Source organism: Rattus norvegicus, chromosome 2 (genome assembly GCF_036323735.1).
Source record: "Rattus norvegicus strain BN/NHsdMcwi chromosome 2, GRCr8, whole genome shotgun sequence".
Taxonomy (NCBI): domain Eukaryota; kingdom Metazoa; phylum Chordata; class Mammalia; order Rodentia; family Muridae; genus Rattus; species Rattus norvegicus.
The window spans coordinates 170,428,876-170,690,881 of record NC_086020.1 but is presented as its reverse complement, the minus strand read 5'-3'; the positions used below and the strand labels follow the sequence as shown (position 1 = coordinate 170,690,881).

General features: G+C 41.2%; 4 protein-coding genes, 1 long non-coding RNA gene and 2 pseudogenes across 30 annotated transcripts; 3 read left to right on the top strand and 4 right to left on the bottom strand.

Annotated features, from left to right (window-relative positions):
- Nucleotides 1-11,309: 11,309 nt before the first annotated feature.
- Nucleotides 11,310-18,713, bottom strand: Fga (fibrinogen alpha chain). Of its 2 annotated transcripts, NM_001008724.2 has the most exons (6): nt 18,602-18,713; nt 16,365-16,493; nt 15,759-15,942; nt 14,652-14,797; nt 12,883-14,008; nt 11,310-12,219 (listed from the first exon to the last, which is right to left on the bottom strand). In NM_001008724.2, the coding sequence occupies exons 1-6, from the start codon at nt 18,653-18,655 to the stop codon at nt 11,510-11,512; spliced, it is 2,349 nt and encodes a 782-aa protein (NP_001008724.1). In that variant the 5' UTR covers nt 18,656-18,713; the 3' UTR covers nt 11,310-11,509. The 2 variants fall into 2 exon arrangements, with proteins under 2 accessions (NP_001008724.1, NP_434684.1); NM_052797.1 differs by lacking the exon at nt 11,310-12,219 and having other exon boundaries at nt 12,645-14,008; nt 18,602-18,695.
- An 11,796-nt stretch (nt 18,714-30,509) lies between these two features.
- Nucleotides 30,510-37,953, bottom strand: Fgg (fibrinogen gamma chain). 2 transcript variants are annotated; one of them, NM_012559.2, is made up of 10 exons: nt 37,699-37,799; nt 37,518-37,565; nt 37,168-37,351; nt 36,983-37,076; nt 35,514-35,644; nt 35,113-35,246; nt 34,179-34,363; nt 32,452-32,729; nt 31,253-31,422; nt 30,517-30,720 (listed from the first exon to the last, which is right to left on the bottom strand). In NM_012559.2, exons 1-10 carry the CDS (start codon nt 37,771-37,773, stop codon nt 30,706-30,708), a joined length of 1,314 nt encoding a protein of 437 aa, NP_036691.2. In that variant the 5' UTR covers nt 37,774-37,799; the 3' UTR covers nt 30,517-30,705. The 2 variants fall into 2 exon arrangements, with proteins under 2 accessions (XP_006232587.1, NP_036691.2); XM_006232525.1 differs by having other exon boundaries at nt 30,510-31,422; nt 37,699-37,953.
- A 2,184-nt stretch (nt 37,954-40,137) lies between these two features.
- LOC102555909 (uncharacterized) lies at nt 40,138-150,793 on the bottom strand. 16 transcript variants are annotated; one of them, XR_010064335.1, is made up of 15 exons: nt 150,542-150,793; nt 148,412-148,529; nt 124,474-124,580; nt 111,830-111,965; nt 111,448-111,576; nt 108,334-108,558; nt 102,428-102,595; nt 100,185-100,280; nt 59,419-59,486; nt 54,484-55,107; nt 53,196-53,516; nt 51,846-52,180; nt 50,446-50,613; nt 48,267-48,428; nt 40,138-47,508 (listed from the first exon to the last, which is right to left on the bottom strand). It is a non-coding gene; the product is annotated as an uncharacterized LOC102555909 (long non-coding RNA). The 16 variants fall into 16 exon arrangements; XR_010064330.1 differs by adding an exon at nt 52,583-52,703 and having other exon boundaries at nt 50,446-52,180; nt 111,448-111,965; XR_010064336.1 differs by lacking the exon at nt 54,484-55,107 and adding an exon at nt 52,583-52,703 and having other exon boundaries at nt 50,446-52,180.
- Lrat (lecithin retinol acyltransferase) lies at nt 119,670-128,734 on the top strand. The gene is given in 2 exon segments (NM_022280.3): nt 119,670-120,472; nt 124,183-128,734. Coding segments are annotated over 2 exon segments (696 nt in total). The 5' UTR covers nt 119,670-119,932; the 3' UTR covers nt 124,339-128,734.
- Nucleotides 142,781-194,499, top strand: Rbm46 (RNA binding motif protein 46). 9 transcript variants are annotated; one of them, XM_006232530.5, is made up of 6 exons: nt 150,850-150,988; nt 160,531-160,692; nt 161,642-162,109; nt 162,612-163,394; nt 188,557-188,616; nt 192,570-194,499. In XM_006232530.5, exons 2-5 carry the CDS (start codon nt 160,542-160,544, stop codon nt 188,610-188,612), a joined length of 1,458 nt encoding a protein of 485 aa, XP_006232592.1. In that variant the 5' UTR covers nt 150,850-150,988; nt 160,531-160,541; the 3' UTR covers nt 188,613-188,616; nt 192,570-194,499. The 9 variants fall into 9 exon arrangements, with proteins under 9 accessions (XP_063137886.1, NP_001129189.1, XP_017446361.1 ...); XM_039102296.2 differs by having other exon boundaries at nt 193,594-193,723; XM_063281816.1 differs by lacking the exons at nt 150,850-150,988; nt 188,557-188,616 and adding an exon at nt 142,781-142,891 and having other exon boundaries at nt 193,594-194,499.
- A 9,991-nt stretch (nt 194,500-204,490) lies between these two features.
- Nucleotides 204,491-206,204, top strand: LOC134485929 (transcription factor BTF3 homolog 4-like; annotated as a pseudogene).
- A 2,259-nt stretch (nt 206,205-208,463) lies between these two features.
- Nucleotides 208,464-261,652, bottom strand: Ppdpf-ps1 (pancreatic progenitor cell differentiation and proliferation factor, pseudogene 1; annotated as a pseudogene).
- Between the last annotated feature and the right edge of the window lie 354 nt (nt 261,653-262,006).

The window sequence follows — 262,006 nt, the reverse complement described above, 5'->3', positions numbered from 1 at the left end:
CCCAGTTGCTGTTATGTTGCCCATATAATATTTATTTCCTGCCTTAACATTTTATTTTGAAAGGCTCAGACATAAAACCAATTTCAGGAACAGTTTAATAAATACCCCCGTGTCCTTCACCCATACCCACTGACTGCTTGCTGTGTTTGCTGAATCTCCCCAAAGGAGACACCTAGCACAATTTTGCAACCACTTGTGTAGGTGTGCAACCTTGGGGTTGGGGACCTCTGTGGCTGAGTCAAAGGTGAGCTTAGCAAATGTTTTCCAGACAACTCTGTCGCAATCACAGTCACCCCTGCTTCAGCAATGAGCTAACGGAGAAGACCTCTGTTCAGTTATCACTCGAAACCTGGCAGTGCTTTTACATTTACTCGCCTTCACCCCATGGGAGCCAAAGACATAGTGCCCAGCTTCTCTGTAAGAAATTGACTCCCCGGGTGCAAATTTCTTCTCCTACAGTCCCCTCTGTGATATTTAAGACTCTTGCTGCTCTCTCCCTCAATTAATCTCAGATATTTATATGTGAGATTTATAAAACATCCAGTTAAAAATAAGCCATCAAGCTGGGCAACTGATAAAGCCCATGCCTTTAGTCCCAGCAACTCTGGAGGCCAGCAAAGGTGAATCTGTGAGTTCCAGGCCAAGAGCTGGCCTATGTAATGAGTTTCAGGACATCCAGAGGCACGTAAAGATTCTGTCTCGGGGCTGGGGATTTAGCTCAGTGGTAGAGCGCTTACCTAGGAAGCGCAAGGCCCTGGGTTCGGTCCCCAGCTCCGAAAAAAAGAACCAAAAAAAAAAAAAAGATTCTGTCTCAAAAACAAACAAACAGAGCGCCTACACATCTGAGAGCAGAGGTAAGACCAACTTTTCTGCTCTAAGCGACCTGCCTGGTGGACTCAGGACACACAAAGGTAGAAGTCCTCTGGGACAGGGCACTTCCAGGTTCTGGCTGTTCCTGGAATTGAACTAAACTGACCCAACAGCAACCTGCACCCAAATCCTGTGAGGGAGAAAACTAAACACCCAGTCCGCTACTTCTGCCCACGTCTCACATCCCTGGCCCAAGAGGAAACGGCTTAGTGCCTCGCCTCTGGATACAGGAATATAGAGGCTGTCAGCGGCAGGAACCTCCTGGGTCTGAAACAGTCACACAGCTCTCTGGACACAGCTCTCTGGACCCAAGTCCTGTGGGGGAGAGCTGAACACCCAGAAGTTCAGACAATCCTGAGACTGCAGGACAGACTGCCACTTCTGCCCACCTTTGCCCACGTCCCTGGCCCAAGAGGAAACTGTATAGTGCCTCTGGACACAGGAATATGGGAGCAGTCAGCCTTCGGTACCTGCGGTTCTGGTCTGTGCCCAGAACTGAACTGAACTGAATCAGTCACACAGCTCCCTGCACCCAAATCCCATGGGAAAGAGAGCTGGATCCTCAGAAGTGCAGATACTCCTGAGAACTCAGAGGTCACTACTCTCTGTCTACATTCTGGACCCAAGAGAAAATCGACTAGTACCATCTGTGTCCCCTGGGCACAGGGACCTAGGAGCAGGCAGGGGCAGGATCCTTCAGGTTTCTGTCTGTGCTGAGAGCTGAAAGCCAGTTGCAAGGAGCACCGACACACCTGAGAGCAGACCAGAGAAAGAAAACAGGTCTATAGAAGTGCTGACAGACGGGTATATAGGAGGGTCTAATCACTGTCAGAGACAGCAAGACAAGCTAACACCAGACAACCTGATGTCGAGAGGCAAGCACAGGAACCTAAGCAACAGAAAGCAAGACTACTTGGCATCATCCGAGCCCAGCTTCCCACCAAAGCAAATACTGGGTATCCAAACACACCAAAAAAGAAAGATTTAGATATAAAATCACATTTTATGATGATGATGTAGGACTCCAAGGGACATAAATAAATCCCTTAAAGAAATACAGGACAACACAAGCAAATAAGTAGAAGCCCTTAAAGAGGAAACACAAAAATCCCTAAAAGAATAACAGGAAAACACAACCAAACAGGTGAAGGAATTGAACAAAACTGTCCAGGTTTTAAAAATAGAAACAATAAAGGAATCACAATGGGAGACAACCCTGGAGACTGAAAACCTGGGGAAGAGGTCAGGAGTCATAGATGCAAGCATCACCACAAGAGATAGAAGAGAAAAACTCAGAGGCAGAAAATACTATAGAAAACATTGACACAACCATCAAAGATAATGTGAAACAGAAAAAGCTCCTACTCCAAAACATACAGGAAATCAGGACACAATGAGAAAATCAAACCTAAGGATAATAGGTATAGAAGAGAGTAAAGACTCCCAACTTCCCTAACCTAAAGAAAGAGATGCCCTTAAACATACAAGAAGCCTACAGAACTCCAAATAGATTGGACCAGAAAAGAAATTCCTCCCATCACATAATAGTCAAAACAACAAATGCACAAAACAAAGAAAAAATATTAAAAATAGTAAGGGAAAAAGGTCAAGTAACATATAAAGGTAGATCTAACAGAATTAGACCAGACTTCTCACCAGAGACTAGGAAAGCCAGAAGATCCTGGGCAGATGTAATATAAACCCTAAGAGAACACAAATGTCAGCTCAGGCTACTGTATCCAGCAAAACTCTCAATTTATATAGATGGAGAAACCAAGATATTTCATGACAAAACCAAATTAACAAAACATCTTTCTGCAAATTGAGCCCTACAAAGGATAATAGATGGAAAACTCCAACACAAGGAGGGAAACTACACCCTAGAAAAAGCAGGAAAATAATCTCTTTGCAATGAAACCAAAAGAAGAGAGACACACAAACATAAGTCCGCCTCTAACAACGAAAATAACAGGAAGCAACAATCACTATTCCTTAATATCTCTTAACATCAACGGACTCAATTCCCCAATAAAAAGATATAGACTAACAGACTGGATACGTAAAGAGGACCCAGCATTTTGCTGCCTACAGGAAACACACCTCAGAGACAAAGACAAACACTACCTCAGAGTCAAAGACTGGAAAACAACTTTCCAAGCAAATGGTCTGAAGAAACAAGCTGGAGTAGCCATTCTAATATCAAATAAAATGGACTTTCAACCAAAAGTCATCAAAAAAGATAAGGAAGAACACTTCATATTCATCAAAGGAAAAATCTACCAAGATGAATTCTCAATCCTAAATATCTATGCTCCAAATGCAAGGGCACCTACATTCATAAAAGAAACCTTACTAAAGCTCAAATCACACATTGTGCTTCACACAATAATAGCAGAATATTTCAACACCCCACTCTCACCAAAAGACAGATTATGGAAACAGAAATTAAACAGACATAGAGAAACTAACAGAAGTTATGAACCAAATGGACATAACAGATATTTATAGAGTATTTCATCCAAAAACAAAAGGATACACCTTCTTCTTAGCACCTCATGGTACCTTCTCCAAAATTGACCATATAATTGGTCACAAAACAGGCCTCAACAGATACAGGAAGATAGAAAGAATCCCATACATCCTATCAGATCTCAGATCAGATTAAGGCTGGTCGTCAATAAAAACACAAACATCAGAAAGCCCACATATACATGGAAGGTGAACAACTCTACTCAATGACAACTTTGTCAAGGAAGAAATAAAAAAAAAGAAATTAAAGACTTAGAATTTAATGAACGTGAAGGCACAACATACCCAAACTTATGGGACACAACGAAAGCAGTGCTAAGAGGAAAACTCATAGCTCTGAGTGCCTGCAGAAAGAAACAGGAGAGAGCATATGTCAGCAGCTTGACAGCACACCTAAAAAAAAGAAGCAAATACACCCAAGAGGAGTAGAAGACAGGAAATAATCAAACTTAGGGCTAAAATCAACAAAGTTGAAACAAAACGGACTATACAAAGAATCAACAAAACCAGGAGCTGGTTCTTTGAGAAAATCAACAAGATGATAAACCCTTAGCCAGACTAACCAGAGGGTACAGAGAGTGTGTCCAAATTAACAAAATCAGAAATGAAAAGGGAGACATAACAACAGAATCTGAGGAAATTCAGAAAGTCATTACATCCTACTACAAAAACCTATATTCAACAAAATTGGAAAATCTGGGGGAAATGGACAATTTTCTAGACAAATACCAGGTACCAGAGTTAAATAAGGAACAAATAAAGCATCTAAACAATCCCATAACTCCTAAAGAAATCGAAGCAGTTATTAAAAGACTCCCAATAAAAAAGAGCCCAGGGTTTAGTGCAGAATTCTATCAGACCTCCATAGAAGACCTCATACCAATACTGTCCAAACTATTCCACAAAATAGAAACAGACAGAGTGCTACCCAATTCCTTCTATGAAGCCACAATTATGCTTATACCTAAACCACACAAAGGCCCAACAAAGAAAGAGAACTTGAGAACGATTTCCCTTATGAATATCAACGCAAAAATACTTAATAAAAATTTCACGAACTGTATCCAAGATCACATCAAAACAGTTATCCATCATAATCAAGTAGGTTTCATCCCAGGGATGCAGGGATGGTTCAATATACAGAAATCCATCAACATAATCCACTATATAAATAAACTTAAAGAAAAATCCACATGATCTTTTCATTAGATGCTAAGAAAGCATTTGACAAAAAATTCAACACGCCTTCATGATAAAAGTCCTGGAAAGATCAGGAATTCAAGGCCCATACCTAAACATAGTAAAAGCAATATACAGCAAACCAGTAACTAACATTGAAGTAAATGGAGAGAAATTTGAAGCAATCCCACTAAAATTAGGGACTAGACAAGGCTGCCCACTCTCTCCCTACCTATTCAATGCAATCCCCATCAAAATTCCAACCCAATTCTTCATAGAGTTAGAAAGAGCAATTTGCAAATTTCTTTGGAATAATAAAAGCCCTATAATAGTGAAAACTATACTCAACAACAAAGGAACTTCTGGGGGAATCACCATCCCTTACCTCAAGCAGTATTACAGAGCAAGAGTGATAAAATAAACTGTATGGTATTGGTAGAGACTGGCAGGTAGATCAGTGGAAAAGAATTGAAGACCCAGAAATGAACCCACACATATGGTCACTTGATCTTCGATAAAGGAGCTAAAACCATCCAATGGAAAAAAGATAGCATTTTCAACATATGGTGCTGATTCAACTGGAGGTCAGCATGTAGAAGAATGAAAATCGATCCATTCTTTTTTTAAAATTTATTTATTTCATGTATATGAGTACACTGTAAGAGGGCATTGGATCCCATTACAGATGGCTGTGAGCCACCATGTGGTTGCTGGGACTTGAACTCAGAACCTCTGGAAGAGCAGTCAGTGCTCTTAACCGCTGAGCCATCTCTCCAGCCCAAATCGATCCATTCTTATCACCATGTACAAAGCTTAAGTCCAAGTGGATCAAGGACCTCCACATCAAATCAGATACACTCAAACTAATAGAAGAAAAAGTGGGGAAGGGTGTCGATCACATGGGCAACTGGGAAAAATGTCCTGAACGAAACACCAATGGTTTATGCTCTAAGATAAATAATCGACAAATGGGATCTCATAAAACTGCAAAGCTTCTGTAAGGCAAAGGACACTGTCATTAGGAGAAAACAGCAACCAACAGATTGGGAAAGATCTTTACCAATCCTACATCTGATAGAGGGCTAATATCCAGAATATACAAAGAACTCAAGAAGTTATACTCCAAAGAGCCAAATAACCCTATTAAAAATGGGATACAGAGCTAAACAAAGAATTTTCAGCTGAGAAATTTTGAATGGCTGAGAAGTACCTAAAGAAATGTTCAACGTCTTTAGTCATCAGGGAAATACAAATCAAAACAACCCTGAGATTCCACCTCACACCAGTGAGAATGACTAAGATAAAAAACTCAGGTGACAGCAGATGCTGGCGAGGATGTTGAGAAAGAGGAACACTCCTCCATTGTTTGGATTGCAAACTGTTATAACCACTCTGGAAATCAGTCTGGACATTCAGACTCAGAAAATTGGACATTCCACTACCTGAGGACCCAGCTATATCTCTCCTGGGCATATACCCAAAAGATGCTCCAACATACAACAGACACGTGCTCCACTATGTTCATAGCAGCCTTATTTATAATAGCCAGAAGCTGGAAAGAACCCAGATGCCCTTCAACAGAGGAATGGATACAGAAAATGTGGTACATCTACACAATGGTGTATTACTCAGCTATCAAAAATGATGACTTCATTAAATTCATAGGCAAATGGATTGGACTAGAAAAATATAATCCTGAGCATGGTAACCCAATCACATAAAAACACACATGGTATGCACTCACTGATAAATGGATATTAACACAAAAGCTAGAATTACTCAAGATATAATCCACAGATCACATGAAGCTCAAGAAGAAGTATGACCAAAATGCAGATGCTTGACTCCTTAAAAGGAGGAACAAAAATATTCATAGGAGGGGTTATGGAGGCAAAGTCTAGAGCAGAGACTGAAGTAATGGCCATTCAGAGCTTGCCCCACATGTGCCCCATATATATATACAGCCACCAAGATTAGATAAGATTGATGAAGCCAGAAAGGGCATGCTAACAGGAACTGGATATAGATGTCTCCTGAGAGAAACAGCCAGAGCATGTCAAATATAGAGGCAAATGTTAGCAGTGAGCAACTGAACTGAGAACAGGACCACTGGTGGAGGAGTTAGAGAAAGGACTGAAGGAGCTGAAGGGGCTTGCAACCCCAGAAGCACAACAATGCCAACCAACCAGAGCTTCCAGGGACTAAACCACTACCCAAAGACTACACATGGACAGACCCATGGCTCCAGCTGCATATGTAACAGAGGATGGCCGTGTTGGGTACCAATAGGAGAAGCCCTTGATCCTGCCAAGGCTGGACCCCCAGTGTAGGGAGATCTCAGGGGGGGAGTGGGAAGTGTGGTGGATGGGGAGGGGAACACCCTTATAGGAGAAGGGGAGGGGGATGGGATAGGATGCTTATGGACAGGAAACTGGGAAAGGGAATAACATTTGAAATGTAAATTAAAAAATCCAATAAAAACAAACAAACAAACAACCCCCCCAAGTCATCATTGAGGTAGCAGATGAGTAAGTAAATGAATAAATCATGTATATCTAAGAAATTGTTTTTGTGTAAGGACTGTCACCTACAAAGAGCTTACATTAATCACCATGCCTACCAGAACTGAATGTCAACAACCCCAAGCAGTTTCTAAGTTCCTTAGTTTCTCTCTGTTTGCTGTGCTGATGCAAAGCAACTTACAGGGTCCCCAGAGTTTCTGGTTATAGTCCATCACAGCAGGGGAGTCAAGGTGACAGTAATTTTAAAGTCACATCACAACCACAGTCAAGAGCAGAGAAAGTTGCATGCTTCTAGTCCTTAGCTCACTCCCTTCTCTCTTAGACAGTCCAGGGCCCAACTCCAGGGAATGGTGCCACCCACTGTGGCTCTGTCTTCTCACATGAATTAGTGTAAGAAAGACAACCCCCTATAGACATACCTGTAGGCCAACCCAATCCACATGGTGGAAGTTGTTCAGGGAATGGGGGCTACCTGACTCCGGTAGAAGTGTGGCTTTCCTTTTTTATTTCATCACTTCTCACTTCAAAAAGGCACGTAGACAGTAATACGTTTATCTTAATCTATATATTTTAAGCAACTTAGAACAAATGAGGCAGTTCAAATTTAAGTCTGTATTTTGTTTCCTATTGTTTTGTGTGTACATATGTGTGTGTGTGTGTGTGTGTGTGTGTGTGTGTGTGTGTGTGTGTGTGTGTCTGACTGGGTGGCTGGCTAGCTGGTTTTCTGACTACTTCCTGCTTTGGGGATAAGGAGAAAAAAGTAGATTTAATTATTTGCTTGATAGGGAGTTTTCAAGCAAACGAAGTTCAGTTCATGTGAAATTCAGCCACAAAGGGCTGATATTTTCCTTTATGGAAATGGTGCATTGAAATTTTTTATGCTATAAATGTGCATTGAGATCTCACATTACATGTCAGACCGTTTCTGTCTTCCCTGCTGCTTTGTGCTTTCCCTCTTGCTTCTTAGTTGGCCTGCCACACCAGGACTGCTCATGCCTCTGGGAGCAAGAGATGGAGACTTAATGAACTAAAGACACCCTCTACAGGGTCCTGTGTGGTCCTTTTTCAAGTCTTAGGAAGTAGGCTTTCACAGTAGAAGTGTTAGGATTACAAGCGTGGGTTCCTGGGATCGAACTCAGGTTTTTGTGGCAAGCTGTTACAGTCACACAGGTTTCTAAGACAATTTGTAGAGTGTTCTTTTTAAAAGAACATATTTAGTGTACGTCTGTGTGCACATACAGAAGTCAGAGACAACCTGAGTGATGCCGTTCTCCCTTACCATTTTTATCCCCTGACTGAACTCAGATCATCTGGCCTAGCTTTACCTACTGAACCATCTCATGGGTCTTATTAAGGAACATTACAATCAAATTGACTTTGATTTTATAATAAAAATATCAGTTTCAGAGTTATTTTATTGTTTCACTGTGTGTTTAAGAACCAATAAGGAGCTTTAGTGCATGATTAAAAATACAAGAGGCTTATAGTTGGAACATAGCCAACATGATTACACTTGTCAACTTTGGGGTGGAGTAGCACTCAGTACTCTCTCCCTTTAGTGATCTCCCCAGCCACTACCAACACCCCCAAATGCTGTGATCCTTGTGAAAGGCCGTTCAATGTCCCCCAGGCATGGCTGCCGTCAGGTGTTTAGAACATTAAGTTCCTTCAACACTGGGCTTTTCAAAGCCTGTATTTCATAGAGATAGGGAGGAGGCCTTATTAGCTATAATATATGTGTGTGAGTGTTTAATATCAGTGTGCACTGCAATCTCTGGGGGTGATAACTACATATACATATACATATACATATACATATACATATACATATACATATACATATACATATACATATACATATACATATACTATACATATACATATACATATACATATACATATACATATACATCATATACATATACATATACATCATATACATATACATCATATACATATACATATACATATACATATACATATACATATACATATACATATACATATACATATACATATACATATACATATACATATACATATACATATACATATACATATACATCAGAGGTGATTGTATGTTCTGTTCTCTGGGGGTGAAACTACATATACATCAGAGGCAATTGTGCGTTTTATTCCTCATATAGATTTTAGTGGGCTTCATGTTTGAGGACATCTTGGAGACAAGTGCTTAGACTTAAAGACACATTCTCTGTTCTCAGAAGGCAGGAAGCTGTGTGTCTCTGCATTAAGTGAGCGAGGTTCTGAAACACTTTTGTCTCTTGAACCTTTCATTCATTAAGATCTCTCTTCCTTCTACTGACATGGGACTTGGTGTGTAGACCAGGCTGGCCTGGAACATGCATGGATTCTCCTGAGGGCTGAAATTACAGGCATCAACTCACTCCCAGCTCATGGTGGATTTAAAGTATTCTAAGCTTGCTCTCAGATCACAGAAGTACTTATGACTCAGTCTGACCTGGGACTTACTAGTCAGGCTTGGTATAATGTTAGGATGCATCATGGCTGTCGGCCTGTACTGACTGGCCAGTGGCATGCTCTGGACAGATTTCTCCTGTGTGTCCAGTGTGCAAGTCTCATTTTTTTTTGCACTCAGGACAGGGTTGGGGACATTGTCTTTAAAGGGCCTATTCATGTTTTTTGAATTCTCTACCAGTTTACCTCTGTGGCAAAGGTTAGCTGTGCTAGGTTACTCCATAGCAGCATAGGTTAGCCCTTCTAGGTTACCCCCATAGCTAGGGTTAACTCTGCTACATTAATCCTCATAGCATAGGTTATGTTTCCCATGTTATCACCACAGCATAGGTTAACTCTGACATATCTGTTACCCTATAGCATAGGTTACCTGTGCTAAGCCACCTCTAGATCCCAGGTTTCAGTGCTATGCTGGCTTGAATTATATTAAAATTCATCAGTTTTCGTTCCTCTGGGAAATGGGAATGGGTAGCTCTGCCTTCCGGTGTCTTGACTAGCTACACTCAGTAATTCTTCTCCATCAGATTAGAATCAGGCAAGGGGCCCAGAGGATAATTTCTAACCACTGTGATGAATGTTAGCTTGCTTCCTAAAACAATGCGCTACTACTTCACGGGTCCATTTCCTATAAGTTCCTCAAGGGAAGATTAATGGAGTTTCCTCCCTTAAGAAGTGATGAGCTATAATCCTGGAGCTCTAAAGAATGGTAGGTGAGTATTTAGAAGGGACTCAACGTGATTACCCCACCCCCACCCCTCCACCTAGTTCAGTCCTCAAATTCAATACTTATTCTTGGTAAAGATCAAAATATTTTCTTACAATTAGCAAGCCAGGAGTGGAATTTGGAGTTATCATATCATAAAAACATGTTGATAGTCATGAATATAATAAACTAAACTGAACTGACTTTTTTAAAAAAATAAATCCATGAACTTTCAAGTAGGGGGAGAATTTTAAGGTAGTGGTTGGGGGAGGGGTGTCAGTTTTCTTCAAACAAACTCCTCCAGTTTAGGAGCCATGAGAGTGCTGGGAGAGCAAGAGTAGCATTTAATACCAAGAGCAATTGGAAGGCTTTATGAAGGGCCAGGCAGTCACTGCTGCTGCGAAGAGGAGAGGGGCTGTGGTTTAAAGTCTCTTTGTCTGCCTGTGTTACCAGTAACTACAGGTAACAGAGGGATAAAAAGCAACTGCACAAACGGCTGGGCCAGGTCTGTGGCTCAGTGTAAAAAGTTTGCGATGTGCTATGTGCAAACTGAAGTATCTGATTCCAGCTCCCAACAACCACACACCAAGCCAGGGGAAGTGATAAGACTCTGCTGATACCAGCAATCAGAGGATCTGTGGAGCTCCCTGGACAGCTAGTCTAGAGAAACTGGCAAACTCATTCCTGGGTCTGTGAGACTGTCTCAAAACATACAGTGGAGATCTGGAAGGGGGTGAGGGTGGGGGTGGGGCAGGCAAATGTAGGGGCATAGTTAGGCGGGCCCAAAACATCAGCTTAGAACCCACACTATCTCCTGTGAAAATTAGTTTCTGTACTTGCAAGGAATGGGCTTATGACTGGGGGGTTACCGGGGGGGGGGGGGGTTTGGCGGGTCTGAGAAAAGAAGTGACCACCTTCAAGAAGAGCTCAAATCTGACTCCTTCTTCCTGATCCATATCCCTTGGCATCTCCTTGCAAATGCTTTAAAACTCATAGGGGCTTTTAAAGGATGGGGAAAAAATGTAAAACTTTATTTTTTTTTCAAAGCAGTAACGCATCTCAGCTGTGTTCAGCTACAGTACAAAGAACAATGGAATAGCACCAGGGAATTTCTAAAAAGTTCACAAGATCCGTGACACCTTCCTCTTCTGATCATTCTTCTCGGCTAACCAAGCAAAGAAAGCAGAGCCCCCACTTTCCATTCCTTCAGCTACTGTCCCACCAGCGGTCTGATTTTCATCCGAACGGCCCTCAGAGAATAATCCGCTCCTCTGAAGGGAACCCAGACCACTCCGTTCTCTATCTCATAGGGACTGTTGTTCCTGGGGTCATAGGTGCCCCCAGGGTAGTAAATGCCATTGAGATTGGCGGCTTGACAGCTATTGTACCACCAGCCTCCCCCGTAGACCTCGGCACAGTTCTCTTCCCATTGGTCTGCATCTCTGTCAAAGGTACTGAACTGCATGTTGCTGTGTGAAGTGTATTCTGTCCCCTCCTCCACAGAGCCCTCCATCAGAGCATCTCCAGCGGTACCCTGGTAGGAGGAGACCTGCAGTGCATAGCCCTCTGCCTCAGAGCCTACCCGGAAGTGGTACTCCGCATAAGCCTCTTTTCCAGCCCAGTCCTCTAATTCAACCCTGAGGACAGAGCCTCTCAGAGTGAGTAAGTGGAGGTAGTCATTGCCTAGCCAGAACTCTCCTTCCCCCTTGTCATTCAGGCTGCCGAAACCTCTCTTGTAGTCTTGCCAGGTCCGGTTAAAATTCAGTGATCCATCCATTCTTTGCTGGATCAAAAGCCATCCTCCCAAACTGGTCTCTTGATCGCAATAAACAGAAAATATCTTACTGGATCCAGGTAGCTTGATACTGAAAATGCCATTTTGGGCACCTGAAGGATGTGTTTGAAGGACATCATCGCAGTCTAAAAAAAAAATTAAGCTGGTTGGAGGAAGTTACTCTCATTTAAATTTACAAAGACAGGCATTGCCCAGATTAGATACTGCCTGTCTGTCTGCCTTCCCTCCTCCCTTCCCTCCTCCCACAGGAAAAGGATGAACCTACATCGAGATGTAATATTTAGCAGGTAAAGGACACTCATCCTTTAGCAAACTTCCTTCAAATGGATTTGAAAGCTTACTTGCACGTGGCTAACATCAAATGATAGTTAAAGGCAGTTACTAAGCATTCATCAATCAATACTAATAGAACAAATTTTTAAACTTGATCTAAATATCAACTGAGACATAAACTAACTTTAAAGTTAGCGGGTTGGGTATTACAGTAGCACACGATTTGAATGAATTCGGTTAAACAGACTCAGAATTGAGTTTCAGAAGAATTCGTTCATTTATTTAAAATATATTTATTGAGAAATGACTGCACTGTTATGCATTTGGGAATTACAGAAATAGACACATGGCAAAGTCCCTGCCCCCAAGGAACGTACAGTCTAGCATGAAAAAAAATGAGATTCCACCAAAGCACTAGAAGAGGTTAAGAAAGAGCGTGCCTGGTAAGCACTTTGCAGAAATGGTTAACTTAGTCTAGGGGGTCAGGGCAACTTCCCAGAGTTAAGCGTGGATACCTCTCATTGTGCGAGCTCGGCCCCTCTTGGTGGTTCGAGTGTCTCCTTCTTGGTGAGCTTCACTTGCTGCCTCATCTGCCATTTTATAGCTCTTGGTTACTTGTTTCCTGACAGTTGAGGTTTTACTACTGGAAGAAAACTCAGGTACATGGGAGCTAGGGTTCTCGATGTCTGTGAAGATGTCAGAATCAGAGGTCTTACTGCCAAATTCTTTGAAGTTACTTGTGAGTGAACCAAAGCGGCTGTCATAAAAGGAACCAAGTTCAGGATGCATTCGGGAAAGTTCGTCAAGTCTGCCACTAAAACTGTGGGTCAGGCCTAAGTCCATGCCATCACCGCAGTCAGAACCATCATCCGAAGTGACCACTTCTTTGACCACTTCCCGGTGACCATCATTACCCAAAACAGTCTTAGTAATGGTTTTAGAGCATGAACGACGTGTGGTGCTTGTGCCAGTAGAGGTAACTTTCTCGTTTCCAATGAGGAGCTCTTTATCTCCTTTAGAAGTGACCAGTTTTCCTGTGTGATACTCTTTTCTTGTCGCTGGGCTGCTACTCCCTCCAAACTCTGAAAACTCACCCCAGTCAGGGTTGCTAGGCTTAAGGTTCCCAGAGCCTGAGCTAGGTCTGGAGCTTCCTGCACCCCAGGTTCCAGTGTCATCAGACCCCGTTGTCCCAGAGCCCCAATTTCCATCACTTCCAGATCCGGAGCTCCCAGGACGCCAATACCCAGACCCACCATGTCCAGGGGTCATGGGGTTTTCTATCTTCGACCCTGGTCCACGTGTTGCAGAGTCTCCTCGCGAATCTCCTGGTAAATCTCCTCGCGAAGCCCCATCCTTCCCGGGCCTCTCCAGCTCCATTCTCATCTGCCTCATTTCTGTTAATGCCTTCCACTCTGGGGGCCCCTCCTGAAGCTGGCTCTTAAAACTTCCGGGAACCAAGTCGGGAACTGGAGACATTTTTATTGCTGGCAAGTACTGCCTGTCTTTTGCCGGAAGCAACTCTTTAGCAATGACCTGTTCAAGTTGCTTTTGCTGACCTTCGTAGTCCTTTAGATTTATCTCACGGCTTACAGACCTGCTGCAGGATCCTTTGCAAGAGCGGATCTTGATATCAATGTCCACCTAAAGAGAGGAAGACAGGGAAATGAATTCTATCTATTGAAATAATTGAGTTCCTGGTGGTTGGTTTGCATTTTGGGCATGGGTTTTATTTCTTTGACTCTCAGAAAAATCTATCCTACCCGTTGTCTTTCGCCACTCATGCCATCCTCACTGGAAGCTGTGGAGGGCCAAGGAGGCCGCTGTGCAATGGGAGCTATTTGGATCCATTTTAGAATTGGAATGGGAAGGAGGAAGGCACTAATCTTACTGTTAGCCCTGCCTGAAGAGCCTAGGTGATGCTAAGGCCAAGGTCTCGGCATGTGGTGAGCAGACCGATCAGACTATGTTCTTTTCTTTTTTTTTTCTTTTCTTTTTTTTTTTTTTGGTTCTTTTTTTCGGAGCTGGGGATCGAACCCAGGGCCTTGCGCTTCCTAGGTAAGCGCTCTACCACTGAGCTAAATCCCCAGCCCCTGTTCTTTTCAAATACACAATTGACCCTTCAAGAATTTCCTTCACATTTCTGGACTTCTGTCTTCTTCTCTAGGGTGGAGACACTTCTATTTTGGGTGGATAATGGATTTAGGAGACGTTCCGTAGCGGCTAGAGTGTTCCTTTTCCTTTTTTCTTAGTCAAAGACAAATTGGGGCCCGGGCCTCAGGCTTACCTCCAGGCGCTTCATGTCTATCAGCTGATCCCGGACGTCTTTCTGCAGAACCTGAATCTGTTGCGCTTTCTCTATGACTTTGCGCTTTAGGATCTCAATTCTGCGCCTCAGGTCCTCTGACACTTGCCCGAAAGTGTTATCAAAGTCTGAAACAGAAAATGCAAGGTATTTGGGTAGCTGCAGACTGATTTGCTCATAAAATTAAAAAATAAACAATAAATAAATAAATAAATAAATAAATAAATAAATAAATAAAAGTGAAAAAGGAAGTTGCTTGTAAGTATTTCCACACGTATTCTTCATTCTACTGTGGTTTGTTCTCTGGATGTCTAATCTGCAAGTTTCCGGTTAAATTAGATTGTTCCACACAAGAGTCATCCATGGGTCTTAGTCACGCTGTCTCTAACATGACAAGGAATCCAAATAAATCCAGAAATTACTTGAGGGCTTGAAAACTGTAGAAGGTAAATAGTTTAATCACATCTGATTATTTGATTATAACTTCATTTATGGGACTTCAATGTATTATTGCTTATATTTTCCAAGGAGTTTTTCTTTCTACCTGAACTTTGAAATCCTTTCTAAGCTTTTGGGTGTTAACAAAATCCCTTACCTGCCAACTACTGTTGTACCATTGACATAAACTGTTGAGGTCTCAGAGAGACAGAATAAGGCAGACAAGGGCTCAAGAACTGGGACTTCAATGGACTTGCTCTTTATTCCCAGAGTGACCACAGTGTGCCCCAGACCTGGTGAGTCCAGGGGTGGGGTAGGTAGGGAGACGTAATTGACTCAGTAGAACGTGTACCTGACCTCTATTTTGTGTCATTGACAAGTCCCTTGACCTCTGAGACTCTTAGTCTGTAGGATAAAAGCAGAATAGCTACTTGAAAGGTGCCCCCTCTCTTTGTTTGAAAAATATGGAACATTAAAAATATAAGCTAATTTCTAACTTTGTGAAAATGACATTCCTCTCCTTAAATTTCAATGATTTCCACACCGAGTGCTTCAAAGTCAAACTGCAGCATCTGCAAGAAGACATTCTCACTGGAGAATTGTGTTGCCATCCTTGTTAGAAAGTCCAAGCACTAAATATGTCCCACTTACTGTTGGCGTTAGCGAAGTCCCCTCTCAAATACTCCATGATATTCCTGGTCAGTGAATTAGAATCCTTGTTGTTCTTTTGAAAATCAAATAGTGAGTTTTTGAGCTTGTTGATTCTGTTTGTAAAGTCCTGATTGGCTTCATCAATCAACCCTTTCATCCTGCAGCCTGAAGGGCATTTGTGGTTCTGAAAATGAAGGGAGAGATCTTATGAAGGGTCTGCCTTTCAGCTACTAGAAGTTGGCAATGTTATCATAGCCCTTGCTGCTTCTCCTCCCCAGCTCTTCCAAGTAACCACAGACTCAAAAGTAGTTAACAGGCCATAGGGAAATTCTGAAATGACATTCCACTTAGTCTTGCATGATGCTCTGGGAATTTTGTAGTCCCACTACTCAGGCATCCCATGTGTTTATCCCATGACAGACCCAACATAACTAACAATGTCCTTGAAAAAAATATATGTATATGTGTGTGTGCAAATAATATGTTAACATATTATTTATATTATAGGACAGATAGATAGATACATAGATAGACAGACAGACAGACAGACAGACAGACAGACAGTGACATAAGGAAGGACCCCTGATCAACATGTCCCCTGCTTACCCAGTCTTCATCAGAGCAGAAGGGCCAATCTGTCTCCTTGCATTGACTAGGCTGTCTCTCCACAATTCTTGGGCCACGAATATCTCCTCCTGCTTCTATGAATTCACTTGTGGTGCCGGTGTCTGCAGTCTTTAAGGGGTTTCAAATATTCAAAAAGGAGCAAAGGCAACAAGGTTAGCCAGCAGAAGAGACATTGTCATGCTCAAAAGCCCAGAGGGAGAAATGACAGACATTAACAGCCAATGCTGCTGTAAAGGCTGAATTTGTAAAACAGGATTTGACTCTAGATAAGCATCTGCTAGATGTTAGGGGTTTTAAAAGAAAAATTATCCCGATTAACAGCATCAATTAAATTTCACTGTTGACTTTTCTTTCATGACCATAGACAAGATAGCTGAAAAAGTCTAGTTTTTTTCTCCCTAAGACCTCTCTGTGTATTCGAAAATCTATGCCCTCTTGGTGCCCATGCTCCTTTCTCCTTCAGGTTTCTATGGTAACCTTTGGAGACGGTCCATGATTCAGACAAGCACTTATCAAGTATACAAATGTGGAAAGTTAAAACTTGGCAATGCTTTGCAGGACAATCATGCAACTGAAGATTTTCATTTGAAATGAAAATAATGAACAGTTGAAACAGTAGTCAGCAACCAGCAATTTTTTAAACACCTTATAATTAGAAACCCAAAGCTAAAAGTTCTCAGCTATAAACCAAATGAAATACAAACATTGTGTCCCATAAGACTTCCTAGTCTAAGGGATGGGATTGCTTGGCTTCGAGTCTTTCATTGCCTTCACTCAGCACTGCCAACTTACAAGGGTTTTCCTGTCACTATGTTAGTGTGGGATAGTTCATCCTTATAATTATCAACACAATCTCATTCTTGTTTGTGAAAATTCAAATAATCTTAATTAGCATAGTTAAAGCAGCAGAGAACAATTTATTTAAAAAGAACAAGTAGAGCCCTTTTGTATAAGAAGCATAATGGAAAATGCAATTGTATGAATGAAATAGTACAAGAATAAAGCAAACAGAAAGTGCACATAATAAGAAGAGATAAGGAAGACAATAAAAGGACAAATTATCCAGAAATATCGCCTCAGCTGGTTATTTAGGTTTAATTCCCTCAAAAATATGTTATTTTTTACTCTTGATATCAAAATTTTTGAATGGAAAGCAAAAAAAAAAAAAAACTCACCAACAAAAACAACTGAAATAATACAATAATACACAGCCTGGGTAACGAATTAGGATATCTCTTAGGTCCTTGGTCATAGTTGACACATTTTATACATTAAAATGTTTCAGAAGCTCCATTAATTTAGGTTTCTTTCTTTTGTTGTCTTTGGAGCTTAATTTTGGAAAAGATGTCAGTATTTACAAGTTATCTAAAAGGAACACAAATCCTTCCTCACTGCCTCATGACAAATTTCTTTGGAATTTGCTATATGTTTTCAAAGGCAATTAATTTGCCCTTTTCCTTTTATGTCTTCAAAAAGATATAACAAGTTCTTCTTAGGGCTGCAGGTGTAGAATGCTTGGTCAGCATTCAGAAAGTTCTGCTTCAGTCCTCAATATTACAAACAAAACTAAAACGTTACAGATAAAGCAAAACCTAGAGGTAAATCATACTAAACCCTGCTCATCAAAGACAAATGTCTGGAATTACCAGCTAGAGATCAGTTCTTATCAAATGTTTTGTTCTGTTAGAATGATGTCTCCAGAGGGTAGAGGGACAAAGATGTGGTGGTGGTGGTGGGGATTCATGAGGCTGGAAATCTGTCACTATAGCTCAGTTGTAGAGGGATTTACTGGCATGCCCAGTGGTTCTCAACCTGGGGGTCATGACCCCTGTGGCAACCCTTTATCCCCCAAAATATTTGCAATATGGTTCATAAAAGTAACAAAATTAAAGTTATGAAGTAGTAACAAAAATAATTTTATGGTTGCAGGTCATCACAACATGATCAAGTCCCAGCACCGAGAAATTATGCTAACAAACACACCTGCAGTGTTGAAAGACTGAATCTGAATCGGCCTGAATGACAGGTGTCAAGATGCCTTGTTCCCCTAGGGCCTCCCTCTGGAAGTCACATCCCCCTAGACTTGTCAGGCTTACCTAGGAATTTGCCTCCTGGTCTGGCATTTATAATGCTAAGAACAAAAGACTGGTAGTCTCTGAAATCAAAACTCCTCGAGGAAGAAATAACAGAGAGTGAGGAGAAGAGAAAGCACATACCCAGACTGTGCTGGCCAAGCTCAGGATGAGGCAGGCGACCCTCAGGGAAAGCATAGTTTCTGATTGCAGGGATGGCTCATGGGAAGCACCGAAGCTGAAGGGAAGGAGGACTGACTTCACTCACTGCTCCTATCCTACTTAAACCTGCAGGAAACTAGGTTAATCATCACCCTTGTCCTACTCAGATAGCCAAAGCTCACAGTGTGTCCTTTGCTCTGACCATAATAACCACGGCATCCCAGAAATTCTTGCTCAATTCTCTGTAGCTTGTTTGTTTCCGATAAGTTGTTGCAAATGGTAGCATTTGATTGTGTAGACAGCATTTGTGGGCGGGGAGATTCTACATTCCAGGAAGTGGGGCCTTTGAAGCTACAAAGATGAACACTTTCACATCTGAAGAAGTATGAGGACTGACAGAGGATTCTGGCTATCACTTCTTGAAGCAGAGACATTAGACATTAGACTAGGTGTAGGATTCAGAGCTCATCTGAATTTCAAAATGACCTAAAAGCCATTTATGTTAACAGATTATTTTCCTCTACCCAAAGGTCAAGACAGTAACCGATGGCGCCAAACACCAACAATCCTAGGTCCAGCTTCCTGGTTCTGTGCACTTATGAAGGTCACCTGCTCATCCTTGTGAATCAGTCTCCTCATTTAAGGAACAGGGGCGAAAACAACATCCTACACATGTTGGTAAACAAATGGGAGAGCTATTTCAAGGCCTTTGGGGAATGATTGTCACCAACACCTGGGAGTAAGTGCTGGCCATGATTGGAGAAGTGTCATGGAGAATGTGCTTTCTTTCCTCTTGTGCCTCTGGGCCTGACCTCTGCTCTTCCTTTCCTTGTACAATTCTTCTGAACGCAGTGAAACTTTCGTGCCACCCACCCACCCACTTCTATACCCCCCGGCCCCCAAAAGCAACAGCTGGACTTTGAAGAGAATATTGATGTATTATTCACAATCCCACACAATGGAAGCAGCCTAATGCAATGGATGGATGGATAAAGCAGAAGGGCAGATACAAGAGATCATTGTTCAGGCTGTGGAAAGAAGAAAATCAAGCATTTGGGGAAATATGCAGGAACCTTGAGGACCTCACGCTAAGCGAAAGATGTGATTTCACTTCCATGTGAAACCTTAAGTGTGTAACTCAAGAGATTGGGACACAGTAGTGGTTGAGCACAGTAGTGGTTGCTAGGAGATGAGAAACCAGGGAAACAAAAAGGAAGAAAAAGGAAAAGATAATTAAATGAGGTGATACATGTGCTAATGAGCTTGGGTTATTTCACATCAAACATATAGGACATTTACGTATCAGTCATGATTCAGTGACATAAAAGAAGCCTTTGACTTAAGTGTGCTATGACTAGTAGTAAAAGCTGAGGATGACCAGTTAAATTGGAATTGCAGACAGAAAACCAATACAACTTATAGCGTGCATGTCTTTTGTGATGTTCTGAATATACTTGTACTAGAATGTTGTTGTACATGTGGAATTCAGACTTAACAGGATATTCTGTTACCTGGCAACCAGTCCTACTTTGTCTGAAATTCTGCTTCCTATGTGAAGCCCCTCCTAGTAACAGTGGTCACCAACAGCTTATTGAGCACCCAAATATTTGCTGGACATTCTGCATGCTCCTGGTTGGATTCCTGAAATAAATGTTCCCTAGTTTCTCTATCTTTTCTTGCATCAGCTATTACTTGTGGTATTTATCATTGTAGGAGGCATGATCTGTCTCTTCCAGTAGATCAGAAACTTAAACATGGAAATATTTTACTTGTTTTTATAGTCTCTCTAAATGTTACAGGTCCTCATTGAGCGAACTAGCATGAGTACCTTCCTCTGTTGCAAACAGAGCAGCTCAGGCATGCGAAGCTTGCTGCAGACAGATCCAAGCTTTCATTGAGGCCACGTCTATCTACTCTGAGGCAGGTTCCTCAGCTTTCTAAAGATGGCTTCAGAGCTAAGAGAAATCCTAGAGTCCACTGCGGTTCCAGATAACACTGATTCCTTGGGAAGCTGGTAAAAATTCATCCACAGACGCTCTGTCAGCAAGATGCCAGGGATGGACAGGAAACCCCCTCAAATATTTTCCTAGGCCTGCAGGAACTTCCTTTTAGGAAATGAGCATGCGGTAGCCAAGACATTCCCAGCGAGTAACCTGGTAGGCTTCAGGTAAATGGATCTTTAATCTCCCTGAAAATTAGCTAACAGAGATAATTGGAAAGCCATCGTTTCCAGAGATGTCACCTGAGGTCTATGACCTTGCTGTTCCATTGTTCCCTGGAGTGTCTGTTTATCTTACTTCCTAACTCCTTCCCAGTGTCTGTTCAACAGGAACTTCCTCTTCCCTTCTCTTCCTCCTGTTCCTCCAGTTCCTCCTCCCTTCCCTTCCTCCCCCCTCTCTTCCTTCTCTTCCTCTTCTTCCTTTTCTCCTCCTCTCTTCTCTTCCTCCTTTCTTTCTTCCTCCCTTCTCTTCTTCCTTTTCTTTCTCCTCTTCCTCCCCCTCACTTCTCTTCCTCCTCCCTTCTCTTCTTCCTTTTCTTTATCCTCTTCCTCCCCCTCACTTCCCTTCCTCCTTTTCCTTTTCCTCCTCCTCCCTTCTCTTCCTCCTCCCTTCTCTTCCTCTTCCTCCTCCCTCTCCTCCTTTTCCTCTTTCTCAGTGAGGCCTTCTCACTTAGAGCAGCATCACTTAAGAGCAGCAGCCTTGAACTGCTTTCCCAGAAGCCCTGCACTGCTTTTCTTCATGGTACTTTATCATACTAGACAGCACAGCAGCAGAGGGGGCAGTGATCCCAGACAGTTACTTAGAAATGGCACCTTTTATTGTCCTAGATGGCCCAATAGCCTGTAAAGAAAAACTTCTCCTTTTCCCTCTAGTGCTAGGATTCCTCAAATAGGCACCCAGGCGGGCATCTTTAATCTGGTTCTTTATTTGTGTGCCAGGGGTGCTGTGTGTGTGTGTGTGTGTGTGTGTGTGTGTACCCTGTGACACTTTCTGTATGCCATGAAACCCATGAAGCATTGTAGGCTACAAATAACACAATAAGCATCATTTTCTAGGGTATGTGGTAAAGGATGCTTTTCCAACAGCAAAAGAATAAATCAATAAGATTTTAAGAAATTCTCTGTGGCATAATTTATAACTTTCTAATGACTTTTCCCCTAGAAATTTGTACTGTTTTCCTTAACTCTGAAGGGGATATTTGACTTAGATAATCTTTTGCATCTGACATGATTCTACCAGTTACAAATAATCACAAACAAGGATTCTTACATTTGACAGGAATTTATGCCCAGCACCACAAAATTCCATATAAATATGTACACTTGTTCTTCCCCAATGACAAGAAGTATTTGCACACCAGGAGACACTTGGTTAAAATGACAACCAAACACACAACTGGGAAATACATAACATGTTCTAATTTTTGGACTGGCCGTAAACAGATTTTTGGCTTTGTGACTAAGATTACAGGCCCTTTGCCTGAGTTTTACAACAGTGAAAGGAGGTTACAATGATCCACATAAGAATGATAACCAGGCATGTTTCAGAACCTGTCAGCGCTCTGGCTCCAGATGATTTTCTGGAAGTTACAACTGTAGTAAGAAAGTGAGCTTTCCTTAACCACAGAGATAATTATGAGTTACGCTTAGGAAAGCAAGAAGGTGACTTTCACTTGTTTGTCTTAATATTGGTTGATTCTCTTTACCTACATTTGCTTTTAATATTCTTAATTAGGAAATGTCCATATTTCTTAAAACAGAACTCTCTGCAGATTAGTGAGCATTGGCATGAACAATATTCAGGGATTTGTAGAAGTTAGCACCATAATCAGTCGCTTTTTGGGGAGGGAGCTGCTGTGGGTTAAATCTAGGCCTTGCAGTTGAGCCTTACTTAGCTTTGCTGTTAGTTTGTTTGCATTTCTGAGCCAGTGTCTATGTAGCCCTGGCTGTCCTGGACTTCACTATGTAGACCAGGCTAGCCTCTGCTGACTAATGGTCATATTCATTCATATTCTCCCCCAACCCCCCTCAGGTTAATGTCAATGTCCTTTTACATAAACTCTTTAATAATGCTCCCACTGAGTAGTTATGAGTGTGTGTGTGTGTGTGTGTGTGTGTGTGTGTGTGTGTGTGTGTGTGGTGTGTATCTGTGTGTGTGCGCTCGCTTGTGTACAATTGAACACTGAGGTGGTGGGGGCTGAGGATGGGAATCTGCAAAATGGAGCTCCTGAGTTTTTCTAGTCAACTGCATTATTAATGAAATATTAACTGTAATATACTTCCTTTAGGTTTACCACCCTTTTACGTCTGATTTGTATGAAAGCATAGATATAACTACATAGCTGGAGAGATTGCTCAGTGATTAAAAGCACCTGGGTTTGATTCCAAGCACGTACAATGGTGGTTCACAAGAGTTTTTAACTCTAGTCCCCTAGCATCTGATTCCCTCTTAAGGCCTCCATGGATACTGCATGCATGTGGTGCATGGGCACACATGAAAGAAAAACACCATATGCATAAAATAACAATCAAGATAAAATGTACAGCCATCCAGATGAACATTGTGTATTCATTCAGACAACATGGCTTCATTCTTAGCATTCATCCCATATGTCTAACAGTCAGCCCAGTATTCTGCTAGATTCACAGGGATAAAGATAAACACAGAAAGCCTACCAGTTGTGAACATGTTCAATTTGGAGAATTGGTATCTACAAGGCACTTAGCACTTTCCAAGCAAGGAATTACATGCAAAGGGCGGTGAGGCTAATTGTCAAGGTCCATTGCATTCTGTTTGTTCGGTGGCATTGGGGACAGCCTAGCACACTGGAGATACAAGTTCTACTGTGAAGATACGGCCCCAGTCAGGGATCCAGTTTTAAAGGACATTTGGCTTGGTTTCACCAATTTATAAAAATGATGCATTTAGATAAACTTTCAGCAGCAGCAGCAGCAGCAGCAAAAGTACTAAGAAAAGCAACAGAGAAGTGCACATGGCATTTTCTAAAATTCCTGGCTGGGACAGAAAACTAGATTCCTCTACATTGAAAACAAAAGTCTAAACGCTGAGAACAAAGGTGAAGAAGAAAGCCTGCTGCCCTGTGGCCCTGGAAGGTATGACAGCTCACACAGGTGGGGTGCAGGGGGGTGGAGTAGGTTATCCTTGACCACACAGTAAGTTTGAAGCCAGCCTAGGCCACATGAGTATCATATGCAACATGACTCAAAAAAATTAATGTTTTAAATTCCTACTTTCAGACTACCATATTCAAAGCCATGCAACAATATTAATCTTCCCAGAAAGAAGCAGCCCAACTTTGTCATTATTGTTGGAACAATTTTCTACATTCTCTCCTGTCACGTGACCCTCACCACAGCTTTGCTATGTAAAGAAAACAAACATGAAGAAAAATAACTCCAGACCAAAGTCTCCTCAGTGTTAGCTCTCTTCTTCTTCTTCTTCTTTTCCCTTGTAACATTTTAACTATGTGTCCTGGATAATCCCAGAGTGGAATCTGCCCTGCCATGTTTATTTAAGGAGAGTCAACACTCACACTTATGAGGAGTCCCCTCCACTTGCCAGTAAGAGAAAATCTAGTGTTGACCTGCTGGATAGGAGCCAGTGCCAAAGACCCGTCATTTAGCCTTGAGAGACACAAGTGTGACCCAGTTAGATTTGAATGAATGTCACAAGCCTGAACTTAACTTGCTTTACCGGCTTCCGTGTTTCCCAGTGAAACTGAGGTGAGCAAGCCTCACTCTGTGCCAGCAGCCTTCCCAGAAGGTTCTGATGGGTGGGTCTGTGACATCCCACAACAATCCAATCATGGCTGCAGTGGCATTGAACCAAAGCTCATGGTTACAAAGTCAGTATTTATTTGTATTTGGTCCATCCCCCTCATTCTTTCCCCCCCATCTTTATTAACTTGAGTATTTCTTATTTACATTTCAATTGTTATTCCCCTTCCTGGTTTCCGGGCCAACATCCCCCTAACCCCTCCCCTTTTAATATGGGTGTTCCCCTCCCCATCCTTCCCCCATTACCACCCTCCCCCAAACAATCACGTTCACTGGGGGTTCAGTCTTGGCAGGACCAAGGACTTCCTCTTCCACTGGTGCTCTTACAAGGCTATTCATTGCTACCTATGCAGTTGGAGCCCAGGGTCAGTCCATGTACAGTCTTTGGGTAGTGGCTTAGTCCCTGGAAGCTCTGGTTGCTTGGCATTGTTGTTCATATGGGGTCTCAAGCCCCTTCAAGCTCTTCCAGTTCTTTCTCTGATTCCTTCAATGGGGGTCCCGTTCTCAGTTCAGTGGTTTGCTGCTGGCATTCGCCTATGTATTTCTTGTATTGTGGCTGTGTCTCTCAGGAGAGATCCGGTTCCTGTCAGCCTGCACTTCTTTGCTTCATCCATCTTATCTAATTGCATCCCCCCTCAATTCTTAAGGAAATAACAATCAACAGGCCTCTGCTATGTAGATCATGCTGGACAGTGGTTATGAGCTGTGTTCATTCTGTGGGATAGACAAATTCAGTGACAGTGCCCACCCCCAAAGAATTTGCAGAACTTTGCCTTCCCCCAAATCAAGATCATCAAGGTTATGTTCTCAGATCATACTGTGGCCTTTAAATACTAAATTAAAAATTGTTAAATATTGAAAAATGTTGTTTGGAGATAAATAACATCTACTTTATAACTCTTGGACTCAAAGTGGGAAACTATACAGATTTCAATTGGAGAAGGACCTTAAAACAGCAAAGTTACTGTACAAGGGGTGTAGCTGAGGGATTGGGCTTTCTTGGGTGAGGCCCTGGGCTGGGTGTTCACACCCCCCACAAAAAAAAAAATAGAAAAAGGGGCAGGGGGAAGAAAGGGAAAAGTAACAGAAATGAAGATCTCAGAGCCTCTCAAACTGTTTGCAATGCAGAACCATTTCTTATTAAAATTCTACTGAGCTATAGATGTGTTATAAAACACAGTGAAATAAATTACTAGATAAGTAAAATTAAAAACAAAACTACATAAAGCAGTTAGGTGGTGGCAAGCGCCTTTCATTCCAGCACTCAGTGGACAGAGGCAGGTGAATCCCTGAGTTTGAGGCCAGCCTGGTCTATAGGGTGAGTTCGAGGACAGCCTGGGCTACACAGAGAAACCCTGTCTGAAACAAACAACAAATATAAGACAAAATCCAATGAACTGACCAGACAAACAAACAAGCTACATAAAACACAGACCCCAATTTTTGTTACATTCAAAAGGCAAAGATGTTTCACTTAAATAAATATCAGCTAAGCAAGCATAATATAGACAGGAGTTTAAAAATGATAGTGCTTAAGTTTTGCATTTAACACAGACTAGTAACAAAGTTGAGGCCCAGTCTCTTCAGTACCACTGATTTACAGAAAAATCTATTGTTATCTTAAAACAGTATACATATACAATCTATGATAAGCAAACAAGCAAATAAATAAAGGAGCATTTGTTTTGTTTTGTTTTTTCTTGAGTATAGAATAGAGTTTATTGAGGGCATTAGGAGGGGAGTTAAGAGGGTAGCAGGGGCAGAGAGAGAGAGAGAGAGAGAGAGAGAGAGAGAGAGAGAGAGGAATACAAGAGTAGAGGCTGGCCATGAGCACATGGAGAGAAGGGGGGAGGGAAATGGGGAGAGAAGGGACAAAGGGGGGAAGAGGGGAAGAGAGAGAGCAAGAGAGAACAAGAGAGCAAGAGCAAAGTAGCATTTGTTAAATTTGTTATGAAGACTGCTCATTAGGTGGAGTGGGAAAGGGAATCTGCATAAGTAATTGTGGAGACAAACCCAGCACAGACCAAATGGAATGCTGTGCTAGGAGTGCAGGCGTCTTCTTCAGCTTCCGCACCACATGTGAGCACATTCACAAAGGAGAATGACGGGGAGTCTGCTCAGCTGTCTTAATCTTCCATTGTCACCTCACTCCCCTCTAGTTTTTAAATCCTTGGCTCTTCTGTATCTCTCCTCTGTCTGTGTCTGCCTGTCTGTCCATTTGTCTGTCTGTCTGTTTCTCTGTCTGTCCATCTGTCTGTCCACCCATCCGTCCCTGTCTCCATTTCTCTCTGTCTCCGTTTCTTTCTGTCTCCATTTCTTTCTGGCTCTGGTTCTCTGTCTGTCCGCCTGTCTGCCTGTCTGTCTGTCCATCTGTCCATCTGTCTGTCTCTGTTTCTCTCTGTCTCCATTTCTCAAATATGGTCATGTAAGTGAGGGTAATGCACATGTGCTGTGGTGCATGTATGGAGATCACAGGACAACCTCTGGTGCTTGCCTTCACTTCCCACATTATTTGAGACAGAATCTCATACTCCAGGCTTGCCGGCCAGTGAGCATCCTGAGAGTCTTCTATCTGTGCCTTTTCCTTTCCATAGCCTGCAGATCTGTCCCACTGAGTCTGTCTGGGCATTGGTTCTGGGGATGCGGACAGCAGTGCTTCTCCCACTGAGCCATCAGTGGGGGGAAGGGAGGAGATACAGACAGTGCTTTGCCTACCAGGCCATCAGCCAGTCTGCATCATTCTTACTGAGCTTCACGGTAATAAGAAACTCTAAGCTAGACATTCTATCTACAGTTTAATGAGCCCTAAAAAAATTTCACATTTAGCATCTGAATAAACCAAGGTATCAAAAAATACCTTTCTTAGCTCATGCTGATTTAAGTGAGAGCGAAAGAATTTAAGGTCTTGTGAGCTCTCAGATAAGCTGTCTATACTTAACCTCTCTCTCTCTCTCTCTCTCTCTCTCTCTCTCTCTCTCTCTCTATCTCTCTCTTTCACTCACTCTTTTTTCCCATTGACAATTTTTTTTGAGACACTGTTCTGTTTTATAGGCCCGGCTGGTCTTGAACTCAGGATCTTCCTGTCTTAGACGCCCCCGAGTGCTAAGACTATAACCTGGCTAGTTTTACGTTTTCAGTTCACACCCACAGCCTTGAAACTCGCCCATAAATAACAGCCACGGTAAAGGAGTGGGAAAAGGTATAGCATCTCAGAGGTGTATTTAAAACCGTGACATTTGGTCAATAAGTCACTCTTCTTGTCCGTGAACATACAAGACATCTTCCCTACAGTTGTTTGAAGTCATGGAACCAGAACATTTTTGGTGGGGGCTGGGGACTGAGCCTGAGTTGTTGCATGTGCTTAAGGTGAGTTCGACCACTGTTCTGCACTTCCTTTCTGGAAGCTTCCCAAGTAGCTCAGGGGCTGAGCCCTGGGTGCATGCTTGCCATTTAGCCTCTCTATTTCAAAGCTTTCCAGTGTTCTACACAATACAGGAGAGAGGTGCTCGAGCAATGGCTGTCAGTGGTTCTGCGTTGTGGGGGAAGCCTACATATGTATACAAGGCCCCAGGCTCCGAGCTTCACTTTAAAAGTTTGTTGTTGTTCATGTATCAAGAAAAGTGTTCAATTTTGCCTATTACTTACAGAGACATGGTCTAATTGAGTCCAGAGTATTTCTTTCTCATGCCTTATTTCTGAAACTATAACTTTACAAGATTTACCTGTAGGTATGAATAACCAAACAAGTATAAATTGAAGTTAACCCATTCTTTGTAACTCAATGAGTTTCAAAAATTAACCACAAAATTAGTATAAGCTCATTTTAGTGAGTCAAGCATTGCAGTGATCTCTCTACAGGAAATTTTATTTTTAAATGGGGGTCATAAGAATTAGGAAATGAAGGAGTTTGAAAAGAAATTGTGGAAAATAAGACGCTCCAAACCAAAACCAAGAGCTTCAGCACAAGCTGATCTTTTTTCTTTTTAATTTATTTTAAATCCCAGCCACAGTTTCCCCTCCCCCTATCCTCCAAGTCCCTCTGCCACACTTCCTGTCCCCTCCATCATCCACTCCTCCTCCTTTTCTTGTCAGGAAAGGGCTGGCCTGATGGATATCAACCAGTCCTGGCATATCAAGTTGTGGTAAGACTAGGCACCTCCTTTTCTATTGCAGCTGGACCCAAAGAAAGGCAACCAGTCAGAGACAGCTGCTGCTCCGCTGTTAGGCGTCCCCTGAAGACCAAGCCACACAACTGTAACATATGTGCAGGGGGCCTAGGTCAGTCCCAGGCAGGCTCCCTGGTTCTTGGTTCAGTCTGTTTGAGCCCCTATGAGCCCAAGTTAGTTGATTCTGTGGGTTTTCTTGTACCCTTGACCCTTTCTGCACCTACAGTTCTTCCTTCCCCTCTTCAGTGGGATTCCCCAAGGGCTGCCTAACATTTGGCTGTGGGTCTCTGCATTCGTTCCCATTATTTCCTGAGTGAAGCATCTCTGATGACAATTGGGCTATGCACACATCTAAAAGAAGAGCAGACTATCATTGGGAATCATTCCACTGACTTTACTACTACTGCTGCTGCTGCTGCTGCTGCTGCTACTACTACTACTACTACTACTACTACTACTACTACTACTACTACCTTCTATTACCACTACCACTACTACTACTACCACTACTACTGCTCGTATTATTAGGAATTCATGTTTGGTTCTATCCTAGGTCTCTGGATATTCAGGCTGTGGGTCCTGGGCCTCCAGACAGTTTTGAGAAGTGGGCTCCCTTCATGGCAATGTATCTCAAGATGAACCAGTCATTGGTTGGCCACTCACAATATCTGTACCACCTTTACCTCAGTGTATCTTATAGGCAGGGCGGATTGTAGGTCGAAGGTTTTGTGGCTGTGTTGGTTTCCCAATCCCTCCACTAGAAATCTGGCTTGGTTCCAGGAGATGGTGGGTTCAGTTACTGGGAGTGTCTAGGTTTCTAGCTCATCCCAGAGATGCCGCCCCTGGTTCTAGTTGTTTCTCCCTCTATCTTCCTCTATGTCTTCCTCTGTCCTCCCCACACCCGATGCCTCCTGTTCCCATCCCCACCACCCACTTCCATCCAATCGTCTCTCCCCAGCTACCTGTGGTGTTTATTCTGTGTCCCCTTCTTAGTGAGATTCACGAGTCCCCCGTTGAGCACTCCTCGTTACTTACCTTCTTTGCGTCTCTGGCTCCAGACCTACCTTTACCACTCCAGGGCATATACCCAAAGGCTATTCTACCATACCACAAGGACACTTGCCCAACTATGCTCACAGCAGCATTTTATTCGTAAAATTCAGAGCCAGAAACTGGAAACAACCTAGATGTCCCTCAACCAAAGGATGGATTTTTTTAAAGGGGTACATCCACACAGTGGAGTCTTACTCAGCTACTAAAAACAATGACATCATAAAATCTGCTGGCAAACGGATGGGCCTAGAAAAGGTCATCCTGAGTGAGGTAACCCAGGCCCAGGAAGACAGCATAGCACACACTCACTTATGGTGGCTACTAGCCATAAAGGATAGAGGGCCTTTTAATACAACGAGCCAAGTACTCAGCACAATAACTTGATGCAAGTTTCCTGCACTTAGCCGATCCCTTCTAGAAGCATGTGCCAGCTAAATCAAGCTCCCCAAATCTCGGAACGCCTGTTCAGAGCAAGTAAATGGTTTCTTCTGTTCACCTCCTGGCTCACCCGAGAGAGGGGCAGATTGTCCCTCAGTTCTGCTCTGAGTACAGTTCTATGTGATATACTGGCTACAGGTGCTTGGTGTCTCTTCTAGAAGAGGCTCCTAACAGCTTACTCTAGCAGGTGTGTATTTAGCTGGCCATGCACCTTGGCTAAATGCTTGGTACCCTGTGACCTGTGTTCATGTTCTTGCATGGAATGCTGTCACTTTCGTTTGTTGCATGTGTCACTGTGAGCTACTGTACTCTGTATGTTCCATACCCCTGGAGGCTAATGTTTTTCCTTTCCCTCCAACTCCCCTTGACTTGGATACTATGTAGCCATGACATGTGAACTCTGCAATTAAGAGTAATTCAAAGGAGCCACTGAATGTCTCATCTTAGGAAACAAAATGTTTATTGAAATGCATGTAGATAAATTATCGCCAGCATAAAACTGCTAATGGAGTTTGCATCATGGATCCCATTAACTCTGTAAAGGAAGTGAGGTTCCATGGTCTCATAGGAAAAATATATCTCTCTGCTTGGATAAAGTCCGTTAAAAGAGCAAATCACCTTGGAAATGTTCTTTACATGTCTCCAACCTATGAATACACAATAAAACAAAAGGTATATTAAAAAATATAACTTTTCATTTAAAAAGAAGAATTAAATACTAATGATGTAGAGGTAAAATACATGGAAAATATACAGGTGAAGTTCTAAAAATTTCTCCTATTTTATTAGTGCATACTAAAAATACTCAGGAAACAACAACAACAAAAACAATAATTACAGCTGATCATAAAATAAAGTACAGTAGTTTTACTTTTAATATTTAGGGGAAAGGTCAAACAAAATGTTGTCCATTCAAACAAACAAATTTTAATAACTTTGATTCAAGTAACTTAGAAACATGGTTCACGTGGGGTTTAATGTCCATTTATGGCTAAATATCATTTTAAGAGAGACCAAAATTAATAACTCGAATATAGAGGTATAGAAGAAAATTTGAGGAAACTATTGGAACTTGGTACAGGCTAATAGAAGTTAATAGTTGATTCTTTGTGTCTAATTTAAAATGTCCAGGCAGAGGATTTACGGGTATTCAACATCCACTTCATGCTCCACGCTGACCTGTTTGGATCCTCCCATGTGATGTTGCTGCCCATCTCCAATGGAGAGTCTGTTGAAGGGAATTATCTTCATGGTGGTTTCCTTCATGGAATACCAGCGGGTTTTCCAGGTGGCCCAAATAATGCCATTGTCATAACCGTTAGGAGTAGATGACTTGGAGTAAGTGCCACCTGCAAGGAGTCAGAGATGCATGGGTGTGTCTTTTTTCCCTACATTTTCTCAGCTCATTAGAGTTCCAATAGAATTACTGTGACGTCTACAGCATTTCCTCCTAACTGAAAACATCCCTAGAGATTCCAAGAGCCAATAAGTCGTTTTGGTGATTATGTCAGTACTTAAAATTTATCCATTTTTATCAGGGCTGGAGCACTTCTCTCTGTCTGTCTGTGTTTCCCTCTGTCTGTCTTTCTTTCATCAGAGGCAATCCTTCATCATTCCCATTACTATGGTAGGAGCCGCAGATTCCTGATCAGGTGGTCTGACGCTGCATGGCAGCACAATTGTCTGGCTAATGGAAGATGCTATTACGGGCTATAGAAGGTGTCTGTAGAAAGTTGTTCTACATCACCATGGAGTTTCTCATTAGTAGATGGGGCCTTAAAAGATCCTTCGGTATCCCTGGAGTCTCTCCATACAGAACTGCTAGGTGGTCAGTGAAATCAGTGCTCCAAACGCCTTAAGCCTTACAGAAACCATCGCTCCCCCCATGCTAAAACGAGCATCTCCAAGCCCAGGCTAGACCCTTCATCCAGGCTTCCATGACTTTTCACTCTTCCTGGTACTTCTGTGCCTCTCACTTCATTTCTCTGGACACCTATCCACTGTTCACTGCTTGTGCCTGACATAGTTCATAGACAGCTGAACCTGGATAATGTGTCCACAAGCACAGACATGGTAACGCTATCATATACATGGTAGGTCTAAAGGAGACACCAAATTCCAAGTCAGATAATGAGTTTCAGCACAATATCAAAGCACTGATGCTTTGTGGGAGTTAGAGGTGACCACCATAGGCAAACTCTTTCTGTTCTTTAAGGTAATGCCAGTTGGATAGTGAGTGGTATCCAATTCTGACTTCAAATGAAAAGCTGTAAGATAAAAGACTTTCTGTGCTTATTATAATGCTTCATCTCTCTGCTTCTGCTTATTACCTTCCATAGAGCATCTGTTACACATATACTCATAACTGAAAAAAATACCTTGGTAATAAACTCCATTGAGGTGGCCAGCGTGACACTTGTTCATCCACCAGCCAGATCCATCCTGCTCAGCACAGTTGCCTTCGAACTTGTCGTTGTCATTGTCCCAGGTACTGAAGTGCATGCCGTTGTGGGATGTGAAAAACTTGTCACTGGGATCATCACCAAAATCGTAGCCGTCGAAGGCATCCCCGGCATCTCCGCCAATGAAGTAGGCATAGGTCAGGCGGTATTTGTCGGATTCAGGACCCACCCTGAACATGGCATAGTCCGCGGTGCTGTGAGGGTGGAGTGGAGGATCTCAAGTCACAAAGAGGGGAATGGAATGACAACGTTTTCTGCAACTCCAGGCAATACCCATGTGCACCAGTCCAGATCACATCCCCGCACCCAGGATGGATCTAAAGAGCCTTCAGCAAATCTCAGAAAAACTAAAAGCCACCTCCTGGCTTTTTAGTTACACAATCTTGAGATCAAATGGAAACAGATGGGAAAATGTAATTATTTCAGCTTTCATTTAACCTTTGTTAGCACTGCACACACATAGGTCAGAGTAATTATCTACAATGAGTGAACCCATGTTCCAAATTTAAAGGAGACGGGTTTCCTTACCCATCCGCAACACTTAAAGTGTGAGGGTACAAAAGGGTTTTCTTTTCCAAAGCAATGGTGTACCAGCAAAAAGAGACTTTCTAGAATGTTGCAGAAGCCACGAACCCTATGTGATGCATTAAATGAGAGCCTCAAGAGTCAGAGAGACCTCCTCTGGGAAAGTTAGTAAAGGCAGCTATGGTTTTGCAGAGTAGAGAGAAAAATGGTCTTTTGTGACTAAATAGAGAATTCTAGAAAATAGTTAATCTCTTTCCCCATATCTCATCCTTGGGAAGTGGAGGATGCTCACATAGGAAAATGTTGCTTGCTGCTGGGATAGTTTGGGGATTAAAATAAAGTTTAAAAAATGCACTTGGAAATGGAGCATGTTTCAATATTTCATGTCTAATTAGAAGGCTCTGCAATTTTTTCACTTACATGAGGTGGTTAAAACCCAAACCCCAGAGCATCGCTCAGCCTGGCAGGGCTGCAGATCCCCACAGGAGTCAGTTAATTTTCAGACAGTCTGTGATTTGACGGAGTGAACAATCATTGTATGAGTGGGAAACATGAATGCTTGAATTTGACTGAATTTAATTTCATGCTCAATTTCTGGTTCATATTGAACACCCTATAGCAACCACCGAATGCGTCCAAGGTGTGTAAATTGGACATGTGAATGCCCCAGCATCCACATCCCGCCTAGAGGAGACAGCCTAGCTTTCTCACTCTCTTTGGACTGTCCAAGTTCTTCTTGGAAAGAGCCTGGTCATGCTCTTTGCCCTTGTCAGGTTGTTTGCTGTTAGGCCATTGCCAGCTGACGGTCCATTTAGCTGATAATATATTGATGTCTAATAAATGTAGCAGACAGCTAAGACAAATTTTTTTTTTTTTGGAGACAGCTTAATGTGAGTCATGCTAGCCTCGAGCTCACTATGTAACTGGAGATGACCTTGATCTCCCAACCTTACTGCTTCTACTTCCTGGGTGCTAGAACTATAGATAGTTACCACCGCCATTCCTTGGTTTATGTAGCACTGGATATTGAACTCAGGACTTCATGCATGCTAGGCAAGTACTCTACCAACTGAGCTATGTCCCCAGCCCAAGACAAAATGTTAAAGTCCCTTCCATACCTGGTCCTGCCACTCCAGTCTTTGAGCTGTATTCTCAGTGCGTATGGGATGGTGGACTGCATGCTTATCAGATGAATCTTCTCATTGCCCAGCCAAAACTCTGTGGTGCCAGTAGGTGACAGGTGTCCAAATCCTTCTTTATACTGAATCCAGTTCTTCTTGAAATCCACACTGCCATCAAGCCTCTAGTTGCATAACAGTATGGGCAAGAGCAGAGGAAAGATGATTGGTGCTTATAAAGAAACAACATTCAATGTGTGGAGGATACGGTTTGGCCAATTACCAGCTAACTGTGCTCTTCCAAGCTGCCTCTATCTCCCCAACTGTCAAATGGCATGCTGGTGCTCTGAGGATCACACACACCACACACACACACACACACACACACACACACACACACACACCTGCTACATGCTTATTCCTACTATAATGGTATGGACATTTTTGTCGTTGCTGCTAATTTTGTTTTTTGTTTTAGTTGTGCACTTTTAAAAGACCCATGGAGGTCTTCAGAACTCATAAGCTTACAAGGTAAAAAGGCCAGTTTTGCAGTGGGTACCAGACAGGCGGATGCCAAAAAGGCTTTGTTGTGAGCTGCCCAATTATATCCTCAGAGAGGCTGTGGGTTATTGTTAAGGGCCAGCCTTAGCTCTTGATCTGAGGAAAGAGGCTTCCGCCATGTCACCTCACTAAAGGACTTGGCTTCTGTGACAGTCAGCATGGTGTTGCCTCAGAGCACCGCAAAGCCTGGCTGCTGGATTCAAACACTGCCTGTTCCTCATTACCTAGGCGATCTCATGCTTCCGTCTCTTCTGTGGGTTAAGGTGAGACCAGTCCTCATCTCAAAGAGGCCGAGGTGAGAGTTATGCTTAGAGAACCATCTGGAGCAACGTGGGCCATTTTTTTTAATACATATGCAGTCAGAGGCCCTTACCTTCTGCAATACGGTCCAGCCATTTCCAGATCCGTCGATTTCACAGTACACTAAGAACTGCTGCGTGGCTTTCAAAGGCCGAATGAAGTAAAGTCCACTTTCTTTGGCACCCTTGTTGGCGATATCCTGACAATCTGGAGAAGAAAGGGCAAGTAAAACCACAGCAGTGGGCAGTGGCTCCAACCCCAGGCGGTGTTAATGCATCAGCAGCCTCTCTAGTCTGCCTATTGTCATCCCTTCCCAATTACTGACTAATCCCCAAGGGAGCCCTGGCTGGTCGGAACCCTTAGCTTTAAGGTCAGATACTTTCCAAGCTTGCTGTACAGTGCGAGGTGCACCACTGCTTTTATTTTGGCTGCTTGCTTTGATGACCCTGATCCCAGGATTAAGTTCGTGTGTACCTTTTCCGGTTGTGTCATGGATTCGCACAGAGTCCTTGCAAGGCTCCTGGCACTGAGCTTCAAGCTGGGCCACCTTCTGTTTCAGGTTCGTGATCTTCTGCTTATTTGAAGTATAGATGTCCTGTAAATACCTAGAAACAGAGCGGTGCGGGAAGAGGGGGCTAAGCGGTCCTTTTCGGAAGACAGGGTTTTTTAATCTTCCCTGTTAGAAAGGCTGCTTTATTTTCTGGAGAACTCCTTTGTGATAAATTACTTCTGTCTTGGGAAATTGTAAAATTGCTAATTGTAAAATTAAATTGAAGCCTTGTGGAGGAGAATTGGGTGGGTCAGGCAGGTGGTCTCGACTTTGAACAGGAATGGAGAAGTCCCTGTCAATAAACAAAGGTCACTACAGGTGGCTTTGCTGACTCCTGCCTTCTCCATAAGGAGGCTCAGGTAATTGTGGGAGGTAGGTCTGGCTAAGAGGAATCAGAGCGATGGGAGCTCTGTGTGCCATTTGGGAATTTCTGTTTGTTCTATAACTTACATGGGAAAAGTCCCTGGGGCATTCCCAGACATGAAAGGGCAGATACTTTCCTTTTCTGGTCCTATAGCTCTTGAAAACAGGTGGGGAAAGTGAGAATTCTGCCTTGGTCATCCTTTGCATGGTTGCTCAAAAATATTCAGACATGACAGAGAGTATGCACAATGCCCAGACCACTGGGTCTGTCTTTGAAGTAAAGCAGAGGGACACAATGGTGGACCGCCTTATTTCCCTGTCTTAGACATTTTCTCACAACAGTTTTCTTACCCTCTAGTGATGAGCAAAAGCAATGGAATGATAACTATAGCAGCACTAAGCCCTACCCTCTGATCACAGGAGGAGGAGAAGTGTGTTGGAGGCCACTTCCCCCAGTGGCCATCTAGCTCAGTTTCCGACGGTGCTGTGCGTTTAGTTTGGGGGGAAACAGGAAAAGGAGTTAAAACTATCCCTGCGCTTCCATGCCCAGAGTCTCTGGGCAGCTAGACGTGAGGACGGGGACGAGAAATAATTTCAGGTCCATGTACTCTGGTCAAGGAGCTCCAAAACGTTTCCTTTCTCCTTCACCTTGGACATGAATTGCTATAGCAGCCAAGATCCTCCTTCTGTCTGTTCTCTGATTTATTAGTGTGGATTTGGTAACATATTTGTGAAGAGCATTTCCACACTTCAGTTCCCATGTATTTGGTTTTATATTGTAAGGGGATGGGGACATTCAAGTCAATAGAGCCAGAATGGCATTCAAAGATATCTATAATAACCTTTCTCCAATGTAATTTAAAAATTACAAGCTAGTACAACTCATTTTGTACTAAATTCTCTTATCCCCACTGGGAGACTTTATACTCTAAATGAAAACTAAATTCCAAGATCACTTTCTTTGAAGTGTGGAATTTTAAGTAAAAATCTCCAGGAGCCTTGGGGAGTACATTAAAACCCAGACACATACCGGATACTCGACTCATGGGTTAGTAACAGTGCTTCGTACTTCAAGATTTCTTCTACCATCTTCTTAGACTTCTGAGTGGCACCCTCTATCATACCTGTCACAGGGCCAGGGACAGAAAAGTCACTTAAGCAAATAGCACAACCGAAAGCAGGAAAGGTAACTAACTCCACAGTGGGTTTCCTCACCCGGCTTTGGGGGTTGGTCTGGGTTGTAGTAAACCTGGATGGCTTTAATCAGTTCCTTGGCTTCTGTGGTTCTGTTTTCAGCTCGTTGTAAGATGTTTTCCAGAGTCTGGAGGTCAGTGTCCACGTCGGTTTGGTAAGAATTCAGGAAGTCTGAGATGCCACAAGTGGTTGGGCAGTAACTACCCTGCAAAGTCAGTAAGCAGATAATTAAACACCTGAGGAGATAAGTTTTAGTTACTACCCTTACATAGTAAACCGTTTCCCAAAAGCTTAACTGATACATGAAAGTACCGCCCTGTTTCCCACCTTTCTCTACTTCCGGGAAAGAGGGCGACACAGAAACTACTTACGAATCTCTCATCTAGGATGCAACAGTTATCTCTAGTAGCAGTGTACTGCTGTGGGAGAAAAACAAAAATATATTTGCCAGTGGTTCTCTCTCTCTCTCTCTCTCTCTCTCTCTCTCTCTCTCTCTCTCTCTCTCTCTCTCTCTCTCTCTCTCAAACAATATGGCTTCTGAAGAGCACTTACTGCCAGGCCCGTTGGAGAAAGTAGTAAAAGCGCCCAGCATAGAATGAAACTCCGGAGTTGCAAGGACCAATTCATAGTGTCTGGGTGACCGGTGCTCCCAGCCCCTTACAGCCAGCACTGTGACCTCTTGGGCTCTCCTTGGGCCTTTATATGAATTCCCAGTCTGGGCGGGACTAAGAGTGGCTGGAACTGGTCACGGGGTCTCTTTACCAGAAATGTGGGCTCTTTCTGCTCATTCTGGCTCTCACCTGTGCTCCGAGGGATTCCCAGATTTTGCACACAGGTTTTAGCTCCTCCTTTTGGGCTCAGCCCAACCTGTCTCCTCAGACCCAAAGCTATCTATCTGCGAAAGCCAGCTAAACAGTGGGGGCTGCGCTGAGGACTGACAGAGGCTGCGTGTTGCAATTACTTCCAGTACACCGCCTCCAGAAGAACAAACACAGGGTTCTGACCTCCTGCAACCAACCCAGCCTGAGTTCTGGCCTTCTGTAGCCACAGGCATTACTGTAAGACCTGTCTTAGCCAAGGGGTGGAAGAAGGGAACTTTTCCTCCTTTCACTCCTCAGGTCTGATTTCCCAAGGATCGATCATGTTGGAAACCGGTTCCTGCCCCTCCTCCTTGCTATCCTTTTTCTTAGGTCAGTTCTCATTGAGTTTTGGGCTCAACTTGTTTAATGACTGGAAGATAGGCTACCTCCCATCTGCCGCCAAAATGAAGGTGCCAGTTCACTGGCTTGTCCCAAAGCCCCATCTAGTTCCTGGAGGAAAAACCTGGACTCAGAGAAACCCACTTCTCACATACTCCCTTAGAAGCCTCTCTCAAGGAGAAGGGACACAGAGAGATACTGAGAAGTTTAATTGCTGTCGTGGAGAAAAAGGCACTGTCACCTCTCTTTGGTGATGACAAGCAGCTGTAGCACTGTGACAGATGTGTGCAGTCACTTTCTTCCTCTTGTGACCAAGCTTGCTGTAAACTGAAGAACTATGGGATTGGGAGAAATGCACTAATTTGAAAGAATTGCTAACAATTTGATACTTGAAGTTTTGATCGTGTCTCCTTTGACATTAAAACAAATAAATGTTTATGCTCTGTAGTCAGAAACCATTTTAACTAAGTGAACTCATCAAACCAAATATGTAACCACTTCCCTTGCTGACGGGACTGCCCTCCACTTCAGTCACTTCCTGCTGCAAGCCATTTGCCAGTATCCTTACAGAATAGCTCCAGCAGTGTCACCAATCACCTGCTTAGTTCCTAGCCCTTAGCTACTTCCTCTCTGCTGTTTGCTCTGTCTTCCTATACTATCTACTTTTCTTTTTCTTTTTTCTTCTTCTTGGTTTTATTTGCCAACATTCATAGGAATTACCGCAACTCTGGCTGTCAAAACAAACAAATCAAAAACAAACAAACAAACAGACCCCGGAAGTCCTGTTTTCTGGAGTCTGGTTCCCTCTAGCACAGCTTTATTTTACAACCCAGACCCAGCTCTGTATGCTCTGTGGGACTTATAAGAACCTTGCATTATATAACCGTTAACCTAATGATGGAAATGCGGTGTTTCACTACAGCAGCTAGTAGAGTGACAGTTAACACTCAATAATTATCGAATGCCTTAGTTGATTGGGTTGGAAGGAAATCTACTTTTAATGTTAATATTCCAGTACTCTAAATTTTCCAAACTGCAAAAATAAGTGAGGTACCTTATGTGCTGTTAAATGGAGGAGAAAAACATGGCAACATTTGCATTTTTTAAATAATTAAAAAAATGAAATTGCATAAAAACATGGAGACAGATACCTTTGATGTTTTCAAGAGAACTCACTGGCAGCAGTATTATTATTATTATTATTATTATTATTATTATTATTATTACCTTTTACAGACAGAAATTTTTTTCTTTTTTTTTTAAAACCTATTTTTCTAGAAATTTCCAGAGAGCAAAATAGACAAAATTAAAATGAGTGTGTTAACGAACAGTGGTATGCAAAAATATTCTTAACTCTAAAGACAAAAGCTATTTTTAAAATCTCTAAGACGCATGCTTTTTATGGATAGGAAAATCAAGCTGGAAACGCCAATGGATGAGCTTCTCTGTTCTCTCTCTGTGAACTAATTAGAGAGAATAAAATTTAATTTAATTAGGGATTCACAACTCTTTTTTTTAATTATTTTTTTTCTTTTTTATTATTATTATTATTTTTTTTATTAACTTGAGTATTTCTTATATACATTTCGAGTGTTATTCCCTTTCCCGGTATCCGGGCAAACATCCCCCTCCCCCCTCCCCTTCCTTATGGGTGTCCCCCTCCCAACCCTCCCCCCATTGCCGCCCTCCCCCCATAGTCTAGTTCACTGGGGGTTCAGTCTTAGCAGGACCCAGGGCTTCCCCTTCCACTGGTGCTCTTACTAGGATATTCATTGCTACCTATGGGGTCAGAGTCCAGGGTCAGTCCATGTATAGTATTTAGGTAGTGGCTTAGTCCCTGGAAGCTCTGGTTGCTTGACATTGTTGTACTTTTGGGGTCTCGAGCCCCTTCAAGCTCTTCCAGTTCTTTCTCTGATTCCTTCAACGGGGGACCTATTCTCAGTTCAGTGGTTTGCTGCTGGCATTCGCCTCTGTATTTGCTGTATTCTGGCTGTTACAGACAGAAATTTTGTAGTCCCTATGAATGTCGGCAAGCCATGGCAAAGAAGAAAAAAAGTAGTGTTTTACAGAACTTGTACAAGAAAGAATTTCCTTATTTCCTTAGACTTCTAATAGGGATTCTTTTTTTTGGTTCTTTTTTTTGGGAGCCGGGGACCGAACCCAGGGCCTTGCGCTTCCTAGGTAAGCGCTCTACCACTGAGCTAAATCCCCAGCCCCCAGGGATTCTTATTCATATGCCGCACTCATGAGACATGAGCTTTGTTGCAAATACAAGAAGTTCACGTCAGTAAATGGTCTGTTGTGATTAACTATCATCTAGAAGGCTCCCCAGGTAAAGGACTCTGGATTACCCAGTGTTGCTCCTGCTAAATGAAGCCTACCCCTTGCAGATGAAAAGTAGATTCTTGCCTTGAAAGAAGGTGCCTGAAAGCAACAGAACTGAATGCAGATGGATCACGTGCTTCTCCCATGGGTCTTTGCACCGAAGGTGGGAAATACTGACTTGAATTTCAGACTACAATCATTGCCACAGGTTGGCTGGTAGGTGTTCAAGGTCATGAAGTTCTATTAGCTGCATCAATTTGCATAACATAAATAAAACCCATACACTGAAGAAGTAAAAGAATTTTATCTCAGAAGTTTAGAATTGGAACATTAAAAAAATGTACCTATTTTGATTCCATGTGTATGAGTGTTTGTTTTCATATGTGCATAGTATCGTGTGTGTGCCCGGTGCTGGAGGAGTCCAGAAGAGAGCTCCCTGGAATTAGTTCTGAGCTGCCATGAACCAGCATATGGCTAAGGAACCTGGGTCCTCTGCAGGAGTAGCAAGTGCTTTTAATCAACAAGCCCTCGCTCCAGACTGGGAATTGAAACACTTTTATTTTCTTCTTCTTTTTTTAAAGGTTGGATCGAAATCTGAAACTTGTTATCAGAATTTTAGGGGAAAAAAAAAGATGTACCTTCTGCCAGGTTCGAGCCCTAGGTCTAGTGACCTACATTGTGTCTTGCATTGTTACCACTTGGTTAATTCTATTTTAACTAATGGCTCCCCTCTGTGCTTGTGCCACTCATTTCTTGGATTCATCATAAATGATTAATGAATTCCTAGGAAAAAAAGGGCATTTCTTAGATCAGATTTCCTCTACTTCTAGCTTTGTTTGTAGAGAAAACAGTAGATGTATCATGTGAGGCAAGTGACAACTTAGTGTGATTCAGAAGGTGCAGGTTTGCCTGTGAGAGCAATAATCTTCCAGGCTCCTTACCCACAGCCATCTGTGTTCTGAGTTGAGATTACACCTGCTATGCGGGCCTTCGCATCCCCTGGGGACTTCTGAGTGTCTCCTGTTGATGGTGCTCAGCTTTGCTCCAAAGATTATCTGTAGCACTTGACTCAGAACCAGTTTGCTAACAGAGATGACACTCTGTCCTAGTGAGCTGACATAGGCCTGAAAGCTCAGACGCCATCCATTTGGGGCATCCATCTGCTTCATGCCGGATTCCATGATGCAGCCTAGCTGTTGCCACTTGTGTGCAAGTGAGGCCACAAAAACCAACCAACAAAATGAAGACCAGAAACATCAGGTTTTACTCACAAAAGTATGTGCTAGAAAGCAGTGGGTCAAGTCTGTAAGACAGAGGGGAAAATGGCCAGCCCTCCACTTGGGAAAAATATCTTCTCATTTTGTGTGTGTGTGTGTGTGTGTGTGTGTGTGTGTGTGTGTGTGTGTGCATGCGCGCACATATGTGTGCACACGTGTGTGTTCATGTGTGCACACAATCATATATTTTGAGGTAGAGTATACATTGATAAAGAATAGACAATAATGATATGAATAGAAAATATTATTGCATCCACAAAACAGCTCACCATGCCTGCCTAAAGTCCATACTTCCTTTATCCTGCAATCTTTACTTCTACAAATAAAACATGTAGAAGATTAAATTTTTCTGTTCAGTTTTCACTACTAGGGAGGCCTACTACCCTTCTGTGACTGACTGCACTTCTGTCCTCCAAAGTGAGATCTGTGGGAGAAGGGCTGGCTTTGTGTTGACATCTTGAAATACCTGGCTTCCTGAGATCACAAAAGGGGACACACTCCAGCCACCTTCCAAGGCTGTGTCTACTTGCTCTACCCTTGTGTGTGGGAGCTCTGACCTCCGTTTTGTAAACACATCAGATTTGCAACACCACATAGCTCGGAGGCCCAAATATTTACTGAATATTTTGCAAGAGAGACAGGAGTGCAAATCAATTTGTACACTCACCGCCACAGCTACAAGTTTACCGAGCGTGGCCCTTCTGCCACATTCTCTGACTAGGGTAAGCTCATTCGTGAGGAAGCAAAGGTAACTCAGACTTAGAACAGCCTGTTTCACCTGCAATAAACACTGAACAGGAAACTCTGTTACAAAGATCCGGGAAACACATTGCTTAACCAGGCATCATCTGCATGCCAGGAGCAGAGCGCATCTGGGTATTCCCATTGACCTATGGACTAACGGTCAAGTTAGCCATTAGCGGATCACTGATCTTTAATGACACGTCTTTACAAGTGTTGAAAGACATCTCTCCTCTCCACAGTGGCAGGATGCCTTTACCGCTGATGAGAAATGATGCCAGACTCCTTAAAGTATGCCTTTAAAATGCTTCTGCGCCCTTCAGTTGGTTAGCTCTTCCCTCCCAGTGGCCGTTCGTCTTTACCCATACACTGAGCACGGTTTTCCAGGCCTAGTTCAATATGAACAAAATCAAGACCCTGTGGTCAGGATTAAATTTGAGGAGAAAGAAAGAGGCAATAAAGGGCTGACAAAATGGCTCAGCACATGAATGCACCAAACCTGAAGACCTGAGTTTGAATCCCGGAAGCCACAGGGTAGGAGAGAAACACCTTCCAGACCAATTGTCCTCCCTCTGATCTCCACATGAGTCTTGGGGCACTGGCACATATGTGTTAAATTTAGGTGTGCGTAATTTTTTAGAAAAGATTAGCTTAGAAAAAATATTGGCAATGAACTAACAAATATCATATAACATCAACTACTGAGAAACGCTGTGGACAAAACATAAGGGGCTGAGAGACTTCAGGGATGTTGTTTTGGGCAAACTGTCGAGGGAAGCCCTCTGATGAGGTAGTCAGTCGGCTGGGTTTGTGGTGGAGTTAGTCAGATTTGTGGTTGCTCACTCTTGCCACCTACAGGCCATCCATGTCTATAACACTATATCTATTTTTTTTTTAGCACCTACTTTTCTGTGGGAATTCAGAGGGGCTGTCAACACCTTGACAAGCCCAGCGACAGAGTAAAACTAAAACACAAAAGTGGACCACGTGGAAATAATCCAGAAAGACCAGTGAATCCGTCCATATGTCACAGCGGTGGACCTTAAGTAATGTGCTTATTATGGTCTCCGGAAAACTTCAAGGCAGTGGAGGGAAGGAGGGAATGGGAGAGTCTGTGCTCAATCTATGTGAGGACTTGGGGTCCATCTCCAGTACAAAACAACAAAACAAAAATAACAACTCCCTAGTTCTTGCCCAAGTAAATACAAACTGCTACCCTCGAGGTTAAGATCCTTTCAAAGACGAATGCGTGAGACCAAGAGGAGAGCTCAGCACATAAAGACTCCTGGCAGCATCCCTGGTGACCTGACTTCTATCTCCAGGACCCTCAGGTAAAAGGAGAGAAGCCACTCCTGAAAGCTGGATTCTGACCTCCAAACTCATGCACATACACTAAATAAATTTAAAATTAAAGATGTGTGTGAGTGTCCAGTGTAACTTGTTCACCACATCTCCCAAATCAGATTGAAATATCACAATCTCATCAAATTTTCACGTAGTGTTTTAATCTGTAACAATACATTAATTAAGATGCATTTCATGTAAGCTGCCTAAAGCCAACGAGTTTTTACCTCTTGTCTTAAAGACTTAAAACAGTGTACCCGGCAAACACCTGTTAGGTGAGTAAGATTTCATTTCCTAAACCTGTTCTCAACCTGTGGGTCGAGACATCTTTGGGGATCAAACCATCCTTTCAGAGGGGTCACCTAACACCATTTGAAAATCACAGGTAGGGGTTGGAGATTTAGCTCAGTGGTAGAGCGCTTGCCTAGCAAACGCAAGGTCCTGGGTTCGGTCTCCAGCTCCAAAAAAAAAAAAAAAAAAAAAAAAAAATCACAGGTATTTACATTATAATTCACAATGATAGCAATATTAGTTATGAAGTAGCAATGATGTAATTTTATGGGGAACTGTGTTAAAGGGTGGCAGCATTAGGAAGGTGGAGAACCACGGAGCCATTACTGTTAGATATTACTACATTAACAAACCATTAAATGCAGTTTAGGGCCCCGAAAATGAATATTAAACAGTTTCTGAGATGAGTCAAAGGGAGGAAAGAAAACCTCTATTAGCTTGGAAAATAACTCTCCCCAGAGAATCTGTCCACAGTTCCCCAGGAGGTGGGGGGCTCCCATATGACTGGCTTCCTGACGGCATCACTAAATACAGAGACACGACCTGACATGGCTGGCAGCGCAGCCTAGGGAGCCACGCCAGAACCTGGCATCTGGGTCTGACACAGAAAGCATTTCTGGGAGAGTGGGAGTGAACTGCGTTCAGAGAGTCTGTTGATTAAGCACGAAGAAAGCTGCACGCCAAGAGAGGCCCGCAGGGATGGGCCCTCAGCAGTGAGTTTACGCGTGGTGCGGGGTTTGAAATAACTCAATCTACAACCAGGTCAGGATAGTAAGGAAAGTGTATGCAGCCGTGCTGACTTCTCCTATGCCCAGAGCTCTATTCCTGAAGATGAGCATCAGATCGTGCAGGGCTGCAGCGGGCGCAGAGAACACAAACAGTGCTGAAAATGTTGATCAAAGCAAGCCTTACTTGACAGTAGGTCACAAGGAGGGTGGACCTGAGGTGCGGTCTTTTGACCATCATGCTTGCAATGTTTCTCAGAAAGGTGGGTACAGGTCTGTCAGTCATGGTGAAACCCCTGGGAGTCTGCCAGGAAGACAAGAAGAGCCAGGACTGGGGTGGGAGTCAGGGTGGGGTGAGCCTATTCTCGTGCCTCTAACTATCCTTCCCCAGAGCAGGCAGAGGGATTCACTGAAACTTTCTGACTGAAAAGGACTTTAGGTGCTTACTTTTTGAAAAGGCAAAGCAGAACCATAACATTTTAAAACAAGCCCGGATAGACTAGTGCCCATAAAACAAGCTTATCGAGATCGAGAAGGCCACCGTGCTAATAAACAAACGAGCCAATCAAAATCTAGGAGCCGCCATTTCTGCTCCCCTTGATTTGCTGTATGAGGAGAATATGAGTGGAGAAGGCTACACACTGGCCTCTGGGCTGTATCTGCTTGCCTGGGATGAACGATCCTCTATAATATGAGCCTCATTATGCTAAATGAACATTCTAGAAGTGGCAAGCAAAAGGATTTATAGCATGGTGCTTTGGAACTTTAGCACCAACCTAGGCGGATGGTATTGGACTGTGGTTAGAGTAGGAGTGGTAAAGGAAGCCTGCCGATCTTCACTTATTCCTGCCCTACTGGAGTCTGTCTCGTCCCCTTCCTGCAGCCCCATTCATTCATTCAGGCCCACTTGGAGCCATGACCTTCCAAGAGGTTGATTCATCCGCTCTGCTACTGACTTGCAGCTGGGCCTCAGCTGCTGCCCTCCCCTCTTTTGCCCTGTGAGGGAGTAGGTCACTACCACTAGGCAGATTCTGACCATGCTCAGTTCAGGTTCCGGGTTCTGACCCTACTAACTCTAGAAACAAGGGGGCTTTGAGAATGAGTGTCCCATGAGTCGATAGGGGTAAGGCCAGCTTCTGAGATATGAAAATATAAAAGAGCCCAAGCAGAAGTCAGATCTGAATTGGAGAGCTAACACAGGGGCTGGGAGTGTAGATTATTGGTAGAGGGTGTGTGTGGATCCTGTGTCCTCCCTAAGGCCACCAGGTCAGTCCCCAGCAAGCAAAACAAACATGCCACCAACCAAACAGAAAAAGAAACAATGGCTGACTCCTGCTTCATGGCCCTGCTGATATAAAAAGACTTTCAGTTCCACAAAAGAATAATAATATTTCATAACACAGAATGAATTAGTCATTTTTAGTATTTCATCTTCTGGGGAGTCAGAGGTAGGGAGGCCATGAAGGTTTTCCTAATTAATATGTTCCGTGAAGTAAATCTCCTAATTAGAATTTTCGAGCAGTGTGGAAGAAACGACTGCAGATGGATTTCCTAGCCCACGCCATTCCAGATGTCTAGCATTGCACAGCTTTATTAGAGTTAGTGACCAGAATACCAAGTTGTAAGGCCTGTGGCAGACAAGTCTCTCTAATATTTAGTGCCATAGTGCCACCTACTGGTGGAGTGATTCTGACCATTAGCTACACTCAAACTGCAGCATAGATCGCTAGAGATTAAAGAGTCTCCTCTTTTCTCTTCCTGTCTGTGTATGAGTTCTTGTATGGATGTAAAATTTCTCTATTTACATCTGGGCCATGAGATGGAGAGGTAAGTACCACAGCGTGGCTATTAAATCAGAATTTTGATGCGCACATGCGTGGGAGAGACTAGGGTGTCAAACTGGACCTGTTGGAGTCACAGATTCACTGTGCAGTTGAAGGTCTCTCCAGCATGTGTGTAAAAGCACAAGTGCCCCTGCTTGCATTGGCTTCTGCATCGCTGATTCCCTCCCAACAAGCTGTCACCCTCAATCCCGAAGCCTGCTGACTGACAGTGAAGTCATGGTTTTACATATCCAGTTGTTTGGAACACATTCCAAATGAGTATATTTTTAACCATGTAAAACCTACCTGCTTCACACACCGAGAAATATGGCCAGTATCTGCTGACCATGGCTGAGTTCTGCCGGAACTTCACCTTCAGCTCTTTCATGATCACTGACACAGAGTCACCTGACAGGCTGCTGAAGGACAGCATCTAAATATTGATGCTCACTTCCACTTCTCTTCTCCCAGAGCTCTTTGCCCTCCTCTCCTCCTTGGCAGGGTTGCAAATCCAAATGGCCGACTGTCTTTAGGGTCCCATACTGTGTGGGTTCGCCTGTTACCAGAGGTGTTAGAGACAGAGTCTGGGCATCGGTAGCCCAAACAGGCTGATCTCGGCTGCAAGTCCTCAATGGGTCTGTTAAAATGGCAAAGAGTGCAAATCAGAAAGAGGTGGTTAGGTGAGTGTAATGGGGAGAAGAACCAATGAGCAGTCCAGTGACATCTCTGGGGACCTGACGTCCCAGGGGTCCAGTGACATCCCCGGGGTCCTGACATCTCTGGGGACCTGACGTCCCAGTGCTTCAGTGACATGCCAGGGTCCAGTGACATTCCAGGAGTTCAGTGACATCCCTGGCGTCCAGTGACATCCCTGGGGTCCAGACATCTCTGGGATCCAGTGACATCTCTGGGGTCCTGACATTTCCGAGGTCCTGACATGAGGTTTATGTTTAATGAGGAGAGATGCATGCACCCCCAAGCAGTCCTGGTCAAGGTGTGATTCAGCCCACCATAATCAGTTCAGTTCTACTCTCTCCTGCAAGGTAGTCAGAAAAATTGTGAGAAGTGTGTGAGGTCTCTTTCCAGGAGACAAGTTCCTCTCTGTGACTGGCACCAAGGTTGTAGCCTTCCCAACATAAGATCTTTGGAGGAAATTTCAATTCACGAAGATCCACTCACTCAGTAGTCTGATAGCCAAAGAGCAGGTGTGTCTCTTGTCCCTTTAGATCCTGATGCTCCTCCTAGGATGCTCGCCCCTCCCCAATGAGCAATCTTTTCAAATGCTGACCCATTAAATCCACTAATGACGACTTCTTTAAAAAAATTATTTTAAGTCAGGACTCCTCAAAAGCCTCTAGAAACTTACACCATCGCACAAGAGAGGCCTCACCTCACCTAGGATAAAGAAGCAGCAGTCATAAAGGAAGATAACCCAAGCAGTGTGTGTGGTCGTGGCCCTGCTCATGGTTCCTCTCCACAGAGCGACACTGTCTGCCAAACGAGCACATGGAGGATTTGATGCCACCGGTGTCCCTGGTCTTCCCTTCCTAAAGTGTCCTGGAGGCAACAAAAAAGTATGACTCTTAAGAGGAGCTGTACTTTTGGGACAAGTCATCCTTGCCATGGGCCAAATGGCCAAGCCTAAGCTTGGTCACCGGCCCCTACAATGGCTTGGTGTTGGGGGGGGGCGACTAAGGGGAGGGCTACTCAAAGGGCAATTAGAGCCAAGGAAGGACAATGTACTGACCTTGAAGCTCACAGGTTCAATGTTTGAAAGTTAGGAAGGGCTGGCCCTTAGCATAAGTCCAGCTACTTGGGACACTGAGGGAAGAGGACAATAAGTTCAAGGACTGCCTGAGTTTAAAGCCCGCTCAAGCAGAGATCTGGTCTCAAAACAAAAGCTATCAAAAGGCTGGGCTATAATGCATCGGCAGTGCTTAAAATGTATGGGGTGGTGGGATGCAAGTCTCAGTACTGGAAAATAAAACTCTAAAGCCTCACACTTCTCCCAAGTAATGGCTTTTTCTCACTGGACAGTGATTGGTTCCCTAAGGTCAGACTTCCTCTTTTTCTTCCCTTCCTTCCAGCTCCACTTAAGATGTCTGTGGCCTGGAATAAGCTCTACCCTGACTCTGTCTTTAAAAGGAAGAGAGTGGTGCACACTCTCTAGGTCTGTTGAGACACTTAAACCAAATCAGAGGAGAGTTCAGCTAATGGGTAATGGGGGCAGTTTAGTATGCTGGCCAAGAGCATGAGCACTGGGCTAGGCTGTCTGGTTTTCAGTGCTTTATAGGTTAACTTCTTTCTACCTGTGTGGCTTTGAGACACACACCTCTCCCCTAGGCCCCTCAACTGTTAAGTTCAGATAATAAATCCTGTCTAGCAGGACTGCTTTAAGGAATCTAAAAATGCAAAATGCTTGGAACAGTACATAAAAACTTATTTAATTATAAACAAATAGTACATTTAATTTCTGGTGAGAAATGAAACCTCAGCTGTGTTTGACCATTAAGTTATTTGGCAAGGGGCCATTTAAAGTTCGTGAACATCAGAAGTCATCCTGGAAGATGCAAAGTATGATTTGTTTTCATTTATTTATAACAGAATTTTATCTCTTCTAATCTTTTTCCTCCCTCAAGTCAGTCCAGGAAGAGAAGAAGAGTCACAAACAAGGGTCTACAAAGGATCAATGTGTGGTGTGTGTGTGTGTGTGTGTGTGTGTGTGTGTGTGTGTGTGTGTACGCGCGCGCGCGCACGCGATTGGGGGTGTGGGGATCCTATTTATCCGTACTCTGGTAGTAATAACTACAAGAAAATAGATTCTTTGTGATCCTGGGTGGCATAGAATTTCCCTGGCTCCATGAGCGAGAATTTGGCCTCCATCATTTTCGCCTTGCTGGAGTTTTCGTCTCAGACGCTGAGTTAGAAGATCTTTAAGCAGCTTTAAACTACCTGCTGTGTGAACTCCGCAGGGACTAAGAAAAGCAGCTAGTTGCCTAGGTTTCCCGGTGAGGGACTCACAGAAAGGCCTTTGAGCACAGCGGACCTGTGCTGCGGACCTTTCCGTGCTGGATGCAGCAGCGCGGCTGGCCAGCAGGGGGCGTGGTTCCAGCCTGACCAGGTGATCCTCCCGGAAGGCGCATCCAAAAGCCGGCCAAAGCTGAGCCCCGCACTGTCGCAGGACACACACCTGGTTAGTGCGGTGATGGCCAGCTCGGCTCCAAGGCTGCAGCGCATCTTAGTCCTGGGAACACTCAGAGACTGTATCGGGTAAGGCGGGACCACCTGCACTCCAGGCCCATGACCACCCGCACCCACTGCGGGACCCTCTCCAAGGAGGTTAAATGCCTGCGGACACACCAAAATCCAACGGATGATACCTGGGCTCATAGGAACCATATGTCCAGCTCTGCACCCACCTCTCACAACTCTAAAAGTTGGGGCAGGGCGGGCCCCAATGCTTCCTTCCCCACCTCCCTTTCTTTGCCCGGCAACAATCTTTCTTCCTGCCCTCATCTTTCTAGGTTTCCATTCCTGCTAGTTGTCTGCCCCTCTTCTGAGGAAATCTCCTTACCTAGTCAAAAAGGCCTGGCAGAAGCTTGGCACTGACTGAGCAGCCATAGGCACAGTGCAACTGTTTTGGTGGCCAGCGGCTGAAAATTGGGAGGATGGTAAGGGATTCTTTAAACTGGTTTTTCCAAAGACATTGACCATCTTAGGGATTTCTTGTCATTTTTGCTCACTAAAGGAAAACAGACAAACAACAAAGGCTGGTGATCTGATGTGTGACTCTCCCACCTCCATGCCTCCTCCTGCTCTCACCTCTCAGTCCCCGACCTCCTCCCCACACCCCTGCTGGTAGAGGCACTTACTTGGCAAGCCTGAGGGCTGCTTGCTCTCTTTAAAATCCAGGTCAAGGGTCAAGGGTCAAACCTACTGGCAAAGTATTCCTCTGGTCTCCACAGGAGCCCACCCCACCATGTCTGTCTGTCTGTCTGTCTGTCTGTCTGTCTATCTATCTATCTATCTATCTCACACACATCGGTAATAAATTAAATAGATAATTTGCAAATTTATAAAAGTCTATCCTCATGCTCTCTTTGTGACAACCTTGTAAAGAAATCAAATGAAAGGCAAAGGTTGTCCATAGCTGGCCTTCTGCACACAGTAGCTCAGTTCAGCGGTTGGGCCTTTGGGCTTCTTTATTTGTGTGGGAATCATCTACTGTAAGAGAACAAAGGGAGTGTTGTGGGTACTTCTTGCTGTTGAGCTCCTGGGCTTGCTGTAGGTGCTGTGGCCTGGCCATTAGATTTGAAGAGCCCTTGGCTCTGTTTTGAACACTGGATCATTCTTTTTCTGCCATTGTGCTAGAGCAGCTCAGTGGCACACTGATAAATATTTCTTTTAGTTTAAAGTTGGTGTTCTCTCAAAGTCCCTGAATGAATGAATCAGTTGCCATGGGAAAGGTGACGTTACCTGTTACTGAGTAGATGTGTGAGCATGCTTTGTCAAAGCATTTACTTGCTCAGACACTTGCTTTCTCATTTCAGGGACCTCGGTCAACTGTTCAAAGGGCTGCTGAATTCTATGGTCAGTCAGGACACTCATCCTCCTGTGGTGCTTAAGCCAATGAGTGCTGTTCTGGAAACTCTTGTCTTTTGAGTCTCAGGAGGTTTTCCTGCCTTTTCTTGGAACATTTTTACAGCCTTCTTGGTATCTCCTCTTTTCTGAGTGCTGACCCTTTGAGGCACTAGGTCTCTTTGGCTCCCAGCTGTCATATGTAGCATAACTACAGACTCCCAGGTTTGCCCCTTCAACATGAACGTGTCTTCCATTAAACACCCTTGCCCAGGTACCCGGCTAGGTCTTGGCATTTATGTTACAGAGGTGCTCATGAGTCTCTGTCCTCATGAGTGGGAAGATGCCATTACTACCAGGAATGGGTTCTTGTGATAAAATTGATGCTGGCCTCACCTTGCACTTACTGTTTGCCAGAGGTAGTGAAGCATGAAATATTTTCTCAGGTGACAACACCTTGACCCCTGGACTTCCCACCTTTAGAGCTGTAAGGTGAAACATCTCTTCTCCATAAATTACTCAGCTTGCGGTATTTTGTTTTAGCAACGCAGAATAAAGCAATGCTTTCTCTTTCCATTTTCAGGCTATGCCCTTGCAGTCAACTTGACCTCTCCCATCACCTTAGTATGGACTATTTAATTAGCCTCCTGCCTAGTCTTCTGGATTTTCTTTGGTTCCCATACGGTGTATCTTCCACATAGCTTCAATAGTACTCATGCAAGTCATTCAAGCTGTAAAATGTATGGAAACAGTCACAGGGTTTATCTCACGCAGAGACTTAAAACCATGGTACTTTATTCTGACCGCCCCCTCCACAAGTAACTGTGAGGTGGAGCTCACAACCAACCATCTTCCCTCTTTTCAGGGAATTTGAATAGCTCAAAGCTGAAGAGGCACTGAACTGATGGAAGCCAATCTGAAGTTCAAGGAGACCTCCCCACTCCCCCCAACACAGCAGGGGTTCCCGCCTTTTGCCTCCAGATTAGGCAAAAGCCACACCAAACACCTGTTTATATAAACTCCCCCCACTCTGTGTGTGTGTGTGTGTGTGTGTGTGTGTGTGTGTGTGTGTTTTAAACTGGCAGCTTTCTGACTCAGGCAGAAAAACAGCAACAAATGACCTTGCAGGTTACCTTTTAAGAAGTGAAAAGGGGAGTCTGTATTAGGATGGGCTAGGATTCGGTGCTGTAGCTTGATCAGGATGTTAACTAGGGTAGCCAGTAGTCTTGGTTGCTGGACCCTGGTAGTCAGCCTCTGGAGGAGGAAGTGGCTAGATAAGCAAATAGACCTTGGTGGCTAACTCTAGGAATGTAATCTAAAGTTTGTAGCAAGTCAGAGGGAATGGGCAGAAGGGCAAAGCTTGCCAGAGCCCTGCTACCCACACAGGAGCTGCCTAGAGTCCCTCATGAAATAAACTTTCCTGAGACTTGAGAGGTGCTCTCAGTAAAGGAAGTCACGCTCCATGCGTGAGAAAGAAATGGATACGGCCCGACTCTTTTCAGCATAGGTACGCCTGGAGTTCATGAGAGTCACACACGAGCAGGAGGCACCAAGCTCCTCTCTCCCAGTGGTTTGTTTGGAATCTCCCACCACAGCTTTGACTCAGATCTCATGGGCCTTTTTATTTATTCCTGAACTGTGGAGACTGGCAGGTGCCCACAGGAACCTTTACAAAGGCATGGCTCCAATTCACAGTGCGGCTCAAGGCTCCATCTCAGACCTATGGTGGCCATCAGAGTTACTCACCGTCCACAAGCCAGGCCAAGTCAGACGCTTGTGGCATCCCTTCGTTCTCGCCTTCTCTCTCTCCCCTCTGACAATATTCCCATGATGGCTGACGGGAACAAATCCTTTCTCCCTGTTTGGATTTTGCACTTGAGTCCCTTTTGCCAACCTCTTGATGTGTGGTGTACAGTTTTGCTTTTTCCTCTGAAGTCTGGGGGCTGGGGGTGTTCTCTTTTGTTTGTAGGTTTGTAGAACTAATTGGAGGTTGGCAGGCAGAGCTGCCCTGTGCGCAGCAGCTTCTCCCTTTAAAGTTCTTGCCTCCTCTTTCTGGGCTCAGGTGCCCTGGGGAAGTAACACAATGAAGGTTGGGGCCATTTAGTTTTCACGAGTTCTTATATATTTTTCATTATTGTTTTAATTTTGGGGGGTATGATATAATTACTTCATTTTCCCTTCCCTTCCCCTCCTCCGACCCCTCCCATGGTACCCCTCCTTGCCCTTTCAAAGGCATGGCCTCTCTTTTCACAAATTGTTAAATGTATGTATGGCTACAATGAATCTTTCTGCATGTGTACTGTGGTCTGTCTGAGTTTACTGTTTTATGATTGTAAAAGCTACCCAACTTTCTTACAGGGTTCATTGTAGTTGCACCACACAGGGAAAAATGTAAATGTTATATCTTAGTCGCTAAACCCAACGAAGCTAAACAACACACAACATAGCACTTATTTTCTAAATTTATGTATGGCCGCTGCCCATGGGTTTTACCACGTAGAAAACATTTCCACTTTGGCACATCTTTCCCTAAGATTGCTCTGAGTTGGTTTCAAGAATTTCAGCATTTCAAGACAAAGAAGTCTATGTCAATTAACAGGAAAGTGAAGACTTGAGTAGTCAGGAATTGCATGATATGTTATGCAAAGTGAGGACCACAAGGAAAGAAATTTTTAAATAGAGGGAAGCTCACTGGTCCTGATCATTTATTCGCCCAACTTTTGCTGAGTCGCCTGTGGTGGACACACAGTCCAGATGCCACTCTCCCTTCACACAGCACCCATCATTGTTGTTCCTTAGAGTCTCAGGCTTATTGTCCTATACGGTTAAGATCCCCTTGGCCTGGCCTTTTTGAGGGAGGGTGACATTAAAATCATTATCGATGAGTGGAGGAAAGGCAGGAGCTTCCCAAGAGTAAGCTATCCTTCCCAGGACACCACTGACCTCTTGTGTCCCACCAAAAGCTGCAAGCAGCAGGGTTAATTCTTTTCAGAAGCATTCATGAGCTTGGGGTAAAGATGAGTCTTTCACTCACCGTCTTTGCCATCTGAGGAAGATAATTTCTGCTGTGAGTTTTGGTTATAGTTTCCTGAGACAGCAAGAGCAGGGCCATCTGCCACCACTGTGTGATGTCATTCATGTCTTTTCTGTCATCTCGTGCCTTCATTCATTCTGTACTGCTCAGTAGTTCATGCTGACCCCAAATTGGTCACCTGGAAGTGGTTGGTACACACTTCTGGAGACTGAAAACTTCATGATGGAGGACAGGTGTATAGCCAGACCTTCTTGCTGCTTGACCCAAGGTAGAAGGTGGAGTGAGGCAGTCGAGGGTGAGGGGAGTTGAACAAAACTTGCTGTCCTATGTTAGACGCCCGTTAGTAATGGCATTAATCCATTAGGACCCATTGCCCTCACTCGGACTACCACACAACAGTGATGGTGATGGTGGTGGGGAGGTGTTCACAGCTGTGGTTTTAGGGACACAGTCAAGCCAGTGCTGTCTACAGTAATTTGCTTTTCCTTTAGTCAGCAGGAGTCTGTATGAGGATTCTTATGCAGGGTGTGATGCTTGAATGCAAAATACACTGATGAAAACATCTCCTTTGTGCAGTGAAGCCAGAGTATGCCCTCTCCAGTGCATAGGACTCACCCACATTTTCTATATTTGGGTAATATAAAAGAATAACATTTTACTTATAGATTAAATGTTTTTATAGCTACTTATTCAATTTAAAATGTTAAAAAGTGTGCTTTTTTTCTAGTTCCTCAATTACGATCTGGATAAAAGCTGAATTTGTATGTAGTGTGTGTGTGTGGTGTGTATGTGTATAGGGTGTATGTGTGTGTGGTGATCAGAGGTTGAAATCAGTTGTCTTCTATGATTACTCTCTGAGTTATTTCGAGACAGGGATCGTCCTGCTTCCACTTTCCCGGCACTGCTATTACAGGTGCGCTGCTGGACAAGCCTTTGGGCTTGGTGTTGGGGATCAGACTCAGGTCTGCATGCTGACACAGTGCTTGCTTTACTGACCCAGCCATTTTCCCCGCTCCCTGAATTCTTTCATATTTGACACTGTCTCAGTGGCAGCTACCTGTCTGAGAACTGCTGTAGAAGTAAAATAGTTTAATGGCTTTGCATAATGTTTGCGTAATTTTCTTTTAATAAAATGAGACAAGATATGAAACAAAATATCTACATAAATAACTTTTTAAAAAACCTTTAAAATGCTGGATTATATTATTATAGGAAGGTCATTATTGTTAGGTCCTCTGGCTATTTATTGTCTATAAGCTAAATTGATCTCAAGGAAGCTACTACAACTAACTGTGAAGGCCTTTTGTGACAATTGCATGACTATTATAGTCTTGCTTACATAACACATTCAATAAAGGAAAGGTCTAAATACCCAGCAGTAAAGTAAATTGTTAAATAAATGGAGAGAGGTCCAAGAAATACCATCTAAGAGTTATCGGTGGTGGTAGTCACAGTGAGTGTCGGTTGGTTCATGTGCAGTCACAGTGAGTGTCATTGGTTCTTTTGGAATAAACCTTCTTATCTTGGTATTTAGGGCCTAAGCACTGGACTGAGGCATGGAATATCTCTACAGAAGTTCCAGTTAGAGCAGACATTCACTCCAGGTGTGTAACTTACTAGAGTATGTAAACGTCTTAATACAGCTTTGTCATCATTTTTGTGACACTGAGTCTCTGTAAGAAGCGTCCTTTACTGGGTGAAATTAGTAAGCACCTGTTCCTGTAGCTAGAGTAGTCTTCTCACTTAAGGTTTAACAGCAGTTTGGCCACAAAACAGTGACTTTTGAGTAACTGTGCCATAACCTTCTCTTCTACTGGGATCTTCATTTTAAATACCTGGATTTATTGCTATAACCATTCTACTGAATGAGTCACTGGTAACTAGTCTAAGGTTTAGCAAATCATCAGGGGTGGATAATGTTAACTTTATATCTTAATAGCATGGAGTTAAGCAATTCACAGAAAAGATGTTGATCTAGTTTGTCCTCTAAATAAATTGTTACTTTACTACCAAGAAAGTCCAGTTTACTTTGAGCATGTCAATCATCCATTGATTGATTTTGCTTTGAGGCTCACCTGGGAAAGTTTGTGTAAAGAACTCGACTGCTATAATTGCCTAATATTTGATGTAGACTTGCAAGTAATATATAGTTGATTGGCTTGTAATTGCTGCTTTGAAGTTAGTCAAGGAAAAAAATTAAAAGTAGTGTCCTATTGTTTTTCCACAATTTATTTGTGTGTGTGTGTGTGTATGTGTGTGTGTGTGAGAGTGTGTGTGTGTGTGTGTGTGTGTGTGTGTGTGGTAGTTAACCACAGTGAGGTAACTCCCAGAAGCTGCTGACAGTAGTAGATCTAGGTTCAAGACCATTTTGTCTTTGTCCAGCACTTTGATGTGTTGGGTGAGCCGAGAAGGTCCCCTGACCTATCGTGACTCTGGGTGGCTTTTCTGAGTACTCCTTTTTGTGGCACTGAACCTGTGTCTCTGCTAAGGAATGGTTTCTCCCTTAAAATGGGTTGCATGATCAACAGAAGGTTAAGGGGTAACAACAGAAAAGGCAAGGAGAGAGAGAGGGAGGAAGGAGAGAGGGGAGATGGGGAGAAGAAGGTGAGAGAGAGAGAGAGAGAGAGAGAGAGAGAGAGAGAGAGAGGAGAGGAGAGAGAAAGATTGATAGAAGATGTTTTGAATCAGCACTAGTCTTGATATAGTACATTCCATTTACTTTTGTTACTGACAGTTTCAGACCACTGCAGAATTGTGAAAGGCTACTTTTAATATTCTCATTATCCACTAGGGGGAGTGATATGGTCACCTAGAGAATGAGTGAGGGCTATGGGTTTACTGTATACTGAAAAACAAACAACAATGACATCACAAAACCAAAGGAAGTGGGGTTGGAGGAGGAACACAAGGTGTTCTCAAATTTATAGAAGCATCTCATAAATTACAGAAAGTGATGTTTGATATTTTAAAGTCGACTTTCATTTTGAACTTTGTCATTTTAGAGAGTTCGAATGTCAATGAATACAGTTATACTGCTTATGCTATGTATGTGCCACGAGAGAGCTGACATCACAGGGTCCCATCAAGGCACCAGTGTGCTTTAGATGAGAGGGTGCGGACTGAAACCAGGTGGATGGAGGGAGTTACTTCCAGGGAAGTAACCACTGAAGATAATTTGAGGCAGGATCTCTGCAGCCTGGGTGAGGATGGCTAGGAAGGAGTATATGATCTAGCTTTGGAGAAACTTTGGAAGGAGGATGGACGGTCATGGCACACGACTGGATAGAAACAGACAGGGTGAACCACTGAAGACATGGAGAAGAAGTAGGAGGGAGGGGACTTTAAGGAAATGTCCATGGAGTGCATGGTGTGTGGGTGGTACAGAGGCAGGGGGATCTGGAGTTTGAGACAAGCCTGTCTCAGGCAAAGAGAGAAAGAGAGAAGAGAAGGAGGGGAAAGGGGTTGGAGGGTAGAGTTGTGGGGAGGGCCAGGAGGATGGGGCTGAGTATAAGCACAGAAGCAAAAAACTCCACACTTGATTAGAAAGGGCTTTGTGTTATTTGTGATCCCCTTTGCTTATAGCGGTTCTGTGGCCAGTTCATAGGTAGAGTCCAGCAGAGCATTTAAAGTCATCTGCAGACACCTATCAGATGGCCTGCTCGCCGGAGTCACATAGACAAGCCCACATGGTCTGGCATGGGTTTTATCTTGCCGCTCTTACTACCATGCTCTGTGACTATAGGTGAGTCACTAAGCCTCAGCCCTGATTCCATGGCCTGTTACCTAGGTGGTTGGAATAGGTCAAGGCTGCTAAGTCAGCATGTGGGGATGGGTTTCAGGGAATGTGAGGCACGCTAGGCATTATCAAAATACCTTTTCCACCTGGGAAAAAACATCCAAAGTTTGGTTATATCCCCAGAAAGGATAATTTTACCTTAACGCTAAGATCTCCTGGGTTATCATTATAAATTTCCTGCTTCTAGAACTCCAGAATGCTCTAGCTTTAGCCATCCCTCAGTGAGCCACCAGAAAACACCAGAATGCAAGATGTGAGAGTCTGGTAGGGGTTGACCTGCAGGCTGGCAGGACGGCTCAGCAGGTAAACACTCTAGCAAGCCTCATGGTGGGCTGGAGTCTTTGGAGCCAAAGCGTGAAAGAAGTCAGGATTTTCTCTGACTTCCTGATGCATGCTGTGGCTTGTGTGTGAATAGCCCCATTTGAAAGAGTAATTAAAGTGGTAACCAATTGTCCTGATCAGTCCTTTCTAGAGGGTTGGTTATTTATTTATTTATTTATTTATTTATTTATTTATTTATTTATTTATTTATTTATTTTAAAAAGCCAGTGTATTGTTAAAACTAAAATTAATCGTTTCATTAGTAACTCACATATACCTTTTAGGACATACCCTTTTACCTTTGTCTAGTTCATTACTAGCCACATATCGGATGGTCATAACCACTCAAAAGTTAGTTCTGTGGTCATTCTTACATGATCGGGAACTTCCTGCCTCTAGCATGTTTCCCTCCAAGATGGTGGTGCGTCATGGTGGAAAGAGAAAGAGGTCATAGAACTTGCATGGGAGTTAAACTCAGAGTGATTACTACAAGGCTCTACTGAGGCAGCCATGATGTCCTTCGGAAACCTCCAGTGAGGCTGGGGTCAGCTTGGAAATGGCAGTTGTCACTGGAGATGGCAGCTGAGACCACGTGATGAAACAGGCAATGCGTGTGCATGCGACAGCTTCCTAAGCAAGACGTCTTACGTCGTTGGGTAAACAGCTGTAGCCATTTGATGTCGTGTGATTTTCTGGTTAGCTCTCAGGTCTGACCTCTAGAAATCGATTTCTGATCTGCTGTTACTTGATAAAAATCAGTGTCAGCTGCCAAGACTGGCCAGTTACTTGGACTGGTTTCTGTCCTTACGTCTACTTACTCTGTAGAAATTCTTTACACACGGGCAAGGAATCCTCTCCCTTTCTGTCCTTAGTCATTTCCAAGATACTGTAAGAAAAATGTTTTAAATTTTGATGAGATTCAGCTATAAATTTTTACTTTTTTTTTTTTTGGTTCTTTTTTTCGGAGCTGGGGACTGAACCCAGGGTCTTGCGCTTCCTAGGTAAGCGCTCTACCACTGAGCTAAATCCCCAGCCCCAAATTTTTACTTTTATAGATCATGTTTATGGTATCAAACCAAAAAAGAATGAAAGAAAAAGAAAAACAACAAAAAATCCCACCTAACTCAAAAACATAGGTTTTTTTTCTTTTTTCTTTTTTTCGGAACTGGGGACCGAACCCAGGGCCTTGTGCTTGCTAGGCAAGTGCTCTACCACTGAGCTAAATCCCCAACCCCGTAATAGCCTCTTAAAGACTAATAGTTTTAGATTTCATATTTTGGCATGTGATCTATTTTTATTTTTATAGATGATGTAAGACATGAACCTGCACAATTATTTTCCTGTAGTTAAAACAAAATAATGGAGTTTGCATACTTTTTGGTAGGGAAGACATTTATTTCTTTGGATTTGAGGACTTGTACCTGTAATCCCAGATCTCAGGGGGTTGAGGCTGAAGAATTGAGGCACTCCAGGGCAGCTTTGACCATAGTTTGTTCTAGAACAGCGAGGCTATATATTCGAGACCCTATTTTAAATTAAACAAGCATGGTCTTTACTTCTCTGGGCTGGGAAAGCAAACTTACATGCTGGCTTTGCTGGGCCTCTGATGAGAGGCTCAAACATAATTACGTATCACAAATGTACATTTGTGTGTGCTGCTGTCTGGTGCTTGTTCTACATGAGCTCTATCTAAAGAAGGAGTTCTGTCTGGATACACTTTGAGTATTGTTGGGAGCTGGACCAACTTGAGACTTTCTCAGAGACTCTGAAAAAAGGACAAAGGGAACGTTCTGCATTCTTGTCCAGGAACAGACTTGGCACGATCTATTTTGGGGCTTGGGCCTGGGCCTCAAAGGAGTTAAGGTTTCAGTTCCTGGGAACCTTGCTTTCTACCCTGTAACTGTGAGTCCTAAGGCAGATGTGCCTGAGGTAGCCTGTGTTTTCTTTGCCAACATTGTCTGATTTAGCTCTCTGCTGACCTTGTTCTGCCCTGTACAACTTGTATATATCTTAATAAATTTGCTTGGCATAAATCACTCGCTTATACAAGACTTTCTGATGCCAGCCACTGCTTTTGTCTTTTGTCTTTCCAACCCTGTCCTCTCACCTGACACTTTGCCATTCCAGACCCTATCCTTCCAGGTTTGGTCAGAGTAAAGGATGATTGGTTTGGCAGCATTAATATCTTTATTATACTGTCATATGGCTTTGGTAATGATTTGCTTTCTTGTACCTTTTTCCCATATTGATCTCATTTTTCTATCTTTAGAGACATTTTAGAGTTACTGAACTAAGGCCACTAAGATAGTTCAGCAGGTAAACATGCCTGCTGCCAGATCCTGACAGCCTGAGTTTAGCCTAGGACCCACACGGCGGAGGGAAAAACAGGTTCTAAAGGTTGTCCTCTGACTTCTACATGCATGCTGCCCTCGTTTGCATGCACATGCGCATGCCACACACACACACTCACACACACATGTAATGTAGGCACACATGCAGGTACACATGAAGGCACACACATGTATGCCCTTGTGCATATGCATCTATGCACATACGCACACCGTGCACACACTCATACATGTAATAGCTCTTAAAAAAACAGGGAATGAAAATGCATAAACTGTCATTATTCTTTGCCTCTGATTTTGTCATTTGACTTTTTTAGTTGTGGTTTGCAACAATGAAACCATGGTATTGCTATTCATCATGGTTATATTAGTTAAGCACTTTGGTTAACCATCTATTACCCCATATTTATTACTGGAGGAAAAAAAACCCAGGTTTTTTTTTTTTTTTTTTTGTTAAGGACTCTCTGAAAGCTGAGGCACAAGCTCTGTCAGCTTGGACTTACAATGGCCTTCCAGTTACTGCAAGCTGCAGGAGGAGGGTGGGAAACCCAGCCAAGCAACTAGCAGATGGAATCAGTCAGGGTCACCAGAGACCTAGGGATCTGACCGGGCAGGGATCTGATGATGTGTCATCCTCATTAGCCATCGAGGCCTCCGTGGTTTTGCTCCAGAACGCTTGTCCTTGAACTGTGTGCCACGCAGCTGGGGTGCTCATCATTCATGTGCAAAGGAGCCAAAGACTTGTTCCGAATCTCTGAGAACCAGCATCTCCATGTGTCCTGCTCAGTCCTTTCTCTTCGGGTCGCCGACAGTTTCTACAAGCACTTACCACACATTGACCAGCTGCCTAGTGGTTTTCAGAGGTATAATATTAGATGCATAAATGGTGAATGTAAAAATACACAGCTTTGGGTAATTGTTATCCAACAAATGCATTGCTTGGTGTGACCTGCCCTCAGGCTGGTGTGCTCATTTAAGTGAGAGCCGTTTCATTTAGGCCCAGGGATGTCAATGCCTGGCCCCCTGTTGTTGATTTGCAGAGGCTATAGACCCTTTATATATAGCCTTCATAGAGGAGGTTTATTGGAGACAGGTTATGAGAGCTTGTAGCCTTACCTACCTCCAGCCACTTTCTCTGCTTCCCATGTGGATAAGAATGTGATCCCTCAGCTTCCTGTGTCTCCTGTGATGCTTTCCCACCTCGACGGACTTTTATCCTTCTGTTAAAACAAAGACTTCCATCTCTAAGTTGTTTTTGGTCATGGTGTTTTATCTTGACAACATTAAGTAACTAATATACCTGGTTTTCCTCCCGGATGCTCAGAAAAGTTTTGCTTGGTTTTTGCTCAGCACAATCCAGGCCTTTCCATTTGGAAATGTTTGCCTCGTGGACAGTTCAGCATCTTAGAACCCTGAGGTAGAGGATGCTCTACTTTGCTGTCCTCAGCCTTTTTCCTTATTGGATTGGCTCGTATACTTCTCATGTTACTCATGTTTCTCATCAAAGTCATTGACATTATTCTTCCAATGGCACTAAATCATTTCAATTTTGCTATTTATTATATTTACTTCACATTTATCGCACTGGCTATAGGCATTTTCAAGGCAAAAATCGGATCGATTTTTGGGTCCTCTGTAATCCTTAGCACAGATTCTTGCAAATAGTAAACACCAGGCATTTAGTGAGGGAACATCTCGGTGTAAGTTATCTGTCTATTAAAAACTCATTGGCAATACACCATGCTCCAGAGAAACACATGTATTCTTAGGGATCCAACGCTGTCTTGGGAAGATAAGAACTGCATTTGGCAATTGAATTTGAGACACAATAGGATGCACTTTAGTTGGTTTAGAACCCTTTGCTGAATTCTCCTGTGCACTTGCACTCTACAGAGAGAATGCATCTGGAGTTCACTCCTTACAGCTCAGATGAAGTCGCTGAGGTTTGTATGTGGGTTGTCTGCCAAAGTTTCCTGTGTTGGAAGCATGGTCCCCAGTGTGGCTCTGTTGAGATGACAAAGAACTGATGTGGGGCAAAGGGGAAGGTGATAGGTCAAGGCAGGCACCAGCCTCTCGAATGGTCAATGCTGCCTTGTGGGAAAGGCCAGGTTTTAGGGGCCGGACTCCATCAGCTCCTGAGAGAATGGGCTGTTAATGGTTCTGCCTTCTTTTCCATGCATGTTCCTTCAGTAAGAAGTGGTTCCATTTTCTTTTTCGGCCATGTATTGATACTGTCAAGGAGTCTTCACCAAGATGTGGAGACTGTGTTATTTAGAATCTCCAGAACTGTTAACAACTGTAATCTTTTAATATCATCCACCATGTCTCTGCCTCCCAACTGCTGGAATTAGAGGTGTACTCTACTGTGCCCAATAATCCAGTGTTTTTAATTCAAAGATTTTACTCAAAAGAAAAATCGTAACATTGGTTGCTGATTTAATTAATACTGGCTAATGCTGTCGAATTAAAATTTCCCAAATACTCAGTAATTTTGTTGCAAATGACTATTTCCTTAGACTTTTATTTTGTGACTAACCCACCCATAAGTGCTTCAAGAAACGAGCATCAGATCTTCTGGAACTGGATTGATGGATAGTTGTGAGCCTGCCATGGTAGATGTGGGAGCTGAGACCCAGGCCAGCATCCTTTCTAAGAGCAACCAGTGCTCCTAACCACTGAGCCACCACTGTAGCTCCCAGATATGCAGTTTCAATCAATAGTTTAATACAACATAAAATTCGACAATGTTTTTCCTTTAAATATTGTACATACTATAAAATGAAATTAACTATGGCTTCTGTAAGGACAGTGTTTTGGGGGTCTCCTCCCAAAGCATTGTTGATGCCAGGACATAATGCAGAAGGACTTTGACATTTTATAACTTTTATTTATGCTGCTGAGAAACATTGTGATCATAATGTAAAATAGCTCCAACTAGTATATTTGTTCTTTATCCAATTCAGGCTTAAAAAAAGAAAACCAAGTAAACTCTAGATGAACCTTTGCCCTGGGGATGACCTGCTCCAACATGTTTGAACTCAGGATGAACTCTCACATGAACTTGCCGTTCTCAGTTGAGAAAGTTACCAGATGGGAAATAGGCAGATTGCTCAAATATTTTTGGATGCACTATTTAACATGTTCAGCACAGAGAGAAGGCCAGCTATCTATCTCCAGTGTTCACTTGGAGACCTTTATTACAGGCTGTTTTCTTCATTTTAGTATGAGCCTAGAGGCTGGGCTGTATGTTTCTGCCTCACTTGTACTTTAAGCCCCTGCTTGTTAAATGCATTTAAGGACATGACTGAGCCACAAAATGTATCAACTTTTAAGGGAGTTTTATTGGATATATTGAGATAATACTGCTTAAAATCACATAGGATGGATTTTCAAGGACTCACTTATATCTTGTCCATGAAGGAACTAGAGTGACATTTACTTCGAATAGCTTGCAGCACAGTGCAGAGCTATGCACAGGGAAAGAAGAGGTGAACTGCAGTGCTAGTCAGGCCAAACACTTACTACATAGAGAAGGTGACAGCAATTGGACTACTCGCCCAAGAAGTCACAGCTGGTTTCTCTAACTCACAAATCCTGCTTTTTCATGCTCCAACAAACAAAGAAAGAAGCAACTGCATGAGGGGTGGTGGCTGGAGAGACAGCTAGGGGGCAAGAGTGCTAGCTGCTTTTCGAGGACCGGAGTTCAGTTCCCAGCACCCATGTTTGAAGGGTGGCCCCCAGCACCAGGAAGATTGAATGCTTCTGGCCTCTGAGGACATCTGCACTCACACCTGCACAGACCCAGGCGTGGACACACACACACAAGTGCTTGCACACACACACACACACACACACACACACACACACACTAAATGTTAAGAGACAAAATTCGTTTTGTGGGGGTTCAAATAGCTGCTAAAGATCAAACTTTCAAGAACCTATAATATTTGTTTTACCTTTGCTTTAGGAACTGAAGAGTTTATTTCTGGAACTAGGTTGTAGCTCAGTGGCAGAACATGTTCCAGTTACATGGCACCGTGTCCCATGACCAGCACTTCTTCATGCCCCCACAAAAGTTATTTGTGTTCATTAACTAGTGTGATTAAATGACTTAGATTGAAATACTAGTCCAGAATGTTCTCCAACTCTGAAGATAGTAACTAATGTTCCTGTTTCTCTTGAAAACTTTGTGTTGTTTGCAGAAAACCTCACACCTACAACTTTTACCAAATAACAGCCATTCTGCTGTGTAGCTGCTGGTAGGCATCTCCATGCATAGAATCAATCGTTAACTCCCACTTCATTCTCAGACTGTAATTTACTCGCCATGGGCAGTGTTTGGATGGTGTTCAGTTGAAGGAGAGATTACAGTTAATGGTCAGAGATGTGTGAAATGGTGCAGGGCTGCTCTCAGAAGATGAGGATGTGAGCTGCAATAAGCTGTAATTAATTCAGCTTTCCTGACATCTGAGGATGACAGTATCATTGGCATGGCAGATAGAGATCTCCCTATTACACAAGGATGTGCTCACAGCCTTAACAGGCCTTCTGTGAGCCTCTCGGGGAGGTCATTGCGTCATTGGTGTTCAACATCTAGTCTCTATTCTTAAAGGCTTAATTAACTTTTGAGAGACAGAGAGAGACAGAGACACAGAGAGAGACAGAGACAAAGACATACACAGAGAGGGGGGGGGGGGAGAGAGAGAGAGAGAGAGAGAGAGAGAGCGCCTGTATGTCTCTCTGTGTGTAATGCTATTTAAATGCTAACCAAATGTTCTACCACTGAATCACACATCCCAGTTCTTAAGTTCATTGAACAAAAACAAACAAACAAAAAAACAAAAACAAAAACAAAAAAACAGCAAGAGCTTTTTATTTAGAATAAAAAACAGATTTTGTGCTAAAATAAATGATGTGTTTCTTTCAGGAATCAATTGAGAGTTGAACAGCTTCAAATGGTCACAGGTTTTTTTTTCCTTCTTCCTTGTTTTTTTAATTGATCTGTGCCCCTTAAAATTGAAGTTACACGAGCAACATGTGGTTGCTGGGAATAGAACACACATCCTCTGGAAGAGCAGCCAGTGCTCTTAATCTCTGAGCCATTTCTCCACTCCCCCTTCTCCCTTTGATAAGGTCTATCTCATGTTGATTCGTTACATTTTTATACTGGAAAGGAAGTACATACAGTTCTCTTTGCATGGGACATGGCCAAGTATATTAATTTCATATAGAGAGTAAACAGAATTGGCTTAATTGGATTAATTGGCATGATTAAATTTAACTATATATGATGGAAATTTCTTAAATATGAGTATATCATTCTTTTAAATGTAGGCAACCAATGTATGATCTCTGCACCAAACATAAAACATCATGCAGAAAGATTTTCTAAATTTTAAATTCTAAAATAAAACATTGAACATGTATTTGCATGGTATTAAAATAGTGAATTGTTAAAACCATGGTACAGAAATGTAGAAGAGATAAATTTAGGATATATATATTTACTGAACGAACACTGTAATGCCAATTTTTCTTTGTCTTATTACTTTAATAAGGGGGTTCTGGGGGCCAAGAGATACTGTTGGAAGTAATATTATATGAGCTTAGAAAAACCAAACTAATACAACTTTAGGAAAGATTGGAAAATTAATTTTGTATTATAATTTTCACGTAGATCCAAGCCTTAGGAAGAGAGAAGGAGCAGTCATGTACAGTGGAAGCTAGTGCTGGCCTCGGATGGCATACTGCCCTTTACTGCCTTTGCATCTTGACCTTGTTTAACATCTGGAGTGTTTCCTAATAATTCAGTGATTCTTAAAAGCACCCTCTGCCATCATGTGGGTATGTCACAGTGTAGCTAACTCATCTGATTTTCTTTTTGACATTTCATCAGAAATGGAACTTAAAACCACAAATGTTTCTCTAAACAAAGTCTAAGCCAGACATGGTGGCATGTGCCTGCAATCCTAGTTCTTGGCAAGCTGAGGTGAGAAGATCCAGTCCAAGGCCCCTAGGCAGGATCTATAGTGATACTCTGTTAGAAAAAAGTGAAATAAAAATAGAGTGAGACATTAGGAGAGAAAAAGAGGGAAGGCACAGGGAAGAGGCGAGGGAGAGTGGAAAGAAAACAAATGTTGTTGGAATTATTTAGTGAGTGAACTTTTGGAATAATTTTCTATTTTCTGTGTATGAGTATTTTGCCTGCATGTATATCTTTGCCTCACGTGTGCCTGATGTCCCCTGAGGCCGGAAGAGGGTGTCAGATCCCCTGGAAGTGGTTTATAGCTGGTTGTGAACTGCCCTGTGGGTGCTGGGAATTGAACCCAGGTCTTCTGAAGAGCAGCTAGTGCACTGCAGTGCTGAACCATCTCTCCAGCTTCAAGTGACAAATTTTAATTGTTCAGGAGACCGAGTATTGGTCGGAAATAGTTTTTGAAGGATAAACTTATTTGGGCAAACTTCTCATCTCTGGTTATGTCTTTCAGGCTGTCCTTCTCTTCATGTGTGATGGCTTTCAGTTTCTAACTGGGTGGTGTGCTTGAAAGTTTTCCTATCTGATTTTAATCACCACTGCAGCTGCACTCGGAATTGTTTTCCCGATGCACACTTGTAGGGTACAGTATGATAATTTGGTACACATGCAAAATGTACAATGATAGTCAGGGCGGGTTAGAATTCCATCTGCTCAAACGGTGTTTCCGTTTCCTTGTGTTGGAAACTGGACTCTTTCTGGCTTCTCTGAGGCCTGTCGCAGATTGTTGGAGAATGTAGATGCCTTGCCACGCTGTGGCTGGCACACCTCAACTCCAGACCCTCAGCTTCCTTCAAACTGTGAGTCAACTATTTTCTACTACGTGTCTTAGCTGAAAACGTAAGGTTACTTCTGTGATAAAAATGACTTCTGGGTTTGTCTTCTAATTTTCTAGAGAGAGATTTATGTTTCTGTTGTAATCTCTTCAATTCATTTTAGAGCTTCCATTTTTACTTTCAAATGACCATGGTTTCATTATTTTATGTAAAAGATAATATTTACATAAATTTATATGTACAGAATAAATTTTAAAACTTTTAAATAAAAACATTCTCAGCATATAGAGAGTGTACCTTAGCACCACAGCTCACGCCCAGTATGCATAAGCCCTGTCCCCAGAAACAACCTCACAAATCAGATTCAGTCATAAATTCATACCCAGTATGCACAACACCCCCAAGCAACAACTTCACGAATCAGATTCATTCATAAATTCCAATAGTATGAAGATCTTTGAGAATTTTATGTTATGTTTTAATTCATCCAAGTATTGGGACCAGTGTCATATTAAGTTCTAGACAACTGGAACTTGCGTGAGGAGCTGTTTTTCTCATGTATGCTTTATTTGCAGCATCATCACTACAGGCTGGTATTGTGTCATTGGTTAGCTCGCTATTCATGTCTTCAAGTTTTACAAGTGAACTGTTTAGAACTTTTAACCCCTAGAAATATTATTCACCATTACATCATTGCATACCTACATTATATATAGTTATTTGTGTCTTTGGTGATTTTTTTTCCCATATGGTGATCTTTATAAGCAAGTAGGAAGATGTTTGGGAACTCACACAGATCGCCAAGATAGTAGCAATGGATGGGAGCTGGGAGACCAAGCTGTAGACAGGTAGACACTCCTGTCAACACTCGTGTGTTGAGTCCTTTACTAAACATGCCAGTAGGGAGTGTGAGAACTGGCTCATGTTTCCATGTAAGAGGTGAGGAAAGTGAGGAGGTACAGAGAGGCCAGTTAACATAGGTAACAGAGCTAACAAGAGGTCAGGCTTTGGGCTACTTTTAATGTTTGTACTTCTAATGATCGAGTATAAGAGTTGGTCGTAGCACAGAGTCTGTTTGGAGACAAGCCTTTCTGACTGAGTTATGGAGGCTCAGATAATGTGAGGTGATCATTGGTCAAGAGCCAGAAGGGGATAAAACAAAAAGGCAAAGGGTATTATTCATTGAGAACCCTACAGGAAATTGACTCTAGGTATTTATGTTACAGTCTTTATTGAGACATGTTTCCATGTGGCAATTGGTCTTCTGTATAAAAGAATCAGCTCAACAAAATATTGGTAAATATTTTAGTTTTTAATTTCAGGGGAAGGGACTCTTGGCTTCATTATTCTCCAAGACTGTTAGTCCTTTTCTGATGCTTTGAAGGCAGCAGGGACGAGGCATCTTCACTGTACTCTGTGTGCTACAGTGTGGTAGTATCAGGATGTAACTTAGAAGTCATCTAGAATTACATGGGAAATTTAAGTGATTGTCCAGCCCAGAGTCAGGAACCCGGTGTAAAATGCAGATATTTCATTACATGCAGACATCATCGGTTTCCCATGGCTGCCAGATGGTATAATTGCAATGTATTAATTTGCTGAGTTAGAATTAGGATATGTGAAATTTAAAATGAAGGACATTTACAGTCTATTGTTTATTAGGTGTTCTTTATTAACATATTTGGAAACACTACCTGCTACACCTGTTTTTCATGGTATGACTATGAACTTCAGTTTAGACACATAATTACATTATCAAATGCATTTATGACGTTGGATTTCTGGAGCCTGACAGTAAACATGATGGGAAAGGGAGAAATTGACTTTAATTGTTCATTCAATTAAAATAATTATGCTTCATATTTGTATGTGAGGATGAGTTTCACATCTGGTGCCACGTTTTCTGTCATGGATAAAGAAGTGGTTAGGAGACAGATATTATCTAAGCTTTGTTGGAAAGGAAAATTAAGTGATGAAGACATAAGCCAGCTTAATTATGGACAAGCATGTGTTTAGAATAAGAATCTCCACAGAGTTGTTAGGGTCAGATTCTGGTCTCTGGGAGCTCAAACAAACTAGGCCTGGTCACCTGTGCTCAGTAGGTCAACCTAACAGGCAAGTAAGAATGAAAATCAGAGAAAGGAGATTCATTCAATGTGGCCAGACAGGGAACAGGAATCAAGAGGTCTGGTGACCTACCTATCCACTTAGCAAGTTGATCTTCAGGATCCCAAGATGGGGTTTGATTTAAACAGAGATCACGAAGGGTACATCCCTCATAGTCCTGAGACAGAGGCAGTCCTGCTTATTGGCCACCTGTCACTTGGTGCTGCAGTCTCTCCTGGAAGGTGTCAGGACCTTGTGAGACCTCTTCCTCGTAGAAACGTTTCTCCCCTGGATGGTATCCAACTATTCATTTTTCCTTTTTCTATTTTTTTCATGAGACCACAGGGGAAATTATAGTTTTGGGGAATTCATTGTCTCAATAGCCTGAAAGCCCATCTCTTCCTGCCCAGAAGTTACAAGCGTCAGAACTAGACTTTAGATTCTACTCTTTTCCTGGGACCTTCCAAATGACAAGACGATGGTCAGATATATAGATTTTAAATGAAGTTAGGCTACCTGGGTGAATTTTAGCAACTGTGGACACAGGGACAAATGGTCTTCCCTAGGAATAAGTGCCCTAATCGGTTGTCCAATATCAAGAAGTCAGCCCTAAAATATATACACGTATGAGAACACTGAATGTATTCAGCAGGTTTATAATCTCAGTTATAAAATACAATTTAGAATCAAGTTATTTTAAGCAAGCACTGGAATCAATTAATATAAAGTAGGAAAAATGAAAGAAACAAAGGGGTTTGTAAAAAAGAATTTTAGCACCTTTTCCAAGCTGTTGAATTAATTTTCCTTCCCGACCTTTTTTGATAAATTATTTTATACACACACGTATAATTATACAATTTTTATAATAGTTTTAGAATAATGATCACGTAAGCCATATTCTCTGAGTCAGAAAAGTATTCTTACACGGCATGCACTACAGAAGGCTCCTCTGGAGGTACACATTTGCTAATGTGCACAATGTCTGGAACGGGGCCTCAAGAAATGCTATTTGGTCCCTGACATAGATGTGGCAGTGGACATGTTTCCTAAGGAAATTGCTCTAATGTGACTTTCACACTTCAGGTTTAAGAACTTCCTTTCTTATCAGATGGTCCCTTATAACACCCTTATAATACCCACAGTGCGTCTGTGTGGCAGCACTGGCTAAGCTGCTAGGATTGGGCAGTACTTAGACTCCTCTTCAGACATTTTAATGTCTCTGGACATTTGCTAAGCCTGCTATTTCTTCCAGGCTTATCAAGGCATTGATTACTGTGCAGGGCACTGTATATTGTGGACATAAAATGAACTATGGATGACAATCCCAAGGGCTCTGCTCCCGCCCTCATTCCTCTGTAGTTCCTCTTGTCCCAGTGTATCTACATTTCCGTAATGGTCTCCTCCTTAGTGATCTCTACAGAGGTTTCATCATGTCTGTGGCTCACAGCCCCAAGCACAAAGGGCTTTTCCTACAGAACACCTACTCTTGGCTCTCAATCAAAAGAGTTTGATTCATTATTTGGTTGCCAAGGGGCTGGGCTCTCAGAAGCTTCAGTTTAGCCAATCGGACAAAAAAGTGTTTTTTGAGACAGGGTCTCACTAGGTCATGCTGGCTGACTTGGAACAGTCTATGTAGACCAGGGTGGTCTTGAACTCACATAGATCTGTTTGCCTCTGCCTCACAAATGCTGGGACTAAAGGCATGCACCACCACTGCCCTGCATGAAGAAGAATGCTGTCCCCTCCACCCCTGTGGGACATAATAGCTGAATTGCCATATTTATAGATGGAAAAAGCAAGGCTTAGAGAGAGAAAGACAAAAGATGGGAAAAGGACCGTCTCTGGCTCCAAGAAGAAAAGTAACACGTGCCCGAGTTTCCAGAGTTATTGTGTTGCAGGGAACATTTCGTCTCTCTTCCCTCCAACTCTTCCTTCTCCACTGATTAAAATTGAAGGGGAATGTGAATGTTGGCTTTGTTAGAACTTGCATTTTAAAGTTAAAACTGTTGCAGAATGAACAGAGGCACATTCACCACAGAGTGAGTAAAGCTTGAAGTTCTGAGCTCACATAAACAAATGTTTACAGAAACATTTTCCTGTGCGTGAAGACTTTGCCAATTTTGCAGGAGAATCTTCTATGTGTAGTGCTCTTTGCTTTCATCAAACTCTGCCATAAGAACTGTGGTCCAGCCTGGTATGAGTGTGCTCATGTTAGCTATGAGCTGTGTCCACGTAAGCGTTGCTTGCACAGGGATATCCCATGAATTATCTTAACCCCAGATATCCCAGCTCACACACATCATGGCCCTGGAGGCAGGGACAGAGGGCTATCTTCCCCGTCTTTTCTGAGTATTGCTTATGTGGGTGGCAGATGTGCTGCCATATCTGTCTTATTCTCAGGGTTTGGTTTGGTTTCTGTGATGCCTGGGTCTGAGCCTACCTAGGCCCTTGCATGTATCCGAGCCAAGTTCAGCTCACCCTTAGCCCTTGATTTTCTATCTCTGACTGCACCAGTTTTAAAGCATCTGTATCTCAGATTTACAGCAGGGCTCTCACAACCTGGATCTGCTCCTCGTCTGGTAAATACTGAATCCACTGCTTGATATTCAGTGTTCACATTCCTAGATGGTTAGAAAAGAGAGGAGGCAGCTGGTGGCTTGGACTGGAAAAGAGGCTGACATAAATTACTCTCTAGGAATGAGACTTGTCAGAGGAGAGGGCATTGAGACCACAGGAGAGCCATGATTCGGCCTTGAGGTGAGAGAGCATTAGACAACATGAATTGGACTTTAAAGGGGAAACGATGTTTCTCTTCCAAACCTCCAAAAGAGATTCATTGAGAAGGTTAGTTGAGGGCCACCATGGCAGCAGAGTAGGGATGAGGAAAGCCTTTAGAAGAACCTGAACAAAGGAGAAATCTGCATTTGTTTAGGAGGTAGAAGTTCCACATCCCTTGATTTGTCTAGGATAGCTTGTGTCCCATGACCGAGCCATGGTCTGGGTAGGAACATAGATTGGAGGCTGCAAAAGCACAGCACAACTGAGCTCCTTACCACTCTTGTCCCAGAGCGATGGGCCTGGCCTACTTCTTCAGGCCATTGGATCTGGCCTCTTGAAATGCATTGTTTTGCAGAGTCAGACATGTTTTGTTGGGAATAACAAGACTCTATCGTCTTGATAGAGGAGAGAAGAGAGGGAGGGAGAGAGAGGGAGAGAGAGATGTGGGGAGAGAGGGGCTGGGAGACAGAGAGTGTAAACGTGTGCTTCAGCTGCAAAGCAATTCTACAAGCAACCCTCTGGTGCTGGTAGTGAGGTGTGCTGCTGTGTCACCTGCTCTAGATCCCTTTTGCTGTTGCACTTCATACTGCCCCCATTGTTTTGCTTTTAACAGATGACTTGTTTGCCATTTGGAATGTATGAAAGTCAGAGAGGGAATCTTTTAGAGTCCATTCATCTACATCTCTGGGCAAAGGAAGGCTGTCAGCTTGTTGAGTCACCATTTCCCCCTTAGTTTCTGATGCAGCTTAAAGCATAAGTGACACTGGATTTTAGATCAGAAAACTCAGGGTTCTTAGACTTAACCCAGATCCTATTTAGTGATTTTACTGGGGACCAACTTTTCATGTACTACACACAGCCTGCTTCAGCAGTTCAGCCTGGGACAGTTAGATAGCCATGAAACTGCTTCCTAACTTGAGTTTCTACCTTCTGGGCTTTCAAACCTGTTTCCTGGAGTCTCAAAGTGCCAACATTTCCAGTCACCAAATTTGTCTACTGAAAGTCCTGTCCCTAAAGCTCTCCAACTAATATAAGCATAAAGAGACAGTTTTACTCAATGATGGTTCTTAGATGGCACATAGAACCCTGGGAGGATCATGCCACTTGTTTTGTGTGTGAGTCAAAACAGAACACAAAAACTGTAGTTGTGGGACATCACCACTGTTCTTTGTAGGAAAGGAACTAGACTGCCTGAGAATATAGTTCTCCCTCCCTGTACCCTCCCTCTCCCCCTGTCCCTCTCTCTCTCTCTCTCTCTCTCTCTCTCTCTCTCTCTCTCTCTCTCTCTCTCTCCCTCCCTCCTTCCTTTCAAAAGAACCATGCGATTGTATCATTATCCTCCCTAAAAGAGGTCAATGTACTCTGCTTCCCCATTTCTCATCTGTATCCTGGGAATACGAATCTGCTTGTTGTCTGGGACATAGGCTACTTGCCTGCCCTAGCACAGGAAGACTGGGAAAGGGTTTAGTTTCCAGCCCCTGCAGTATAGTAAGGTAAGAAGCAAAGGAGTCAGAATTGAGCCTAGAGTTAGTGAATTTAAGGTCAGCAGCAGTATCTTCATTGCAAATTCATTGTGTGACTTGGGGCAAAAGATACTTAGCCTCTTTAACTAATCCATAACTAATCCATAATGCGCCTAAGGATTTGGGGCCCTATGAATTCCGGGAGTCCTTACACTAATTCAATTCTGAGTCTGTACTAGTTAGAATTTTGGCTTCTGGTAACAGAATCCTCATGTGAACTTGTGAGAGGAAGTCAAAGAAGTTTATGACCCAACAGCAGGAAGGACAGGGGTGTCGCTGGCTTAAGGAAAGGAAGCTGACATCCAGGGGTTTCTCTCAGTTGGCCTCTCATTATTTCCCTACTCTGCTACAGAAGAACCTAGCCTGTCCATGGAGCTAGAAAGCAGTCATCAAGAGTGTGAAATCGGAGGCAGAAGGGAATGCTCTGCAGTTAAGACATCTTTACTCTTCCAGGGGACCCAAGGGTGCGGGCTAGTTTTATGTTACTTTGACACAAGCTGGACTCATTTCAGAAGAGGGAAACTCAATTGAGAAGATGCCCTACCATTGTCTGTGGGCAAATGTGTGGTGCATTTTCTTAGACACTGGTTGTAGGACCCAGCCTATTGTGAATGGCATCACCTCACTCTTTCATGGCTCTGCTGCAGTTCCTGTCTCCAGATTCCTGCTCTGCCTTCCCTCAGTGACAGATTTATCAGCTATAAGGGGAAACAAACCCCTTCCTTCCCAAGTGCTTTTGGTCAGTGCGTTTTAATTTGGCTACGGCATCTGGGTTCAATTCCAACCATCTATATAGTGGCTTGTATGGGCTGTAACTGCAGCTTCAGGGAGGGGGATCTGACATCCTCTTCCTGCTTGCATGAACACTGCATGAATATGGTGCACAGACATACATACAGGCAAAACACCCATACCAGAAAAATAAAATTACAAAAATAAAAAAAGAGTGTTAACTCATGTCCAAGTATCAAGAGTCATGGAGGAAAGATAACTCTGCTTCTCAGAACCAACTGTTAAGGTCCACAAGGGTGTTCCTTAGCTAGGTTTGGTTGCTTCTATGTCAGGGAGCAGAGTATGTACCAGCAAGAGGGCACTGCACAGGAAGGTTGTGTCTAGTGTGCTAGAACACATGTGCTGAGTCTGTTACTCCGAGTTTGTGGTGATGGGAGATCCAGACACTATCTTGACTGATGTTAGAGTCTAAAACCGAATTCCTGAGAGAAAATTAAGTACTGAGAATGGAGCTCCATCTGTATATAGTCTGCAGAGCACCTTCAGGGAAGGATCTAAGTCTTAAAGTGGAGACACATGGATCCTAAAGCACACGGAACTTAAGAGCATCTGCCAGATATTGTCCCTACATGATATTCCTATGCCAGCCATTATTGGCTTGTTAGACCATTGATAGAATACTAACGTCTTTTCTCTTGAACTTTATGTGTGCACACGGCCCACCCCCATATATATGTGTATGTATTTATGTACAAACATACAAAGATTTTTAATGTTGCATTGGTATTTAGACAACATTTTTCTTTAGAAAGTTTATATTACTATACTGAGATTTATTTTGGTGATGGCCATAAAGATGACAACATAATTGTGTAGTCCCATGCTCTAGGAATATAACTATATTAAGACAAAACCCAATGTACTGTTTCCTCTCCAGTTTTAAGGACAAAGTAGCTTACGTTACCTTTTTCTGAGGTATAGATAGTACTTTGCACAGTAAATGACATTTCATACATTGTTGAACATGTGTGAGGCTTCAGCTTGGATGTGTCAGCATGCAGATGTGTCTATTGGTTTACTTAATCGGAAGTACATGCACGTTAACTGGTGAAAACTAATTACAGTAAATCCTGGCATTAATCTGCATGTCTCGATAATGCCACATTGTAATTCTGAGTTCTCTTGTAATGCCATTATGTAAGAGTTTATTTGAAAACTGTTTTATTATTTGCTGGCCTCTGCATGTCTGATGATTATTAAAGATCAGCGATTCACTGGACTCTCTACTCCGGTGTCATTTCACACTCTTTCCCATTTGAAGAACGGCCATCCCTATGGATGTAATTAGGATTTCATACACATTCTTTTGAATAATTCTCTCTGCAAATAGCCAGCATACATGACAGTTAATTAAGGATTATGATTTGATTTTAAAAAATAAAACTTATCCATTGTAATAAAGGGAATGAAACTGGTTTTAGTTAGGAGAGAAAATTATTTTGATTGCTTATAGCATTCCTGTTATTTTCCCATGGTACTTAAAGGTAAATGAAGGTCTTCCCCATTGTAGAACTTTTATCCAGTCTTTGATGAATGCCATGCAGATGGGAAATTTTTAGCTTGGAACCAAAAAAAAAAAAACCCTCAAAATCCCACTATTAGATGTAAATGAGAAATATATCTTGAGAAAAATACCCTCAAGACATAATATCGAAACGGATTACATAATCATGATGTCAAATGCTATGCAAAGGCCAGATGAGATGAAAACTGAGGACTTCCCTTTGGATTTTGTAATAAGAATGTTGCTGGTGGCCTTGGCATAGTCTTAGAATCCAGACACTGTTGCTGGAGAAACAAGCAGGACATAAGAAAATAGGGACAGTGAATGTGAAGTGCTCTTTCCTTACAAATATCTGAAACAAAGAGTATGGATAGCAAGTGGCTGAGAATGATGGGAGGTCTGAGACGATTTCAGCTTTAACTTAATATGGGTGGGAGATGACTGGATTTAAGCAGTATGTTGTGAGGTTACCAGAAGAGAGCAAAGGCTTGAAGAGACTGTTGGGAGCCTAGGGGGAAGACCCTGAGAGAGTGGGGGATTATGGAATCCAATGCCTGGAAGCAGACTCTCTTTCGTGATAAAAGAAGAGTGGCATGGCTTCTAGAGTGTACTAGTCAGAAGTGCTTCCCAATACAAAGAACAGACAATAGGCTCCTTAGCAGAGACTCATTTTCCCATAGGACAAGCAATGTATGGGCAGTAATGTTGGCCTTTTCATATGGCCACCTGTAGCTGCAAGGGAGGCAGGCCAGAGAAAGCATTGTCATGCTCATGGTGGGGGAATGGAGTAAAGAGCTGCAGGTGGTAGTTTGATCCCTGAATAGCAGCATCTATGCAGTACAGCACAGACAGAAAACCTCAGCTGGTGGTAGGTGGGAAGAGTTTCCCTTCTGAGGTATATGTTTTCTCCAAAGCTGAAGGGAGGCTTTGTGTGTGAAGTGAGAAATAGAATCATTGACTGAGATGAAATCAGTGCATACACTCTGTGGTGGATTTGAGAAACTGAGGATGGAACAGTGAACCCTGAGGCACCCCAAGGATGCTAGGAACTAGAGAGTCATAGGGAACACGTCTATAGACTGCCAGAATGCTGTTGCCTATTGCGTGCCACAGTGTTCAGGGGTGGAAATGCCTCTTTTAAAGCTCTTGAGTTTGGATTCTGTCCAAAGGAATTCATGTTTTTTTTTATTACTTGATTATTTATACCACATAGATCATTACTCAGTTGCTTTTAGGAATGTTTCTTAGATTTGCATGTGGCAATGCTGAAGATATTATTCACGTGAAGATATTTTTCATATTTTTCAAGAGCTTTTTATCTTGAAAAATGTCAAATCTACAGAAAGATTGAAATAAGGATGCGATGGTGATGAACATTCATTACCCACTAACGCACACACACACACACACATAGACACACACACAAACAGAGACACACAGAGATACACACACAGACACAGACATACCCACATTGACACACACACACAGAAACACAGACACACACAGATACACACACAGACACACACACAGACACACACAGACACACACAGACATCCGCACACACACAGACACACAAACACACACAGAAACACAGACACACATAGATACACACACAGACATACACACAGACACACACACAGACACATACAGATAGACACAAACACACACAGATACACACACAGACACACACACACAGAAACACAGACACACACAGATACACACACAGACATACACACAGACACATACAGATAGACACAGACACACACAGATATACACACACAGACACACACAGACATACGCACACACACTCAGAAACACATACACAGAAACACACAAACAACACACACTTTTTACTTAAAACTATCTAAAACTTTATTTTAGTATAACTAGTAGGGCAGGTGTCTCAGGTATTTCTGGGCTAGCTCCAGCATCCTCTTAGGTAACAATACCACCATAGCTGTACTTAAGAGCATAAAAACAGGCTCTGATATCTTATAACAACTTTTGCTTTTAATTTTCTATTGTCTTCAAAATGATCTCCAGTTGTCCAGCTAACAGAGAGTGCAGGGATAAAGATGGAGCAGAGATTGAGGGAACAGCCAACCAAAGACTGGTCCACTTTGAGAGCCGTGCCATCGGAGGCAGCAACCCCTGACGCTATTAATGATACTTACTCCGCTATGCTTGCAGACGGGAGCCCTGTAACTGTCTTCTGTGAGGCTTCTTCCAGAGTAGCTGATAAAAACAGTTCTGTAGAAACCCACAGGCAAACATTAGGCAGAGCTCTGGGAGTCTTGTGGAAGCATGAGGGGAAGTATCGATGGAGCAGGATGGGTCAAGGACACCACAGGAAGACCTACAGAATCAAATAACCTGGACCCATGCGAGCTCACAGAGACTAAACCACCAACCAAAGAGCATGCATGCATGGGCTCGACCTATGCACCCTATATATTTATATCAGATGTGCAGCTTGGTCTTCATGTAGGTCCCCAAACATTTGGAGCAGGGGCTGCATTTGGATCCCCATTCCCTTGCTGGACTGCTTTGTCTGGACTCATTGAGAGAGGATGGATGTGCTTAGTTCAGCTATGACTTCATGTCAGAAGAGATTTGAGGGCAAAACTGGGAGGAGAGGAAGGAGAGGGGCTGCTGTCAAGATGTAAAGTGGATAAATATAAATTAATGAAAATAAAATAAAATAGAATAAAATAAAAAGCATTTAGATTGTGGGAAAAAAAGAAAGAAAAAAAAAAAGCTAGGTGTTCTTCCTTTAATCCATCTAACAGGTTGTGAAGGGCCCTTCAACAGTGGGGTTTAATGGTAAGAACTGCTTTCCTATGTTAGAGCTTTCCAATCTTTTGGCTTTCACTTGAGATGTACATAAAAAACATCTAGTAATTTGTATATGTTTACAAATCTAAACTTACATTTTCATTGGCTGTTTTCATCGACAAAGTCCTACTTCTCATCCTGACGATCAACTGCTCTGTCCTCCATTTTTGACTCGGGCTGAGCATCATGAGGCATCTTCATTGTCTATCTATCCATTCAACCAACTAGAGCCTGCATTTGAGTTTACATCAAAGCCTCACTTTCGTAGGTACAGTAAGGAATACGACTTGATGTTTGCATAGACATAGCAGCTGTTGTAGGGGATGTCAGAACTGCTAATAAAACATAACGCAGTGCCTGAGATGTAAGTACTCCATAAAGAAAATTTAACTTATGCAGAAGTGGAAACTCTAGGATTGTTGCTCCTGGAAGGGGATGCTGTAGGTCAGTGAGCTTTTCTAAGTACAAACAGAAGCCCTTATCGAGGAGCTGGACTTCTGAAACATGTAAATAACAGAGCAGATAAGAGGCAAAGCATGCACATTGAGGCCCTTTGCCAAACACAGAAAGGCTTGAGGACATTCAGAGAGGAACAGGCCTCTTGAAAGATTATAAGGTATCTTTTACATTTTCATGATACTTTAATCTTTTAATAAATAAAACAGGGTAATGGTGATTTAAATAATTTTGTGTGCATTTTACCATTATGCAAGATGTGCATTCACAAAAGAGCGAGATGCTGTTTGTTCTTTTTGGAAGGCTGTGCTGGTGGTGCATTGTACTGGCCTAGCCCACAGTCTCCCACATGGCACCCCAGGTTCAGGGTTTCTTTAAGGGTTAGCTTTAGTAGCCCAAGACATAAGCATTTTCCCAAGGTGGGCTTTGGCCTCCACTGCTTCAGGGAAACAGTTAATATTTTCAGCATTAGGATTATTTCCAATTAGGAAAGGAGGACATGAGACTACCCTGAAACGCGTACCATTGTCCTGGGCTCTGGTCCTTGGTGAAGAACGTAGTCCTCTTAACTCTACTTACATCAAAGCTGTCTTGGCACTTTCTGGACTGTTATTGCTTGTAGCTGGCCACCAAACCTGACGGGAAAGGGTCTCTAGTAGTGCCTGATTGGAACTGTGTCCACTGGTTTGGGTCTCACAGCTTTGGTTCTGGCTGAAGGGCCCATCCACTTAGGGCTAGGTCACCATTTCTTACCTCCCCCAGCACCCGACTTCTGTCATCTTAGCTGATGCTTTTGCATCATAGTTTACTGATGTAATGGAAGAGAATTTCCTACCTCTCTCATACTCTGTAACTGATCTCCGGGTGATTTTCTCGACCTTCTTCAACACACACATCTAGTCACCTTCCACTATGTGTACACCATCCATCCAGTCAGCTTTGCAAGAGTCTCTGACAGCACTCAGTGTTTCTACCACTGCCCATGTGTGTGCACTTGCAAATGTGCATGCACACACACACACACACACACACACAGAGAGAGAGAGAGAGAGAGAGAGAGAGAGAGAGAGAGAGAGAGAGAGAGAGAGAGAGAGACTGACTCTCTTACTAAAACAAAGCCAGGATGATCTTGTGACACCAGTCAGATCTCATCTCATCTTTCCTCAGAACTTTTAGAAGAAAAGACAAGAGTATTCACAAGCCCCTCACCCAGTTCTGGGACTTTAGTTCTGCAGATACTCCCCGTTCTCCACAGCCACATCTTGCTTTTCCACTCATATCAGCATGCAACTGTCTGACTGTCCGTAGTACTTGCTGGTCCTACTGTCAGCAATGTTTCTTTCTCTTTCTGAGTGATGTCTTCTCTTACATAGAAAATAGCAGTTCTTTCCCCATAGCCCCCATCCCACTTTTGCTGCTCTTTTCACTCTCCCCTGACATTTAGCTACTTAATTAACTTCCATCACCAACCCCTTAGAATGTAAGTTCCAGCATCTGTAGGGTTATACATTCTGTTTTCTCTGGAGGCAGGGTGTCATGAACCTCAGGCTAGCCTTCATCTTTCTGGGTACTTGAGGATGACCTTGAACTTCTGATCCTCAAGCCTTCCCCTTCTGACTGCTGGGATTACAGGTGTGCACGACCGTACCTGGCTTGTGGGATTCTGGAAGTCAGAGCTTCATTCACAGGAGGTAAGCACTACAGCAGCTAAGCTAGATCCCCAGCCCAACATTTCCATATCGTTAGGAGACGAAGTTCATAACGTCTTTTAAAAACACAATGTTCAGACTCAAACTTTTAAGTATTAGTTATAAACTACAAATACTTTTGATATTTATGGACCTCAGTTTCTTCCCAGCAAGCATTTTTCCTAGTGAATATAGCTATGATGTAAGACCTGGCTGTGGATCTCATTATGAAAAAAAAAATCTCATTATGAAAGTAACTGAGCTATTTATTTAGCATTGGAATCCTGACAAGTTAATTAGATTTCAAGTAGAAGACAGCCTCTAATGGCTCGAAGTAGATGAGAAATGAACAGTATGGTTAGTCTACTACTCTTTTAGAAGTCTATTTATAGGCAACCAAAATTTAGAGAATCTGTATTTGTTTTGGATTTTTTGTAAGCCCTCCACCAAAGATCTGATAATTTATTTTTGTACGTGTGTGTGTGTGTGTGTGTGTGTGTGTGTGTGTGTGTGTGTGTGTGTGTAGTGAGGTGTAGATAGAGCCTGCAGCCTTTCACATGCTAGGCAAGTGTTCTACCACACAGCTATATTCCAAGCTTTAATCTGCTATTTCGACATATTGGTATTTGTATTGTAGTCATGACAGTACAATCACTTCCCATAGGTCACGTGCTTACCCCCATCTCTGTGATCACCTGGTATCAGGAATATGCTTTGTAAAGCACGGTTATTAGAGAAAGGCAAGGCGGTGCTTTTTGTTGACTCACAGGAAGCCACTTTTAAGGAAAAGTCAGGCTGTTGTTCTGAGATATCACAGTTCTCTTCATCCTGACTTCAAGGCTGGGTCCTAACCTGAGCTTGCAGGGCTGTGCCAAGTCACTCTCTTGCTGGGATGTCCGCAAGGCCCTTTTAGTTTGGTCTCTTGTGGCACCCTCTCTTGCCTGTGTACAGCAACTGGAGTGAGTTTAGTTTGTATTGGAATCCCACTGCCATTAACATAGACATAGGTCCTGGGGGACCTGTCCCTTTCTCTGCCACCTCCCCCAACTCAGCTGCTCCTTGCCCATGTCATGCCCAGGTCTATTGTTTTCACAGTCCCTCTGTCCCTTCTTTCTGTGAGCTCTGTTCTGACAAGTCCCCAGGATATGCTCTTCTGTTCAAAAGCGACCTCCATAGAGAGGCCCTCTGCACCCCACGACTAAAGCAGACGCTCTCTAGCCTATGAGCCACTGTTTCTCTCCTAAATCTTACCAGCACCTCAGTGTGCTGTTTCTCTGCTTATCGCCTTCTCCCCTATTACAATGTGTGCTTGCAGACTGTGTCATTCCCTCAGTGTGGACTCTCCTGCACAGAGTAGTGTCTGGCCTACAGTAGGTGCTCAGTAACTCACGTTCCCTGGAGGGATGAATGAACAGAGGAAAAGCAAGATGAATGGAAGAATGTAGCATCCGGTTAGCTGCTGCTCACCTAGGAAACAAAGGAATGCCTTGCAATTTTCTAGTGATTTGGAATGCAGAATTCACAGCATTTACTTATTAATAACTCCTATACTAAAATAATTCTGGCTCTGTGTGCTGGTGAATGCCCGGAATCCCCACACCTTGGCAGCTAAGGCAGGGAGATTATAAGTTGGTAGCTAGCCTGGGCTACACAGCAAGACTCTGTGAAGGACTGTGCTTAGTTTAGAATTCTGACCACATGGGTGAGTTTTCCTTCAGGTTGGAGTCAAAAGTTTAAAAATGATTTCCCAGCAAGTCAGTAGTATAGACAGTAAATAAGAATTAAACATGAAACATCAAGCATAAATAATTCATTTTCCACTCAGAAAAGAAAAATTTTCATTAAAAGTTTATTTTTTACAGATTCTGAACTTGGCAATAAAAGTCACTCTGCATCTTCTTCTAGATTTATTATATTAAAAAGGCAGAAATAAATTGATCTTATACACTATTAGAAATCAGGCTCAGATATAACTACGCCTCAGCTAATGCCAAAAATACAAACACAGAATTGGGCTGTGTGTGTACTTGGGTGTTGATAATTATTTAAATATCAATACAACACTTTTTCCTAGATATCTTCCTTGTGAACAGCCATAAAATTCCACGTGATCTAGAACAGGCATCTGCACCAGGGACTCTCAGCTGGGGCACTGAAACAGAGTTTAATGGCTGTAAATGATTTCACTAATAGGAAAGGAAGAAGACATAGCCACCGGCCCCCACCACTGACCCTTGTTTCACATTAAAATGACCGTAGTTTGACACCAACATGACAGCTGGTTCAAGCAGCCAGAGATTTCAAAGTGCTTGAGTACATATAAATATTATGACTGATCGCATAAAGTGTTGGAAGACATTTTAAGAAAGGTCTTTGGTTTAACAGCTCACTGCCTTTTCCCCTTTCAACTGAAAGAAAATACCACCATTTTTGTTTTATCTTATGGGTTTCCAGGAACCAGAATAAATAAAAACACGTAGTTGAAACTCAACAGGACCAAGATTGCAGGTTAGGGCTGGAAGCAAACTGCTGTTTTGTGCAAACACTTTTGGGTTCAGATTCCTGGAGTTTGATGGGGAGGCTGACTCTACTCCAGATTAACATCTGCAATGAGACATCAAGAAAGATGCACAGACAGTGCATCTCTGAAACGCCTTTTGCCTCCTACTTTACATTCTGTGCAGAGACCATAGGGTGAGGCGAGCATTGGGGAGTCCAAGGCACAGGTTTCTCTTGTACTTAGAGTTCATCCTCTCCAAGGCACACCTGCCTTCAGGCATGAGCTCTTGGAAATGGTCTCATCTTTACTCTTCAAAGCTGATTCAAGGGGGTTGGTCTGTCTGTCTGTCTGTCTGTCTGTCTCTCTCTCTCTCTCTCTCACACACACACACATACACACACACACACACACACACACACACACACACACATCTCCCCCCCAAACATTATACACTAGTTCTTTAGGGTTTTTGGCACAGTATTCTGTGGGCAAGAAAAACGTTGGATGACTGAGGAAAAAAGATTAGGAAACTAGAATGGTAAACAAAAGTCAGAAAGATATGGTTTGTTATTGGCTGAGATAGAAAGTTTATCAGCAGGATAGTTCAAACAGAAGCTTTCCCATGAGGCTCTGAACATATCTAAATGCCTTAGCTTCTCTTAAGTGAATAAGTAGCTGAGAGTGCCTGAGGAAGTAGCTCAGTTGGTAGTGTTAGCAGACATGGGGCCATGGAAATGATCCTAGCATTATATAAACTGGGCACAGTGGCACAGGCCTGGAATCCCAGCACTGGAGAGCTACAGGCAGGGAGGTCACACAAAAAATTCAAGTGCAGTCAGGGCTGCATGAGACTCTGTCTCCAAACATAACAAACAAAAGAGAACAAGAGAACAGAAACAACTGAGAGAAGTTGAGGATGCCTGAGACATACAGTCCATGACTGCTTATGGGTTTAAGGGCAGAGGTTGTCCAGCAGACAGAAAGTAGAGCCAGTTTGAGCAGGCAGGTGAGCATGCAAAGAGAAATATGTACATAAAACAAGCGGAGATGCTTGGTTTTAATTCCATGCTTCCAATATTTTAAAACAGTAGTGTATGCACATGGCACCGAATTCATACAATACAGCAGACGATCAAGTGAGAACGAAGTGAGCTTCCCACGACAGGTCCCAGTCTTGTGTGCTCCTCTAGGAGGTGAACACACATTTACACATTAATACAGCCCTCCCTTTTCATATTCACCAGGACATGTCAATCCTGCTGGCCTACAGGCTGTGTGCATCTGCCAGGTTGCTGTTCGTGGGCATTCAGAACTGATGGGTAGTAGGACGGTGGACAGGTATGCTCTTGTAATATATTCCCAATGGTGTCTGTGGCCTTGCTGGGTTGTCTAGGCTGGCTTTAAGAACCTTTCTGTCTTTGTCTCTGAAATTGTTGGAACTTTGGCATGTGGACTAGGCTTAATGTGTACACCTTTATTGAACTTGTAGTTTACACACATATGTAGTTTGCCCTTTTGACAGAAAAAAGCTCTCACATTTATACAGCATATTATTATTTCTCCCTTGTTTCTGTGACAAAAACATATTGAGGGAGGAAAAATTACCATTTTGGCTTACAGTTCTTTTTTTTTTCTTTTCTTTTTTTCAGAGCTGGGGACCGAACCCAGGGCCTTGCACTTGCTAGGCAAGCGCTCTACCACTGAGCTAAATCCCCAACCCTGGCTTACAGTTCTAAAAGGATAGAATCCATTGTGGCAGGAAAAATGTGTACAGTTGGGAAGGCGTGGTGGCAAGAACAGGACGCTGGCTGCTAACAGTGGATCCACACTCAAGAGGCACCAAGAGAACAGCAAGTTTAGCTCGCCTGTCTGTAAAACCTGAAATCCCACCCCCAGGGACATACTTCCCCCAGTGAAGCTCCACCTCCTAAAGGTTCTGTAACTTTCCCAGACAGTGCCACCAACTGGGGACCAAGTCATCAACACATGGGCCGATGGGGGACATTTCACATTGAAAACATGCAGGCTTAGAATACACACAAACAGAATTCCTTGCTTGGAAGCGTTCTGTGAATTTCTTTGTATCTAGGTTAAAGACAAGTCCTGGTTTCTGTACTCTGCTTGGCCAGGGCTCTGTCTCTTTAAAATTGCTCTGGTCCAGCCCTGCCTTTGATGCTGCTGCCAGGCTGTGCAGAATCTTTGTTTATTTTCTTCCTGTTTCCAGGAATGCTTCCGTATTCCCTTTATGTACTCTTCCTCACTACCTGCAGCTTCTATAGAGATAATTCTGGTCTAGCTTAGGCTCCCTCTTCAGTCACTTTCACAGAGGGATAAGTGATACTTGTTTGTCTGCACTTTGACCAGCATCTCCCCTGTTACAACTGTTTATCAGTTAACAATAATGTTAGGAGCATTCTTGTGGAGATTACAGACACCAGTTCTGATCTACTACAGTGACTGTGGCCTTGGTATACACACACCGCATTCAAGCATGCTCATCTCAGTAGGGGTCTTGTGAGGTACTTGTTAGGGTTTGACCTGACAGCCTTGTGTGTCTGTGGGCTAGGCCAGTACTGTGCCACTGAGCTACGTGCGTAGCCTGCTTGCCATTATGGTTGATGTGCCATTGTCTTCTACCCAGAGTTTGGTTTGACTTTTTAGTTAATAAAAGTCTTTTATATTCTTGGCTTTTAAAATTACATATATGCTAAAAGGTATACAAGAGCAGACAAATATAGTTTTTTTTCTATTTTATAATTTAAGTGAGTGGGTTATATTTTAAGAGAAGACTAAGATTTTCAGATTCTATTTAGGCTGACAAAGTTCTCGTTAAGAAGAGCACCCCCCAAAGAAAGTACTCCTCCTCCCACCCCCAAAAGGAAAAGGATTTTCTGTAACACAAGAGAAAGGTCTCCAGTGGTCTTAAAACAGGTGATTCCATAAATCAGATGTATTTATCTTTGTTTTTTTGAGACAGGGTTTCAAAAAGAAGCCAGGCATGATTGTGCATGTCTGAATGCCTTTAATCCCAGCACTCAGGAGGCAGAGGCAAGTAAACCCAATATCTTAAGAGACTGAATCACATGAACCCAACTGAATTTAGTAGACGTGGTGAATATTATTTGTCTTCTTAGGTCTTAGCTTTCTGAGTTGTAGCAATAATTTGCCCCTATTCTAGAAGAATTCTTCACTGTTACACTATTTGTTTCTCTACTTACTACTGCTTATTAGGTGGGGACTTTGAATTTTAAATATGTTTCCTGAAGAGCTAAAACTGGCCCTACAAGAAAATTAATTCCTTCCATTATTTTTGATCATCCTGGAGCTTTATAAGAATTTATAAAACTCCCATAAGAAGGGAATTCTTTTCTGTGGCAGTAGTTGGAGGATGTCCAATGGTAGTCCTCTCACAGTGAGGCTTTTGTGTAGTAACCCCCTCCCACCCCCAGCTTCCTGCAGGTTTTGGAAGAAGAGAACAAGACAGCTGTATTGATCAATGGTCCAGGCTCCTGCTCTGTCTGTCTTGTCCATTTAGCTCCCCTGGGTTTTAGAGGTGACTTTGTTGTGTATTTTAAACAGCAAGCTTGAACTGACAGCTACCAGGGCCTTATCCACAGTGAAGGAGACTGGTAAACTGAGGGTAACATCGCCAGGAGATAAGAGACTTTCCTAGCAAGTCCCACAACAGAACTTAGCTAATCAATTTCTGCAGCCACCATTTCCTGACAGGGAGATTTTGACTCATTGACATGGGTATTTATTTGATGGCACATACAATTAGAAGCTGGTTACCTCCTCTGGGTCTCTTTTTTCATAGTACATTGTCACTGGACAATTCTTTCTGTACACAGAGAGTGAACAGGCTTCTTATAATTTAGTGGGGCCTTCTAGCTGCTTGATGCTCTAGTCTGTTGAGATGAGATAAGCTATGCTATGTTTGGATTTCTGGGTTCCAGTATGTACTGGTGTCAGGAGTTCATGGAATCCTCTTTTTTTCCAAGGCACATAAAAGGAAGAAAAGGCCTCAAAAGTCTTCTGTTTATTCTTTTACCTCCCAGGCCCCAAGCAAGGGTTTCCCATCTGCTCCCTTTCCAAGTCTGCCCTTGACAAGGTCTCCCGTGGCCTCCACTGTCTTAAGGCCGTAGTCCTCTACTGTCTTCCTCTGACCCCGGTCCTGACTACTATTTGGCATTTGTACTCACCTCTTACTTTCTCTATTTGGCTTCTGTGTGGGAGTTTCCCTGATGTCTGATGCTCCCACCTCTTTAGGTGGCTCTCCCTGTCTCTTCTTGACTTCATTTGAAGTCACCGGCAGACATAAGTCATGGCCCCTTCTTTTCTTGCTACGCTTCTTCCCTTGATTGACCCTTCTTGTCCTTGACTTTTAATAGCAGCACCATGCCAAACACTCCTGCCAGCTCTCGTGTCTACCTGGGACCCCACACTCACTCACATGCCTGTGTGTAGTCCATCTGTGAAAGCTGTGCCGCCATCTTCAAACTATGCTGAGTCCGGCTGTGTTTTGTCACTGTGTGATGATTAACACACACAGTATTGTCAAGGGAATGAGATCTGGGACAAACTAAAGGACATGCCTCTGAGTGCATCTGTGAGGGCAAGTCCAGGAAGGATTAAGTGAGGGACAAGACCCTTCCCTAGGGTGGGGTGCATCTTCCAACAACATATAAAATCTAAAGAGGCCTAAGGAAAAGAGAGATGCTTGCCTGCCTGTTGCTTGTGGTGACAGTGTCAGCCTTGTTATTGTGGTTTTTTGCATGTGTTGGATCCACCATTATCATCAGACTTCAGCGCAGGCTAACAGGCTGAAGACCAGCACACCTCTGGGAATGGTCCAGGCTTCCAGCACCAGGTTGGGACTGCTGAGACATTCAGTCTTGTGTACTGAGCAGCTGTGGCGTCCAAAGCCTCTCCCAGTGCACAGGTCATGGCTGGATTACCCAGACCCTATTAGTCACAAGCCATTCTAGTAACTAAATTCCCTCCATGAATATGTGTGTATGTTTAACTGTGCATGCATGTACATGCACGTGTACACATGCACGCGTGCACGCGCGTGCGCGCGCGTGCGCACACACACACACACACACACACACACACACACACACACAAAACCACTGACAGTTAAATTGTCCCGGTGACTGCACACGCACAACCAGCACTACTGTTTCTCTCATTTCAGCTGCCTTCACCTGTGGCTAGAATTGCTTCAGTGGTCTTCCTTCTTGTTCCAACGCCCCCACTACCCTCTATTCTTAGACTAGTGACTCTTTAAGCATTTAAGCAGAGGATGCCATTCCCTTCTTCAAAACCCTCCACATACCGCAGAAGACAAAGTCCTTCAAATGACCAGGCAGGCTCTGCCAAATCTGGGCTGCTATGCTGGCCTTTTGTAGCACCCAACGGCCTTCCTTCTGGAATGCTACTGCCTCAGGGCCTTCTCTCACTTTTCCTCTGACCACTTGGTCACAGTGCCCGCACTCACTGCAGGTCTTGTCTTGGTCAGCAAAGGCCCTGTCTCCTAGTGTCTAAAGCCTTCTAGGGCCTCAGCCCCTTTCCAGCCCACTCCATCTCCTACTTGATCTTGGCCTTACCTTCTACCTTATTTAAACCTGCCTCCCCAAACAGAGTCCCACTGTCACAGACAAGCCTAAGGGCAGGGAACTAACTCCCTGACTGCTTATTGCTGTGCTGTTGATGATGAAGGCCCTTGGGGCGTTTCTATGAACGCACAATTCAAAACTCTACCATTTCTTGGCACCTGAGGGGCGGGGTGTATCCACACTGTATCTGCTGAGAGCTGAAACTGCAACATTCCAGGATGCAGTATGTGGGCTGACTAGTCAGCAAACACTAACTGAGTGGCTTGGCACTAAAGGCGGGAGAAGGAACAAAAGTTGCTTCTGTGATCGCAAGCTCAAAAATCTCACCCCGCCTAAAGATTTTATTTGATCTATGTAAGAGAAATTAAAATAACGTGTGTTAACATATAAATAATAATCTCTACAAAGGAATGATTTCTCTTTCCCCTCCTCTCCTCCCCTCTTCCCACCTCTTTATGTTCTGGAATTGGCTATGTGTACCAGGATGAGCTCCAACTCAGTTATCTGTCTGCCTCTGCCCCTCAAGTGCTACCATTAATGGTGTGTGCCACCACGCCAGCCAAGAAAGAGACTCTTCTCTGCCCCCTAGGCCTGAGAGAAAGTAGCAGTACAGTTCACATGTACCCCAGTTTATTTTCCTCAGCCTCCCCTCCCCCCACTAATCGCTAACCTTTATCACTTACCTAAGTTTGGTATTTACCACTTCTACAGTGATTTTTCCTCAAAATTTATCTAAAACACAATAGCATTTTGGGCATTTAAATGATACCAGATTGAAGATTTTTCTTTTTTGCTTGCTTCACACACCTTATCTGCGTTCAGATAAATATTGAACAATTCCTTTTCATTGCTGTATAACAAGCCGCTCATTTGTTTATTATTTTATTGCTAGTTTCCAGTTTTCCTTGATTTGACAAGATTGTTCAACAGAACTTTCTGGAATAATGTATATGACTATATTTGTACTTCAATAGGTCCATATTCACAAGACAGAGGTGGCTACTGAGAACTTGTGATGGACCTAGGAGACTAAAGGCTTGTAATTATAATTTATCTACTCTTAATTGATATAGTAAAAAGATCAATGAATGGAAAAGTACAGTGCTGTCTTCAGATGTGCTTGGGATTTATCGTGGGAATACCTGTCAGCTGCTATATTCTTGTGGGAACTTTTCTGGAATAAGTACCCCACAACAGTGAGAGCAGAAGAGAGGAGACGGCACCAGTGGACCGAGGCCAGGACAGCTCGGGAAAGGCTTCAAAGTTGGGTCCAGTTTGCACTCTGGTTTTATAATCTAAAACCACAAGGTCAGGAGAGCAAGCAGGCAAGATTTTACAGGCACATGTCAGTCAGCAGGTTGATAAGGGAACGACCTATTGTCTCAGCTATTTCTCCAGGTCACTCTGTTCCAGGAAGCAGTGAAGTCATGCTTGGCAGACAGGCAGTGCAAACAGCTTTAAGTAAAGCATTGAATACATAGATAGATCAGTATCTAATAGTTGGTCTCTTCTGCCTTATTCTATTCATTCTTATAAAAATCATATTGTGTCACATCATTTATTATCTTGAATCCATAAATAACTGCTTTTGCACACATTTAAGACATTACTGTGCTGTCCTTTCTTGATGTGAGATAGGAGTATAAGAAGCTCATTTTAGTAGTTATTTCATGGTGTCAGTGACCACAAATGTGCCACTTAAAAGACATAAGGAACTTACTTGTGAATGCAGGCTGGTAGAAGGGTATGATGTAGGTAATTCAGAAGCTGTCAGGGTGTACTGTTAGTGATGAAGACAGTTTAATACTTTTATTATTCATGTGTATGGATATTTTTCATTCATGCATGTTTATGTACCATGTGAATGCCTGGTACATGACAAAGGCATAGTAACCCTTGGGTCTAGAGTCACAGACAGTTGTGAATGTCATGTGGTTGCTGGGATTGAACTCACATCCTCTGGAAGAGCAGTCAGTTCTCTTAACTGCTGAACCATCTTTCCAATCCCAGGGCAAATTCTTAACAAGGTTCTCAGAAAACAAATCTAATCTCTTTTCTAGTAGCTGAATTTCAGAAAAAAAAATAGCATATGAGACGAGCTAGTAAAAATACTTAGTATCTATGTCAACCACGGCTATTCTGTATTCTTAAGTAACTATACATGTGACTGTCACCTAGTTAATGCTCTGCTACCTGTATAAATTTTATTTTATTTGTGTGCATGAGTGTTTTGCCTACATGTATGTCTGTGTAACATATGTGTGCTTGTTTCCTGGAGAGGTCAAAAGAGGGCATCAGATTCCTGGAACTAGGGTTATGTTTGGGTGTGAGCCAACATGTAGGTGTTGGGAACTGAACCTGGCTACTCTTCAAGAACTGTCTGTATTCTTAAACCTTAATCACCAACCCATCCATCAAGCTCTGCAGCCCCTCTGTTAGACCTTTTAAAGTCAAGGAAGGTATAGCGAAATTCCCTTTGGAATGAGACTTCAATTTTAGGACATATAGTATACCTATACTCTAGTATAGTATACTCTACTGTAAGTAGCTATGTACTAAAGTAGCTCGCTCCTCAATGTGTGGCACTGGTCCTGGTGAGACCTCTGATATGTTGGACATAACCAGCAGCAAGGCCATCGGCTCTTCTGATGTGAGCATGTGCATGCTACTGACAAGGGGCTTGTGCTCTACAAGGTGACCTCCACTGACTTCCAAGGTTTCTAAGTGTCCAGATCAAGTCACACTCCCATTGGAAGTGGAAGATGGACAATATTTTCAGGCGCATCTGTTTTTATATCTATAGGTCCATTTATCCTAGGCTGAAACTTTGCTAGCTGTGGTTATGGCTGTTAATCCTCATAGCTGTTGTCACAATCCATGCCTTACTTATGCCCTAATTCTGTGTATCACCACTCTGCAAGGTGTAGTAGTGCCCCTACTTCTCTGGGTAAACCCAGACTAGCATTCCTGCTGGCTTGAATGCAGGTGTGACCTGGGTACAGGTGTATGCCTGCCATTTTCTTAAGGTGCACTTAAATGATCCTAGTTCCTTCCCCTCACACCAAGGATGCATATCATATCTTCACTTCCTCGTGGGCCTCCTTAAATCCCATGTATATCTGAAAAGTGTCACCCGGGTGTTCAGACCTGACAACTAAAACGCCGTGAAATATGGGTCTGACTTTGTATGACAGATGGAGATGGAGGTCAGTGGGCCAAGTCCATTCCTATTGACGGTGAAATAGAACAATCTGTATACTCATTTGGCTGCCTCAACGACAAAATTCTCTACCAGTCAGTGGCTCACAGTAACTGGTCTCCTTCTCACAACCATGGTTGCCTAGGGTTGGGCAGCTCTGCTCAATGGTGAAGAGGTGATGGGGCAGAAAGTGCCTTTGACTTCCAGGCAGACCTTGAGTCACAGTGCTGGAATCTCATGAAGGCATGGTGAAAGCTGCTGTGTGAGTGGCTACACCTGTTGTTTTTCTAGAGGGGACATGTGTCAGGGAGCTCAGCTTAAACACAAGATCGCATCTTCCATATCAAGGGCTACCACAAGGGAAAAGGCACTATGTCTGCCCAGCCTCTGCTGGAATGGTGCTCAAAGGAACAGTTTTTCTTTTCTCTAGCCCAAACACAGCATATATCTAAAAAAAATAAATATCAAGAATAATGGAGTAACTAGTCCTTTCGCCCTTGTATACCAGTACATATTTTCCTCTTAAATGGCACATTAATTCTGCCCTCGTGCTCCAGGTCCTGTGTGGTTTGAAGCATGGCCTCTGAGGTTCCCAGGAGTATACAGACAGAGGGAGGGTCACCTTCAGCTGCTTCCATGTTTCTTCAGAGCTGTCAGACCCAGAGCTCCATGATCATTTTCTAAAAGTACACTGAACTTAAACTATTTCTTTCCCTTAAATGCTTCAACCTAATACATCCATCAATATAAATATCCATTAGAAGGAGACTGTTCAGACAAAAAAGCCATGAGCTGCTTTTGAAATCTAAGGTGAGGGTGGACATATTACCTGTTGCATATTATTTCAATTTAACAGTACACCGTGATAAAACATATTCACTTAGGAGTATACATGCATCTACAACCATTCAGTTAACTGCAAGGGGTCAGGCGCAAAAGAACAGGTACTACAATTCCCTTAATGTAAAGTTCAAAAGGCAGGTAAAACTAAATGTGTGACAAAACAATAAATAAAAGTTAAAAGTCAGGACACTGGATGACTCTTAGGAAAAGGTAAGTGAGATGCTTCTGAGGACCAGACACCACTCTATCTCTCAGTTTTATGGTAAGGTATGGATGTTGTTTTGTAATAAATCATCAGGCTGTATATGTCTCTATATTTTACTCTAAAATGTTTGAAAAAGTGTAAGGATCCGAAGATACTGGGTCTCATTAACCTATATGTAGGTTGAACACAATGCAGATTGGGAAATTTAACTTGTGATTTCAAAACATATGTTTGTAAAGCAAGAGTGACCTAATCCCAAGTGGTCAGCTCCCAAACCCTTTACACACAAGCAACACTGAACAGAAGCAGCAGGTTGAATTTACCTATTTCAGCACACACACACACACACACACACACACACACACACACACACACACACACACAAGACAAAGAGACCATGATTTTGAGAAGTAGTAACTTGGAGTACATTTTTAAATTTCCTTTATAATAATAAAAACATATTAAATCCAATGTAAGAAACTAGAAAATTTTGAAATGGTCCATTTTGTGCTGCTCAGGTAGTGATGGGTGTGGGGCCGTCAATTGGAGTGTGGGCAGCCTATGGGGAGGTCCCACTAACACTGACTCTCTCTCTCCCAGAAGCCATGAACTGTCAGTAGCTTTTTGAAAAAGATTCTCTCACATACTAATATGAAGAAATTGAGTATGTCTCTCATAGGCCTCAGGGAAACCAGGAATAACAAGGATGTGAGTGATAAGCTTGTAGCATTTTTGTAGTTGCTCATGTCTGTATCTGGATTGTGTTTAGAAGTCTTTTATCAAATATTCAAAGGCCTCTGTTTCCCTGTGTTTCTTAACATTTGGAAAGCACAATCTCCAAGCAACACCTGGTGGCTAAGGGCCTGCCTCCAAATCTCCAATGGCAAGAAGCACAGGTAACACAGGAGTCCCCTGTATAAGTAATGGTGGCACAGGTTAGGGCTGGAAACGTAGTTCAGTGGTAGAGCACTTGTGTAGCATGGGTGAGGAAGCCCTAGGTCCTCCTTTCAGCACTGTGAAAGAGAAGGGAACATCAATGGCACAGTTTAAACCACTACTTTTGTCTTGCAATCTATAAGCAAAGAAAGGCCATCGTTTGGACCAGCTGAGACAGAATGGAAAAAGCACGAGGACGCCATTTATAGAGATGGGTCAGTTTAAGGATGTGTCTACCCTGCTAGCATCCATAGCCTATCCTAGTCTATGAATCAGAGCAGACGCTCATTGCGAGGGGTGTTTTAATATGCTCATTTATTGAGAGGGTCAATGTTGCACGCACTGACTGTAGTAGGTTTTATAACACACAGAAGAAAAGTCAGGTAACCTCAAATAACCAGGTAAACAGTGCAGTCATACAGATCACCCTAAAAGGCAAGCTACTGCAGGTTGCCTGCTACTGTGTGATTCGACTACACCTTGGTGCATGAGCCAGACTCGCCACACCCTGATAAACACACAGATGACAATGCTCCTTACAGACAGCTCTTGTGTGGCCCTGGCCTTTGAGAATGCATGTTCCTCAGACCTGACTGAATTCTCAGAGGTCTGGGAGAGCAAGCTGGAAATGCATTTCTAGGGAGATGACAGATGAAGCAGACATCATCAGTCACTGATTCTCAAGACACAAAGAGCCTTTGATTCCAGGCCTGCCCTGGGGGATGTATTTGTTAGTTCTTCAACCTTGCTTGCCTCTGACTACTTAGGTAGAGTTCATTTTCTCGTGACTGCCAGATACCTGACTACCACCATCAGCAAGCAGAGACAGAGCTTCCTGAGAGGGCTTGCCCCAAAGCAGTACAGCAGTGGGAGCAGGTTAGGGTTTTTGCACACTAAGTGGGATGACAAAGCCATTCTTGCCCCCACCCTGTTGCTGGGTATTTATGAGTGCACACGTATGTGGGCATAGATGTGTGAGGGCCAAAAGTCAGTCTCGGGTTCTTTTCCTCCATCCATGCTGAGTATTTTCAGGACAGGGTGTCTCACTAGCTAGGAGTTCACTGAAAAGGTTAGGCTGGCTGACCAGCTGGCCCCAAGAATCTGTCTGTCCATCCCCCACCCCCCACCCCCATGCAGGGCTGTTATTACCAGCATATACCACCAGGTCAAGCTTTAAAAGAAAAGTTACTCCTGAGGACAGAACTCAGGGCCTCGATGTTTGCAAGGCAGATGATTTACACAGTGAGTTATCTCTACAACACACAAAACAATATTCGTGAAGTTCAAAAACAGAACTTCTAGGTTGGCTGTACAAAAGTTATTGATTAGTGTTGGAATTATAAGTTCAGACTTATGAAACATTTTGTTTCTATTTCACAGATTAAAAACAAACTAAAACAAAATAAAAACATTTCTTTGGTTAACATCCACATCATAGGGAACATGTTGAATCTCTTTATAAAAAAATGGATGTATTTATTTTTGTTACGTGTAAGTGTTTTGTCTGCATGCATACAAGTCACTGCATGTTGCTGGTGCCTGCAGAGCCCAGAGGTGGACACTGGATCCTTCCCCAGGACTGGCAAGGTCCACGTGAGTGCTGGGAACCTAACCTGAGTCCTGTGCTGGAGCAGAAAGTCGTTTTCACAACTGAGCCATCCCTCCAGCCTTCACGTCTTTGAAAAACTAAAACAAAACAAAATCCAGATACCACATTTACACTGGTGACATGGGTCGCAACATGTTTAGCAAGATGCATAAAATGTCCATGTTCACTTGGATGACTTGTGGTTTCTTTAAAAGCAGTCATGTATTCTTCCTTCAAGGTATAGAACCGAGGGGGAAATGTGCCCACTACGTTGGCAGGAGGAACTGATGTGGGGACTGGGCATGCTAACGCTGGGTGTGCCATATGTGAGTTAGCTGGGGTAGAGTATATTATTCAGTGACTAATCTGATATTCATGGAGAAAACTGATGAGCCTTCAGTCCTGCTTGGTCAAGGCGAATGCAAAGGTTCACAAACCAATGATAGGCCTAGCATAATGGAATGCTAAGAGTTTGCATGAATTAAAAGGTGTGATCTTATCCAACCAGGGGAGACCTCACCTTCCAATAAAGAGCAGAAGGGTACACAAAATCACTATGGAATCACTATGGAAAATAGTCCCATGTGGATATTTTCATTACACAGAAGGATGGAAGTCTGCCATTGTTCCGGAGCCAGGGTTCCAACAACTCTACTCTGATCTGTCATGGTCTTCTGTCATCAGCTCTGCCTCCGGCACTCTCTTTTCTAATTTCCACAATGTGGATGTTGCCACAGAATTCCTTTGCTGTGACAGGTGTCTGTGGTTATTACTTGGAGTGAGGGAAGCATTGTTTCCCGTGGACCCTTCATTTCTTCCATTGCAATCACTTTCCTCAGTGGGAACAAGTTGGTCTTTGCTGTGATTTCCTAAACATCCAGTGTCAATGTTTCTACTGTTAACCTTTCTTTAGTGTCACTTGCAACTGATTTGAATGGACTTACTGTCTATTTGCTACAGTCTCCTCTTTATTGTATGGTTGTAGCTGTCAATGACTCATTTTTGTAAAATATCACGTGAGTATCACTGGGAGTCAAGCAAAACGGCTTTCTATGTGCGTACATGACCATGTTCGTGCGTGCATGCGTGTGTGCATGTATGTGAAGTGAATATTAATTATGAAGTTGCACTCACTTAATATGCCATAGTTAATTAGAGCTGGAATTCTGTGCTTGGAAGTCTAGTGTTCAAATGATTGCAGTAACCGAAATTCATGCTATTTTGCTCTGTGTGAGGGGAAGACTGCCTGTAACTGCAAGACAGAGGAGCTTGAAGCAGTTGGTCACACTGCACATAATCATGTGACTCTATGGACAGACTTCAAGTCACTAGGTTGGGGGATAAGTACCCATGGGTTTTGGCCTTGTTTGGTTTGCACATGTATATGGTGAATTTACTCCAGGATTGTTTTATAATCCAGGGTTGTCTGAATTTCTGTTCATTTCTGACACTTGATGGATTTTGGCTCACAGCATCAGAGGGTTCAGTCCATGTTTGCTGAGCTGCACTAATTCTGATGTGTGGCAAGGCAGCACACCATGGTGAAAGGAGTGTGTGTTAGGTCAATACAGAGAGCGAGGTATAAAGGAGACATGGACTCCAAATGTCCGTTTATAGTATGTTCCTGGTGATGTACCTTCCCCTTTCTTAGTGCCACCACACCTGAGGACACTGAAGGACTGGCAACTAAGCCTTTAACATGTAGGCCTCTGAGGGCTGTATCTAAATCCTGGCAAGTTCATACGCTATTACAGTGTATGATTACCTATGAACCTTTGGGGGAACAAAAGCCAGTTCTAAACATCCTCGGGTCACAAAGCCCATCTGTAGCTCATAGAATTAACATTCACTTACTCTATGACTGGCCCTTTGAAATCCTCTCCTTTTTGGGGGGTTTGCTCCGTGGTGCAGGCGTTCTTTGTTATCACTGTACTTGTGTTTCTTATTCATACAGTGCACCTGCTTTCTACTGTGAAGATAACCTCTTTAGCTTTGAAAATTCTCTCTCTCCTCTTTCTCACCAGATTTTTTTCCTTTCCTAGTAGAGTAATCTCTCTGGCACTTTCTCCGTTACCTTTGCATGGTGTTATTCACCCGAACCTGAAGAATAAGCAGGCTCTCTTTTAATCTACACTGCTGTAGAGCACTGTAATAGTAATAGTAGGAAAATGAGATGTAGTAAAAATGAGTAGTAGTAAAAATGAGCACAGTCCTGGTGCCAGTGTCCTGGTGCCAGTGTCTAGTGAGCCTATACACTGAAATGAAACAAATTGCCAGTATCTGAATTGTCATAAATGATGTCTCCATTTCCTCACTTCCTCACAAGCCCTCCCTCCCACTCTGGCTTCAGGCATTAAGCACAGTTTTGTTTTACTAGCAGCAGCTGCCAGATTCTGTTACTTGAGGTCAACTGATTAGTCAGCCCTTCATTAGTGATGATAAGAGAGAAGAAGGGTTTGCATTCCAGAAAATACCAAGCTACTTCAGTGTGCTCTGATGGTTTGCGTTTTAAGGTACTGGTAATATAACAAGACTTCTCCTTTATAATGCATAGACATTGTAGCATTGAGCACACACCCTTTTTAATATTCAGCCTGTGATATTCTTTACTCAAAACAAAACAAAACCCCAGAGCACAACTTTAACCCTCATTACTTCTAGAACACCAGTTTGCACTGGCCTTTTACCAAACAATTCTTTTACTCTTCTTTTCCTTGCTGTTTGCGGCATTATGTTGTTTGAAAGCTTCCTGAAAGCTGAAGTGTTTGTTTTACAATTCACCATTTGATTTTTGTAACTCTTCATCTTGTAGTTGCACCTGATGGCTCCATGTTATTGTAGGACATTCATCAGGGAAGGCTGCTCAGATATGGATTTAAGCCAATAGCTCCTGGTGACTACTCTGGGTATTCAGAATCCCAGCATACTTGGTAGCCTTTCTCAGAGTGAGTTTTTAAGCAAAGCAAAGCAAAACCAAGCAAAGCAAAGCAAAGCAAAACAAAACAAACAAAAACAAAAACAAAGCAAAACAAAACAAAAAACCAAAAACTAACCATGTCCTGTATTGACATACTTCAGTTAACGAGGACAGTCAGCTAGAAGCAGGACTATAAAGCCTCACAAGCAAGACTTTTAAAGAGACTTTCCCAGAAGTATGGACTTTGATTGCTCAGGCCATTGTTTCAGTTTTGACAGTGGTGCTGTCTACATGCTGAGTTTTACAGCCTAAATGGTAGTATCATCATGAAGTCAGAAGGTGTTGGGGCCTACTAAGGTCTGGGGCCTTGTTACAATGATATATATTCAGTTTCAAACATTCAGGAATGGGAACGGTTCATCAGGTAAAGGCGCAGGTCCAACACACAGTGACTGGAGCCCACATGACGGTGTACAGTGTGAGCAGCTGCTGTGAGCTGCAGCAGTTGTGGCTTCCCTGCTATGGTTGACTGTACTCTGGAACCGTGAGCCACATTAGCCCTTCCTTAGGTTGCTCTTATAAAGGTATTCCATCACAACAAGAAAAGGTTGGTTATCATTTGGATTCTAGGCCTTTACCTCTTGTCTACATCCTGGAAGACATGAAAAAGCAGCAGACATTATTGCTATTCTCCAGAATGAGCTAGTCCTGCGAACCAGACACTTTGTACACTGGTTACATTTATAGCATTTGGGGCATCAAAAAGTCAATATGTGAAACTATAAACAAGCTGAATTGGTTGGTTCATATACTTAACCTGTCATCTGGGAAGGCTGTGTGACATGGTGTTTTAGTTAGGGCTTCCATTGCTGTGAAGAGACACCATAACCAAGGCAATTTTTAAAAAGGACAACATTTAATTGGGGATGGCTTACAGGTTCTGAGGTTCAGTCCATTATCATCTTGGTGAGAGGCATGGCAGTGTCCAGGCAGGCATTAGGCAGGAGGAGCTGAGAGGTCTACATCTTGTTCTGAAGGCAAACAGGAAAAGACTTCAGGCGGCTAGGAGGAGGGTCTCAAAGCCCATCCCCACAGTGACACACTTCCTCCAGCAAGGCCACCCCTACTGTAATAAGGGCACACCTCCTAATAGTGCCACACCCTGGGCCAAGCATATTCAAACGACCACACATTGGCTATGGAGACTCTTGATAAAAACAGTTTTTGACAGGCCTTTCTATGGTATTAAAATACAAACCTCAGAATGGTTTTAAAATGCAGGTAGAGGAAAATTAAAGTTACTAGACTTAGTGAAGAGATGTTGCATATAATGGCTTATTGCCTCTGTGTCAGAAACCTTAATGTAATTGTGTCATATGGCTCAAAGTATCATATAGATAGTAAAATATATTTTTTCTGAAAAATTAAAGTTTTAAAGACTATAAAGCATTTAAAATGTATGATATTGTATACATACTAAAAGTCTATGTTATATTTATATTAACTGACATGATTACATTGTTTTCATTAAAACTACTATTTTCAATGGCAAATTGCTCAATTTTTTTGTTTTATTTCAATATTTCATTATTATTCAACTTCATTTTTCTGGTAGTTGACTTACACAATTCACATATCTTAACAGTATTGCTAAATGCCAGATGATTAAGAAAATTAGTTGTATTAGTTTAGCTTATATTCTACAGTCAACACTTAGAACACTAGAGGCTCCATGTGATCTAGCATGTGCCTAGACATGTACCACGTCTTTGTAGCAATTTTTCCTCAAGGCTTTGACTTGAGAAGGAGGGTCTATTTAAACACACCTCAAGATTCATTTGTGTTTTCTGCTTGGCTCAGAGCAACAATGAAAGTGTGCATGACCACTGGAGGTCGTTCATGGAGAAAGACAGGCTCCATATTCATTCTATTCTCCATCTTCCAGGAGGCCTTGGCAGTCTCACAGGTTTGCAAGTGTGCTATGTGTCGTTACTGGAGCTGAGACGTGATAATGCTCTTTGATGAACAAGAGGTAGAGCAGTGCACCATGTTTAGAAGCTTTATTTAAGACTTTGAGGAACACAAGCAGGCAGCTAAACCAGACAGATGACCACCTGTGTTTAAAGTAGAAGCAATGTCTAAAATGGGCTAAGGTTGGACAATGGAAGATTAATTGACAAAGCTTAATTCAAAGCTACGACCTAATACTCTGGAGTAAAAATGGTCAAAGGTACCGGCAGGTTGAAGTCCATTGGCTTTGTCAGCAAGGTTGGGCCCACGAAGGCAAAGCAATTATCAGATGAGTCTGTTATCAAGGTGTACTGAGGCATACTTGATGCATAAGTCCGGTTGGTAAGTAGGACCTGAGGTCGGCTCTCACATGTTAGGAGTCCTCAGATGTTATTTTGATAAGAGACCACATTTACCAGGGTCCTTTTCTGGATTTAGCAGTTCTAAGTCTCCCGTGTTCGTCAACCGTGATGTTTGCACATCAGCATTCCCACAGCCTTGTCTGTGGACACAGTCGGCAGGTGTAGGTTCGCGTTCCCGCCCCATTCCTCCTGTTGTTAGATGGAGGCAGTCCTCTTTGAGACCTCAGGAGGAACCCACCATGAGGCCAGGGGCTCTTATTCCCTTTTGGCCTTCTTTAGATAGCTCTGCCTTCACCCTCACCGTCTTGGGCAAAGAGCCAGGCCTATAAAGCCAAAAGGTTTATTGGGGTTTAGTAGAACACTGCCTATGAAAATTCTTAGAATCAGCACCACATTGGTCCAACTATGTAAAAATGACACATGAACGTTCGCAATGTTCATGCTGAGAATAGAACTACAGAGGTGGACTGAGAAGGATATGTCCACAACCAAGGGGAGGTACTGAGGAATATCCCCATTACCGTATCTATAATGCTTTTCTGATTATTGCAATCTGAGCTTAGGTTCCTAAATGTTCCTGAGGGCAAGTCAGAATCAGCAATCTGATTCTTCTCTGTTGTCTGGTTATAAAATGTCAGCTGAGTGATTCTTAACCCAAGAATCTGGAAATGACAGTGGGTGGTTTTGCTTATTATAATTCCTGGGGGAAAATATGTGAATTTCTCACAATACACAGGATAAAACCCTGAAGAAAATAAGAATTATCCTGGCTAATAGGGAGATGGCTCAATGGTAAGAGGACTCACTGTGTGAGCAGGTAGGGCTTGGTCCAGATCTTTAGAATTCCTGTGAAAAGTACATGTGGCCCCTTGTACTCATACCCCAGTGCTGGAGGGTGGGGAAGGTGGAGACAGAAACCAGTCTAGCTGAACAGCAGGGAGATCCAGGTTCAGTGAGGGACAGTTTTCTAAGGGCTTAAAGCAGAGAGCAATAGAGAATGATTACCAACATCTTCCTTGCAGTGGAGCATCACATGTGTGTCTGCATACCACACACAGACATATGCGCATACAACACACATACACACCAAAGGAATCCTAGCCCCAGAGCTGACAGGACTGTGGTGATCTTTTGTTGGTTTCCAGAAGCAATCCTAATAACCATGCCAATTTTTTCTCCTCAGACCCACCCAGGAGTACTTGATGCTATGGTTCATTGTCTGCTTTTCTCAGACTCTTCAGAGAAGTCGACAAAAATTGTAATCTCGCATTTTTTTACATGATAATTCTGTACCTCTGCCTACACTACACTCCTTTCTCTCTCTTTAAAAAATAAATGTCTTTCTCTTTTCCAAGTGTTCCACTTCCCCACGTCTGTGTTCTCATTCCATGCCATCCTGTCCCCTGCATTTTTGTGCTGTCCTACCTTATCCTACCTCATACCACAAATTACAGTTTGGATCTTTCCAGATCTAAGAAACTATGTGTTAAAAGCCAGGCAGGCCCCAATGCCACTGTGAGATTGTGGAACCATAGGTAGGCACTGGAGATTGGGGAGACGTTAGGGAAGTTGAACTTAGATGTGTCCTTGAAAGGAATATTGGACCCTGAAGCTTCCTTCTTCTTCCCCTGTGCAACTCTGCAGGCGTGGGGTAAGCACCCTCCTGGACCTGTACTTCCAAGTAACATGCTGCCTTCACACAGGCACAAAGCAGCTGGGCCAGATCACTATGGATTTAATGGCCCCTTCCTCCTTTTGTGTTTGAGCACTTCAAAATTAAAGGGAATAGCACCTGAAATGCATGCCCCCGACAGTCTTTAGTTTGGAGCTGCTTCAGGTGGCACTGGCTCTATTTCCTAACCATAAATGATCTTCCAATTTCCTCAAAATCCAGATTGTACCTGCCATGTGTGGCTGTCACTCACTCTTAAGTTTCTTTGGAAGTCTCTGCAAATAAGCCCTTCACAAACCATCACTTAGATTACCCTTGCTTCAGCTTATCTCTTCATCTCCCACAGAAGACACATCAAGTAAATGTCTAACTTTTCCCAAACTCTAATTTAAGATTTCCTTTCTGTCTGCACATGTCCAGGACTGTGACTGCTCCATGTCTGGTTCCTTTCCCTCACATCCTCCATACACTGATATTAGACACTAGCCTCCTCCACCACTCCCAAGTTGACCACAGTGAGATCCAAGATATTTTGTTCTTATTCTCTCCCTCCCCGCCACCTCTCTCTTTTCTGAGGATTGATTCTGGACTTCTTTCATGTTATAAAGGTGTTCAACCACCAAGCACACCCAAAACCCTGACATACTTTTATAATGCTGTAGTGTGATGATTGTTTTTATATATGACTATCTCCATGTCAGGCCTGAGAACTCATAAGAGCAAAGACTGCTTTTCCCTTACTATTCGTATATAGCATCTAACACTGTGCTTTGAAGGTGTTCACTAGAGGTTGCTTAGGGTTGGAACTTAGTGGTAGAACTCTTGCTTTGCATGAGTAAGGCTCTGACTTCCATCTCTGGCACTGGAGAAAGAGTTGCACAGTGAACAAATGTGAGTGACCTGAGTCTATGTTAGACTAGCGGGTCTCAACCCATGGAGTGTGTCCTCTTTGGGGGTTGCATATAAGATATTTACATTATGATTTATAACAGTAGCAGAATTATAGTTCCAAAACAGCAACAATAAATTTATGGTGTGGATCCCACAGTATGAGGAATTGTATTAAAGGGTCACAGCATTAAAAAGGTTGAGAACCACTGTTGTAGACAATGCTTAGCACAGCTGGAGAGCTGAACAAGCTTCTTTACATTTGTTTGAAACAATATCCAAACACTGAAAGCCCAGGCTGGCCTTAAACCCTCAGCTATTCTATTGCAGTCTACTGAGTTCTAGGATTGCCAGGATATGCCATCATGCCCAGCTTTAAACTAGGTGCCCCCCCTTTTATAAGAGTGCCCTTTTCAGAAGCTACCATCTTCTGCAGTTTTTCACTTAATGTTTAGCACCATTTTCCTGTAACCCAAGTTGCAAAACTCCATTTTCCCGATCCTGTTTTGAGCACAAAGTCTGAGTCACCTAGTCTGGTAAGTCTCCTTCAGAGATTTAAAGTCATTTCCTTTAATTCATCTTAGCTTTCAGCATACTAATAGATGCTTCCACTTAGAACAACATTTCCCAGTCAGCCTTCCTGTAGTTCACCACTGTCTCATAAAAGATATTTATATGAAAAAGAAAAAACTACAAGATTTTCTACATGTTGTTGGACTTTTCCTGGCCAAGTCACAGGGCTCACAGACCTCAGCAGACTAAGCCCCAGCACCTGATTGTGGCTTACACTGTATTTCCACTGCAGACCAGCAGCAAGACCGCTCACCGCAGAGACTGAGTGGCTCAAGCTGATGCGTCTTGACAGATGATGGAGAAGGTTCAAAGCACTTGCCTTGGCCAGGAAGTTCCACATTTTCTGGGTTTGTACACGTGTCTCTCAAAGGGCCATGTGCTACAAGCTTGGCCCTTGACACATTATGCTACTGAGAGAAGGTAGGGCCTTTGCCAGGTGGAGTAAAATAGAGGAGGTTAGGCCATCAGGGTTATGTCTATTGTGAAAATATTGGTATGTGGTTTGTGTTCCTCCTCTCTTCATTCACAGCATCTCAAGTGAGTAGCTTGCTCTAACACACCCTTCCACAGTGATGTCTGACCAGCCACAGGCCCAAGGCAACCATGATCCAAAATCATCATTCCTTCCTTTAATTTGACTATCTTCAGCATTTTGTCATGGTGGTAGAAAACTAACACACATGTCACTTCTGTTCGCTACACAGTGGTTACAGAATCATATGACAGCAACCCATCACCAAAGGCAGGGAATACATAGGTTCCCCGGACTGGAAATTCTTGGCCAACAATACCAGTAACTGCCCAACATAGTATCTATGTCCTTTAGGGTCTTTATGAGCTCACTTTTGAGTGAAGCTTCCAGTGTAATGGCTGATATTGTTAACTTGTTAGTATCTGGAGTCATTCAGAACACAAACCGGTAGGTGTTGCTGCGAGCGATGTTCTTTATTAGACTAGCTGAGGCGGGAGGAGCAGCACCCTTCCATGGTGGGTGTAAAGCAGCCTGTGTCCATGCTTAGCCTGAGCTCTGTACATTCCTTCCTCGCATCTGGAACCCCCACTGCACTGAGCTGCACGGAAGCCTCTCCTTGAGCAAAGCAACTGGTCACACTTCCCTAATAACATTTAAAATCCCTTAGTAGCTCCATTTTAGTCAAACACATCCTGGAATATATTTGGACACTGGGGACAGCGGGCCATTTCAGTCTAGACTAGTTTTGGATCCATTAGTGTAGTATGGAAAACTGTGTCCTGTTAGTGAACCTTTATAAAAATAATCCCTCTTTATCACATTACATGTAGCATGACTGGGTGGCCATGACTAAAATCAGCTGCCTCATGGGAAAGAATATGCACATGAAAAGTAGGCAAAGGCCCAAGGCTATCAATCAATAAAGCAAGCAAGCAAGCAAGCAAGCAAGCAAGCAAGCAAGCAAGCAAGCAAGCAAGCAAGCAAGCAGACATCTGAGTTAAGGTTTTACTGCTGTAACAGACCCCATGACCAAGACAACTCTTATAAAGGACAACTTTTAGTTAGGGCCGGCTTACAGTTTCAGAGGTTCTGTCCATTATCATCATGGCAGTAAGGATGGCAGCATCTAGGCAGACTTGATGCCAGAGAAGGAGCTGAGAGTTCTGCATCTTGATCTGAAGGTAACTGAGATTGTCTCTTCTGCAGGCAGCCAGGAGGAGGATGGATCTCTTCCCCCCTGGGTGGGGCTTCAATGTCTACCCCCACAATGATGCACTTCCTCAACAAGGCCATACCTCTCAATAATGGCACTTCCTGGGCCAAGCATATTCTATGTGGGCTGAACCTTTTCAAACCACTACAGCAAGCAAGCAAGCAAACAAGCAAAAACAATTACCTACCATCCACCCCTCGCAGCCAAACTTATCCTTTTGGAACCACACTAACCAAGGGCTCTTAAGCAAATCTTACTTAGCCTACTGTCCTTCAGGGTATCCACTCTTTGCTTCTGAATGGGTTCTTTTTTATTTCTAACATGATGCCAAGAATCCTGAAAATGAGACCATGGAGTCCCAGAATGAATGAGAAGGAGGAACATAGCCACTGCATCATTCTTTCTGACAGGACACAGTATGGTTGGATGACATCCTTACAGCCACAGTGAATCACATCCTCAGTCAATCACAATAAACTTTATATTGCTTTGATCACATGTTTTGTCACATCAACGAGAAAAGAACAATTCGGTCAACTTTGGCCATTCCATCGTTTGCTCAAGGACAGTAAATATTGCTTCTGACTATAGTTGACGCTGTGATAGAACTGAGGACACAACTGTGAGCAGGCTCCAGGGAGGGAGGCAGATGCTGAGCAGTGAAGTCCATTGCAGGCTCAGGATCTCAGAGGGTAAGCACCAATCCCCACATCCCCAGCCCAGTCTGGTACATGTGCTTGCCTGCTAGCAAGAGAGGGGGCAAATGAGCCAGGAGGAAGGGAAGGGGGAGGGAGGGGAGGGGAGAGGAGGAGGAGGAGGAAGAGGAGGAGGAGGAGAGAAAGAGGGAACCAGATAAGGAGAGAGAAGGAAGGAGGAGGGAAGAAGGAAGAGAGTGAAAAGGTCAGAGAGAAAAAGAAAAATATGGGGAGTGGTGAGGGAGAGAGGTGGGGAGGGAAGAAAGAGGAAAAGGGGGCAGAAATATGTGAAGGGAGGGAAGGGGTGGAAGTGGGAGAGAGGGAGAGAGAGAGTGGGGAAGAGAGAGGGAGGGGGAAGAAAGACAGGAAGGAAGAGAAGGGGTAGAGGTGGAAGAAAGAGGGACTGAGATAGAGCGGGAGGGAGATAGTGAGGAATGGAGGGGCACACAGGAGCACACTAGAGCTACTGTCTTAAGAAACAAGCAAAGGACATCATTTTGCAGAGATGACAGTGGGCAGGTGTACCAGGGAGAAGTGAACAGGGGACAGGCACTGTCTGAGCTCTGGGGACAGAGGTCACTTGCAATTGCGGCTAACAGGTGAGCCCAAAGGAGGGAGCACCTGACAGAACATAGAGGAGTTTGTCTTTAAAGAACTTGAACTTTGCCCCTCCCCAAATACATGTCTCTGAATTCAGTATGTCCCTCTAGCAGTTTTCCCTTCCTCCCATGATCTGCCTTTTACAGTGGAAGTGTCATCTCTATCCCATACAAATAAACGTTTCTCTGTGAAAGTGTCCTTACTTCTGACATCCAGAAAAATATCAGTTTGTTTCTACACTTTACTGCTTACATAGCATCTTTCTTTCTTCCTTTTTTTTTTTTTTTTAAAGAATGTCTCTTGGTCTTGTATTAAAGTAGCATCTGCCTTGGGACACCATGGCTCCTTGAAGAGTCCTTGCTGGCTCCCTCTAGCTGTCTTGTCTTACCAGCATCATCATAGTCAGGTGCACAGATCACATCCCCATAGAGCTTTAGTAAACACTGAAATCTGTATGCAGCAATGAAGAGAATACCCTTTTTTGATAAAAACATTTTTGGTCAATGAGATTATTAAATGTACCTACATGGGGGCTAAGTTTTGTTTGGGGCACTTAACACGTTGACTCCAATGGAGTTGAGTATTTGAGGGTCATTTACCTTGATTGGACTCTGGTGTTCTATTGGTATGTTAATGAAGTAAAGCTACCAAGCCAGAAAGCTGGTTCTGGAGTGCAGTGGTTTGAATAATAAATGTCCCCCATAGTCTTGGGCTTTTCACTACTTGGTCCACCCAGCTGGTGGTGCTGTCTGGGTATGTTTTGGAGGTATAGCCTTGCTGGAGAACATATGTCACTGGGGTAAGCCTTGATATTTTAAACAAATCTGTAAATAAATAAGCAAACAAATAAAGCCATTAGTTGAAATTTAGGACTTTTAATTTTGTGGGAACTCTAGGTGTTATAATAAAATGTTTTTTCCTTATAGATTTACTTGCTAATTATATTTTTATGTAGCTAAAGATACAGTCAGGTGTTCATGCACAGGGATGCCCTTTATAAGTAGTTACGTCATTAAATAAATATATTTTAGGAACATTATTTTCCATGTGTCTAACTTTAGTATTCCCTTATTATTTAAATAAAATTCCCTTATTATTTAAATAAAATTCCCTTATTATTATTCAAATAAAAAAAACAAAGAAAACCCAGACCCCCCCTTTCCCAAGTAAGTTAATTAGCATCATAGAGTATTTTTTGAGGAGAAAATGATGGGGATCTGGATAAACCTCCAGAATAAGCCTGGAGGAATCTAGAATACGTCCCATAAAATACACTAAAGGGCGTGATTATTCGTTCTGAGAGGCTGTGCACATGGCAAAGCTGTGAAGAGCGACCCGTCAGAGCCGGACTGCAGCTCAGAAGTAGAGTGTGCCTGGTGTGCCAGGGCACGGTTTGATCATTAAGGTGGAGATTTGAACTTCCCAAAGCATTACTTTAGTAAAAGTGTCTGAGTCACACAATGGTAATCTACATCCACCGACCTAGAGAGCCAGGCCTTTCCCATACATCTCGGGCTGTCCAGTCAACTCTAATCACCTGGTCGACATTGTTCTCACCTCAAACAAAGCAAGTTTATTCTATTCAGCTGCGATTCTAGCTCTATTTTAGCGATATTCAATATTTGAATAAAATGAATTTCCCCTAAGATTGCCATTATCCCTTAAGTATTCGGCCTCAGAAGTCTGATCCTAGACAAATATAGATCCTCTCTAAAGATGGTTGCATAGTGTGGGAAGAACAGGATCCTGAAGTTTTTGCCACTCAAACTCAGACACTTCTTAGCTTAATTACTTAAAGCAGTATAATATGTCTATCCTGGGGGAGGGGTGTCCTTTCTGGTCCTCACCCTGCCTGCTTGTTACTTAGGATTCATTTGTAGGGTGGTCTGGATCAGAGCTTTTTCTACTGTCTGTTACTACACTAGTTACCTGGTATTGCTCTAGTTTGGTGTTCATGAGAGCCTGCTTTAATCAGCAGGGGTAACCAGCACTAGTGTCCTGAGGTGCTGAGTTTAAGTATTACTTCAGAACACAATCATTTTAAGATTGATGACCACTGTTAATATTTATAATCTTGGGTTGAAAATTAATAAATGCCAAGACTTTCTAGTTAATTATTTATACCCACAATATGGAACTGAATGCCGTGTGTGTGTGTGTGTGTGTGTGTGTGTGTGTGTGAGAGAGAGAGAGAGAGAGACAGACAGACAGACAGACAGACAGACAGAAGGATTTAACACCTCATCCCTGTAATCTGGTATGGGAAAACCACGAGCTTGTGGGTTTCGTTGCCTTATTTAGGAAAGGGCTGCTGTGCACTACCCAGGCGTGCGGGTAGCTGACGTGGCTCCTTGCCTGTCTTTTCTCCTTACTCATTGCTTGTCCTCGTGTTCATCATTTGCCAGCTATTGTTGCTCTCCGCATCCTTGGACTCAACTACAGAAACCTTCCAATAGCTTTTCTTTTATTCTTTCATTATTATCTTCCAACTCCTGCTCCTTTGGTTTTTTGCTTCTTGTTGAACCTGACCACTATCTATTTACTGACGTCTGAGGGTGCACTTGGGGCCTGGTGCACAGTAATTACGCTCTCTACTACTGAGATGCACCTTTCCTATGTCTGGCGAGGTACGCTCTGTTGTAGTATGAATTTAATCTTTGGGGTTGTGGTTTCTACTCTGATTTTGATCATTCAGTTCCCACACAACCTTTATACTTATAATAATCTTTTAATGCACTAGAGCTGGGCAGATATCTTACCCTCTATGCTGTTATGTCTACTTTCTTGCCAACAATCTCACAATTTGACTTGCCACGTTTCAGTCTAGATTGCTCTTACCTCCCTCCAATTGGCCAGCCTTCATTACCATGTTTTTAAAGATTTTTACCCCAAGGGGTCTTCTCTTCTCTCCATCTAGTTCACCTTCCTTAGACCCCAAGCCCAGTAACCAAAACTTCCACCTACCTCCTACCCAGCTATAGGCTTTTGGCATCTTTACCAATCAGGGCTAACTTGGAGGGCAAGGTTACATAAGTCCCTTGGGAATGTCACTTGGGTAGTGCAGACTCTCTTATCCCTGGGGGCAACCAGGCCTTGGGGGTCAGTATTTAGCATTACAATACATAGCAAAAGACCAAACCTCAACAGAGCTCTCTGCCTATAGTGGAATGTTGGTCTGTAGACATAACATGACCATTGTGCTATTTTGAAATTACAGCAGCTGGGGTTACCCACTGGAAACACTCATGCCTAGTAGCATTCGGTAGTCAAGGGGTGGGGGTGGAGGGTCAGATCCTCACTTCAGATGCTAGCAGCCCACCTCCAGCTGTGTTTAACCCTGTCCTAGCTGTACGTGGTCTTGAAGGGGTGCTAGAGCACATAGAAGGTAGGAGGGTAGAGGCTTTTTGTTTTGTTTTTTGTTTGTTTGTTTTTCTGTAATTTAGCTGACCAAGATATCCACATTGCAAGTAACTCCATTAAAGTCACTGATTCACCATGATGGACTTGGATGAGATAATGTAATTGGTCCTTTGATATTCTGTCTGGGTGAACAGGCATTTCTTGCCCATCTCACCAGGAAGGATCACAGGAACCTCCCATCTTCTATCCTGCTCACACTTCCTACCTTTTCCCCAGTCCATTCCTCCTATTTCCATCACTACTTCATCTTCCTGGAATTTTCTTCTTTCTGCCAGGTTTTTACAGTGGCTTACCTGGCTAAAGTGCTTAGCTGGAGGTCTTTGCTGGACAGCAAGCTTGGGAGATACATGTATCTTGGGAGTAGGTGAAGCTCACAGAGAAGACGAGTGCCTGCAGATTCTTGTTTATTTTATTTTGTGGCACTGGGGAGCAAACACAGGACCTTATATATGCTAGCATGTACTCAACCACTGAGCCACAGCCCTCCTCCACCTTTTAGCTTTTTACAAAATCATTCTTACTGCTGTCTTCCATTCATTCTTCTACCTGTGTGAACCTTCTTCCAGGGCAGAGGGGCAAAGTGAATGTAATAATCTTTACATATTTTAATTTGCAAAAAGGCCTATGTAGATTTTGCTGTGCAATTAACGTTTGCTTCTAGTACAGTATACTTACTAAGAAAAAAAGAAGGGTGTTTCTTCAGTGCCATGTGTAGTGCACTGTTCAAAGCAAACAGGAGACAACATGTACAGTAGAATGCAGATCATAGCGCATGCTACTTGAAAGCTCTATAGGGAGTTCAAATCAAGTCCTACAAAATCACAGAGAAATGGAACTTTTAGTGTGGAAGTGGACCGATTAGCACTAATAATTGAGAGGCAATATAAAGTTGAAACAGGAACTCAAGGGGAAATAATTGAGTCATTGATGTTTAATTGAAGTGTAAGTGTCTGAAAATCACTGAGGGAAAACCCCAGACTCAGAGAGTAGGCACGCAAAAACAAAGAGTGTTTATTCTGCAGAAACAACCAGCGGAGGTCAACCATTCTCCAAAATGGCAAAGCTGAAGGCGTATAGGCCTTCTTATAAGAAACCAAGTGGCGGACTCTAGGGGGTCACAGGTGGTCAGTGGTCTGCTTTCCTATGTCATGAACGTTTTAACCATGGGATGAGATGGGCTGCCCAGTACAGATGGCCCATTCTGAGATATTTCCCCATTTTTGTGGTCATCCCCAGGCTGTTCTTTGGGAGGGTTCCTTGTCCCTGGATTTTATGGTCTGTTCCTGAATCTGGTGCCTTTTGGCCTAGTTTCTGGGACTTATAGTCTGTTCCTGGATCTGGTACCTTAATGACCTCCTTTTCAAAATTAGGCCTGGTCCTTAAATGGAGGCAAATGGGGTTTATGTCATCCTTTCAAGAATAGAAGAATAACATGAGGCATGCGTAGGAATATATATATATATATATATGATTTTATTTGAAATATATATATATATATATATGATTTTATTTGAAACATGATCTTAGTATATATTCTAAATTAGCTTGGAAATCACTTTATAGCCCAGCCTGTTCTTACACTCAGGAACCTCCTTCCCTACATTTCCCATGTGTTGGATTATAGGTGTACCACATCACAGAGGTGGTATATATCATATTCATAGTATTTGAATATATTATCTGCTTTGTCAGACATTATGTTTATTTCTTGCTTGTTGAGGTTCTGGAGATGGAACTCCAAGGCTCACATGTAAGAACTCTATTCGTGAGCTCTAGCAGGAACTTACTTTACCCTTTGAAGCCCCAGAGTACGACACTGTTCCTGTTATCATTGCTCAGATACTTGTCTAGCACAGGAGGAAATGGAAGTAAGCGAGGGAGGTTCTGTAGTAACTGAGATTCACAAGCTCACATATCTTTGCATATAACTGCAGTCATGGGACTGGAGAGATAGCTCAGCAGGGAAGCGCACTTTCCACGATGCCTGTTGACTTGAATTCAAGCTCCTGAATTCATACAGTGGGAGGAGTGCAACAACTCAGTAGATTTTCAACCCCACAGCATGTTAGTTCTTGGGCATGCACGCGTGTGAGCACATACGCACCCCTCCCCTTCCACGCACCCCAGAGGGAAGTTTAAAACAGTCAAAATTCTAATTCCGACATTATGAAAATGTGCTTGGTCATACTCATGTGTTGGATTATAGGTGCACACCACACCACATAAAGGTGGTGTATAAAATATTCATTAGTATTTGAAAATATTATGTGCTTTGTCAGATATTATACTCATCAGCCTCATACTCATTTAGTTTTCTTATTAAGTCCATATTCCACTTGATTAAATGTATATAAGAGTCAGTTTATACTACTAGTCATCAGTTTACAAAAGAAATAGTAACATAAAGGTAGGATTCTCTTATTTAAAACTAATCTCTCATTAAAAAACATATTTAGAAATTGCTCCTAACTGTTACCTGTGTATGAATAATAATAAATATATTCAGTACTGTGTGCAAATTATATGATGGGCAAAGAAGTCACAGACCTTCATAGTGAGCTGTTTAAGAGGAAAAAGTAATTGTTCCTGATGTCAGGTAGTCTTATGGTTGATTTTTTTAAAATGCTGCACACATATGTCAAAAAAAAAAAAAGGGAAAAAAGTTGTTTCAAAGGCACAGATGATAGGGCAGTCTTCTGCCAGAGTTAAGGCTAGATCAAATGTTCATGCTCAGTAGATAAAGTATTTTCTAAGTGTCACATAAAATTGGTTGTGGCAGTGGATGCCTATGATCCAAACAATTGGCACCTAGAAATACTGATATCAGAAATCAGGGTCGTGAGCTAGCAGTATGGCTTAGCAAGATAAGGCACTTGCTGCCTAGCAAGCACAAGGCCCTGGGTTCAGTCCCCAGCTCCGGGGGGAAAAAAGATAAGACACTTGCTTTGTACTGAGGACTTGAGTGTTTTCTCTCCCACCCCCAGACACCTACTACTAATGAAAAAAAAAAGGCAAAAGTTCAAGGTCATCCTTTCAATTGAGAGATCAACCTGGGCTATGAGGGACATTACAAAAATAAAAGTAAGAAAGAAAGAAAAGACAGGAAGGAAGAAAGAAAGAATTTGGGGTGATATTAGGTAATTTAGGAGGTTTAAAAGGCTTATTCTCATTTGGATGTGGTCAGGAAGAAGGGGTGAGTCAATAATTGGGTGTCCCAAATAAGTCATACACAGATACTATAGCAAGAGGTGTAATTGGCAAAAAAAAAAAAAAAGTCAGAAATATAGCCACTAGCCTCAAAAGAGGGACATTAGGGTACATGCTCAATGATGGCAGTAATTGTGGTGTTGTCTCTTTTGTTGTGATACGGTCATAGAGTGGTCTTGACATAAGTAAATTAGGGTCAAGAGGGATAGCCAAGGGCTGGAGATAATGGCTCTCAGCAGTTAAAAACACTTGTTGCTCTTACAGAAAAATAAGTCAGTCTCCAGCACCCAAATTGGATCTTATGACTGCCTGTAATCCCATGTCCAGGGGATCTGACCCCTCTTCTGGCCTTTGAGGGCACTTGCACACACATGGTACATACTCTATACAGAAACATATACTCAAGGGCACACGTATAAACCTTAAAGAGAGAGGCATCTGGGGCCTGACTGAGAGTGCCAACCCTGTCTCCAGCGACTTCAAGGCGCTGATGTTTTCTCAGAGTTCGGGTGTCAGGAACCATCAATATTCACAGCTAACAAACATTCAAAAGGACATGCAACTACTCCTGTGGAATTCCTGACAAAAACCGCCACCTGAGGCTTTGCATGGATAAACATGAAACCCAGGCTGATGAGTGTCTGAAAAACCAAGTTCTGTATTGCTCTACGAGTCAATACCACAACAAAGGCAGAGGACATTAGCAAAATTTAACAATGGATGTCAAGGCACCATTTGGATTGTGTTTCCGGTAAAGGCCATTACTGCAACAATCAGGAAATTCTGAGGAAGCCTGAAGTTTACATGATTACACCACTGATAGTTCTCTGACTTTGATAATTAGAACCGTGATTATTTATAGTGCAGGGTTGAGGGCCAAGGGAACATCAAAGCTGCAACTCGCTAACAGGTCGGAAAAATGTGTGTGCACACGTAACCATAGATACAGGTGAAGGGTAAAGCAAGATCTGGAGAATTTGGATGAAGATGTGGGAATTCTTTGGACTTTTTTTTCCAAATATTTTAGAGATCTATGATACAAATTGAAGACTAAAAAGTGTCTTCCTTTCTCTACTGATTGGGTCCTTTCCATTTTAGGGTTAAACATCCTGAGTGAGTTCAGCTTTGGCATTCATTCCATGTGCTTTGTTTCTGAGTTAAATATTTAGGTGCTATACTGGCCAGAGAATCAGAAAAATGGTGTACCTAGGGATTCCCTATGGCCTCTTTCGGCAGTGTCTCAGAAGCAGACAATCCACAGCCACTATACTCTTAAGAAACAAAGAGGGCCATAGGAATTGAACACCCACACAACAAACACAATAGCAGATATCAGCATCTAGAATTATAGTCATCCCAAACCCAGATGTTAATACACCTGGGCCTTGTATAGAGTCACAGTCAATAACAGCCAGGACACTATATCTCTATTAGAGCAAAGCAATCCTACTACAGTAGACCTTGAGAAATGCAATTTGGCCAAAGCCCCAGACAGGTATTCCAAAATAGCTATAATAAATATGCTATAAGATTTTAAAGATAATATGGATAAATCTATTTATGAAACACAGAGAGTAGAATGAAATAAAAAATGTTCAAGACCTATCAGTGAAAAAAGAATCAATGAAGAAAACCAAAACTGATGGGAAATAGGAAATGAAAAATGTAGGAAGTGAAACCAGATCCTTAGAGGCAAGCAAGCTGCAATGACAGAACACCCGGGAAGGAAGAGAAACCCTTAAGCAATGGAGGTAAGATACAAGAAATGGATATTTCAATCAGAGAAAATCTGAACTCTAAAAAAGAATAAGAATAATAGGAATAAAGGAAGCATAAGAAACTCAGGTCAAAGGCACTAAGTACTTACATAAAAAAAAAACAGAACAAAAACAAACAAACCAAATTCCTATTAGTAACTTAATAGGACCGAAAGCTCTAGAATAAAAAGAAATAGCACCTGAAAGGAGAAGATGGCAATAAATGACCAAACTCAGGGTTGAAATCAATAAAATGGAAACAACATGTACAAAGTATCAATAGAACAAAGAATTGGTTCTTTGGGAAATCAGTTCAGGTTGACTCACACTTAGACAATTAACTAAGGGATGGTGAAAGAATTCAAGTTAACAATGCCTGTACCCTGGAGTGGGCACCAACACAACCCAATGTCATTTTTGGAGGTACTTTATCTCATAATCATGTTTTGTGACAATATATCTTAAAACTTTACAGGTCTTTGAATAAATATTCCACACTTTGTGTTTTTATGGGATTCCTGTATGTAGGAATGTGCTTATCTCTACATTATATATGTGTCTTGTGCTTTTTATTTGGATTTTTTTCTTCTGTTTTGTCCCATTCCAATTTGTTTTTATCATATCTGATCTATTATTATTATTTAGATATTTGTTTGTTTTCTAAGGAAGACAGCAGGGTGTGCATCTTAGTAGGAGAGTAACTGGGAAGGAGTTTGTGGGAGTTGGGGGAGGGGAAACTGAAATCAGAATGTATTATATGAAAAATTAATTTTCAATAAAAGATGCATGTTTATATTTACATCTAATGTCCATCATGAGGCTTCGTGTGGGCTTTCTTGAAGGTAAAGACTTAAATAGTCCTTTCAGTTGGCAGAATTTGTAGTTAGTTTTTCTTGTCCTCAAGGTGATTTATGAATTAGCTGCTTGGAATTTAATATTACATAGGTTTAAGTGATACATTTAAATCTATTTTAATTATATTTTATCCTATAGCAAAGTAGCAGAATAGAGCATTATAAGGATTTTATATAATAAAATTTTGCTGGTCATAGTGGCATATGCCTTTAATCCTAGCATTTGCGAGTCAGAAGCAAGCAGATCTCTGTGGCTTCAAGGGCAGGGCTACAGGTGCGACCCTGTCTCTAAGAAAATAAATATATTTTGATGAATTACTTGGAGTCCAGTTCTCCCAAATTTTTGTCATTAATATGATTCTTCCACCAGCACCTCGCCACTGAACTCATTTAATCCTAAGGACTTGTCTCAGTAAGAGTGAACTGTCAACCAACAAGGAGGGAAATAAAGGCCCTTCTAGCAGATGTGGAGGAGGCACAGCAAGGGCTCTGAAGACAATGACGTGGGGGTGGGGTGGGGCTCTCACTTTTCTGTTAACATGGTGACATAAGAAAATGGCCTGCTGTCACCGTCTGTCATCATCACTTTCCATGAATTCTCTGGCAGCAGACACTGGGCCTCTGTACCCTCGTGGATGACACCATTTAGCTGGTTTGGTAGCTTCTTCAGAAGCTACAGGACAAGATGGGGGTGGTTATTTTTTGTTTTTCTCAGTACTGGGGACAATCTAGATCCTTACACATGTGCTCCAATGGGCTACACCTCTAGTTTGAGATTCTCCCCACCCACAGGCCTTCCGTACACTGTCCTTTCTCTATTCCCGAGAGATGAGCGCAGCCTGCCTGCCCTTCGCCCCGGTTCTAACTGTCTGTAGTTTCAAACCCACTGCTTCCTACCCACACGTCACACTGCTTTTCTTTTCTCCTATCTCTGAGAAAGGGCCTCATCGTGTGGCCCTGGTTGACCTGGGTTTCACAGTGGCTGGCTTCCAACCCACAGAGATCTGCCTGGCTCTGCCTCCAGAGCACTAGGATTAAAGACTGCATCACCATGCCAAGCACTTAAGCTGTTTTCATTGTCCTGTGCTTTCTGCCCATCTCATCCTTTAACTGTTCATTTATCAGCACAGAATTCTCTTAAACGAAATAATTAAAACTTCCACTCGAGCGGATTTCTTTTATGCAAAATTCCTTGGAATAATCCAAGCCTTCATTACTCTGTGTGTCTGTGAGTGCCACAGCACCCATGTGGAGCTCAGGACAACCTTCTGTAAGTGGCTCTCTCCTACCATGGCTCTTCAGATAGAACTCAGGTAGCTTCCTACTAATCCGTAGTACCTCTCCCAGTCCTTTCTCACTATTGGTAAAAACGTTATCAAAAGCGACCCACTGGCCTTAAGACAAGTAGAAAAAGACAGTGACAGATGGTGTGGGAAGGAAGTGCAGATTGATTTTGTTGAACCTCCAGGAAGGGCACAGTGCATGGCACAGAGCAGGTAGGCTGTAAGGGAAAAGATGGTTGGGGTAGATTGATGGAAGATCATTCCTACTTCCTCTTCCAATTCGTTTGAGGCAGTGGGAAGTGTGTGTGTGTGTGTGTGTGTCTGTGTGTGTGTGTGTGTGTGTGTGTGTGTGTGTGTGTGTGTGTGTATGTGCGCATGGGCCTGTGCGCTGCAGTGAGATTTACAATCATCTGTGAAGTGAACAAATGAAGAAAAGTACAGCGACAGGGACAGATCGCTTCTAGCAGACAGGTAGGGCCCAGTACTCTGTAGGGGTTGGCCTCAGGCCTCAGCCTGGTCCAGGTCACTTCATGGCAGATGAAGATCTCTGTCTTAGCTTGGAACTTAAGCATTCTTAGTTTTGTGGCTTTGGGCTGGCTTACCCTTATGGCTTTGTCCTGGGAATTTAATCATTTACATAAAGCATTAGCACAGAATTTCAGGAGGGTCTGGGAAACCAGAGCCCAACCCAGTGGAGCCCCAGCAGCCTCCTCCCTAGACAGCTCCCCCATCATCTTTGACCGTGCCTGGGTTCTGCTGCAAGCACCGCAGTACTGCAGCGTTCACTTTCCTTAGTGTCTCTAGGCGGCAGTGCTTTATCAAAAACAGGATGTGTGCCGCGAAGCTGGGACCCGGTCATCAAAGAAACTTGGCATGACTCCTGGTTTGCTGGAGGGCGTTGGTGTTTCTTGATGACCGTTGGAAGGCGCGCGCTCAACAGGCGCTGGAGCCTTGGAGCGTCCAGACTGTTGGGTTCGGATCCTCCACGCTGGGGCACTGGATGCACAGTGAGCAATTCCACATCTCCACGTGCTATCTGAGAGCACTTGGTCGCTTGGATTAAACGACAAATATCAATTTAAGTAGGATCTGCAGGCATTCAAGGCGCAGGCACTTTGGAGAATCAAAGAAAATTCTTAAGTAAGCTGAGGGCCACGGCTAGGACTGGTCTCACCCAGAAATTTTACGGAGGGCACCTCTCACCGCCAAGATAGGTGGCAGGTGCAAGACCTTTCACATGGCCACGCCTCTGACATCTCCTCTCCTTCACTGGCTAAAGGTCTCCTAGTGAAGCAGAGCCCTCTAGAAGAAGTCAGGGTGCAGAACGCCCGCGCCCAATCCGTGTTCTCCGGCCTGTGACCGCATTCGGCCCGCCCTCTGCACCTCTATAAGAGCGGCTGCGGAGAGCGCACTCGAAGCACCGCCCACCCCAGGCGCGCTACCTCTCCAGCTCCTCTAGCGGGGGTGCCTCTGTTCCCGCGGCTGACCAACACTACATCCTCTCTTTGATCTCCTGCACCGGGTGGTCCTTGGCTTCTCCTCTAGTCTTTTGCTCTCCTGGCCCCGTACTGTCCCGGCAGTGCCGTCGGCAGGTGAGCAGCGCTGCAGCGCGGCGATCCGGAAAGCTCACCTTGCACAGACCAGTTGCGGCCAGCGAGAAACTCTGGTCTTTAAAGGATGAAGAACTCAATGCTGGAGGCTGCGTCCCTCCTTCTGGAGAAGCTGCTCCTTATTTCCAACTTCAAGATCTTTAGCGTGTGCGCCCCGGGAGGAGGCACAGGGAAGAAACATCCCTATGAAATCAACTCTTTTCTCCGGGGTGACGTGTTGGAAGTGTCACGGACCCATTTTACCCACTATGGGATCTACCTGGGGGACAACCGTGTCGCCCATCTAATGCCTGACATCCTGTTGGCCCTGACCAGTGACAAGGAACGCACTCAGAAGGTGGTCTCCAACAAGCGTCTCCTCCCAGGAGTCATTTGCAAGGTGGCCAGCATCCGTGTGGACACAGTAGAGGACTTTGCCTATGGAGCGGACATCCTCGTCAATCACCTAGACGAGACTCTCAAGAAGAAGTCCTTGCTCAATGAGGAGGTGGCACGCAGAGCAGAGCAGCAGTTGGGGCTGACCCCCTACAGCCTACTGTGGAACAACTGCGAACACTTTGTGACCTACTGCAGATACGGCTCTCCTATCAGTCCGCAGGCTGAGAAGGTAGGAGAGACTTGCAGGAGCTGGGGTTTGGATCTGGGAGCTTTTTGGATATCTCCTCCACCAAACCATTCTTAGGAGTTGTAGATTAAGTAAGGAAAGCTCTGGCGTTTCTAGGGGAGATCTGGTAAACAAAGGGCAGGTTGCCTTGCAGGAAGGCTATTTCAAAATGTGCAATAAAAAGGGTGTGGCCACACAGACCACTTCCAGAGATTCCAAAGTGCTGTCTGACTGCTGTACTAGTCATCTTGGTCTGCACACGCAGATAGTTCAAATGATCAGGAGCAAGGGACTGAAGGACTTGGAACTTTTCCCACGAAGTGTAACTGGCAGGAAGGTATCCACTTGTCTCTGTTTCTATTTGCACAAAGTGATTTCCCTTTACGTAATAGGCTCAAAATTCCTGCTAGGAGACAATAGGTAGACACCCTTTATTTCTGTGTTTGACTGGGGGAGATTTCTCCTTGTCGTATAACTTTTGCTAAGTGACTTTTATCCCCATATCATGTTCTTATTCATTGTTAAGCGTCTCCTAGCCATTAGTTCCAAAGGTGGGTTGTATTTTAAGTTCCCCAGAGATTAAAACAATTCGTTTTACTGGAAGGTAAATTTTATGACTACTTTGGGGTGGGAGGACCCAAGTAGTAGGAAATGATTGTTAAATAAGCTACAAATCCTAAGAAAAGAATACACTATGAACTCACAAAAGACGGTTTATGTTTTAATCATGCACAGCAATGCTTTTCAGCTTTGACAATAATTAAGGGGGCATTAATTAGCATTTGCTCTTAATGGAATTCTGGTCAGTCTCACAGTATGTTTTTGTGTCATTTTGTATGTTTAGATGCTGTTTTGGACCCAAATTAATATGTCATCACAATCTACAACCTAGATTTTTCTGATTTATGCCTTGAGTAATTTTTTGACACAGCACTGGGCTTTTATATGTAGGCATAATAAATTTCTGACAGATTTTTAAAATTGAACCAGAAATAACTTATTCTAGGGATCATTTTCTATGGTAAATTAAAATATGATTAGGATATTATGCAATGATTCAGAATCTCCCCTCTAGCCCAGGCCTATTTAGAGGGCAATGTTATCATATTCACAAACACTGGCTCCAAGGTATCCAAAAAGAAACACATAGGGTTTAGTTAAGGACCAAGCCAATTATTCCTGTAAGGAAAAATAGTTTTCCTATCCAATTTGAGAGTTGCCCTTTCATAGTATACATGTAGCATCGCATTACGTATCTCAACAGCAAAAAAAGGTATAAGTGCTTTTTATAAGCAATAAAATAGTAATCATATAAAGAACTAATTGGGTGGTTTCTAATGTGGGGAAATGCTATGTTTCAGATTAGTGAAGTGTTTTAATTAATGAAGCTTCATAGTCTCTAGTGAAACTGAGTTTCTGTGTTTCCTTGTTTCCCTTTGAGTGGCCTAACAAACAATTTAGCCCCAGTCTAGAAGACTAGATTTCCTCAGGGGAAACAAATTCTCACCCAAATGTTCTAATTCTAAGAACTTTTTTTTAGTAAAGGAAGTGTTAGTTCTACATGATTTCTACTTTGAAATTTTTAAAAGGATTTTTGCTTTAATTAAATGTGTATGTATACAAGTGCAGGTGCTGCTGGAGGCCAGAGACTCTGCACCCTGGGGTGGTTGTAAGGTATCCACTCAGTGCTGGGATGATGCAGAGAACTCTGTAAAGACAGCACATATTGTAAGGCTAGCCATCTCTCCAGCTCCATGCTTTTACAATTTTAGAAACATGATCTATTATTTATTTCTGGGTCTGATTTTTGAAGTCTTTCACAGCTATTGTATCTTACTTCAGCATGGTAAAGCCATCTCTTTTTTTAAATAAAATTTTATAAAAAATTTCTTCAACACTTCCCTCAGGTGAAAATTTCTTGCTATTAACAGTGCATACAAGCAGGCCAGTGAGAAGAGTCAGTGGGTACAGGTGATTACTGCTCAAATCTGACTGCAGTTTAATCTCTGAATCCCACAGTGGAAGGACGAAAGGAACCAACTTCCAAAAGCTGGCCTCTTTTTTTTTTTGGTTCTTTTTTTTTGGAGCTGGGGATCGAACCCAGGGAAAAGCTGGCCTCTTGAATTCACACAAGTGCTATGGTAATGGTATTGCCCCTCCCACAACCTCTATAATAAATAAGTTTAAAAAATCACTAAACAAGAGCCTTTACATCTTTGAGAGAATACTCAAAGTTTTTTTAAAGTATTGACAATTTTGTATACTTCTATAATGTATTTTGATCACATACTCCTCTTACTAAAATTCCCTTCCTCACCCAGCTGATCCATTTCTACTTTACAAATTACCCTCCTACACTTTTTGTGTATGTGACTTGCTGAGTTTAGTTAGTGTCTTGGTCAGTGTTCCAGTGCTGGGAAGAGATACGGTGACCACAGCAACTCTTACAAAGGAAATCACCTAATTGGGGTTGCTTATAGTTCCAGAGGTTAATCTAGTATTAGCCACTGGGCCTGGCTTGGGCTTTGGAAACCTCAAAGCCCACCCTCAGTGACATCTTCCTCCAACAGGGCTTCCTATTGCCTTGGCACCTATTATACATTGTCTACTCTCTACTTAAACAAAACAAGACAAAACAACAAAACAGGTTCTTCATGTAGCTAAGGCTGACCTCAGACTCCCAATCAGCTGAGGACAATCTTGAACTACTGATCCTCCTATTTCTACCTAACCACATCTAACGTATGCAATGTTGAGGACCTTGCTAGAACCCTACATACACAGATACACACATGCATACTTAAAAATAATAAAAATCAATCTTAGAAAGTAAAGACGTTAGAAATCTTCCCATTAAGCCCTGGAGTCAAGTTGAGCAACAAAGTCAGACCTCATCTCATATACATTGCAATATTCTAGACAAGGATCTTGAGTCCTGTATGAATAGCAAATCTCACATGAAAATGACAGTTGTTAAATTCTAACAATGACAAAGGTAACTGTTAAGAACTATAGCAGTGATAATAATAAGTATAATATATTTATGCACTACCTAGAAGAACATGATTCTTTTCTTAAAGATTTAGTTTATCTCCAGGGCTAATCTGGTATTCCAAGGAAGAAGAAAGCCTAGACCAGTTACATGCTTTATTTAATGTTATACAACAGTCAGCACACCTAAACACAGGACACCATTTCCAAAGAAGATTGATCTTATATGAAAAAGTGACACAGTTGAATGCATCCACTACAGGTGGGAAACATATTTAAGGTCTTTATTTCCAGGAGCCAATTATATGTCACATAACTGATGAGGGAGAGGATATGCCAACCTAGTGTGACTGTGTCTTTAGACTTTATATAAAAATTTATATAAAATATGATTGGTATCATCAAATTTTAGAGTAGTAAAGTAGAATAATTGCCTAATTTCTGTTGTTTTTAAAAGCTTGAGTCTAGAAATTTCCTTTTTAGGTTAAGTTAGAACATGTGAATTAGTATTAATTAATTTAATGTTGTTTTTCATCTTTAATGCTGAGTAACTTTGATGAGGTTCGTTTCTATAGTTTTCTATAACATTCTACTATTACTTCATGAGTCCCTTTTATGCATTTTCCTGGTGGACACAGAGCAATGGGGAAGACCACTCGGTCTGTGGTATATGCGGTTCTTATTAGCCATGGTTCATAATAGTCTTAACTCTTGTTTTCCAGTTTCACGAGACTGTGAAGATACTCATTCGTGATCAGAGAAGTTGTCTTGCTTCAGCTGTCTTGGGATTAGTGTCTATTATCTACACAGGCCTGGCATCATATATGACCCTTCCTGCAGTCTGCATCCCGTTCTGCTTGTGGATGATGTCTGGCTAGCTTCCAACCCCCATGGGAATGTGTGAAAATATGTTTATATTTACAGAGCACAAAACATTATAAGCATTGTCGATAAAATGTGGCCCACAACACGTTCTAGATAAAAAGTGATCGAGAATCATGCAAAGTGCTTACCATGTAAGCCGAACAGAGCCTTTCTGCATCTTCTCAGGCTGCAGAACACCAGGAGCCCTGGAAGCTTGTCAGTCTGTCAGAGGTCAGCGGCCCCAGAGGAATGGCACCTGAGGTGAAAGCCACAGGAGATAATTCAGGTTATTCTTTCCTCCTGTAATCATTCTGTTGTTAGGCTTATCAGCTGAGATCACTAACTTTATTGTAATGTATTCTTATGTAATGACCGATATTAAAGTGAACAATTTCCCTCATTTAGATGAATATATGTTTGAAAATTAGCTGAAAGGAAACTAAAGCTCACATTCCCTTTTGCCTTTCTTTGTATAATAATATAATCTTAAGTATGTCAAGAATACTATTTTCATTATTTCATTATTTCAAGATCAGTGTTGAAAGAGCTTACTGAAGTGACTGGTCAGAAAGCATAGGAGTGTAGGAACAGCCACAGTAGCTATTTATATTTACCTTTGAATAGCCTGAGATTTTGTTTTCTTCTTTTCTTTCCATATGACTGTATGGCTACTTTCAAAAAGGTGAACAGAATTATTAAAATAATTCTGGTATTAGATATACACATGTGCCAAATGAATACACCAATACCTGCACTCACATATTGATAGGTAAACTGTACTTCTGGTTGCTTTATTATACTAGTGTCATTTATTAATGAGGATCTACAAAAATGAATATAAAACCAAATCCAGTGTCTTTTCCTGTCCCTTGAATCTCTCTCTCTCTCTCTCTCTCTCTCTCTCTCTCTCTCTCTCTCTCTCTGTCACTGGATAGTTTTAAAGCTAAATTTACTAATATCCTTTTTTAAAATACAAGTTACATGTTTTACAGTTAATTTTCCACTTTAAGTATAATTTATGACCATAAGAGAGGTATGTCACAGCAGTATATAAAGCTTAAATGAATAGAGCCAAAAAATAATTATTCTGAGAAAGTCACTAATGCCAAGCATTGCAGGTGTGTTCACTCACTCTACTAGATCAGAGGGGAGACCTATCTTGTTAAAAAGCACACCTTCAAGACTGTCACTAAAATGACACAGGTTGGAGTTACATTTCAGGTACTGAACTGTTATCAAAGGTGGTACATGGAATATCTGTTGTCCTTAGAAGGTTGGAGCAGCAGGTAGAGAGCTCCAAGCCTGTGTGGGCTGGAAGACAATACTGTCTGTTGTCTGGTAACTGTTAAAAGGTACAAAACAGGCACTGAAGAGATGACTCAGCACTTAGAGCTATTGCTACTCTTGAAGAGGACCAGGATTTAGTTGCCAGCAGCTCCTGGTAGATCACAGCCTTCTGTAACTCCAATTTAAAAAGATTCAACACCCTCTTCTGGCCTTCATGTGCATAACATACATGGTAGACAAACATGCATGCAGGCAAAACACACACACACACACACACACACACACACACACACACACACACACACACACACAAAATAAAACTTAAAAAAAATTGAATCACAGAATAGCCAAGCATGTAATCCCAACCCTTGGAATGTAGAGGAAGGAAGATTGGGAGTTCAAGGCAAGGCTGCTTACACAGGGGGTTTAAGATTTGTTTGCACTGCCCAAAGGGCTTCAAGACCAGCTTGCACTGCATAGGTAGTTCAAGACTAGTTTTGGCTACATGAGACCCAGTCTCAAAACAACAGAAGAACCACAGAACAGTGACTCTTCTGTCAGAAAAGAGGATTTTTTTTTTAGTCAGTGATCGGGCTAGAACAAACGAAAGTACAGATTTTAGTTTAGCTGAGGTCTTATGACCTAGTATTTTCCTACAACAAATTTAGTTGGAGTATAATGATAATTAATTAAAATTTGTTTAATATTCAAATTAAATGTTTAACTGCTTAAGTGTTTTATATCAGTAAAACACTGAATGGAAAAAATCAAATAATACAGGTGTTCTTTGGGCCTGATTCAACCACTTAAATTACCTGAAGTATCTGTGAATGTGGACAGCCACTGTGTTACTGCCTTTTTCTTTTCACCATGGGAGTTGTTTATGTGACTTCATTATAACCCACCTCCCACAGACATCAGTATTGTAGGTAGTAGAAAATAGTTTGAAATTAAATCTGTGTTCACAGATAGTGGTTCCTCCTTATATACTATGAGAATTCTTGGGGTTAGAGTTAACATAAATAATCTTGACTCTCTTCATATTATTAGACCAAGACTCATTCATCATTCAATGGATGCTCACTCCATGCTAAGCATTGAAGTGCTGCAACTTCATGCTCTGGTATTAGTTTTCCTTTTTTTTTTTTTTTTGAGACAGGGTGTCACTCAGTAAAGTAAATTTACTTAGAATGAATTCACTCACAGAGAGTTGTGTGCCTCTGTTTTCCAAGTGCTGGAACTAAAGGTGTGCTCACCACTCCTGGCCTAAAATTACTTTCTAGCTAGCTATAACAGCATGTATATAGTGTGGTGGAAAATACAGAGAAAAGAACAAGTAATTTCTGCCTCAGGAGTCAGGCATTTTACGTGACGGAGGCAATAACAACCAGGAAGCTGACAAACTGTGAGGTAACTTTGTTACATTGACATCATTCTACTGTCCTTGGGAAGCAAGGAAAAGAAGAAAGGTTCTATTTGTTAAATGTTACACAACACCAGAATTGCTGAACTTGTAGATACGAAAGTCTCTTTTGTTCTTTCCATTTGATTCGTTGGTTAACAAGGTAGAAATAAACATGTTGGTTATGGGGAAAAAAAAACTTAGGCCAATCATTGCTTTCCTAACCCATGGTGGCAGGTAATGAATTTCTCTAGACTTTATCAGTCAAAGCTCATATTTATGATCCAAGTTCACGATATTATATTATTTCTATTCTGTCTTGACAGTGATAGCTAAGTCATGGTGTATTATATCTTTTGATTTGTTCTTTGCATAGATGAAGGACAGAGGGCCTCCTGGGTTTAAGATGACTTAATGCCAGAGTCAGGGAGTAGGTTGTATAGGGAATGGATGATATATGAGATGTGGACTGAGATACAGGGCCTAACAGACATAGTTGCACTGGAGTTTCAGTGATTGACAGCTGAATAGAGCTAACTGAAGGCACACAGAAAGAAGAGACCAATTTTAGCTGCAGAACCCAAAATCAGGCAGGGGATACTGAGACTTAAATGATCAGACAGGTTTTGGATGGGACATTCCACACATGGGAACGGCATGGGGAATACATGCAAATTGCCTAGAACACACACCATGAATAGCTGTGAGGTCTTCGATGTCAGACAAATGCAAGTGGTTTAGGGGCTGCAGAGGAAGAGTGGTGACTAGACATGCAGAAACACAAAGCAGTGCTGAGGTGGCCTAAGTCTTCTGTAGATCAAGATGTTTGGACTTTATGGATAGGCAGTGGAGAACGAGCATAGAAAGGTAACTTCCAAGAATAAAGCAGAAGGATGGATGGGGTTGAGGTGGGATAGAGAGACTGGAGAGGTTTAGCTAAGGTCTTTGTTAGATTTAAGGTCTAGATCAGTCTTCTCAGTCTCCCTAGTGCAGTTCTTCATGTCGTGGTGAGCTCCAACCATATAATTATCTTCATTGCTACTTCACAACTGTAATCTTGCTACTATAATCTTGCTACTAATCATAATGCAAATATCTGATATGCAGGATATATAATAAGTGACCCCTGTGAAAGACTTGTTAGATGCTCAAAAGGGTCCTGACCCACAGGTAGAGAATCACCAGTGTAAATGGTGAGATGGCTCAGTGATCACCCAAGTTCAAATAAGGGTCTGCACTTGCAAGTGTAGAAAGCAGTGTCAAAGAAGTGCCAAGCAACTTGGACCACTTAGATTTGATTGGTGAACAACTGTGATGGATTGTTAGGGAATATCATGCATCCTTGCTTTTCCTAAGAAAGAGTTGATTACTGTAACATAAATTAACTTGTCAAGTGTGTATACACTCCTGATAGTCAATTTGCTAGGCATGCTCCTTCCTAAGGACATGTAAGGAAGTTTGGATTGGTTGTTTTAATTTTTGTCACAATGTATTTCTTACTTTTCTGTTTGCTATTTCATATTGTTCATGTCCAAGACTAAAAGCTGTTTTTCAGGAACACGGAGTTACTGTAATGGCAAAGTCTTTTGTTATGGATGAGAAGCATCTGAACAGAATTTTTATTTTATATAATCTATCTGGGGTTTCAATAAACTTAGACTTTTTTTAGTTAAACTAAGTTTATACACATGTATTTTGAATAAAAGCAGTTCTACATATCATTTTCTTGTCTTTCAATTTTAACTAAGGTTAGACAGCAAATACTTTTTGAACTCAGTAGCCTGAAGAATATTGCCTAAGCTATTTTACTATTATTAAATGTAGCTTTATATAGTCAAAATGAAAAGTTTATGTGAATCTTCCTGTGGACTGATATGATCTTTCTTACCCACATCTTTAAGCCTACCTTAATTATGAGGGACTAAACAACAAATCCTTCATCCATCTGAAAAACTGAACCACCCTACAACTGTTTATATGCAACCAGACGTTTAATGCTACCAGAGGACCCTGGAGCTGTATTTGCTGTTAATGGGGTCTAAGTTGTGCTGGGCGGTGGGGTGGGGGGATTCCATGGCAAGCTTTAAAACACTCAGCCAATCACACAAAATCTTAGAATCTTAGTTCTACAGTTTTTGGGTCTAATGAGGAAGAATAACTTGAAGACAGGTTTAAAACACCAACAAGAGCAGGGCCCAGCATTTTCTGCCTCTTGAATGCCAGGGAGGGAGGGTGTTAAAGAGTGTAGTTGCTCTGAGTACCGATTAGGTGGCTCACTTGGGTTTCTGCCTGCCCTAGTCTTTGTTATCTTTCAGGACAGAAGCTTGTAGGCTGCAAGTCTCTCTTCATGTCAGCCTGTCATCTGACCCATTAGATCTAAAAATGCTGCCAGAGTCCCCACTCCTCAACATCTACCTTCATTACAACCTCATTTACATAGAAACAACACACTGCACTGTTAACACAGCTAGCAAAGAACCCATTGAACAAATTTCCACAAAATCTCTTCATTCCCAGTAAGACATTAAGTCCCCTGTCCCCTTTTTAGATGACTCTTCCCTTTCCTCTGACCCTATGTCTATAATCTTCCAACCCGCTATGTTCTAAGGAGATTCCAAGTTTATTTCTTGGTGAAGAACAAAATAACCCTTTCCTACTCAGTTGCAGGTGGCATTACTGGTTTCACAATTCTAAGGATGGGGGAAAGGGTTGTTTGAGGACAAAAGGGTAACAATAATGTTAAGTATCTAGTCAAAAATTAGAAGGCCAGGTCTGCAGCGATGTCTCAGCACCTGCTGGCCTTGCACAGGACCTGGTTCTCTCCTCAGCATTCACATGAAAGCTCACAACTGCCAATAATTCCAGCTCCGGGAGATGTGACATCCTTTTTGTACCTCATTTGGCATCAGGCATGCATGTGGTGCGCATACAGGAAGACACACACACACACACACACACACACACACACACACACTTAAAATAAATCTTAAGAGAATAAAAAATAGAAGCCTTGGATTGGCCACTCTCATGAGTTTCAAACCCCACCTCTGGTATCCCTGGTAATACATTAATTTTCAGAAAGGAGAAAAGGAAGAACACTTCATATTCATCAAAGGGAAAATCCACCAAGAGAAAGTCTCAATTCTGAACATCTATACCCCAAATGCAAAGGCTTCCACCTTCACAAAAGAAACTTTAGTAAAGCTCAAAACACATATTGAACCCCACACAATAATAGTGGGAGACTTCAACACCCCACTCTTACCAATGGACAGGTCATTTAAACAGAAACTAAACAGAGACACAGTGAGACTAATAGAGGTTATGAACCAAATGGATTTAACAGATATCTACAGAACATTTCACCCTAAAACAAAAGAATACACCTTCTTTTCAGCACCTCATGGTACCTTCTTCAAAATATAATTGGTCACAAAACAACCCTCAACTGATACAAGAAGACTGAAATAATTCCATGCACCCTATAAGACTACAATTGCCTAAAGCTGCTCTTCAATAACAGCAACAGAAAACCCACATACACGTGGAAACTGAACAACTCTCTACTCAATGATGATTTGGTCAAGGATGAAATAAAGAAAGAAATTAAAGACTTCCTGGAATTTAATGAAAACGTTGATACCTCATACCCAAATCAATGGGGAACAATGAAACCAGTGCTAAGAGGAAAATTCATAGCACTAAGTGCACTGGTAAAGAAACTGGCAACTTAACAGCACACCTGAGAGCTATAGAACAAAAAGAAGGAAATTCACCTAAGAGGAGTAGAAGGCAGGAAGTAAAACTCAGGGCTGAAATCAACCAAATAGAAACAAGCAAAACCAAAACCTGGTTCCTTGAGAGAATCAAGAAGATAGATAAACTCCTAGCCAAACTAACTAAAGGACCCAGAGGCAGTATCCAAATTTACAAAATCAGAACTGAAAAGGGAGACATAACACCAGAAACAGAAAATTCAAAAAAAAAAAAAAAAAAAAGAAATCATCAGATGCTACTACAAAAGTCTATACTCAACAAAACTGGAAAATCTAGATGAAATGGATAGTTTTCTAGACAGATACCATATACCAAAGTTAAACCAAGAGCAAGTAAACGCTCTAAACAGACCTATATCCCATAAGGAAATAGAAGAAGTCATTAAAAACCTACCAACTAAAAAAAAGTCCAGGGCCAGATGGATTTAGTTCAGAATTCTACCAGACCTTCAAAGAACTGATACCAATATTCCTCAAACCATTCCATAAAATAGAAACAGAAGGAACACTACATAATTCATTCTAGGAAGCCTAATTACTCTGATACCTAAACCATACAAGGACCCTACCATAAAAGAGAACTTCAGACCAAACTTGCTTATGAATATGGATGCAAAAATACTCAATAAAATTCTCGAAAACCAAATCCAAGAACACATCAAAACCATCATTCACCATGATCAAGTAGTCTTCATTACAGGGATGCAAGGTTGGGTCAATATACGGAAATTCATTAACCATATAAACAAACCCAAAGAAAAAAATCACATTATCATCTCCTTGGATGCAGAAAAAAAGCATTTTACCAAATACAACACCCCTTCATGTTAAAAGTATTGGAGAGATCAGGAATTCGAGGCTCAAACCTAAATATAATAAAAGCAATTTACTGCAAACCAACAGCCAATATCAAATTTAATGGAGAGATACTTGAAGCTATCCCACTAAAATCTGGGAGAAATCAAGGATGAACACTATCCTGATATTTATTCAATATAGTATTTAAAGTGCTAGGTAGAACAATAACACATCAAAAAGAGATGAAGGGGATACAATTGCCCAAGAAGAATTAAATGTATTACTATTTGCAGATGATATGATAAGATACATAAGTGACCCCAAAAATTCTACCAGAGCACTTCTCCAGGTGATAAACAACTTCAGCAAAGTGGCCAGATATAAAATTAACTCATATAAATCAGTAGCCTTCCTTTATAGAAATGATAAACAGACTGAGAAAGAAATAAGGGAAACAATTCCCGTCACTATAGCAACAGATAATAAAATATCTTGGGGGTAACTCTAACCAAACAAGTAAAAGACTTTATGATAAGAACTTCAAGTCTTTCAAGAAAGAAATAGATCTCAGAAAATGGAGAGATCTTCCACGCTCATGGATTGGCAGAATTAACATAGTAAAAAATGACCCTCCTATCAAAGGCAATCTACAGATTGAATGCAATCCCCATCAAAATCCCAACACAATTCTTCAAAGACATGGAAAGAGCAATTCTTAAATTCATCTGGAAAGGCAAAAAACCCAGAATAGCGAAAACAATTCTTAACAATAAAAGAATGGCTGGGGGAACCACTGTCCCTAACCTCAAGCTCTACTACAGAGCAAAGTGATAAAAATTGCATGGTATTGGGGCTGGGGATTTAGCTCAGTGGTAGAGCGCTTACCTAGGAAGCGCAAGGCCCTGGGTTCGGTCCCCAGCTCCGAAAAAAAGAACCAAAAAAAAAAATTGCATGGTATTGGTACAGAGACAGACAGATTGATCATTGGAATAGAATTGAATACCCAGAAATAAAACCACACACTTAAACACACTTGATCTTTGACAAAGAAGCCAAAAATATACAGTGGAAAAAAAGAAAGCATTTTCAATAAATGGTACTGGTCAAACTGGTTGTCTGTATGTAGAAAAAATGAAAATAGACCCATATTTGTCACCATGCACAAAGCTCAAGTCCAAGTGGATCAAGGACCTCAACAAAAATAAAACCTGATACACTGAATTCAATAGAAGAGAAAGTGGGAAAGAGCCTTGAATTCATTGCAACAGGCAGAAATTTACTAAACATAATTCACGCTCAAGATCAAGAATTGATAAATGGGACCTCATGAAACTAGAAAGCTTCTGTAAGGCAAAGGATATAGTCAATAAGATAAATCGGCATCCTACAGATTGGGAATAAATCTTCACTAACCCCACATCTGATATAGGGCTAATGTCCAAAATATACAAAGAACTCAAGAAGCTTACCACCAAAAAAACCAAATAACCCAATCAAAAAATAGGGTAAGAACTAAACTGAGAATTCACAATAGAGGAATCTCAAATGGCTGAGAAGCACCTAAATAAATGTTCAAAGTCCTTAGTGATCAGAGAAATGCAAATCAAAATGACCCTGAGATTCTACCTTACACCAGTCAGACTGGCTAAGATCAAAATCTCAGGTGACAATACCTGTTGGTGAGGATGTGGAGAAAGAGGAACACTCCTCCACTGCTGGTGGGGTTGCAAATTGGTACAACCACTCTCTGAAATCAATTTGGAGTTTCCTTGGAAAATTGGAAATACGCCTACCTAAAGATCCAGAAATACCACTCTTGGGAATATACCCAAAAGATACCCCACCATGCCACAAAGCACATGGTCCACTATGTTCATAGTGGCCTTATTTGTGATATCCAGAAGCAGGAAACAACCCAGATGTCCCATGACAGAAGAATGAATATAGAAAACGTGGTTCATTTACACAATGGAATACTTATCAGCTATTAAGAACGAGGACATTTTGAGTTTTTCAGGGAAATGGATAGAAGTAGAAAATATCATCCTGAGTGAGGTAACTCAGACTCAAAAGGACATGTGGGTATTAGCCAAAAAAAAGTATAGAATACCCAAGATACAGTCTACAGAACTCAAAAAGTTCAACAAGCTGAAGGGACCAAGTGAGGACACCTCGGTTCTACTTGGGACGGAGGGAGGGGCTGCGGAGGGAAAGGAGATGTAGATGGGGAGAGAGGGGAACAAGATCTGGTATTAGGTGGGGGAAAAGGACTGAAGCCCTGAGGGCCAGCAGAAACAAAGCAAACAGGGGACCTCAGGAGGAAGGAGGTTTCAAAGACCCTTTAGAATGTACCAGAGACCTGGGGAGTGAGAAACTCTCAAGACTCCATGGTGGCAGGGGTGCTGGGGGTAGGGGTGGGGACCCTAGATGAAAGGCCCTACAGTGGGGAGAGGGAACTTACTGAATCCTCCTCCAGCATAAAGACAGGGCATCAAGTAAGGGATGGGGTTGCTATCCCACGCTAAAGCTCTGACCCATAATTCTTCCTGTCTGAAAGAAATGCAGGGATGGAAATGGAGAAAAGCCCGAGGAAACGAAGGTCCAGCAACAGGCCCAAAGGGGGATCCAGCTCAAGGGGAGGCCCCAAGGCCTGACACCATTACTGAGGCTATAGGGTGCTCACAAAAAGGGATGCATCATGACTGCCCTCCAAATGACCCAGCAAGCAGCTGTAAGAATCAGATACAAATATTTGTACCCAACCAACAAACAGAAGATGCCGACCCCTTTGTTTGAATTAGGGAAAAGCTGGAGGAAGCTAAGGAGGAGGGTAACCCTGTAGGAGGACCTGTAAAAGACTAATATTTTCTCTTTCCTATGAGTTAATTAAAAACAAATGAATTAATCCTAATGAGCTCTGTCAATAATCTGGGAAGGAAAATGCCCTGAGGAAAGCTGTCTGTTCCAAAACTGAAAGCAGCTGAGGAGGAAGGTGACCCTATAAGAAGACCATCAGTCTCAACTAACCCAGACCCCTGAGGTCTCTCAGACACTGAACCACCAACCAGGCAGCATACCTGAGCTGATATGAGACCCCCAACACATATACAGCAGAGGACTCCCGGTCTAACCCTCAAGAGACTGAAGGCCCCGGGGAGTGGTGAGGTCTAGTGCAGTGCAGGTGGGGTTTGGGAGGTGGGGACATCCTCGTAGAGAAAGGGGGAGGAGGTATGAGATGTGGAACAGTCAGAGGGTGGACCAGGAAGGGATAAAGTCTGGACTGTAAGAAAAGATTAAATAAAAAAATGGACAAAAAAGGGTAAACCACTTCCCAACCTAAAAAAATTTGAAACAAACAAACAAACAAACAAACAAACAAACAGCTGTCTGTTCCAGAGACTTTAGAAAGCTATAAAACTTCTTCCTAAACATGCAGGTCTATATGACAGTCAGTGGCAACTGTCCTCATTCAGTCTGGGGCAGCATTTCCTCTGCCATAGCTGCTGTAGTCACTGCCTACGCTCAACTCCTTTTCTTCTACAGTAAATACTGGCATTTTCTCTACTGTGCTCTGTGTCTCATCTGAATCCACTCATCAGGGAACACAAGGATTAGGAGGTCAAGTGGGCGTGCAGAAGGAGATCTCTATAACATTATCAACACTGAAAAAAAGGATCTCCCATTTTTAGGCCATTCCGGGTACAGGGCACCATAAACATAAAGGCACAAAGCCATGTGAGAGCTCTCGGCACAGTGGAGATCATTCAAGCACCAAGACTAATGTCTTTGGGGTTTAAGTTGTGCTTTAAGAAAGAGACCGTCCCTGTCAGATTGGTCAAGGTCACTAAGACAAGTGACAGCTCATGCTGTCAAGGATGTGCAGCAAGAGGAACACCTATTCGTTGCTAGTAGGAGTGCAAATTTACACAGCTGCTGTAGCAATCGGCGTGGTGGCTCTGCATGAGGATGAGGATCAACCTACCTCAGTTTCTAGCTATATCACTCTTGGACATATACCCAAAGGATGCTTAATCTTACCACAGAGACACTTGCTCAAACATGTTCATGCTGTTCTATTCACAATAGCAAGAAACTGGGAACAACCTCAGTGTCCTTTAACAGAAGAATGGATAAAGGAAAGGTGGTGTACTTATACAATGGAGTATTACTGTACTGTTCAAAAGAATAAAACTATGAAATTCACAAACTAGAAAAAGTCATTCTGGATGAGGTATCCAGAGCCAGAAAGACAAATATAGTATATATTTGCTTACCTGTGCATATTGGCTGTTAAGTCAATGCTAACAGAGCTACAATTGATGGATGCAGAAGTTAGGTACAACGTTAGGAACTAGGGTGGCAGATAGAGCTCATTACTAAAGGGAAAGAGAATAATTATGAGTGAATGGGGTCTGGAAAAGGATGATCACGTAGGGAGGGGAAGGCCAAAGGGATATGAAGGAGGTAATACAGGGAGAGACAGCTAAAATCAAAGGCCATTTGAGGGATAGTAATGGGAATCTAATACAGCAGAGGCTTCCTAAAATATACACATATATGAAGGCAATATAAATGAAATCACCAAAGGCTGAGGGCAATGCCACAACTGGCCCTCTCTTGCAGCCAAATGAAGCTTCCTGTCTCTGAGCTGGGTTATATCTAATTGAGTTCTTGGCCAAAGAAATCCCATGGGAGTCTTCAAATAACCCAGGTTGTTGCTGAGACTATCAGTTGTTCTCCACAAACTGACAGCAAAGCCCTGTTGCTTAAGAAAATACCAATATACCTCACAGAACATGGGAAAGTCGAGCTGGTGTCTATATACAGCCTTCGCCCCTACATTCTAATGCCCTTGGTACAGGAATCTGCATGTTGTTTGAAGAAAACTGGAAACACTAACTCACAAACCTGACTTGATAACCCAATGACATAGGGTAAAACCAAATAATGCTGCTCTAAAAATGGAGAGAGGAAGAGAGAGGGAAAAAGAGAGAGGGACTGAAGGAGGGAGGGAGAGAAGGAGGGAGAGAATTTAGTGATAAAACTGCTCCTAATGACTTTGTGTTATCCCCATAGAACAGTACTTTCCTCGGCCATCATCAGGGACGTTTCCTTCTGTAGCAGATGGGAACAAATGTAGAGATGCACAGATAGACAACACACAGAATGAGAGACCTGGCTCAGGGAACCTCATAGAAATGGAGTTTAAGAGCCAAAGGTGATGGGGGGCACCAAGAAAACAAGGCCCTCTAAATCAACATGATCAAAGTACATATGAACTCACAGACTGAGGGAGCACACACAGGGCCTGCAAAGGTGTGTATGGGGTCCTTTGTATATTTACTCTCTCTCTCTCTCCTCTCTCTCTCTCTCTCTCTCTCTCTCTCTCTCTCTCTGTGTGTGTGTGTGTGTGTGTGTAATGTAATGTTATATATAATGAGTAATATACTATATACTATGTGTATATATTATGGCCTCACATTTAGTGTTTTTGTGATTCCTCAGTTTGTTACAAGTTAGTCTCTCATGTCTTGTGCATTCTCTTGGGTTCTTTTCCTTCTGTTTGTTTTGTCCATTTTATTGTGTTTTATTTTTTATCTTATTGCATTCTATTTTATTATTATTACTTAGTAACCTGCTTTTTCCTAGAGACAGAAAGTGAGTGGATACAGATGTTAGGGGAGCTGTGGAGGAACTGGGAGGAGTAAAAGCAGGGGAAAACCATAATCATATAGTATGTGAGAAAAAAGCATCAATTTTCAATAAAAGGAAAAAAATCAAAAAGAAAGGAAGAGGTACTCATCCTTTCCTAAGCAATCGCCCATCTTTGTGAAAAAATCTGACTCAGTGATAGTACAATTAGGAGGCAATGTCGCAGAAGGCTCTGTCTAAGGAGTCTGAAGTCAGTAGAAGCTTTGCTTAAAGGTCCCACTGCCACAGGTGACAGTTAGGAATGAGCGATCTGGCTAGGATGTAATGAAGAGGATGTCTGCATTACAGGTAATAGCTGTATTTATGGATACATAGGCAAGTGGGGCGAATAGACATCAATATGGGGTGGTTTGAATAAAAATGGCCCCCACAGCCCCATATATTTGCATGCTGAGTTCCCAGCTGATGAACTGTTTGGGAAGGATTACAGGATGTGGCTGCTGCCTGTGGTGATGGAGCTCTCAGCAACTGCTCCAGCACATGCTTACCTGCCTGTGTGCTGTCCTGCTCCCTGCTGTGACGATAATGGACTGACCCTCTGAAATGGTGAGCAAGCCCATGATTAAATGATTTCTTTTATAAGAGTTGGCTTGACGACCTACCTTGTCTCTTCACAGCAATAGAACACTGACTGAAACACAGGGAATGTTCCCTTTTCCCTCTTCAGCTTGCTATGCTCTGATATTTGAACAACTACCTTTACACAACACCATTTTGTTAATTCTAGGTACTAGTGTTATAATCTTGATCAGGACTCTATGAGGCCCATTAGGGTAAGCTAGATGGAGTTAATTCAGTGGGTGCAGTCAATTTCCCAGCCAAGGGACCACCCCCACAAAGGCAGCATGATGGCTAAGCTTCATTGTCAACTTTGCTGCAAGTGGAACCAACTAAAACCCAAGTTGCTAGGAATTCCTGTTGAGGGATTATTTTAGTCATATTATTTGAAGCAAGGGGACCCTTATTAATCTGGGCCACACCTTGTGGTGGTGGCCTACATGAAAGGACAAGGAAAAGGGAAACCTTGCTTTTTGCCTGCTGGCCCTCACTAAACTGGTAAATTAATCTATCCTGTTGCTATGGGTGATATTAAATCCAGCTTCTTCAGGGTACAATGTAGACTGAAGATCAGCTTTCCAGCAATCCTTCAGGACTCCATTGCCAGATTGGGTCTGCAGAGACACCAACCTCATGGGCTGAACAATGATCAGACTCCTAGCCTTCTCATTGTGAAACAGCCATTGTCTGGACTAAGCAGAACTCATTCTGTAATAAATCCCCTTTTATCATACATAGTCATTCTACAAGTTCTTTTCCTCTAGAGGACACTCACTAATACAGGCAGGTCCACCAGAAGCTTTTGAGATAGGAAGATTAATTATCCTTTAATAAGGTAATGTGTCTTTCTTTGCCAGAATTCTAAGCCCACCCCCAACTTTCTCCACTTTCTCCAACAAGCTACACCTCCTAATCCTTATAATCCTTTTAAATACTGGCATTCCCTGGTGACTAAGCAATCAAATATGTGATCCTGTAAGTCTTATTCTTATTCAAATTACCACAGATTTCAAAAAATGGTGTACAGTATTGGGCATCATTTTTCACTCCTGTGCAATGATGATCTCATAGTCTTCAATTAAGAAGTATACAGCTGGAGAGATGGCTCAGTGGTTAAGATCATTCACTACTCTTCCTGAGTTTGGTTCCCAGAATTTCACGTCAGGTAGTTCACAGTTGCCTGTAACTCCAGGTCCAGGAGATCTAACACCCTCTTCTACACATATATGATACCCATGCATATGGATACATACAGGCAAGCAAATAACATTTTAAGGGAAAAATATTGTGGTTGGAGAGATGACTCTACTGTGATGAAAAGCATTTGTGGAGAGGACCCAGGTTCAGTTCCCAGAACCTACTTGGCAGCTTTTAACTGTCTATAACTTGAGTTTGAGGGAATCCGATGCTCTCTTCTGAGCTTTCCTGGGACACAACACGTGGCAATACACAGATATACATGCTAAGAAAACATTCATACACATAAAAATAATCTAGACAAACAGAATGGCACCAAGCTGGATGAGGAAGAGGCAGCAAAAGGGTAGTGGCAGTGCTTTGGAGGCAAAGGAGGAGCATCTCTGGGAGGCTCGGCCAACTGGGGTTACATAGTGACACTGTCTCTAATCAACTTAATACATTAATCAGGGGCTGTAGGTGTCATCTAGTGTTATAGAGGTGACCATACTTATCATACACAACTTGCTAGACCCAGTCCTCAGTGTGTGTACTCACATGTGCACATACACACGATGTGAGAGCATAACTGTGAGTTTATAATTCTTGTGGGGGCAAACACTCCATGATAGGAAAAGAACCAGTAACTATCAGAGGTTCTGTTCAGTCAATCAACATTCTCACTCTACCAGTTTCTTTAAAAAGAATGTATTTCCTGAATCCGTTTTTATTGGGTAAGAGGAATTGGATCATGAGTCTGGACTCAAACTGCCATTTAAATACCTTGAGTTAAGTTTCTTACATTTCTTCCCTGACATACAGAAATCAAAATCACATAAGACTCAAATTCTAGCTCTTCTGGAAACTAGCTGAGCAGCGTGGCCTCGGAGATATTCATAATTGCTACAATTGAATATCAACATTTTATAAAATTGAAACATTTTTGGAAAACATAATGGAAGAGTAAACAATCTTGGGTACTCTATCCCCAAACTGGGCAGGGGTAAGCACTTCTTATCTCTTTGTTCTACTGTGACCCATGTAAGTTTTGAAAGCACCTTTATCTGGCGCCTGGCTGAATCACCTCTCCTTTGAAGAATGAATGTGTAAGTGTTCCTGACAAAATCTCTTTATTTGTGTTGAGTCAAACAAAAAGTCCAAGTTGCAAAATTTATCAGATCAACAGCTCTTGTCAGAGTATGGTTCAGCCTGGAGCTGCTCCAAGGACCTGATCAAGCAAGAGGACTGGATCCGGTAAGTGTCTAGGTTTGCCCAGACACCTGCTGTGGTTGGCTGTCTCATTGCTGGGTGGAAAGCAAGAATGGAGCGGTTGCTGCATGCTCCATCAGTGCTGAGATGCCCGCTTTTCCTAGCTTTCCCTGCTGCCCCTCAGCACTCACACCTTTACTCTGCCTCTGGCGCCTCATGCACAGATGGCTGGATGCACACAGGAAACATGACTGCACATTCTTTTTATATTTCACACAGGTATTCTGGATGGAGATTTATGAAAACAATAAACTTCATAATAACTATGTCTGACAAGAAGGAATTTAAGGCATAAGATAGGATGGGGTCGAAATACTAAAAGTGTGGGTTTCTAAAATTGGCTAAGGGTTTATAGACAGTTTAAAGCCCAGGTCTTCTGTTGAGTGATGCTTCACTAGACCATCAAGAGTGGCTACTGTTGACACATGTTACATCTCTCTACATTGTTAGTATCTTTTCTTCTGACCACCCATGCTGGAACCATGCAATGTAGGTATCGTCTCTTAAGTGTGCATGTGTGCATCAGTGCATGCATGCACGTGTGTGTGTGTGTGCGTGAATGTGCGTGTGTACCTGTACATCTTATGAGGAGAGAGTGCAGGACTTATACTAGGCATACACTCCATCACTGACAGCATCTGAGGGCTTTCAGAAAATGCTCCTTTTGCATTTATTTCCCTTCCACTACAGAGTATTTTCTTAGTGGGTTTATCCTTCAGTTGCAGTTGCTTCTATAGTTAGTATTCTGTGCTTGGAAAGGTGCAGGAGGCTATGTCCAGTGCCCTTAGCATGTAGATTGAGGGTTCTGCTACTGAGTTATAGCTCCAGTCCATCATAAACTACCTCTCGGGCTGACTACAACTTAACTTCACTTAAACAGTACGAATGCTCCAGTTGAAGGCACATGATAGGTGGTGGTTAATCTTGATTGTCAGCCTGAGAGGACTTGGAATCACTATGGAAACAAATGTACGGGTATATGTGTGGGAGATTATCTAGGTTAGGTTGGTGAGCTGAGGTGGGAAGAACTGCTGGAAATGTGGCTCTGTGTTGGCACTGAATACACAGAGAAAGTGAGCTGAGCACAAACACTCACTCCTCAATTCTTGAGCGAGGACACAATGTGCTTCTACTGTCATGTCTTCCCTGCCATGATGGGCTGTCTGTAAAGTGAGACAAACCCTTGCTTCCTGACATAAGCTGCCATTTGGAGACTTTTTGTTACAACATTGAGTTAGGTAATTAATACAAGGTAATAAAAATATAACCAACAACTTAATTTCAGATATACAAGTCCCAATGCAGAAAAACAAGTCATAAAAAGGGACATTTAACAGTGAATGAGTTCACAGTAAAATTTTCTAGTGAGAGTAAATGAAATTCCAGACAAAGAAATGAAAAGTAGTAGTCAATAAGAATGTTCAACAAAGTAAAATGGGACAGTAACTTCTGAATTGAAAATCTGATCATGAAAAGCTCAGTAAATTAAATAAAAAAAATTCAGGAAACCTCACTCCCAGTTTAATGAAGCAGAAGGCACACCATCAGAACTTTAGGAGAGAAAGATAACTTAGCATAGTCAGACAAAAAGGTGAATTACTGAGAATATAAATAAGCAGGACACGAAAGATTTAGGGTGCACCATCAACAGACAAAGCTTACAACTCGTGGGCACAGAAGGAAGAGACATACAAATTATAGACAAAGAAAACACACTCAACAAAATCATAGCCAAAGCTAAGGTTAGTGGCACATGCCTTTAATCCCAGCACTCTGGAGGTAGAGGTAAGGTGGATCTCTCTCTGCACATTCAAGACTGGTCTACTCTACACAGTGAATTCCAGGCCAGCCAGAGCTACCTGAAAAGGCCTTGTCTCAAAACAAAAGCAAAAAGAAGAAAATAAAAAAACAAAAAAAACAAACAAAGCAAAAAAATAGAATAATTTTCCTAATACAGGGGAAGATGCAGCAAAATTATCCTTCGAAATTGAAAGAAAAACAAAATATCCCACAGTAATTACAAAGTGAAAGCTTTCATGACCACTCAGCTAGAGTTAAGCAATTCTACACCCCAAGGGAAAAAAAGACACACACCATGAGGTCATGAAAAAGAACAGAGGATGAGCAAATGAGGGTTAGAAATGTACCAAATACTACAGAGCCAACAAAACGTCATGAATTAAGTCATACTTCTCCACAACTGAGTGTTAATGACCTTAATTCTTCAGTAATAAAACAAACTAGCAGAGTGGATTAAAGAACAGTCCCCAGTTATTCTTGCCTGCAAGGAACACAACTCAATAACAAAGAAGAGCAAAGTCTTAGGACAAGAAATACTTCAAGCCCAAGGCTTGGCTGTGAGTACCTGCATCTGTGTGAGTCGGCTGTGGGAAGAGCCTCTTAGAGGACAGCCATGCTTGGCTCCTGTCTGCAAGCACCACATAGTATCAGTACTAGTGTCAGGGCTTGGTGCCCAGCCCATGGGACGGATGCCAAGTTGTGCCGGTCGCTGGTCAGCCATTCATTCAGTCTACCTCATCTGACCCTGCATTTCTTTTAGACAGGAACGATCGGAGTGGAAATTGTAAGGTGAGTTGGCATCGCCGTCCTCCATGAAGGCCCAGTCTGACTACTGAGGCGGTCTCTACAGGCTCCATCGCCCCCACTGTTGGGCAATTGGGCTAAGGTTACCCACACTGAGACCTGGGCGTTTTCCCCATCCCTGCTCTATGGGACTTTCTAGAGGTTCCCCACCCCTCCCCTGGCAGCTGCATATTTCCATTCATTCTCTCCCTGGGCTTCTCTCCTGTATCCTCCCATAACTAATCCTCCCCCTCACCTTCCCCTTTCTCCCCGCTCTCACCCAGGTCCCACCATTCCTCTGCCTCCCATGATTATTTTGTTCCCCCTTCTAAGTAGGGTTGAAGCATCCTCATTTGAACCTTCATTCTTGTTTAACTTCTTAGGGTCTTTGGTATGTCACAGGTATTCTATACTTTTGGCTAATATTCACTAACCAGTGAGTTCATGCCATGCATGTCCTTTGGATCTGGGTTACCTCACTCAGGATGACCCCTATAAAACATTAGGGGAAGGATTGAAGGAACTGGAGAGGACGGGAACCCAATAGGAAGACCAAGAGTATCAACTAACCTGGACCCCTGGGAGCTCCCAGAGACTAAGTCACAAGCCAAAAAGCATACACAGGCTGGTCTGAGAGGCCCCTGGCACATATGTAGCAGAGGACTGCCTTATCTGGCCTCAGTAGGAGAGGATGAACCTAATCCTGTACAGACTTGTAGGGAGGAGAGATGCTGGGAGGGGGGTACCATCTCAGAGTCAAAAAGGAGGAGTTAGGGGGTGGGGGGGAACTCTTTGAGGTGGGACCTGAAGGGGAGGAATCTGAAAGGGGCAAACATTTGGAATGTAAATAAATAATAATTTAAAAAAAGAAAAAAATACTTCAAGCAAATAGAATTTGAAAGTAAGGAGACACAACTATAATTTTCTAGTTTTGAATCATAATGTACCTGATATACAGGATATCTGCTATGCAACCCAAAAGTGTGGTTGAGAAGCACTGCTTTAGACTCACCTCAGTCCTCCTCAGCTCCTAAAATGGCTGTACATAGCCTTTTTATTCTGTGTCTAGGAAGCTGGTTTATAATAAACTCTGAAGAGAACTCTTAGAATAAGAGAGAATAATCCAAGAGACTGTTAAAACAGAGAAAATAATTCACCTGAGAATATAATAATTCCAAACATACCAAATATCAGCACATCCATGTTTATAAAATAAACACTGCTGGGGCAAACGCTGACTTCAACAGAATATGATGGGTCATTCAATACCTTATTCTTATTCCTATAGAAAAGTCAATAAATAGCAGTTAGGTGACAATATTGGCCAAATGGACTTAGTAGATATCTAAAGAATATTCCATCTAACAACTGCAGAATTAATGTTCTTTTCTGAACATTAATTTCCTATGGAATTTTCTCCAAAATAATTTCAGATATAAAGTAAGCCTTAACAAATACCAAAAAGAAATAGCTTCTTTTACTCTATCTAATCATAGGGTAATACACTTTGATATTATAGTGATGCTACAGAAAATGTACAGATAATGGAGACTGAACATGATCCTGAGGGATAAATGAATCATTGAAAAAACGTCAGGAGATAGAGTAAAATCCCTAGAGCAGAATGAAAATACAATCACAGCATACAGAATCATATGGATACAATGAAAATAGTTACCAGGTGGAGGTTACAGGTACAACTGCCTACATTAAAAGCCAGAGATACCCTGGATAATTAAATGATGTTCTTCAAACTCTTAAGAAGTAATGAAATGCATAGAGTTGGTTCTGAGAATAAGAATGATCACGTTAGCCAATTTACTCGGTGAGAAAGACCAAAATCAATAAAGTTATAGATGAAAAGGGAGACTTTAACTGATATCAAAAAAGTTAAGGGATCATTAGAGTATACTTTCAAAACCAGATACTCAAAAATTAGAATATCAAAATAAACAGGATAAATTTCTAGACATATATGACCTCCCAAAATTTAATCAAGAGGGTATATACAACTTAATAGGATCTATAAGAAGTTAGGCAATTGTGGAAAGAAAAAGTCTCATGGTTAGAGAATCGTGGGCCCTGATGCAGTCACCATTAAATCACAGTTTTAAAGAAAAGCTAAAGCCCACTGTCCTGAAAGAATCCATAGAGTGGAAAGGGAGAGAATGCTACTTTATAACACCAATATTGTCTGGATGATAAAACTGGATCAGGATAATAAAAAAACAAACAAAAATATGGATATGATTGCAAGAAAATTATCAGCCAATCTCAGTAATCATCACGGAAGTTAACATTCTTAATAAATATTTGCAAACTGAACTCAACAACACATTAAAATGACCACTCACAATGGCCACACTGTCTTCATTTAGGAATGTAAGCATGGCTCAATTTATAAAGATCAACAAATACAAGACAGAGAGAGTATAGACTCAAGGGCAGCAACTGCAGGGTCGCCTTGATTGGATGTTGAAAAGGCTTTTGATAAAGTTCAATATTCCTTCATGATAAAGTCCTGAAACTAGCACTGAAAGAAACATCACGAAGCACTAAAGATTACAGATGGCAAACTATAGCCAACATTACGTTAAAAGGGGAAAAATAAAGGAAACATCTCTAATCACAAACAAGACAAAGGTATTCACCATCTCCATTCTTACTCCACAAAGTACTTCACGTCTCCACTAGAGTGAGAAAGAAACAAAAGGACTGCAAATAAAGACACAACAGTAATGCCTACTTCATAAAGGCAGAAGGTCTCATTATCCTCCTGGAGCTCCATACTTTCCCAAAGCTTTAGGGTTGTGGACCAAGCCAGTCAGCATGCTGCTGCTCCTGGGAAGTCAGGGCGGAGAGGTCACAGTCAGCTGTGCAGGGAAAGAGGAAACATTCCTGCACATAGCAATGTGTCAGTATGCAGTGGAAGATAGCTATGCTGAACATGTGGGATGGTCTTGTGGGAAAGCCACATAGTCCAGTCTATTCTTGTAAAGAGAAGCCTCCCTGCTTCATCTGGGTCTTCTTGGCATCTCTTAATTGCCAGCCTGAAGGTACCAGCAAGCAGAAAAAAAAAGACAAACCAATATCACATCCTAAAGGCACTTTGCAGAGTACAGTCACCTGGTTGATAGAGTCCCTGTGCCTTTTCTCAGCCTGTGATTATAGTATTGGCTTGATAAAATGGGACCAAACTGACCCCTAATCGTGTGTAGCTGCAAGCTTGAAGTTGATGACTATACCTTGAATTACAGTTGTCTTAGTGTTCTAACTAATAAAATTATACATTCTTTTGAGGCATTTCAAGTACTTACCTATCTTCCACTCTGCATTCTGACACATTTTATGCACTCATTTTACACACACACACACACACACACACACACACACACACACACACACACATTTAAAACATACCAAAATGTCATTTTCTTTCAGTGTTACAATTATTTTTATGTCTATAAACAAATAGGAAACTTTTTCACTTATAATTCTCTAGAGACGTACTTTTAAACATGATTATACAGATGGTTGTGAGCCACCATAGAGGTGCTGGGAATTGAACCGGTCTTTTCTGAGAGCAACAAGTACTCTTAATTGCTGAGCCACCTCTCCAGCCCAGGCTTCTTTGCTTTTTGTTCTTCTACATACAACAAATTCATATTGAGCATCTAACTGCAAAGCACATGTTGAACCTTTGATCACTGAAAAGGGAAATGTGAACCACTAGACTCTGGCAGCCACAGGGACAAGGGCAGCCCTATGTGGTTTTGGATTCTGCCTGACAGGAGTAAGGGTGATACTGTTTTGGCTGTTGTGAGAATATTAAGCAGTAACTCTATGCTGTGGGCTGCACATTGCAAATGAATTCTTTGCGTTATCTCTGCATCCACAACTCCAGTTTCAAATCCTCACTCTGAGGACTGGCTCTGGGTTTAAGGTGCAAAAGGTGTTTGTCCCCTGAAGTTTCCTGTTATTCAGATGAGACTCTCATTAAAGAAAAGTTCTGCTCACATCAGTAGGAAGCGCCTCTCCTTTCCAGGCTTCCACCCACTGGCCACGTTTCCGCAGCACCAACTGCCCAGGTAGCACAGTGTTCAGGGTGCTGACATTATCCTTGTCTGTCACCACTATCATCTTCAACTCCCTTATGCTGCCTTTGTATACACTCTCATGCATGAAGGCAATCAACACGGTTAAGAACAAGGAAAGCCACACTTACTTGGAAGTGATGAGGCCTGCAATCTGGGAGGCAGAGACTTACGCAGAGACATGAAATATGACAGCTGTATTTAAATCTTAAAGTTCCAAGTGGGTAGGCAGTTATCCCTTGTAGTCAGTATTACGACAAAGCTGAGAACACCAAGTAGCCTTGTAAGCCTGGGTGTAATCTCAAGCTTCTGACAGTTGAAGGCCAGTAGAACCTTGTACAGAAAGTCAGCAGAGGTCAATAGCAGGGTTTCAGAAAACTGCGTTTGGGCTCGGCGGAGGTGCCAGCACTATTGGCGTGGAGGTGGGGTTCAAAGCTTAGTTTAGCAAAGCACGGGCTCTTGCTAGAAAGCTGATCCTGATGGCTTGCTGGTTCCACTTAAATGCCTAGAACACCTGCCACTGTATTTGGTTTTCTATGATACCATTACCTAATAAGAGAGATATTATCAAAAATAATTTCTAGGTTTATAGGAGTAAAATCTATTAAGAAAATTGTTTGGGTACTAATTAATTATTTATTCATTCCACTTATTTTTGTGTTTCATGATAATTTATTTCCATTGTGCTATCATATTTTTTTTCATACTTCCTGGCTCTTTTATTGGGTCTTCCCTGGGGGGATTCTCTCTGATAAAATAGGAGGATCCTATTTTCTGTCAGGCTCCTGATTGGCTGGTACCATTGGCAAATGTCAGTCTTCACTTCCTTGAGTATAAGTAGGTGTGCTAACTTCCACCGGGGATTACGAGTTTTCTATATGTTGTGCTGTCAGCGGACCATGCAGATGTGCTCAGTAGGTTAACCTAGACCCTGCAGGACTCCGTATTCTGAGCAGCAGTTTCAGGTTCACCGCTTAGGTTTCTTTCCTGGTAATATTACAGACCCTCACTGTGGTTTGAGCATGAATGAGACATACACAACAGGCTCCTCTGCTCAGTTTCTGGTCCCAGGTGGCAGTGCAGTGCTGTGCTTGGAGGTGAGTCTAGCTGAAGCAAGTCTAGCTGGAGGCCTGCCTCTGAAGAGCATATTGGGTCCGAGCCCTGGTCCTCTGTCTTTGTTTCCTGTCCCTCACACTAAGACGTCTTAGCAATATGTTCCTGATGTTAACTAATAATTAGTACAAACCAGAGAAGTCTGGCTTCATCAGACTCCCTACAATTTGTACTGATGTTTACTGAGGTTCTGGCCATGGGTTTGATACCTTGTCATTGGTCTACATACAAAGTAAGATTGTTGATCCTAGGACAATACAGACAGGACATAAAGATGCCTCATTCCTGTCACCAGAAAAGCCATCCATGAAGCGCCTACCTTTCCTCGGAATCCTCTTGATAATGGCTCCTGGGTCAGTGATGGGAAGTTCTGGGCATTCAGTTGTAGAAAGTCTCATACCACCAAGAGAGAGTGGGCCAGTGTGCTGGAATTGTAACTGTAACACCATCATAAACAAAACAAAAACTTTTGAGAGGGTATCCTCTTGACTGAAGTGTAACCAGAGCAAAGTAGGACTGTTTCCTGTGCAGGAATTCTATATTACTGCTAAGACTTCTAGAAACACACAGGCAGTTGCCATGTTTTTTGGATCTTTGTAATGACGACCAGATATGAATAGAGGAACCTCTGGCAACACACTGACCTTTATATAGAAAATTTACCTTTAATTCTATCAGACCTAAGCTGAAAAGCAAACATTTTATAGGGACTTCACATTACTTTTCTTACCTTTGGGGGTTTGTATTTTATAGTGCATGTATGAAACTAACTTCTAACTTCCCAAAGCTTGCATTTCGTATGGGGAAAATTGACTTACATAGTTATTCTAGCCAACTATGTTACACATTTTTTCCGTTTTAAAGTTTTTTATTAATTTTAAATTATGTATAGGAGTCTGTCTGCCCGTGGGTATGTGTCCAGAGGCCAGAGGTGGCCTATCACCTGGAGTTACAGAGTTAAAAGTCATTGGACTTGCATGTGGGTCCTCTGGAAGAAAAGCAAGGGTTCTTGAATGCTGAGCTATTTCTCAGGGCCCTTTCCACTGTTTAACCTTTTCTTTCTACGCCACAGTCAGCAGAAATATCCCTTTGAGGTAATGACAGATCTTCTCTTCTGCTTTTTCCTTCAGCAAAGGCTTATCCTGCTTCTGGCTTCTCTCCAGTCAAAAGAACACCTACATTTTACATCTTTCTTCACTAATATCATCTTTCCCCATAAAGCTTCTAAAAAATTCTAATTTGGAGTCTATTCTTAAAGAATACTTGTGGCAAAAGGGTTCAGATATCCTCTTCTTGGAAACCTAAGAAATAAAGGCGATTCCTTTATTTTTGGTTGCAGAAGACATGTCTTTTATAGCAGTCAATGAAAAATTCATCTGCCAATAAAATTTGCTCAGTTTCTTTAAAATTTTGACTGAAAGGAGGAAAGGACATATTCTGTAACTTGAGTCTTCAAGTTGTCTTTCTAAAGCAAGTTTCTAGGGCCTTATTCTAATGATCTTTAAGAAACTCTTGTCTACTTGCTTTCCTTTTTACTGGGGTGTGGGGTGTGAAAAAACATTGGAAATGTTAAACAGTCACCCAGGCCACTTCCAGGATCACTCACTCTCACATCTTACAAGAAAATATCGCCACCTACTGGCTCTTAAAGGTTCCTACAACGACCCTTAAAATAACTTTTCAGCTCACAGACACAACTATGTAAAATTCATTGTTGTAAAGGACAAGGCATAGATATTTGATAGAAGAACATGAAGAACCCTTCTTTCCTGGAGAAAAAAACTACGAAAAAGTGTTTAAGAAACTTTCCTCTTGCAGTTTTTGAGGTTAAAAAATCTTAAAAATCAAAGCCAAACAAGTATATTAGATGTGGCTCAGGCTTTCAACTTGTTTGGAATATACTGAGCAGAGCAGAGGTTAAGAATGACTACTTTCGGGCTGGAGAGATGGCTCAGCCGTTAAAGGCTAGGCTCACAACCAAATATATAAGAATGACTACTTTCCGAGTTACCAGCGTGTCCCTAGTATTGTGCATAGCGGTCTCCTCGTGAGCACCTTTTGGGATAGTACATATCACAGCGCTTCTATACTTAGGTTTTGGCACAAAACTAAGACTCGCTTAATATACACGTTGTGTAAACGCCTACAACTCTCTGTGTAGGTTTTGCTCTCTGTAAAACATGCCATAACTTGGTTAAAAAGCTGTGAAAACGACAAAGGTGCCCTGGAATAGCTTTTGGCACGAAGAAGCATAAAAGGGCTAAAAACTATGTTAACGTTTTTATCATTCAAGTCTTATCGTATCTGTTTTGAGGGGAATCAGGTATTAAGAAGCTTTAAAAACCACCTTTCCCGTCCTCATTTAAGTCCCCAAGACTGTTTTGCATCAAACCAGAAGTTCAAGATTTGCAAACTCCATCCAACAAGACAAAGAACTTTGTCAACCTACCTACATCTCCCTGAAGGGAAGCTCACAAGTTCACATTGTAACTTGTTTAGTAACGCCTTCAAGTCTTCCACGCGCCAAACTCCACTCACGGAGACTCGCTTTTCTCCTCCCGATTGGCCAGCGAGCATGCTACTCCAAGTCCCTTTCTCCTGTAGCAAGCGCCTTCTCGGGCTTCAAGCCTCAGTCCCGCCCCCTAGCCCCCACCCGCGGCCGCTGATTGGTCGAAGTGAGGGCACTCCACGTGAGGCACGGTAGGCTGAGGCGAAGAGCCCGAGGCTCCGAGGCACGAGGACTGCACGAGCGCCACTGGCCACGCCCTGCCCCGTCCGGCCCCGCGGCGACTCCTCTGGCCACCGCTTCCGCCCACAGCGCTGATCCAAAGCTCTGGCGGCGGTTTGTGCTCGTTGGTCCAGGGATTTTAGGTCTGGCCTTTGAAGACCCGACGGGGTGAGGCGGGAATGGGAGCTGTGGGGGTGACCGGCAAACCGCTGGTAACGGCCGCAGTCGGGGGTGCCCTCGCGCTAATCCGGGGCGCCACCGTCGGGCGGCGGCCGCGGGCTGGCCTGCGCGGCCGCCCCGTCGACTGCGGCTCCGGGTAGCCTCGGGCTCCCTGCGCGGCCGCCCGGTCCATAGAAATTACTCCAGGGCCCTCGGGCTCCTGGCTGCCGCTTCTGACCTCGCTGGCCTCCCGCCGCCGTTGCGTCCGCTCGCTGCGCCACGGAGTCCCTAGCCGGCCGGGCCTCGAACTTTCCGCTGCCCCGACAGGGAACCGGCCGAGCTGCCAGGGCACCTGCGTGAGTGGTTGTCGGGAGCCAACTGCCCGACGGGCCCGCTAACGCTCGCAGTGCAGCCTGGGGTGCGGGAGGACCACGGAGCCGGTGCAGGGACTAGAGGTTCCTGGCATCTTGCAGGGTGGACTGCTTTCTTGGTGAATTTATCTCAGGGAACCCCATTGGGCTCTGAAAATGCATCCCATTTAGCCGTCTGGGATTAAGGATAAACCAGGAAGCAATCTCAGGGGACCCCAGTGGGCTCTGAAAATGCACCCCCCATTTAGCCCTCCGGAATTAAGTTAAAACCAGGAAGCACCATAGGTAGCATAAAGATGGTAACATCTTTATGAATATGCATCTGGAAATAGGCTAATTTAAATAACTAGCAATTTCCATTTCAAGGATCAGGGCAATGAGGAGTTTGAGAAACTTCCTTTGTAGTCTTTTCGGAATTAAGCTTACTTAGCGCTGTAATAGGTAGATTTTGTTTTTAAGTGTACTTGTTTAAAATACTGTCTTAACCACTGAGGACGTGCAGATCTTGTTCGCACTGTATTTGCTAAATACCTACTGATGCCTTATTTCCTGCGTGTGGCCATGTTTTAAGTGCTAATTTTCATTACCAGAGTCTTTGACTTTAATATTGATGTCAAAATTATAAAACAGCTCATGTAAGGTACAAACATCCTTATAAAGGAAGAAATATTAAAACCAAGATTATATTCAACTCTATCGTATGGGTGAAGTTACGCTTTAAGCGTTCAGTGGTAATCATTTTGTTGGTGGAAAACTTAAGACATACCATAAGTTAAAAAAGGATTGCGAGTAAGTAATTTATGTAAATTAAAATTTTTAATGCCTTATTTTAGTATCTGATGGTTGACAAGGTAAAAAGACGAAGGAAAGATGTGATTTTTGTGTTCAAATGAATAAGACTTATAATGACACTATAGAAAACCAAGAAAGAGATGATAGCTAGGGTCTTTAGTTAGAAAAGCATTTATAGATATTTCCCAAAAATTCAAAGAGCACATAGCTTTTGTGTTTAGTATTTAAATTTTGTTTGCAATAACCGAGACAAGTTTTACATGTCTGAGTTCAGGGGGTTGCATGAACGTTGGGACAACTTTGAGGAGTTGATCCTTTCCATGGTAGGGTTCAGAGGTGGAACTCAAGTTCCCAGGCCTGAGGAGCAGGCACTTTAACTCACTGCTCATTGTGACCCCAAATGATTTTTCTAAATAGTTCGTTTCTTTTTATCATCCAAAATTTAAGCCAGTTCTGTGTGTATGAAATACCTAGTACTAAAAGTTTATCAAACTAAAAGTTTATAATAGAAATAGTTTAAGATGAAATGATCCACCTCTAAACTTGTATTTATAAAATATTTTAGATGCATAGGACCACATTTTTAAAAATTTTTCAAGCATGTTATCTGAAGTACCCTGTCTCACTAAAATAAATATTGCTCAAAATTGGCATTAGTAATCTCAGTAACACCTGAACTAACAAATTTAGAATTTAACATTCACAAGATACAAGTCACAAAAATATAATGTGCTTCATAGAAAAGGGATGTCTTGTATTATTAAACTACATATAATTTAAAGAGTTAAACTTTGTATAATGTTCACCTTTATAGTCTGAGAAAATCTTTTGATAATGTGGATGACATTTCAGTTTGAGTTAGAATACAAATAGAACAAAGTCCTTTAGACAAATAATTTTTTCCTATCCATTTTGAAAAAAATTACTTATCAAATTTTCACTACATTTTTTTTGAAAGACAATAAAATGTGAAAGATACATAGACACATGTGTAGTGTGTAATGTTTGTGTATGATGCGTTTGCACAGAAGTGTAGTTGCCTTAGGAGGTCAGAGGCATCAATCAGATCCACTGGAGCTGGAGTTACAGGCCATTTACAGTTTATCCCTGAATCAGAGTGAAGTGAACTTTTAGTTCGAATACAAGTTCAAGATTTTTCTACTTCCTGTTGAAGTTAGACAAAGCTAAAAATGATAAGGAGAGATGAGATGGTGTCTCTTATTCTGAAACAAGGAAAAGAGATAAAAGCTTTTAGCAACGCCTGTAGTTGAGCCTTTAAAATGTAGCATTATTTCGTGAATGATCCAGCAAGTGAGAGGCTGAATCAGTTCAAGGGCGCCTGGACAAAGTAACAAGATTCCTCCCTTGCAGAATTTCACATAGACATTTAAAGATGGATATTTAGATTTAAATTATATTCATGGGTAGGTATTCTGTGTCATGATAGAACAGTGTTGATTAAGACACTGAAGACTTGTTTTTTAATCACTGCTCAGACTAGACGGCCTTTTTTTATTTGTTTGGTTTTAGTTTTAGTTTGCTTTTAGTTTTTATTTATTTAATTTTTCTGGCAGGGTCTCACTATGTATATCCCTGGCTGTCCTAGAACTCCCCAGGTAGACCAAACTGCCTTCATACTCATAGAGATCTACCTGCCGTTGCCTCCAGAGTGCTGGGATTAAAGATAGGTGCCACCAGATCAGGCCAGACTAGGAGATTTTAAAAGTGTTTTCTGATGTTATTTGGACAGGCAGATGCTATTTTCTTTCTGTGTGTTGCTTCCTCAGGCACTGGCCACCATTTTCTTACTCCAGTCTGGGTTTCTTCACTGAGTGGTAACTGGAGCTGTTTGGTTAGCCAGCCCCAGAGATCTATCACTGGTTTTTAAATATGGATTCTGGAGATGGAACCCATGTTCAAGCCTTTTTTTCTGATTGAGCTGTCTCCCTATATTGTTTTTTTAAACAAGAGGAGTAATTTCTTAAGGGAAGTTGGCAAACTGGGCAGTTTCATGGATGGGGCACAAGTGTGTAGAAATGTTAAAGTGAGGGAACATTTTCATAGACAAATATCTTATGTGGTTATCCGTCTCTTAGTTTATAATTTTACCTGTGTTTGTCTCAGTGTTTTGTTTTTTTTTTTTTTTTTTTTTTTGGTTCTTTTTTTTTCGGAGCTGGGGACCGAACCCAGGGCCTTGCGCTTCCTAGGCAAGCGCTCTACCACTGAGCTAAATCCCCAACCCCTGTCTCAGTGTTTTTAAATTAGGAAGATAGTATTTATCCCTTGGGATTATTAAAAGGAGTAATGGGCTATCATCCAAGTCATGTGAAACCATAATGTCTCTGCAGTTTCTTCATTGAATATGCATCAGGTATCAGGGAACTATGTGGTACTAGGGAGGTAAAGACTGTACCTTAAGGTCTGGTGGGGACAGAGGGAGGCGAGTGTAGGGGTAGAAGAGGAGAGGATTGGTTATCACAACACTCTGAGGTGGTTCAATAATAAAAGTAGATACTAAGGAATACCTAATTTGTAGATGGAGTTTTGTCTTGGAGAGTATTAATAATAAGCAAGTCAAGGAAATAGAGAAAGCTTATGGGGTCAGTGAACATCAGGGATGATGGATGAGAGTATGGCACATTTGAGAAGTCACAAGTAAGTATGCATTGCTTTGGGTATATAAGAAATGAAGGGGTTGGGGATTTAGCTCAGTGGTAGAGCGCTTGCCTAGCAAGCGCAAGGCCCTGGGTTCTGTTCCCAGCTCCAAAAAATAGAAAAGAAAAAAAAAAAGAAATGAAGTTGGGAGGGGAAACTGAGAGGAGTCCATTGTGACTTTCTACATGTGTTGGAGTTTGTTTCTAAGGAACATTAGGAAGAGGGGCATGGTGAACCATGCTTGCAATCTCAGCACTTGGCAGGGTTGCTGAGGGTTGAAGGCAAGCCTGGCTTGCAGAGGTAGCAAGATCCTCTCTCAAAACAAACATAAAGAGAATCTGCCTGAGAAGAGTTCTTTAAAAAGAATATATAGAGAAGTGAGAAAGCATGGTGTTTTTTTCACAGATGATGGCAGTTTTTAAGGTTTCTTATAAATGCCCTATAAGTTTTATATGCCATGTTAAAAATCTCTGAATATATATATGCTTATCAGAAAACCAAACATTTCCAATTGGTGTTGTAGTGAATGCCTTGTTCTCTACAGAGTGTACTTTCAAGCTTTTCTGTATTCAGTACACACAAAGACATGATAATTCCTTTTTGAAAATGTTTTTATTAAGTTTATGTATATTTAGTCAATGCATATGTATGTGAATATGTATGTGCATCACATTCATATTCACAGAATTCAGAGGGAAGCATCTGACCCCCTGGAACTGTGAGATGATTGTGACTCACCATGAAGGTGCTGAGAATCGAACTCCGGTCCATTGGAAGAGCAACAAGCACTCTTAACCACTGAGCATGTCTCTAGCTCTAGGCATGACATTCTTTAATGTCCCTGTCAACATGCCATTGTATAGTTACATGATAATATTTAGCCTGGTTTGTGTAATCTGTTGATAGTGATTTGTAAGTTATTGCTTTATATACAGTGATCACTGGATTTGTGCACATCTTTGTATACTTGTACAATTCTATCTGTAGCTTGCACTCTTGGGTTACCAAGAACACATGTATTTTGTGTTTCATAGAAATTGCCAAATATTGTTATAAAAAGAAGTTGCTAGTCTGAAATAGTTCACAAGAGCATTATATTTTTTCTAAAGTTTTTGTTGGGATCTTCAAGAAATAATGTTTGAGTGCCTCCTGTCGGTACTAAGGAAAGTGTTGACAGTTCTGAGATAAAGCCATAGGAAATCTGTGGCTCTTTTCTTTGGTCTATAGGGGTCTATTAATGTTTTTAAATTTGAGAGATTTCACATTAAAAATCTGAATTTATGGATTCTTTTAAAAAACAAGAACATTTGCTATTTTGGGTAGCTTGGGTTCTTTCCTTGTTGCTGTAATAAAGTGTGCGGGCAGTGTCAGCTCAAGGGAGAGTTCCGTGGCTCACTTATCGGTAGTACAGTCCTCCTTTAGGGAAGTCAGGGAGGCAGCAGTTGAAGGGGTTGGTTAGGTTGCATCTATAGTCAGGAAGCAGAGAAGAGAGGAATCTTTTTAGTTCATTTTCCAAACTTCATACAGTTCAGGATCCACTTAAAATTGAGTTGGACTTCTAAATCAGTTAACATAACCCAGATTATTCCCCCAGAGGCACGTTCAGAGATTAGGTGATTCTGGATACTGACAAGTTGACAGTTACCACTACCCCACAGTGGGAAAGGTACATTTCCTCATGGCAGCAGTTCCTGGAATTGAGTTGTCCTTTCACATACTAAACAGTGAATCATACTACTTCTGGGGCCTCAAATTTGTCCTTTAAGCATTTGTTAGACTTTGGATTGATCATTTAATAGATACTCAAATTTAATATGTCCAAAATCCATCCACAAAATCTGGTCAGTGTTCCTCTTTTAGTGTTCTGGCTCAGAGTTTGCTGTCATCCTCAATTTTGACTCCATGAAGCCTGAAAATTCTCTAGGATGTACCCCTAAACAAGACTGATTCATGTTGCCCTTCAGATTCTATCTCTGTCACCTTCATCACTCCACCTACATAGTAGTAGTCCATAAGACTGGACAATCAAGTGATTTCTGTGCTCACAATTTTCAGTGATTCTCATTTAATTCCATATGAAATAAGCTGAAGTTACCCAGCTTAAAAGGCAAATGTGACTTGGCGGTAGTTACTGTCCCGAGAATTTTCCTTTACTTTCTTTTCTTTTTTTATTAGATATATTTCTTTATTTACATTTCAAATGTAATTTCCTTTCCCAGTTTTTCCCTTACTTTCATGTGTTCTTTGGTATATGTTGCACATGCCAAACATGTTTATCTATTCCATTTTCTCTGTCTGTCTGTCTTTGTCTCTTTTTCTCTGTCTCTGTCTTTGTTTCTCTGTGTGCGGTGTTTTTCTCTATAGGTACATGGGTAGGCTCTTTGACTCTTAGATGAAAGCGTCCCTGTTTTTCATCCTGACTGTCCTGTTTAAAATTGTACACTGTTCTCTAGAGGAACAGAGCCAGCAGAATGAATATATATCCAAAGGATATTTTTCTTATAGGCATACATGATACACTCTGGGTGACTTCACACTGGAGAGGTCAAGAACCTGATAGCTTCTCAGTCCACATGGCTATATGACTCAGCAGTCCCAATCTGGTGAGGAACACCTGGAGGATTCCTGGAGACCCATTCATCTTTGGTCCATGTTGGAAGGCCAAGAAGCTGGGTTCCAATGTCAGCAGGCAGTGCCACAATGATAGATAGCATCAGTGTAGAGGATCTTGAGGATATGATGTGAATGCAGTCTGGCATAAAGCAAAAGCTCTTTCCTCAGAACTTCTGATATTTGGGCCACCCTTGGAAGGGCACCCCACATACAGGAGGGAACCTCCTACTTCATAATCAACCAGTTAACATAATTAAGAAAATCCCTCACAGATGTGCCCAGAGATTAATGTAGAGAAATCTTCACAGTGTATAGAGAGGTTTGTCTCATTAGTGGTTCTATAGCAGGGGTTCTCAGCCTTCCTAAGATTTGACCCTTTTAATATAGATTCTTGTGGTGATCCCCCAGCCATAAAGTTTTTGTTGTTACTTCATAACTGAAATTTCATATTGTTATGAATTGTAATATAAACCTGTATTTTCCAGTGGTCTTAGGCAACTCCCATGAAAGGATTATTCAGCTCCCAAAGGGGTCATCCCTTACAGGTATTAACCATCACACCCGTTTCCGCCAACCTCCAACTGCCACATAGCCTTATCCTGACCCCCTGGTAACATTATATGACTTATGGATAGATTGTTTTCTGAACTAGCATATAAGCTATGAGTTTTTGGTGATAGTTTATTGTTATATCCCAGAAATAAGAGATACAATTGGTTCTCAATACCTACTGCTACTCAGTAACACAAGACATTGTATGTCAGAATAATTTTCTTGGCAGTGGTGAGAATTTGAAATCAAGGTGACCTGGTTTTGAATTCTATACCACTTTCTGGCTTGGGGACCTTGGACAGTAGAGTTGTTCTGGTTTCCTCTCTTTCTTTTTTTTCTCTTATAAAAGCACATAGCTTTTATTGTGGGGATTAGAGATGATACTTATTAATGCCTTTGTATTTATAATAAACATGTAAAAGTAAACATTGTATTATTCTTTTCCTGTTTGTAACTGGCATCAAAGTTTTGTTTTGAAGCCAGTTATTGTACAGATAAACTGAATAACTAGTTTCTATAGTTATTTACATATATGAGTTGATATGAACTATTCAAATATATATAAAATTAGAATTTCTGAATAATTGTTTTAAGGTAACAGACCTAATCCTTTTACTTAGTCATCAGCTGATCTATTTGTTAAACATTTCCTTTTATTTTTATAAAATATATTTTGTAAATAATAAAAGGTTATCAGCATATTACATATGAAAAAACTGAGGTACAGTATAATTAATAATTTATTCTATTATGTAGCTACTGAGTGAAAAGAAAGGTTATGAACCCAAGCCATCTCACTATAACTCCATGCTTACCTCTGAAGCACTAGCTGAGAGCTATCGTGGTAGTCTCCTTGCTCCAGACAAGCTGTTCTTAACCTTCCCAGTGCCATGACTCTTTAATACAGATCCTCATGATGTAGTGACCCTAGCCATAAAATTCTTTTGTTGCTACTTTGTAACTGTAATTTTGCTACTATTAATGAATTATAGCTATCTAATATGCAGGATATATGATGGGATCCTCTGCCCTAGAGTAACTGGTGGCATCCTCGCCAGTCCCATCCTCTCCTGAACCCACTGTGAACCTGTGTACCAGTTCTTAGAGTCAGTCCAAGTTTGTATTTGTTGTGTCACATCTATTCTACTTTGAGAAATGAAAGTTGTTTCTGAAATAAAAGACAGTACACCCTACGTCAACACTGTGAGCACTTAAAGGATAAATGCACAGCCATTCTCATATTTATTAAGGCACTTACTTGATCCTTATGGAAATTGCTAGTAGCCCTTTTACATACTGTGTTAGTCTACCTTAAGAAAAGAAGTCTTGTGAGAACTTACAATGGTATGTCTGTTTAAATGAATGATGTGTAAAGAAATGAAGTTGTCAAAGTTACACAGGAAGAAAGGCTAAAATTAAGGTACACTGGCTTAAAATTTTTATTTCTTCCATCTTAAAATACTAACCAGGCATAACTCTGCTTCACTTCTAAGATTATACAAGCTTGGCCATGGTCAGGGTGGTACGGTCAAGGACTAAATGGAATTCTAAAAATGCTGTACCACAGTGGCCTGGTTTCCATGTTAAAATTAGGAAGATTATATTCTCAATCAAGATATTTTTCAGTCTACTGTTCATAATATGAACTTAAAATTTTTGTAGTTATTTATAATAATACTATGTGAGAGACAACTACAATGATGATCATTAGGAAATAAAAATATGGCAATTTTAAAAATTAAAATATAGTGGGAGTTAAGTCAGTTGGAAATGTACTTGTCGTGTAAGTATGAGGACCTAAGTTTGATCCTAGTTTAAAGAAAAAAAAAACTGGGCCTGGTGGCATGTACTTATAATTCCAGCACCAGAGGAGTCATAGCCAAGGTTGATTACTGGCTTCCATATGCATAGCTGTGCACAAGCATGCTATGCTTACCCACACATATGAAATCATACACATACATAAATACATTTCATATAGGATGCTGAAGAAGTACTTATCCATCAAGCTAATAAAAGTCTCTTAAGCTGATGCAAATTGAATATCACATTAACTCCTGTTTCTTCTCAGATGATTGGTAATTATGTGTTTCTATTCACTCTCTGAAAACTTCTGGTAGATACAAATGGGCAGATATGAAGTCTTTGTTTCTGGAAATTATTGAAACTTTTGAAGATTGCTGAAACCATGAACAGCATAGAAATCAGGTCATGTGTATCTGACAAGTGTGGTGTTTGTACTCACAGGAAAGATTCAGTTGGCCCAAATGACAGAATTATTTAAAACTCTGGCTCTGTAGATTGACAGTGACTTTGGATTTATTGATGGAAGTGTATTTTGCTACTTTTTGGGTTTCTTTTTCCCTAACTCTCACTTGTGATTTCTCTTTATTTCTTGATTCTGCTCTATGTTTCCTCCCTTCCTCCTTCTTAGATTATCTGAAGGTGCTGCTTAGTAGAAGAGCAGCTTGAAAACGTTTCCAGTTTCTATTCCAGTGAAGCTGGAGACTGCTTTGGCAGACCTAAAGAGCTGTGCTATCAGCTTACAGTTATTTGACCTTGTTTTAGGAATTGCAGCCATGAACGAAGAGAACACTGATGGAACAAATGGATGCAGTAAAGTACGCACTGGCACTCAGAATGAAGCCGCATTGCTGGCTCTGATGGAAAAGACTGGCTACAACATGGTCCAAGAAAATGGGCAAAGGAAATTTGGTGGTCCTCCTCCAGGTAGGGATTTGCTTGTACATGCTTAAATTAAATATTTGACATAGTCATTTAGATGAGGTATAATTCCCACAAGCGTCCCAGCCAGTTTCAGCCATGATTAATGGTTTTGAAAGAGATTATGAATTTATTGAAAATGTTGCTCTTATTTAAGAAGTGGTTTTGATTGAGCAATAAATCAACATTTAGGGCATTGGGGAAAAGTATACTCAAGGAATTCTAGGCAAGTCATTTGGGGAGGCTGAAGGAGCAGTGAGTAAAGGCATAGTACTTCTCTAGCCAGATTCAAATAGGCATGGCCCTTACCATTCCAGATGCATTCCCTTTGCTCAGACTCTAATGATGACATTGCTAGTTCTCAGTTGCTGCGTCCCTCACTGCTGCTCTCCTCCATGTAGTGCACTTCAGGCAGGAAGGCATATGTATTGTAGTTTTCTCTTCACTTCTCTCCCTGATAATCCAGTACTTAACTCTTGGTTTCACTTTGGTCATTGCATAAACTTTGTGTTCAGAGATTACCAATTCATTAATAGTAACACCTCCCGTGTAGCTGTATTTTTCTCACAGAATTTTGTCATTTACATTGTCTCCTAGAGTTTTGTCAAAATAAGCTTCAGAAGGGAAGGAACATCATTAGATTTTGTCCTTCAATACTTAGAATACTGCTTGTAGACAGTTTATTGAGTGAACAAATGATTGTTTTATTCTTTTAAGATTTTTTTATATATCTTAGTACACTGCTGATCTCTTGAGACACCAAAAGAGGGCATCAGATCCCATTACAGATGGTTCTGAGCCACCATGTGATTGCTGGGAATTGAACTCAGGACCTTTGGAAGAGCAGTCAGTACTCTTAACCACGGAGGCATCTCTCCAGCACCAAGGATATGATTGTTATGAATATAGCTTTGTAGATTTTAATTTTTAGTTGTGTTTATCTTTATTTTTTCAGGTTGGGAAGGTCCACCTCCCCCTAGAGGTTGTGAAGTTTTTGTTGGAAAAATACCTCGTGATATGTATGAAGATGAATTGGTTCCTGTATTTGAAAGAGCTGGGAAGATATATGAATTTCGACTGATGATGGAATTTAGTGGTGAAAATAGAGGTTATGCTTTCGTGATGTATACTACTAAAGAAGAAGCTCAATTAGCCATCCGGATTCTTAACAATTATGAGATTCGACCTGGGAAGTTTATTGGTGTGTGTGTAAGCTTGGATAATTGCAGATTATTTATTGGAGCAATTCCCAAAGAAAAGAAAAAGGAAGAAATTTTGGATGAAATGAAGAAAGTTACAGAAGGTGTTGTAGATGTGATTGTTTATCCAAGTGCAACTGACAAAACCAAGAACCGCGGTTTTGCATTTGTTGAGTATGAGTCTCACAGAGCTGCTGCTATGGCCAGGAGAAAGCTGATTCCAGGTACAACAGCCTTTCAAAGGTTATTTTACATTTTAATCTCATTATAAAAATATACACAAGTAAAGTTTAGAACAAGATATATAATGCCACGTGGAAAAAATATTTGTTTTATTGAGGAAGTAAATTAAATGACTCTAAGGTACAAGAAATTGTGCCTACAAAATGAGTTACATTTGCTGATTATTGAATGTGTCTACCCTTTAACTGACGTTTTAATGTGTATATAACTTTGTTCATTATGTTTAGTAAACATCCAGAGAGCATTATTTAATTATTGCAGTGATCAATCATTAAAGTCTTTTCTTACCAACTCTTAAAGTCTGTCATAAGTTCTGATTATGTTTACCTTAATAAAAACTTTGTGTGAATAGGCACAAGTGGTCAATCAGATGTTTTGATAGGTGTTTGAGTTTGTTTACTTGGAGAGATTGTTAGAATTTCTCTTTAGACTTGTACTCTTCGCTTTAGCTACCTTCAAATTAATTCATGCAATTTTTTTCAGGAACATTTCAACTCTGGGGCCACACCATTCAGGTAGATTGGGCTGATCCAGAGAAAGAAGTTGATGAGGAAACCATGCAGAGAGTTAAAGTTCTCTATGTAAGAAATCTAATGATCTCAACCACAGAGGAAACAATTAAAGCAGAATTCAATAAGTTCAAGCCTGGTGCAGTGGAACGAGTAAAGAAACTTAGAGATTATGCATTCGTTCACTTTTTCAACCGGGAAGATGCAGTGGCTGCTATGTCTGTTATGAATGGAAAATGCATTGATGGAGCCAGTATTGAGGTAACCCTGGCAAAGCCAGTAAATAAAGAAAATACTTGGCGACAGCATCTTAATGGCCAGATCAGCCCCAATTCAGAAAACCTACTTGTTTATGCTAACAAGGAAGAGAGTCACTCCAAAAGTCTAGGCAAGCCACCAACTCTCCCCACGCGTCTCAATGGTCAGCATAGTCCAAGCCCCCCTGAGATTGAAAGATGTACTTATCCTTTTTTTCCTGGAACAAAGCTTACCCCAATTAGTATGTATTCTTTAAAATCCAATCATTTTAATTCTGCAGTGATGCATTTGGATTATTACTGCAACAAAAATAATTGGGCACCACCAGAATATTATTTATATTCAACAACCAGTCAGGATGGAAAAGTACTCTTGGTGTATAAAATAGTTATTCCTGCAATTGCAAATGGATCCCAGAGTTACTTCATGCCAGATAAACTCTGCACAACGCTGGAGGATGCAAAGGAACTGGCAGCTCAGTTTACACTGCTTCATTTGGGTAAGTTTAGAAATACTTGATATGTTGACATTAGGACAGCTGTCTGTGGTAGATATGCAGTCATTGACTTGAACTCTGGACAGTAGTTGTATCTTCAAATTTTATCTCAGTTCTCTGAGACCAGAGCAGGAGGACAAGTTCAAAACTCATAATTGTCCTGAGACTTGACTCCTGAATGATTTTCCTAATTGCTTTTTAATTTCCTAGTTGCTTTTTAAGTACTAGTTACTTAGAGGGAAGTTTAGTTTTGGTTATAAAGTATTCTTTCTTAAAAGATAATCCTTATTTGATAAAAAGTCTGATATATGTTACAGAATTCGTTATTTTACACAAATTTTAATTAAGGACAGTTTTTAATTCTGTCCTTACATGTTTGGTGACGTCTACACAATGAATTCTTGGTGGGAAGGGTTAGAGATTCATAAAACCACAGATATTTCATGCGGGTCATGTGTAGACATAGCTTTATACTCACCAATCTGGAAATTTGTAGTTATGACTCATGAAAGGCAAAAAGCATCATTAAGAGATATTAATGACAATTTTCTTCAAATTTCATGTTTCTAAACAACTGCATTTCCGTACATGTTGGTGGGATGACTTGAGATTTAGGATATATAAAATATGCTTGCTTGATACTCTAAAGAAAACTTTAGGGTTGTCCTAATTTTTACTATGTTTATAGCATGTTTTTTAAATAGACAAGGGTTTGCCCATACAGTGGCCCCATAAAGATAAGATTTCATATGAAGTCAGAAGCTCTTCAATAGCCTTTTAACTCCCCTCTGGGGATATTTTTAAATTTAGTCCTAGGGCTATATTTCACTATTACTAATCAAAGAAAAGATAGAGTATTCCTAATTTGTTTTGTTAGTGATAAAATTAGCTGTGTGTCTTAATTATGGTTTCTATTGCTTTGATAAAATATTATGACCAAAAGCAACCTGGGGAGGAGAGGGCTTATAGAGCTTCCATAATGCAGTCTATTATCGAAAGAAGTCAGTATAGGAACTCAAGCAGGAACCTGGAGGCAAGAGGACTTGAAGGAATAGTGTTTATTGACTCTGTCCACATGTCTTGTTCAGTCTGCTTTCTTCCAGCATATTGGGCTGCCAGGTGGCATCATCCACAGTTAGTGGGTCCTCTCACAGCAATCATAGATCAAGACAATGTACCATAAGCTCACCCATAGGCCTGATTGAGACAGTTTCTCAATTGAGAGTCTGCTTTCCTTAATGAGTCCAGCTTGTGTCAAGTTGACATAATTAGCCAGTACCCTGGCAGATGTTTAACCTTTCACATTTGACACAATATTGTCATACACAAAATTTGCACTTGAGAGCTGCACAATTGAGGTTAAACATTTTCAAAACAAATCTCAATGTTTAGAGTATGTTTATAGTTTTGTGTTTGGATATATTCATAGCGACCCTGGTGTACATGCATTCCACATGCCTCAGACACCTTCCAGAGTGTGAGTGCTGATTATTTAAATCACTTATTTTGGATTTTATTAGTATTGTATTAGAACTTTTAGCTTAAAGAAAAACAGAAGTTTGTATTTTATGTATTCTTGTTTCTGTTCAGGGAGAAAATTTAATAGAATATGTTTAGTATTTTAAAAATGGGCTGAGATGTAGCCTTAGCGGATGAATGGCCCTATGTTAAATTCTAAGGTTTTTTTTTTTAAATCTATTGTAAACCCTAGAGCTTATTAGAGCACAGTAACCAGGTCTGAGGGTGTAAGTAGGGAACACAATACAACAATACTTACTGTGTGTGACTAGAGTCTAAATGGAGCTGTTGACAATACTGTTCAGACAAGCAAGGGACAGGAGAGAAGGGAAGTGGAAAATCTAGACCAGGAATCTAGGAAGCCTTGGTCAGAGAGCATATGTGAGGCCTTTAAAGATCTTAAAGCAGGGTCAGGAAATGTGTGTAGACTGGAGGTGCTGTGTACCATGGAGAAGTTAAGTAGCAGTGTTCTTGCTTGCTTTTCCCTTTAGTAATGTTGGATCCTTAATGGCAGGTCTTATAGGGCTGAGGCCTTCCTTTCTAGAACAGTTTTCCCTAAGGTAAGAAGTGAAGGGTTTTATGCCAACATTGAGGCTAGTTGGTGGCAGTGATATGTTCTAGGAGGTAATAGTAGGGTGAAGAGTGTCTCATAATCTTTTCAGTAGACCAAGAACTACTTTTGCTTTCTTGAGGTTTGAGCGGTTGTTACTGACTCTGAAGAGTGACTCAGGTAGAGTTTTTAATATATTAATACATTTTTGGCTTTATTTTAAAAATTATTTCAGAAATTTAATTTTGTAGATAGTATGAGCTACTTAAAGATACTTTCTTTGGCTATACTAATTTTCCTTAGAATTTGTTTTGCTATTCCTTTAACCTTCAATTTGGTGTTTTTATCAGTCATCATTATCCAGGTATATCTTGGTGAGTTTTAAAATGACATTGCTAAGCTAACTATTTACCACCAAGCTAAACACAGTCTGACTAGGTGAGATTTGGTATCTTGTATGTGATATAAACAATCACTTAACTGTCTTTTTTTCCCCATCTCTTCAAGAACGTGCTGTTAATATACTTATAGTTTCCATATAATCTTGGGCTTGCTGTCCCCATTTTTCAAGTTTGCAAACTTGAATAGGAATAAAAGGTGTTATGCATGTAAATGATCATTTGTTTTGAAACAAAAACAATACAATTCTTTAGGGATAGTAGACACCTGAAAGAGTATTAGAAGCCATTCTATTCATTCACTTCAAATGACTTTTGATCAGAAGAACCTTACAGTAGTTAAAAATGTAGTTTCTGCCCTAGCTAAAGCAAGCTCTCTTCTAATGAAAATACCTTTGCTAGAAAGAAGGCCAAATTGGGGGTGGGTTTATTGCCAATAGAACCTTTTATTCATGCTTCCTGGAGCCTGTCTCTATGTTCATATCAGAAGAACTTTCCTTACCTTAGTCATCCAGCATTTTAAGCATTCATTTACTTATTATTAAAAATACAATGCTTATTTTTAAAATTAAAAATACTTAAATTTCATTTCATATAAAATAAGGATATATATCGTAAGTTTACCTATTTATGCATGTAGGTTTCTGAGGTAGGAACTTGCTATATTGGCTCAAACTAGCCTTGGAACTTGATTTCTTTCTAGTTTAGCCTCCAGAAGTCATCGAATTTAATGGGTCAAATGCAGACTTGCATGCTAGGTTCTTTACTTAACGTTTGGTCAGTGGAGACATGTAAGATAATTGACTATCGGTTCCTTTAAAATGTGACCCTGTTCACACTTAAAACAATTTCTATTTTTTGCTAGAAAACAAGGAATGACCTTATCAGGTAATGTGCTAACAAGTCAGTGCAGCCCAGGTGCTGCATCTTTCCTTGTTTCGGTGTGAGGTGGTCTCTGATACCAGCAGCAGATTTTTTTTTCTTGGTGACCATTTGATGTTTTTAAAAACAGGCTGAGATTCTCTGCTGGAAAGATTCTTGAGGTAGCTCTAGGAAGGTTTGCTTTGGTGACCTTTGGCAGATTTTAGGAAGAATGGAGGAAATTCAGAGATGTGACATCAGTTACTTGAACTTTCCTTCGTTTTTCTTTTTGAAACAGTTTACAGTATTTCTTGGCTATACTTGCTTTTTCTCTGAGCAAGTAATTTTTCTTGATAATTCTAATTTGTAGAAACTTTCATGTGTCAGTGTTCATGGTTTTACTACCACTGCTTTTCTCTCTATTTAATCTGCAGCTGATATGTGCTGCGTCTTGTATCTGATTTGAAAAGATACGTAGGGATTTTTATTTTTCTAATTGTTGAATGGAATTTTGTAAATATTTTATTTTCTGGCTTCACATAAAAATTAGGTGTTGACTTCTCTATGTCACACAACTTTTAGTTAGATGCTGAGGAAAAAGTATTACTATTGTGAGTCTTGACTTGAAAGATAATTGGTGCTTTTTTTCTCATGAGCTATTATTTCCAGATTGATGGGCAAAGTATAAAACACATGCAGGGTTTTAGATTTAGAGAATTTGTCAATAAATTGTTTTGAAATAGAAAACTTTGGTTTTTTATTAAAAATAATTCTAATAGATATTTAAGCTAAATATAAAATAATGGTTAAAATACAATGGAATCATTGTAAATAGAGGAAAATTCTTTCAGAATATAACCCTTCTAGATTTAAGTAGAGATCTTTCACACTATCTCAGTTGATACTGAAAAGAATAAAATAGTTGAATTTGTTTTAAAATTCACCTTGTTAAATGAGAAGCAGCCATCAGTTTTAACATTTTACACAATCCATTTTCACATGACCAAATGATAAGACCAAAATTCCATTAACTCAACTATGTGTCTTCAGCCCTTAAAAAGGGACAAATTTTTTGAAATGTATTCATATATATTCTATTTGAATTTTCTTTTTCTTTGAGATTCTTTGATGACCTTAATAACCATCATAATTCTTACCTTGGTAGCACTTATTTTAATTAGTGGGCCACAAGTACTCTTCAGTTAATATGCATGAAAGCAGCTTAATAGAGGACTAGAACCAAAAGCACAGAAATCCTGTAGTTTCATTCAGTGTCAATACTGAATATAGATGTGGTATGAGTGATCTGGCATTTAGACTTCAAAATGTCAAGGTTATTTGGTGGGATCTCAGAAATTTCTTTGAGACTCTGTAGCTCTTGTTAGACTAAAACTTGATATGTAGACCAGGCTGATCTTAAACTCACAGGATACTTTTGCCTCTCTCTCCTGAGTGCTGGAATTAAAGAGTGTGCCACAACACCTGGGTTTCTAAGGATTCTTTTTATCTCCCACATCTATAGTTTTATTTAACTTATTAAAGGGCTAGTTCAAATATCTTTACATAAAAAACAACACCTCAGTATATTTATATCTGCCAACATACATATTTGTGTTCTGATAATTTAAAATCAAGAGCTTCCCCCTAAGAGTTGACCCTTTCTTGGCATATTATTTCTCTATAAATTCAAAGCTTATGTATGACTTTTTTTGAGTTAGGGTCTCAATTGTGTAATTCTGGCTTTCCTGGAACATACTATATAGACCAGGCTTACTTTCGACTCAGAAATCTTCCTGCTTCTGTCTTCTGTATGCTGTGATTCAGATATTTTTCATAGCTGAACAACAGTATGAAAAAGTGAGTTAGTCATCCAGCTCATTTGTGATGGTGCAGTCTTTTGGTTATTTCCTTATCTGAAATTTCCACCAACCTGCCTGGCTGCCTTACCTGCCCACCCACTCACCTGTCCATCTGCCCGTCCATCCATAAGTCCATCCATCTATCTGTTCATCCATTTATCATATTTATCCGAGAACAGCCTTCTCTGTAGCTCTGGCTACCCAGATGTATGTAGATCAGGCTAGTGTTGAACACACAAAGGTCTACCTACCTCTGCCTCCCAAGTGCTTGGATTAAAAGTGTGTACCACTTCTGCCCAGCTTCCTGTAAATTATAATAAAACCAAGATTATAAAACAATTATGTAGAAGTCCAGAAACATTTTTGTAACAATATCTAGAAAACTAGTGTTTAAGTATATCAGGGTTATATTTGTTGTGTAGTTACGGTTATTAACTGCTTAGAGAGGTTTCCTGTGATTTTGTTTATAAATTAAATTAGCTTATAATCTTTAATGGTATGATTTCTTAATACCTTTGTATAGTGTGTGCATGTGCATGTGTGTGTGTATCTGCAACCACCATGGCTATCAGAATAACCCATCTGCAGGAGGCAAGAAGGTAGTTTTGCTCAGAAAGACTAAGTAGCCTGTATTTTAGGTGAAAAGCTCCCTGGTGATAATGAATCCAGTACTTTGTGCACAGTAAAGTTTAAGACTTTATTCTGACTTTCAAAGTTACTGCACTCATATGTACAGACCTAATATACACATAATTGAAACTCTTTGGGAAATGTATGTGACATCTTTTACATGTGACTCCTTCCAAAAAGATAGGTTCTATAGATTGGCAAAGTTTTGAACAAAACTCCTCCTGCAGATGGCTATTCTGATGGCCATGGTGGTTTTGTGTGTACAGTGTGCACACCCACACCCACACCCCATACAAAGATACTGATAAATTATACCATAAAAGATTAAACTAATTTAATTTATAAGCAAAATAACAAAGAACACAGATCTGGGTGAGGATCCTGACCACACAGACAGTGCAAATGTCACCAAGCTGTAAAACATGTCCACTCTCAGCCTTCTGGGCAAATAACAGGTTGTGAACCTCTTCCTTTGAAAAGGAACAGTCCTGTGTGGTTAACATTCCTGTTTCCTCTACCTAGTGCTTATTATTGGTCTGCACAAGACCTCTGTGCCTCCAACATTGGTCTAACATATTCCTAAAATTCTTGCTTTAATATATTTATTTTCAATAGTAGCCACCTTTGTATTGATAATTGATTTTCTGATTTTACTATTTAGCTGGTACAATAGTTTAAAAATTTCCCTCATATTAAATATTCAAGTAGTTTACAACATACAGTGGATGTCAACAGCAGTTCATAGTTCTGCCACATGGTGCCGCCAAAATACATGATTTAAGGAGCTTTAAATTGAGCTTTTTGTTTTTGTTTTTTAATGCTAGTTTTATTTTAAGCTTCTTTGTTCTCGTTTTGATTTTGTGCTTCACATACTAGTATGAGTCATGAAAAACAGCCTTCAGCCTGTCATTTCTGCTTAATTATTATTTAATATGCAACAACAGTTTATGCTGGGGCAATATAATGTCAGTGAACTAGTGAGTAGAGACAGATGCCCACAGTAAGGGATTTTTTTACTGACAAGAATTTGTTTTGTGATTCTATTTTCTTCTTGTTGAGAAAGGGTTTATGAAGTCCCAGCTGGCCTCAAACTGCTATTTAGTTAAGGTTGGCTTTAAGTATCTGGTCCTTCTGCCTCTACTTCCCAAATGCTGGGATTATGGAAATTTGTTACTATATTAACCTATTTTGTGCTTCTAATATTCTAAAATTATTCCATATACCTTTGCTTATAGACATTTGTTTAAAGTCAGATAGACTCCTAGTAGCTAGTGTCTAATGTATCATCAGTTCTAGAACTCATCCTTTTTGTAGAGGTGTTTCCTATCCAAGCTCTCAAGAGTAACAGGCTTGTCTACAGACTTGCAATTGTGCTTACAAGGAAATGTTCTTTTAAGTATTATTATTGGGTAGACTTGTATTAATTATGTGTGGGCCTTTACCTCCTAGAAAGGTATACTTGAACTGTAACACTTGCATTGGATTTTATATAGGCAGTAGCTCACATTTTTGGAAGTAATTTGCTGGATAACTAAATATAACATTATTATTGATTTGATCCAGTACATCTAGTATTGATAACACACTGATAATTGAAGGATTTGAATATAATTCTGTATAATTTAGACTAAAAAGTATATTGGATGGGGGCAGGAAAGATGGGTCAGAGGGTCAGAGATGAAGAGTGCTTGCTGCTCTTCCAGATGGCTTCCAGGGCTTTCTCTTCAGAACCCTTGTCAGAAGGCTCACAGCAACTCCAAAAGATCTGTCATCATCCTCTTTTGACTTTCAAGGTCACTGCACTTACATGCAGAGACCTAATAGACACATAACTTTAAAAAATTAAAATCTTATAAAAGTTCATTAGATTGCATCTGGGTGTATAGCTTAGTTGTAGCCTTCATTCTTAGTAACCTTGTCTGCTGCACAGTTCTCTTCTGGCCAGAAAAATTAAGTAGACCCACAGTCATTGTAAAGCATTAATGGTTGTAATTATATTGCCTGATAATTTGGTAATGCTCATGAAATCAGCCTTGTGTTGTGTGTTTAAAATAATGTAACTTGGGACTTTGGTATGCTCTCAGTGGAGAGATGCTAGTTTTGCAAAGGATCTGGGTTTGTGTCCTCCATGGAGGCTCATCCATCCACCCCTCTCAGCCCAGGAGATAACTCCCCCTTCTGTCCTGTCCCACCCAGCACCAGGCACATGGCACACACCCCTTGCAGGTCAACACTTACCGAAAATTAAAGCAGATAACAATTTTAAAAAAATACACGTTCTTTGTATATGAACCACAGTCGTTGACAAACATAAATTAGTAAAAAATGCAAACCAAGGACAGAGAAATTTAGCTTTTCTTTTCTTTTTCTTGACTATAGGAGCTGTCCATGGTTATATTTACTTTTCTTATAGTTTTGATTGTCCTTTATCATATTTTAAGTGTGTTATGTATATTTCTTTTAACAATTTTTGATAATTCTGTTTTGATTGTAGATTATTCTAAGTACATGAGCGTGTTAGCTTAATTTTTTGTATTTATTTTAGCAGTATGTGCTCATGTCTGCTTGTTCACTGGTCCAGATTATAAAAATCATGAAATGTTGCACAACTGGCAGCATATGTGTCATATGTGTGGTTGGCTTCCCTCCCTTCTGCTCCTCTCAATTGATTTGGGGGGGCGCTGAAGAGGGACCAATTCTGTACTTACTAGATTTATTAAAATTGGGAGCACAGATAGTAGACAAGATTGAAATTGTGTATGACACTAAAAAATTTGCAGTATTTTACAAGGTTAGAGATTAGGGCAGAGAAGTGTCTGTGAACTTAATGGGATCTGACCTAGGAAGAAAAAATCATTTGATGAATTTCATTGCATAAAACTTAGGTGTACCGTGTATGAATAGTGAGGATTCCAGAACTTGGGAAAACTATATTTTTCTTTAAAATTTAATGGGGAAGAGGAGAGTCTTAAGCAAAAATATGATTTTGTGCTCTGTGAAGTACTCTTAGTTCATAGGGACTTTACAAAGACAGAAAGGTCTTCTGCTGTTTGTTTTGCCTGAGACATACCTAGTATACTTGTTTTTAGTGCTCATTCTGAAATAATACATAGGTAGATATCTGTTACTTTTCTCAATTATGCACCAGCATTTTAAAAAATCTTACTTCTCTGAAGTTTGTCAGGTTATGGAGCAATGGCTCAGATCTTAAAAGAGTGTTTATACAGCCACAAGAAACAGAGTTGGGGTTTCAGCATCCACAGAATGAGCTTCTTGGTGACCACCTGTAACAACTCCAAAAGATCTATATCAGCCCATCTGTATGCAACCAGGCAAATGTGCCCATGCTCACACAGACACAAATAAATGTTTAAAGGGAGGGCGGGTGGTTGTCTGTCTGTCTTTGTGGTTTGTGCTGTGACCAGGGAGTTGCTGCATTAACTTACCTTGGTTGAAGCAGATGACCAGGATCTTATACATGTTTGAAGACTCGGAAAACAGCCCAGCGATGACAAGTACTCTGTACCGGATTAGGGAAATTATCCTATTTTCTTTAGTTTTTGTCGAATGTTTTATTGAACAATATATTTTTTCAGTTAAGTTTTGAGATTCTGAAATTCTGTTAAAAGTGAAAAGATGTGATGAAAAATTTCTAGTCAGCTCTTAATTATATAAATCTAAGTCTGAGACATGAGTATATTGAGAGTATAATCCATATATAAGTTGCATAAGAAAGTGATTAGGAAAACAAAACCAAGCAAAAGTTAAAAAATGTCCCATAGCGCTATATAAATATATAGTAAATCCCCTTTAACAATTATAGTTAAGTAGATCATGTTTTTTAAAAAATTAGATATTATTATGGGCTAGAGAAAACTTTGAAAGAATATAAAAGGAGCTTATGAATTTAATTTTTCTATTTATAAATGTTTTAATTTTCTAAATTATATAACTTGTCTGTCTTTATTATATACATTTCTTAGTTTTGTGCATTTTTATTATTAAATACTTAAACTGTCAAAGAATGTAAACTAGCAAACAAATGTTTGGATTGTTTTTTTTCAAGCTAATTCAGAATAAAATCATTCTGTTCTGCAGTCTCAAATTAATATAATTCAAAGCAAAACAAGAGAGTTACATGATATCTAGACTACATCATTGTATATGGCTTGGAATATGTGGAGTGTTTGCTGGGAGTTCCATAGTCTAGGTAAACCTTGACAACTAGTGACTGTTGAAGACTGTAACATGAAGTAGAAAATAGATAGTTGAAATCTCTGGGACTGTTTGGTTTATAATATTCATATTTGTAGTGAGGCATTACAGTGACTGTCTTCAGATGTCTGAAGAGTGACATGTGGAAGGAAGACTTTAGAATTTATCTTCAGAGTTCCAGGAAGTGGAAGTAAGTCAACTAGCAGAATGATTTAGGGAGAAGCAAATGGCAAGATTCTTGTACTGTGTAAATTCTTAAACCACTGAAGGCAGAGACACTGCTATAAATGTGAACCTTTGAGGGATTCATGTTTTCAGTCTGTGTTTTCTAAATAGGTATGTGAAAGGAGAGTGTGGCTTCTTCTTTTGTGATAAGTTCTTGCTGTGTAGCCCTGGTTGACCTTGAACTTGTAACTTGCCAAACTCTGTTTGCCAAGGGCTGGGGTTACAGGCATGTGCCACCATGCCTGACGAAGTTTTAGTTTCAGCAAGGTTTAAATAACTTGCTTACCGTCCAGTTACTCTTAACTATTAACTCCTAATCTTTGTAATTTTACCATATAGTTCCAATGAAAAACCAGCATTTGTCTAATGTTAAACAGCTGACAACAGATTGAGAACTTGTGGAAATTTTATTAAAAAGTTATTACTTTAAAAAATAAAATATCTCACTGATGCTTTGCCTCCTTTTCAGAGATAGTTAGGTCTTTACCAGTCCTGTGTGCTGTTAAACATATCACTTCAGTTGCTGCACATGTGTTAGACACTATCCTACTGCTGTGACATAATACCAAGGCAACTCATACAAGAGAAAGCACTTAATTGAGGGTTGGTTACAGTTTCACAGTTTGGGCCCATTATCATCATGGCTAGGAGCATGGTAGGTGGCACGTGTAACTCTGGCGAAGTAGCTGAGAACTCTTCCTTGATCTGCTGGCTGAGAGAAAGAAAGTGAAAAACACAGGTCTTTTAAAAACCTCAAAGCCTTCATCCAGTGACACAACCTAGTCCTTTCAGTATTTTTTTTCTGGTGGCTAATCATTCAAATATATGAGTCTGTATGGTGCATTCTTACTCAGACAACCGTATTCCACTTCCTCAGCCCCATAAGTTTGGAATCATATAATTTAAAAATGCATTTAATACAACTTTAAAACTCTTCATTGTCTTGTCATAGTCTCAACACTGTTTAAAAGTCAAAAGTTCAAACACTCAGAAACTTCTGGCAATCTCTTAACTGTAAACTCCTATAAAATAAAAAGCAGGATTACATACTTGCAGCATACAGAGACACACACGTACATTACCATTCTAAAATGGAGGAAAAGGAGCATAGTGAGGAAATGCTGGAACCAAAGCAAGACCCAAAACAGCAGGGCAAATTCCAAATGCTGCATCTCGTGTCTGGTGTCAAAGCACTCTTAGGTCTCCAAATCCTTACAGCTTTGTTGACTGCAGCACACTTCTCTCTCTTGGGTCGGTTCCACTCTGTTAGCATCTTTCCTCAGCATCTCCAACATGTTAGGGCCTCTAATGCTAACAAGGCTTGCCCTTCACAACTTCACACAAAAGACCTCTCTAGGCCTCCATCAAGGACACATTCTGACACATGCCTGGTCTCACTGTCTTTCCATTGTCATCAAGGCAGATTCCATAATCCCTTTCTTGTATTTTTGTTTTCATCCATTTTCTTTTATTTATCTTTCCCTTTCTTGTATTCCTAAGGCCAGAACCACATGGAGAAAGCTTCCACGCTCTGCCGTTGGGTCTGGAGCTTGGCCTCTTTGTATCAGCTTTCTGTTGTTGATGTATTTTTTCACTTCGTGTGCTTTCTTGAATTCCTTTTACTAGTTGGTAGCTTAGCTGGGCAGGGTCTGGCCAGAAGACATTACTCCCTTTGTTCCATTTACTATCAGTAAAATTTTTATCTCCTTGAGCACTGGAATTTCTGTCTTCTATGTTATATTTTCTGGTGCTCCTTTTCTCCTCAAACTGTACATTTTGTACCTCTCTTTGTCTAGTTTGCTCCTTTTCATTATATATCTACATAAGAGTGACCAACAACAACTGAGTGACATGGTTAATACTAGGCTGTCTTGAAATTTCTCCAAAGCCATTCATCCAAAAATGCTTCTATTATGGCAAGCTTTCAGTATAAGGGCAAAAATATCACAAGAATGGTTTCTAGTCCACTTACTAATAATCTTCTCCTCTGAAACTTCTTGAACTGGGCCCCCACAGTCAAATTTCCCTCAGGACTGTCTCCCATCTTGCTGCTAGGATGACCACTTAAGTCCCATTTAAAGCATTCAATTACTTTTCTACTCCAAAGTTCCAAGGTCTTCCATATTCCTCTAACAAACAGTATGGTAAGGTCTTTCTGAGCAATATGCCACTCCTTGTAAGACACGTCTGACATAGACACTGTTCTTTTGCTATGAAGAGACACTTGTGACCAAGACAACACTTATAAATGAAAGCATTTAATTTGAGGTTTTAGGGATTTCGTTCATTCTTACCATAGTGGAAAGCATGGCAGAATGTGTGGAGAAGTAGCTGACAGCTACATTCTAATCTACTGGCCGAGACCGAGAAAACTGAGCCTGGTATGGGTTCTTGAAAAACTCAAAGCTTATTCCCAGATGCATTCTTCTTTCAACAAGCCCATAATCCTTTCAAATAGTTCCACTCCCTGGTGGCTAAGCAGTCAAATTTATGACCCCGTGGTGCCATTCTTACTCAAACCACCACAGTGGATTTAGGACATTTGACTCAATCCAGAGTGAATCATTGTAGTTGGGACATTTTGAGAATAACTTGATTTCAAGCTAACCTTGGAGTTAAAAGATTTTAGGGTTCCTTGCTAGTCAGTGATGGTGATATATGTAATTTCTTTTCCCATCCAGGTCCTGGACATATTTTATGATCTCTTGTTTGGTACTCTTGAGTTTATCCTTCTCTTGTGTTGTATTTCAATAATACAACCACATAAACGATCAGTCTAAGCATGTTTAACTAATTTTTTTTCATTGTCTCCCGAGAGCCTACAGTGGCTTTGCTATTTTAGGGTACGTACTATAAAGTCTAGATTCTAGTTTAAATCCTTTGTCATTTGGTGTTACCCTCCCACCCTGTCCTGGATGTGTGCCTGTGGCTTTGGTCATCTCACCTGTCATCTCACTAGTCTAGTGTCGATAGCTCAACCTGGAACGCTCTGCTTAGTTCTTTGCATTAAGCCTCTTTCGGACGCAGTAACCTCAAATTTGTTCTGCATTATAATCAGACTACAGTTTAATGTAAGAATTTTATGTTGCTTTTTATTTACTATTAAACTGTATTTTTAATAGAGTCTTTCTGTACAGTTCATGCTGGCCTTTGAACTCAATATGCGTACCAGGATAGCTTCGAACTTGTAATCTTCCTGCCTCTATTTCTGAGTGTTAGATTTATAGTCATTTACAATCATGCCTGCCTGGTTACTATTAGACAGTTTTGGTCCATAAAGGTTTATAAAGTCAAGGGATTTGTGCATGGAGAATTGGTTGTTTCTTTTCCCTTCACCTATACAAGATAGGTGAATGCTGTGTCATTTATTAGACCTTTGTAGTAGTGCTTTTCAAATAATTTAAAGCGATACATACGTTATAAGGTTAAACAAGCCTGAAGAGAATAAATTTTGGTTGTGATTTCAGTAGAAAGAAGAAAGAATTGGAAAAGAAATGTCCATGATATTGCAGGCACAGACAGAGGACTATTTAAATTATGAATTGTTGTGAGTGGTGGCTAGTACTGGATGAGGTGTATATTCAACTGAAGTAGAACTTCTATTGCTATATAATTTTCAAAATGGTCATAAAATGGATGTTTTAGTTATTAGCAATCTTGAACACATTGAGGCATAAAGGTTTGAATATGTGTATAATATATATATATAAATATATATATACATATATAACATATAGTGGCAGAATGAGGGATTATGGTTTTACTAGCTTTTAAAGCATTTCAGGAAACATGTTTTGATATGGGTCAACAAATGTTGTTCTATAGTCATATTGTTTGTAATTTATAGTAAATTAATTGCATGTGCATGCATGTATGCTTAGGTTTTTTTTTTTTGTCAAATTGACACAAGCTGGGGTTATTTGGGGAAAGGGAACCTCAGTTGAGAAAAATGCATCCGTTAAATTGGTCAGTGGGCAAGTCTGAGGGACATTTCTTGATAAATGATTAATGAAGGAGGGCTGAGCCTACTGAGTAGTGCCATCCCTGGGCAGGTAGTCCTGGGCTATCTGAGAAAGTAGGCTGATAAAGCTTCAAAGAGCAAGTCAGTAAGCAGTATTCCTCCATGGTCTTTGCTTCAGTTCTGCTTCTCTGTTCCTGCCTTGTGAGTTCTTTCCCTGAGTGCTCTTCATGACTGACTGTGATTGATACTAAGCTGAAATTTACCCTTTCCTTCACAAGTTGCTTTTGATCATGCTCTTTATTATAATAGAAAGCAAACTAAAGCAATATAATCGGAATATTAACACCATTAACATTTGTTTAAACAGAAATAATAATTGACAGCATCTTTTATTACGTGTGTGTGTGTGTGTGTGTGAGAGAGAGAGAGAGAGAGAGAGAGAGAGAGAGAGAGAATATATGAATAAATGTGTGAAGACAGGAGGAACAAAATTAGAGATAAGCTCCTATATAATGATATTTCTACTTAGTTTATCTTTCTGTTACATAACATAAAATTAAAAATAGTACATTTAGTGATTCTAATTCTACAAAAAATAGGCCCAGTTCCTGTTTTTGACTGTGATTTCTATAACACTTGAAATTTTGACATTCCTTTTCACCGGTCTCTTGATAACTGAATAATCTCTTTGAAATATTTCTCAGAATATATTCATTAGCAATTGATACTTATATGTACTTATAAATAAATTGTGAATTAAATTGGACCAGCACACCTGTCTACATAGTCTACTACTTGACACTAAATTGAGATACTCCTCATAGTATTTAGTTTTCCTTTAAATGACAATTTAAGAATTGCCATCATTTTTATGCTAAAAGCATAGTTGTAATCCATGGTTAAATTCCAATAGTTGGGGCTGGGGATTTAGCTCAGTGGTAGAGCGCTTACCTAGGAAGCGCAAGGCCCTGGGTTCGGTCCCCAGCTCCGAAAAAAAGAATCAAAAAAAAAATTCCAATAGTTTTCTCTGTTGTTTCATTGAAATTAAATATTTAAACTAGATTATAAACTCCAGTTGAGTAGATATCAGGGATGTTATGGAGAGAAAGTAGTTTCTGTAGAGTGTTTCCATTCCACCCCTGCACTGAACAAAACCAATATATAGTTTAAATAGCCTTTATAGCTGGGTTCTCTCTTTATATTTATTCACTTTACACCCCAATCCTAGACCCTCTTCCAGGTTCCGCTTTCCCACAGTCCCTTATCCCATCTCCCCTCCCCTTCTCCTCTAAGAGAATGGATACCCCCAGTATCTCCCAACCCAGGCACATCAAGTCTCTGATGTGCTAGGTGCTTTTTCTCCCACTAAAGCCAGACTAGCCAGCCAAGTTAGGGAAACAGATTCCACAGACTGGCAACAGCTTTAGGGAAAGCCCCTGCTCCAGTTGTTTGGGACCCACCTGAAGACTGAGCTGCACATCTGCCACATATTTGAAGGGAATTGGGGATTAGTCCAGCTGTGTGTGCTCTTTGGTTGGTGATCCAGTCAGAGAGTCCCCAAGGATCCAGGTTAGTCGACCCTGTTGGTCTGTGGAGTTCTTATCCACTTTGGGGCTCTCAATTCTTCCTCCTATTTTTCCGTAAGAGTCCCCAAGCTCTATCCACTGTTTGGCTGTGGGGTCTCTGCATCCCTTTGAGACAGCTGCTGGGTGAAGCCTCTTAGAGGACAGCCATGCTAGGCGCTTGTCTTCAAGCATAAGATTAATAGTGTCACAGATTGATGCCTGTCCATGGGCTGGGTCTTTAGTTGGGCTAGTTACTTCTTGGCCATTCCCTCAGTCTCTGTGTTTTTTGTAGGCAGGATAAAAATTGGGTGGAAAGTGTGGAGGGTGGGTTGGTGTCCATATTGCTCCACTGGATTTTCTGTCTATAGGTATGGCTTCTTCAGGTTCCACATCCCCATTGCTCTGAGTTCCCTTAATTTATTCTTGAGAACCTCCCTTATTCATAGGTCTCTGGCATATCCTCAAGATGCCCCTCACTGACTCCAAACCTTGCCCGCCACAGATTTCTATTCATTCTCATGGCCATCTGACCATCTCCCCTGTCTATCCCTACACCTGATCCTACCCCCCCCCCCAGTTAACCCCCATCCCCTCTCCCATGCAGTTCCTTCCCTCCATCTGCCTACTACAACTATTTTATTCTTCATTCTAAGTGAGATTCAAGCATTCTTGCTTGGGCCTTTCTTCCTGTTTAGCTTCTTTGTGTTTGTTGAGTGTAGCATGGATATCCTGTCTACCTATAAGTGAGTATATACTGTGTATGTACTTTTGGTTCTGGATTACCTTACTCAATATGATTCTCTCAAGTTCCATTCATTTGCCTGCAAAAATCATTGTATCTTTGTTTTAATAGCTGAATAGTATTCCATTGTGTTGATGTACCATATTTTCTTTATATTTTCTTGAGTTGAGGAACATCTAGGTGGTTTTCAGTTTTTGGCCCTTACAAATAAAGCTACTATAAACATAGTTCAGCAGGTGTCCCTGTAGAATAGTGGGGCATCTTTTGGGTAGAAGCCCAGGAGATTTATACCTGGGTCTTGGTATTGGTGGTATTTGTTGAGTTCTTCATAAATTCTGGATATTAGCCCTCTGTCACATGTAGGGTTGGTGAAGATATTTTCCCACTCTGTAGACTGTCATTTTGTCCTAGTGATAATGTTCTTTGCCTTACAGAAGCTTTTCAGTTTCATGAGGTCACTTTTATCAATTGTTGATCTTAGAACTTGAGCCATTGGTGATCTATTCAGGAAATTGTCTCCTGTACTAGTGCATTCAAGGGTATTTCTCACTATGAAATTTAGTGTATTTGACTTTATGTTGAGGTCCTTAATCCCCTTAGACTTGAATTTTATTCAGGGTGATAGATAAGGGATCTACTTGCATTCTTTTACATGTAGACATCCAATTAGACCAGCACCATTTGTTGAAGATGCTTTCTCTTTCCAGCTTGAAATCAGGGATGGTGATTTCTTCTGAAGTTCCTTTATTGTTCTGGATTATTTTGGCTATCCAGGATTTTTTCCTTCCTTTCTTTTTTTTTTAAATCTAGACAAATTTTATTTTATCACAAAGATGCATGAATAGATACTTTTATAATTTTTTCATTAAGAATTTATGATTTCTATTTCTTTTTTCTTTCATTTTTATTAAATTGGGTATTTCTTATTTACATTTCAAATGTTATTCCCTTTCCCAGTTGCCTATCCATCAGCCCCCTAATTCCTACCCCTCCCCTTCTATATGAGTGTTCCCCTCCCCATCCACCTTCCATTACCACCCCTCCCAACAATCCCGACTACACTGCGGGTCCAACCTTTGCAGGACCAAGGGTTCCCCTTCCACTGGTGCCCCAACAAGGCTATTCACTGCTACATATGAAGTTGGAGCCCAGGGTCCATCCATGTATAGTATTTGGGTAGTGGTTTAGACCCTGGAAGCTCTGGTTGGTTGGTATTATTGCAAGCCCCTTCAGCTCCTTCAGACCTTTCTCTAATTCCTCCAACAGGGGTCCCTTTCTCAGTTCAATGATTTGCTGCTGGCATTCGCCTCAGTATTTGACATGCTCTGGTTGTGTCTCTCAGGAGAGATCTACGTCCGGTTCCTGTTAGCATGCACTTCTTAGCTTCATCAATCTTATCTAGTTTTGGTGGCTGTATGTGTGTGTGTGTGTGTGTGTGTGTGTATATGTGTGTGTGTGTATATATATATATATACATATATATATATATATATACATATATATATATATATATATATATATATATATATATATATATATATATATCACATGTGGGGCAGGCTCTGAATGGCCTTTCCTTCAGTCTCTGCTTCCAATGGATATTTTTGTTCTCCTTTTAAAGAAGGAGTGAAGCATCTGCATTTTGGTCATCCTTCTTGAGTTTCATGTAGCCTGTGTATCTTAGGTAACTTGAGCATTTGGGCTGATAGCCACTTATCAATGAGTACTTATCATCTGTGTTTTTCTGGGATTGGGTTACCTCACTCAGTTACTCACTTCATTTGCCTATGAATTTCATGAAATCATTGTTTTTGATAGCTGAGTAGTACTCCATTGTGTAAATGCACCACATTTCTGTATCCATTCCTCTGTTGAAGGGCATCTGGGATCTTTCCAGCTTCTGGCTTTTATAAATAAGGCTGCTATGAACATAGTGGAGCATGTGTCTTTGTTGTATGTTGGAGCATCTTTTGGTTATATGGCCAGGAGTGGTATAGCTAGGTCCTCAGGTGCAGTGTCCAATTTTCTGAGCACCCTACATACTGACTTCCAGAGTGCTTTTACCAGCTTGCAATCCCACCAAAAATGGAGGAATGTTCCTATTTCTCCACATCCTTGCCAGAATCTGTCACCTGATAGTTTGATCTTAGCCATTCTGACTTGTGGCTGAGGTGGAATCTCAGGGTTTTCTTGATTTACATTTCCCTGATGACTAAGGATGTTGAATATTTCTTTAGGTACTACTCAGCCATTTGGTATTCCTCAGTTGAGAATTCTTTGTTTAGCTCTGTATCCCAATTTTTATAGTGTTATTTGATTCTCTGGAGTCTTAACCTCTTGAGTTCTTTGTATATATTACTCTCGATGAGATGTAGGATTGGTAAAGATCTGTTGGTTGCTGTTTTGTCCTATTGACAGTGTCCTTTGTCTTTCAGAAGCTTTGCAATTTTGTGAGGTCCCATTTGTCGATTGTTGATCTTAGAGCATAAGCCATTTGTGTTCTGTTCTGAAAAATTTTCCCCTGTACCTGTGTGTTCGAAGCTCTCCCTTACCTTCTATTAGTTTGAGTATATCTGGTTCCATGTGGAGGTCTTTGATCCACTTGGACTTGAACTTTGTACAAGGAGAAAAAAATGGGTCATTTTGCATTCTTCTACATGCTGACCTCCAGTTGAACTAGCACCATTTGTTGAAAATGTCTTTTTTCCATTGGATAGTTTTAGCTCCTTTGTCAAAGATCAAGTGACCAAAAGCTGTGTGGGTTCATTTCTAGGTCTTCAGTTTTTTCCACTGAACTACATGTCTCTGTATCAATACTATACAGTTTTTATCACTATTGCTCTGTAATACAATGTGAACTTCCATGTGTATGTGGGCTTTCTGTTGTTTTTGTTGTTATTGAAGACCAGCCATACTCCATGGTGATCTGATTGGATCCATGGGATTTTTTCTATCATCTTGTATCTATTGAGGCATGTTTTCTGACTGATTATATGGTTAGTTTTTGAGAAGGTACCATGAGGTGCTGAGAAGAAAGTACATATAGAAATGTTCTATAGATATCTGTTAAATCCATTTGGTTCATAACTTCTGTTAATTTCACTGTGTCTCTCTTTAGTTTTGTTTCCATGATCTGTCCATTGTTGAGAGTGGGGTGTTGAAGTCTCCCACTATTGTGTGAGTTACGATATGTGCTTTGAGCTTTAGTAACATTTCTTTGAATTATGAGTTATGAATGTGGGTGCCTTTACATTTGGAGCATAGATGTTCAGAATTGAGCTTTCATCTTGGTAGATTTTTCTTTCATGAGTTTGAAGTGTCTTTCCGTATCCTTTTTGATAACTTTTGGTTGAAAGCTGATTTTATTTGATATTAGAATGGCTACTAAGCTTGTTTCTGGGACCATTTGCTTGGGAAAATTTTCACTGCCTTTTACTCTTAGATAGTGTTTGTCTTTGTCACTGAAGAGTGTTTCCTGTATGCAGCAAAACACTGGGTCCTGTTTTCGTATCCAGTCTGTTAGTCTATGTCTTTTTATTGGTAAATTGAATCCATTGGTGTTAATAGATATTAAGGAATAGTGATTGCTTCCTGTTATTTTTGTTGTTAGACATGGAATTATGTTTGTTTGTCTCTCTTCTTTTGGTTTTGTTGCAAGATTATTTTCTTGCTTTTTCTAGGGCATAGTTGTAGGGCTGGATTTGTGGAAAGATATTGTGTTAATTTGGTTTTGTCATGGAATATATTGGTCTCTCCATCTATGGTAATTGAGTTTTGCTGAATATAGTAGCCTGGGATGACATTTGTATTCTCAGGGTCTGTGTGACATCTTCTAGCTTTCATAGTCTTTGTTGAGAAGTGTGGTGTAATTCTGATAGGTGTGCTTTTATATGTTACTTGATCTTTTTCCCTTACGGCTTTTAATATTCTTTCTTTGTTTTGTGAATTGAATGTTTTGTCTATTATATGATGGGAGGAGTTTCTTTTCTGGTCCAATCTGTTTGGAGTTATGTAGGTTTCTTGTATGTTCATGGGCATCTCTTTCTTTAGGTTAGGGAAGTTTTCTTCTATAATTTTGTTGAAGATATTTATTGACCCTTTAAGTTGGGAATCTTCATTCTCTTCTATACCTATTATTCCTAGGTTTGGTTTTTCTCATTGTGTTCTGTATTTCCTGGATGTTTTGGGTTAGGAACTTTTTGGTTTTCATTTTCTTGCACTATTGTATCAATGTTTTCCGTGTTATCTTCTGCATCTTAGATACTCTCTTCAGTCACTTGTATTCTTTGATATGCTTGCATCTATGACTCCTGATCTTTTTCCTAGGTTTTCTATCTCTAGGTTGTCTCCCTTTGTGGTTTCTTTATTGTTTCTATTTCCATTTTTAGATCCTGGATGGTTTTGTTCAATTCCTTCACCTGTTTGGTTGTGTTTTCCTGTCATTCTTCAAGGCATTTTTTGTGTTTCCTCTTTAAGGGCTTCTACTAGTTTACCTGTGTTTTTTTGTATTTCTTTAAAGGAGTTATTTATTTCCTTCTTAAAGTCATCTATCATCATTATGAGATGTGATTTTAAATCCTAATCTTGCTTTTCCTGTGTATTGGGAGATTCAGTATTTGCTTTCGTAGGAGAACTGGGTTCAGGTGATGCCAAGTAGTCTTGGTTTCTGTCGCTTAGTTTCTTGTGCTTGCATTTTGCCATCTGCTTATCTCTGATATTTGCTAGTCTTGCTGTCTCTGTCTGGAGCTTGTCCTTCCTGTGGGCCTGTGGGCCTGTGGGCCTGTGAGCCTGTTAGGAGTGAGAGGGCTCCTGGGAGACCAGCTCTCTCAGGGCAGGTTTTGGGTCTGAGAGCTGTGGGACAGTCCCAACTCTGGGTGAAGATGGAGACCTGAAGGGTCTTGTCCTAGGCTGCCTCTTAGCACACAGGGTGTGATCCCGGCATGTTTCTTCTTGTACAGTAAATGGAAAGAAAGTGGAGTCCCACCTGTGGGCTATAGGCTTAGGGGGGAGAGGAGCTCTCTGCAGTTTGGTTTTGTATCCAAGGGCTATGTGGGATCGATCACCCCAGCTCTGGGGGCAGATGGAAACCGGAAAGCATCTGGTTCCTGAGCCCTGTGCAGTCCCTGGGAGTCTCTCTTTTGGATCGTCAGTGAAGAAAACATGGGGTGCTACCTGTGGTCTGTGTGCTTAGGAGGGAGAGGGCTTCTGGCAGAATCTCTGCCAGCAGGTTGGAACTGAGAGCTATGGGGAAAGCTCCAGCTCTGGGTGCAGATGGAGAATAGAAGGGTGGGCAGCCTTTTCTCATACCTGATTTTAATGGAATTGTTTTAGGTTTCTCTCCATTTAATTTGATGTTGGCTATTGGCTTCTTATGTATATTTTTTTTATTACATTCAAGTATGTTTAGGTATGTTTAGGTATCCCTGATTTCTCTTAAGACTTAACATGAATGTTGTTGGATTTTGTCAAAGGTTTTTTCAGCATCTAATGAGATGATCATGTGATTTTTTTTCTTTCAATTTGTTTATGGTGGATTTTCATTTATTGAGCCATTCCTGCATCATTGGGATGAGGCCTACTTGATCATGGTGGATGATGTTTTTAATGTGTTGTGTGAGTATTTTATTGAGTAGTTTTTCATCAATGTTCATCAGAGAAATTTGTCTGAAATTCTCTTTGTTGAATCTTTGTGTGGTTTAGGCATCAGGGTAACCATGGCTTCAAAGAACAGATTCGACAGTGTTTCTTCTGTTTCTATTTTGTGGAGTAGTTTGAGGTATATTGGCTCTTCTTTGAAGGTGTGGTAGAATTCTGTACTAAAACCATCTGGTCCTGGGCTTTTTCTGATTGGGAAACATTCAGTGACTGCTTCTAGGAGTTATAGGGATGTTTAAATAATTTAACTAATCTTGATTTAAGTTTAGTAAGTGGTATCTATCTAGAAAATCAACATTTTGTTAAGATTTCCAATTTTGTGGAGTACAGGCTTTTGAAGTAAGACCTCAATGTCTGCTGTTATGTTTCCTTTTTCATTTCTGATTTCATTTATTTGGATACTGTCTCTCTCTCTTTTGGTTAGTTTGGCCAAGCGTTTTGTCTATCTTGTTGATTTTTCACAAAGATCCAGCTTTTGGTTCCATTGATTCTTTGTATTGTTTTATTTATCTTTTAACTGATTGATTTTAGCCCTAATTTTGATTATTTCCCACGTTTCATTTCTCCTTGGCATGTTTGCTGCTTTTTTCTCTAAAGATTTCAGGTGTACCTTTAAATTGTTGGTATGAGAATTTTCTAATTTTTTATGGAGGCACTTAGTGCTGGGAACTGTCCCCATAGCACTGTTTTCTTTGTGTCCCACAAATTTGGGTATATTGTGACTTCAGTTTTATTAAATTCTAGAAAGTTTTTAATTTCTTTATTTTTTCCCTGACCCCAAGATTACTGAGTAGAGAGTTGTTTATTTCCCATGAGTGTGCAGACTTTTTGTTGTTTCTGTTGTTGTTGTTGTAGTCCAGCTTTAAACATGGTGGTCTGATAAGATATAAGATATTATTTCCATTTTCTTGTGACTGTTGAGGCTTGCTTTGTACCAACCATATGGTCAATTTTGGAGAAGGTTCCATGACAGGATGAGAAGAAGGTGTATTTTTTTGTGTTTGGCTGAAATATTCTATAGATGTCTGTTAGTTCCATTTGTCTGGATGACATATCAATTGGTGTGAATGGGGTGTTAAAGTCTCCCACTATTAATGTGTGGAGATCAATGTGCAATTTAACCTTTAACAATGTTTCTGTTACAAATGTAGTTGCCTTTGTGTTTGAGGCATAGATGTTCAGAATTGAGATATAATTTTGGTAGATTTTTCCTTTGATGAATATGAAATGTCTTTCCCTGTCTCTTAATTTTTGTTGAAAGTCTATTTTATTGGATATTAAAATGGCTACTGCAGCTTGCTGTTTTCTTGGAAAATTTTTCAGCCTTTTACTATGAGCTAAATGTCTATCTTTATTGCTGTGGTGTGTTTCTCATAGTAGCAGAGTGATTGGATCCTGTTTATGCATCCATTCTGTTAGCCCGTATCTTTTCATTGGGGAATTGAGTCCATTGATGTTAAGAGGTATATTATTTTGAAGGCGGTGGTGGTGTGTTTGCGCGGGGTTATGTTTGTGTGTACTTCCCTTGTCCTTGCTGGTATGGAATTACTTATTTCTTGTGGGGTTTTTGGATATAGTTATCCTCTTTGGATTGGAGTTTTTTTCCTAGTATTTTCTGTAGGACTGGATCCGTGCAAAGATACTGTTTAAATTTGAATTTGTATTGAAATATTTTATTTCCTCTCTCTATGATAATTGAGAGTTTTTCTGGATATAGTTGTTTAGGGTGATTACTATTTCTGTTGGCTTTAGGTGATCTAATTTATTTTCTAGTATTATTAGTTTTTATTGAATGTCAGATACTGCAATGAAAACTTATAGAGAATTTGAAGTCTAATTGACAATACTTTTATTCAGAGAGGAGTAATTTCCTTATCATGGAAGTGCTTTATCACATCACAAAATATCCTTATTCCTAGTCAGAATTGAGACACTTTGTAAGTTCAGTTATGTTCTATTTGCTGTCTCCTTCGGTTCAGTACGGTCTGCTGCTCTACTCAACGTCAGTTTTACCAGGGTCGCTCCTCTCCATTTTGTTACCTCTCAGTTTCAGTAATTTTTCTGTGTATTAGAATTTCTTGCTGTTTGTCATCTCCCTTTTGAGAATTAATCAATCATTACCGGGACAAGGACATTGCTCAAAGAAGAGTGTATTTCTTTAGGTTTCCGGTGTGCCTTAAGAGCATTGTTCTATAATTTGTTATCCTCTTAGCTCTTGTCAATGATTTTAGCTAGGTGTCTTGTGTTTAAAAACAAAATTGATGCTGTGGTAACCAATTATTATGACATTTTTATACTGTATTATCTTTAAAGTATTATTTAAAACTCTGCAATGTTTTTGGAGATCATCAGACATGTTTTACTTGTGCATACTTGTATGCAGTTTCTTAGCACAGAGTTGGATGTGTACTCTTGATGGGAAGGTTCTAGGCATATGAAACGACAGCTAAATTAATGGATGTGACACTGGAGCTGTGTATGCTTTAGCAGTTTCCTAGGGAAGTGACATGCCAAGCAGGTTTTTGAAGTTTAATATTGTTTTGGTCATCCATCTCTTCTGGAAACAGGAAGGAAGAGATACTTCGTGTATAAGTAATTACACCTACAAACATTTCCAATTCCCGAGTTTGCTTAGGTTTCTCATCTTTTCTGAAATCATGTAGCCTCACTTACTTTTTAAAAATCCTTTATCTCTGTTGGGGTATTTTCTGAATACACTGATGAGTAAGAACTTAACTTTCTTAGAAATGTTTTTTTCTGATGATGTACTAACTCACGATTTTCATTGAGATATCAGAATACTGTTCTCTTTGTTCATCTTTTCAGAGTCCAGAAGTGACACCTGTTTGCCAATTGTCCCCCTTTCTCCATTTTTTCTTATTTACCAATCAGAGAGTTTTAAAGTTGTCAAGGATTCCATGCACTTCCAAGATAGGGATAACATCAATCTAAAGACTCAATTCTTTTCTGTCTTCACTGCTTACAGACAGGGAACACAGTCTCTTCAGCCTGGACCTGTGTAGAAGAATTTGGAGGAAATAAGCAGGTAAGAAAACATCTCTTAGGAATACTGTGGCCTATTGTGTTCTCAGGAAAGCAGAGTTATGCTAATCCTCTCATGACTGTATGGGGAAATGCATGGACTTAGCTACCTAAACCCTGCACTTTACTAGCTGTACTGATTGGTTTATAGAAATAGACTCATTAAGAAAAAAATTTAAATTTAAATGGCATTCTGTAATTCAGATGTTTTCAAACCTTTGAACAAGACAATGTTCTGATATCTAAAATGAACCATTTGGATTCTAAATAGTTTACATCAGACATAGAGTGAGTACTATATTTTGATTATCTGGTATTTCTCAAACTAAGCTGAGGCTGAGACTATTTTTCTAAATTATTAAACCAATATTTTGATTCTAAATTATTTCTGAACAATTCACCATTTAGTTTTCTCACCAAGCTTCAAGAGACAGATTTAGATGGGGTAGGTGGTGGGCTTTATGTAAGTGTATGATTTGCCAAAACTATTTTTTTCCATATGAGGGAATCAGCCCCTGTATAATTCTGTGTTCCTAGGTAGGCTATTTCACCGCTGTGTGCTTAATTCACTGTTCTTAAAGGTGAGAGTGCGTGCAGTGCCTTCAGAAGGGTTCGTGTGCAGCTGGTCTTGTATGGCTATTTTTGGCATATACTAAGCACTAAACAAGTATTATCTAACATTATTAATGCCTATGAGAAATCTGTTTATTGTTAGACTCTAAATTTATCCTCACAGATTTTAGCAAAACTGTAGCTTTTAAATGTATAGATCTTAAATCTCACCTAAATTTTAAACACAGAGCTGCCTTCTTTTAATGTCTTAGGTTTTAAAGCTTGACTTAGGAAGACTAGTTGTGAGGATTGGTTTACTGGCAAAAATGAACCTTGAGGAGAGTTCCTGCCTTTATTTAATCTAAGTCTGTCCTCTTCACTCTGATTCAGATTTGTTAGCTGGTGATCTACAGGTTTGCCTGTCCTGAAGTGTAGACTGGGACAGCACCAGTTATGGTTTCTGTTCTCAGAGGCTGCTGTCCAGATGGTTAAGAACGAGTCTGCCCTTAAGATCCTTGAGTACACAGAGAGCCAGTAGACAACTTGCAGTATGGTTTATTTGGTCGTCTTGCTTCTTTGAAAGGAAAGCAGCTGGACTCCTTTTAGTGTCAATGCACAATTTCTCTATCTCTGGCCCTTCTTCGTCCTTTGGTTTATGTGCTAAGTTTTGGTCTCTAGGAGCCTTTATTGGTCATTTTTTCTTATAATTTACCAGTAATGGGGAAGAAGAGGCGAAGGGATCAGAATCAAGCTCATTTTTGGGTAAAAGTCAAATGAAAGGACCACCTGAGATACAGGAGACACTGTCTCGGGATATAGAGTGGGAGAGAGGGGGTGGGGAGACAGGGGAGAGAAAAAGAGAGAGGAGGGAAGAAATCTATTATATTAGAAGACCAATGCAAGTGAAATTACAAAAAAAATCATACGTGAGGAAATAAGATGTTGCATGCATTAAGAATAGTTGTGGAAATAGTTAAGTTCAGGTCATGTCCAGTTTGCTTAAGAGAATAGCACCATTGACTTGACTTTTGTTTTCCTGCCCATTCTAAATGGAGCCCTCTGGGGACCTTTTGAGATGTTTTCTTTCAAATATCCTGCTTAAGATTGCTCTAAAAGCTTGGCCAGATGTAAACACTGCATCCTAGGAATTAGGAGGTCTAAACATTTTAACTTTTTTTTTATCTACCTGTGAACCTATGGATCTGTCTTAACCTAAATCAACTGTCTTTTGTCATTCATATGAATTGAGATCATTTGATTTAAAGACTTGTAAAGTTTAAGCTTGTTCTTAGTTTTCAATTTGAAATTAGATTATTAAAAAGTTTATTAGAATCAATAAAACTAATATTAAGGAGCCAAGAAACTTAGCATAGCTTAACAAAAATGTATAACTATGTAATGAACACATTATTAGCCACAGGGGAATCTAGATTAAAACCACAATGAAGTATAATATCACATGTGCTAGCTATACTTGGAGCTGTTGACCAGGTTTGGTAGTGCAAACTTGTTATCACATCTGGGAGGGAGAAGCAGGAGGATCAGTGCAAACTGCTCTTCTACAAAGTGAATTTCAGGCCAGCCAAAGTCAGAGTAAGGTGTGTACAACACCTTCCAACCCCTGTGTGTATGTGCGTATGTGCTGGCATACTAACTGTTGTGAAAGATGTGACCAACAGGCAAGTTCAAATTTTACTATTTGAATTTGATCGTCACAGTGACGATCTCGAGAGTATAATATCTTTATCCAACGTTCCTGCAGCTCAATTCTCAGCTCTTTACCATTGCTAAGAGAAACCCTCAAAAAGATTTATAGAAGAATGAGCATAGGGCATATTTTATTTGTAAGAGATCAGTGTTAGAAGAGTTCACATATTCATTAACAGGTGACTGCATAAAAATCGTGGTATATTCTTACCGCAAGTACTACTTAACAATGAAATGAAAGAAATAACTCAAATATTATGAATCTAGAGATTAGAGTGAACAAAAGAAGCTAGAAATAGAAACTTTTTTAAAACAATGAAATACAAAAACAGATGAACTAATCCAAGGTGTTAGAAATCAGAATGTGAGCCTGCCTATAGGACCACTAACTGAAGAGACATGTCATTCTGTGGGTTTTTTAATCAGTTAATTGTGGATGACATAGCTTATACACTTATTAGGATTAAATGAAGTGAATACATCAGGTGTGTGCCTTCTACTGTTTGGAAATTGAACCTCTGTTTTGAGTATCCAGACATGAATTACATAAAGTATAAAATTTAAACTCTGAATTGGCCCTCTGGCATTCATTATAAAGGGTATATAGATCATTTTGGGTCTGAAATAGGGGGACTGAAGAGTTGAGGATGTACTTGAAGAGGAAAAACTGATGGGTGGGGTTGAATAATAACATGCTTAGAATTTTAACTCATTCATTTTCTTCTTGTGATGTTTTCTATATGTAAATTATATATAAGGAATGTGTACCTACTCCTAGGTTTATTCAGCTATACAGTTTCACTTTACATTTGATTTAATAATCTTATTTGACTTGTGGTCGGTTTTCTAATCACCCAGATGTTTTTCTGAAAATAAATACTTAGGTTCATAGTGATTTTAAGAATAGGGTTCACTTATGAAGTGTTCGTAAAATCTTAACAAGCATCTAACTGAAGTCTTTCTTTTGACCAATTCCCTTACATGAATAGTATTTTGAATAAACCTTTAATTTGGGATTTAATGTAGTTTTTAAATGAGAACATAGGAGGTGTTATGTTTGTTTAAAGGTGTGTGGTCTAGGACTCCGGAAATGCTAAGTGTCGTGTTCAGAGCAAGCTGTGGAGCTCGCTTTTAAATCTCCTGGAAATAACTTCTAGGATCACATGTTACAAGTAGGCTCTGCTACCTTTTGAATGGTGGAAACTCAAAGAAAGCATGATATCTACTTGAAAATTATATTTCCTATCTACTGAAGTCATTTCTAAGTCATGTTGTTGATTACTACATTAGTGATATTTAAAGAACTAAGTGAGTTAGAAGTATGTGGCTACTAAGGGACTGGATTTGCATAATAAATTGCATAATAATCTTCAGTAGGAAAGAATCAACTTTTAAAATTCTTCATCAATGCATAATAGATCTAATGTTTCAGTTAAGATTTTAATACCTTAACTCTTGGGTAAAACAGAATCTTTAAAAGAGGAAATAAAGCTGATGTAGAAAAGCCAATGATTTCAAAATGCCTGAAATATTTTGAACATTGCTTTGGACATTTCAAAACATGTTTATATTTTCTTAAAACAAGCTGCTTTATTGATCTTGTGGTACCATTCATTTAAATTTAATTAGAGTTTTACAGTGCTAGCAATTAAACCTATTTACAACTGATTTTCACTTTTTTATTTTTTTCTTAAATAGGTCCTTTCTGATGTTGCTTGAGCTTATTCTCCTGCAGTTGGTCTCATTCCTGTTCGTTAAACATTAAGTTTCTTCATGTGTTATAGACCTCATAGTGAATGATATTGGAGAGTGAAAGCTTGACCTGTATATTAAATGATCTCATTCCATTTCTTTCATTCCAACAATAGCACAACTTTGATAAACGATCATTTTACAGACACAGTCACCACTTTGACTTATGCTGTAGTAAAGAGCATAGTTGAGTTTTTGGAAAGTACAGGATCTACAAATTTGGTCAATAAAACACACACATACAAAATTACTACAATTAAGGAAGCAGGAAATTATTGGTACATGAGATGAACGTTTGTTTGAAATTAATATTTCAAATATAATTGTTTGAATAATTTGGTTAATTTTGGATAATTTTCTATACTATTAAGTTGATAATGGTTTTGACGTTCTTTTGGTAGAGATGATTCATCTTAGTTTTGTGGTACCAGGGAGACTCTAATGTTAAATTGATGTTTGGTTGTATGAATGTTTGTGCCAGCATTTAAATAATGAAATTTTGGACAGTTAGTTCATACCAGAAGTCCAGGGACAAATGCTTATGCTGGTTTGATACCTAATATGGTTTTTTAAAAAAGAAAAAAAAGAAAAGAAACTGAATTTGCTGTTCTTTTATCTTTTTCTTCATGATCTACCCTTGGTGTCAGATCCAAATTTAAGAGAAGCTTTTTGTTGATTAAAGAGAAATCAGAGGTTCTCTTTTTCTGTGTTAAAAAGAAAAAGATACCCAAAATGCACTGTAGTAAGACCTTTGAAACAGTGCTGTCCATTAAGGAAAGAACCCTGACTTGATGGAACTGCTGGTGTTTGCCCTGCAGTGATAGTAATCCACCACCATTACAGTATCATCAGGTACTTAAATGTTAGAACATTATGTTAAAACGTGATTGTCATTTACATGTTTTGTCTTTTGAATTAAATTTGTGTCCACAAAGATGTGCAGCATAATTGTTCATATATTTATTTACAGACTACAATTTCCGTCGCAGCTCAATAAATAGTCTTTCCCCTGTTAGCGCTACCCTCTCTACTGGGACACCCAGCGTGCTTCCTTATACTTCAAGGCCTTATTCTTATCCAAGCTATCCCTTGTCACCAACAATATCACTTGCTAATGGCAGCCATGTTGGACAACGACTATATATCTCCAATCAGGCCTCATTCTTCTGAAGAAAGTCTGGATATATTAGTATAAAATTTTCTTTGTATAAGGCATGAAAATTAAAATACTGTTGTATTTTAGAATTGGGTTTGCACATTTGACTTTAAAAACAAATATTTTAACATTAAACAGCTATAATTCAGAATGACAAGAGTGGTAGGATTTGCAGAAATGCAATTCAAAGTTACTCAGTGATATCAAGCTACTACTTTTTTTTTTAAACTTTGGGGGTTTTTAATTCCCAAGCTTGAAAGGATTCCAGTAGTTTATGTTTTTTTGTATAACAACTTTGTAAAACAGCATTTTACAAATATTGAAGTACTTAAAGACAGTGGTTGTACTAGATTAGATTACCAAGGATCGCTATTTATAGTGGAGTTTGAAACAGTTATGTAACCAGAAGCATCTAACTATTATGTAGAAAGAAATGATGAGACAAAAAAGATTAAGATGCAAATTTTTGGCAGTAGTAATGAAAATCAGTCTACCATTGTGGTCCTTGAAAGTAAGCAAATATTTTAGTTAATATTTGTTACAGAAATAAATTATAACTTTGCTGTTAATATATTTAAGGTTTTTATAGTTATGCTTCATTTATGTTTTGATATTAATTACATTGTTTACATAAGAAGTGTTAATGTTTTTTAAATGTTCAAATCATGTGTTAATTTTTATACTTCAAATTCTTCAACATTAAATATATGGCACTACGAATGTGTGTTTTGTTTTTATTAAAATCTGTGCATATAAATGTCTTTGATCTTTAAGAACATCTCTTTCTTTGCCAGGTCAATAACAGTTGCAGAGTCTTAGGTTTGACATCTTCATGAGATCAAAGTGTCAGATAGAAAGAGAAAAAAGTTTTGTAAAAACAAATCAAATACCAGTAGAAAGTTTTGGTTGGTAGATTCAAAGAATCACCCTTTCTTACTAAAGAATAATTAATGAATTCAGGCCATTTTGACCTCTTCACTTTATTAGCATACATGGATAATTATAGTGATAATTTTTATAGTTGACATCAGATATTTTATATTTCAAAATATTACCTTTATTCAACTCATTCTATAAGCACTAGAGGCAGGAGTGAATGCATAGAATTTAAAATAGTTAAAAATAATTTTTCTATCAGCTTAATTTGAAGTTTCTAGTGGAAAGTTGTAAATGAATGTCAGCCTTTCCAATGCTAAAGAAGACAACCTTCCTCACAAAGCATATGTGCTCCCTTTGCAGTGAACTGCTTCAGACTTTCTCACTTAAATGGGTATGGACATCACATCAGCACTGTTGATATTGTACAGCACAAATACCACAGAGATGATTGGCTCTAGGTTGCAAATGATCCATTCAGAGAACATACAGTGAATGCTTTCATTTGCTTTGAGACCACCCATGGAACACAGGGTAGTAGGCTCAGACTCTAAACCAGAAGAAGAGACACATTTGTTTTTCACAGAAATGTTTGTGATAGCTCAGATAAGTTATTACACACATTCTCACAGTTTTCACTTTGGGGTGAACCCAACAATTTAGAGAACTATCAACCACAAAATATTTGAATTCATGGTGATGTAATGGTAAATGCATAAGTTTTGGTATCAGCCTTACAATATTAAAGCTAAAACATTGGCAAGTGTTAAGAAGTCATGGAGTAGCTGACATTTAAGGGATATATTTTTATTAGTATAGCATTTTTTTGCACAACTTTTATCACTTCCCCCTCAGTCACAATTACAGCCTTTATGTTAAAGGTTATTGCTTTGTGCAGTAGTGCGGATGAGTGTAATCGTGTTCATATTACATGAGACTTTACTAGACTAGTGAATGTAATTGCATGCTGCCTTAATTTCTGTAGAAGAGGGTAATTATATATGGTCCTTGTCCCAAATGAAGGCCTTCGTTAGTTACAAACTGTTGATAGATCTTAGATGGTACAGCTCTTGGGCTGAGAAACACTCCAGATGACAGCCTTTATGAAATAGTGCATGCAGCTTGTTTAAAGTGCTGCTGAGGTTTGGGGGTGTTATTTAGAGCAGAGGTGTAAATGAAAACCATAACCTTCAGTATTTGTTAGCGTGAATAAGGACATTAATAGCAATGATTCAAAGTTTAGAAACCAATATAAAAGGCTGATGAAGCCAATTTTAAAAGAGCACACTTGGCAAGAAAGAGCTATAGCTTGTATCAAAATGCAAATATCGACTATAATATTGACATAGTGAATAAAAAGCTAATTCCTAATTCAGATGTCCCCCAGGTATCTAAAACTCAACCTACCTGTAACCAAGGTAACTCTGTGTCTTATTTCATATTTTTATAGTGACTCACATTAACATGATCTGTTGGGTTTTTTTTTTTTTTTTTTGTTGCTGTGATAAAATACCTGAGAAAATTTAAAAGGGAATTGTGTCTTTTGACTCATGTTTTCAGAGTTTTCAATGCCAATCCATGGTCATTTGTGTTCATGCTGTAGTCTTGATTGGGTGGTGGGTAGAGCAGAGCTGTTAATCTCATCAACTGGAGTGAAGGAGTAGGGGCAAGAGATGGGATGAGGATGATTTACTCAGTCCCCATAACAGGAAAGTGCTGTGGAGAAAGCAGTAAATGAACAGTTGCTACACACAGATTTGGTGCTGGCTCAGCTGGCCTCTGGGAATTTCACAGGCCCCATATCTCATCCAGTCAAGTCCCTACTGTCACATGAAATGATCCAACTGGCTAAATGTATTTTTTTCCTGGTCCTATTCAAGAAAGAAAAGGAACACAGCTCTGTCCCACACTGTATCAAAAAACTGTATATAAACCTAGAATCATAGGGCCAGAAAGTGCCTTTTCTCTGGTCACCTCCTGCCCTGTGGTATACAGGGGGCTCTGGCAGCATGTGCTGTATGCTTATGCACCATCATTGCTGCATCAGATCTTGTACCTGGTGCAATGCAGACTTCTCAGTCTGTAATTCCTTTCTTGACTGAGAAATAGTGTCTTAGTGAAAGTTTCTATTGCTGCAAAAAAAATGACCAAAAGCAAATTGGGGAAGGAAGAGTTCGAATTATACTTCTACATCACAGTCCATCATCAGTGTCAGGGCTGGAATTCAAGACAGGAACCTAGAAGCAGGGCTTGAAGTAAAGGCCATGTAAGGAATGCTGCTTACTGTTTTGCTCAGCTTGCTTTCTTATACAACTTAAGACAACCTGTCCAGGAGTTGATGCCGGCCCCTACCACCATGAACTGGGCCCACCACATCAACCGTTAATCAAGAAAACTCCCTATAGGCTTGCCCACAGGGCAGTCTATTGGGAGCCCCTTTTCCTTACTAAGGTTCCCTATTCCCAAATTATTTTAGCTTTGGTTAAGTTAATAAAAAAAAAAACTAGCCAGGACCAATGCACTCAGGTAAGAAAAGCTAGTAGTTTACTAAACAGTGGTTTACAAAGAATGGGACTTTCTCAGACATGACATCTAAGTGGATACTCCCATCTCTAAAACTTTTCTTCCGTTAGTAGTTTACACTCAGAAGACTGCAGAGTCTCTTGGGAGACATGACAGCATGGCCCTTCAACCAATCAGACCTTTGTATATTTCCCTCCAAGTCTTCAGTTCTAGACTTACCCTTGAATTTAATTACAAGCACATGGGTCTGATACTGCAAGATTTATCATGTCTAAGGAACCAGAGAGGATGAATGTGACAGTGTTCTAAAGGGGCTTGATCAAAGAGGCTAGTTTAATAGGTTGGTCTATGAACACTCTTCAGTTTTAATACCATGATAGGATCTCAGAGAATGGTCTAAATTTGCTATGAAGATGGACCTAGGTGCCAGGACCAAAATGAAATGTTTAAAAGGGCTGAGTGGTAGGCAGCCCAGTCATGGGAAGCCGTGGGCTAGGTGTGCTGGGACAGGGCTAGCAGATACCTGAAGTGCTGTTGTCACCACACAGCTATTGCTGCAGACTTCCCTGTGGCCCTTAAAACTGTTTCCCAGACACAGGTAAGCTTTTAAGAATTAACATCAGGAGATCCTCTCCCAGTTTGACCCAAATGTGCAGAGGTCAAGTCTTGGAGTTTCTTCAAGACTTCTCTTCCAGTGGATCTCTGAGCGGATACCCTGGTAGGAACCGAGGTCTCCGCTTTGAAAGCCTACACTCTACTTTCTGTTGTTGAGATAAATACCGGGGCAAAAGCAACTTGGGGGAAAGGGTGTGAAGCTCTGTGATCCAGACCACACAACTGTCTGCAACCTGGAGGGCCGTTTCCCTTCCCATCCTTTCTTAGAATCCCATTTTAATATTCAGCTTTGAACAACAAAGTCCTCTGTCATTGCAAGTTGGAGTTGATATCTCAGGCCATCCTTTGTATATCTGTTTTACTATCTGATACATTCTACTGAGTGAGGGGGCAGCTGTTACCATGCAATTCCATCATGCTTCAAAGCAAAAATCATCTTGCCCCCAAATCCAGTTTTGTTGTTCTTTTAGTGGGAACTCACTGTGTAGCTCTGGCTGACCTGGAACTCACTATGTAGACCAGGCTAGCCATAGATTCAGAGATCTGCCTCCTGGGATGAAAGGTATGTAGTACACCTGGCTTGCCAAAATTGTACCTTCAATCACTGGGCATAACCTATAATGCCTGGAAAGTGTTTAAGAACAGTTTATTAATTTAACCAGAAAGTGATTCAAACCCCAAGGTAAGTATTTACTATCTGGTGGACTCCAAGGAAAATTCAGGTTCCTGAGGTCCATGGAATCCGAGCAGGGTAGGATTGCGAGCCCTTTACAAGGTCATTTCCTAAGATATGCATGATTGTTTTGTCCCCCAGCATTGATTTTTCTCTTTCCAACTAATTTAATAAAATTGGCTTTTGGCTTTTTTAGCTTCAGTGAAACAAGGCAAATCAGCAACATTTGAAAAAGCAGCTGTTGGGAGTAATGCTGTATAAAGGCTTTTTCTAGTAAAAGTCTGTTACTGTGAAAAACATCCATAAATAAGGAAACTTGATTTGTGTTAGACTTTCCTATTACTGAGGGTAGTCTTTAGGGGTCAGGACGCAGTTTTGAAAAACTGCAAAAGAAATAAAGGCCAGATCCTTCTTTCCTTTCCTCCTCCTCCCCTCCTCCTCATGTCCCTGCTCTCTCTCCAACCTCCATGTAGAAGGCAGCTTATAAAGACTGCTGGGAAGTTTTTACACAGTTCTTAGGTTTGCATGAATTAAATTCCCAACATATTTATGGGACTGTTGTTAATGGCATTAGTGAGTAGTAGAGTATTTTTGTAGCAGGAGAAAACTTTTTTTTTTTTAGCTTTATTGATATCCTAATCAGGTCTTACGCAGTTTGAATGTAGGAAGCAAGTTTAAAGTGTCTGCCAGCTGCTGTGCCACACCGTAGGTCACGCTCCTAGCTGGACTGCTCATACATCTAACTTTCTAGACTGCAGAGAAAGCAAGGACACAAAGCATGCCTATAAACTAGGTTGGCTCAGAAATTGTCAAGTTTCCCTTTTCTCTTATTTCAAGTGTCTCCCAAATAAGGACACTTAAATTTAAAATTATATTGTTGTTGTGTGGTGGATAAGGGTAAACCATGGCTAGAGTGGAGATGTCAAGACAGTTTGTGGGAGTTTCTTCTCCTTTTCCATCATGTGATTTCTGGGGATCAAATGCAGATGGTCAGACTTGGGAGCAAGTGTCTTTGCCTCTCTGACCATCTGCCAGCCCAGGGAGATTTTGTGGGTTTTCCTTTTTTCTCTTTTTGCTTTTTAAATTTATGTTTCTTGTGATGCCCAGGAAGGCGAGAAGCCATGACTAGATTTATAGATGTGACTGCTGGGAGGTAAACCTAGGTTCTCTGACAGTAGCCAGTGCTTTTGTGCACTGAGTTATCTCTCCAGCTCCCTCAGAAGTTTTTTAATTGTACAAAGTAAGATGTTTTGCTACAGTGTCAATACACATATGTAGTTACTTAATGATGTACTTAATGATGTCCATGTTCATCCCATTAACCTGATTCTTTGTGTGTGTGTGTGGTCTTCATACTGATTTTCACAGTGGCTTAACTATTTTACATTCTACCTATAGTATAGGAGAGTTGACTTCCCATATTTCTAGGTCAGCTAGCACCTATTGCTTTCTGTTGGTAACCATTCTGGCAATACTGAGATGGACTCTCATAATTTTGATTTGTATTGTTGCTCTGTTGAGTGGAGGTGTGGGATGTATTTTCATGTTTTTATTGGATGTTTATAGTTCTTTATTTGAAAAATGTCCATTCAGTCCATTTGCTCACAATAAGGTTATTTTTCAACCCATTACAGCCAACACATCAGTTAAGTTGATTTTGTATTTTATCTTGTTTTGAATAAAGTAATAGTGGGTCTTAACATATGCTAATAAACTCAGTTTGATGGGATGTAAGTGCTAAAAGCCTGTTTAGGTCACAAAAAGAAGCCAAGATGTACATGCTAATAACAAGTCATTTTACACAGGAAATAGGCGTTTCATGACCACTATAAGGGAATGAAGAAAGAGAAGCTATCAATGCTGACTTCATCTGGAAGTGTCAGGAACTTAGCAGTTAGCTGTTGTAAATCTCAGGGCCCTTCATGAACCTACTCACAGTCCCCTCAGTGGGCAGCATCAGAGGCCATGACTCTCAGGAAGTTAACTGTTTTTGACTTCAGTTGTCTAGGCTGCTGAAAAACTAATTTGAAATACGTGCTGCTGCGTTGTGCTGTTAGCAAGGTAATGCAAGTACTATGATTGCACTAGATTAGCTTCCTCACAGAGGAAGGAGTCAAACTCTGGAAACTTGGGGCAGGTGTGACACGTTTGTTGGAAAGCTGATGTTTTCTTTCCCTTCAGCGCAAGCACGTCTCACAAACAACCTTTCCATGTACCCTCCCTCCTTTAGGAATTTCTCAGTCAAACCCTGGCAGACAGCCCTGAAACAAAACAAAAATAAGAGCATTTTCTTTTTAAGTTTAGCATTTAGGTGCCCCAGCATGTCTGCCATTAAGTGAGAAGAAACTTTGGGCTATGTAACAACATGTAATGCATGCTTAAGGTTTCGTGCAGAATAGCGAGCTGGCTGTGGTTTACTGGTTAGCAGCAATTACACATTTGATGGGCTTTTAAGGCCATAGAAATGATAAGCTTTGCTTGTCACTGTTCACAGGAATCCACAGGGTGATGATTATCTTCAGGTATCAATTCAACTGGACCATAGCCGCCAGCTATTTGGTTAGGCATTATTCGGTATGTATTAGGGAGGGTAACTCAAGAGGCTGTTTTCCGTTCTAGTGTGCACAGAGCTCACTAGTAGACTGACTATGGGAGTAGAATGAAAGTTGGAGTAAAGCAGCCCACCCTTCTCTGCTTGGTCCTCTTTAAATAGGACATTAGTATTTTCTGGCTTTGGTCTCAGGGTTGGATTAAAAATCACTATTAGCTTACCTGGTTCTTAGTCCTTCAGAACTGTAACCAATCTATGCCATCTTCCCTTCACCTTTTATTTAAAATTTTATTTTAATTCTTAATGTTATTTTTAGTTTTCATTGTGTCTGCCTATGTGTGGGCATGTGCACACTTGTGTAGGTGCCTGTGGAAGCCAAAACAGGGTAGTGGATCCCCTGGAGCAGGAGTTATAAGTAATTGTGAGCCGTGGGTTGTGAGTTGTGGGTGCCAAGCTTAGGTCCTCTGGAAGAACAACAAGTGCTTTCTTGACTCTCAACCACCCTCATTTATTTCACACCTTTATTTCATGGACCAACTTAAAATTTTATTGATGTTTGGCCCTTTTCGATGGTTGCTATGGTATCCTAAGGCACACATAAAAAGCTCTCGGTCCTACGAGCATTTTCCTCAATGATTTTCATTATATAATTTAGGTGCAACTTAATTAAGGAATAAAGTTTGCATTATGTGGCCTTCACTGTTTGTTACATCCATCCCAGTTGGACATTGCATTTGCAAGAGACAAACCCTGCAGTGGCCTTTTAATCTTCCGTGTCCCTTAGCTTTAATCCTGGGCTGTTTGTTTAGCATCATCGTCTTTTGGTCTCTTGCTTACCTTCTGAGCATATGAACTTTGATAGAATCAAAATTGCAAATTAAAGCCCCAAAATGATAGAGACAAAGCAGTTTCTAAGTCTGTGGTACAGATGAAAGGGAGGTCTTACGTCTGTGTTTGTTTGTCCTCTTTCATCTATCAGTTTCTTGCTTGCAACTTTAGCAGCACTTACAGAACACCCTGCTGGAGACATTGAAATCTGCTCAGGCAAACTCCCTCCCTCACTGCTCCATAGAGAATTTAAGGAAACCAACCTGCACCCCAGAGATCTCTCAGAAACTGAGCCACCAACAAGGCCACATTCACCAGTAGATATGAGGCCCTCAACACATGTATAGCAGAGGGCCGCTGGGTCTGGACCCAGTCAAGAGAAGATGCACCTAAACCCTGAAGAGACTGGAGGCCCCAGGGTCTGGGGAGGTCTGGTGGGGGTGGGGGTGGGGACATCCTCATGGAAATAAGTGGGGGGGAGGAAGTATGGAATGAGGAACAGTCAGAGGGTAGACCGGGAGGGGTCTAAAGTTTTGACTATAAAAAAGATTAATTAAAAATACATATAAATATAAAAATATATTAGTGTAAAGTTGCAAAAAAATTTAGTCCCTGCTCTTTTCCTTGAATTATTTTTATAAACCTTTTCATATCTTAAGGTTTCCTAAGGTATTTGTGTGTGTGTACGTAAGTGCATTTTAACAGAACAGATTACGTACTATTATCCAATAGTACCACAGAGTTCTCTAGGTTCTCAAAGGGAAACCTATTGGATACATCCGTGGAATTTTCCAGTGCAAGCTTTGGCACATGATAGGAGGCAGAAAACCACGAGGACCAGATCAAGGACCATGTGCTGATTGATAAACGTGTATCTGGCACCTTTAAGGATGTTCACTGGCAGATAAAATACATTTGATAGATATACTTGCTCTTTTAAATATCCTACAGATCGCAGAGTTTAAGATATCTCACAATAACTCCTGGAGACAAGATTTAAGAACACACACAGGTGCCCTGTAGATAGGTTGGGTAAAGAATAGATTCAGATAATAAAATATAAATGGGTAAGTTTTCCAAGATGTAAGTTATTACTAGCTAACCCGCATTAACAGAAAGAAATCATCTGTTTTGATTTTTTTTAAATAAATGGTTGTGTTATTTCTGTTTGTATCAAAGCATCAAAAAAGGAGACAGTAGTGATTCTTAGTGGCTGGTGATAAGGCTAATTTACTCACAATCTCCTCAGTTACAATTCCATATTTGTGAGAGTGAGAAAACCAGAATGATACAAGAAAACACATGCAGAAGCACCCAGCACCATGGCAGGCACATAACAAGTAGTCCATACTGTGCATTTGCCAGGTAATGAGCAGAGATAATTTAGAGCGTTTACCACAATGAACTTACTAGAGGCAGAGTGAGGCAGAGGCAGAGGCAAGAGCGAGAAGATGGCAAGCCAGTGCCTACACCTGCAGCCTTGGACAGGTGCTTAGGTTGTCTGCACGCTGGTTTCACTTGCTCATAAAATGGAGATGCTAAGACCTCACTTGTGGGGAGTATTAAATCATTCATTGCACAGAACACATTGGGAACACTGCTTGGCACTAGCAAACACTCAATAAATTTTAATGACTCTTAAATTGCATACAAAGAAGTGTGCTAAGAGTTGTCAAGGGTCATGACTCTCAGCGATAAGTGTAGTTTGGTTCCGTTTGCAGGTTTCCTAGTGTGTGTGGTGGGAGGGAGGCGAGGGAGGCAGCCTTCATTACAGGGGCCAATTCCTAGTATTACAAGCAGGATCACCCCATGTGAGTTCCAAATGCCTTCTTGGCCTCTACCGTGCCTACATTTTCTTCTACCTCCTACATTCCTTGGAAGCCAGTCAGTGGCATCCATCTTTGGTACTTATTAGCCCCCACAGCCCCTACTGCAGTAATTATAGTCAGATGGTTTTGAAAGTTTGTTAGGAACAGAAATTAAGGTGGTTCCACTTGTGTTGCAATGTGTCACTAGAGGGTCTGAGATGTTGGAGGTAGGGAGAGACTCCTGGATCCTGCCTTACATTAGACCTTTCCTCGTTGACTCACTGAAGCAGACCCCAATGGCTGCCCGCTCATGGGCACCTCTCCTAGTTGTCTAACTGAGGGTAACCTCGGTGGCTGCCTGAACAGTATTTTCATCTTGCTGATAGAGCCCTGAATTTGTTCACATTTTGCTTAAGTAGGTTTTGAAGCCACGGGACAATTTTGTTAATGCTTGAAAGAGAAACATCAGGGCAGGCAAGGAGGTCATCAGTGCAGGCTCAGGGAAGAAGGAGAAGAGGGCTAGAAGGAGCCGTGCCTTTTTTTTTTTTTTTTTTTTTTTTTGAGTTGGCCAACAGGTGGAAAGGGGTAGGGTTCAGAGAACAAGTGAGATCTTCCAAACTCCTAGGGAAAGTGCGCTAATCTGTTTTAGCCAATATTAAGAGAAAAAGAAGAAAAAAGAAAAGTGGGAAATGTTTGTTTTTTGTATTAGAATTCACAGCTAAAACTTTTTTAAACACAGCTAAAACTGTTTTTTTTTTAAATCAAAGAGAGAAAAACAGAACAAAACAACCAGTCACCAAAAACCAAACTTAGTTTCACCAAAAATGGGCAGAATTACCTCTCCTGTTTGGTGGCAGCTCTTTAAGCGGCTTGGTCATGTATTTTGAAGTCATAATATGGTTGCGGGTTCCACTGGTGTCAGGAGTGAATTGCGACTGGCTTTAGGAGTCACCACAAGACCCAAGACAGGTGAGGCAGCCATCTTGCTCTTGCCAAGTGCTGGTGTTGGAGGACCCTCCCCGCTGCAGATTTACCAACAGCATGAATCAAGAAAAGTTAGCCAAGCTTCAAGCTCAGGTCCAGATAGGGGGCAAGGGGACAGCTCGCAGGAAGAGGAAGGTGGTGCATAGGACAGCTACTGCTGATGACAAAAAGCTTCAGAGTTCACTAAAGAAACTGGCTGTGAACAATATAGCTGGTATTGAAGAGGTGAACATGATTAAAGACGATTGAACAGTTATTCATTTCAACAATCCCAAAGTCCAAGCTTCCCTCTCTGCTAACACCTTTGCAATTACTGGTCATGCAGAAGCCAAACCAATCACAGAAATGCTTCCTAGAATACTAAGTCAGCTTGGTGCTGACAGCTTAACAAGCCTTAGAAAGTTAGCCGAACAGTTCCCACGACAAGTATTGGATAGTAAAGCACCCAAACCAGAAGACATTGATGAAGAGGATGATGATGATGTTCCAGATCTTGTAGAAAATTTTGATGAAGCATCAAAAAATGAAGCTAACTAAAATCTTCTGGGTTTTGGAAGCTGGCATGGACTAGATGTAACAATCAGCTCTGTTGTTCCAAAGTTTTACAGACGTGGAGACCATCACCTGTTACTAGTTCCATAATATAAATATTTTGTATATTAATGATGCTGTTTTATCAGCATTTCTTGGTCATTGGATTTTGCATTTTGCACTTCTTCCCAGGATCGATTCTTTTGGTCAAAATATGAAGTATTGGTACAGGTTGAGGGTGGTTTTTGTTTTTTTGGAGGGACTTTTGGTGTGTATGTATATGTATGTGTGTGGGTATGTGTGTACACAGTGGACAGCAGATTGGATAACAGTTATATCTATCGTATACCTTCCCCCAATAGAAATAAAGCAAATATTTAAAAAATAAAAAAAAAGACCCAAGATAGGCTTGGGTGAATAAGTTCTTGGGTAAAGTTTCAGAGCCCCGAAAAGGAGATTTATCTGGGGAGTTGTTTTTTCCAGCTCTGAGGTTATCTGCGAGTGTCAGTTCAGCATCTGCAGCGGGCCTGAGATCCTGAAGGGAGGCAGAATAATAAGCAGGAACATTTGCTTTTGTACCTGTGCATGAATATTACTTACTGCTGGAATGAGACAGAGCTCATTGACAATTCTACCCACACTGCTCCCTGTAATAGACTTAAGTGCTGAGAAACTTGTTTATTTGGATAAGTGGAGGGGAATGAGAGGTGATTATGTAACAGTGCTTCATTCATTCCATCCAAATAATTGGTCTAATCAGAAATTTATTTCTGGTGCTCTCTCTGCTGACATCAGGTCCTTTGGTTTTATCAAAGCAAAGATTTGAAAGCTATATCCAAGTACAACAGCAACAGAGATGTACCGAGCCCGAGTAGGGTCACTGACTTTCTCTACCTGGAAATGACATGTCTAATGGTCTCCTTGAACTACAAGGAGGCTTAACACCACAAGACTGGGCATGAGAAATGCCTCTCTTTCATGATAGAGTATGAAGAAGGAATTATGGTGGGAGAAGAGTAACAGAATTATGCTTAAAATTCAGTTAAGACATACATATGAAAACCAAGGAACAGGATGCTGTTGCTCCAGTACATACAGCACATGTCCCAGTGTCCCCTGGGATGTCTGCATTCTCCCAACCTTTTATGGCATTTCTGTTATTCAAAGCAAAGAGGGAGTACTGAGTTACTAAATACGTTTTGGTGATGTATGATGAACACAATGCTTCTTTAAAAGATTTAATTTTTAAAAAGATTTTATTTTTATTTTATGTGAGTGCGTGTTTTCCTGGTGCCTGGAGAGATCAGCAGGAAGTGTCAGGCTCCCTGAAACTGGACTCATGGACATTTGTGAACTGCGTGGGTGCTATGTGGGGGCTGAGAATGAAACCCAGGTCTTCTGGAAGATCATCCAGTTCTCTACATGTTGAGTCATCTCTCCCAAGCCCCAAAAATTAAATTTAAAAAGTACTGATAAAGAGCAAGAGATCTGAAAACACTGGGACTTTTTAAAATACACGGAATCAACACCTTTTGGAAGGATGGTCAGGAACGAAGAATAACTTCCTAGACATTTAAGTTTTTATAAGCCCCCAAATTGCCACCCTCTCTATTGCTATAACCAAACTCACCTTATGAAGTTTGAATTTATTCTCCCAGGACAGAAAGCTAGCTGTCCAGGAACAAGAGGTTCTGTATTGGTTGCATCTTACCGTAGACATTAGAGGCTGAAAGGCTTTGCTTTGTTTTCAGTTTGGGACATATCTAATATCGTCCTCGTCCCATTGTATCTCATGTAGCATTAACCTGGCACTGGTATTAATGTATAAGAAATAGGATATAGCAACTTTCAGAAAATGGGAATGTTAGTAGAGAATCATAATAAAAGCCAGAAGAAGCTAACACTGACCTTTTTCAGGATGGTATTTATTTCTTTGGTGAGAAATGCAACAAAACAAGAGGAATAACTACATTACTAGAACTCAATTTATATGAAGGCATAGAGTCAAAGATCAAGGTTATGGTCAATTCAGTGGTTCTCCTTTGCACTAAGGATAATATCTACTTGAAAAAGATTTAAATTTAGTTTTATGTAAAGGAAATACCTGTCATCAGATCTTTGTTTGTGTGTGTATGTGTGTGTGTGTGTGTTTCTTTTTTTTTTTCTTCCTTTTTTTCTTTTTTTCCCCATCTTTATTAACTTGGATATTTCTTATTTACATTTCGATTGTTATTCCCTTTCCCAGTTTCCAGGCCAACATCCCCCTCCCCTTCGATATGGGTGTTCCCCTCCCCATCCTCCCTCTATTGCCGCCCTCCCCCCAACAATCATGTTCACTGGGGGTTCAGTCTTGGCAGGACCAAGGGCTTCCCCTTCCACTGGTGATCTTACTAGGATATTCATTGCTAACTATGAGGTCAGAGTCCAGGGTCAGTCCATGTATAGTCTTTGGGTAGTGACTTAGTCCCTGGAAGCTCTGGTTGGGTGGCATTGTTGTTCATATGGGGTCTCAACCCACACACCTATGGTCACTTGATTTTTGACAAAGGAGCCAAAACCATCCAATGGAAAAAAAGATAGCATTTTCAGCAAATGGTGTGTGTGTTTTTTAGGATGGCTTCTGTGAGTTTATTTTCTGCTTTGTGGGCTCAGGAAGTCTCAGTGCTGTGAATCAATAGGGGGCTCTCTCCAACTCCTGCTGGTGTTCGTTCAACCTTCCTAGTTTATGGAGGGTTGGGAGGATGGGCTCCGGTCTAGTACTGAAAGACCCCCAGACTTGGGGAGACTCTCACTCCAGTCACGGGTTGAGGTACCCCCAGGAAACACGAGAAGCCGGTCTTCATGTAATCAACAAGAGGCAGTTTTATTTACGAGATCTCGGGCTGACACGTATCTCACACAGGAGATTGAGTCAAGCCCCGAGCCTCTCTAGGCAGGAGCTTATAGAGGGAAAACCAGGGGTTTCGTGTGAATACACATAATTGGCTAATACAAAGGGTGCACAGTTACTTTTGGCACGGAGTTACATCAACAAAGCATACGTGTAATCTAGCATCTCAGCAATGTGGGCAGGGCAACTCATTTCACTGCAGCAGGGGGATGACCCATCCTCAGGGAGTGAAGGAAGGGGAGGGGGTGGCTCCAGATGGCCAGTGTCCTTGGGAGTTGATAGTTGGGCCAGTGAGCCCTATCTCAAATTCTCTCAGGCATGTCTGGACTTTGTTCATGACTAACTTTTAGAAATTTTAACCCTTCAGTACCGCTTAAGCTTGGGCAGGCTGCTGATTCTGACAGGTCAGGACCGGGCCCTGGTCTTGGTCTGGCCAGGATGGATGACTGGCTGCTTCTTCTTGGTTTCAGGAGCCAGGCCACAGGGCTTCTGGAGACCAGGGAGGATTCTGCCTTGTACTCAGGAAACTCCAACACTGCCGCCATGGATAGGAGGGCAGATTTCCTGAAAAAGAAGTTGGCCCATCAGTTTGGGAAGACCCGGAGAGTGTGGCATGGCGTCTCCCAAGTACTGGGCACCTCGCTGGAGCTGTTGCTGGATGAGGAGCCCAGGCAAGACACCTATACTAGTCATGGGTAGCCATGAGCCAGCTGCTGGAAGGGATGGCTGCGGTGATTCAGGGCTGAGGCACCGCTTGGCGCTTGGTGGAGACCCCTCCTTGCAGACTTTGGTGCAAGGCTACCAATGGCAACACCTGGGGCACTAGGCTGCGGTGCCCATTTGCAAGGATAACCCACGAAACACCACTACTTTAGGACCCATGCACGCTTTGCGCACGCGTGTACTTAGTTGCCCAGATGTTTGCTTGTATTTCCATGCAAATTACTTCCATTAAGCTGCACTCTCAAATGATTTAGTATTCCCTTAGCATTCGGAATCTTACAGACTTTATATTTCTTGGTATCTTAAAGCAGTCCTATTTCAGTCTTGCAGGTAACAGCGTCATATTTTCTCTCTTGGTACTCACTTCAAGCCTCTCTAGCATCCTGGTTTCTTCTATTTGACCTGATTCTAATCTTTAATGACTCAAAGCACACACTTGGCTGTATGCTCAAAAGCCTCAACATTGAGGGATGATGTTTGAATAGCCTTTCAAAGGGCAATGAAACAGGTACACTCGTACGAGGACTCTGGACATTTAGAGATCTAGGCACTTTGATGGAAAGTCCCCTTTCCATATTGCAGTTGTAGACTTAGGTGACACCAGCAGCCTAGCACTTCCACTAAACTAGTAGGGAGACAGTTTATAAGGTCCTACTTCCATTTTTGTTGCTATGACGAAAAAAGAAATAGAACAACAACCCAGACTAAAAGCATCTTAGATCAGGAAAGGGTTTATTCAGCTTACGATTCCTGGCTACTGTCTATCATTGGAGGAAAGTCAAGGCAGGAACTCCAGCTGCTAGCCCATCATACCCACAGTCAAGGGCTGAGGGGCTGAGAGAGGAATGCTGTATACTGTTCACCTGTTGCTATGCTCAGCCAGATTTCTTCACTCCCAGAGTGCTCAAAGCCCAGCCCAGCAATTGGTGCCATCCACACTCACGGTGGATCTGTCCACCCCAGTTAACAATCAAGACAATCAATCCCTCGTACACATGGTCGCCCGGCCAACATGTTATAAATAGTTTTATGGTTAAGCATCTCCTCCCAGGTGATTGAGTTTAGGTTGTGTCATGGTAACTTTTTAAAACTAACCAGCACAAGAAGTATTAATAATTCCTTTAGGATCCTAGAAAAATAATAGTTCTGTCCTGAATTTGATTCAGAATCTTGATGCTGTGATCAGAATAGCAAAGAAGTTGGATGAAGTTATTTGAACAATCTAAAACTAACAAGAGAAAAAGACAATTAGAATAAATGGGGATTCCTGAAAACAGATGACACCAACAAAGTGTTGATGGGTAGTTAAACAGTGTTGATGGGTAGTTAAACAGTGTTGATGGGTAGTTAAATAGGGTTGATAGATAGTTAAATAGTGTTGATGGGTAGTTAAAAGAAGATGGAACCACGAAATTCTCACAGTGGTACATAATAAACCACAGATGGTGAGTAACATTCATGGTAGCAGAGAGCTGGAGGTGACCTAACACTCACTCAAGAGAGGGGGCGGGGCACTTACAGAGTATGAGGGTGTCTACTATGGACTGACTTTAAAGCCTTTGGGGCTGTTCTTTGCCACAATGGCATGAACGGATGGTGAGAGCTGAGTTATTACAATTATATAAGAATCAGAATATGGGCCTCATTTTCAACCGATGAATGGAAACTTGAAACCCATGCCCAGAGAGCAGCAATACGCTTCACAACCTATGAGACTGGAAGGAGGATGGAGTGCTTTATAGATACCTCTGAACTCTCCCTAAACAAGACTGACAGAGAGATAGGTGTGTTCATTCTATTTTCTTTAGTAGAGAGGAAAAGTTTGGTAGCATTTTGAAACAAAACTCAACATTTTATCAGGAAATAAATATGATACCCTCTAAATATCTGAAATTTAACTATTGTGACATTAAAGTTCTTTCTAGAATGTGGATCAGACATCAGCAGGCAGCAGTGGTTAAGCACTTGGGCAGTGGCAATGGTGGTCCCAGTGACGTTGTAAGGAGGTGACATCAGTCACACAGTCTTCCTCGTATCAGCTGTGTACCCTCCTAGCTGACAGTTCTACGACTGCATCACTGAACACTGCATTTGGCGAAGTGACACAGACGCCATTAAAGAAATTCTCCCGTTACAGTTTCATGCTGCATCCTTCAGACTCGTCAAGCATGGACTTGCTTCAGAGATTCTGGTCTGTTGGATGGCATTGTAGGCCAAGTCCTAACTCAGAAAGTTCACCTCTCCGATGATACAGATGTGTCAGTTGGCATCATACATATGAAATCATCTTCTCTCTAAACCCCTTTAGACAGTTATATCAAAAGGCCGGTGCTTCCACTCGTTATTGCTTTGTCTAGGAATTCTGTCACCAACACTGATAACACCACCTTCTGACTCCTGTCCACTGGATAACATTTGCTATCTTCAAATATGGAGGGAAGCAAGGCAGCTTTCCTGTCATCACACAAGAGGTCTATGATAGTATTTAATCTACAGCAGGAATTTATTAGTTTATCCTAGTCAGTGTGTGTCTCTTTGTAGTGCATAAAAATGGAGGCATATCTACTTCTGTTACTGTTATCAGAATTTAAAAGTAGGCAGCATAGAAAACTATTCTTAATTCACAGCTGAGGAATGCCGAATGGCTGAGAAACACCTAAAGAAATGTTCAACATCTTTAGTCATAAGGGAAATGCAAATCAAAACAACCCTGAGATTTCACCTCACACCAGTGCGATTGGCTAAGATCAAAAACTCAGGTGACAGCAGATGCTGGCGAGGATGTGGAGAAAGAGGAACACTCCTCCATTGTTGGTGGGATTGCAGACTGGTAAAACCATTCTGGAAATCAGTCTGGAGGTTCCTCAGAAAATTGGACATTGAACTGCCTGAGGACCCAGCTATACCTCTCTTGGGCATGTACCCAAAAGATGCCTCAACATATAAAAAAGACACGTGCTCCACTATGTTCATCGCAGCCTTATTTATAATAGCCAGAAGCTGGAAAGAACCCAGATGCCCTTCAACAGAGGAATGGATACAGAAAATGTGGTACATCTACACAATGGAATATTACTCAACTATCAAAAACAATGACTTCATGAAATTCATACGCAAATGGATGGAACTGGAAAATATCATCCTGAGTGAGGTAACCCAATCACAGAAAAACACACATGGTATGCACTCATTGATAAGTAGCTATTAACCCAAATACTTGAAATACCCTAGATGCACAGAACACACGAAACTCAAGAGGGATGACCAAAATGCGAATGCTTCACTCCTTCTTTAAAAGGGGAACAAGAATGCCCTTGGCAGGGAATAGGGAGGCAAAGTTTAGAACAGAGGCAGAAGGAACACCCATTCAGAGCCTGCCCCACATGTGGCCCATACATATACAGCCACCAAACTAGATAAGATGGATGAAGCAAAGAAGTGCAGACCGACAGGAGCCGGATGTAGATCGCTCCTGAGAGACACAGCCAGAATACAGCAAATACAGAGGTGAATGCCAGCAGCATCCAACTGAACTGAGAATAGGACCCCCGTTGAAGGAATTAGAGAAAGAACTGGAAGAGCTTGAAAGGGCTCGAGACCCCTTATGAACAACAATGCCAAGCAACCAGAGCTTCCAGGGACTAAGCCACTACCTAAAGACGATACATGGACTGACCCTGGACTCTGACCTCATAGGTAGCAATGAATATCCTAGTAAGAGCACCAGTGGAAGGGGAAGCCCTTGGTCCTGCCAAGACTGAACCCCCAGTGAATGTGATTGTTGGGGGGAGGGCAGTAATGGGAGGAGGATGGGGAAGGGAACACCCATATAGAAGGAGGGGGGCTAGGGGGATGTTGGCCAGGAAACTGGGAAAGGGAATAACAATCGAAATGTAAATAAGAAATACTCAAGTTAATAAAGATAAAAAAAAACAAGAAAACTGTTCTTAGATACTTCTGATAGGTAGCAATGTTGCCAAGTCCTTGGAGGCATGCACATTAAAATAGACTTAAAGAGCCTGCACTTTGGTGTCTGTAAAGATGGCAGCACAGTTAAGACCCTGCTGCTCTTACAGAAGATAGGGTTTGGTGCCCATCAGCCAAATGGGAGCCTATTACTGTCCATAGATACTGGACATTTCTTCAGGGCTCTGTGGGTACTTCCTGTATGTGGTGCACACACATCTATAAAGACAAACAGTAATATAATTATTTATATACCAAATATACAATTTTGTCCTCACTGCCTTTCTTGCTTCTGTTTTATTTACTTCTTGCATTAATCTGATTTTTGTCATTGTGGCAAAATGTTTTTTTAATAAAAGAGAAAAGAAAAAAATCAACTCAAAAGGAGTAAATGCCTTGCTTTGTTTACAGCTCCAGAAGTTCCAGCCCATGGTTGCTTGGTTTGGTTTGAGCTTGAACACTGTAATGGGGAGTATGCATTAGAGAGAGCTGCCCCACTCATGGGAGCCAGGAAGTAAAAAACAGAGGAGACAACATTTCTTTCAGGGCTCCTTTAATTATTTGAATTCTCCCAGTTTGCCCCACCCCCACCTTCTAAAAGTGTTTTAAAAGTTTTAACCTGGGCCCAAGGGGGCACATGTCAGATCTAAACTATAAGGGTCCCTTGTACTATTTATTTTTTGATAATTCTGTGTTTTGAGATAGTGAATTTCCAATCTTACTAGAATCTGATTTAACACTTATTTTTTTCTTCTTTGACAAGGCCCATTAGCTTCTGGAAATGGACTCTTAGTTCTCCCTCTCTTTGCTCCTCCTGTCTCAGATTTGCAGCTATGGAGTGTGCAATGCTCTTATTATTTTGAAAATAAATGACCACAAAGAATGTGTAGCATTTCATTCAAGTTAATGGGTCAAAAATTGTGCTGCTTTTCATATTAGCCACCTATAGATTAAGTATGAATTTCTGGTTAAAAATTAAAATCTATGTTTATGACCATGGTATATTCTAACAATATTTAATTAAGTATACTTTAATGGGTTATAAGAAATAGAAAAAGACAATTATGAGCCTTTATTTTTCATTATATTGGATCTATATATCTGCCTGCCTTATATGTGAGTCTTTGATATGCTCAAAGCCTTGCACGGTGACCCATTGTAAGCATTAAATAGATAGAATTGAAATAAATATTTATCAGTGATCATGAGTAGGCAAAGCTATGGAAACTTAAAACGAGAAGTTTCACTGAACTTGCATATGCTAAGTGCCTTCTGTTCTTGGTTTTGTGAAAAGCCACTTTCAAGTGATTACTGAGTCTGGTTCTCTCCAGCTCTGCTGTGTGTCCTACATGGTTCCTGACCTTTCTGCCTCTGCTGATGATGCCCTTCTTGCTTTTGCTTTAAAATAAAATCCAGTGAAAAAAATGTTTTTCTAGCAATTCCAGGAATACAAGGTTGCTCAATTCCCGTAAAAGAAATAACTATGCGTCTGCTCGCTGGTACCATTTCCGACTCTTCCTGTGCTGCAGCAGTCTCAGTGCACCCGAGGCCTGGTGATTCATACAAGGTCATTTCTCTGGGACTTTAAAACGTTATCCGCACCGGTGAAGACATTTCCCGTCCAAGCAAGATTCAGTTGTAAATAAATTTCATACCTGAAAGGGCAAAATAAAATCCCTTCATTCTCTCACTTCTGCCTTTTAAAAAGGCAGCAGAATTTAATATTCGTTCACTAATTTATCCATTCATTCAGGGCTGAGAATATAAAAATCCAAACCAGAGCAGGTTCTTATTGTTGAAGTATTTTATTACTCGTTCTTACATTTTAAAATCAGTTTAGTTCTAAATGTTTATAATTATTTTATTATATTTTTTGAAACAAGGTCTTATATGTAGCCCAGGCTCACTTGGGACCCACTAGGAACTCACTACCTGAGGGTGGCCTTGAATTCCTAATCCTTTTGCCTTCCCCTCCCAACGTCCAACTCCTTCCTAACTATCCTTTCCATCCTCCCATCCTTCCTCATCCAATTTTGAGATTTCTCCTCCTGCTTGTCCTTGGGAGTGGGGCCTGCCCTGGAATGTGGTTGACCTACCCGGGGGTCACATAACTGAAGAAACTGCTACGGACCAGCAGCGATCAAATGCGAGTAGCTCCTTAGCTGCTGGTGGGATTTCATGTTTCCCTTCCGAGCTCCACCCTGGGATGTTGTCTGTCAGGAACTCGAGCAGTCTTGTGCATGCTGTTCCAGGTGTACTGTCTGCTCTCGCTATCGTGATCCTCAGTGTGTTGATTTACGGCGCCACCCTCTTTCCCATTTTCCTGGGTAAAAGAAGAGATGCCCTAAAAACCAGCAAGGAGTTAATCAAGGTGAGTTGATGAGCACAGCAGGAGACTCAGATTCATTTATTAGCGACAAGGAAGGAATGTTTCTATTTCCAGAAGCCAAGAGAATTTGCGGTTGTTCATTGTGAGCGAAGGTCATTGGTGTGAGGAGATTCATACAGTCTGTAGCTGTGTCTTTCTCTGAAGAGATTCCGCTAGAGCCATTGGGAGGAGATCAGCAGAAAACAATGGGAATATAGTTAAGTATCTGTGGGAGAGTAGTATACATGTCTTAAATGAGCTGTCAATCCTATGTACTCTAGAGTGCAATTCTCATATTTTGACGGATTACTTTTCCCCTTGGCTTTCTAATAACTTTCTTGAAGCTTTGCCTACCAACAGTACAATTCTTGATTTCCCCCTTTCCCAAATCGTATCTTTGCATAATCTTCACAGCCAGGAACACCATTATTCACGTACATGATTACGTTGGTAACCTCAGACCTGACTCATCCCAGGTTAGAAGGGAGCCCTGATCGGACCGCATCTCATCATGCCGATCCGACGGTATCTCAGCGTGCCCACGGCTTCTATTCAGTTCATCTGAGTCTGGCCTTATTTTCATTCTTGCTTTCCCATCAATCTCTTTCCTTTCAATATTCAAAACGCTCTTTGCAAACAACTCGTGTAGATGATATGCTCTTGCTTCAGGTCGTTTAGCACAGGCTCCCAGTTTTATTAGGTTTTAACAATCATTTTAAACGTGTGTTGACAGGCCAGGGTATGCTCAGCAATACAGTCCAAACAAAACAAAACCCGAACTATTTACATTCATGGATAAAGTTCCAACACAATTGAAATCCCTTAGTGTGGCCAACACACACAGTGGGACGCTCCTTCCCATGTCATCAGGCTCCTCTCCTGAGGGTCTCCTGGCTGCAGGCTCCACATAGCCCTCCCTGGCTTGAGGACCTGCTTTCACTCATTCTTTTTCTCTTTTAAAAAATTATTTAATTTTATTTTTATTAAATTTATTTACATACTTTACAACTGAATATCAGCCCTTCCTCTCCTCCCAGTATCCCCTCACATAAGGCCTCCCCCATGGAAACCCCCTCTGGGTGCCAACCCTCCATATCTATTTTGTTTCCCCTTCTCAGAAAGATTCAACCATCCACCCTTGTGCTGTCCCTGTCGTTTGGCTTCTTTGGGCCTGTTGACTGTAGTATGGTTAGCCTGTACTTTATGGCTAACAGCTATTTATAAGTGAGTACATACCATGGGTCTGGGTTACCTCACCTATGGACACCTATGCTTTTTGACAAAGAAGTCAAAACAATACAATGGAATAGGGAGAGCATCTTCAACAAATGATGCTGGTCTAACTGGATGTCTGCATGTAGAATAATGCAAATAGATCCTTATTTAGCACCTTTCACAAAACTTAAGTCCAAATGGATCAAAGACTACATAAAACCAGACACACTTAATCTAATAGAACAGAAAGTGAGGAATAGCCTTGAGCTTGTTGGTACAGAAAACAACTTCCTGAACAGAACACCAATGGCTCAGGCTCTAAGGTCAACAATTAATAAATGGAACCTCATGAAACTGAAATGCTTCTGTAAGTCAAAGGGCACCATCATTAGGATAAAATTACAGCCTACAGATTGAGAAAAGATCTTCGCTTACCCTGCATCTGACAGAGAGCTAATATCCAAAATATATAAAGAACTCAAGAAGTTAGTCACTGACAATCCAAACAACCCAATTTAAAAGATGGAGTTCAGAGGTAAACCAAGAATTTTTAACAGAGGAATCTCAAATGGCTGAGAAGACATAAAGAAATCTTCAACATCCTTTACCATTGAGGAAATGCAAATCAAAATGACATTCCACCTACCAGAATGGCTAAGACTAAAAACACCAAGGGCATTGAGGATGTGGAGCAAGGGGGACGCTCCTCCATTGCTGGTGGGAAGTGTCTTAGTCAGGGTTTCCATTCCTGCACAAACATCATGACCAAGAAGCAAGTTGGGGAGGAAAGGGTTTATTCAGCTTACACTTCCACATTGCTGCTCATCACCAAAGGAAGTCAAAATTGGAACTCACACTGGCAAAAACTTGGATGCAGGAGCTGATACAGAGGCCATGGAGGGATGCTGCTTACTGACTTGCTTCCCCTGGCTTGCTCAGCTTGCTTTCTTATGGAACCCAGGACTAGCAGCCCAGGGATGGCACAACCCACAATGGGCCCTCCCAACCTTAAGCATTAATTGAGAAAATGCCTTACAGCTGGATCTCATGGAGACATTTCTTCAAGGGAGGCTTTTTTCTCTGTGATGACTGACTCCAGCTTGTGTCAAGTTGACACACAGAACCAGCCAGTACAGAGTGCAAAGTTGTACAACCACTTTGGAAATTAATTAGGAAGTTCTCAGAAGAATAGTTCCACCTCAAGAGCCAGCTATGCCACTTGTAGGCAGATACCCAAAAAATGCTCCACCATCACACAAAGACACTGACTCAGCTGTGTTCATAGCAGCTTTATTTATTCATAATGGCCAGAAACTGGAAACAACAACCTAGATGTCTCTCAAATAAAGAGTGGATACAGAAAATGTGGTATATCTACACAATGGAAAACTATTCAGCCATTAAAAATAAGGATATCATGAATTTTGCAGGCAAACAGATGGGAGTAAAATGTATTATCCTGAGTGAGGTAACCCCGTCACTCTTTCTTAAGTCAGTGATGTTCTTTTAGATATTCACGTGGCTGACCCTTGTCATGTAAATTAATATTTTCTAGTAGGAAACAGCTCTGTGTTCTCCCTTCTATACCACCCCCTTTCATTTCTCCATAGCACTTATCATTTTGTGAGATCATCTTAGCATTAATTTATTTTATTTCTCGAATAGAACATGGGCTTCCCAAGAGTTTGTATTTCTCAGTGCTGGTCTCTGTCACATTCACAATTCAGAATACCAGAGGTACATAGTGGCCCTCAACACATACATACTGAGTGAATTCCACCATGCTAAACAAGCTAATTGTATTGGTTATTGGGGAATATAACCTTGTAGATGAAGTACTCAATCATTTTTTACAGAAGATTCATAAACCAAATTCCATAGGCTACCTGATTTATTAGGCTTGGCATACACAAACAGGCATTTTTAAAGTGCGATGGTAGGGCCAGGGGTGCTCAGTGATGAACACCAAACAAATCAAACCTAAAACCAAAGAAACTTTGGAAGAAGAAAAACTTAGAATGCGTATTTTCCTTTGCTGCATTTTAGTAATTGAATATTTTATCCATTGTTTTCAGGGTAATTGGTATATGAAATAGGTGATTAATATGGAAAATATTTCAGTCTTTACTAAAGCAGCAATTTACTGATTCTGTTATTTATCTTTCCTTTCTGCTTAACAGCTATAAATCAAGTCAGAACTCCTACACAAATCAAATGCATTTGGAAATGTTGACTCAAATATTTTTTAAAGAGTATTCTGGTTTTATTTAAAGCAAAACAACATTAAATGCATCTTTGACACTCAGTTTTGTTGTCATTTATGTAAACTGCTGTTGCCTTTACAAATCAGGCAACAGGACATCAGTCACAGGAAGTAAAATCCAGTAGTACACATTTACATATGATTTTAAAACTGACAGGTAGATCCTTCCTTATGTTAGCGTGATATAGTTTATAATAGTTTTTAAATGCACAGTGTTATTAAGTTATTTCTTACTTAGAAATTGCTGTGTCACATAGCTAAAGAAAGGCACTATATTCATGAAGCTGTGCTGTTCAGTTACTTTATGGCAATGATTTTCCAATCAGGAAGCTCAGAGACAAGAGAAGAAAGGAAAATTAAAAAAAAAAAAAGCCAACTTTTCCATTGCCCTGGGGAGAAAATATGGAAAGTGATAGTTGTAATGCAAAGTTCAAATAAAGACTGTACTTTGGAAAGTAGATTAGAAAATATCCCATGAAATTTTCCTGGTTTAATTTGTAGCTGTGGAGGAACAATAAAAAAATCTAAGGAGTTGTGAGATCTTTTCCTATTTCAAAGGGAAAGGGAAAGGGAAAGGAGATCCCAGGTCAGACCTACAACCCAGGAGATCCAAGGTCAGACCTATATCCTAGGAGATCCCAGATGAGACTTACATCCTTAGGAATTTTCAAAGAAAGTAGACTGAGGCCAGGTAGAAGGGCTTCATGATCCTAAAGGCAAGCTCGAGTGTTGTGCTTTGTCAGGAAATGCCGAAGATGAGATCCATGAGCACTTACGTTTGGGAGGTGGTTTTGGCAGCCACTGGACTGAGAACAGGACTTCAGGGGCAGACCTGAAAACTCCTGCAGAAGACCAGGTGAGGCATGCAAACAGTGGAGAAGTGAAGGGAGTATATTTGTCTAGTGAAAGAAGCTGGAGTCCAGAGAGGGTGAGCCATTTGTTCTAGGCCACAGAGCTCACTAATGACATACAGGAGAGATAGCACTGCATCTCTTACAGCAGCGAATCCAATTACACTGGGCTCTGTAACTTTGCAGTAGGAAACAAATATGCCCACACAGCAAGAAACTTACGCAATATGCTCACACTTCTTAGCCATTATGAAGCTAAAAGCAGACTATATAAACGTAATGGTGAGAGTGGTAGCTGAACAGTCAGTTATAAAATCTTGGTCAGGGAGAGACGTAAGAGCTCTCTGTTTTTAGAGCCAGTCCTATATTTAAGTATTTTATCATAAACCCATATAAGCACTATATTATTTCAGAGTAAAATGGGATTTTCAAAGCACTAACAGTGAAAGAGCCTTAAAAGGACACACATTCCCTTTGCCTCTGAAGATGGACTAGTAAGACACCTGCTTGATCAGATGTGGGTTGCCGTGGCTACCGTCTTCTTTATTGTTCAGGCAGAACTGAGGCTAATAGGCAGTTCTGCAAAGATTACCCATTTCTGCTCACACAGAGAGTTGTTGAGCCGTTCCGTAGTTCCACCTGAAGAATTTGACTGAAACTTTGGGAGGGACAGACTTTGTGTTAACATGCCACATCCAGAGTTCTGGAGCCATGAGGCTTCAAAGAATCCCAGGCAGCATTTTCCATGGCAAATCGTTGACCCAAACTGAGCCTTTAAATAAATCTCTGGGTTCCCATCAGCATGACCTTGAAATTCTTGAACACCATTCAACTTTGAGTCACTGTGACTTGTGATCCAAGCACCTGACGGCTGAGGTAGGACGATCAGGAGTTTCAGGCTACCCCAGTGGGACTCTGGCTCATTAAACAAGAGGGAGAACATTAAACACCCTCCTCTATAATACCTAGTTGCATTTGTTAACATCTGAACTTCATATGTGAGACTCTGATGATGGTCTGTTATATTTGCCCAGTTAGTAAACCCAGGAGTGTCTCATCATCAACCCATGTGTCCTACCGTTTCAGCTTACATACCAGCTGTGGAAGAGAATCCATCCACCATTACTAAAATAATGAGCACCTCAGACCCAGGAAGGCATGGGGAGTTTGTACTGCAGATTCTGAAACTGGTAGAAAAAGGTCCTTCCATCGGCTCCATTTGTTCTTGTTTCTGCGATTTTTGTTTGTTTGGTTTTGCAACAGTTCCCACTTACAGGCCAACCTGGTGGTAAACATCCTGCGTCTTGATCCTTCGGCCTGCCCTGCAAGGATCATAGGCATGTGCCGCCATGCCTGGCTTTGCAGTTTGGTTTTCGCTTTCTACTGGGAGCTTTGATGTTGCTATAGTAGAGACAGGCGGGGACAGTGCCTTGGTTCTCTCCCCCTTGTGGATGCTAAAACAGAGAAGATGCGGGAGGGTTGGAAGTGTGTCTCACTGTTTTGTGCCCAGTGTTCACACTGGTCCTGAGGAATCCCAGCTCCGGAGATGTCCAGTTGTCACATCTCTTCAGGTCTGGCTTCTGAGGCCACAGTTTCTTGCGTCCTGATGAACTGGGATGTTCATATACCAGATAAAAACATTCTTATTGCTTAAGTGTGGTGTCTTTTATTGAGAGAAAAGCTTAAAATTAGTCTCGGGAGTCCCTTTTCCCCTTCCATATTTTAACTATAAAGAAAACAACAATGCCCTCTACTCCTCTTCCTTTTAGTCCATTAATGGCTTCTTCCAGAAAACTCAGGATCAGAGTCCGTACCTGTACAGCGCTCAGCCCCACCTAGTTAGCTGTTGCACCTGCCTGCTTGTAGCTCACAGAATTTGTGTGTGCTTCATTGACAACATGGGGCATCAGAGGAGAGCACCGTGACTTGTACCTACCAACCATACCAACATGCTCATGTTTTTCTTCTTAGCTGTTTTCCTTCCACTTTAAATAGGGGAAGCAGCTAAGGGAAGTCCCACCTTCTGTGTTCTTCTCCCAACTTCCTAAGAATTCGGCTCCATTTTTCTCCTGGAAGCTTCTCTGTGTGTGTGTGTGTTTGGTTATACTCCTCCTCGATGGAATAAGCGTATGGTCAGAGAGCAGTCATCTCTGAAGAGACTTTGAATCAAAGCCTAATCTGGTTACCATCTCAGTTCTCTGATTTACACTGTAGCATGTTTATTGTTAAACCTTCAGATAGTATGTGGTGGCACACATCTGTAATCCCAGCACTTACTGGAGAACTGAAGTATGAAGACTTTGGTGAGTTGGAGGCCTGAGCAACCAAATACATGGAGAGCAACCTGGGATCCTGAGGAAGACCCTGTCAAAAACGAAAGGCAACTCAAACGTTCAGGCCAGAGAGTTGGCTCAGCAGACAGAAATACTTGCTGCACAAGCCTGATGAACGGAGTTCTATTCCTGAACTCACTAACAAGCTGGATACAGCGATTTCAATTGTCATCACCAGTGGGGAAGTGGAGTGGACACAGGAGACTCTCCTGGAGGCCCACTGGCCAGGTATCGTGTAGTACAAGGTACCCTGCGTCGAGGTGGAAGGAGAGAATCAACTCCTGAAAGTTGCCCTCTGACCTCCACAAAAGCTGTCCTCAGGGTGCAGGGGAGGAGGAGCATCAGAGATGGATGTGCCATGCGCCACTAGCTTTTACAAGGCCTTCTATCAATTCCTTATGTTTGTTATCAGGGCAAGTTTTTGAAATCGATTACTTTGTGTGTGTTAATTTATTACTTGCTATGTGTGCAGGGGTGTGGACACATTCATACTATAACACATGAGTGCAGGTCAAAGGACAAACTGGGAAACTGTTTTCTTCTACTCTGTAGGTCTCAGGGATCAAACTCAGGTTTTCAATCTTAGCAGCGAGCACATTTACCTGCTGAGCCATCTTTCTGGCCCCAATCATGATTATTGAGATGCAATTTGAATAGAGCAAAAATGCAAAGACCTTAAGCTACAGAGGAAGTTCTAGCCATTTTCATTTTTGCTTCTAGACGTATTCCTGTAACTGGTCATCCCAATAAGTGAACTCTGGGGTCAAGTCTGGTATTTATTAATGTTTGATTAACTTCTGTGAACTTCTACTCATATGACAAGAGTCTAAGTTAAAAGCACTGAATGTCAACAATAGTGGAGTGCTTCCCAAGCATTTTCATTAATGTATTTTCCCATGGCTCTCATGACATCATAAGGACTGGGCCTTTCTAAGTTGGATAGAAGTCTGTAATTTGTTATCTATGCCTTGCCCAGTTATGCAGCCTTGACTGACTGGACTACTCAGCAATCAGGAACGTACAAGTCCAAATCAGCAGCTCCCCAGGGCTCTGTCAGAAGTGTGAAACAGTGGCCTAGGGCTTGCCAAGCCTGTGGTTCTTCTCCAGATTGCAAAAAATTAGTTATTAGCCTCCTCGGGTGAATTTACACATCTGGGTTTTGTGTCATGATCAATCAGAAGCAATAATCAGGCCTTATGATTAGTAGATCATGTTTAGACAGCAAACTGCCTAAGACCAGTCTAATCCATTCATCCACCAAATTGATCATTTGTCTATCATGAACCCAGTCACTGTGCTTGCTACCTCAGCATTTTCTGCCCATAGCAGCCCTAAGTGACAAGGGCTCTGTGTGCTATGAATATTACTCCATCACATGAAGGCTCTCACCATGTTTCTTGATGAGGTCAATGTCCACCATGGAGAAACACTAGCTTCGTTACTGTTTTCCTTGAGGCATAATGTTACTGTCCACTCTTTAATGGATGTATAGAACTATGATCAAATCAGTGACTGTTGTAGGTAGGAAGGAACCTTAATGTAAGAGAGAATTTTCTGACAGCTGCAAATGTCTACCAACAGACCAGACATTTCCCAAGATGCTGTTCCAGCAAAAGCCACACAATTATGTTTCAGTGATAATGTGATGGAAAATGGTACCACTGGTCCAGCTGCACTCGAAGTCCATTAACAGAGGCTAGGATTTGTGTGTACTATTAGAGAGCCTGACTGATCACCAGCTCGAACAGAGGAGCTGGGGAAACAGCACGTACAAAACCTGTTATAGGCAGACAACAGTAGCAAAATGACAGTTATGGAGTAGCAATGAAAATAATTTTATGGTTGGGGGTCACCACAACATGAGGAACTGTATTAAAGGATTGCATTAGGAAGATTGAGAACCACTGGTTAAACACACAGCCAGGAACCTTATTTCTCTTCTTCCCTTCTATAACTTCCGCAGTATTTGAGGTCTGACCTATCATCTTTCTTGGAAGATATTATGGCCCTTTGGAGGCCAAATATCCAGTCTTACAACAAAGGAGAAGAAAAATCTTTGGATGGAGGCCAGAGTGCCAGAGGCTGAGAACCGTGGTCAAAGATTACAGATGGTGAGCTTCAGAGACACCAAGAGGAGACAGTCAATGATCTGAGACATAAAGTGACTGGGGACTTAGAAGCAGAACCAAAGCCCACATGGGCTTTTATCTGTGCGTTGTATTCAGGAAACAAGTACCGATGTCATTTGGGAGTGGTCCTGGGGTAAAATGTGTGCCTACATGAGTTTGTAAGGAATCTGGAGGAGATCACATGACTATGAGAGGAGCAGAAGAGAGGATGCTGCATCAGCCATGCCTCCCAATTTACTGACTTCCTCCACCTAGACAATATTAATGATTCACTACAATAATGATGCCTCTTGTCTTCCTGTATTTTCTTTTTGATCTCTTCCTGTAGTTCTTTGCCCCTGCTTCTTGGGTAAATTGAATCACAAAATGATAGAAACTGTCTTTTCTTGTCAAAGCATCTGCTCTGTTGCCGTGGGACTCCCTGCAGTTTTCCATTATGACAATTATTAAAAAGATATGCACACAAGAAGATCAGGTGAAAGATCTCATTAAAATTAATGTATAATTACTTTTTAAAAAACAATACTTTTTTTTAAACTGTGGGAAGTATTTGTATTTCAAGTATTTGGAATTAAAATATAATTAGTCTAAACCGTGCTGATTCCTTCTGCAGGGTTTGGATGCCTCATTTTGATAAACTTCCCTTGATTTTGAAGAGGGCACTAAGGACAATAATGATGGACTCATTCATTCATTAAGCAGATGCATCCTGAGTGGGTGGACTCTAGAGGTACCTGATGAATGAATATCTCTCCCCTTGTGGGAGTTCTAAGATAGCCTTCCCTCCATTTCTTCATCTGTAAAGTGAGATTGTGGTGAAGACAGAATACACAGCAAACAGCTCATTTCTGAGCAACTGTTCTAAGGATGAAAGATAATGCCTGTAAATTCTTATGAAATCTACAAAGCAGGTCCTGGGATTGGATTTATCGTCATGAGTTGGACGACCTTGGAGGTCCCTTGTTTTATGAATTCTATGTTGTTTTCACTTAGCTGTGGGTAAGAAGCCTTGGCCATATCTGACTGATTAATCGTTCGCTGTTTCCTACCTTCAGTTAAGTGGTATGAACTGGACCAACCAACTCTGATCACATGGTCTTGCCACTTTATGCTGTGGATAAAGCATAGTCTAGTCCTGCACTCTCCCACTTATGACTACTTCTCTCGCTTTGAGCTTTGCACCTATGCACACATTTTAATAGGCATATATTTCTGTACATGAGACTTTTTCTCTTAGGAAAAAAATACACAGACAAGAGATTTACTGATCCACAGAGACTTTGGAATGAAGAGGCAATTCTCCTAAATCCACTCTTCCTGAAAGGGGACATGAACCATAACATGGACGATGAAAAGGTAGGTGAGCTCTGGGTGTTCTCCATCTCGCTCCGAACATGATTCAAGACCTAAAGATGCAGAGTGGCCAAAGGGACAGTGAGTGGAGAAACAAACACACAACTCTGTCTCATTGTTGTCTTCTTAGTTGATGCTAGTAGAAGGACAGAGCAGGCTCCATGGTCCTTCTGTTAGACAAGTCCTGTTCTGATTACATGTCCAGGTCAGTGGCTGGAAGTGACCCGTTCACTAAGCAGCTGCCTTGCCCTGTTCATGCAGCTGTTGGCCTGGTTCGTGCCTCAGCGGCTTGGAGTTTTGTGTCTTTCCAGACATGGCATCTTCAGCGATGGAATTCTCTCCAGGGGTTCTATGTGGGGACATGTCATACACTTTCCCAACAGTTCTTCTACCTCTGTTATATTCTGCCCCTGTTCCAGCAGTCACTTCTCCCCCGCAGCCAGAACTCAGAGGTTATCCACAGCCACCTCCCATATTTTCATTTCAGGAGTTCACAATTTAGGTCAATAAATCACACCAGAGTGGGCTTTATTATTATATACTGTATCTGGATTTTGATTAATGGCTACAGTCACCTTACTCACAAAAGGAAAGCACACCCCACTTTTTTTTTGATAAGCCTTTACTGCCAGAGAGAAACCAAGGTTCATTATTTCCTTCTTTGTGGAATGCCTGATGATCACCTGGTGTGCTAACAAGAGAACATGTGTTTAATCACCTGTGAGTTTTCTGACACAAGAAGCGACAGTATTGGTTAATATATTTTTCTGTATTTTATACTTCTGTTAATAATACATTTTTCTGGGTAAATTTGTCAGTGCATCGTTTGAACTGATGACTTGCTGGTCTTGGTGTCTGGGCAGCAGATATAGAGCCCATGGTGATACTAGAAACATCTCCTCAGATGTTCTTAGGGGTCATTACTTCAGAAGAGGAGACCACGAACTGTCCAAAACTAGAGAACGCTCTCTCTAGATTTGTTCTTGGTTAACCCTCAGCCACTCCTCAGAATGTCCTTAAATAACAGCTCTCCTTTCTAAATCTGGGACTGAGAGCTCTTAGGAGAGATGAGGGAAATGTGGTTTAATATGAAAGCCAGTGAGCTTCCTCAGTGTGTGCCGAGGCAAGGTAATTATGGTGAACCTTGTCTGGACTCAGCTTGGGTGAATGAACACAGTTTTCATTTCTCTCTTTTGATTTGTAATTTTTAGCAAAATGCTGTGTGTTTATTACCATTTCACAAGGAAATGGAGGCTCTAACACGTAAGTGGGTCTCCTTGGTCACATAGTGAATGACAGAGGTGGACTGGAACCCATATCTCTCTGCCTCCAAAAGCCATTTTAACAATGTCCCTCCAAAGAAGATGGCATTATTCTGACTTTACTCTGACCGATGAGCTTCAGAAACCTTTAAAGTTTCAGGGAAACACCTTTTTAAAAAACCTGTCTTAGTATTTTATTGCTGTGAAGAGACACCTTTGTCAGAGAGCAGAGGGAGACTGTGCACCACACTAGGTATAGCTTGAGCCTCAAAGTTCACCTCCATAAAGACACACATCCTCCAACAAGGCCATATCTCCTAATAGTGCCACTCCCTATGGCTAAGCATTCAAACACATACATTTGTGGGAACCATTCCTATCAAACCACTATCATATCTATGACCCATTATCGGTTTTTATCTCATTCCCTCTGCATTTCCAATATTCAGTTGGTTGGCCTGAGCTTGGCTTGAGGCCTCAGTTGCTCTGAATTTTGTTCTTTGTTTTCTCCAGTGCTGGTGAATCCACAACTTCATGTAAGCATGCTGTAATGTCCTGGGTAATCTGGTTAATTCTTTTCCTCTGCTGGCCCTCCCCTGCCTGGATTTTCCTATATCTAGTCTTTACACTTTGTATGAGCTAGGCTTTTGGACATACATGTATCTCAAAGATGTAGTTAACAACTGAGTTTCCTACAACTTCTGTTGGCCCATAGGTGGGACAAAGGAAGATGAAAGAGGGTCACTTCAGGACAATAAACCTAAGAAGTGTCCGACCTGCCCCAGCTGCACTGCTTCTAATGCAGAAAGACTTCTCATTCTATGGACTGCAGGCAATTCTGTAGGTCTAGACCCCTGCTCCAGAATTATTATGTGTCTTCTTCATGGGAAGAGATACCCACTCTAGATATCACACAGCTACAAGGTTTGATGGTTCCTGACCTTTCTATTATATCCTGTTTATTTTAAAATTCTTCAGTGTGAGTGTTGTGAAGTATAGGTGGGAAGATATTGATTCTATCTTCTACAAAGAGTTAACATTAGAAATAACATAATAAGGTTTCTACTTTGGGACTTTTACTAGGGTTTTAACTATACAAATTATGGATCTACATTCTAGCCATAGTTACAATACATATTTATTTTAATGTTGCTTTAATTATTGATTCTAGTTTCATTCTGGGGGTTCTTCAAACAGCAAAAGGATTGTGAGGGCTACCTTTTCACTGTGGAAAGGTATCGTGTCTAGTGATCAGAGTGTAGGGAGACATCTCACCAGGTTCAGAACTGCACTGAAGACTTTGCCACTTCATCCTGCTTGATGCGACTATTATAGAATGTCACTGCACACATTTTGGAGCTGCTCTTATAAACAGTTTCTAATTTTGCTTTATAATGGGAGCTAGGCACCGCTCAGATGGCTGGTTTCTGTCTGTGCACTCATGAATCGTCAATCTTATCCATTAAGGTGTGACTTAGAGAAACCCAGCATTGCTGAATCTCACTTTCTTCATATAAAACACTGGAATGGTGGCAGAGAAGCTAAGTTTTTAAGAAGACTGGCTGTTCTTCCAATTAAAGATTAAAAAACTGGGCCACTATCTAATAGAGCTTGGTGAGGATTAGATATGCTTATGTGCGTCCATATTTTAGCTTGCATTCATGCTCAGTAGAATTCTTTTCCTTTTCTCTTTTAAATTTTGGGGCTAGAACTACCAAGGAATGGACATCAACTCTAGCTTTCTTCTTAGTTTCTTTGGTTTTTATGTCTAAAACAATCCTATGATGCCCCCTTAAGTCACCCTTCACATCTCGGTGTCATACAGTGTACCAGAAAAGCTCAAAGTAGAGCAGAGGAGATAGCATGCAATGCTGTGAAAAGCTCACCGCAGAAGTTAAGTCAGTTAGAATTTCTACTTTTTGTACTTGTATTGTCTTGCTTCTTTGTGTTCCTCCGCACTGTCTGTGATCAGTTCTGAGAGTCTGATATTAATTTTTCAATTTCTTACTTGAATGAAATCAACTTCACCCACTCACTTGTAAGTCTAGACAAAGTCTTCCAATTCTTTGTCAGTGGTCAGGAAACTTCAGATTATTCATGTGTTCTCTCTGCTGTTTTATGGAACATGTAGTTACTGTTTCAAGCCTGAATGCTTTAAAGGCTCAGAGTACAGGTTTGATTTTTAGATTATCAGATGTGCCAGTCTATTTAAATTGTACTCTCGTCCTTGCTGCACACCGTGTTTAATTGAATTTGCCTAGGTGGAATGCGCAGGGACTCTGTGACTTGTGAAAATTGTTAAGCATTATGACATCTTCTGTGTGCAGAAGCATTGCTACGGTCAATGCTAGTATTGGGAGTCTAGCTCTGGATAGAGGAATATGCATCCTTGGGGTCCTGACTTTTAGGATAAGAAAATGCGACTAAGGTGGACAGCTCATGTGTAGGTGCTGTGGCCAGGTTGCTTCCTCTATCCAGAACCAATACCAGTTGCTATCCAGTGAGAACCCCTTTAACTGGGGACCCAGCTAAAGGAAAAAAAAGTGACATTGGTTAGTTATTTTACCTGGGTCCTTGGATAGCAATGACAGAACCAGCTAAGGACCTCCTCTAATGACAGAGACCAGGCCTGGAATGTCCATTGAGTAAAAGAGTCTTCGAATTATCAGTCCCTGCTCTGAGGTTAGGTGACCTGGGCTTGATCAGCCCTATACTGTGTCTGAGGCTCAGTGTCTGGATCCTACGGCACTGAAGTTGGGGGTTTCGTGTTAGCAGCATGCCATAGTCCTGCCTTCTTTTTCTCTTTGTGTGTTTGTGTATAAGATGGTGTGCCACCAAATCCTTTTATTACTAGGAAAATGTAGCCAACTTCAATATAAACCACTGGAAAGGGTCTTATAGAATTACAACTTGGCCCTGCAATGAAAACATTTGGAATAACACCAGTGACATAATTTGATAAAAAGCAAATAAAACAATCAGTGAAAAATATACAAATACACAATTTTGAACACACCATACATATCATCAGATTTGGAGGCTGATGCAGAAAAGCTGTTGCTATTTTTACCCCCCCTCGCTGATATTCTGTGGTATTTTAATTTTATTCATTTTTGTATTTCAAGAAAGTTGTAGTTCTATGATGATGTGAATGGCACTCATCTGCAGCCAGCACCTTGGAGTTTTTCCCTAAAATTAGGATCAGTGTTGGTCCCCAGAGACAATGTGATATTGATCACTTAAATAAGTACTTCAATTAAAGGGAGGAGCCAGTTACTCTCAGAATCAGTTGCTCCAATTCACAGCTCTACTAGAAATACCATGTTACTAGAGCCATAACGCCTCCCATGGTTCTGCAGTTTTGTGACCTCCCAACGACAATGGAAAAAAAATCCTAAATGTTCATAGGGCAGAGGAACCAGGAAATGGTCAATTTGCCCAATGTTTAGAAGGAGGGAGTTGTGAACGCACTTAATTGGAAGGGCTCTGCTCACTTGGTATGCTCTTGCTGACAGACTTTAGACATCTGGCACACTTATGCTTGGGCATAGGAGGTTACACAGTCAACACTGTTGCATAATCCCACCACTCCTTCTAAGAATTTATGATCTACTAAGAATGGCAATATATTTGAACTTTGACCACATTCTCTGGGACAGGGCTAAATAAAAGTGATAGCCACCTTGGGTTGATAGTTTATTCCATGCCCTACTTTTTCCAGGCACAGTCTGGAACTTAACAAGCATTTTGATGCATCATATTCTCTTCGTTTTTATGGATGAGAACACTGAATATTGGAAAGATAAAGTGACTGGCTTAAGATGTAGATTGGAACACACACCGGTGCTTGTCCCTGCCCTCTTCTGGTTTTCTAGTCATTTATATGTCAGTGTATTACACAATACTTATAGGTCGTTGCAAAAGCAAATGGAAGAAGTCTGGGTGGTTTACTGCTGTCTTCATCCAGAACCATGAAGTAGAGACGGAATGGGGTGGACATGAGCTCGCACCGTGATATGATCCATTTGACAGCCTTGCTCAGCTATTGATTCCCGGTGACTCTCCAGAGATGCTAGTTCTAGTGCTATGATACCCCCATTTCCCTGCAAGATGTGCCCAACGTCTGATGAGCAAAGACTGCCTTTGTTAGAAGATCATCTAAAGCCCCCTTTCCTTTCATCCTGCATAAGCTTGGAGTTAGGCTGTGCTCACGTTGTGGCTTTCCTGGCACTGCTAGATTGCCTGTGACTGCACTTGAACATCTGCTCCATGTTTGTGAGGCACACACTGATGACAAACATAGTGAAGGGCCTTCTGGGACTTACATAACAGTCTGAAAAGTAGGCTCTAGATTGAGTTTGTAAATGAAGAGAAAGCAACATCGTGCCACTGGAAATAGTAAGTTTATTTTGAAAATTGAAACATATGATTAGGATATTTTAAAGATGTTTATTCCAATATTTGCCACCTGATAAGTATTATTTTAAAAGGGTTTTTTGAAAACAGGAAAATGCTTCTAGTATAATTTCTAAATTATAAGAAATGTTAAAAGCCAATGACCTTTCAGTGCTCACATCTTCCTCTTAGTTTGTAATGCTCTCTCCAATAGGAGACCTCTTAGTCCCCATAACCACAGTGCCCATCAGCTAGCCTCCTTCTTAATGGCATGCAGGACAAAAAGTTTCATCATTAGAGGACATAAAACACATAAGCCAAAGCTGGTTTCAAATACTCTGTGTGTGACCCCTAGTTGGACATGTTGATCCATGGACCCAGTGCTTAGTTCCTTGCTTCAGGAAGGGGCAAAACACTCTGAATGTGGAAAGCTCCATTGTAAATGGTGTGTGTGTGTGTGTGTGTGTGTGTGTGTGTGTGTGTGTGTATGTGTGTGTGTGTGTGTGTGTGTGTGCGCACCCGTGCGCGCGTGTGTGAATGTATTTAGAAAATGAAGCTTGCCTCTTCTTGTCATGTCTACATGAAACTTTCCTATTGCCTTGTTTTAAGAGGCCTAAAGCCAAAGTTTTCTCCTTTGTGTTTTATTTGGATTGGAATTGGAATATCTTTCTTGTACATCTGGCTACCTTTCATTCCAGCCCCACCTGAGGGAGTGCATTGCTTGACCGGCCAAAACCCAGTCCTGTCATCACTCCCACAGTTCCTGAAAAGTGCCAATAGAGGCGGTCAATAGAGTCCTCTCCAAGAAGTGCTGTTGGTTGAAGAAAACACCCTGGTCTCAAGCATTCATTCCATCTGCTAACTTGTTAACATGGGATTAAAAAGGTCTGATTCCTTACATTTACCTGAAGGCAGCCCAGGCATCCTCCTAAGCTCCTAAATTCCCAGTGCATCAGTGTATTTGTCTGGTGCCTGGCAGTCCATCCATACTTCTTCCCTCTCCTTCCCCTGTAGCACCTGTTCACCCCACAGATCCTCCCAATAAGCCTGCTGCATATGCTAGAGAGCCTGTCTTAGGTAGGGTTTCTATTGCTATGAAGAAACACAATGATCACAGCAAGTCTTATAAAGGAAAACATTCAATTGGGCCTGGCTTACAGTTTCAGAGGTTTAGTCCATTATCACCATGGCAGGAAGCATGGCAGTGTGCAAGCAGACATGGTGCCCGAGAAGCTGAGTTCTACATCTTGACCTGCAGGCAACAGAAAGGAACTGTGTGACACACTGGGCTTAGCTTGAGCATCTAAGACCTCAAGACTGAGCTCCACAATGATATACTTCCTCCAACAAGGCCACACCTCCATATACTGCCACTCTCCATGAGTCTGTCATTCAAACACATGAGTCTATGGGGGCCATTTCTATTCAAACCACCACAGAGTCCTAACTGTGGCATTCATATAGTGGGCCATTTTGTATAATTGTAACGGTAGTGTGTGAAGATTCCTCTTGGACACAATTCATTGCTGATAAAGCAACTGATCAACCATGTGTTCACATTCATTTGTCTGATGAAGTATGGAGGAAACATGGTAGGGAAACAATAGCCAATAGAGACATAGATCATCTATTTATTATTTCTTTACTTAAATGCAGTCTCTAAAGCGTGTATACATTTAAGATGTATACTGAGATCATTGATGGAATTATTTCCTGAAAAAGACTATTAGTATTAAGCTAATTGATATGCATCACTTCACATACTGTTTTTATTTTTTTACTTATATCTGATGTACATGTATGTAATATGTAATCTGTGTATAAGATACACGCTCATATTGTGTGCAGAGGCTAGAGGAACATGTTAGCGTGTTCCTTATTTATCTCTCACTATCTGCCTTATTTCTTTATAGGATGCTCTTTCTCTGAACCTGGAGCAAACTGATGGCTAGCAGGATCCACAGGTCTTCCTGTCTCTACCCACTACAGTGATAGGCTTACATGAATGTGTCTGGCCATGTGAACATCTCTCCTTGAGTTCTGGGGATTCAAACTTAGATCATCATGCTGGCACAGCAAAAGCTCTTCCTCGCTGAGCCAGCTCCCTAGCTCCATAGATTCTCTGTTTACATTTTAAAACATTACTCTATGTTTATGAAGGTTTACCTGCATATCACTTTGTGTATCATGCATGTTTCTGATGCCCATGGAGACCACAGCATCAGACCCCTTGGGACTGGAGTTACAGACAGTTGTGAGCCACAATATGGGTGCTTGGAATGTAATCTGGGTCTTCCGCAAGACCAGTCGGTGTTCTTAAGTGCTGAGCCACCTCTCCTGCCCTCATAGGTATCCAAGCTGACTTATGCCGTGAAGCTGCCTTTTGTCTCACACCTTCATCTTGGCATCAATCTCTTCTTGCTCTCATTGCTTGTGCTCTGTGGATCATATGAGAAAATCATTACCTGAAACAATGGTAAGAAGATCGTCTAGGGCTGGATGGGGCTAATTCAATGAAGTCCCATCACAAAAGCATGTGGGGCTGACTCAAGATCTCCAGCAGCCATGGAAAAAGCCAGGCATGGCAGTACACCGATGATGAGACAAGAAGATCCCTTGGCCTTGCTGGCCAGCTAGCCTAACTGAATTGATGAGCTGCCGCTTCAATTGAGAGACCTGGTCTCAAAACTGAGTGGAAGAAGTGTGGTCATCTGACACTGACTTTGGGTCACACGTACATGCATGCATGCATGTGTGCACATGCGCAAATGGACACACACACACAGACACACCATATAAGTATGCATGCACACACATACACATATACCAAAAATAAAGAAAAAAGGAGAAAAAGAAGCAAACAAATGGTTTCCCCTGTTTTTCTTCCCAGTGGTTTGATTGTTTCCGGTCCTATATTTAAGGTTTTAGTCAATTTTGAGTTAATATTTATATACAATGTAAGGAAAATGCCCAATTCTATGTTAACCATATAGATATGCAGTTTCTGACCCAATTCCAACTTTTTATTTAGAATTTTGTTCTCACTGTTTTTTAAAGGTAGGGTTTTGCTATACAGATCCTAAACACGGCTATTAATGTTTAGCCATGAATGTTATCCTCCTGTTGCAGCCTGTGAAACATTATAATTACAGCACACACCACTATTCCTGGCTCCCAGCCTTACTCCCTATTGAGTACTGGCAAATTTATCTAAAGCAAAATAAGTACATATATTTCTCAGCTCTTTTTTCTCTTCTACTGGTCTAGGTGCCCATTTTTATGACAATTTCCATGCTGCATTCCTTGCTATGTCTTTGTAAGAGATTTTAAATCACAGATGATGCCTCCGGCTCAATTGCTTTTACTAAGATTGCTTTGGGCATTTGGGATGTTCATGGTTCCGTCGCCAAATTGATGATGATTCTAGGATTTTTATTTTATTTCTGTAAATATATTATTGGCTTTTGATAGGGATTGTAATAAATCTATGGTTACAACTTTGGTAGAATAGGCATTAAACTATATTAATTCTTCCAATCTATGCACACAGACTATCTCTTTTGTTTCTTTGTATCTTTACTAGTTTCAGTATAAGGATCTTTCACATCCTCAATTAAATTCATTTCCTATGAAAGACAGAATTCTTTCAGGTAATTATTTTGAATTCTTTGTCAGGTATTTTATAGACTTCTTTGCTTTGTTGTCATTGTTTGGTTCTTTGATTTGTTCCTTCAGTAGTGTGATGGAGTTTAAATTTTATCTGAATAACTCTTTGATTGTTCATGGTTCTGTGTTGTGGTCTTTGACAGATGTCTGTGCATCTGAAGAAGTACCTTTCACCTTTTACCTTTATAACCGGCTCCAGGAGAACATGCTTCCTATCTGTGGGCCTGCCTAGAGATTCCAAATGGACTAATGGTGGGGCCCATTAGCAGACTTGCTGAAACTTGCTGTTAAGAGTCCTAAAGTGGGTTAATCTGGTGTCTAGGCCACTGGGTTCATTTTTTTGTCCCTGTCTACAATGTGGGCTTAGAGCTGGATCCAATGATATAATACTAGATTATGAGTATGAAGGGATTAGATTTGCACTTTGTACACTTTCTGATGTGAGAATTTGAAGGAATGAGTAAGAATCTTATGTCTATGGGATCTTAACTTGGTCTGGGAGAACACTGGTGCCTCAGACCATAGCTTGGCGCAGAAACAGCTCTATAGTGGAGATACTTGATGCTGGCCTAGAAGCTGCTATGGGCTTGGAAACTGGGGCTATACTGGCTACTTGATAGCATGGAGAGCCTAGAACCTGGAGCTCTAGTGCTCACCTGACCCATGGGGTTGTTTGTAATGGTGCAGGGCTCAGCTGCAGGATTTCTTCTCCTCCCAGCTCACAAAGGGTTTCTTTCTCTGTCTTGGGCTTTGTGGAGAAGTGACCTGCAATGTGAAACCTCCACCCTAGTTCTTCAATGCCTGGGTTTCTATTTCTATTTCTGTATTTTCTTAGGTGCTTATTAGTCTCTCTCTTGGACTCCTTAAGTCTGAAAGTATTTTCACCTTAGATGTTTGTCTCTCTTGATTTTTTGGAAATGGGTATTGGGTGCTCCATCCTTCTTGCTGATGTCACTCTGGAAAGACAATTGCTTTTTATGAAGTCACACCATTGATCTGCTGGTGCCGATATGAATGAGCTGTGAGCTGTACTAGACCGGACTCCATACTTGAAAGACCCCTCCCTCCTACTCATGTTCTGCTAGTCACAAAGCACTCCTTGAAACTGGCCAAGGTGACCGGTGTTGGAGAAGGACTCTGTAGCTGACTGTACTCATCCTACAATTCTGTGTTCAAGAAACTTACCACTTGCTTTCCCAAGGAGAAGGAGAACATTGAAATTCTCACCTTTAATAATAACATGCTATTAAGTCATGGAGAAATGAGGAAAAGTAGGATTTTTTTCTTTATTTCAATATGTGTTTGTAATAGGAAAAAGACAATTTAGTTAAGGCTTTTCAGCTCTTTCCACAAATGAATCTTCATTTTTATGTAAAATATATTAATATAATGGGGATTATTTTCCAAATGCTTTTAGAATTTTAGTCTGAATTTTGTTTTGTCTTGTCTGCAGATTGTACAGAAGAAAGAAAAAGGAGAATCTCACTGTTTGCAGATTCCAGGTGTTTATCTTTTCTGTTATTGGTTATAAGAACAGTGTAGGTGCCCGACATTGACACATGCAGAGTGGACAGGACATGCATTGGCTTAGGAGAGAGTTGGAAAGAAAGCTAAAGCTTAAATTATGTCCCAATAAAGCTGCTCATTTTTGTCACATTCATTGTTTATGCATTTAAACCCACTATGGGTTTGCTTCCCACTGCCATGGAATAAATGATTTTACACACTTGTCTCCGTTTATTCTCATCGGACTTTATATTATTCCTGAAGAGCGCGCATAGTATGATGTATAAAATGAGTTTTTGTATTGAAATAAAAGAAGATTAGACTTTTATGTCACCCAGTAATCATACCATATCATTTTCCTTTATTAAGAAAGGAAATACACTCACAAATGTCTCTTTTATTCTCCCCAATTTTCTGAGCAATAAATCATGCAGGTGTGACCTTTTCACTGTGGAATGGGTTGGTAAGACACAGACCATGCTCCTAGCACAGCACATATTATGAAACTGTCTTTCCTCCCCAGCTCTTCAATGCCTTGGTCTCTATTTCTTTCTTTGCTTGGATACGTATTCGCTCTCCTAGACGCCTTAACTCCTGTATTTCCATAGTTATCCATGTTGATGCTAGTGTGTACATGGGCACTGAGTATTTTCATCCTGCCTCCTTGCTGATGTCACCCTGCAAAGACAATTGCTTTTATGAGATTCTAACATTGATCTGCTGCTGCTGATGTGAGTAAGCCATGCATGCTCTGTGCTAGGCCAGATTCCTCCTTACTTGAAAGCCCCCTCCCTCTCACTACTGCTTTTGCTAAAGATAGCCCCACAGCACTTGCTAAAAGTGCCCAGGTTGACATCATATGAGGTGGTATTGAGATGAGTAAGAGGAAAACAGAAAAACAGCAAGATTTAACTGCTCTGGTGCTCAGAATGCATAGCAGAGCCTGGGCTGATTTGAAACTTAGCCTGGCTTTCTATGTATATGTTGTTCTGTGTATCTCTTTTTGAGGAACGTGTTTAAGTTGTTCCATAAAGAAGCACACAATCTGGATCTTGATAATTATAAATTGACCTCCTCAGTTAGGAAAGTCAAGCACAAAGTCTGCTTGGACTTGTAATATGAGCTGTGAGTTCCAATTACTGGAGCTTTAAACTGCATTGCCCAGAGGGTGATCTAGCTGCAGCATCTGTCACCTCATTGACACCCAGGGTGACTCAGATGGTCCAGCTGGCTAGGCAAGTATCCCTTTCCTTCCCCACCACTCCGTGTACTTCACTCCCAAAACTCTGCCCTACGTCAAAGAGGACAACCTTTCCCAAATAAAGGAGGGCTATCCTCTGTCAAGGGTATACGAGTAGCAGTGTTCTGCATGTTAGAACTCTGAACAAGCTACATTGCCAAAGAGAACTTAAAAAGGAAAAAAAATATAAAATTACTGCTAGGGTCTAAAAATAAAATCAACTCCAGTTCCTCTTCCTGCCAAGTGGGATAATGGAAAGGAAGAAAATTACTGGAGCAGTAAAGGAAAAAAATCTCTAAAAGTATCAAGAGAGTGAATGGGGAGACTGCTGTGTGATTGAGGATTACAGACTCTAAAATCGAAGGAAGGCTCCATCCTTTCCTTCCCAGTACATGTGGTAGGAGAAAGCCACATGAGCTCACTCATCCGGGCACAGAGTCTTGTAAACTCCAAAGAAGAACAATGACAAGAAATCACACTTCTTCAAAGAACTGTTGTGCAAATGCTGGAATATTCTGGAATACCTCTTTACTAGCTCTTGTGTTGTCTGCATGAGTCGGTGGGTGTGTACCCGTTTTAGACTTTGAGCTTAAGTGCGGCCGGCTCTTCAGTTTACCTTTTTCCAAACGCAAGTTAGTTTATTGGATCACATAAGCCCAGGGCACTTAAGTGGTGGCCAGGGTCAACTTTAACCATGATATTGCACCCATTCCCACTTTCCTGTACTCCTAAAGTTCCTGACCTCATAGAACATGGTTATTCTTCTCCAGGGAGAGATAAAAATACAGAATAAATCTAAGATTGTGAAGAAACTTCACAAGTTTCTAATGAAATGAGAAGAAGAAGAGGAGCAGGAGGAGGAGGAGCAGGAGGAGGAGGAGTAGCAGGAGGAGGAGCAGGAGGAGGAGGAGCAGGAGGAGGAGGAGCAGGAGGAGGAGGAGCAGGAGGAGAAGGAGGAGCAGGAGGAGGAGGAGCAGGAGGAGGAGGAGGAGAAGGAGAAGGAGAAGGAGAAGGAGAAGGAGAAGGAGAAGGAGAAGGAGAAGGAGAAGGAGAAGGAGAAGGAGAAGGAGAAGAAGAAGAAGAAGAAGAAGAAGAAGAAGAAGAAGAAGAAGAAGAAGAAGAAGAAGAAGAAGAAGAAGAAGAAGAAGAAGAGCTAACCTAAAAATGAAACTTTCTTATAGCCAGGCCCAGATTTCCATGTTTCTGAAATGGATTTGGGTGTAAAACTTCAGCTAAATAGTACAGCCCTCATTTATATGTATCCTCTACAGGGAGCATGCAGAGGAAGGAGGACAGGCTACATTTGCTGTGGCTATGGGAAGTGATTCAAACACGCCATTTTATCTGAGTCTTAGCTTCATATGTTTAAAATGACTGTAAACCATGATTTTGTTGATAGAATTATTAAACTCAAAGATATATATTGGATTGGGGATGTATCTCAGTTGGTAAGAATGCTGGCCTAGCACATATGAATCCCAGGATTTGGTCCCCGGCACTGCATTAAACTAGGTATGGCAACACCTGCCTATAATTCCAGCACAGGAGATTCAGAAGTTCAAGGTTATTTCAGTGCTATGAAGCTAGTATATGAGATTCTGACTCAAAAGAGGCTAAAAAGCAAATATGGAATGCAGCGCAGACTGGGGTTGCTCAGGGGAGTACCCTTGCGTCGCATGGATGAGGTGTTGGTTTGACCTCAAACACTGGAAAAGCAAAGGCAAAATGTCTCATACAAGCAACACAGAACAAATTCCACATTTACAGTGACTGTTTAGGAAACGACATGTTGTGACAGAGCAGGGTAAAGAAATGGCTCAATGCTCAAGAGCACTTGCTGCTATTGCAGAGAACCTGAATTTGCTCCCCCCTAACCACAGGGTGGCTCACAACTATTTGTAACTCCAGTAACTGAGGATAAGAGACACTGTTTAACTGACAAGGCACGTTTGTGGTACACATGCAGAGATTCAAGCAACACACACACACGCACACACACACACACACACACACACACACACACACACACCATAAACCAAATAAATCTTAAAAGGAAATAAACAATTTCTGCATGTCACTATGTATGAAATTGGGCTTTTTAAAGATTTATTATATTAACACTGAAGAGTTTTAAGTGTATAGGATCCTACAGAAAGACAAGGTACTACTTTTGGCTAAAATAAGGTTTGTTATACAGAGGTGTGCTCTTTGCAGCCCACGAATGCCTAGCATCCTCTGGATGGCAGGGTGAAGTCTGTTTGGAGGTTATACTCCTGGGTGAGAAGGCTGAGCAGAGAGGAGGGAGGAGGGTCGGAGAATCACAGGACTGGAGAGTTCTGGCAGACTCAGTCAAAGACTGAGTGGGGAGCTCATGGTTGGTCTGCACAGTCATTGGGTTGAGGTGAGGAAATGGGGCTATATATAAAGTCCAACTGGAGAGGCAAAGCAGGAAATGACAGCATCCCCAATGTTAGTATTTGTCATTTTCTGTCATGTTTCTCACTGGCTTAGGTAGGTGCAAGTGGTATAGATGGTGTGAGTATAGCTTGGTTGATCTACAGGAACTTTTAAATCACTCTGGTAGATGAATTTCTTTCTTTTTTTTTATTAACTTGAGTATTTCTTATATACATTTCGAGTGTTATTCCCTTTCCCGGTTTCCGGGCAAACATCCCCCTCCCCCCTCCCCTTCTTTATGGGTGTTCCCCTCCCCATCCTCCCCCCATTGCCGCCCTCCCCCCAACAATCTAGTTCACTGGGGGTTCAGTCTTAGCAGGACCCAGGGCTTCCCCTTCCACTGGTGCTGGTAGATGAATTTTTATAGGGTGTGAAGCTGGCTTGCTGGTCCCATGGATGAGGACTTCCCCTTATAGTGGACACTAACTTCCTCCACAGTATTCAATAACACCCTTTTCCTAATATATAGCACCTTTGTAGTTCCAAACTGATCCTTGTCCAGACTAGCTTGATAGTAACCATGAAGGGCGTCCTAGTCTGAGTTCTATTACTATGTAGAGACATCACCACCATGGCAACTGTTATAAAAGAAGACATTTAATTAGGGACTTGCTTATGTTTCAGAGGCTTAGTCCACTATCGTCATGACAGGTAGCATGGCAGCGTGCAGGCAGACATGGTGCTGGAGACGGAGCTGAGAGCTCTACATACAGCTCTGCAGACAGAAGTAAGAGAGAGACTCTGGGCTTGAAATGGGCTTTTTGAACCCTCAAAGCCCATCCCCAGTCACATACTTCTTCCAACAAGGCCACACTTCAGAATCATTTCAAATAGTGACACTCCCTGGTGACCAAGCATTCAAATCTGTGACATGTAGAAGCCATTCTTGCTCAAGCCACCACAGAGTATCAACGTTTCTTGCCCGAGTCTGATTTATGCGTATGGTAAGTCATGCTCTTAGTCTGTGGGGTTTTGTTTACTAGGGTAGCAATCATAGCTTATCTCCCACCAGTGAGACAGACAAATGTCAGCAGTTTTCCTACAGACCATAGCAAGTCAGCTAACAGGTGACGTGAAGGACACCTGGTCTGAAGCTCACCCAGCTCTGACCTTTTCCACCAAGATGGTCTAATAAGCTCCTTTACGGTGTGACATTTACTTTAAATTGCCGTTGCAAATGTATCAGTTTATACAATGATGATGTCTTGTGTGCATAAGTTACTTGTGTGTTCAGGAGTTACTCAGGGCACATGAGAGAGCTGGTTTGGGCTGACACACATGGGTCAAGCTGATATAGAGTTAAAGATAACACAGAATCTGTACTGCATAGGCTTCAGGAGTCTGCAGGGAAGCAGGTTCCTTCTTCCTGCAAGGACGGCTGATAGTGCACAGGACTAGAACAGAACTCTGTTTCAGCTAAATACCAAACCACAGTGAAATCAAACAGACTAAAAGTTTTGGAGAAATAGTTATTCATATATCTGGATGTAGAGTTTTAAATTGAAACTTTTTTCGTTTCACCCAGACTTTCAGTATGATGGTTTACACATGCACACACATACATACACACGTATGCATACATACACACATGCAAACACACATGCACACATAAACACACACTACACACACATACACACAAACACACACATGCATGTGTGCACACATACATGTGCATTCTCACATGTACACACATACACACATAAACACATACATACGCATATACACACATACATACACACATGTATACATGCACACACATACAGACATATGTACACATGCACACAAACCAAAATAAATACAAGATAGATTTCTTTGGTCTGAGAAGAGAAGTTCTGAGTTTTGCATGTGGATTCATATGGTGTTGTTATAAAATAAAACAGGAATTAGGAGACAGGCTGATTGAGACCTGTGAGACTCCATCTTTTGATTACAGTAGTAACCAGAGCACTGTGAGCTATCTCCCTAGGGAGCCACACAACATGAGAATGGGGTCCAGCCTACTCAGTTTAGCCAAAGGCAAGATCTGGGGATTGAAACCATTTGAGTTCTATATAAGGGGTCAAACTGCCTTGCACAGACGTTGGTGTTATTGACTTAACAAAACAAGCCTAGACCCTGAGAGATTAGGGATAGTACAGTTTTCAATTGTGAATTAGAGGTGGCATGGAAATGATTTTATTTACACTAATACTTTGAGGTTGAATTTTTTAACAGTATTGTTGGCTGAAGACATTTCACTTGCTACTTTTAGGCATGGACACCACCCATTGCACTGTACAAATGACAAAGATTGCCCATTTGTCTATGCCCTCATCCTGGTATGACCCTGTTCTCTGTAGTTTATATTTAGGGAAGTAGCCATATACTTATGAACCCAGAATCCGAGGTGAGTTCTCTTTGTACTAGGGTAGCTAACTTCATTCTACAAATAGCAAAAGGCCAGGCCTTAGTTATGGAAAAAGAAAGACAGAAAATGAGAATGCCAGAGTTACAAAGTTTAGTTTTTCAAAAGCATTTTCAGATTTGATATAGGAAAAAAGCCAACTATATTTTTCTGTATTACTGGCTTTTGATAATGTATTTTCTCTAGAAGAATTAGTCACAATAAAAATGGTAACTGGAAGTTATTTTTTCAAATTCAAATTAAACCTGGTAGTGGAAAATATGGAAAAAGAATAAGGTCAATCTTCAAGTATACTTAGGTTAGTCTGGCAATATTACCCGGTCTCCTTGATTCAATGCAGATTGTGGTGAGGGGGACTGAGGTGTTTGTCAGTGTCCAAAGTGCTGGTCTGGCACCAGTAGGGCCTTGGATTCCAGCCCAGCAAAAGGTTGCTCTGACACTGTAGCATAAGGGACAAGCTGAGGTTGGAACTGCTCTCAGCTTATTTCCAAAGCCAGCCTGGAGACACTCTTGTTTCTCTCAAGACCCTCAGGGCCTTCTGCCCTCCTCACATGCACTTCTGCACTAGTAGGGGAAGAAGGAGGGATGCAGTGGAAGACAAAGTGGAAAAGCACATAGAGATAGATTAATTTCAGCACACCCACATAATGGATTCCAGGGAGCCACTGGTTTATGGCATTAGAGGTTAATACAGGGAAAGCCCAGGGCTGAAACAGCCTGCAAATAGTATGATTGGGCTCCCATGACTGAACAAGATCCTGATTGAAGTGAGAGAAGTAGGGGGCAAACACACAACAGATGCACAGTGATGTCCCCCAAAGCATGGCGTTAGGAGAGACTTTTAAGACAGAAGTCTCGATGTGCATATCGATTTAAAGAGTTCACTTGATTAGATTTGGGTTATATATTTATCAAAACATGTAAACTCAGTTTAGTTAGATCACTTAATATTGAAGATAGCAATAAAATGTCTGAAAAGACAACTAGGTTATATACTCATTTAGATCAGAGGAAGTAAATGAAAAAATGCTAAGGCTTAGGGGTCATAGGTAACATCTGGCTTTATTGGACTTCTCCTATCGTATGGAGACCATGTTCTTGTGGATCTGGATGCCATAGGACCAAGAGGCTGTGGGAAATGCGGGCTTGTCAGGCTCAGGAACATGCAGATGTGGCTTGTTTTCCTTTGTCCAATTCATAAATAAGCCCAAACTCGATTTTAGAAGACAATTTGGGAGGCCTGCAGGGAAGATAAGTGGGGTCTAACCTGTGGTCCTTTGAATTAATTTTGCAGCATCAGGTCAGAGTTCTCTGGAATCCCTCAGACACTGGGCATTAGTTTAAGGCCTTTAATCACCTTCAAAACTGTTGTCTATGCATAGGGTAACTTAGGCACCTGGCTTGCTCCGGGTGCTCTGGGACAGAGGTCTGACTATAATGGAGGCTCATGGTTTATTTCATGGAAAACTTGTGGGAGTCTGCAACCACCACTTCTGAGTAAGAGTGCTACTATTTGGATTCTCCAAATACTTTCTTCCTGATAGCACGGCTCCCAGTTGAGGGAAGGGGCTACCCATACATCTCAAAAAAGGAAATACAGGGACAAAGAGTAGAGCAGAGGCTGAAGGCAAAGCCATCCAGAGGCTGCCCTACTTGGGGATCCAGTTCATATGTAGCCACCAAACCCATCACTATTGCTGATGCCAAGAAATACTTGCTGACAGGAGCCAGATAAAGCTGTCTCCTGAGAGGCTCTGCTAGAGCCTGACCAATACAGATGCAGATGCTTGCAGCCAACCATCAGCCTGAACTAGTGTTACCAATGGAGGAGTTAGAGAAAGGACTAAGGAGCTGAAGGTGTTTGCAACCCCGTAGGAAGAACAACAATATCAACCAACCAGACCCCCCAAGAGCTCCCAGGGATTAAACTACCAACAAAAGAATACACATGGAGGGACCTATGGCTCCAGCTGCACATGTAACAGAGAATGGCATTGTCTGGCATCAATTGGAGGAGAAGCCCTTGGTTCTATGAAGGCTCATTTCTCCTGTGTAGAGGGAATGCCATGGCGTTGAGGTGGGAGTGGGAGTAGAAGCAGGGGGAGGGGGCTGGGATAGGGGATTTGTGGAGGGGAAACTGGGAAGGGTGATAACATTTGAAATGTAAATAAACGAAATAACCAATAAAAGAAGAAAGTCTAAAAATTTAAAAAGAATGCTGATACAGGTTTGGGTGTTTGAGTGCCTTTAAAACAAATCCCATTATAACACCATTTTTCCAGTAAACTCTGAAAATGTACCACAGAAGATTTAACTAGGAAGGAAAACTAGGTTCCCTGTGCAACGCAGCCCCTTGGTCTGGGCAAGAGGTGCTACTGTCAGTAGCACAGAGGCAAGGGCTAGTAGAGTGATGGGGGCTTTGAGGACCAGTAGAAAATCTTGAGAGGCAATGGGCTATATTTTTATCCTTAGAATAGCAAACAGGACAATCAATAGTTATTAAAATATATTTATTAATGTACTTGTGTATATGTGTGTATGGAAGAGAGGGAGGGAGGAAGGGAAGGAGGAAAGATGGAAGAAGGGAGGGAGGGAAAAGGGGAGAGAAGGAGGAAGAGTGAATAACATCATGTTGCACATGTTCCTTGGGATTATTGGGGGAAGTTGTCAGAGAACAACTTTCAGAAGTATATACTCCCCTTCCCCATTGGGTGCTGGGGTCAAACACAGGTCATCAGGCATGCTCCACAGGCACTTTTACCCAATTACCTGATTTGTCAGCCCAGGCACCAGGCAGAAGTAACTCAGTAAAAATTCAGGACATTCTATGTGCATATTATGTGGGACCACATCAACCCCAAATCTTCAGTCTCCCCTCCTTTGTGGATCTTGCCCAATGAACCAGTGGGGGTACAAAATGTCTTTACAAACTTTGTAGATGGATTCTAGGTCTCTGTGCATGCTAGGCAAGCACACTGCCCAATGCCACTCTCAGTTCTTGAATTTTTTTTTACAGCGTCACATTATATAGTTCAGCTGGCTTAGAACTAATTATGGTTCTCTTGCTGTAACCTCCCAGTACAAGGATTATGGATGTGCATTCAGTACTGGGATTATAGACATTTATTCAGTGTCCAGCAGTGTCCTTGATGTAAGGAAGGATGGTTCATTCCTATGGTCACTGATGGAGTCCACATTCTTCTCTCTACATTTCATGTCTTACCTCAGTTTTCTTTTCTCACATTATTACAGATTTGTCTGAGAGAACTCAATCAATGAACCATCGCCAGGTAAAGCTCTTACCTGGCACTACAATGAGCAGAAATCTTACAGTGAACAAGTAAAAATGATCTCCAAGTGGACATCTGTTGTCTTGTGTGTCTACTTTGGGCATAGCAAAACAGTGCTTTGTAAAAGAAGTTTTAAGGCAAAAGCCCTGTTTCCAGCAGTCACTTTAGGGCAGGCTCAGCTATCCATTTTAACATGCCAGTTAGAAAGGTTAAAAAAAAATGACAAGAAACTGAGGAAAAAAATTTAATCTGTGAACATTAGAAAGAGTATCAGATAAATGGCGACTGCTCTGTGTTCAGTATGGGGTGGAGAGGAAGATTTGGGCTAATGGGAAGAATTAAGCATAATTAAGCAGTCATAGTGAAGATGTGGCACCTCCCATAGAAGTTTCAACTCTGGTTCTGCAAGATGATTCAGTAAGAAGTTCTTTCATCCAGTGATCAGCAAACTGATCCTCATTAGATAATTTTAAAGTGATCAACCTGTTGTCATACAGAGCTAATGAGAAAACCTACAGCAAAAGATGCATATAATGAGGATATATATCCTTTTATATTATATATAAAATATAATAAATACAATACTTTATATTTAAATATAATATAATTATATGATCCAATATAATGTGTTTATTACAAAAATATTATTAATTGTAATTACTTTAAATATTTTATTTTTATTATATATTTATATAATAGAAACATATTTAAGTTATAGTGAAGAATTGTTGAGAAATTAGGTTTTTTTTCTTGTCGAAAGGGGAATTATTTTGGTGTTGCTGACCAGAGGCGTCCATCTCCATTGTGTATGGTATCCACACATCTCTTACCTGCACCGGTAGTTGCCTTATTGATGATCTTGCTTTTCAGATTTTCTTCAGTTAGGTTTTGAAGGCAGAGGCAGAGGCAGTCTTTTACCTAAGATGACAGGCACCATCCTTTAATGCTCTTTAATGTCCCTTTTCACCCTGTGTTCAATGATAAAGCTTGCATTTCCTAAATATTTCATCTTGCTCCTCCTATCACAAGTTCAGACAAGCAGCCCTGGGAGCTGATTGCCTGAATCAAATGCTTATTTCGGCACTTTTAACTCAGGTGCTTAGAGCTGTTACTACATGGCTCTGTGCTGTGGATTTCTTACCTGTGCAAACATTTGCTTTCTACTGCTACCCCAAGGAATCAGTGTGTTATTAACACACTGGAATAGGGCTCAACATACCATAACCGCTATAATGTTAGTAAACAGTTACTAACACTAGTTCTTACTCTCTCTAAGGCATCCTGAGGGCCATGGAAATGGAAAAGATACAAAAAGTTAGGCATGTTCATGAGGGCGTGTGACATCTCATGCCCATATGAGGGGGTGTGGCGTCTCACTTTCATGTATCTCCTGCTGTCACACTAGACCTTCATCTTGTGAAGATGTCACAGAGAAGTCACTGAATTGACTGTGGTCAGGGACCTCCAGAGAATTCCCATTTGACCTTGCTGTGTTTGATCAGCATGATATATGAAGTACATTTTTTACTGTGAGCCCGTCCTGCCTCTTGAACTTTACCACTCCCTGAGTGGATGCTGAGACCCCATGATTCCAGTCAAGACTGCTTTCCTTGTTCAGGCTGACTAACTTGAAGGCAGTGTCTTCGTAATAGTGATGCTCAACAAACTTCTGTATAGAACCAAATTATTGTCAGGTTGGATGCCTTTCCCCATCCTTCAGTATAACCGTAAGTATTCCTTACCTCAACTTTTCTTAAAACGGAGGAAATTCTTTTAAGAAATAGAAAATATTGCATAATGGAGAAGAACCAGAATATTATGCAAATGGAATTTCAACAAGCATTCTAAATGAAAAAGATCCTTCACTGCTAACACACAAAATCCCTTTCCTTTTTTGATCCTGAACACACTACTTTCTAAGTGAGATTCAAGCATTCTTACTTAGGCCTTCCTTTCTGTTTAGTTTCTACCTATGGGTCCCAAATAACTGGAGTGGTGGCTATCCCAAAAGCTGCTGCCAGTATGTGGGGAGACTTGAAGTGCCAGGGTAGGAGGGGATACCCAGGGAGTCCTAGAGGAGAAGAGGAGGGGGTGAGGGAGGAAGGATTGTAGCAGGGGTTGGCTGGAAGGTGGGTGGTGAGCTGGATGTAAAGTGAATAAATAAAAATAAAATTAATTTAAAAAGAAGCTTTTTAATTTGTGAAAATCTTAAACTTATACGTGACAACTTTCATTGTACCACTGTGCTTTTTTCCTTTTGTCTTTTTACCTCGGATTCCAAGCTCCAAAACATAGAAACAGAATCACTTAGATTGTAGCCCAGTGCTTACTTCTGTCTTGCATAATTTAGTTGCTCTATTCATCTGTTCAGAATTGACAGACTTTAAGTTAGATAGGGACGTATAGATTTCTGGAAGAGGGCTGATCCTGACAGTGCACATCCAGAAATCAAATGGACCAGGAGCTGGAGTCATAACTCAGAGGCGATTGGAGGAGCATAGAGTGAGCAGATTTAGTGAAAGCTGCTTCTGAGTTCCCACAGGTTCGTGTGCACAGGAAGGACCTGATGACTCAAGGAAACTGGATTTAGTGGTGTTAGGAAATTTACCCAGGTGAATGGAATCCGAGGTGAGTGCAGGAAACTTTGGTATGGGAATATCAATTTCTTTGGAACAAAAGTAGATGATTCGAAAAGAAAGAGGCTCAAATTACGAGCAAGGCTAGATGAAGGAATTTTGTTCTTGCTTTTCACTGTAGTTGCAATGTACCAATCATGCACAAAACCCATCCATTAGCAACAACAAAAATAGAAGATATTTATTCTTCTTTGTCTCCCCCTAAAACCACTCTCAAATAAAAGAAATGTCTTAAGCTTAATAGCATCTAATATCATCACCATTTCATATAACTAACTCTCTAGGCTGAAGTCTTCCCTCTGTGTGGGTTGGGGTGCTTTGAGCACCACTTGAGGTGGGCACAGTGGTATTATGGAGGTGGAGTTCATTTCTTCTTGGTATCGGGCTTTTAAAGCTCTTCTACCTGTGAATGGAAAAAAGAACAGATGAAATCAAGCTTCTAAGTTCCACCTTTAAATGAGAAAAATAAGAGTTCTGGCGGATTGTTATAGCCATTTCCTACAAAGATAGGAACCATATTGAAAATATCTTAGGCAAGCTAGAGCAAGGACATTGAAGTGGGTGAAGACTGCTACCACAAATACCAGTGGGTATAAGTAGGGGTTCAATCTGTAAGTTACACTTTAATCAGAGGGTATGGAGACCTAGACGGGATGGGTTCACACCCTGAGGGGGAAAATTAAATTTCACATCGTATCTCAAGCCAGTAGCCTAAATAGAGAGGGGAAATAAAGTTAGCCAAGCGTTGGAGTTCAGTCTTGCCCCTCTGGCCAGGCAGTCAGTCTTGTTCCTGAGATTCACGTTTCAGCACCTCTGTCCTGTCACCGTTTGATTTCTCCTGCATTGTCTGCGCAGCTGGGTTGGATATTCCCAAGGATACTGAGTCTCACTTGACTCTAGCACCATGGGGCTGGGGTTTCACTCAGAGGTAATAAACATTAACATGAGTATGTGCTAAGCTATTTATACTTTGTATGTGCAGATCCCTCTCTACAACATGGAATCCAAACATGGTCTTAGAGAGACCCCCTCTCCCTCTAGCACCCTCTTCAAACTCCAGAATATGCCTACTTCAAGTACTAGAGTTAACTTCTGACATTTACATAACAACCACTGAGCTGTGCGTTTCATTTATACATGTTCGACAGTCTGTGTAATTACTTCCAGGTATGTTGATAATTGACCAATTTAGCATTAAGAAAGTCACCTAGAAGTAGCAATTGCTAAAGTATGGAACTTTTTGGATATAATGCAAGTCGTTCACCTTGGACTGTACATTCTTGATTGGTGTAACTACCCTTTGAACTTAAACTTTAAGCTATAACTCGACGCTGCACGTATGTCATTTTACAGCCTGTGTAGCTGCATTCACAAACCCATTATGGTTAATGTAACCAACTGCAGATTCTATAACTAGGTCTCTTGATGTTTATTGAACAACGTGGTAAGGATTATGCTTATGAGAACTACCAGGGCATTTCCAGACTCTGCACCCCATGCCATTCTCATTAGCAGCACACAAGTATTCTCAAGGCAGCGGAGATGCCTCCATGGTCAAGAGCATATACAACTCTTTCAGATGACTATAATCCAGTTCCCATACCCATAGAGGGTACCTCCAGTTCAGAGGATCTGATGCCCAATTCTGCAGAGCCTCTGTGACATCTGCACACATGTGAACACATATACACACCTATTCCCCCCACAGAGAAATAGAGACATAAATAATAAAAATACACCCTTAAACAACAGTACATGGAAATTCTAGTTCTTTGTGTTCTCTTAGGGATGTGAAGGCAGTATTGGAGCCCCTCTTCCCATTTTCAAGGGACACAGTGGTACCTCACTGTGAGTTTCTGTAAAATTTCCCAGTAGCTAAGGACTGTGAGTATCTTCCCATTTTATCATCTGTTTTTGATTACCTTCTTTCTGTATAAAGTTTACTCAACTATTTTTGGCCATTTTCACTTGACGTTGTCTTTTCATATTGTTGAATTTTAAGAATATTAAATTTTCCATGTTTTTTATCAGATGCATTATTTATTATAATAACTACTTCTATCAGGCTAGGTTTATCTTTTGACCTATTTCTTACTCATCTTTCTTGGAACATAACATTGATTTAGTTATTTAAATTGGCATATAAAATTGTACACATTTATGATGAATCTCATGAAATATCGTTGGTGTTCTTTTTCCATTAGGACAAAAATTTTAAGTTAAGTCCAGTTTGGTACTTTTTTATAATTTGATAGTTCTTTACTTGTTATGTATAAGAAGATTTATTTATCAGAGTAAAAAAGAAAGTCTATCATTTTTTACACAAATTTTATAGTCTTATATTTTATGCTTCAACCTATGATTAATTTTGAAGTAATTTTGCATGTGTGTATAAGTGCTTTATATGGATTGATGGATGGATGGATGGATGGGTGCTTTTTTAAGTAGGACAAATAAATTCCAGACCTTTGCTTTACATATGAACACATATTTTTTTCTGGAAATTTTCCCATTGAATTTTCTCAACATTTTATTAAATTAAATGTTGATTTTCTACTCTGTTCTATTGACTCTGTATTCTATTCTTTCACTAACACACAGTGTCTTTTTTCTTAAATGTATTTATTTTATTTTTATTTATTTTGTGTGTTGCATAAAAATGTCTGCTTAAGCCAGAAAAGAGCATTGGATACTCAAGCTGGAATTATGGGCAGGTCCTCCTGAAGAGCAGCCAGTGCACTTCAGACAGCATCTTAATCACTGAAGCTTTAGAATGAATCTTGAAGTCAAATATTCTGAACGATACATATTATCATTATATATAATATATAGTATATAGCATACAGTATAATGTATAATTAATATATAACGTATAACATAATATATAATATAATATACAATATACACTACACAGTATATAATACATATAATATATTATATATTATATCCTTCCCAATGCATAAGCAGCATCATTAATTGACTTTTGTGGGTTCAAATAAAAAGGACATGAAGTTGGGAGGGTATGTGATGGGAGCAAAAAACAGAAAAAATATATTTATACATATATATATATAATTAGATAGTTTTGGCTCTTTTTTATCATTTTGCCTTTTTATAGAATCAACTCTTTGATAGCTACAAACAATGTTGCTGGGTTATTGGATGTAATTCTATTACACTTACAGATCATTTTGAGGAGAATGGCTATGTTAAGAACATTGAATATTTATTTATAATCATGGCATATCCTTCAATATTTATGTCTTTCCTAGACTCCCATCATCACTTGCTCCAGTTAGCAGTCTACACATTCTGCCAATACTTTGTTAGATTGATCTTTGTGTGTTTTGATTATTCATTGTTATTGTAGATGGCATTGCTTTCTCTTAATTTCGGATTTGCGTTTTTATTGCCAGCATATGAAACAATACTACATATGAGTCTTATACGCAGGGGACTTGTTAGTACCTTGGAGTTTACTAAGTTGATGCATGCTAATTTTTAATTGCCCCATCACATGACCTCCCAGCCTCATGTCCTTTCTATTTTCACCCACTAAGGTCAATGAGTGATGCCTATGTGTGCAGTGGGGAGGACTGTCCATAGGAGCATGGACAGCCTACCTGGGGTGATTTCTCAGAAGGAAGCAAATTCCTCCTCCCCAAGCAACCCTCCACTGCACATAGCTTTTCAGCAAGGGTAGGTGGGGTAGGTGTTGGGAGTTCCACACTGCCCATGGTGGAATATTAAGTAGCTTTGTCTTCTGCAGGTCTTATTAATGCAGTCACAGCTGCTGTGTGTTCAGGGGTACAGCAGGCTCCCCAGCTCTAGAAGGCTCTTTCAACACGCCTCTCTAACTTCTGGCTCTTAGCATCCTTCTACCCTTTTCCCATGATGCTCCCTGAGCCTGGACATGAAAGCGTATGATGTAAATTTCCTATTTGTGGGTAAGAACTCTACAGTCACTTTTCTTTGCATTTTCACCAGTGTTAGTCTTCATTAACTGCTGTCCACCTCAAAAGGAAGCCTCCAGATGGTATTAACTTGGAATCCTCTCTATTAACCAGCTCTCATTGTACTGTAAGGTTTATGCAGGCTTCTGGGGTAGAAAAGAAATCAGAACTCTTACGGGACTGTTAACCTTGCTAGCTATAAAGGTCTGCAGTGGCATGGTATTGGTGTGCACATTACGGGAGCGTCACCGCTCTCTGCGTGGATTGAAGGTCAGCACCACAGGACAGAGCTCAGCTCCTCATCACAGACATCTCTGGAATATATTTACTTTATTATTAAGTAGAAATTTAAAGCATTCAAGACAATGTTTTCTGAGCTCCAAATGCTAAGAAAGTAAGCTTGTAAAACTGTTCAGGAGAAGAAGTAGGAGGTTTTAAGTAGTTTTGATACATTTAAAATTTTCACTTAATGGCACATTAAGAAAAAATTATAGCATTTGAGACAGAATTTAAAGGCAGGCAGGAAATAAGTTGCTCTTAATTGCTCTCAGACGACAGGGCAAAGAAGCTTTCTTTCAAGTTAAAGATCGTGATCTAGGTATTCTGGGGGTGAGTCCTAAGTAACTATAATTTTAACAAACACTCCTCACCTCTCCATATGAATAATTTGAAAAGCAAATTCCAAAATGAGTCATGGTTCTCTGACATGACTCTGACATGGTGGAAGTTGAATTCTCTTTGAAGAGGAGATGTTTGGATGTTTTGTAAAAGATAGCTTGAAACACCTTCACCTAATGTAAGGGCAAAGGAAATGCCTTGAGAGACATTGACCCTTCCCAAAACCACAGCCCCTGACTTTTGCTTAGTAGGAAATAATGCCCATGTAGACAGTGATAATTTGGAGTGTGTCCACACTGTGATATCACTACTGTACATTTCTGTCTTTAGCTCTCTCTCAGCTGTGACCACTTGCACCAGAATCACTGTGTTCCGGTGGTACTGGAGATCCTGACCTTACTTACCACTTCCTTCTATAAGCTTGTATATACTTTTGCACTGCTTGAACAAACAGAGTGAACCAGGAGTCAGGAGACTTGGCTGTTCTTTCACTCAATCTGATGATGGCTTTTTGTTTGTAACTTCTAGCTCAGTTAAAATAGGGGATAAAGGGACAGGTCACAGAACACTCACTGTTCTTAGCGTCCTAGCACCCACATGGCAGCTCCCAACAGGCTGTAACTCCAGTTCCAAGGGACGCAACACTCTCTTCTGGCCTCTGTGGCATGCTAATGGTGCATAGACATACATGCAGGCAAAGGATCTATAGGCATGAAGTTAAATAATTAATAGTTGTCTGTTCATCTACAAGATGTTGCTGCTGATAGCTTCTTGGAGCATCTTTGCTTTCTAAATTATGGTCGAGTGTGCTTCTGTCCTTGTATCCGTAGTCCCCAAAATGGGGACATTGTAATAAACTAAAAGTTCTTCTGATGCATCACCGTATTGACCATTTGCCACTGGAAAGTGAAGAATGATTCCTAGCTCAGCAAATTGGTCATTAGATTAGGATGCCTTTCAGATCCAATATACAGAAGGCACGATTGTTAGGAATTTTGCCCAGCAGAGATCTTTTTTTTTCCTTTTTTTTTCTTTTCTTTTTTTTTTATTAACGAGTATTTCTTATTTACATTTCAACTGTCATTCCCTTTCCTGGTTTCCGGGCAAACATCCCCCTCCCCCCTCCCCTTCCTTATGGGTGTTCCCCTCCCAACCCTCCCCCCATTGCCACCCTCCCCCCCACAGTCTAGTTCACTGGGGGTTCAGTCTTAGCAGGACCCAAGGCTTCCCCTTCCACTGGTGCTCTTACTAGGATATTCATTGCTACCTATGGGGTCAGAGTCCAGGGTCAGTCCATGTATAGTCTTTAGGTAGTGGCTTAGTCCCTGGAAGCTCTGGTTGCTTAACATTGTTGTACTTTTGGGGTCTCGAGCACCTTCAAGCTCTTCCAGTTCTTTCTCTGATTCCTTCAACGGGGGTCCTGTTCTCAGTTCAGTGGTTTGCTGCTGGCATTCGCCTCTGTGTTTGCTGTATTCTGGCTGTGTCTCTCAGGAGCGATCTACATCCGGCTCCTGTCGGCCTGCACTTCTTTGCTTCATCCATCTTGTCTAATTGGGTGGCTGTATATGTATGGGCCACATGTGGGGCAGGCTCTGAATGGGTGTTCCTTCAGTCTCTGTTTTAATCTTTGCCTCTCTCTTCCCTGCCAAGGGTATTCTTGTTCCCCTTTTAGAGAAGGAGTGAAGCATTCACATTTTGATCATCCGTCTTGAGTTTCATTTGTTCTAGGCATCTAGGGTAATTCAAGCATTTGGGCTAATAGCCACTTATCAGTGAGTGCATACCATGTATGTCTTTCTGTGATTGGGTTAGCTCACTCAGGATGATATTTTCCAGTTCCAACCATTTGCCTACGAATTTCATAAAGCCGTTGTTTTTGATAGCTGAGTAATATTCCATTGTGTAGATGTACCACATTTTCTGTATCCATTCCTCTGTTGAAGGGCATCTGGGTTCTTTCCAGCTTCTGGCTATTATAAATAAGGCTGCGATGAACATAGTGGAGCACGTGTCTTTGTTATATGTTGGGGCATCTTTTGGGTATATGCCCAAGAGAGGTATAGCTGGATCCTCAGGCAGATCAATGTCCAATTTTCTGAGGATCCTCCAGACTGATTTCCAGAATGGTTTTACCAGTCTGCAATCCCACCAACAATGGAGGAGTGTTCCTCTTTCTCCACATCCTCGCCAGCATCTGCTGTCACCTGAGTTTTTGATCTTAGCCATTCTCACTGGTGTGAGGTGAACCAGCAGAAATCTTACTTAATGTCCATTGTATTTGGTTTTTAGATTTAAACTTAGTAACCAAGTCTGAAGCTCTTTGCCAATGTTTTCTGGTATTGTAAAGAAGCTTCTAGGATAGACCTCCCTGGAAGCCGTTACCAACACCTTGGACGTAGGTACCGCTCGTTTGCCCTGTGAAACTGAGCATACATTGTGTTCTCTGTAGTTCTCAGCAGGCAACCAAGGAGGCTGAACAGTGCATCCTGCAAACTGTAGAAGACAGTGTGTCTCCTGTGGTGCTTTGCCCGAAGGTTGTAACCTTCACTTTGTTAAAGGAGCTTACTTTCTAAGGAAGAGCTAACGTGTCCCTACCTTCATCTTAACTAAAGCAGACGTTAACAATAAGGGAACACAGAATACTTTGGATAAGGTCAACAGAAAACAGCCCTCCCATCCCCTTTTTCAAACTGTGCATGAAACTGTTAACTAGCTAAGGCTTTAAAATCATCTCAGAAAGTAGATCATAGGAAACCAGAAAATTCGTATGACAATTTGGGGAAATAGCTACTCTACTTCACAATTCTCACAAAACATTGAGTTGACATTTTCTGCTCATTTCACTGCTAATCACAATTGTTTTTCTCTTCAAAAGCCTTTACCATGGGGCTTTATATGAGGATCCAGCTAAGAATTATTGTACTTGCTTAAATGGTCTGTATTTGGGATGCTACGTTCAGTTTGATATTTGGTACCTATTATTTTCTGGGTGGTGATTATTTGATTTTTTTTTAATTTAGAGGTGTATTCCCTATGCTGAATATAGTTATTCATCATCCCACAATTTCTGCCCCTCCCACCGCAGGTTAGGCCCCTTTGTTCCTCCACAAACTTTCATTTCTATGCTCATTAAATGTGTTCTTAATATGCAATTTATATCAAATATACACAAATGATTTTATGTAGCTCTATAGAACGTTGGGAACACAAAGGAGGAAAAGATGGTGTTTGTCTTCCTTGAACTGGATTAATTCGCCTGATATGATTATTTCCAGACACATTGATTTTTCCGGTGGACAGCTGAAATGTATTCTTCTTTATGACTGGTAAAATTCTATGTATATGTTTTCCTTAAATCTTCATTGTTGGACACTGCTGTTGCTTCTACACTCATTGAGCTATTGAGATCTGCTGTAAGTTCCGATGGACAAGTGTCTCTGTGCTGCGTTCACTTGGAGTCTTTGTGTAATGCTCGGGAGGAGTGTAGCTGGGCCACATGGTAGATACGTTTCTAGTTTATTGAGAAAAATCCTACATGATTTCCATAGACATTGGGCGATTTTACATTCTCACCAGCAGTATCTCAGGGCTCCCCTCCTTCTTCACATCCATGACAGCATTTGCTATTTGTTTTATTAATGACTTACATTCTAACTGGAGAAGGATGGAATCTCAAAGTACTTTTTATTTTGCATTTTTCTGTTGGCCAGTCAGGTTGAAAATTTTTTTCTTGACAAAATATTTTGAACATTTTAAATTAAAGTAGAATTATATCACTTTCCCCCTGCATTTATCTTCTTCTAACCCATCTATATTCTCCCCTACCTTCAAACTGGTAACTTATTTTTATTTATTACTATTATGTGTGTGTGTGTGTGTGTGTGTACAAATATATAAATTAATCCTTCTGAAATATATTGGACAACCAGTAAAAGGACTTATTCCTGAGAGGGGCTAACTTTCCTTGCAGTCCTTTCAGGCCTACAGCTCTCAGCCTAAGAGTCAGACCACATGAGCAGACCTCTGCAGAGTTAGCATGTTTACTGATATCGCCATTGCACCAATCTCGCTCAGGCAGGCATTTCTAAGAGAGACCACTTCCCTACAGACATCCTGGTATCCTGGCTCGCAGGATCCTCCCACCCCTCTTCTGCAGTGTGCCCTGAACCATGCATGCCTAAGCTATGATGCAGATATATCATCGCAGCTGTGTTCCCTTCTGTCCGTTGATCCTTGCATTATTCCTATTGTGTTTTGTCTGTGGTAGTCTCCATTTGCTGTAGACTTGAGGTCTCCTATTGTGTTATCACTGCTATTATTCCCTTTGCTTATGATGGATTCAGTTACTGAATGTCTTTTGTGCTTCCAAATGAGTGTTCAGGTTGCCTCTTCTATTGTCGTGCAGAATGGCATAGGAATATTGATGGGTATTTTACTGAATCTGTGGACTGCTTTAGGGTAATGCTGACATTTTCATATTAGTTCTCACAATCTATAAGCATAGGGATCACTCCATCTTCTATTACCATCCTCAGTATCTTTCCTGACTTTTCTGAAGTGTTTATTGTATAGGTCCTTCACTTCCGTGTTTAGATTTATCCCAGCATTTTTGAGGCAGTTGTGAGAATGTTGTTTCCTGACTTCTTCCTCAGCTTGCTTGCTATTGGTATACGGGTTAGCTAATGACTTCGTATATTAATTTTGAATTCCCTCAGATTGCTGAAAATGTTTCTGAAGATTAGGCTCCAAATAAAAACACAGTAATTGTTCAGTAAAAATTAAAATAAAAAATTGCCCTTTAAATCACAATTATTTCAGAAAGCAAGAACACCGGTATTGCTGTCTACACCTAAATCCTAGTGGCTGTTGAACTGAGTGCAAAGGAAAATTCAGGAAGGCTAGTGGTTAGTGTTGGATTGGCAGGAAAAAATGGAGAAGGAAATGATTGTAGAAGAGGGACTGATATGGGCCCTGGAGAGCAAGTGAGGTTGTCTCGCGGAAGGTTGATTGAGAGGTAGAGGCACATTCAAACCACATTTTCCATTCTTGATTCTCCAGAGGCTGCGATGCAGGGACTCAATAAACCTGGCCAGCCTATGTTGTTTAAGAAGAGAAAGTAGAAAAGGAAAGGAGTGCTGGGGAATAGGATACGAACAGGGCAGGCCAGAGTTGGTCCTCCAGGTCAGTATGGAGTACTAAATACAAGAGGAGTAAGTGTGGATGGTTGAGAGCTGGGTGGGGGTATAGCATATAAACACAAGCTAGATTGTCACTTTCTTAGGTCCCATTTGGAGTCTGGGCCATTTAGTGTTCCTTCTCTGGCTCCCAGCAGTCTTGGGGCCCTCCTTTTGGAATAATGGATTATACTTGTGGGCTGGTGAGCACATAGTGTTTCATAGTTGGAGACTCAGATGCTGGGCACACACTTGTGTGGCCATTCATCCATCCTGTAATGAGGGCTCTTGTGTGACCCCTTTGCTGTCCAGTGAGCTGATGGGAACTATTCTTCAGGTTCTCCTTCAGACTCTGGCTCTAGTCAGTTACCACTTTCCTGCTTGCTGCATTGAAGGCTTTCTCTTGTAGCCTCGTAGAATTCTGCTGTTCAGGATTGAGTGCGTAGTACCATACCACTTGCAGTTTTCTAGGTATGTGGTTGACACTGCGTGACTGCCATGCCACCAACTCCCCACAAGACTACTTTTGAACTGGCACCCTGCAGCTGTTCTGGGTAGAGTATGAGTACACTTCTTTCAGTCTGGGGGCTACTTGGTTGCATGAAGTCCCAGTTTGAGCCACTGGATGTGCTACACCACACCCACCTCACTGTCAGACCCATAGACCCACTCTTGGGTGTCTCTCACTGTGCAGTCTCTATGTACCAGCTCAGAATGGACCTATGAAGAGTCTGTTTCTTTGTCTCCGACTGCCTCTTTGTGCCACACACTGTCTCTGCAAGCTACTCAGTCCACTATAGCACTGTCATTTTGGTCTCAGAGCCACAGACTCACTTCCCTCTGTGTGCCCAGCACTGCCAGGTCTCTGTGGTTCTTTGACTTGGGATATTACTTCCATAAGAAGATAACAGTTTTAAATTTGATGACACTTTAATATATTTTACAGGTAAATAAATGATTCATTAATACAAGAAAAATTTAATATTCAGACATTGTTGTACTGGTCAACAAAGCTGGATGCAGCTTTGCAAAGTAAAGAAGTTAATAAATTAAACAATGACCAAGTAGTAAATTTTCTTTTCCATGTTAGTGTGTATATGTGTGTTTGCACATGTGTAGGTATATTATCTATAAGGGCATATGCATGTGTACATGTATGTGATAGTCAAGATTAGTATCAGGAATCATACTCCATTGACCTTCTGCCTGAGTCATTATGGGAAGGTCTCTCAATCTAACAGATTAACAGACCTAACAGATAGAGTTAGTCAAGTTAGCCTGTTTCCTCTGGGGATCTCTTATCTCTATTTTCTGAGGCTGGAGTTATTGATGAGCTGTCATATTTACCTCATGGATTCTGGGGCAAGAACTTTAACCACTGAGCCTATGACCTATTATTTTTAAAGTAATAATAGTTTAATAAAATTAAATTTTCAATAAGACATTCAACATATTAATTGCCCCTCTTCATTGTGTCTAACATCGCTTTGATTGGATTAGTTGCAGATCTATTTTATTTTCTGCCCTTATTTGGTAGTTGAAATAATTTTCCTTGGTGGATTTTATCTGTAGATGCCTCAAATTAAATTAAGTTGGCTCCTACTCTACTTTCTATAGTACAGACCACGCCCTTGCCCCAGGGCTGTCTCCACTCACCCACTCACTCGACCCCTCATGCTCACTTTCAGGTAGACAGGGATAAACCTCTCCTTTCCCAGGTCCTATCATCCCAAATTAGACAGGTCCCTAGGGCAAAAAGTGCAAGGGAGTGGCTCTTAACTCTAGATGGGCTGACAAGAATAAACTGGGGACAGAGATGTGTGTTTGGGGTGTAGCGTCAGGGAGAAGAACTTCAATCACTAGTGTACTGTTCGCTCAAACTAAAGCCAAGAGGCCTCTCCTTATCCTGGTCTGACTGCCAGCTGGCGTTGATTGAAGGCAAGTGCTTAAAAGAATATTTGTTCCTTACATGCAAAAGCTAGGATCCCAGTTTTCTGTGTAGAAGGTGATGTGGCCCTGGGGTAGTGCACTGTGCTTGACCACTACCTGAACAGCTATGGAGGGGGCTTGGAACACAAAGTCTGCAGAGGAGTCATCCAAGTTCCCTACACACTTAGTCTGTCTTTGTAGTTTCATGAGTGGTTTTCCAGGGCCTCTAAGAACAATACTTCCACTCTATTTCTTCTAACTCCTCTGATCCTAGCTCTTATTCACCAGTTGGGAATTAAATTTCTTTGTCTTAGCCTTGCCCCTCCAGACCACTGGCCTGGGAAGGGAGCAGACGGAGACCACAGCCCAGAAAATTGGCCCATTGCAGCTTCCCTTCCTTCCACCACTGTGAGCCATCTTGAGATGAATGTACAATAGAAACCAAGTTGGGTTGCCCAAGGGCAGGGTGTGGGAAGAGGGAATGTTTGTTGCTGTATCCATCTCCACTCTCCTCACCCACAAAGGCCAAAGTTACCTGAGTGGCTCCACAGACACCAATACATCCTTGCTGAGTGAGCTTTCCAAGAAACGAGCAAAACTCAGTGAGCCACAATACCAGGGAGAAAGCAAGAGACTGAGGAACTGAGATGGAGACTGACACAGGAAAAGGAACAGACGTAGCTAAAAGGGTAAAGGCAGCTCTTTATAATGCAATATTCTTAAATAAAGGTGTTCGTTATGGTACACATGTAGCAAAAGAACCCACACTAATATAAAAAACAGGGTTTTTATTAGGTAATTTATAATGTGAATAGGATATTTTGTCTTAAGATAAAGTGATCCTTTAAAAAAATCTTTAAATGGTTTACGATAAATGTAGGGAAGGAAGAAAAGATATATTCAGTGTTAAATCTTTAAAAAAATAAAGTTTGTTTGGGTTTATGTTATTTTTCCTCCTGTACTCTTTTCTTGGGAGGGTCATTTGCTCTTGGAAGGGGATCCTGGGTTGGATGTGGATAGAGGGGATGGAGGAGTTGGACCCTTCTGGGGCCTCCACTTAGTTCTCACTAAAAGGTCTCTTTCTCCTCCCCCTTGGGGGAGATGGCAGAGCCAAAGTAAGGAAGGAATTAATCAGAAAGGGAAGAGACTTTGGGACTAAGCAATAGGAGTTCCAGGTTGTCCTCCTTCCTGCACCTAGGGTAATGAGGGGAAAGCCAGAGCTGAGGCCTACTAGGCTTGTGGGAGCCCTCAGAGCTATGACGTTTAAGAAAAATAGACTTCTCTTGACCTTATATTTTAACGAAAAATGTGTGCCCCAGGTTTCCATCTATACAATGTGTTTGAATTACAAAAATTCAAGTTGTCATTATCTTAATATATACCTTATATTCATTTACCTTGGCTCTCTTCAAAACTATTTTATCTAAAGCTGGCATTAGCAGTTTGGATATTCCCAGGTATAGTGTGCATATGAAAAGCGACATATTATATTAGAATTGGCGGCTCAGTTTGAGTTTTCTTTGAGTTTCTGGCACAGTGTGGGTGGAGCTTAGAAGGTGTTGTTCCGTTCTGAGAACAAACGGAGTGGAGGGAGAGCAAATTGAAAACATCTGTCTTAGATCCAGCAGAGACGTGAAGTCCAAGGCAGGCCACTGCAGCCAAAACCAAACAGTGGGTCCAGATGGATGGGCATGGGCACTCACTACTGACTGCAGCAAGTCGGGAGCCTGGGGGAGCCCGTACAGGGGGAGAATCCTCACTTATTGATGAGTGGCCCATCTGGCTTTTGTCATGGTACTTCGTCACAGCCACCGGAAACTGATGCAGCCTTTTGACTGTTATTCCTTTTACACAGCGCATCATCTCTACCTTTCAAAAAAAAAATAAAAACCCCTTCCAGTCACACTGAAAGACGGAGCAAACCAATTCAAAATGTAAACACAGTTTGAAGAGTCGGAGCTGACACCATGCCAGAGCCTCATACAGCAGGGGCATTCAGTTCAAAGAGGGGATAGGCTTTTAAAAAATATGAGTATTATACTGTGGATAAAGCACGAGAAACAGTAGATAAGACAGGTGAGTGATACAAGCAGAGAGTTGGAAATGCTCAGGAAGAATAAAAATTAAATGTGAGAAATAAAGCGACTCTGACTAAAGCAGAGGATTCCTTTGATAGCATAATTAATAAATGACATTAGGTGAGTAGAGTTCCCGATC

Excerpts from the sequence above, each read along its gene's own strand:
- Fgg (XM_006232525.1), bottom strand. The coding sequence starts at position 37,773 with ATGAATTGGTCCTTGCAACTCCGGAGTTTCATTCTATGCTGGGCGCTT. Across the intron at positions 35,645-36,982 it reads ACCCATGAGTCGAGTATCCG|GTATTTACAGGACATCTATA; the intron begins GTATGTGTCTGG and ends CTCTGTTTCTAG. Across the intron at positions 34,364-35,112 it reads GCTGGACCGTATTGCAGAAG|AGGCTTGATGGCAGTGTGGA; the intron begins GTAAGGGCCTCT and ends TTATGCAACTAG.
- Fga (NM_001008724.2), bottom strand. The coding sequence starts at position 18,655 with ATGCTTTCCCTGAGGGTCGCCTGCCTCATCCTGAGCTTGGCCAGCACA. Across the intron at positions 14,798-15,758 it reads GGACTTCGCTAACGCCAACA|ACTTTGATAACACTTTCGGG; the intron begins GTAAGTGGGACA and ends TTTCTGTTTCAG. Across the intron at positions 14,009-14,651 it reads TAGACATGAAGCGCCTGGAG|GTGGACATTGATATCAAGAT; the intron begins GTAAGCCTGAGG and ends TCCTCTCTTTAG.
- Rbm46 (XM_063281816.1), top strand. The coding sequence starts at position 160,542 with ATGAACGAAGAGAACACTGATGGAACAAATGGATGCAGTAAAGTACGC. Across the intron at positions 160,693-161,641 it reads ATTTGGTGGTCCTCCTCCAG|GTTGGGAAGGTCCACCTCCC; the intron begins GTAGGGATTTGC and ends TTATTTTTTCAG. Across the intron at positions 162,110-162,611 it reads CAGGAGAAAGCTGATTCCAG|GAACATTTCAACTCTGGGGC; the intron begins GTACAACAGCCT and ends AATTTTTTTCAG.